The 288,358-nt window shown below is 41.2% G+C and overlaps 2 long non-coding RNA genes and 1 pseudogene across 22 annotated transcripts; 2 read left to right on the top strand and 1 right to left on the bottom strand.

The window, feature by feature from the left end:
* Positions 1 to 49,859: 49,859 nt before the first annotated feature.
* LOC129139824 (zinc finger protein 717-like) lies at positions 49,860 to 55,613 on the top strand (annotated as a pseudogene).
* A 39,663-nt stretch (positions 55,614 to 95,276) lies between these two features.
* On the top strand, positions 95,277 to 257,174 carry LOC129137844 (uncharacterized). 3 transcript variants are annotated; one of them, XR_010152134.1, is made up of 6 exons: positions 95,277 to 95,378; positions 99,211 to 99,368; positions 141,476 to 141,598; positions 226,940 to 227,369; positions 228,186 to 228,504; positions 255,710 to 257,174. It is a non-coding gene; the product is annotated as an uncharacterized LOC129137844 (long non-coding RNA). The 3 variants fall into 3 exon arrangements; XR_010152133.1 differs by lacking the exon at positions 255,710 to 257,174 and having other exon boundaries at positions 228,186 to 239,525; XR_010152135.1 differs by lacking the exon at positions 255,710 to 257,174 and having other exon boundaries at positions 227,818 to 239,525.
* Positions 242,917 to 283,249, bottom strand: LOC129137843 (uncharacterized). Of its 19 annotated transcripts, none has more exons than XR_010152126.1 (10): positions 282,986 to 283,246; positions 280,778 to 280,839; positions 269,997 to 270,122; positions 269,160 to 269,217; positions 264,887 to 264,988; positions 261,488 to 261,579; positions 260,393 to 260,503; positions 244,185 to 244,508; positions 243,947 to 244,068; positions 242,917 to 243,287 (listed from the first exon to the last, which is right to left on the bottom strand). It is a non-coding gene; the product is annotated as an uncharacterized LOC129137843 (long non-coding RNA). The 19 variants fall into 19 exon arrangements; XR_010152128.1 differs by having other exon boundaries at positions 244,341 to 244,508; XR_010152129.1 differs by having other exon boundaries at positions 243,947 to 244,062; positions 244,341 to 244,508.
* Positions 283,250 to 288,358: the final 5,109 nt, after the last annotated feature.

Raw genomic sequence — 288,358 nt, 5'->3', positions numbered from 1 at the left:
TAAGTCTGTGCTTAATTAACATTAGACTTACATCCTCTTGAATACCAGCTGTTTCTTCAAATTAGGTGCATGGCACTGGTAACTGATGAGTTATAGGTAATTTGGCTTAGACCGTGGAGTTTATTTAAATTATATATCTAAACAATTTCAATATTGGTGATTTAGCATGCCAATCTGGCAAAATATTTCCTTGATATTCAATTTTTGTTTTACTTGGGTTAGCAGTTTTATAAACCAGTTGGTCTTCTTATTAAACTTTAGGATTTTTTTTTTTTTTTTTGAGACAGAGTCTCACTCTGTTACCTAGGTTGGAGTGCAGTGGCACAATCTTGGCTCACTGCAACCTCCGCCTCCTGGGTTCAAGTGATTCTCCTGCCTCAGCCTCCCGAGTAGCTGGGATTACAGATGCATACCACCACACCGGGCTAATTTTTGTAGTTTTAGTAGAGGCGGGGTTTCACCATTGGCCAGGCTGGTCTTGTTGGAAGCCCAACTCGGCTTCGTCTGTCCAATTAAATGGTTGTTGCCCCCCAGAAAGGGGGGGAATGAAAAGAGCCGTACACATTCCTCAGCCCCGGGCTCAAAACAAACAAGCCCAGTACAAACACATCCCATCCTCCCATCCCACCACATATCACCATATATCTCTTAAACTTCCCCCGGGCTCAAAACAAACAAGCCCAGTACAAACACCACCAGGAAAGTCTCCGATAAGGGGACAGATGAGGGGACAGCCGTTCAAAGTTTTACTGAAAGAGCGGGAACCAAAAGAATTCCTTTGTTCCCCTGTAACTTTCAGGCTATAAAAAAGCAAACACTCGCATTATTCGGGGCCCTCTTGTATGCGGTGAAATGGAGGGACCAGGTTCGAACTTGTAGTAAAGATCCTTGCCACTTGGCTTTGACTCTGGACTCTGGTGGTCTTCTTTGGGGAACAAACGGTCTGGGCATAACATCTGGGGGCCCGTCCGGGATTCCCCAAGCCCACCAGACCCCTGGTAAACGGATCTGCTAGGATCGATCTACTGATAGGTGAGCTGGCTCGTCTCCGTTTGTCTGTCCGTGTCTGTTCTGAATCCGAATCTGTGACTCGCGAGGTCTGAAACTGGAGCTGGCACAGTCCTGGCGGACGCACTATAGGACAGCCAGCGGAGACCAGTGGGAGACGTCCCCTGGCTCTCATCTGATCTATATTGTGATCTGAGCTGCCCCGGTTTGGCGGGCAGCAGCCGTATCTGAGCTGCCCGGTTGGGCGGGCAGCAGCTGTCTCTGATCTGAGCTGCCCCGGTTTGGCGGGCAGCATCTGTCTCTGATCTGAGCTGCCCCGGTTTGGCGGGCAGCAGCCGTATCTGAGCTGCCCGGTTGGGCGGGCAGCAGCTGTCTCTAATCTGGGCTGCCCCAGCGCGACCGCGATCCAGGCAGCTGACTCTGACCCGGGCTTCCGGTGCGCGCTTGCGATCTGAACTGCCCCGGTTTGGCGGGCAGCAGCCGTATCTGAGCTGCCCGGTTGGGCGGGCAGCAGCTGTCTCTAATCTGGGCTGCCCCAGCGCGACCGCGATCCAGGCAGCTGACTCTGACCCGGGCTTCCGGTGCGTGCTTGCGATCTGAACTGCCCCGGTTTGGCGGGCAGCAGCCGTATCTGAGCTGCCCGGTTGGGCGGGCAGCAGCTGTCTCTAATCTGGGCTGCCCCAGCGCAACCGCGATCCAGGCAGCTGACTCTGTACCCGGGCTTCCGGTGCGCGCTTGCGATCTGAACTGCCCCGGTTTGGCGGGCAGCAGCCGTATCTGAGCTGCCCGGTTGGGCGGGCAGCAGCTGTCTCTAATCTGGGCTGCCCCAGCACGACCGCGATCCAGGCAGCTGACTCTGACCCGGGCTTCTGGTGCGCGCTTGCGATCTGAACTGCCCTGGTTTGGCGGGCAGCAGCTGCCTCTGACCAGGGCTGCCAAAGTGCGCCTGCAATTAGATATCATTAATAAGTAAGTCAGATCAGATTTCCTTTACAGGGATTCAAACCCACATTCCTTTACAGGAAGAGACTACAAATTATTACAGGATGGGTAATACCCAGAGCACTCCTCTATCTCTCCTTACGAGTAATTTCAAAGAAGTTAGAGCAAGGGGCCGTGATCTTGGTATAGAAATCAGGAAAGGAAAGCTAATTACTCTGTGTCGCTCCGAATGGCCTGCCTTTGATGTGGGGTGGCCGCCCGAAGGGACCTTCCGACTTGCTGTCATCATTAGGATAAAGTCCAAGATTTTCCTACCTGGGCATGCAGGCCACTTAGATCATATCCCATATATCCTCATATAGCAGGACCTTCTTGAGAACCCGCCTCCTTGGCTGTCCCCTTTCCAATTGGCCTCTGAACCCTGTAAGGCACTAGTTGCTCGACCACTAAAATCCAAGCAACCAACTGCCCCCCCCATCCTGTTTTACCTGACAGCGGGGACCCACTGTTCACAGAACCCCCTCCATATCCCTCCGGGCCCCAGGTCCCAGCCCCCCTGGCTGAGCTGCCGGAGGGAGCAGGCGGACGGGAGGCGGCAGGCACTCACGGGCCTGCTGAAAGGGAAAGTAACTTTGAAGGGCCGGCGGGGAGGACGCGAGGGCGCACTTCGCGGACCAGCCCCCCTCAGCCGCCTGACTCCACGGTGGCTTTACCCCTTCGGGAAATAGGACCCCCGGATGACACAGGAATCCCCAGGCTCCAGTACTGGCCATTCTCCAACAGTGATCTGTATAACTGGAAAACTCAGAGTGCTCGGTTTTCAGACAACCCCAAAGATTTACTGGCTTTACTAGATAGTGTCATGTTCACCCACCAGCCCACTTGGGATGATTGTCAGCAGCTCCTCCGAATTTTGTTCACCACGGAAGAGCGAGAGAGAATACAGATAGAAGCTAGAAAGCTGGTCCCAGGGGACGACGATCAACCGACTGCCAACCCCGACCTCATAAACGCAACCTTTCCTCTGACCAGGCCGGCGTGGGACTACAACATGGCAGAAGGTAGGGGACGGCTACACCTTTATCGCCAGACTCTAATGGCAGGTCTCTGGGCAGCTGCTCGCAAGCCCACTAATTTGGCTAAAGTATATTCTATTCTGCAGGGAAAGACAGAGAGCCCAGCTACCTACTTAGAAAGATTAATGGAAGCTTTTAGACAGTACACCCCCATAGATCCAGAGGCTCCAGGAAGTCAGGCAGCTATTGTAATGTCTTTCGTAAATCAGGCAGCCCCAGATATTAAGAGAAAACTCCAGAAATTAGAAGACTTGGAGGGAAAGCGGATTCAGGACCTCCTTCAGATAGCCCAGTGGGTTTACAATAACAGAGATACTCCAGAGGAAAAGCAATTTAAGGCCACTGAAAAAATGACCAAGGTCCTGGCAGCAGTGGTACAGAAAGAGCATCTACAGCCAGAGTACACCCAACCTAGGCGGCCCCCCTGGCATGATAATCTGAGCAAAGACCAATGTGCCTATTGTAAGGGGGCTGGCCACTGGGTAAGAGACTGCCCCAAAAAGAAACCACGAGGACAGGGACCCGGACCCCCTAGGTCTACACCCGTACTAGTCACTCAAGACGAAGACTAGGGAAGATGGGGTTCGGACCCCCTCCCCAAACCTAGGGTAACTTTGCAAGTGGAGGGGTCCCCAGTCCAGTTCTTGGTCGATACGGGAGCACAGCACTCGGTCTTAGTTAAAGCTAATGGGAAATTATCCTCCAAATCCTCGTGGGTACAAGGGGCCACAGGAGTTAAGAAATACCCATGGACAACACAAAGAACAGTAAACCTCGGAGCCAAGAATGTAACCCATTCTTTCCTGGTCATCCCTGAGAGCCCCTGTCCCCTACTGGGGAGAGACCTGCTAACTAAAATGGGAGCACAGATCCATTTCCTCCCTGAGGGGCCCGTCGTGACCAACCCCACAATCAAACCGTGTCCATCCCGACTATAAACCTAGAAGATGAGTACTGGCTCCACCAGGAGAAAGCGGCCCCTGACCAGGACATAGCAACTTGGCTCCAGCAGTATCCAGAAGCGTGGGCGGAAACGGGGGGCTTAGATCTAGCAAAACACTGTCCTGCCTTATTTATTGAACTTAAGCCTGGGACAGACCCCGTGCGGGTACGCCAATACCCGATGCCCCTAGAGGCCAAGAGAGGGATTGCCCCGCATATCCGTCGGCTCCTTGACCAAGGGGTCCTACGCCCATGTCACTCACCCTGGAATACTCCATTGTTTCCGGTACGAAAACCTAATAGTGGAGAATACAGACCTGTACAAGACTTAAGAGAAATCAACATGAGGGTTGTGGACATACATCCAACTGTACCTAACCCGTATACCCTCCTAAGTACCTTAAACCCTAAACATCAATGGTACACTGTTTTAGATTTGAAAGATGCTTTCTTTAGTTTGCCTTTAGCCCCTCAGAGCCAAAAGCTCTTTGCCTTTGAGTGGAATGACCCTGATAGGGGCATAAGTGGCCAACTGACATGGACCAGGCTGCCGCAGGGATTCAAAAACTCTCCTACCCTTTTCAATGAGGCCCTCCATGAAGACCTGGGTGAGTACCGACGTAAACACCCTGAAATAATTTTACTCCAGTATGTTGATGACCTCCTGATTGCTGCTGAGACCCAAGAAGCTTGCATCCAAGGACCAAGGGTCTCTTACAAGCTCTAGGGAATCTAGGCTACCGAGCCTCGGCAAAGAAAGCTCAAATCTGTAAGCCAGAGGTAATATATCTAGGGTACCTGCTTAAGGGAGGGCAGCGCTGGCTAACAGATGCCCGGAAACAAACTGTTCTGCAGATCCCCAGGCCACAATCCACCCGACAAGTGAGAGAGTTCCTGGGGTCGGCAGGATTTTGCCGACTATGGATACCTGGGTTCGCAGAACTGGCTAAACCCTTGTATCAGGCAACACGGGGGCAACAACCATTTAATTGGACAGACGAAGCCGAGTTGGCCTTCCAACAGATTAAAACCGCCCTACTCTCCGCGCCTGCACTAGGACTACCTGATGTTACCAAGCCCTTCCACTTATACGTGGATGAAAATAAGGGTGTCGCCAAGGCGGTAATAACTCAGAACTTAGGCCCCTGGCAGAGGCCAGTTGCCTACCTGTCAAAGAAGTTAGACCCAGTAGCTGCCGGGTGGCCCCCTTGTCTCTGAATGACTGCGGCCACGGCTCTGATGGTGCAAGATGCTGATAAACTTGTCATGGGGCAAGAATTGCGGGTCGTTACTCCACATGCCATCGAAGGTGTACTCAAACAGCCACCTAATCGATGGATGAGTAACGCCCGGCTCACCCACTACCAAGGACTACTACTAAATCCTCTCAGGATAACTTTCCTGCCCCCAACGACCTTAAACCCTGCCTCGCTGCTGCCCAACCCGGACCTGGACGCCCCACTCCATGACTGCACCGAGATACTAGCTCAGGTGCACAGAATGCGAGAAGACCTGCAGGACCGCCCACTTCCTGACGCCGACCTCGTCTGGTTCACTGATGGGAGCAGCTTCATGCATCAAGGCCAGAGGTACGCTGGGGCGGCAGTAACTTCAGAGACTGAGGTAATCTGGGCGGAACCCCTGCCCCCGGGGACCTCGGCCCAGAAGGCCGAACTGATAGCGCTCACCCAAGCTCTTACCTTAGGGGCGGGGAAAAAGCTGACAGTATATACAGACAGCCGATATGCTTTTGCAACGGCACATATACATGGGGCCATTTACAGGGAGCGAGGGTTACTGATGGCTGAAGGAAAAGAGATAAAAAAACAAGCAAGAGATCCTAGCCCTGCTAACAGCCCTATGGAGGCCAGAAAAATTAGCCATTGTACATTGCCCAGGGCACCAGAAACTAACTACTCCAACTGCTCAAGGCAACTTTCTGGCAGACCAAACTGCAAGAAATGTGGCGAAGGCTCCCAGCCAACTCCTTGCACTCCAGCTCCCTGACCCGGGCTCCCAGATCTTGCCATATTTCCCTGAATATTCAGAACAAGATCTCCAGTGGATTGACAAACTTCCCCTGAAACAAATCCAGAATGGGTGGTGGACTGATTCTAATGACCAAACCATCCTACCAGAAAAGTTAGGACAACAGGTGTTAGAACACATCCACCGAACCACCCACCTGGGGGCCCGGCGGATGATAGACCTGATCAGACGCTCCAAGCTCAAAATCAGACATATAGCTGAGACGGCCAGCCGTATCGTGACAAGTTGCAAAGTCTGCCAGCTTAACAACCCATACCCCCAATCTCAAGCTGCAGCAGGAACAAGGCTCAGGGGAACCAGGCCCGGTATCTACTGGGAAGTAGATTTTACTGAAACAAAGCTAGGAAAGTACGGGTACCGGTACTTACTTGTCTTTGTAGATACTTTTTCAGGGTGGACTGAAGCATTCCCAACCAAAAGAGAAACTGCTCAGGTCGTAGCAAAGAAAATTCTGGAAGATATCCTCCCCAGGTATGGCTTCCCCATCCAGATAGGGTCAGATAATGGGCCCGCTTTCGTCGCTAAGGTAAGTCAGGACTTGGCTTCCATCCTCGGGGCAAATTGGAAACTACATTGCGCTTACAGGCCCCAGAGTTCAGGACAGGTAGAAAGGATGAATCGGACCTTAAAAGAGACCTTAACTAAATTGACTATAGAGACTGGCGCTAATTGGGTAGTCCTTCTCCCCTATGCTCTGTTCCGGGCCCGTAATACCCCTTACAAACTGGGCCTCACCCCTTACGAAATCATGTATGGCAGACCTCCACACCTGGTTCCTAGCTTAAAAGATGACCTGCTTAAGTCTGAAACAGAAAATGTCTCTGAATTCTTATTTTCCTTACAAGCCTTACAGAAAATTCACCAAGAAATCTGGCCCAGGCTGAGAGAGCTATATGAGACCAGTCCCCCACCGACACCCCATCCGTACCAGCCGGGAGACTGGGTCCTGGTTAAGCGACACCAACAAGAGACCCTAGAGCCCAGGTGGAAAGGACCACTCCAAGTACTCCTGACCACACCCACCACCCTGAAGGTAGAAGGCATTGCGTCGTGGATCCACTACACCCACGTCAAGCCAGTGGACCCAACCTCCGACCTTCTGGGGCCAATCATGGCGGCGGCGGCTGAAGCACCGGACACGTGGACTGTGGACAGAGCTAAGAACAACCCCTTAAAACTCACCCGGCGCCGGCAGCATATCTCACGGCAAACATGCAGTTAGGTAGTCTAACTCTAACATTAGTCGTCCTAGTGGCCGCTGGGGAAAACATAAAGCCAGCTCCTAATCCCTTTGTCTGGAGATTCTGGCTTTATGAAAACCAAACCCACCCTGGGCAACCTCATAAGCCCGGGAAATTAGTGGCCAGTGCAGATTGCCCCTCCTCAGGGTGCAATAGCCCAATTTTACTAAATTTTACCGATTTCCCAGTAGCCAAACCAGTGGCACCAATAATATGCTTCGAGTATGATCAGACTGAATACAATTGTAAGCACTATTGGTGGCACCAAAGTGCCAGCTGCCCTTATAACTATTGTAACATCCATAAATACCAATGGTGGGGTGGAGAAGAACAGATAGATCCCAGATGGCCCTTCCATCGCAGACGAGATAGAGACCTTTCATATACATGGATAGTTAGAGACCCCTGGAACTCCCGGTGGACCACGCCTCAACACGGGGCTGTATACTACTCCTCCGCTTCCACATGGCCTAGCAGTCACCTCTATCTATGGCGGGGTCTAGTGCAGGTACGGCCCCTGGTCCATGGAAATATCCAGCGACAAGAAAACTGCCTGACACAAGATTTACGTCCTTTTTCCTGGTTAAAATTATTGCAAGAAGGATTAGAACTTGCCAACCTTACAGGACTTCACAGCCTGTCTGGCTGCTTTCTATGTGCCACTCTAGGGCGTCCACCGCTAACCGCTGTCCCCCTGCCATGGGGATCATCCACCTCTGCCCAAGCTAACAACCACCAAAACCTCTCATATGCCCCTATCCCTAATGTGCCACTATACCTAAACCCCAGTCAAGAGAAGTTTCCCTACTGTTTCTCAGGAACTAATTCCAGCCTCTGCAACATCACTGCAATGCCCCCTAACATCACCTTAAGGGCTCCGTCAGGCATATTCTTCTGGTGTAATGGAACATTATCTAAAAACCTATCAAGCCCCTCTGTTACCAACCTACTGTGTCTTCCTGTCACATTAGTTCCCCGGTTAACTCTACTTACTGCCGGCGAGTTCCTAGGGTATACCGGTAACTGGACTAGTGCTGTTATTCACCCAGACCCTAGACCGAGACCTGCACGAGCCATATTTCTCCCCCTCATTGCAGGAATCTCCCTCACCGCATCCTTCATGGCGGCCGGACTGGCTGGGGGAGCCCTAGGTCACACCCTTATAGAAAGTAACAAGCTGTACCAACAATTTGCCGTTGCTATGGAGGAGTCAGCTGAATCCCTTGCCTCCCTCCAGCAGCAGCTCACGTCCCTAGCACAGGTAACCTTGCAGAACCGGAGGGCCTTAGACCTACTCATTGCTGAAAAAGGGGGAACGTGTATGTTTCTAAAGGAAGACTACTGTTTCTACATAAACGAATCAGGACTCGAGGAAGACCGAGTCCAACAGTTACGCAAGTTAAGCACAGAAGTAAGAACGCGGCAGTTTGCTTCAGCTGCAGACCAATGGTGGAACTCATCTATGTTTTCTCTGTTAGCCCCCTTCCTTGGACCCCTGCTGAGTCTACTATTTCTGCTTACCGTAGGACCTTGTGTTGTTAACAGAATTTTGCGGTTCGTTAAAGAAAGGTTTAACACTGTACAACTCATGGTCCTCAGAGCCCAATACCAACCTGTAAACGCTGAAACAGAATCAGACTTATAAGACCCAAGATTGGCTCTAAAAAATACCTGAAAAGAAAGGGGGGGAATGAAAAGAGCCATGCACATTCCTCAGCCCCGGGCTCAAAACAAGCCCAGTACAAACACATCCCAACCTCCCATCCCACCACATATCACCATATATCTCTTAAACTTCCCCCGGGCTCAAAACAAACAAGCCCAGTACAAACACCACCAGGAAAGTCTCCGATAAGGGGACAGATGAGGGGACAGCCGTTCAAAGTTTTACTGAAAGAGCGGGAACCAAAAGAATTCCTTTGTTCCCCTGTAACTTTCAGGCTATAAAAAAGCAAACACTCGCATTATTCGGGGCCCTCTTGTATGCGGTGAAATGGAGGGACCAGGTTCGAACTTGTAGTAAAGATCCTTGCCACTTGGCTTTGACTCTGGACTCTGGTGGTCTTCTTTGGGGAACAAACGGTCTGGGCATAACAGTCTCAAACTCCTGACCTCAAGTGATCCACCGGCCTCAGCCTCCCAAAGTGCTGGGATTGCCAACATGAGCCACTGCACCCAGCCTAACTTTTGAGAATTCTTAACCAGTCCAATTATTGGGGGATTGGGGAACTTATGGGCAATTTTTACCCATGATATTAAAGTTATTAGAAACCTGTGTTCCCGAGTGTTTTTCATGGTCCTTTTCATTCTTTCATGAATCTTCTATTCTAGAATTTTGCAAGCTTGTGAAGTTTTTAGAAACTGCATCACCATTAAGCAATTAACTGTGGAAATGACTTTAAATAGTTATAGTTAAAGACAACTGATAAGGAAATTTGGTTATTTCTTTGGTCTACAATAACTTAATAACCATAATTAGGGTGGATGTGGTGGCTCATTCCTGTAATCCCAGGTCTTTGAGAGGCCAAGTTAGGTGGATCACCTGAGGTCAGGAGTTTGAGACCAGCCTGGCCAACATGGTAAAACCCTGTCTCTACTAAAAATAAAAAAATTAGCCGGATGTGGTGGCAGTTGTCTGTAATCCCAGCTTCTTGGGAGGCTGAGGGAGGTGAAATGCTTGAACCCAGGAGGGGGAGGCTTCAGTTAGCGTAGATCACACCATTGCACTCCAGCCTAGGTGACAAGAGCGAAACTGTGTCTCCAAACAAACAAAACAGGTAATTATGATAGATAGCATATAGGCATATTAGAATTTTAGAATCCTTGCCAGGTGCAGTGGCTCACGCCTGTAATCCCAGCACTTTGGGAGGCCGAGGTGGAAGGATCACGAGGTGAGGAGATGAGAACATCCTGGCTAACACGGTGAAACCCCGTCTCTACTAAAAATACAAAAATTAGCCTGGCATGGTGGTGGATGCCTGTAGTCCCAGCTACTCGGGAGGCTGAAGCAGGAGAATGGCATGAACCCAGGAGGCGGAGGTTGCAGTGAGCCGAGATTGTGCCACTGTACTCCAGCCTGGGTGACAGAGCAAGACTCCTTCTTGGGGAAAAAAAAAAAAGAATTTTAGAAATCCTATACAATTTTAGAACGGATTGATGACATAAACTAAATATAACCTGAAGAAGGTTCAACATTTTGTTTTATTTTGACAGTGCTACCAATGTGACTTAACATATTAAATAGTCCTGTTTACCTCTCTTTTGGGTGCTTCAAGGGCCTCTGTAGTATCCCAAAGTTAGAGGTCAGAAAAGACAATTTTGAAGTGGAAATTTGATTTTGGAAAGCCTATTAAATATATTAAAAGTTTAAACACTTGATGTTATGAAATAGAATTCCAGGTCACCATAAGTCATTCATTTACTTAAAATCATGACTTAAAAACGTTTTAAAGGGCAAAAATCTTTACTCATTGATAGAGGGAAGACATCTTCACAAACCATCTGCCTCTTGTTTTTCCTTTTTTTTTTTTTTTGGTAGTTTATTTAAAAGGCAAACAAATTTTTCATTATTTTTTAATATTACCTGAACATCTTCTTTAAAGAGAGAAAGCCAAATGTCACCCACTTTTTCATAAAACCTTATAGACAAACCTATTATTCTTTCTTTCTTTTTTTTTTTTGAGATGGATTTTCCCTCTTGTTGCCCAGGCTGGAGTGCAATGGTGTGATCTTGGTTCACTGCAACCGTCTGCCTCCCGGGTTCAAGTGATGCTCCTGCCCCAGCCTCTTCAGTAGTTGGGATTAGAGGCATGTGCCACCATGCCCAACTAAATTTGTGTTTTTAGTAGAGACGGGGTTTTTCCTTGTTGGTCAGGCTGGCCCTGAACTCCTGACCTCTGGTGATCCACCTGCCTCAGCCTCCCCAAGTGTTGGGATTACAGGCATGAGCCACTGCGCCTGGCCATTTTTTTTTTTTTAAAGATTGCGTCTTGCTCTGTCACCCTCCTCACCACATTATAGCTCTGGGAGCCAAGCTGCATCACAATGGAAAATCATGGAATCACAGGAAGAATCCACTCAGCTTTGCAAGATGCTGCCCAAGGGGTTGCTTGGAGTAACCAAATTAACATTTTTCATTCTGCCCAGAGCAAAATACATGTGACAAAACATAGACACGAGCCACTTTGCTCAGCACCCAGTATCAAACTGGTAAGACTCAAACTTGCTCCCAGATGGGCCGTGCCATCTCTAAATCTTTTTAGAAGCTTCTTCATATTAATAGGCATCCCTAGATGAGACTAATTTGGGAGCCCTCATTTTTAAATGCACTTCAGGTCATTATTCATTTGGAATGTTCCACTGTAAGTTATCTTTAGTAAGATTTTGCCATTTCTGTAAGACTTTGCTGCTTCCCAGGCCTAATGTATTAGCCAGAAGGAACTTAGTTTTCCAGAAATTAAGGATCCTATTTTTACCTAAAATATTGGCTTTACTCCCAGGTTCCCTTCATTAACTTAGCCAATGATTTTTTTTTTCCTGCCTAAGCGTGCGAGAAAAATGAAACAAAAGGGTAGAACACAAAAATCCCTGTGAATTTTCAAAAGCCAAATGTTACAACCTTCCAATATTGTCATTTACTACCACTTTCCTTCTGACCCAGTCAGATGTAGGAGGCCTCTAACTGGAACTGGATTCAAGCCAGTTAGCTACTGGATCAAATCTGATCCTGGACCCGGTCCCGTTTCTGTCATAACTTCTAAAACATCCAGCCAGTCATGACTGGATAGCAGTTTGGAACAGAAATTTGCTCAAAGAAACTCAGAGCTCAAAACACAAATCCATGGAGCTCTGAAATCCGAGAGAAAATTTACCATGATCCCCAGCTGCTCCGAGAGGTCAAAGGACACAAGTGTTACAAATTCCTGAGGTGTCATTTTTCTGCCTGAAACCTCTGGCTGGTGGGGCCTTTACCTGTGTTTTGCTCGGGCCCACTGGGTTAGTTCTGTCCACTCGGCTCATGCTAGTCGTCTGGATCCCACACTTGCCAAGGGCGAGCTGGGTACAGAGCAGTGAGGGGTGTGTGAGCAAGCGAACATGGGATCTGGCCACTGCACACAGCCAAGCATGCCAGCTGCAGTGGGGTGGGCAGCTCCAGGCACCGGCACAGGTGCCAGCTCCCTGTGAGGCTGCAGCTGGACCAGGCCAACTGCAAACAGCTTCCACTGTGGGTATCAGGGAATGCAGTGGCACCCAGAAACTTGGAGATGCAGGACCTGCAGAGCCCCAAAGAAGGTGTCACAGCCCTGGCTGGGGGAGCTCCTAGGTCTGTGTTCCCTGAAGGGACACAGCTCTTCTCTCCTTCTCTCTTCTCTTCTTCTTGCCTGCAATTTGGCAAGCAAGGGGTGCGTTTCAGCCCTGTTTATGTTACACCTCTTTCAGCCCTGCTAGTTGGCAGGTCCCGAGTTCTTGTCCTGAGTCCAGGAAAAATGAGATATGTGGACAAGTAGAAGGTGAGCAAGGTGAAGAGGTGCTTTATTGAGCCACAGTACAGCTCAGAGGAGACCTGCAGTGGGTAGCTCCTTTCTGCAGGCAGGTCATCCCAACGTCTGTTCAGCTCTCAGCAGCTGAGAGGAGACGCATGGTGTGTAGCTGTGCCCATAGTGCCCAGGCCGTTCGAGCTGAGGAGGGCCTTCCGGCCACTGCTGAGCCACCCTTAGCCCCACCTCAGCCTCCCTCCTGTGCTTGCCAGTGCCCAAAGTCTGGAGGGGCCGAGGTGGCAGGGGGCTGGCATGTCAGCACTGCCCTGAGCTTGCACAAACCGGGCCGGGTTGCGACTGTGCCCGGGTTTGGCCTCAACTTGGATCCGAAGTTGGAGTGGGCTCTGGGAGTGGAGAGACGCCAGGTGGCGGGACCAGGTACAACTGAGCCTGCGGGGCAGGGGGGCTTGCTGGGCCTCTGAGAGTGCAGAGATGCCCAGGTTTGCAGTCATGGCTGGATGGCTGCAGCTGTGCCTGGGAGGGCGGGGCTCCTGCCTGACAATTTAGAAGGGGCAGGTCTCCCACCCATTCCTGGCTCCCACCAGCTTTGAGGAGCACACAGCCCCAGCCACTCCTCCCCACTGCAGCCAGTGTCTCCATAGCAACTGCTCCACGTGGGCCACTGCTGCCATCACAAACGGGTCCTTGCAGGTTCCTTCCTTGTACCTCAGCACTCCGGGGGTCATTAGAAGCCTTAGCAACACTGCTCACCACAGTATAGCTCCAGAGGCCCTAGCAGTCCTGCTCCCACAGATCCCACTTCTGACACCATCTATTAAAAGAAAATCTTCAGCTGAATTAAATTTAAAGGAACTTAATTGAGCAATGAATGATTCACGAATCAGGCAGCCCCCAGAATCACAGCAGATTCAATGAGACTCCAGCACAGACACATGGTGGAAGATTTATAGACAATAAAGGGAACATGATGTACAAAAATCTGAAGTGAGGAGTGAGGTCTAGAAGCAGCTGGGTCGATTACAGTTCTCAGCAGTGAGGTCCAGAAACAACTGGACTGGTTACAGTGCTCAGCATTTGCCTTATTTGAACACAGCTGAACACTCAGCAGTGTGTGAGTGGCAGAAGTTTGGCTGTTGGGATTGGCCAGGACTCAGCTACTGTTATAGGCGCATACTCCTAAGTTAGGTTTTCAGTCTTTCTACCTATTAAGTTAGGTTGCAGTTTGTCCACAGGGACTCAAATCTAGAAGTACAGAGTCCTTCCCAGGCCATATTTAGTTCACTGTAACAGTTCCTACTATGACCTCACTGACAGTTCTTTTTCTCTGAATTCTCCTTTCTTCTCAACAGCTTATCCAAATGTTCCATTGGTCCCTATTCATCTCACCCTGCAGTTCTCCTTGACTGATTGAGCCCTTTGTGGTTTGCAGTCCTGTTTCTCTACAGCTTGGACCTCTTCAGTCTTTCCATCATAGGTTTAACTCTCTGTTGAATGCTTCTTTGTAGCTATCCAAATTTACCTTAAGCTCAAAAAATTCGAAGTGAAAGCCACATCCTCTTCTCTTCCCTTATGTGTATGGCATTACTACCATGAAGCCAGTTACCCAAAATGGGATTTCTTCTGGGCTTTTCTTGCTTAGATTCAGGCTCATCTGGTGTCAAGCCTTGTTACTTTTGTTTCCTTGTTCTTTTATTTTTATTTTTTTTCTTTTGAGACAGAGTTTTGCTCTTGTTGCCCAGGCTAGAGCACAGTGGTGTGATCTCAGCTCACTGCAGCCTCCACCTCCTGGGTTCAAGCAATTCTCCTGCCTCAGCTCCTGAGTAGCTGGTATTACAGGCATTTACCACCACGCCCGGCTAATTTTGTATTTTTAGTAGAGATGGGGTTTCTCTGTTTTGATCAGGGTGGTCTCGAACTCCCGACCTCAGGTGATCCACCCGCCTCGGCATCCCAAAGTGCTGGGATTACAGGCCTGAGCCACCGTGCCTGGTCTGCTTGTTGTTTTCATCTCATCCTGATTTCCGAATACAGGAGAGAAGCTGAGTTGGTGTTCACTAACAAGCACAGAAGCTTTGTTATATTTACAGTGTCATTCTTGGCAAAACCTGAAGGGTGTGTTTGTGGGGTGATTAGGTTCAGTCACCTGTGACCTGTGCATCTGACCAGCACTGTGGTGACATCCTTAGGAATCCATGGGGAGAGAGAAAGCATTCAGGAGTTAGTGGGTCACGTTTGACAAGGGCCAATAAAGAAATATGCAAAGACAAAAAACAAGAAGAACATTGTCATATTTTCTACCTTTTGTTTATATAAATTTATGTCAATGATTCTAGCTTATGTTAATATGCAATGTATACAATATGCTAACATTTACAATATATGTTTATAGTTTAAACATTTCTGTCATATTTTCAGATTCTTTAAACATTATGTTACGCTTCCTATTTCAGATAGCTGCTTAAAATGAGTAAGGAAAAACGGATGTGTGCATCAGTTCCAACTGTTTATGGACTAAAACTAGTTGATTTCTTGGTTAAGAACAAAAAGTGACGACCTAATTAACTGAAAATTTTAAGTGGGCAATTATAGTTTTAGCTTTAACGTAAAGTATTAACTATGCTCCATTCTTGCATTTTTGACCTAATACTCAATCACCACATGCCATGTTTCAGATCAAGGTTTTACTTGTGATCTCTCATGAGTTTTTCACGGTTTTAATTATCTGCAATGTAACAATGTACCAGTAACCTTACTGGCTTCAACCAGGAATTTATTCTTTTTACATGTCACAATTTTCTGGGTCAAGACACTGGACAAGGCGGTGTGGGTTGGCTGCTTCATGATGTCCCTGGTCTCATCTGGAAGGACTCTAGTGGCTGGGGACGTGAAGCAGGCACCCAGAAGGACTCTAGTGGCTGGGGACATGGAGCAGGCACCGAGCCCTCTCTTTGTGGCCAGCACGGACTTCCTCCCAGTCTGGCAGTGTCAGGTAGTCAGGTTTGTCTGGCTTCTCCCAGGGCGTGTGTCCAAGAGGCCCAGGCAGAAGCTGTAAGGTCTCTCATGATCATCCCTCAGAAGTCCCAGAGCATCTCTCCTGCCACACTGTCCAGTCGTACTCATCACTGAGACCAGCCATGATTCAAGGGGGGGAAGGTGATTAGATTCCACCTCTTGATGAGAAGCATAGTAGGAACCTGCAGCAGTCTTTAATAAACCACAGCTTGTCCTCTGGCCACAAACTATTAACGTTTCTCCCACATGCAAATTATGCTTTGCCCCTCTCAAGAGTCCCAAAATGGTTTTCCTTATGGCACTGGCTGGTAGCCCAACTGAATCCTGAATCAGGTTGTGGTGGCCTGTCATCTGCACCCACACACACTCAGCCGCAGTGAGGACTGAATCAAGTTGTGGTGGCCTGTCATCTGCCCCCCCACACACAGCCACAGTGAGGACTGAATCAGGTTGTTGTGGCATGTCATCTGCCCCTGACGCACTCAGCCACAGTGAGGACTGAATCAGGTTGTTGTGACCTATCATCTGAGCCCGCACACTCAGCCGCAGTGAGCGGACTGCTGTGAAAACAGTCGGCATTTCCCTTTAGAAGCTATTGGTGGAAGGCAGGAGGGAGATGCTGCCCTGCAGGCCCCGTCTAACAGTTGGTCATTCCCATGGGGCGCCTGTTACAGTTCTGTGATTAGTGCCCAGTCCGGGTCCCTGAGAACGGCGCCCAGTCCTTGTCCCTGAGAACAGCGTTTGTGTCCTTTTACTCCTCCCTCTGGGCTTTTGTCATTCTCCATGTTCTTTTTCCTTCAGTGCCTGGGTTGCCGTTGACCAACTTTCTCTGCCTTTTTCTTATGGTCAATAGGGTATTCAATGGCTTCTTTTTAATTTTTTTTCCTTTTCTTTTCTTTTCTTTGGCCTTTTGAGACAAGAAATTATTTCTTTATATTTTCTGTAAATTTTGTTTGAAAACTGAACTTCCTTCTTTAGATCATGTCCCTCTCCTGTCATATTTATTCAGTGACAGTTAGGGTAGGCTGGTAGCACTTTCCATGTTCTTCCCAGATGTCTCCTTAGGCAGATCCCTGAGATGGTGCAGTGCCCTTTCAGTTTCCATGTTGTGGCCATAGTTTTCTCACAGTCCCTCAGCACATAACTCTCAGGTCTTTTCCCCAGTTTCCAGTGACATTTTCTCACCGTCCTTCAGGCCCTGACCAAGAGTCTTGATGCCCTTCCAGGTTGCATGAATGGTCTCCTTGAGGCCCAGTTACATGTCAGCTTCACAGTCGTGGCAAATATTGTAGCTTCTGATTACCACAGCAGCTCATTTCCAGCTACCATATTCTGTTCCAGTTATCTATTCTGAAGAAACCATCCCCAAAACTTGGCAGCTTAAAACAACTCATTATTACTTGTTTTTTGGCTTAGAGAGTCTTGGTGGCCAGCTCATCTCACACACAATTGCAGCCAAGCTGGATTGTGTGAAAGCACAGCGGGGTGGTGTGCAGGGTGGCTCACTAGTGGTTGGGAGTGGATGTTGCTGAAGGCTCACTAGTGGTTGGGAGTCGGTGTTGCTGGAGGGTCAGTGGGGGATGTCAATGCAATGCGTGCAGCTAGTCATGGACTGGCCTTGTGGTTTCCATCATGGGGTCTCAGGGGAGTGGGATTTCCTGCCTGGTGACTGGCTTTCTCCTGGATAAGTGTTCTGTTTTCTCAGCCTGGCTTCTGAAGTCCCCAAATACCACCTTTGTCACCTTCTGTTGGCCAAACAAGTCAGTAGTCTGGGCAAGGTTTAAGGGGAATTGGTTCTCACAGAGAGAGGAGCAGGAAAGAAATTGTCACCTTTAGTCTACCAGAAATATGATTTTTATAACAAGTTTGTTCCAAATACATTCCAGTTCTCCTTGTGAATACTTTTTTGACTCACAGGGTATTTCAAAGTTTATTACTTGGTTTTCAGACATTTGAGGCTTTTCTGGATATCAATTTGTTGTTGGTTTCTAATTTAATTTCAAGTGTTCAGACAACATACTTTGTATACTATTTCAGACTTGAACCTTTTCTCAATTGATCGACATACAGTCTATCCTGGTACTGCCAAGTACCATTTGGGTCAGGATTTTGTCATTTAGATCCGTATTTTTCCTATATTTTTATCTGGTTGTTCCGTCAGTTACTGAGAGAGCAGTATTAATTCACCAGCTATAATTTTGGATTGTCAATTTCCTGCTTTTGTTCTGTTGTTTTTGATTCACATATTTTGAGGCTCTGTGTGTGTGTACTTTGTGAGCACTTTGAGGCACAATTTATAATTGTAACATCATCCTCTCTGATTCTTTTATTTTTATGAAATTACCTTGTTTATTTCTGGTGATATATTTTGTTCTGAAGCCTCTTTCATCTAGTGTTAACATCTCCGTTGAAGCTTTTTATGATTAGTGTCTGGATAGCATATTTTTATGATTAGTGTCTGCATAGCATATTTTTTCTCATACTTTGTGTCTTTGTATTTAAATTGTGTCTCTGTGGATGCCATATTGTTGGGTCTTGCTTTCCTCTCAGGTCTGGCAGTCTCTGTCTTAAGTAGAGTATTTGTCCAGTTACATTGTAACTAATCATTGCTAAGGTTGGATTTAGGTCTGCCATTTTTCTACTTATTTTCTATTTGTTTGTTTATTATTTTTTTAAGACAGGGTCTTGCTCTGTCACCGAGACTGTAGTGCAATGGTGCAATGTTGGCTCACTGCAACCTCTGCCTCCCAGGCCCAACCAATCCTCACTGGAGCCCACTGAGTAGCTGGGACTACAGGCGCATGGAAACACACCTGGCTAATTTTTATATTTTTTGTAGAGATAGGGTTTTGCCATGTTGCACAGGCTGGTCTTGAACTCCTGAGCTCAAGCAATCTACCCACCTTGGCCTCCCAAAGTGTTCGGATTACAGGCATGAGCCACCATGTCTGGCCTTCGTCTGTGTTTTGATCTTCTATATATTCTTTCCTAACTTCTTTTGGGTTAAATATTTCTAAATATTCCAGTTTGATTAATCTTTAGGCTTTTTGAAATAATTTTTTAGAGGCTGGGCATGGTGGCTTATGCTCGTAATCTCAGCTCTGTGGGAGGCCAAGGGAGGTGGATTGCTTGAGCCCAGGAGGTTGAGACCAGCCTGGGCATCATGGCAAAACCCTCTCTACAAAAAAACCAAACCAAAATTTAGCCTGACATCTTGGTGTGCACCTGTAGTCCCAACTATTCGGGAGGCTGAGGTGGAAGGGTTGCTTGAGCCTGGGAGGTTGAGGCTGCAATGAGCTGTGATTATGCCATTGCACTCCTGCCAGGGCAACAGAGTAAGACCCTGTGTCAAAAAAGATCATTTATTATAAATAATTTATTATTTAGAATTTTGGTAACAAAAACATACCTTAAAATTTACCGTCATAACCAGTTGTAAGTATACAGTTTTGTAGAGTTAAGAATATTTACAGTGTTGTGTAGCAGATTTCTAGATTTTTTTTATCTTGGAAAACTCTATACCCATTCAACAACTATTAATTTCCCCCTCCTTCCACCTCCTGGCAAATACTATTCTACTTTGTGTTTCTAAAAATTTGGCTTATATACCTAGGGTTATATAATATTTCTTGTTTTGTAAGTAGGTTCCATGTTATGTGTCAGATGTGTCAGGATTTTCTTCCTTTCTATGGCTGAATAATATTTCTTCATATATATTATATATATATTACATATATTATATACATATATTTTATATCTAATATATAATATATGTATATAATATATATCTAATATATATATATGCTTTTGTTTATCCATCTATTCCTGGACGGACGTTTGGTTTCTTCCACCTTGTGGCTGTGTAATGCTGCTGTGAACATAGGGGTGCACATATCTGTTTGAGGTCCTGCTACTAGTTATTCTGTCTCTGTAGTAGTTGGATGGCTGGATCATATGGTCATTTTATTTTATTTTTTTTTGAGGAGCCAGTTCATATTTCCACCAACAGTGTTCAAGGGTTTCAGTTTCACCTGCGCTTGTTACTTTCTGTTGGGTTTGAAGTGATGTCCCATTGTGGTTTCTTTTTGCATTTCTCTAATGACTAGTGATGTTACACATCTTCTCATATATCTCATGTATCTGTTGGCTATTTGTATATCATCTTTGCATCTTTGGATAAATGTTCTTTGTCCATTTTTTAATCACTTTATTTTGTTGTTGGGTTGTAGCGGGGTTTTTTGTCATGATCATTCATTTATCTCACAGTTCATTCTCATTACTTGGGCCAGGGTCATGATCATTCATTATCTCTCAGTTCATCCTCATTACGTTGGGCAAACAGTCATGCTGCAGGGTATAGATTATGTTATTCTGTTACTTTCAGGTAGAATTGGGGTCTAGGTTATAATTGTTTCTAAGTTTAGATTCTGAATGGGAATCAGCAGAGGTAGACCACCGCTGCTGGGGCCTGGGGATTGCTGGGAAAAAGGCAGGAAACAGATACGGACCTGACCATGGAGGGTTTGTGTTTCACGGCTCCCATCTGGGTACCCAAGGAACCTACATGTAGCTCGTGTGTGGAGAGCCTACATTGCCCACTCAAAGCAATTGAGAATGGAACAGTCTTGGGGCTGGAGCTCATTATTTGGAATGATAACCACATCTGCACAGAGAGGACCTGATAAGATGTTGTCCTTCCATGTATATCTGGGAATCCTGTGTAGGGTCTGTCTGTAAGACAGGGGCAGTGTTGGCTCCTTGGCCTCTAGTTAGCCTCATGAGTAGTCTAGTAAAGGCTTTGCAAGCTTGTCACCATCTGTGGACATTCTGGCCAGCTCTTGTTTTCACCCTACTGACTTCTTCACACACTAGGCTTCTGCTTTAGACCATTCATGGTTTTTCTTCCTCTTCAAATCAGTAATCAATAAATCCTCTTCAAGTCAATAAATTTCCACTCCTTTAGGAAACTCTGATATTCTGGTCATGCCAAGGTTTAATTAACTGGTTTGATTGTTTTTCTGTTTTCTTGGTTTCTTTTTCCTTCTTCTTGGGGGTTTCTAGTAATTTTAGTTTGATGTTTCACTTTCTCCATTTTTTATTTCTTAGTTTTCTTCTGTGATTATTTTCACTGCAGCTGCAGGGCCTAATCCTGGATTGGCAGAGAACTAGCACTTACTCTGCCCTAATTGGAATCCAGGAGAGATAGGAGGTGCCCTAGTGTGAAAATGTGTTTGCTCCTCTCTGCTTCTGGTATTCTCTCTGTAGGAGTTCTTTACGTATTCTGAATGTTCACTTCTTATGAGATACATGATGTGCAACTATAGGTTGAATGTCTCTGATCCAAAAATCTGAAATCCCAAATGCTCCAAAGTCTGAAACTTTTTGAGTGCCAGTATGACACTCAAAGGAAATTCTTATTGGAGCATCTCAGACTCAGGTATTTGAATTCAAGATGCTCAACCACTAAGAATAATGCAAATATCACACAATCTGAAACACATCCCAAGCATTTCTAATAAGGGACACTCAACTGGTATTTTCTTTTATTCTACAGTTTTCCTTTTACCCTGTTGGTTGTGACCTTTGAGGTACATAAGTTTTTAGGTTTGATATATTTTTGCTTTTACTGCCTGAGCTTTTAATGTCATATCCTAAAAATTATTGACAAATTCATCGTCATAAAGCATTTTCCAAATTTGTTTTCCCTAGGAGTTTGATAGTTCTAGTTTTACATTTAGGTTTATAATTCACTTTGAATTAATTTTAACATGGTATAAGGTAAGAGTCCAACTTCATTGTTTTGCATGTAGATATACAATTTTCCCAACACCATTTGTTGAAGAAACTGTCCTTTGCCATTGAGTGGTCTTGGCATCCTTGTGGAAGATCATCGGACCATATATGCCAGGGTTGGTTTCTGAGGTCTCTGTTGTGTTGGTCCATAAGTGTGTCAAGTGTGTCTTTATGCCATGACCACATTTTTTTTGGCTTATTGCAGTTTTGTAATTGTTTTGAGACCTTTAATTTTGTTCTGTTTCAAGATCGATTTGGCTATTCATGGGCCCTGGAGATTCCATATGAATTTTAGGATAGGTTTTTCTGTTTATCAAAAATGTCATTGGAATCTTTATAAGGATTGTATTGAATCTAGGTCACTTCAAGTAGTGTTGACATCATTCCAAGATGAAATCATCTAATCTGCAAACCCAGCTTTTCTTTTCATTTATTTGTGTTTAATTTCTTTTAACAGTGTTTTGTAGTTTTCTGTGTTCAAATCTTTTGCCCTCTTGGTTAAGCTTATTTCTAATTTGTATAATGCTGTTGTAATTCTTTTTTTTTTTTTTTTTTTTTTTTTGAGACGGAGTCTTGCTCTGTCTCCCAGGCTGGAGTGCAGTGGCACTATCTCAGCTCACTGCAACCTGCGCCTTCTTTATTCAAGCAATTCTCCAACCTCAGCCTCTCAAGTACTTGGGATCACAGGTGCGCGCCACCACGCCCAGCTAATTTTTTGGTATTTTTAGTAGAGACAGGGTTTCTCCATGTTGACCAGGCTAGTCTTGAACTTGTGACCTCAGGTGATCTGCCCACCTTGGCCTCTCAAACTGCTGGGATTGCAGGCATGAACCACCGCACCCGGCCAAATGTCATTCTTTTAAAAAATTTCTTTTCTTTTGTTTTCTCTTTCTTTTATTTGTTTTCTTTCTCTCTCTTTCCTTTCTTTCTTTCTTTTTTTTTTTTTTTTTTGAGACAGCGTCTCACTCTGTTTCCTAAGCTGGAGCACAGTGGCACAATCTCAGCTGACTGCAACCTCCACCTTTCAAGTTCAAGCAATTCTCCTGCCTCATCCTCCCAGGTAGCTGGGACTACAGGTGTCTGCCACTACGCCCAGCTAATTTTTGTATTTTTAATAGAGACAGAGTTTTACTATTTATATTAGAGATGGAATTGGCCCAGCTGGTCATGAACTCCTGAGCTCAGGTGATCCACCCGCCTTGGCCTCCCAAAGTGCTGGGATTACAAGTGTGAGCCACTGCACCTGGCCTCATTTTTTTTAATTTTATTTGCAGATTGTTCATTGTTAGTTTATAGAAATGCAACTGACTTGTGTGTGTTACTGTATCCTGAAACTTTGTTGAATTTCATTATTTTACCAGTATTTTGTGGAATTTCAGGATTTTTACACATTACATCCTGTTGTCTGTGAACAAAATTTTGTACTTTTTCCTTTCCAAATTGCATGCTTTTTATTACTTTCTCTTGCCTAATTATTCTGAGTAGAAATTCCAGTACTGTGGTGAATAGAAGTGGCAGGAAGAGATGTTGCTATCTTATTCCTGATCCTAGAGGAAAAGATTTTAGTTTTTCACCATTGAGTATGATGTTAGCTGTGAGCTTTTCATGTACGATCTTTATTTACTGAGGAGTTTCCATATATTACTAATTCTTTGAGTGTTTTTATTACAAAAGGTGTTCATCTGGCTCTGGAACCAGATAAATGTTGACCTGATAGAATGGATTGGAATATCCCCTTCTGGTTTTTGAACATTTTTGGAGTATTTTGCAGAGGATTGGCATTAATTCTTCTTGAAATGTTTGGTAAAATTCTCCAGTGAAGTTATCTGGACCTGGAATTTTCTTTTTGGGGGGGTTTTTGATTACTGGTTGAATCTTCTTACTAGTTACAGGTCTCTTTGGATTTTTTATTTCTCTGTGATGCAGTATGGTGATTTGTGTTTCTAGGAATTTATAAATTTATTCTAGGTTGCCCAGTTTTGTGGCATATGGTTGCTCACATTAGTCTCTTGTAATCTTTTTCATTTCTGTGGCATCTGTTGTACTGTCGCCTCTTTTATTTATGATTTTAGTAGTTGAGATTTCTCTTTTTTTCTTAATATAGATGTGAGTTTTAAAATTTTTATTGATCTTTAAAAAAACAAACTCAATGGGTTTTTTTCCTTTTTTTTCTGGTCTTGTTCTCCTTATCTCTGCTCTAATCTGTTATTTTCTTCCTTTTGCTAGGTTTGTCATTAGTTTTTTTTTCCCCTTCAGGTGTAATGTTAGGTTATTGATTTGAGATCTTTCTTCCTTTTAATTTAAGCACCTGCAACTATAAGCTTCCCTTTAGCTTGGGTTTGAGATCTTTCTTCTTTTTAATTTAAGCATCTGCAGCTGTAAGCTTCCCTTTAGCATGGGTTTGAGATCTTTCTTCTTTTTAATTTAAGCATCTGCAGCTGTAAGCTTCCCTTTAGCGATGCCTTTGTTGCCTCCTCCTGAGTTTGGGTATGTCATGGTTTTGTTTTCATTTGCTTAAACATTTTTTGTCCTATTGTAATCTAATTGCGTTGTTTTTAATAAAGGTAATTAATGGAACACATAATGAATTGTGCTTCTGTTTTTATAATATTTTAAGCATTCTTAACTCAGAAATGTAAATTTTAGAAAAAAATTCCAGGCCAGGCACAATGGCTCACACTTGTAATCCCAGCACTTGGGGAGGCCGAGGCGGGTGGATCATCTGAGGTCAGGAGTTGGAGACCAGCCTGGCCAACATGGTGAAACCCTGTCTTTAATAAAAATAGAAAAAAATATATAAAAGTTAGCTGGGTGCTGTGGCAGGTGCCTGTAATCCCAGCTACTCTGGAGGCTGAGGCAGGAGAATCACTTGAATCTGGGAGGCGGAGGTTGCAGTGAGCTGAGATTGCACCACTGCACTCCAGCCTGGGTGACAGAATGAGAGTCCATCTCAAAAAAAAAAAAAAAAAGAAAAAATTTCAGACATGTTTATATGTATTTCAATTTAGAAACTATGATCTCCTAAGTGTATTGACACAGCAACCTGACATAAAGATAAAGAATAATAAGCATATAACAAAATGGAAACTTGGGAATACCTGTATCTTATTAATTTTTAATTATATATATTTAAAAATTGCCAGGTGCAGTGGCTTACACCTGTAATCCTAGCACTTTGGGAGGCTGAGGTGGGCAGATCACATGAGGTCAGGAGTTTGAGACCAGCCTGGCCAACATGGTGAAACCTCATCTCTATTAAAAATCAAAAAATTAGCCAGGCATGATAGCATGCATCTGTAGTCCTGGCTACTCGGGAGACTGAGGCAGGAGAATTGCTTGAACATGGGAGGCAGAGGTTGCAGTGAGCCAAGATAGTGCCACTGCACTCCAGCCTGGGTGACAGAGTGAGACTCTGTCTCAAAAAAATAAAAATTGCCTGGGCGCAGTGGCTCACACCTGTAATCGCAGCACTTTGGGAAGCTGAGGCAGGCAGATCACGTCAGGAGATCGAGACCATCCGGGCTCACACGGTGAAATGCCGTCTTTACTAGAAATACAAAAAATTAGCCGGGCGTGGTGGCGGGTGACTGTAGTTCCAGCTACTCCGGAGGTTGAGGCAGGAGAATGGTGTGAACCTGGGAGGTGGAGCTTGCCGTGAGCCGAGATTGCACCACTGGACTCCAGGCTGGGTGACAGAACGAGACTCTGTCTCAAAAAAAAAAAATAAAATAAAACAAAGGTGTGGTTTACATACAAAAATTACACATATTTAATATATCCGTGTGTGTGTGTGTGTGTGTGTGTGTGTGTGACGGAGGTTTTACTCTTGTTGCCCATGCTGGAGTGCAGTGACACGATCTCAGCTAATTGCAACCTCCACCTCCCGGGTTCAAGCAATTCTCCTGCTTCAGCCTCCTGAGTAGCTGGAATCGCAGGCGTGTGCCCCCACGCCCGGCTAATTTTTGTATTTTTTTTTAGTAGAGACAGGGTTTCACCATGTTGGTCAGGCTGGTCTCGAACTCCTGACCTCAGATGATCCACCTGCCTCGGTCTCCCAAAGTGCTGGGATTACAGGCGTGTGACACCGAATATATACATCTTAATGAGTTTAGAGGTAAGTATTCGCCCCAGGACTCATCACAACAAATAATGCCGTAAACTTGGCCATCACTCCCCATATATTTCTCATTCTCACCCTTTTTAAAAAATGAGACCGGGAGCTGTGGCTCACGCCTGTAATCCCAGAACTTTGGGAGGCCAAGGCAGGTGGATCACGAGGTCAGGAGATCAAGACCATCCTGGCTAACACAGTGAAACCCCGTTTCTACTAAAAATACAGAAAATTAGCTGGGCGTGATGGCAGGCTCCTGTAGTCCCAGCTACTCGGGAGACTGAGGCAGGATAATGGTGTGAACTCGGGAGGCAGAGCTTGAAGTGAGCCGAGATCGTGCCACTGCACTCCAGCCTGGGCAACAGAGCGATTCTCCATCTCAAAAAAAAAAAAATGAGATGACCATTTCACCTAATGTATACCCTCTTAAGTTTTTTTTTTAAGTGTAAAATACAGGACGACCATGCATCAGAGATATATGTCGGTTTGGTTCCATACCACTGCAATAAAGTGAGATACACAATTTCTTTTTGTTTCCCAGTGCATGTAAAAGTATGTTTATACTGTGCTGTATAAAGTGTGCAATAGCATATGTCTACAAAGTGTGCACACTTTAATTTACAAATACTTTATTGTTAACAAGTACTAACAGTCATCTGAGGCTTCAGAAAGCTGCAATCTTTTTTTCTGTGTGTGACAGGGTTTTACTCTGTGGCTCAGGCTGGAGTAATTGCAGCCTCAACCTTATGCTCAATCAAACCCCCACCTCAGACTCCTGACTAGCTGGGACTACAGGTGCATGCCACCATGTCCAGCTAATTTTTGTATTTTTTTTTTTTTTGTAGAGATGGGGTTTTGCAATGTTACCTTGACGTCCTGGGCTCAAGCAATCCACCCACCTTGGCCTCCCAAGGTGTTGGGATGACAGGTGTGAGCCACTGCACCTGGCCAAGTTTCAGTCTTCTTGCTGATGAAGGGTCTTGCCTTAATGTAAGGTGGTAGCTGCTGAGCGTTGGGGTGGCTGTGGCAATTTCTTAAAATAAGACAACATTGAAGTGTGCTGTGTCAATTGACTCTCCCTTTCACAAAAGAATTATCTGTAGCATACGATGTTGTTTGATAGCTTTTTACCCACAGTAGAACTTTCAAAATTGGACTCAATCCTGTCAAACCTTCGTACTGCTGTACCAACTAAGTTTATGTATTATTGTAAATCACTGGGTTCAATCCTGTCAAGCCCTCCTTCTGTTGTACCAACTAAGTTTATTCTAAATCTGTTGTCATCTCAACAATGTTTACACTGTATTCACCACGAGTAGATTTCATCTCAAGAAACCACTTTCTTTGCTCATCCGTGGAAGCAACTCATCCACTCACGTTTTCTCTGGAGGCTGCTGCAGTCTCGCCACATCTTCAGGCTCTGTCTCTGATTCTAGTGCTCTTGTTATTTCCACCATATATGCAGTTACTTCCTCCACAGAAGTCGTGAACCCCTCAGTGTCATCTGTGAGGGTTGGAATAATCTTCCCAACTTCTCTCTCTCTCTTTTTTTTTTTTTTTGAGATGAAGTCTTGCCTGGGCTAGAGTGCAGTGATGTGATCTCAGCTCACTGCAACCTCCACCTCCAGGTTCAAGCAATTCTCCTGCCTCAGCCTCCCAAGTATTTCGGATTACAGTCACCCCCGAGGAGGCCTAGCTAATTTTTCTGTGTGTTTTTAGTACAGACAGGATTTCACTATGTTGGCCAGGCTGGTCTCAAATTCCTGACCTCATGATCCACGTGCCTTGGCCTCCCAAAGTGCTGGGATTACAGGCGTGAGCCACCAAGCCCCACCCCTACTTCTCCTAATGTTGCTATTTTGATCTTTTTTAAATCATGAATGTTCTCAATGGCATCTAGAATGGTGAATCCTTTCCAGTAGGTTTTCAATTATTTTGCCCAGATCCATAAAAGGAATCACTTTCTATAGAAGCTATAGCTTTATGAAACATATTTTTTAAGTGATAAGACTTGAAAATGGAAATTATTCTTTGATCCAAGGGCACCAGAATGAATGTTGGGTTAGTAGGCATGAAAACAATATTCAGCTCTTTATACATCTCTGTAAAAGCCCTTGAGTACCAGGGGCATTGTCAGTGAGTGGTAATACTTTGAAAGGAATCTTATTTCTTGAGCAGTAGGTGTCAACAGTGGGCTTAAGATATTCAGTAAACCATATTTGTAAACTGATAGTCTGTCATCCAGGCTTTGTTCCCATTTGTAGAGTACAGGCAGAGCTGTGTTTTATCATAATTCTTCAGGGCCCTTGGATTTTCAGAATAGTAAATCATCATTGGTTTCAAGTTAACGTCACCAACTGCATTAGCCCTTAACAAAAGAGTCAGCATGTCCTTTGAAGCCTTAAAGACAGGCATCAACTCCTCTCTAGCTGGGAACATCCTGGATGGCATCTCCTTCTAGTAGAAGGCTGTTTTGTCTCCATTGCAAATCTGTTTAGTGTAGCCATCTTAATCAGTTATCTTCTAGATAGCTTTCTGCAGCTTTTCCATCAGTACTTGCTGCTTTATCTTGTGCTTTTATGTTATGGAGATGACTTTTTTCCTTAAACCTCAAGAAACAAGCTCTTCTAGCTTCAGACTTTTCTTCTGCAGCTGCCTCACCTCTCTGAGTCTTCATAGAATTGAAGAGAGGCTGGGTGCGGTGGCTGTCACACCTGTAATCCTAGCATTTTGGGAGGCCGAGGCGGGCAGATCACCTGAGGTCGGGAGTTCAACACCAGTCTGACGAACGTGGAGAAACCCCATCTCTACTAAAAATACAAAAAATTAGCCAGGCGTGGTGGCGCATGCCTGTAATCCCAGCTACTCGGGTTGCTGAGGCAGGAGAATGGCTTGAACTTGGGAGGCAGAGGTTGCGATGAGCCAAGATAGCGCCATTGCACTCCAGCTTGGGCAAGAAGAATGAAACTCTGTCTCAAAAACAAAGAAAAAAAGTAAAAAGAGAGTTAGGCTTAGGCTTAATGGAATGTTTTTTATTTTTTATCTTCTGTCTAGACCAATTAAACTTTCTTCATAACAGCAGCAAGATTGTTTAGCTTTTTATCATTCATGTGTTCACTGGAGTAGTACTTTAAATTTCTTTCCAGAACACTTCCTTTGCATTCACAACTTGGCTAAGTGTTTGTTGCATGAGGTCTAGCTACTGGTCTGTCTTGCTTACAGCCTGCCTTCCTCACTAAGCTTAATTATTTCTTCCTTTTGGTTTAAAGTGACAGACATGCAACTCTTCTTTCACTTGAACATATAGATGCTATTGTAGGGTTATTAATTGGCCACATTTTAATATTAATAAAAAGAATCCTAAGAAAAAGAGAGAGAAAGAGAAATGGCCCATTGGTGGGGCAGTCAGAACAAATGCATTTGTCAATTGTTTGCTGTCTTATCCGGGTGTGATTTGTGGTTCCCAAACAATGACAACAGTAGCATTAAAGATCGCTGATTACAGATCACCATAACAGATTCAATAATAAAAAGCTTAAAATACTGTGAGAATGACCGAAATGTGACACAGAGACGTGAAGTGAGCACGTACTGTAGGAACAATGGTGCCAGTGAGACCTGCTTATTGCAGGGTGGCCACAAACCTTCAATATGTAAAAAACATGGTCATAAAACAGAATAAAGCAAAGTGCAGTTAAACAAGATGTGTCTGTCTTTTGATAGACTCTGACGATCTCTATCTTTGAATTGGTACGTTCATGCCATTAACATTCAAAGTGATTATTGATATCATTGGGTTAATATCTACTATATTTGTTACTGTTTTCTATTCATTCTCCTCAGTCTTCATTCTTTTGTCTACCACTCTTTTTCTGCCTTTTGCAGTTTTCATTGATGATTTTAGGTGACTGCATTTTCCCTGTCTTTCTTAGCATGTACTTCTCTTTTTAAAACTTTTTTTAACTAGTTGCCACGGAATTTGCAATATACATTTACAACCAATTCAAGTCCACTTTCAAATAACACTATCCCACTATCCCACAAATAAGACTACCTGATTAACAAACAAAACACCTAATTCCTCAGTAACATTTACAGCCAATTCAAGTCAACTTTCAAATAACACTATCCCACTATCCCACAAATAAGACTACCTGCTTAACAAAGAACACACCTAATTCCTCAATATACATTTACAACCAATTCAAGTCCACTTTCAGATAACATCCCACTTCACTGATGACTACCTGCTTAACAAAGAAAACACCTGATTCCTCCCTCCCATCCTTCCATTCCATTCCTTGTATTATTGCTCCTTATTTCACTTGTGTATAAGCATACATAATCTATCTGTGTGTATTTATTATTATCTACAAACTTATTGGTCAGATCAATTATGAATAAATACATGTTTTTATTCTACCACAATTCCTCCCTCTCATCCTTCCATTCCATTCCTTGTATTAGTGTTACTCATTTCACTTGTGTATAAGCATACATAATCTATCTGTGCATATTTGTCATTGTCTATGAACTGCTTGGTCAGATCAATTAAGAATAAATACATAGGTTTTTATTGTACCACAATTCTTTCTTTAATGCTCTTTTTTTAAAAAAATGTTGATCCAGGTTTCAGTTATATATCTTTTGTTTCCCTCTAAAGAATTTCATTTAACATTTCTTGCAAGACAGGTCTCCTGGCAACAAGTTTCTTGAATTTTTATTTTTCTGAGGAAGGCCTTAATTCTCCTTCACTTTTGAAGGGTGGTTTCAGTGGGTACAGAAACTTAGGTTGGTGGGGTTTTTTCTGTCAACATTTTGAATTTTTCATTTCACTGTCTTCTTGCTTTCACAGTTACTGCAATGTTGAATGCAGTTCTTATCTTTGTGTCTCTGTAGGTAAGGTGTTTTCTGCCCCACCTCTGGTTTCTTTCAGAGTTTTCCTTTATCTTTTATTTCATATAGTTTGAAAATTATATGTCCAAGTGTAGGTTGTTGGCATTTATTCTTCCTGGTGTTCTCGGAGTTTCCTGGATCTTTGGTTTGGTGTCTGACATTAATACTGGAAGTTCTCAGACATGGTTGTTGCAGAACTTTCTTGTATTTCTTCTCCTCCTGGTATTCTCATTACTCTGTTTCACCTTTTGTAGTTGTCCCGCAGTCTTGGATATCATCTTCTGTTATTTTCAGTGTTTCTTTTCTTTAGTTTTCGAAGTTTCTGATGATAAATCCTCAAGCTCAGAGATTCTTTACTCAGCTGAGTCCAGTCTACTAATAAGCCATCAGAGGTATTCTTCAGTTATTTACCACATTTTTTATCACTACATTTTGTTGAAGGTTCTTACGATGTCTGTCTTTCTGATTACATTACCCATATACACTTGAATGCTGTCTACTTCATTCATTAGGCCCTTAGCATATTCTCCAGAGGTTTAAAAAAAATTCCAATATCACATTTTTGTCTGCTTCTGAAGCTTGCTCTGTTGACACAAATTGTATTTTTTTCTTTTGTTGGATTTTAGTATGCCTTGCAATTTTTTCCCTTTATTCTCATGCATGAAGTACCCACTAAAAGTGACTGCTGTTAGTATAGCTTCAGTAATGTGGTGATGAGGTGACAGGGCAGTTGATGCTCTCTTAGTCTCTTTAGGCTACTATAACAAAATAATTTAGACTGAGTAATTCATAAACAACAGAGATTATTACTCACAGATCTGGAGGCTGGAAAGTCCAAGACTAAAGGGCCAGGATATTTGGTGTTTGGTGAAGGTCAAATATTCAGACACTCGCAACAACTATAGCACCAGCAGCAGTCTTCAGGAATCCTATGTGAGGGACAAACACTCAGAAGCCAGCTGGAGTGTTCTGGAATCCTATGTGAGGGGCAAACATTCAGACCCCAGCAGTAGTGTTGTGGAATCCTATGTGATGGACAAACATTCAAACCCTGGAAGCAGTATTCTGGAATCCTATGTGAGGGAAAAAAATTCAGAACCTCGTAGCAGTGTTCTGGAATCCTATGTGAGGAACAATCAGACCACAACAGGAATGTTCTGGAATCCTATGTGAGGGACAAACATTCAGACCACAGCAGGAGTGTTCTGGAATCCTATGTGAGGGACAAACATTCAGACCACAGCAGGAGTGTTCTGGAATCCTATGTGAGGGACAAATATTTCAAAACCTTGTAGCAGTGTGCTGGAATATTATGTCAGGGACAGATATTTAGACCCTCACAGCAGTGTTCTGGAATCCCATCTGCAGGACAAACATTCAGAAACTCGCAGCAGTGTTCTGGAATTCTATGTGAGGGACAGACATTTAAACCCCAGCAGCAGTGTTCTGGAATCCTATGTGAGGGACAAACTTTCAGACCCTCGTAGCAGTGTTCTGGAATCCTATGTGAGGTACAAACATTCAGACACCAGCAGAAGTGTTCTGGAATCCTATGTGAGGGACAAACATTCAGACGCTCGTAGCATTGTTCTGGAATACTATGTGAGGGACAAACCTTCAGACCATGGCAGTTCTGAAATGCTATGTGAAGGACAAACATTCAGACTCTCGTAGCAGTGTTCTGGAATCATATGTGAAGGACAGACATTTAGACCGTTGAAGCAGTGTTCTTCAGTCTTAAGTGAGGGACAAAAATTCAGACCCTCGTAGCAGTGTTCTGGAATCCTTTTTGAGGGACAGACATTGAGACCCCAGCAGCAGTGGTCTGGAATCCTATGTAAGGGACAAACATTCATGCTCCAGCAACAGTGTTCTGTAATCGTATGTGAGGGATAAGCATTCAGACCCCAGCAGCAGTGTTCTGGAATCTTATGTGAGGGACAAACATTGAGACCCTCGTAGCAGTGTTCTGGAATCCTACGTGAGACACAAACATTCGTACCACGGCAGAAGTGTTCTGGAATCCTATGTGAGGGACAACCATTCAGACCACAGCAAGAGTGTTCTGGAAAATCCTATGTGAAGGACAAACATTAAGACCCTCATAGCTGTGTCCTGGAATCATATGTGAGGGACAACCATTGAGACACCAGCAGAAGTGTTCTGGAATCCTAGATGTGGGAAAAACATTCAGAACCTAGTAGCAGTGTCCTGGAATCCTATGTGAGGGACATACATTCAGACCACGGCAGCAGTGTTCTGGAATGGTATGTGAAGGACAAACATTCAGACCCTTGTAGCAGTGTTCCAGAATTCTATGTGAGGGACAAACATTCAGACCACAGCAGGAGTGTTCTGGAATCCTATGTGAGGAACAAACATTCAGAACACAGCAGGAGTGTTCTGGAATCCTATATGACGGACCAACATTCAGACCCTTGCAACAGTGTTCTGGAATACTAGGTGAGGGAGAAATATTCAAACCCTCGTAGCAGTGTTCTGGAATTCTATGTGACTGACAAACATTTAGACTCCAGCAGCAGTGTTCTGTAATCCCATGTGACGGACAAACATTCAGACCCCAGGGGCACTGTTCTGAAATCCTATGTTAAGGGAAACATTGAGACCCCAGCATGAATGTTCTGGAATCCTATGTGAGGGACAAACATTCAGACCACGGCAGGAGTGTTCTGGAATCCTATGTGAGGAACAAACATTCAGACCACAGCAGGAGTGTTCTGGAATCCTATATGAGGGATAAGCATTCAGACCCTCGTAGCAGTGTTCTGGAATCCTATGTGAGGGAGAAGCATTCAGAGCACAGCAGGAGTGCTCTGGAATCCCATGTTAGGGACAAACATTCAGAATCTCATAACATTGTGCTGGAAACCTATGTGAGGGACAGACATTTAGACCCTCGCAGAAGTGTTCTGGAATCCTGTGTGAGGGACAAACATTCAGACCCTCATAGTAGTTTTCTGGTATCCTAAGTGCGGGACAAACATTCAGACTCTCTTAGCAGTGTTCTGGAAGCCTATGTGAGGGACAAACATTCAGAATTTCATAGCAGTGTTCTGGAATACTATGTGAGGGACAAACATTCACACCACAGCTGGAGTGTTCTAGAATCCTATGTGAGGGACAAAAATTCAGACCCCAGCATGAGTCTTCTGGAATCCTATGTGAGGGACAAACATTCAGACCCTCATAGCAGTGTTCTGGAATCCTGTGTGAGGGACAAACATTCAGACCCCAGCAGGAGTGTTCTGAAATCCTACGTGAGGGACAAACACTCAGACCCTCGTGGAAGTGTTCTGGAATCCTATGTGAGAGACAAACATTCAGACCCTCATAACAGTTTTCTGGAATCCTACGTGAGGGACAAACATTCGCACCACAGCAGGAATGTTCTGGAATCCTATGTGAGAGCAAACATTCAGACCACAGCAGGAGTCTTCTGGAACGCTATGTCAGGGACAAACATTCAGACACTCGCAGGAGGCTTCTGGAATCCTACGTGAGGGACAAATATTCAGACAACAGCAGCAGTGTTCTGGAATCCTTTGTGGGGGAAAAACATTCAGAGTCTTGTAGTGTTGTGGAATCCTATGCGACGGACAGACATTTAGACCACAGCAGCAGTGTTCTGGAATCCCACGTGAGAGACAAACATTCAGACCCGAACAGGAGTGTTCCGGAATCCCATGTGATGGACAAACATTCAGACCTTCGTAGCAGTGTTCTGGAATCCTGTGTGAGGGACAAACATTCAGACCACAGCAGGAGTGTTCTGCAATGCTTTCTGTGAGACAAACATTCAGACCACAGCAAGAGTGTTCTGGTATCCTATGTGAGGGTCAAATATTCTGACTCTCGTAGCAGTGTTCTGGAATCCTATGTGAAGGACCAACATTCAGACACTCGTAGCAGTGTTCTGGAATGCTATGTGACAGACTCCATTTACACCCTCGTACCACTGTTTGGGAATCCTATGTCAGGGACATTGAGACACCAGCCGCAGTGTTCTGGAATCATATGTGACAGAGAAACATTCAGACCACAGCAGCAGCGTTCTGGAATCCTATGTGATGGACAAACTTTCAGACCACAGCAGGAGTGTTCTGGAATCCTATGTGAGGGACAAACTTTCAGACCACAGCAAGAGTGTTCTGGAATCCTATGTGAGGGACAGACTTTCAGACCACAGCAGGAGTGTTCTGGAATCCTATGTGAGGGACAAACATTCAGACCCTCGTAGCAATGTTCTGGAATCCAATGTGAGGGACAAACATTCAGAACCCAGCAGCAGTGTTCTGGAATCCTATGTGAGGGACAAACATTCAGACCCCAGGCAGAGTGTTCTCGAATCCTATGTGACAGACAAACCTTTAGACCACAGCAGCAGTGTTCTGTAATCGTATGTAAGGGACAAACATTCAGACCCCTGGAGCAGTGTTCTGAAATCCTGTTACGGGCAAACATTAAAACCCCAGCCTAAATGTTCTGGAATCCTATGTGAGGGACAAACATCCAGACCACAGCAAGAGTGTTCTGGAATGCCATGTGAAAGACAAACGTTCAGACCCGTGCAGGAGTGTTCTGGAATCCTATGTGAGGGACAAACATTCAGACCCTCTTAGCAGTGTTCTGGAATCCTATGTGAGGGACAAACATTCAGAAGCTCATAACAGTGTGCTGGAATCTTATGTGAGGGACAGATATTTAGACCCTCGCAGCAGTATTCTGGAATCCCTTGTGAGGGACAAACATTCAGACCCTCACAGCAGTGTTCTCAAATTCTATGGGAGTGACAAACATTCAGACTCCAGCAGCAGTTTTGTGTAGTCCTATGTGTGGTACAAAAATTCAGACCCCAGGAGCAGTGTTCTGAAATCCTATGTTAAGGGCAAACATTCAGACCCCAGCATCAATGTTCTGGAATCGTATGTAAGGGACATACATTCAGACCCTCGCAGCAGTGTTCGGGAATCCTAGATGAGGGACAAACATTCAGACACCAGCAGAAGGCTTCTGGAATCCTATGTGAAGGACAAACATTCAGAGCCTCGCAGCAGTGTTCTGGAATCCCATGTGAAGAACAAACAATCAGACCACAGCAGGACTGTTCTGGAATCGTTTGTGAGGGACAAACATACAGACCACAGCAGCAGTGTTCTGGAAACCTAAGTGAGGGACAAACTTTCAGACCCGAGCAGGAATGTTCTGGAATCCTCTGTGAGGGAAAAACATTCAGACCCTCGTAGCAGTGTTCTGAAATCCTATGTGAGGGACAGACTTTCAAAAGACAGCACGACTGTTCTGGAATCCTATGTGAGGGACAAACATTAAGACCCTCGTAACAGTTTTCTAGAATCTTAAGTGAGGGACAAACATTCAGAACCTTGTAGCAGTGTTCTGAAATCCTATGTGAGGGAGAAACCTTCAGACATTTGTAGCAGTGTTCTGGAATCCTATGTGAGGGACCAACATTGAGGCCCTCGTAGCAGTGTTCTGGAATGCTTTGTGACAGACAACCATTCAGACCCTCGTAGCACTGTTTTGGAATCCTATGTCAGGGACATTCAGAGCCCAGCCACAGTGTTCTGGAATCCTATGTGACAGACAAACATTCAGACCACAGTAGCAGGGTTCTGGAATCCTATGTGGGGGACATTCAGACCATTGCAGGAATGTTCTGGAATCCTATGTGAGCGACAAACATTCAGACCCTCGTAGCAGTGTTCTGGAATCAAATGTGGGGTACAAACATACAGACCCCAGCAGCAGTGTTCTGAAACCCTACGTGAGGGACCAACAAACAGACCCTCATAGCAGTGTTCTGGAATCCTATGTTAGGGACAAACATTCAGACTCCAGCAACATTGTTCTTGAATGCTATGTGGGGAACAAACATTCAGACCACAGCAGGAGTGTTCTGGAATGCTATGTGAAGGACCAACATTCAGACCCTTGAAGCAGTGTTCTGGTGTGCTGTGTGACAGACAAACATTCAGACCCTGGTAGCAGCGTTCTGCCATCCTATATCAGGGTCATTCATACCGCAGCCTCAGTGTTCTGGAATCCTATGTGACAGACAGTCATTCAGACCACAGTAGTAGTATTCTGGAATCCTAAGTAAGGGACACACATTCAGACCCTCTTAGCAGTGTTCTGGAATCCTATGTCAGGCACCAACATTCAAACCCTTGAAGCAGTGTTCTGGACTTCTATGTGAGAGACAAACATTCAGACCCTAGTAGCAGTGTTCTGGAATCCTATGTCAGGGACATTCAGACAACAGCTGCAGTGTTCTGGAATCCTGTGACAGACAAACATTCAGACCACAGCAGAAATGTTCTGGAATCCTATGTGAGGGACAAACATTCAGACCCTCATAGCAGTGTTCTTGAATGCTATGTGAGGGACAAACATTCAGACCCCAGCAGCAGTGTTCTTGAATGCTGTGTGAGGGAAAATCATTCATACCCATAGCAGTGTTCTGGAATCCTATGTGAGGGTAAAAATCTCAGAATCCAGGAGTAGTGTTCTGGAATCCTATGTGAGGGACAAACATTCAGTCCACAGCAGCAGTGTTCTGGAAAGCTTTGTGAGGGACAAACATTCAGGCCATAGCAGGAATTCTATGTGAGGGACAAACATTCAGACCACAGCAGGAGTGTTATGGAATTCTATGTGAGGGAGAAACATTCAGACCACAGTGGGAGTGTTCTGGAATGCTATCTGAAGAACACAATTCAGAACCCAGCAGCAGTGTTCTGGAATCCTATGTGAGGGACAAACATTCAGACGCCAGCAGCAGTGTTTTGGAATCGTATGTGATGGACAAACATTCAGACCCTTGTAGCTTCTTCTGGAATCCTATGTGAGACACAAACACTCAGAACCCAGCAACAGTGTTCTGGAATCCTATGTGAAGGACAAGCATTCAGACGCTCACAGCAGTGTACTGTAATCCTATGTGAGGGACAAACATTCAGACCACAGCAAGATTGTTCTGGAATCCTATGTGAGGGAGACATATTCAGACCACAGCAGCAGTGTTCTGGAATCCTATGTGAGGAACAAATATTCAGACCACAACAGGACTGTTTTGTAATCCTGTCTGAAGGACAAACATTGAAACCCTTGTAGCTGTTTTCTGGAATCGTATGTGAGGAACAAACACTCAGACCACAGTAGGAGTGTTCTGGAATCCTGTGTGAGGGAGAAATATTCAGACCACTGCAGGAGTGTTCTGGAATCCAATTTGAGGGACAAACATGCAGACCCTCGTGGGAGTGTTCTGAAATCCTATGTGATGAACAAAAACATTCAGACCACAGCAGGAGTGTTCTGAAATCCCATGTGATGAACAAACATTCAGACCACAGCAGGAGTGTTCTGGAATCTTATGCGAGGTACAAACATTCAGACCACAGCAGGAGTGTTCTGGAATCCCTTGTGAGGTACAAACATTCAGACCCTTGTAGCAGTGTTCTTGAATGCTATGTGAGGGACAAAAATTCACACCACAGCAGGAGTGTTCTGAAGTCCTATGTGATGGACATTCAGAACACAGCAGGAGTGTTCTGAAATCCTATGTGAGGGACAAATATTCAGACCACAGAAGAAGTGTTCTGGAATCCCTTGTGAAGGACAAACGTTCAGACCCTTGTAGCAGTGTTCAGGAATCCTATGTGAGGGACAAACATTGAGACACCAGTAGGAGTGTTCTGGAGTCCCATGTGAGGGAGAAAGATTCAGACATTTGCAGCAGTGTTTTGGAATCCTATGTGAGGGACAAACATTCAGACCACAGCAGGAGTGCTCTGTAATCCTATGTGAGGGACAAACATTTCAAAACCTTGTAGCAGTGTGCTGGAATGTTATGTCAGGGACAGATATTTAGACCGTCACAGCAGTGTTCTGGAATCCTATGTGAGGAACAAATATTCAGACCACAACAGGAGTGTTTTGTAATCCTGTCTGAAGGACAAACATTGAAACCCTTGTAGCTGTTTTCTGGAATCATATGTGAGGAACAAACACTCAGACCACAGCAGGAGTGTTCTGGAATCCTGTGTGTGGGAGAAATATTCAGACCACTGCAGGAGTGTTCTGGAATCCAATTTGAGGGACAAACATGCAGACCCTCGTGGGAGTGTTCTGAAATCCTATGTGATGAACAAAAATATTCAGACCACAGCAGGAGTGTTCTGGAATCTTATGCGAGGTACAAACATTCAGACCACAGCAGGAGTGTCCTGGAATCCCATGTGAGGTACAAACATTCAGACCCTTGTAGCAGTGTTCTTGAATGCTATGTGAGGGACAAAAATTCACACCACAGCAGGAGTGTTCTGGAGTCCTATGTGATGGACAAACATTCAGAACACAGCAGGAGTGTTCTGAAATCCTATGTGAGGGACAAATATTCAGACCACAGAAGGAGTGTTCTGGAATCCCTTGTGAAGGACAAACGTTCAGACCCTTGTAGCAGTGTTCAGGAATCCTATGTGAGGGACAAACATTGAGACACAAGTGGGAGTGTTCTGGAGTCCCATGTGAGGGAGAAAGATTCAGACTTTTGCAGCAGTGTTTTGGAATCCTATGTGAGGGACAAACTTTCAGACCACAGCAGAAGGGCTCTGGAATCCTATGTGAGGGACAAACATTCAGAACTTCGTAGCCGTGTGCTGGAATCTTATGTGAGTGAGAGATATTTAGAGCCTTGGAGCAGTGTTCTTGAATCCCATTGGAGAGACATACATTCAGACCCTCCCACCAGTGTTCTGGAATTCTATGTGAGGGACAGACTTTCAAACCCCAGCAGCAGTGTTCTGGAATGTGATGTGAGGTACAAACATTCAGACACCAGCAGAAGAGTGCTGGAATACTATGTGAGGGAGAAACACTCAGACCCTCGTAGCAGTGTTGTGGAATCCTATGTATGGGACAAACATTCATACCCTCGTAGCAGTGTCCTGGAATCATATGTGAGGGATAAACGTTGAGACTCCAGCAGAGGTGTTCTGGAATCCCAGGTGTGGGACAAACATTCAGACCCTCGTAGCAGTGTTCTGGAATCCTATGTGAGGGAGAAACTTTCAGACCACGGCAGCAGTGTTCTGGAATGCTACATGAAGGACAAACATCCTGACCCTCCTAGCAGTGTTCTGCAATCCTACATGAGGGACAGACATTTAGACCCTCGCAGCTGTGTTCTGGAGTCCTATGGGAGGGACAAACATTCAGACCCTCGCAGCAGTGCTCTGAAATCCTTTGTGAGGGAGAGACATTCAGACCCTCATAGCGGTGTTCTGGAATGCTGTATGACAGACAAACATTCAGACCCTGGTATCAGCGTTCTGCCATCCTATATCAGGGACATACATACCCCAGCCAGTGTTCTGGAATCCTATGTGACAGACAAACATACAAACAACAACAAGATTGTTCTGGAGTCCTATGTGAGGGACAAATATTTAGACCCTCGTAGCCGTGTTCTGGAATCCTATGTCAAGGACCAACATTCAGACCCTCTAAGCAGTGTTCTGGAGTGTTATGAGACAGACAAGCATTCAGCCCCTTGTAGCAGTGTTCTGGAATCCTATGTCAGGGATATTCAGACCACAGCAGAAATGTTCTGGAATCCTATGTGAGACCCAAACCTTCAGACCACAGCAGACATGTTCTGGAATCATATGTGAGGGACATTCAGACCATCGCAAGAATGTTCTGGAATCCTATGTGAGGGGCAAACATTCAGACTCCAGCAGCATTGTTCTTCAATGCTATCTGAGGGAGAAACTTTCAGACAACAGCAGGAGTGTTCTGGAGTCCTATGTGAGAGACAAACATTCAGAACACAGCAGGAGTGTTCTGAAATCCTATGTGAGGGACAAACATTCAGACCACAGCAGGAGTGTTCTGGAATCCATTGTGAAGGAGAAATATTCAGACACTTGTAGCAGTGCTCTGGAATCCTATTTGAGGGATAAATATTCAGAACACAGCAGAAGCATTCTGAAATCCTATGTGAGGGACAAACATTTAAACCACAGCAGGATTGTTCTGGAGTCCTATGTGAGTGTCAAACATTCAGACAACAGCAGGAGTGTTCTGGAATCCTATGTGAGGAACAAACATTCAGACGCCAGCAGCAGTGTTCTGGAATCCTATGTGAGGGAAAAGCATTCATACCCTCGTAGGGGTGTTCTAGAATCCTATGTGAGGGGAAAAAAACTCAAAATCCAGGAGCAGTGCTCTGGAATCTTATGTGAGGGACAAACATTCAGTCCACAGCAGCAGTGTTCTGGAATGCTATGTGAGGGGCCAACATTCAGACCATAGCAGGAGAGTTCTGGAGTCCTATGTGAGGGACAAACATTCAGACCACAGCAGGAGTGTTATGGAATCCTACATGAGGGACAAACATTCAGAGCACAGCAAGATTATTCTGGAATGCTCTCTGAGGGACAAACATTGAGACCCCAGCAGCAGTGTTCTGGAATCCTATGCGAGGGATAAACATTCAGACCCCAGCAGCAGTGTTCTGGAATCTTATGTGATGGAGAAACATTCAGACCCTTGTAGCAGTGTTCTGGAATCCTATGTAAGGGACAAACACTCAGAACCCACCAACAGTGTTCTGCAATCCTATGTGAGGGACAAATATTCAGACCCTCGTAGGGGTGTTCTGGAATCCTTTGTGAGGGACAAACATTCAGACTTCAACAGTAGTGTTCTTGAATGCTGTGTGAGGGACAAACTTTCAGACCACAGCAGGAGTGTTCTGGAGTGCTATGTGAGGGACAAACATTCAGAACACAGCAGGAGTGTTCTGATTTCCTATGTGGGGCACAAACATTCCGACCACAACAGGAGTGTTCTGGAATCCTATGTGAGGAACAAACATTCAGACCACAGCAGAAGTGTTTTGTAATCCTGTCTGAGACCCTTGTAGCTCGGTTCTGGAATCGTATGTGAGGAACAAACATTCAGACCACAGCAGGAGTCTTCTGGAAACCTGTGTGAGGGAGAAACATTCAGACCACTGCAGGAGTGTTCTGCAATCCTATGTGAGGGACAAACTTTCAGTCCACAGCAGCAGTGTTCTGGAATGTTATTTGAGGGGCAAACATTCAGAACATTGCAGGAGAGTTCTGGAATCCTACATGAGGGACAAGCATGCAAACCACAGCAGGAGTGTTATGGAATCGTACATGAAGGACAAACATTCAGACCACAGCAAGATTGTTCTGGATTTTTGTACATTGATTTTGTATCCTGAGACTTTGCTGAAGTTGCTTATCAGCTTAAGGAGATTTGGGGCTGAGACTATGGGGTTTTCTAGATATACAATCATGTCGTCTGCAAACAGGGACAATTTGACTTCCTCTTTTCCTAATTGAATACCCTTTATTTCCTTCTCCTGCCTAATTGCCCTGGCCAGAACTTCCAACACTATGTTGAATAGGAGTGGTGAGAGAGGGCATCCCTGTCTTGTGCCAGTTTTCAAAGGGAATGCTTCCAGTTTTTGCCCATTCAGTATGATATTGGCTGTGGGTTTGTCATAGATAGCTCTTATTATTTTGAAATATGTCCCATCAATACCTAATTTATTGAGAGTTTTTAGCATGAAGCGTTTTTGAATTTTGTCAAAGGCTTTTTCTGCATCTATTGAGATAATCACGTGGTTTTTGTCTTTGGCTCTGTTTATATGCTGGATTACATTTATTGATTTGCGTATATTGAACCAGCCTTGCATCCCAGGATGAAGCCCACTTGTTCATGGTGGATAAGCTTTTTGATGTGCTGCTGGATTCGTTTTGCCAGTATTTTATTGAGGATTTTTGCATCAATGTTCATCAAGGATATTGGTCTAAAATTCTCTTTTTTTGTTGTGTCTCTGCCTGGCTTTGGTATCAGAATGATGCTGGCCTCATAAAATGAGTTAGGGAGGATTCCCTCTTTTTCTATTGACTGGAATAATTTCAGAAGGAATGGTACCAGTTCCTCCTTGTACCTCTGGTAGAATTTGGCTGTGAATCCATCTGGTCCTGGACTCTTTTTTGTTGGTAAGCTATTGATTATTGCCACAATTTCATTCTTATACACCAACAACAGACAAACAGAGAGCCAAATCATGAGTGAACTCCCATTCACAATTGCTTCAAAGAGAATAAAATACCTAGGAATCCAACTTACAAGGGATGTGAAGGACCTCTTCAAGGAGAACTACAAACCATTGCTCAAGGAAATAAAAGAGGATACAAACAAATGGAAGAACATTCCATGCTCATGGGTAGGAAGAATCAATATCATGAAAATGGCCATACTGCCCAAGGTAATTTACAGATTCAATACCATCCCCATCAAGCTACCAATGACTTTCTTCACAGAATTGGAAAAAACTACTTCAAAGTTCATATGGAACCAAAAAAGAGCCCGCATCGCCAAGTCAATCCTAAGCCAAAAGAACAAAGCTGGAGGCATCACACTACCTGACTTCAAACTATACTACAAGACTACAGTAACCAAAACAGCATGGTACTGGTACCAAAACAGAGATATAGATCAATTGAACAGAACAGAGCCCTCAGAAATAAGGCCGCATATCTACAACTATCTGATTTTTGACAAACCTGAGAAAAACAGGCAATGGGGAAAGGATTCCCTATTTAATAAATGGTGCTGGGAAAACTGGCTAGCCATATGTAGAAAACTGAAACTGGATCCCTTCCTTACACATTATACAAAAATCAATTCAAGATGGATTAAAGACTTAAACGTTAGACCTAAAACCATAAAAACCCTAGAAGAAAACCTAGGCATTACCATTCAGGACATAGGCATGGGCAAGGACTTCATGTCTAAAACACCAAAAGCAATGGCAACAAAAGCCAAAATTGACAAATGGGATCTAATTAAACTAAAGAGCTTCTGCACAGCAAAAAAAACTACCATCAGAGTGAACAGGCAACCTACAAAATGGGAGAAAATTTTCGCAACCTACTCATCTGACAAAGGGCTAATATCCAGAATCTACAATGAACTCAAACAAATTTACAAGAAAAAAACAAACAACCCCATCAAAAAGTGGGTGAAGGACATGAACAGACACTTCTCAAAAGAAGACATTTATGCAGCCAAAAAACACATGAAAAAATGCTCATCAACACTGGCCATCAGAGAAATGCAAATCAAAACCACAATGAGATACCATCTCACAGCAGTTAGAATGGCAATCATTAAAAAGTCAGGAAACAACAGATGCTAGAGAGGATGTGGAGAAATAGGAACACTTTTATACTGTAAGTTGGATTGTAAAGTAGTTCAACGATTGTGGAAGACAGTGTGGTGATTCCTCAGGGATCTAGAACTAGAAATACCATTTGACCCAGCCGTCCAATTACTGGATATATACCCAACGGGATATAAGTCATGCTGCTATAAAGACACATGCACACGTATGTTTATTGCGACGCTACTCACAATAGCAAAGACTTGGAACCAACCGAAATGTCCAAATGTCCAACAATGATAGACTGGATTAAGAAAATGTGGCACATATATGCCAGGGAATACTATGCAGCCTTAAAAAATGATGAGTTCATGTCCTTTGTAGGGACATGGATGAAGCTGGAAATCATCATTCTCAGCAAACTATCGCAAGGACAAAAAACCAAACACCACATGTTCTCACTCATAGGTGGGAATTGAACAATGAGAACACGTAGACACAGGAAGGGGAACATCACACACCACGGCCTGTTGTGGGGTGGGGGTGGGGGGATAGCATTAGGAGATATACCTTATGTAAATGACGAGTTACTGTGTGCAGCACACCAACATGGCACATATATACAAACATAACAAACCTGCACGTTCTGCACATGTATCCGAGAACTTAAAGTATTATATATATATATAATTCAATACGGAAAATATAATAAAAAAAGAAAGAAAATGTGGTATACTATTTGGCAGTAAAAAAAGAAAACCCTGTCGTTTGTAAACAACATGGATGAACCCGGAGGACAATATGTTAAGTGAAATAGGTCAGGCACAAAAAGACAAATATATCATGACAGGTCTCCTACTGGTATGTTAAAAAGTTGATCTCATAGAATTACAAAGTACAATGGTGGGTATCAGAGCTAGGGGTAAAGGGGAGTTGCAGTGATGTTAATCAGAGGATACATACTTAGATTTAGAAGGAATACATTTCAGGAGATGTATTGTAGAGCAAGGTGATTGTAATTGATGATGACATATCGTATTCTTGAGAAATAGAAAGTTAATGTTATGTGTATTCACCATAAAAATGATAACTATGTGAGTTGATGTATTTGTTAATTAGCTAGATTTGACCTTTTCACAATGTATGCATACTTTGTCCCTCACATAGCATTCCAGAATGCTACTGCATTGGTCTGAATGTTTGTCCCTCACATTTTACATTACAAAAAACTTACAATGTCATATGTCAATTAAAAATAAATATTAATAAAGTAATTTTAAAAAGACAAAAAGTAAAAGAAAAAAACAGACCACAGCAGCGGTGTTCTGGAATCCTGTGTAAGGGACAAACATTCAGATGCCAGCAGCAGTGTTCTGGGATCCCATGTGATGGACAAACATTCAGACATTCCCAGCAGTGTTCTGGAATCCTATGTGTGGGACAAACACTCAGACCCCAGCAGCAGTGTTCTGGAATCCTATGTGAGGTACAAACATTCAGACCCTGGAATCAGTGTTCTGGAATCCTATGTGACGGACAAACATTCAGATCATTGCATTAGTGTTCTGGAATCCTATGTGAGGGAAAAACTTTCAGACCACAGCAGCCATGTTCTGGAGTCCTATGTGACGGACATTCAGACCCTCGTAGTAGTGTTCTGGAATCTTATGTGAGGGACACACATACAGACCACAGCAGGAGGCTTCTGGAATCGTATGTGAGGGGCAAATATTCAAACCCTCGTAGCAGTGTTCTGGAATCTTATGTGAGGGACAAACTTTCAGACCCCAGCAGCAGTGTTCTGGAATCCTACGTAAGGGACAATCATCCAGATCATTGCGTTAGTGTTCTGGATTTCTAAGTGAGGGAAAAACATTCATAACCCAGCAGCAGTGTTCTGAAATGCTATGTGAGGGACAAACATTCAGACCCCAGCAGCAGTGTTCTGAAATCCTACGTGAGGCACAAACATTCAGATCATTGCATTAGTGTCCTATGTGAGGGACAAACACTCAGACCCCGGGAGCAGTGTTCTGGAATCTTATGTGAGGGACAAACATTCAGGCCCCAGCAGCAGTGTTCTGCAATCCTATGTGAGGGACAAACATTCAGACCATGGCAGCAGTGTTCTAGAATCCTATGTAACGGACAAACATTCAGAACCTCGTAGCAGTGTTCTGGAATCCTATGTGAGGGACAGACATTTAGAACCTCGCAGCAATGCTCTGGAATCCTATGTGAGGGAGAAACATTCAGACCCTCGCAGCAGTGTTCTGGAGTTCTATGTGAGGGACAGACATTCAGAACCCAGCAGCAGTGTTCTGGAATCCTATGTGAGGGACAAACATTCAGACCCCAGCAGCAGTGTTCTGGAATCCTATGTGAGGGACAAACATTCAGACCACGACAGCAGTGTTCTGGAGTCCTATGTAACGGACAAATATTCAGAACCTCGTAGCAGTGATCTGGAATCCTATGTGAGGGACAAACTTTCAGGCCCCAGCAGCAGTGTTCTGGAATCCTATGTGAGGGACAAACCTTCTGACCCTCGTATCAGTGTTCTGGTATTCTATGTGAGGGACAGACATTCAGACCCCAGCATCAGTGTTCTGGAATCCTGTGTGAGGGACAAACATTCAGACCCCAGGAACAGCGTTCTGAAATCCTAAGTTAAGAGTAAACATTCAGACCCCAACATCAATGTTCTGGAATCCTTTGTGAGGGACAAACATTCAGACCCTCATAGCAGTGTTCTGGGATCCTATGTGAGGGAGAAACATTCAGGCCTCAGGAGCAGCGTTTTGGTATCATATGTGAGGGACAAACACGCAGACCCCAGCAGCCGTGTTCTGGAATGTTATGATTGGGTTTATACTGTGAACCTCAGAAGTGTTCCTTTGTTTAATTAATTTTCCACCTTAGGTGGAACATGACTAGAATGGGCTACAGTGGAAGGGGTAATTCCCTTCCCCTAGGTTATTTAGTCTCTGATTATACTAGAGCAGATTAGGCTGAAGTTAGGTAGTTTCTCCTGTGGACAAGCCTTTTTAAGAACTTGGTGCTCTGGCACATTTCAAACTGGTTTTCCTTTTCCCTTCCGAAAGGCTGAAGCAAGAGGGGAGTTTTCTCAGGTATTTGTCACAGGAGCCTGGTGAAGCTCCATGAGACAATTTTACAATATTGTTCCCCCTCCCCCACAATAACTCTATCTCTTTGTAGTTTTTACCACTTAGAATTGTCCTTGTGGATCCTCCAGCCAATCACCAGTTACGGTTTGAGTTTTTCTACTGCAGCACTGGTTCCAAAGTTGGTTTCAGTAGTGTGTCCATGTTCCTGTAAGCCATTAAGTCCTATATTCACTTCTCTGTCTCTGCAATCCTGGGGGCAGTGGTTTGCCCTGTGTCCTCCCCTGAGTTTCAAATCTAGAAAGAATTGTTGATTGTTTAGTCTCTTCAACTTTTTATTTGTTGTAAAGATTAATCGTGTCATATTAATTTGTTGTTAAGATTGTTATTAAAATTAATTATTGTAAAGTACTTATTGATTACTTCCAAGCTTCTTACATGCAGAAATAGGAACGTGGAATATGTTTCTAAAACTATCTTCTCAATGCCTGTGTGCACAGTTAAAGGATTTTTTTCCACAGCAATATGATAGTGATGAATTATATTAAACTTCCGAATATTGAACTTTTCTTTATTCGTGGAATAAACTCAGAAAGTTCCTTCTTGGTCTTCACAGTCTATTTCTCTTCCTGTGTAAATGTTAGTGTTTCTGTAGATTCTGTACTTGTTTCTTTTATTCTTTCCTTCTCTCATTTTCGTTTGGTCTGATGGATTCAGGTACCATTGAAATTCTGGTAATTTCCAAATCTTTATCTGTAGTTTTGATCTCTCTTCTGAACCACTGGAGCCATATTCCCAATTGCCAGTTGAACATTCCCACATATGGAACCTCAGATGTTTCACACATGATATGTCCAGGTCTGTGTCACTTCTGGTTATCATATTCTTTTATTTTTTTGCAAATTTCACTTCACAACACAAGTATCAAACTAGCTGGATCAGGGCAGATAACTTGGAAACAAAACTCCCCTTTTTACCCACTGCATAGCAAATTGGTACCAAATCCTTTTTCTACATTTTTTTCCTTTTAAGAACTGCTTCCCTACTGTGTATTCTTATGCTCCGTGTCCTGATGTACTGATGTAGGTGGTCATCTGTCTTCCTCTTTACTCCCTTCTGACTTTCCCTTAAGCTCTTTCCCATTCTCTTTCTCAGGGATGGCTGTTAAAATGCCAATATGGTCATGTAACTTTTCTGTCCTTACTGGATCTCCTTATTTACACCTGTTTGTGAAGTGGCTGTGTTCAGCCTGGGTGGATACAGCAATTTTTTGTCCTGTAGAGAGGAAATTTTGAAATGCCAGTGTATATGTTTTTAATTAATTGTACTCACCCTTTTGTATTCATGTGTTTTGCATCTGTGGATTCAGCCAACTTCAGATTGAAAATATTCCCACACAAATAGATGGTTGTCTCTGTGCAGAGCATCTACAGAAATTTTTCTTGTCATTATTTCCTAAACAGTACAGTATAACAGCCATTTATGTAGCATTACATTGTCTTCAGTATTATATATAATTGAAAGATTTAAAGTTCTGCCATGCATGGCTTACTGATTGGATTACTTTCTGAGTAATGTATCCTTAGGTAATTTCATTGTTTTGTGAACATCATAGTGTTACAAAAACCTACATGATATTATATTTTTATTTATATGTTTTTGGTATATGGTTAACCAGATGTCTCAGAGCCATTATTGAATATAATTTTCTGCACTTCATCTGCAATGCGAATATCAGGTTTCTGTGTATGTTTCATCATCATCTTATTGGACTATTGTGATATACATGTTTCATCATTGACTGAAATGTTATTATGCAGCTCATGACTGTATACAGGATGATGTGCATAAATTATATGCAAATATGAGACTAGTTTATATAAGAGAATTATCCAATCTGTGGATTTTGGTATCTGGGGGTATCTTGGAGTCAGTCCCCATGGATACTGAGGAAGTAATGTAATGTAAAAATGATAGGTGCAAACGAATTTTTGAAATTAGGTCAAATATTTAAGTGCAGAATCACTGCATAATCCATTCCTTAAATATTGCATTTAACTTTCATCACTGCCCAGGATCATTCGTCTAGGCATGGTGCTGTCCAGAGTTTCATTAAAGTGGTGTGTGTCCTTTTTGCCTTTGTGAGTAGACTTCTGATACTTTCTCATAGTCATGAGAATTCATGGTTCATGTGGAAGAGCCAAACATCTCATTTTTCAGTAAAGTGGAACTTCATGATGCAAAATAAACAAAATTTATTTTCTCCTCTCTTATCTTAGTCGGCACTGAAGTTGGGTCTCAATGAGTTCACCTAAACATTATTCCCAGTATGTGTTTATACTTATATATTCATAACCAGATCATGAGCTCCTTTGAGGAGTAGAATTTTATTCCTTTTTTTTTTTTTTTTTTTGACAGATAGGGTCTCTGTTGGCCAGGCTGGAGTGCAGTGGTGTGATCATACCTCACTGCACTGTCAAACTCCTGAGCTCGAGCAGTCCTTCAGCCTCAGCTTCCAGAGTAGCCAGGACTACAGGCATGCATTATGCCTATTTATTAATTATTTTTGTAGAGAGAAGGTCTTGCATTTTGTTTATACTTTTATCCCTAGCAACAAGGGTGGTTCTAGATCCATAAGGTCAACTTTGTAATACAATTTTATTAATTCATAAGTTATTATGGTGGAAGCATATTTCTACTGTGATTACTCCTTCTCCCACCATAAGCAGTACAAAACAAACTACATCTTATGTAAAATACATATAAGACACATGGACACACAAAAGAGTGAATTCCAAGATTCTTGTTATTTTGACCCTGGGCTGATGCTTTGACTTGAGGAAAAATGTGCCATTACAGGGGTTGATATCTTTTGAAGATGTGGCTGTGCACTTCACCTGGGAGGAGTGGCAGGACCTGGATGACGCTCAGAGGAAACCTGTACAGGGACATGATGTTGGAGACCTACAGCAGCCTGATATCATTGGGTGAGTGAAACTTCCCAGTAACTCCCACGAATGTGTTTTGTTGTTGGTAAATATAAGAACCCTTTTAAGGTATAATAATATTTACTTGTAAGATTCCACTTGATGAAAAATGTGTCACTAATCTGTAATGAAATGTTCAAATTGGCTCCTTCATTGCACAGTCCCTGAAGCCCAGCTGTTGTCATTCTGAAAAGGATTTGACTTAGTGGTTTGACAAAGTCTTCCATTGTTTCTCATTACCAGGGCATTGCATTACCAAACCTGAGATGATCTTCAAGCTAGAGCAAGGAGCAGAGCCAGGGATAGTAGAAGAAGCCCCAAACCTGAGACTTTCAGGTCAGTCGGTGAATACTGGGCAGGGAGGCCTGCAGGAGTAATGCCCAGCAGATGTTGGTAGTGTTATCTTGTTTTCACCACTTTTTTCCCTAGGTTGTCGACCTGAAGACTGTTGGTCTGCATTAAATGTGCATTATATAGTCCCCAGAGGTAGCTCTCTTTCATATATCCCAGTATCTTATTTTTCTGAGTATCTTATTCTATTTACCCCAAATCCAATCCCTGCCATCCTCTCCTTAGGCATTTTTCTTTGCTATTTATTTTCTCTATTTCCCCCTTTTTCTCTATTGTGATGTAGTATCTTAAACAAATTTTTAGATGTTCATGCATTTATTTATCCTTTGAATGTATCCTAAGCAATTTTTAAGAATCAGTCATTATAACAATGATGATGAAAATAGTGTTTCTTTTTTAGCCGTAGCTGTATTCTTCTTGTTTTATTTTTTATTAAACAGATGGTTCTCACTCTATTTCTCAGACTCAAGTGCAGTGGCATGATTATAGTTAACTGTAATGATGAACTCCTGGGCTCAAGTGTTCCTCCCACCCTAGCCTCCCAAGTAGCTAGGACTACAGGTGTGTGCCACCACACCCAGCTAATTTTTTATTGTTTGTAGAGATGAGGTCTTGTTCTATTGCCCAGGCTGGTCTTGAGCTTCTGGCCTCAAATGACCCTTGTAGACCCGCAACTACAAAAAAATATATATATATATAGTAGCTGAGTATGGTGACATGGGTTTGTAATCCCAGTTTTTATACTTGGGAGGCTGAGGTGGAAGGATTGCTTGGGCTCAGGAGTTTGAAGCTTCAGTGAGCTGTGATAGCAACACTGCACTCCAGCCTGGGTAACAGAGTAAGATCCTATCTCAGAAAGAAATTATAAAGCTGAGGAGGACCCATCATAGGGCCCTGGATAGGTGTGGTGCTGGACTTGGGAGGAGAACCAGAAGATTCTGGGTCTCAAGTCCAAAGAAACCAATTATTTCCTGTTGAAGGGCTCAGATTTCTGTTTGAGAGTGGAGTTCGTAGTTACCATTTGAAGATGAGAAATGTACAGGAAACTTCATTTTTATATAAAACTATGTGACATCTGAAACTCCAAAACACAAAATAAAACCCTTCAAAAATGGTGAATTATCAAGCAGGGGTGTGTGAGTGGAGAGGGCAAGGCTGTTGGTCTCAGAAGAAACCAGAAATACACTTTTCAAAGATGATGGGCACAGCCTGAGTTGCAGAACAAATCCTTCAGATCACCAGTATGGTTTTTGACTGGAGCTTCTGTGCCTATTATGGTTCTGGGAAGCAGGGGATGTCATGTTTAAGTAGGAATTTGCCAGGATCTGTTTTTGTTTAACATGGGGAATAAGAGATTTTCTGCTTGGAAAACCTCCAGACACCTTTAACCATTCTCAGGGAGGAGTGAAAGGTTAACATATAGGCAAAATCCTGTCCACAAGCTACTTCCATGCTTAGGAGACAGAAAAATGGTCATCTCCTGTACCTGCCAGTTGCTGACCCAGGAAAAATTGGCTATCTTCAAAGAAGAATAATGAAAAAAATACCAGCCATTAAAGCAGCCACTATTGTTATATGAATAATTAGAAAAAAAGAGAGAAAACAAATGACAGATAATTAGAACTTATTAAAACCTATGAGTAGGAAATAGATACATATTATTACCAAGTAGTTCTTTGTGAAATAAAAAAAAAACAGGAAAACTTCAAAATGCAAAAAAAAACTCAGTTGAACATTAGAATATATACTGATTTATTACATTATGTCAGTAGGAACAGGAACCATATGCATATAAAACAAACAAGCATTATTAATTTTTATCAAATCTTTCTCCACTGGGATAGGAAGTAATTTTTTTTACCTTTACACAAGCATTCTGTAAGACATGCTCATGTGTGGTTCATGGATACCTTTTTCTCATTTCAGCTGTCCAGATCATTGATGACCTTATTGAAAGGAGCCATGAAAGTCATGATGGATTTTTCTGGCAAATCGTAATCACCAACAGCAACAAATCAACTCAGGAGAGAGTGGAATTAGGAAAAACATTTAATTTGAACTCAAACCATGTTTTAAATATGATTATAAATAATGGAAACAGTTCAGCAATGAAGCCTGGGCAGTTTAACGTTTGCCAGAACGTGCTTTTCCCTATTAAGCCTTGTGAGACACAGTCTGGAGAGAAACCTCATGTCCCTGATATAACCAGGAAATCCCACAGATATCATGAGCATCTTACTCAGCATCACAAGATTCAAACTCTGCTGCAGGTTTTTCAATGTAATGAACAAGGGAAAACCTTCAACACAGAGGCAATGTTCTTTATACATAAGAAGGTTCATATAGGACAGACCTTTGGTAAATATAATGAATATGAGAAAGTCTGTAATAACTTAGCTGTTATTATCCAAGGGATAACTCAGGTAGGACAGCCAACTTGCTGTAGAAAGTCTGACTTCACTAAACATCAGCAAACACACACAGGAGAGAAACCCTATGAATGTATTGAATGTGAGAAACTCTCCATTAGCAAATCAGACCTTATGATACAGCACAAGATGCCTACTGAGGAAAAACCTTATACCTGTAACTGGTGTGAAAAATTGTTCAGCTATAAGTCCAGCCTCACTATCCATCAGAGAATTCACATGGGAAAAGCCCCATGGATGCAATGAATGTGGAAAAACCTTTCACCGTAAGTCATTCCTCACTTTACATCAGAGAACTCACACAGGGGATAAACCCTACAAATGTATTGAATGTGGAAAAACTTTTCACCGTAAGTCACTTCTCACTTTACATCACAGAACTCACTCAGGGGAAAAGCCCTATCAGTGCAGTGAACATGGAAAAACCTTTAGCCAGAAGTCATACCTCACAATACATCATAGAACTCACACCAGGGAAAAGCCCTATGCATGTGACCAATGAGAAAAAGCATTTAGCCATAAGTCAAGGCTTACTGTCCATCAGAGAACACACACAGGGGAAAAACCCTATGAATGTAATGAGTGTGGAAAACCCTTTATCAATAAGTCGAAACTCAGGATACATCAGAGAACTCACACAGGGGAAAAACCCTATGATTGCAATGAATGTGGGAAAACCTTTCACCGTAGGTCGTTCCTCACTGTTCATCAAAGGACTCACACGGGAAAAACCCTATGAATGCAATGAATGTGGGAAAACCTTTCCCCGTAAGTCATTCCTCACTGTCCAGCAGAGAACTCATACTGGGGAAAAACCATATGCATGTAACAAATGTGGAAAAACATATAGCCACAAGTCATAACTTACAGTACATCACAGAACTCACACAGGGGAAAAACCTTATGAATGTAATGAATGTGGAAAATCCTTTTACTGTAAGTCATTCCTAACTATACATCAGATAACTCATGCTGGCAAAAAACCGTATGAATGTAATGAATGTGAGAAAACCTTTATCAATAAGTTAAACCTTGAGATACACAAGAGAACTCACACAGAGGAAAGACCCTATGAATGTAATGAATGTGGAAAAACCTTTCATCAGAAGTCAAATCTCGGCACCCATCAGGGAACTCACACAGGGGAGAAACCTTATGTATGTAATGAATGTGGAAAAACCTTTCATCTCAAGTCATTCCTCACCGTACACCAGAGAACTCACATGGGAAAAACCGTATGGATGTAATGAAAGTGGAAAAACTTTTTGTCAGAAATCATACCTTATTATACATCAGAGAGCTCAAAGTGGGGGAAAAGCCTATGAAAGTAATGAATGTGGAAAATCCTTTCATCAGAAGGCAAATCTTCAGATGCATCAAAGTATTCACATGGGGTAGAAACACTATGAATGTAGCGAATTTGGAAAAACCTTCAGTCAGAAGTCAGTCCTCACTGTACATCATAGAACCCATACTGGAAAAAAACCTTACAAATGTAATGAGTGTGGGAAAACCTTTTGTCACAAGTCAAACCTCAATACGCATCAGAGAACTCACTCCGGAGAGAAACCCTATAAATGTGATGAATGTAGGAAAACTTTTTGCCATAGGACAGTTCTCACTGTACATCAGAGAACTCACACAGGTGAGAAGCTATTTGAATGTAAAGAATGTAGGAAAACCTTCTCCCAGAAGTCAAAACTCTTTGTACATCACAGAACTCACACAGGGGAAAAATATTTTAGATGTAATGAATATAGGAAAACTTTCTCCCAGAAGTCAGGCCTTGGTATACATCAGAGAACACACACAGGAGAAAAACCTTATGAATGTAAGGAATGTGGGAAAACCTTTTGCCAGAAGTCACACCTCAGCAGGCATCAACAAACCCATATAGGAGAAAAATCTGACGTAGCTGAGGCAGGCTATGCGTTCCCTCAAAATCACTCTTTTTTCCCTGGAACACACAACCTACACGTCTCTGGCTACTATTATAGATTTCTCCACGCTCAGTCTAGGAGAATATGGCCACAAATGGTGACCATTACCTCCTGGCCTACCAACAAGAATGTCTTAACCATGCTGTAAGAGATGTGCTATCATGCAGGCTTTCTTGTTCCCATTTTTACAGCACACTTCACACTTTAATGTCACAGATATGGCTGTTTTCCTAGAAGCTCATGTACCAACCTCTGCCAGCTTCAAACATTTCTTCTGCAACTTCCTCACCTCTCTTCACCTCCATAGAATTGAAGAGAGTTAGGGCCTTTCTCAAGATTAGGCTTTATCTCAAGGGAATGTTGGGGCTGGTTTGATCTTCTATGCAGACCACTCAGACTTTCTCTGTATCAGTAAAAACCTGTTTTGTTTTTTAAAAAACATTCATGTGTTCACTGGAGTAGCACCTATAACTTCCTTCAAGAACTTTTTCTTTGCATTCACAACTTGGGTAGCTGATGCAAGAAGCTTAGCTTTGGACTGTCTTAGCTGCCAACATGCCTTCTTCACTAAGCTTGATGATTTCTACCTTTTGATTTGAAGTGGCAGATGTGCACTCTTCTTTTCTCTTGAACACATGGTGGCCACTGCAGGGTGAAGTGGCCTAATTTCACTGTTATATCTTGGGGAATGAGGGGCTGGAAGAGAGAAATAGAGACAGGGAAATTACTAGTCAATGAAGCAGTCAAACACACATTTTTCCCTCATGTTTTCTGTCTTCCATAGAGTTCCATCACCCTGAGACAATTCCAATAGTAACATCAGAAAACACTGATCACAGATCATCATAACAGATGTGATAACTAAAATCTTCGAAAGACTGTGGGGATTGCCAAAAGATGTGACACAGATGTGAAGTGAGCACACGGTGTTGGAAAAATGGTGCTGGTCAGACTTACTCAGCATTTCGTGGACACAAATCTTTAATTTGTTAAAAAGGTGATGTTGCCAAGCAAAATAAAGTGAAGCTCGATAAAGTGAGTTGTGCCTCTATTTTGATGGGCTCTAAAAATTTGTCTTTTCATTGGTGCATTTAAACCATTGACATTCAAAGTGATTATAGAGTTGGATTAATTTTGCCATATCATTTTCCATTCACTCCTATTGTTCTTTGTTATTGCTTTGTCCTCCACTCTTTTTCAGCCTTTTATGGAGTTGATGATTTTATATGATTTTTGTTTCCTCTCTTTTTTTTTTATTTTATTGAGGCAGTCACCCAGGCTAGAGTGTAGTGGTGTGATCATGGCTCCCTGGAGCCTCAACCTCGTGGGTTCAAGTGATCCTTCCACCTCAGTCTCCCAATTAGCTAGGACTACAAGTATGCAATTAGCTAGGACTACAAGTATGCATCACCATACCTGGCCTTTTTTTTTCTGTAGGGACAGGGTCTCACTGTGTTGCTCAGGATAGTCTCTAACTCCTGGGCTCAAGCCATCTTTCTACCTTGGCATGAGCCACCGTACCTGGCCTGTTTCCTCTTTTTAGCATTTTTATACTTTGGTTTTTACTGGTTGCCCTGGAGTTTGCAGTATAGACTTGCAGCAAATCCAAGTCCACCTTCAAACAACACTATACCAGTTCAGTTACTTCAACTGCCTTCTAATGGAAATGTAATACCAGCTTCTCTCATATTCCCATCTCTTGTGTTATTGTTGCCATTTGTTTCACTTATATGTAAGCATACATAGCCTTGTATATATTAAAGTATGTAATTGGCCAGGTGCCATGTCTCACGCCTGTAATTCCAACACTTTGGGAGGTTGCGGCAGGTGGATCATGAGGTCAGGAGATGGAGACCCTCCTTGCTAACATGGCGAAACCCCAACTCTACTAAAAATATAAAAAATTAGCTGGATGTGGTGGCACACGCCTGTAGTCCCAGCTACTCGGGAGGCTGAGACAGGAGAATTGTTTGAATCAGGGAGGAGGTGGAGGTTGAAGTGAGCTGAGATTGCACCACTGCACTCCAGCCTGGGTGACAGAGCAAGACTCCATCTCAAAAAAAAAGTAATTGCATACGTTGTTAGTATATACAAACTATTATATGTTAGGTCAATTAAGAATAAAAAGTAAGCGGCTGGGTGCAGTGGCTCATGCCTGTAGTTCCAGCACTTTGGGAGGCAGAGGCGGGCAGATCACGAGGTCAGGAGATTGAGACCATCCTGGCTAACATGGTGAAACCCCGTCTCTGGCAAAGATGATGGAACACTGTCTCTACTAAAAATACAAAACAATTAGCCAGGCGTGGTGGAGGTTGCCTGTAATCCCAGCTACTTGGGAGGCTGAGGAAAAGAATTGCTTGAACCTGGGAGACAGAGGTTGCAGTGAGCTGAGATTGTGCCACTGCACTCTAGCCTGGGCAACAGAGTGAGACTGTGTCTCAAAATAAATAAATAAAAATAAATAAAATGTAGATTCAGTTTTCAGATGTAGATCTTTTTTTTCTCTAGATAATGTTTAATATTTTCTCACATGACACATCTGCTGGAAACAAGTTTCCTCAACTTTTGTTTGTCCAAGAAATGTTTTGTTTCTCATTTACTTTTGAAAGAAGATCTCACAGGACACTGAAATCTAAGTTGATTTTTTTTTTCTCTCAGCATGTTCAATATTTCATTCCACTCTCTTTTTACTTTCATGGTTCTGAGATTTTGAATGTAATTCTTTTTTTTTTTTTTGAGACAGAGTCTCATTCTGTTGCCCAGGCTGGAGTGCAGTGGTGCAATCTCAGCTCAGAGAAAGCTCTGCCTCCTGGGTTCACACTATTCTTCTGCCTCAGCCTCCCGAGTAGCTGGGACTACAGGTGCCCGCCACCATGCCCAGATAATTTTTTTGTATTTTTAGTAGAGACGGAGTTTCACCGTGTTAGCCAGGATGGTCTTGATCTCCTGACCTCGTGATCTGCCCAACTCTGCCTCCCAAAGTACTGAGATTACAGGTGTGAGCCACCGAGCCTGGCCTGAATGTGATTCTTATCTTTGTTTCTCTATAGGTAAGATGTTGTCCACTCCACCTTTGGTTTCTTTTGGATTTGATGTTTTATACAGTTGGAGAATAATATGTCTAGGTGTAGGTTTTTTGCATTCATCCTGCCTGGTGTGCTCTGAGCTTCCTGGATCTTTGGTTTGGTGTCTGATATTAACAGTGGAAGTTGTCAGACATGATTGTTTCAGATGTTTCTTCTATTTCTCTCTCTTCTCCTTCTGGTATTCTCATCACTCTATGTTACACATTTTCTAGCTGTCCCACAGTTCTTGGATATTATGTTCCATTGTTTTCAGTTTTTAAAGTTTCCTTCAATGTTTCCAGAGCTCAGAGACTCTTTCCCTTGTTGTGTTCGGTCTACTAGTAAGCCAATCAAAGATATTCTTCAGGTCTGTTGCAGTATTTTTTAATCTCTACTGTTTCTTTTTTGTTCTTTTCTTGGACTTCTGTCTCTCTGCTTACATTGCCTATCTGTTCTTGAATGCTGTCTTCTTTGTTCATCAGAGCCCTTAGCATACTACTCAGATTTTTTTTAAAAATCCCCGTCTGACAATTCCAAAATCAAAGCTGTGTCTAGTTCTGATGATCTGTCACTTCAAATTGTGTTTTTTGCCTTTTAGTATGCCTTGTGCTTTTTCTTTATTCCTAGAGATGAGACACCAGGTAAAGGGAACTACTGTAACAGTGCACCCAGTAATGATGGGAAGCTGTGCAGGGGAGGGGAAGCTGTCTTAGTCCATCAACCAGCATAACTAAAAGCAAGTAATTTGTAAACAACGAAATTTATTGCTCAGTTTGGAGGCTAGAAAGTCCAAAGTCAAGGTTCCAGGAGATTCAGTGTTTGATGAGACCCATTCCTCATAGATGGTGCCAGCTATATATCCTCTCATGTTGGAATAGACAAAGAAGATTCCTTTGGCCTCTTTCATAAGTGCACTAATGCTAATCAGGATGGCATTGCCATTACATTTCAAAGGCCCCACCCCTTAATTCTAGTGCATTGGAGACTCGGTTTCAACAGGCACATTCTGCAGTGGGTAGGGCAGGGAACAAATATTCAGACTGTAACAGAAGTGTTCTGGAGTCTTACGATCAGGCCTAATTGTTTAAGTGAGTCTCTGCTTTTGGACTATGAACTTCAGATGTGTTTCTCTGTTTTTATCTTCCCCTTTAGGGATGACTGGAGTAGGCTGGAGTTGGGTATTTTCCTTCCAGCAGGTCATTTAGGATCTGATTATATGAGAGCAGGTTAGGCTGAGGGTCAATAATTTCTCCTGAGGAAAAGCCTTGTTAAGAACAGGGTGCTCTGGCATATTTTAAGATGGTTTTCCTTTTTCCTTCCCAAAGGTGGAAGCAGGAAGTGAGTTTTCTCAGGTATTTGCCACAGGAGGCTGGTGAAGCCCCAGAGGTAAATTTTAAAATATTATGCTCTCTCATAACTGGATCTCCCTGGCATTTTTACCTCCTTGAGATGTCCATATGGAACCTTCAGCAATTCACCAGCTATAGTTGAAGATTTTCTACTCCAGCACTGGTTCCTAAGTTGGTTTCAGTAGTAAGTCTCTGTTCCTGTAGGCCATAAATTCCTATATTCACTTCTCTATCTCTCCAATTTTGGAGGCAGTGGTTTGCCCTATATCCTTTCTTCACAATAAATCCAAAAAGAATTGTTGATTTTTCAGTCTCTTCAGCTTTTGTTTCATTAAATTTTTTTTTTTAGAGTTGGGGGTCTCACTGTGTTGCCCAGGCTGGTCTCAAACTCCTGGACACAAGTGATCCTCCTGCTTTGGCCTGCCAAAGTGCTGGGATTACAGGCATGAGCCACCACACCTGACCTTTTCAGCTTTTCATGTGTTGTTAAGATGGACTGATTACTTCCATTCTTTTTTTTTTTTTTCCTTTTTTTGAGATGGAGTCTTGCTCTATTGCTCAGGGTGGAGTGCAATGGTGCAATCTCAGCTCACTGCAACCTCTGGCTCCCAGGTTCAAGTGATTCTCCCTGCCTCAGCCTCCTGAGTAGCTGGGATTACAGGCCCCCACCACCATGCTGGCTAATTTTTGTATTATTATTTTATTTTTTATTTTTTTGAGGCAGAGCTCACTCTGTCATCCAGGCTGTAGTGCAGTGGCATCTTCTTGGTTCACTGTAACCTCCACCTCCCAGGTTCAACCAATTCTTCTGCCTCAGCCTCCCAAGTAGCTGGTACTGCTGGCACATACCACCACACTTTGCTAATTTTTGTATTTTTAGTACAGATGGGGTTTTGCCATGTTGGCCAGGTTGGTCTTAAACTCCTGACTTTAGGTGATCCACCAACCTCAGTCTCCCAAAGTACTGGGGTTACAGGTGTGAGCCTCCGTGCCCAGCCTAATTTTTGTATTTTTAGTAGAGACGGGGTTTTGCCTTGTTGGCCAGGCTGGTCTTGAACTTTTGACTTCAGGTGATCTGCCCACCTCGGTCTCCCAAAGTGCTGGGATTACAGACATGAGCCACTGCACCTGGCCACTTCTAAGCTTCTTACATACAGAAATCAGAACCTGGAATCTGTTTCTAAGACTTATCTTCTTAATACCTATGTGGACAATTAAACGATTTTTCTCCTCAGGACTCTGAATATGATGAATTGTATCAATAGACTTTCTAATATTGATCTTTTCTTAATTTGTGAAATGAACTCAGACAGTTCCTTCTTGGTCTTAACAGACTATTTCTCTTTGTTAATATTAGTGTTTCTGTGGATTCTGTACTTGTTCCTTTTTATCCTTTCATTCTCTTAGGTTCACTTGGTCTGATGGATTCAGGTACCATTGAAATTCTGATAGTTTCAAAATTTTTATCTCCAGCTTTGATCTCTCTCGTGAACTCTGGAACTGTATTCCCAATTGCCAGTTGGACTTCCCTACATATGGGACCTCAGATATTTCAAACATGATGTGTCTAAGACTGTATCTCTTCTGGCCATCATATTGTTCTTTTATTTTTCCAAATTTCACATCAGCAGTAACAAACTAGCTGTGATCATGGCAGATAGCCTGGAAACAAAACAACCCTTTTTACACTCTGCACAGCAAATTGACATCAAATCCTGTTTGAACTTTTTTTCCTTTTAACTATTTCTTCCTTATTCTGTATTCTCACTGCTCCATCTTCTGATGCAGGAGGTCATCTGGCTCTCTATTTTCCTCTCCTCTGATTCTTAAGCCCTTTCCCATTCTCTTTCTCAGGAATGGCTGTTAAAATGCCAATATAGTCATGTAACTTTCCTGTACTTAGTGAACCTCCTTATTTACACCCTGTTTGTGAAGTGGCTGTGTTCACTCTGGGTGGACACAGAATGTTTTTGGCATGTACAAAGAGAATTTTATGCTGCCTGTGTACAGCTATTAATTTGTAAGTACACTCAGCTTTTTGTATCTGTAGGTTTAACATCTGCATATGTAAACAAACTTGGGTGCAAAATATTTGAAATAAAATCAGACGCTTGCATCTGTGGTGAAAATATTCAGACTTTTTATTGTCATTATTTCCTAAACAACACAACTATTTACATCCACATTGTATTTGGTCTTCTAAGTGTGAAAGAAATATAAAGCTTGGGACTCCAAACTGATTAAGCTAAAGGGAAAAGTCAAGCTGGGAACTCGATCATGCAAACCTGCCTCCTCCTTTTGGTTCCTAAATAAGATGGCTACAAGATAAAAAGCTTTTTATCTTGTAGCCCCTCCCTCATATTTTTCCCACAAGGAAATTTCTGGTATGCTTTAAGATCGTTAAAGTGTTTCTGTTAAAATTCATCATGGCAATGTAAATTGATAGCTTATCCTTTTTTTTTTTTTTTTGAGATGGAGTTTCGCTATTGTCACCCAGGCTGGAGTGCAGTGGTGCAATCTCAGCTCACTGCAACCTCCACCTCCTGGGTTCAAGCAATTCTCCTGCCTCAGCCTCCCGAGTAGCTGGGATTGCAGGCATGCACTACCACACTTGGCTAATTTTGTATTTTTAGTAGAGATGGGGTTTCTCCATGTTGGTCAGGCTGGTCTCGAGCTCCTGACCTCAGGTGATCCACCCACCTTAGCCTCTTAGAGTGCTGGGATTACAGATGTGAGCTGCCACACCTGGTCTGAGAGCTCATCTTTAGAGTGCATAGGACAGAACTCAGAATCACCTCTCTGCCCACCTGACACAAATGCATATTGGATTGTTCCCCCTCCCTGTTTGTCTATGTTATGTATAAATGCAGATTCACTGAGCCAAAGGCGTGAATGACTGTATCAGTCTGTTCTCATGCTGCTCTGAAGAAATACTCAAGACTGGGTCATTTATAAAGGAAAGAGGTTTAATTGACACAGCTCTGCATGGCTGGGGAGACCTCAGGAAACTTACAATAATGGCAGAGGGCACCTCTTCACAGGGTGGCAGGAGAGACAATGAGTGCAAGCAGGGGAAATGCCAGACACTCAAAACCATCAGATCTCATGTGACTCATTATCATGAGAACAGCACAGAGGAAACTGCCCCCATGATCCAATTACTTCCAGCTGGTCCCACCCTTGACACATGGGGATTATTACCATTTATGGTGAGATTTGGGTAGGGACACAGAGCCAAACTGTATCAATGAATGTTTTCCCCCTACCCCAGTCTTACATGAAAACTGTATTTCTCAATATTTCACTCTTTCCCCTTTAAATTTGGAGCCCTCAAAATCATTTTTGAAGAAAGGCATAGACCTGTCTCCTGGGTGTGCATCCTTAACATTGACAAATAAACCTTCTAAAATGATCGAGATTTGTCTTGGTCATTTTTCTTGATTGACTGAAGTGTTCCAGAGGTGATATAAAGTATAGTCATGCATGGCTTAATGACATGTTTATGTTCTGAGACATGATTTACCAAGCAATATTTTTGTTTTGTGAACATCATAAAGTGTTCTTACATAACCCTAGATGGTATATATGTTTATATTTTTTCATATGAGAAACCATATGTTCTAGCACCATCATTGAATATCAGTCACTTTCCCTACTTGATCTGCAGTGCTAGTATCAAGTCCCACACATCAGGTTTTATCGAGGAACCAGCCCCCAATATTTCAATGTAAGTTCTTTCTAGTTTCCCTAAGTGTTGGCTGGTCTGAGAAATAAAGAGTACAAAGAGAGAAATTTTACAGCTGGGCCTCCAGGGGTGCCATAACATTGGTAGGACCATGATGGAGACCTTGAGCTGCAAAATCAGCCAGTTTTTATTAGGGATTTTGAAAGAGGAGGGGTTGTACGAACAGGGAGTTGGTAACAAGGGTCACATACTTCAAAGGGCCATAAAGATCGCAAGGCAGAGGCAAAACTAGAACTACTGACGAGGGTCTGTGTCCCGCTGTGCACACATTGTCTTGATAAACATCTTAACAGGAAACAAGGTTCAAGAGCTGAGAACCAGTCTGACTAGAATTCACCAGTCTGACTAGAATTCACCCTAGCAAACCTGAGGGTACTGCAGGAGACCAGGGTGTATTTCAGTCCTTATTTCAACCGCTTAAGACAGACACTCCCAGATCGGCCGTCTATAGACCTACCCCCGGGAATGCATTCCTTTCCCAGGGTATTAATTATTAATATTCCTTGCTGGGAAAAGAATTCAGCAATATTCTCTTACTCACACTTCCGTCTATAGGCTGTCTGCAAGAAGAAAAATATGACTGTATTCTGCCGGACCCCGCAGGCAGTCAGACCTTGTAGTTATCTTCCCTCATTCCCTGAAAATCGCTGTTATTCTGTTCTTTTTCAGGGTGCACTGATTTCATATTGTTCAAACACCCATGTTTTACGATCAGATTTGATATTGTTTGAACACACATGTTTTACAATTTGTACAGTTAACACAATCATCACAGGGTCTTGAGGCGACATACATCCTCAGCTTATGAAGATGATGGGATTAGGAGATTAAAGTAAGGCAGGCATAAGAAATTATAAGAGTATTAATTATGGGAAATTAATGTCCCATGACATCTTCACAATTTATGTTCTTCAGCCATGGTTCCAGCCAGTCCCTCCGTTTGGGGTCTCTGACTTCCCGCAAGAAGGTTTCTATGTGTGTTTATAATCTTAGGAGACCATGGTGATATGCATGGTTCATTGATGATTAAAAGATCATTATGAGGCACATGACTGCATATGGAAGGATAAGCATGGGTTATATGCAAATATACCGTTTTATATAAGACTTGAGCATCGATGGTTTTTGGTAACTGTGGGGGTATTCCGGAGCTGATTTCCCACAGATACTGAGGAAAAACTGTACTTTGAAAATGAAAGGTGCATACATTTTTGTTATTAAAATTCAGTCAAATATTTAAATGCGGAATCACTGCATAATCAGTTCATTCAAGACTGCATATATCTCTCTCATCAAGGCCCAGGATCATTTATCTAGATACACTGCAGTATGTCATTCCATTAACATGGTGTGTCTTCTTTGTGTCCTTGGGACTGGACTTCTGCTACACCTCATAGTTGTGAAACGGTGTGGTTCACATGGAAGTGCTAAACATCTTCAGTTTTTCAGTGAAGTGGAACCTCATAATACTGTGCATCACCATGCCCAGCTAGTTTTTCTATTTTTTGTAGAGACAGGGTTTCACCATGTTGCTCAGGCTGGTCTTGAACTCATGAGCCCAAGTGATCCACCTGCCTCAACCTCCCAAAGTGCTGGAATTACAGGCATGTGCCACTGCACCTGTCCTAACTAACCATTTGAACTACAAGTGAAGCAAAGTCTCTCTCTCTGATGTTTGGTCTTCTATTTACAACTCCTAAAATATCTAAGTGTGCCCTCCCTCTCAGGGCACACAGCCCAATCCTCTTTTTTCCCATACGATAGGAAAGAAAGAATCACATAACAAATGCCTAGTGATCTTCATTGTGAAGAGCACATGGTCAAAACTTTTTTTAGAATCCTATTTTGAAGTCCAGTTATGCAAAGAATTAATAAATAGTGAGAAATTGATGAAAGAGTAGCTATCTTACTGAGTCCAGTGTAAGAACACAAATGGGATTCATAATGAGCCACAAAGGCATCTGAGTCCAGATCAAAATGTCAAGGTCTTGAGAACAGGCCCAACTGGGAGCAAATTATGAAATCTGCATGAGTCTCTTAAGGACGACTTAGTTAAGGCTTGCCCTTTGGTTTTTATTATGAGACTGATATGGTTTGGCTGTGTCCTCACCCAAATCTCGAATTGTTCCCATAATTCCCACGTATTGTGGGAGGGACCTGGTGGGAGATAATTGAATCATGAGGACAGTGCTGTTCTTATGATAGTGAATACATCTCATGAGATCTGATGATTGTATGGAAGGAAGTTCCCCTGCACATGCTGTCTCTTGTCTGCTGCCGTGTAAGACCTGACCTTTGCCTTCTGCCATGATTGTGAGGTCTCCCCAGCCACGTGGCACTGTGAGTCCATTAAACTTATTTTTCTTTATAAATTACCCAGGCTTGGGCATGTCCATATTAGCAGCATGAGAACAGACTAATACGGAGACTTATTATGAGTTTGATACGAAGGTGCAAAAACAGAGTTCTGGAGTCAGATTATGGGTGACAGCTACATAATCCTTTTTATTCCAGAAAATTGAAAGACTTTATATATGAGTGGAACTTAGTTTCCGTTCAGTGTTGATGTGGGAAAAAGTGAGGTTAGATTTGTGAGCAGCAGCTGAATCATTAAAAGTCTTCAAGTCCTTGCTAAAGAGTGAGAACCTAAGTTTTAAGCTGTTGTTAAGTGCTTTTAAGTCCTTGAGGAACACACTTACCTGTCTAGAGATGTTAGTCTGGAAGCGAACAAGATAATGGGAAGTAAGAGGAGTGCAGGCTGATGGAAACATGATGGAAAATGGAACTATTTCAGTTGAGAGAGGGTGAGGGTTTCACTGAGTCGAGGAGTGCAGGCTGATGGAAACATGATGGAAAGCGGAAATATTTCAGGTGAGGGAATGAGGGTTTCACTGAGTCGAGGAGTGCAGGCTGGTGGGAGCATGATGGAAAATGGAAATATTTCAGGTGAGAGAGAGTGAGGGTTTCACTGAGTCATAAAATTGTGGAGAGGAAGCAGTGAGTATTAGAATACTTAAGAAGTAGAATTAATAAGACTTTGTGACAGAACAGGTGATGGGTCTGGGAGAGAACTATAGCTGGAACAGTGGATCTCAGAGTGCTCCATGAAAATAAGACTCTTTCTATCATAATACAGCTATGTTACTTGTCTTTTTCGCTTGTTTTTGTTCTCTGCTTTGGTGCAAATGCAATAGTAAGTAAAACCGTAGCACAAAACAAGACAGTGGCTCCAAACAATAGTAGCAGTTCTATTATTTACAGTCACATGGTTGCCTAAATAAGTAAACATGCCAATTTTATTTTCATGTTACTTAAGAATATCATTGATGAAGCAGTAAAAAATAAAATTTTCATTAAGTCTAGATCCCCAAGTATGTCTTTTCAGTATTTGATAAAATGGTAAGAACTCATAGAGCACTTATTACTTAAAAATGAACTAAGTGTGACAGGGTGCAGTGGCTCACGCCTGTAATCCCAGCACTTTTGGAGCTCAAGAGTTTGCGACCAGTTGAAGTAACATGGTGAAACCCAATCTCTACAAGAAAATATTAGCCAGGGGTGATGATGTAAGCCTGTAGTCTACTGTAGGGATGAGCCCTACAGGGTCTGTGGGTTTTCCTCATCGTGTGCAGAGATGAGAGATCGTAGAAATAAAGACACAAGACAAAGAGATAGAAGAAAAGACAGTTGGGCCCAGGGGACCACTACCACCAAGATGTGGAGACTGGTAGTGGCCCCGAATGCCTGGCCGCACTGTTATTTATTGAATACAAGGCAAGGGGGCAGGGTAAGGAGTGTAAGCCATCTCCAATGATAGGTAAGGTCACGTAGGTCTCGTGTCCACCAGTTGGGGGACCTTCCTTGTTTGGCAGCCGAGGCGGAGAGAGAGAGAGGACAGCTTACGCCATTATTTCTTCTATGCATTTCAAAGACTTTTAGTACTTTCACTAATTCCGCTACTGCTATCTAGAAGGCCGAGCCAGGTGCAGAGGGTGGAACATGAAAGCAGACCAGGAGCCTGACCGCTGAAGCACAGCATCACAGGGAGACAGGCCTCTGGATAGCTGCGGGCGAGCTTGACTGATGTCGCCTTCCACAAGAGGTGGTGGAGCAGTCTTCTCTAACTACCCCGGGGAAAGGGAGACTCGCTTTTCCGTTCTGCTAAGTAACCGGTGCCTTCCCAGGCACTAGCGCTACCGCTAGACCAAGGTCTGCTAAGTAACAGGCGTCTTCCCAGGCGCTGGCGTCACCGCCAGACCAGGGAGCCCTCTGGCGGCCATGTCTGGGCGTGACAGAGGGCTCGTACTCGTCTTCTAGTCACTTCTCACCGTGTCCCTTCAGCTCCTATCTATGTATGGCCTGGTTTTTCCTAGGTTATAGTTGTAGAACAGATTGTTATAATATTGGAATAAAGAGTAATACTACAAACTAATGATTATTAATATTCACATATCATCATCTATATTCTATTTCTAATACAAGTATTCTTCTATATATTTTCTTTATTTCACTGGAACAGATCATGCCCTCAGTCTCTTGCCTTGGCACCTGGGTGGCTTGCTGCCCACAGTCTACTACTGGGGAGGCTGAGGCGGGAGGATCATTTGGCCCTGGGAGGCAGAGGTTGCAGTGAGCTATGATTGCACCACTGCATTCCAGCCTGGGCAACAGAGCAAGACCTTGTCTGAAAAAAAAAAGTGAGATTGTCTTAAAGAAAAATAACTGAGCTGTTACTGAAAATGTAAAAAGTTTTCAAGTGAAAATTAAAATTTGGAAAACGTATCTGCATTCTTGAACATGACAGTTTTTCAAAACTTACGGATTTTTCTGAGGAGATCAAGGGTAATATTACTGAATTTCAAAATATTTTATAATAAAGTGTATCAATATTTGGAACATCTGCATTATTCGATGAACCAATATTTTCCCAATGGCCATACCAATATGATAAAAATCATGATTTGTAAAAGACCCATTAACATTGAAAATAGATCTGTAGGTTTTGATGTGATATAGCAGAAAAACATATGATGTGGTGTCATGCCTCCCATTGCAATAACCTGAATAAAGCATTTGTTTGGAGATCAAAGAAGAAGAAGAATAGTTGGCCAAAAATACTTAATTTTTTTTTTTTTCGAGATGGAGTTTCACTCTGTCACCAGGCTGGACACAATCTTGGCTCACTGCAACCTCCACCTCCTGGGTTCAAGCGATTCTCCTGCCTCCATCTCCCAAATAGCTGGGATTACAGGCACTCACCACCATGCTGGCTAATTTTTGTATTTTTAGTAGAGACGGGGTTTCACCATGTTGGCCAGGCTGGTCTCGAACTCCTGACCTCAGGCGATCCACCCGCCTCAGCCTCTGAAAGTGCTGGGATTACAGGCATGTGCCACCACACCTCGTCCAAAAATTATTTTAAATTAGTCTTCCTTTCTACAACTTCATGTCTGTGTGGGGCACTATTTTCTTCATACACTTAGTCAAAACAATATATTGCAACAGATTGAATTCAGAAGCAGATATGAGTATCAAGCTGTCTTCAGTTAAGCCAGATATTTTGCAAAAATGTAAAAACATTGCAACTCTTCAAACTATTTGGGGACTTGTTTTATTTTAAAATACTATTTTGTTAGCATGAACGGAATTTATTATTTTTAAGCATGTTACTAATTTTTTTTTAAGTGGAATCTTGCTCTGTCTCCAGGCTGGAGTGCAGTGGCACGATCTCAGCTCACTGCAACCTCCATCTCCTGGGTTCAAGCGATTCTCTGGCCTCAGCCTCCCGAGTAGCTGGGAGTACAGGTGCCCACCACCACGCCTGGCTAATTATTTTTGTGTGTATTTTTAGTAGAGATGGGTTTTCACCGTGTTGGCCAGGATGGTCTTGATATCTTGACCTTGTGATCCACCTGCCTCAGCCTCCCCAAGTGCTGGGATTACAGGTGTGAGCCACTGCACCTGGCCAATATTTACTAATTTAGAAGTCCTAATTTCTTTTGTGATAATCATTAATAGAAATAATACATATGAATGAAGTTGGGTGAGAGAGAAAGGTTTGGAAGTTGTCATTTTTTTTTCTTTTAACTTATTTAAAATTCAAGTGTCATGTCTACAAAGTGGCGGCAAAACTCATAAATTAAAATAGAGACCTTATTCCTCCACACTCCTTTAGTTTCATTTTTTCCTTCTATCATAGGGTTTATCACTATTATTTTTAATCTTGTCATCCCAACTAAATTATGAAGTTCTGCAGAAAAAAAGTTATGTGCTTTATTTTTGACTTATTTGTACTTAGCACCATGAATTGCTTAGGGATTGTTCTTTAAAATAAAAATTAAATAACATCAGGCCAGGCATGGGGGCCCACGCCTGTAATCCCAGCACTTTGGGAGGCTGAGGAGGGCAGATTACCTGAGGTCAGGAGTTCGAGAACAGCCTGGCCAACGTTGCAAAACCCCGTCTCTACTGAAAATACTAAATTAGCCAGGCGTGGTGGCACTCACCTGTAATCCCAGCTACTCAGGACACTGAGACAGGAGAATTGCTTGAATGTGGGAGGCAGAGTTTGGAGTGAGCTGAGATCATGCCACTGCAATCCAGCCTGGGTGACAGAGCAAGACTCCATCTCAAAAATAAATAAATAAATAAACAAACAGGAACATCAGTTAGCAATGTTGTCATTTAGGCATATTTAGGCATTAATTCTATCACTTACCAGACCTTAATATTTTAAATTTTTGATCATGGAATTTGTTGATTTGAACCTGAACAACCTTAATTATTTTCAAGTAGTTTTTCCTTCAATTAAATTATATTAACTTTATATTTATTTGAAATAATTTATTGTCATGTTTTTATTAAACTTTAATCAATGTTTTGTGCTTTTATAGCCATGTGAAATATTGATTTGTTTTTGAAATATTGATTTTAAAAACAATGCAATTAGTTGATATTTATTATTGAAAAGTACTAGAATTACAAAACCTTAATAAATATTGATAATTATTGTCATTTAGAAAAATAAGACTGGTGTAGGAATGAAGAGAGAAGAAGGAGTAACAAAGGCAATTGCTTTTTATTTTGAGTATTTTCTTTTCTTTTTTTTCTTTTTAGTAAAAATGGGGTCTTGCTATGTTGACTAGGCTGGCCTTCCTGGCCTCAAGTGATCCTCCTGCCTCAGCTTCTCAAAGCACTGGGTTTACAGATATGAGCCACTGTGCCCAACCTGATAATTACTTCTATGTCATATTGACAGGTTTTAGACTAATAAAACATTTTTATTTCGTTTATTATTTCAGATTCAGGGGTACATGTGCAGATTTGTTTTAAGGGTATATATCATGATGCTTAAGTTTGAGCTTCTATTGATCCCATCAACCGGATAGCCAACATAGTACCTAATAGGAAGCTTCTCAGGTCTTGCCCCATTCCTTCCTCCATCATTTGAAGTCCCTAGTGTCTATTGTTCCCATGTTTATGTCTGTGTGTACCCAAGATTTAATTCCCACTTATAAGTGAGAACCTGTGATAGTTGGTTTTCTGTTTCTGCATTAAGTTGCTTGGGATGATGGGATCCAGATGCATCCATGTTGCTGCAAAAAAACATTATTTCATTCTTTTTTATGGCTGCATAGTATTCCATGGTGTGTATATGCCACATTTTCTTTGTCCTATTCATCATTGATGTGCACCTAGGTTGATTCCATGTCTTTGCTATTGTGAACATATTCGTGTATGTGTCTTTGGGTAGAATAAGTATAATTTATTTTCTTTTGGGTATACACCCAGTAATGGGATTGCTGGGTCTAATGATAGTTCTGTTTTTTGAGAAATCTTCAAACCACTTTCCACAGTGGCTGAACTAATTTGCATTCTTACCAAGAGTGTATAGGCATTCCCTTTTCTCTGTAGCCTTGCAAAAATCGGTTGTTGTTATTATTATTATTATTATTATTCTGAGATGGAGTTTCACTCTTATTACCCAGGCTGGAGTGCAGTGGCACAATCTCAGTTCACTGCAACCTCCTTCTCCCAGGTTCAAGCAATTATCCTGCCTCAACCTCCCGAGTAGCTGGGATTACAGACATGCACCACCATGCCCAGCTAATTTTTTGTATTTTTAGTAGAGACGGGGTTTCATCATGTTGGCCAGGATGGTCCCAAACTCCTGACTTCAGGGGATCCACCTGCCTCAGCCTACCAAACTGCTGGGATTACAGGCATAAGCCACCGCATCTGGCCAAGACGTTTTTTAAAAGTAGAATTTTAAACTCCTCATTAATACTTTTCCTTCCTGACATCTCTTTAATTTCTTAGGGCACACACGGAGGTGCACGGCATCTCACTGTTAATCAAGAACAAAAAGCCTTAAATTATGCTAGAAACCACTATAGCAATGTCTGTGTCAAGAGGCTGTCTGCATATCTAAATGTACATTTCACAGTACAGCAAACACTTTTTTTGAACTACATTATCTGTCAGATTGTCTAAGGCACTGAAATAGAAAATTCCTAGTGCTTGCTGTATTTTGCTAGCTTATACATTAGTTTCTTTTGTTGATTTTTGCTATGAGAGGACCAAAAAGATAGAAACCACAGTATCTGTTTTAAATATATATATATATGTATACTTTTGAGACAGGGTGACACTCTATCACCCAGGCTGGTGCAATCACAACTCACAGCAGCCTCAACTTCCTGTGCTCAAGTGATCCTCCCACCTTAACCTCCCAAGTACCTGAGGCCACAGGCATGTAACACCACACTTGGTGTATGTTAGTATTTTCTTGTACACAGAGGGTTTTTCCATGTTTCCCAGGGTGGTCTCAAACTCCTGGGCTCAAAGGATCCTCCTGCCTCAGCTTCCCAATGTGCAGTAATTACAGGAATGAACCACCATGCCTGGCCTTAATATTCTTTTCTATTTGTAAATGGAAAGCTTCAGAAAAGACCCTCAAACAGGGCTATAAATATTTTCACAATACTGTTTGGTACAGCCATATATTAATAGTATATATAATGTAACTCAGGGGTCCCCACCCCTGGGCCGTGGACAGGTATGTGTCTGTGGCCTCTGAGGAACTGGGCTGCACATCAGGAAGTCAGTGGTGGCTGAGCGAGCATTATGACCTGAGCTCCACCTCCTATCAGATCAGCTGCAGCATTCGATTCTCATAGGAGTACGAATCCCAATGTGAACTGCACATGTGAGGGATCTAGGTTGCATGCATTTATGAGAATCCAATGCCTGATGATATAAGGTTGAACAATTTCATCCTGAAACTATCCTCCCTGCCATCTGTGGAAAAATTGTCTTCCATGAAACCCATTTCTGGTGCCAAAAAAGGCTGGGGACCACTGATGTAACTTATATACCAGTATATCACATTTATTCTTACCTTTTGATATATATCCTGAAATTAGATGTGGACAAGCTGTGGGAGTTAGGTGTGAAATTAGCTTAGCAAGTTAGACTCCCAGGACAATTCCACACTTCACTAAGCAAATGATGGCTATTCTTAACTGACAACATCATCACCACCTGTCTCTTACTAACCCTAACAGTATAATAGTATACATGGTAGGAGCCCAGCTGAATGTCTTTCTCCAGCCCCACATCCAATGGCTGAGATGTACACCCTCTTACCTAAGGTTGTGTATCCCCTTCTCTGCAGCTAGAGCCCACTTGGCCTGGGTTCCATTCCCCACCCCAGAAAAGCCTTCTACTACTGACTGGACTGGAGAATACATGCCTCAGTTCCGTTGTCCCCTGGCTGTGTAACTCTGAGGTCCATGTTCGACGTGGCTCCCCAGAGTTCTGTCATGGGAGTAAGCACCAGTCATCTGCAGTGTAACTCACTTGGCAACACATTCTTATATCGTCTTTTTCCTGTTCCCTGTCCCATCTGTCCCTTGTTGACCAGTGCTTCCTGTCTCCTTGGGATCATGTCCTAAATAAACTACGTGCACTGAAATCTTTGTCTTAAGTTCTGCTTCTGGGGGAACCCACACTAAGACATGCTGAATCTTCCATATTTAGGAGGAACTGGTGCCTGTTGAAGATGAATTGTTGTGTTTGTTGGAGAAAAATTCATTTGTTATGCTGGAAGCACACAAATCCCACAAGAATACTGTATTGCCAATATTGTCTGTGTCTCTAGCTGAGCAGGTAAGGAGAGCTGCACTGATGCTGGAAGTTGTCAACACTTGTGAATGACTCTGGAGCCTTCTTGTGGACCTCCACCTTGGAGGAGGTGGCAAATGCTTAGTATTGTCCCAGGAGTCAACATGCGGGCACTCACACTGATCTCCATATCGTTGTGGAGAGTCAATGTCAAGACCCTCTGCCCTTCAAAGCTGTCACATTGTATGCGCCTTAGACGCCACCTAGCAGAAGAAAGCCAGGTTTACCTTTGGACACCAACAGCATTCTTTCCATTCATTCATCCTCCTGACTTATCAGACCCTGCTATGAATGACTTGATTGTTCTTCAACTTATAATTTACCCTCAAAATTTGAAGATTTTCTGCCCATTCAAAATAATTGATTTTGCCTTTTTGGAAAGCAGCTCACAAAGATATTACTTGAATAAATAAAAATTGATACATTTTTAGGAAGCGTGTATTTGGAGGTGTCCGTTGGACATACCAATCATTTGTTGACATACCTATCACACTGTCTGGAATGACACCTCAGTTTTGTCCCTTTTCTTTCAAAGTAGGCCTTTGGGAATCACGTTTACTTTTATACTGAAACATGATTTTTCCTCTCAAGAGTTTGTCTTTTGTATTTAGCAAAAAAAGCCTTCTCCATTCTGTAGAGAAAATCCCCAAATTGTGCAAAACCTCTGGAGAAAGTACTGAGCCCAGGACATCAGCATTCCAAGAAAAAGACTCTGCACACAGTGTCTGCAATTGTGTGTTTAACTGTTAAATGCAGATGTAGTGAAATTAATAGCTCTTTCAAAATGTACAATATAGTGAATGGGTGTTGCCAATACATTATAATTACCCCGGACTTGTGTGAGGTGGATCCTTTGGATGAGAACTGGCTTTCTCAGATGAAGGGAATCCTGTCTGTGAATAAAGAAGACAAGGAGGAACATAGTATTCTTGGGAGAGGCTGCCCTGGTTTTCATGATGTCAGTGGTCCTTTAACCCAAAAGCCCACAGATGTTCTCCCTAACTAACCACAGAAAGTATAATTACCACCCCTCAAGAATCTTGCTGACTTCATTTTTTCACTAAGTTCTTGTTCAGAAACCAAGATTGAGAGGAATTACTCCCAGAACCAGTGTGCAGTACTCACCTTTGAGACTTTTGACCTCTTTGCTTTCTTTCACAGCTTGTTTTTTCCTGCCTGTTTTTCCTGTCTTCTTTCAGGCTAAGCCTCCCTCCTTTTGGTAGAGGCTTTTTTATACCATTTGGGAACTGGTTTGGATAAGCTACCTTAATGAAGGACCACACATCCCTCCAGAGATGATAAAAGACTTTTTGTCTTTTTTGGTAAGTCTTTTCTGGAATAAAGATCAGTGTCTTTCTGGATCAGTCTTGGTTTCCACAGATTTTACATTCTGTATGTGAGGCACATATTCTAGTGAATTTACTTTCAAATTGGTCTGCATGCCTAGTTTAATATTTTGATCTGCATGTCTAGGTTAAAATTTTTGTGAACAATCTTATCTTGGTTTCTTTTGATTTTATTTGACTCTTTATCCTTGTTTCTGAAATTATCCCAAGAGAAAAAGTAAACATTCTAAATGGTGGGTCAGGATGGCTAACTAAAAACTCCCATGGCAGTTGTCACCCTCTAAAACACTGGCCTAACCCCTGAAATTCCATGACAGGATTTATAGGATTTTCTCTACTCTTGCAAGATTAATGAAAAACAGAATGGTTGCAGGGTGCGGTGCCTCATGCCTGTAATCCCAGCACTTTGGGAGGCCAAGGTGGGTGGATCACGAAATCAAGAGATCAAGACTCTCCTGGCCAACATGCTGAAACCTCGTCTCTATTAAAATACAAAAAAACAAAATAATTAGCCAAGCATGGTGGTGTGTGCCTGTAGTCCCAGCTACTTGGGAAACTGAGGCAGGAGAATTGCTTGAACCTGGGAAGTGGAGGTTGCAGTGAGCCGAGATTGTGCCACTGCATGAGAGCCTGGCAACAGAGCAAGACTCCATCTTAAAAAAAAAAAAACAAAAACAAAACAGAATCACATTCTCAAACATTAAAGCATGCTAGGTTTTCTGGGACTCCAGCTGGTTATATATTATGGCACATATTTTTAACTTGCTGGGAAAATTACATCAAGGAAAATTCAGCTCTCCAATAGTCATTATTTGAAAAACCTGCAATTATAGAGTTAACATGTAGAGTGTTCTAAGTTCTCTGTATACCTCCCTCTGTTCTTCTTCTGCCCATTCACTGTTTATGGAATTTTGGCCTTTGCCCCAAATCTTAAAGAGTTTTCAAATTAATGGCTTTATAAATTACAACAGCTTCATGATATCAACAAGTGAGATAATCTTTAGAAATAAAAATTTAATTCTAAAATACTGTGTGTTAAAAAAAATAAGAAATATAAATTTAGGTTTACCTGACTTACAACTGTGTACAATGACAGAATACTTAATTAGTAGTTAATATAAGAGAAAAATAACTAGATAAATATTTATGAGATTAGGGTCTCAGATCAAACAGGTCAAAATCTTGACCTTACAGCAATAATCTAAGGTATGTCTAGCACAAAGATTTTGCTATTTCTGCCACGCAAAAGCAAAAAATAAAAATTATAAATAATTTAAAACCACTAAAAATCTTTCCTGTCCACACTTGCTAGTCAAGCAAATCACACTGGAAAACAGAAAATAGATTTGCTACTAATTCAAGGTTACACGGAGATTTTATTTCTCTTATACAATTTATCCAGTCCCAGCTTAAATGTAAACATTGAAAATATAACCCTAAACTCATTTGAAACTTAAGAAAAGATGAAAAAAGTTTTTTAAGAAGTCAAACTGCCATGGAAACTGCTTTACCCAAACTGCGGTTCACAGCACTTATTAGATTACCTATCGTGGCAAATAAATTTTAGCCATGTTTTACATTTTGCAAAAAAATATAATTTGGGTCCAACTGTCTTTTATAAACTGGTGGATTAGTATTACTATCTCATGACTAAAAGTCTAAATAAAAAAACCATAAGATCTGTTATTTGTGTGTGTATATGTGGTCAGATGTGTTTATGCATATACACATGTATTTTGTTATATGTTTTGTCTTCATAGTAAAATCTGGTGTACTGATTCAGAAATCCCTTAAGAAAGTCTATTTAGATAAATGGCCTCATGAAATATACAATAATTAACCTAAATGCTTTTTAATTCATGTGGCTTAATTAAATCTGTGATAAATAAACTATTCTAAAATTAGTGGTAAAATAAAAATAGAAATATCTTCACAATGGTCAGTGTACATTTTACCCGGGTTAACTGGTCAGATGGTTTTATATTTGTCTCTTCTAGAAATCAGTGAAAAAACAGTGTTTTACTCCAACGTAACTTGAAATTAATAAAAGTCCTGATGTGATGTAGTCAGTTATGATTCTGGTTGCATGTAATAAAAATAACCAAGTTTCATTGTCAATTGGGACCTTTGATCAGATTTTAAACCATGGCTATTCCAAGTTTTGTCATTCACAGTTGTTTTGAAAATTTCTCTAAAAGCGTTTGCAATCTGTTATAGTCCAAAACGGCTTTTCATAGAAAATATCAAATACTCTTGAACACAGAATTCTGATAAATTTTTTGAGACAGGGTCTCACTCTGTTGCCCAAGCTGGTATACAGTGGCACAGTCTTGGCTCATGGCATCCTCGACCTCCCAATCCTCTAATCTCAGCCTCCTGAATAATTTTTGTATTTTTTTATAGAGATGGGATTTCTCCATATTGCCCAGGCTGGTCTCAAACTCCCAAGGTGAAGCGATCTACCTGCCTCAGCCTCCCAAAGTGCTGGGATTGCAGATGTGAGCCACTGTGCCTGGCCAAATTTTTGATAATTTAAGATCAGTAGACTAAATAAAAGTCTCCAGAGCTCAAATATATAAACTGATGGGTTTATAAAACTGTTAATCAAGATTAAACAAAGCAAAACAATTACATGAAACCAAGTGGTTCATGAAGATGATGTTTTTATGACTTTTCTTTGAAACATTATTGGTTCTGAAATATTTCGTTTTCCAGATTTAAGAACACTTTATCTCGTAAGCTACCTATAGTTTACAAAAATTCAGTAAAGTATAATTTTTTGAACAAAGATGGAAGCATTCATTTCTTCTCCCTACTTGATTCCTGCAAAATTTGGAAAGTATTTGTGAGTATCCTTTTATTTTTACTCGACCGATATCTGTTTCTCTTCATAAACAGAATGCCATTGAAAACATTGGTTATATTATTAACGGTTTGACCAAAATCTCATATTTAAGAATGTGCATAAAATGCCTGGCTTCCATTGCTTCCAGCCTGACAGTGAATGAGTAAAACTTGTCACTTCTTGGCAGGCTCAAGAACTTTAAGATTGGAAGTAAACTCTGAAACCTCTCTTGCTTTGGCCTCAAGAGGTTTTTAAACCTGAACTTTCTGTGGATTAATGTAGAGAGAAAGTTCTGTTTCTAAAGAAAAACTATAATGTGTCTGTTAGTAGATTGTAAATCTGTGCATTCTTTTCAAGTTCTTGTTATCTACGTGTAGATTACACTAGATCCTGAATTTTCCTAACGTATTTCTCCTAATTTGGCAACAACTCTCCAACTAAAAGCAAAAGCTGCTCTGTTACTAAAGCCCTATGAGCTGAAACTAGATAAATTTTAAAGAATAAATTTGTGCCTGGTGTATGGATCCCAGAAAGAGTTCACCAAACCAACTGATGTCATGACCAAAGACATTCAAACTACAAAGCACTAGAAGTTAATGTTTTCATGCCAATTTTCCCAGGTCATTAGAACAGATTTTCCCAGGTCATTGGAACAAGACTCCATGTGATGAGATTTTTACCCCTCCTCCTCCTTAATGCTATATTTTTCACTTGGCAGAATAATGATGTGAATGAAAATTCACAATCAATAGCTTAAGCTCATAAGTATCCTTTGGTTAAATGAGAAAATGACTGTGTTATTGTCAATACTATATGCTGTACTGGATAAATTTCTCCAGGAAATTAGAAATTTATAGACACAAAAGAAGAAGACAGGCCACAGGGTTACACCATCTCACCTGATTCCCTATGGTCATTTGATTTATTCAATTAGTTGTCTGTAAGCCTAGGTTAATGGCTCAAAGCCATTATACAAACTAGAATTTTCCTATTACTATTTACTTCATAATTTCCTTTTTTAAACTGTGTATCCATTACTTAAGTTTTTTTTTCAAAAGTACAACTCCTAACAGAATAATGCCGGTACAGCACTTTGAGATGATAGCAAAAGATTGCAGAACAGACAAAATCGAACTTAATAATGAACTCCAGGTAGACTTAGCCTGAAAACTACTCCCTTCAAATCTCCCTTGTTGCTCCAAATGTGCCTAAAAGGATTTTGACACTGACTCTTAAGTGCCAATTACCTCCTGCCTCAGTGTGATCCAACCACCTCTGCTGTGATCAAATCACCTGACTTCGTGATCCAACCACCTCGGCTTCCCAAAGTGTTGGAATTACAGGCGTGAGCCACTGCGCCTGGCTGATTTTATAAATTTTATGCCGAATTCTGACACCTTATAGTATATGGCAGAGATAAGTATGAAATTTCTTAATCAATAAGTCATGTTAACTTGAAAAATATTTGGGTGAATTATTTAATTTATAAGTACTCTTTAAGTTTAAGCCAAATTTCTTGCCTGGTGATCAAAAACACGTAACAAAATACATGTACAAACACATAAACACACACATACACACTCGTACAAATGAAGATCTGGGTTAGGGATTGGGGTGTTAAAATAAAAGCCTTAGACAAGTTCAATTTAACAGAGTTTAGTTGGGCAGAAAAAGTTCATAAACTGGGTAGCACTCAGGACAAAAGTGGTTCAGAATCCTCCACCCCACATGGGGGTGCAAGCTATATTTATAGCCAGAAAAAAATGACATACAGAGAGCCTTTGTTGGCTGCAGTCAGCATTTGCCTTATTTGATCATGTTTTCACAGGTTTCAGCCTGAGACTGGCTGCAGGAACCTTCAGCCAAGACTTGGCTCCTTGACACAAGAATGTATACTCTTGGCTTATAGTTTGTGTTCACATTCAGTCATGTTACAGTTCACCATGTACAGAGGCAGCTTTATGCCCAACTTGATTTAACAATTACCTGCTGTGGAGAGGGAGCTATGTGAGACTAACCAAAGGCATGAGCAATGACACCACCTTCTGTCATCATCACGATGAATTTGTTTGATCTCAGTATGGTATTCATAATTCACAATGTCAAAATAATTACATGATTCTCATGTTTTCTTCAAGGTTTTGCTACTCCAATCATAATGAGACTAGTTGATGTACAAAGAATGGGCTGCATACTAGTATGTAAGACTTTTAATTGAGTACAACACATTAGTGATGACATCATGGTGGTTATCAGAAGGATAATACCAAGAAACTGAAATGCACTCCTTAACAGGAATTTCAGCAAAGAAAACATTAAAATCAAACAATTCAAAATTCATGCAATAGAGAGAGCACTACAGTCATCAAGTCCTATTGGTCATAGTCTTTGTTGGGGCATGATGATGATTACGAGCCATATTTCACAGTGAAGTGGCCTGATTCAAAGAGGTATTCATGCTTTAAGTTGGTCTGTGTTTTACTCCATTTATATTGTTATAAATAAATACCTGAGGCTGGGTAATTTAAAAAGAAAAGAGGTTTATTTTGTTCACAGTTCTGCAGGTTATACAGGCAGCATGGTGCTGGCATCTACTTCTAAGGAAGCCTCAGGAAACTTACAATCATGGCAGAAGGCCAAGAGGGAGCTGGCCATCACATGGTGAGAGTGAGCAAGAGAGAGACGAGGGAGATGCCAGCCTCTTTAAATAATCAGAACTTGGCCAGGTGCAGTGGCTCATTCCTGTAATCCCAGCACTTTGGGAGGCCGAGGTGGGTGGATCACGAGGTCAGGAGATTGAGACCATCCTGGCTAACACGGTGAAACCCCATGTCTACTAAAAAACAAAAAATTAGCTGGGCATGGTGGCAGGTATCTCTAGTCCCAGCTACTCGGGAGGCTGAGGCAGGAGAATGGCATAAACCTGGGAGGCAGAGCTTGTGGTGAGCCAAGATCACTCTGCGCCACTGCACTCCAGCCTGGGTGACAGAGACTCCATCTCAAAAAAAAAAAAAACAAAACAAAACAGATCTTATGTAAACTCAGCATAAGAACCTGCTCGTGACCATGAGGACAACACCAAGCATTCATGAGGGATCTGTCCCTATGACCCGAATACCAAAATACCTCCTAGTGGGCCCACCTCCAACATTGGAGGTCACATTTCAATGTGATATTTGCAGGGGAAAAAACATCCAAAGCCTATCAGTGGGGTAACACAAGTCATAGTAACCTGGACTAAATGAAACATAACAATTAGAAAATCTTGGAATGATGCCAACCATCATTCAGGGAGCCTACAAATCAGCCACATGCTGCTCCCAAAAGCACATCATGTGTTTCTTTCCCCTGAGAAATTCTCTTAATGTATTCAATGGCAGTGTTTATAGAAACAGTATTACTGGCCACCTTTTAAATTAAGTTCTCCATGGTAGTAAAATCAGGGGAAAGATAGGTGGAACATTCAGTTTTGTTCAGCACCACACACAAGTCCCAAGTATGGGCAAAGTGATGATTGAAAGCTGTATCATGTTCCACCAGGTGTTTTTGTTGGACACAAACATTCTCATCCACCAGTTGAAGGGTGGCCTCTACCTGTCTAAATCCCGGTGAAGTCTGACTGTCCCCCAAATCCAAAATTTTCCCAACTTACAGATTAGCTTCAAATTCCACACAATTGGCACCCCACTACCACCAATCTGAGGCCCCAAGAACCCCACTGGAACCTTGCCTCAGTGGAAACTAACTCATCTTCATCTATTTCAAGGTTGGTAGTAATTTCAGCTATTGACTGCTTTGACCTCTGATTGTGGTAAATATTATGGGAACTTTTAAGGAAAGCTATTTGGAAGGCAGGACTGAGCCAGGTTAAATAATGACGTCCAAACCAGCAAGGAGGCAGAACAAAGAAAATTCTCTGTGGACCCAGGGGATACCGTGGGAGCTGGAAAAGGGGTCACCTCGTGGCATGTGAACCGAGCTCAGTTGCATCAGCTTACCCCTAAGTCTGCCTAGCTCCTGATCAAGTTGCAGAGGGAAACTTACTCTTATGTGGTACACTTACAGCTGTGCAACCTGCAATGTGCTCTAGATGGAGCAGCTCTAAGATGTCAGAGCTAGCAACAGCCTAGTCCCTGAGGCACTCTGTGGAGTACCACATGCCCCTCACCGACCTGCATCTGTGGGGTACCACATGCCCCTCACCGACCTGCATCTGTGGGGTACCACATGCCCCTCACCCACCTGCATCTGTGGGGTACCACATGCCCCTCACCCACCTGCATCTGTGGGGTACCACATGCCCCTCACCGACCCGCATCTGTGGAGTACCACATGCCCCTCACCGATCTGCATCTGTGGAGTACCACATGCCCCTCACCCACCTGCATCTGTGGAGTACCACATGCCCCTCACCGACCTGCATCTGTGGAGTACCACATGCCCCTCACCGACCTGCATCTGTGGAGTACCACATGCCCCTCACCGACCTGCATCTGTGGAGTACCACATGCCCCTCACCGACCTGCATCTGTGGAGTACCACATGCCCCTCACCCACCTGCATCTGTGGGGTACCACATGCCCCTCACCGACCTGCATCTGTGGGGTACCACATGCCCCTCACCCACCTGCATCTGTGGAGTACCACATGCCCCTCACCCACCTGCATCTGTGGGGTACCACATGCCCCTCACCGACCCGCATCTGTGGGGTACCACATGCCCCTCACCGACCTGCATCTGTGGGGTACCACATGCCCCTCACCGACCTGCATCTGTGGAGTAACACATGCCCCTCACCGACCTGCATCTGTGGAGTACCACATGCCCCTCACCGACCTGCATCTGTGGGGTACCACATGCCCCTCACCGACCTGCATCTGTGGGGTACCACATGCCCCTCACCCACCTGCATCTGTGGAGTACCACATGCCCCTCACCCACCTGCATCTGTGGGGTACCACATGCCCCTCACCGACCCGCATCTGTGGGGTACCACATGCCCCTCACCGACCTGCATCTGTGGAGTACCACATGCCCCTCACCCACCTGCATCTGTGGAGTACCACATGCCCCTCACCCACCTGCATCTGTGGAGTACCACATGCCCCTCACCCACCTGCATCTGTGGAGTACCACATGCCCCTCACTGACCTGCATCTGTGGAGTACCACATGCCCCTCACCGACCTGCATCTGTGGGGTACCACATGTCCCTCACCCACCTGCATCTGTGGGGTACCACATGCCCCTCACCCACCTGCATCTGTGGGGTGCCACATGCCCCTCACCCACCTGCATCTGTGGGGTACCACATGCCCCTCACCGACCCGCATCTGTGGAGTACCACATGCCCCTCACAGATCTGCATCTGTGGAGTACCACATGCCCCTCACCCACCTGCATCTGTGGAGTACCACATGCCCCTCACCGACCTGCATCTGTAGAGTACCACATGCCCCTCACCCACCTACATCTGTGGAGTACCACATGCCCCTCACCGATCTGCATCTGTGGAGAACCACATATCCCTCACCGATCTGCATAGGAAGGTGGGTGAGAAATAAATTCTCTTCTGAAAATTAGCGAAAATTTTAAAAACTATACAAAACAAAAATAACCATTCACAGTCTCTGGAAATGGTCCCAAGAGCACACAGCAAATAAAATTTTACTCACATGCAGGAATTCAAGGAACTTCAAATTAGACAAACATAAAGAGATCCACAGACACATCATAGTAATGATGCTGAAAGCTAAAGACACATGGGAAACGCTGAAAGCAGAAGTGAGATAAAGAAAGAGGAGCCATTGAGCTTAAAAGGGATCCTCTAAAACTGTTATAAATAGGAGGAATCCCAAGGAGACTAACAGCTGATTTCTCACCAGAAACAATAGAGGCCAGGAAGAAGAGGAATAACATATACAATGTCTGAAGAAAATATCTTATATTCACCATGTCTATGGTTAAAAAATGAGGGTGAAACAATGACATACCTAGATTAACAAAACTGAAATAATTCATTGCTACCAGACCTATCTTACAAGACATATTAAAAGAAGTTATTCAGGCTGAAAATGATAACCCCAGACAATAATCCAAATTTACACACACACACACACACACACACACACACACATGCACCAGTAAAGGTAAATATGAAACTCTAAAGCTAATATATTTTATATTATGAAAATAATAAAAGGCAGCATAAATGCACATTTTTCTATTTTTTCTCTGGATTTTGAAAACAATTTATAAAACAATGTCTATTTAATGTATTGTTTGTCCTGTGACATACAAAATTTAATATGTTTGCCAATAACAATCTAACCAAGATGAGTGGGAACAAAGCTGTATTGGGTTAAGACAACAACTCCATATATCACACTACAGACAACTCGAGTCTATAAAAACAAATGAAGAGAACCATAGATGATAAATAATAAGGTTAACTTAAAATTTTAAATATTTATGTGCTTTACTTTTTCCTCTCAGCTTCTTAAAAGATATGGTTATATGATGCAATAATTGTAACAATGTATTGTTGAGTTTTTAGTATTTATAGATGTAATATAAATAAGAATAATACCTTAAAAACGTACATTAAGAAGGGTATAGAACTACATAGGGTACAAAGCTATGTGCAGAAGGGTGTGAAGCAAGGTAGGGGTAATGTTTTTGTGTCTAACTGAAACTATTCTGAATTAGCATGAATCTGAAGCTGATTCTGATAGGTTAAGATGTATAATGTAAGCCCAAGAAACTGACTATGATAATAAGTCAAAAATACAGTACTAAAATCATTAAAGAAATGTAATTGTCATTTTAGAAAATATTCACTGTTGCCGGGTGCAGTGGCTCACACCTGTAATCCCAGCACTTTGGGAGGCTGAGGTGGGTGGATCATGAGGTCAAGAGATTGAGACCATCCTGGCCAACATGGTGAAATCCCATCTCTACTAAAAATACAAAAATTATCCAGGCGTGGTGGCGGGCACCTGCAGTCCCAGCTACTCAGGAGGCTGAGGCAAGAGAATCCCTTGAACCTGGGAGGCAGAAGTTGCATGAGCCGAGATTGCACCACTGCACTCCAGCCTGGCAACAGAGTGAGACTCTGTCTCAAAAAAAGAAAAGAAAATATTCACTGTTTGCAAAAGGAAGCAGAAAACAGGACTGAAGAGTTAAAAGGACATATGAGGAATAAAAAACAAAAATTAAATGTCTGATATGATCCAACTATATCAATAATAATATTAAATATGACTTGATTAAACAACCTAATCAAAAGTTAATTCTTGTCAGACAATAAAAAATAAGATCCTCTATGCCATCTACCAGAGTAACATTTTAGATTCAAAGATATAAATAGAGTAAAAGGATGGAAATACATATATTATGCAAACAGAAACCCTGAGAAATCTATTCTAAAGTAGCTATACTAATATTGGACACAATGACTTTTAAAACAAAAAATAATCTGACCAGGTGCAGTGGCTCATGCCTGTAATCCCAGGAGTTCGAGAAGCCAAGGTGGGCAGATCACCTGAGTTCAGGAGTTCTAGACCAGCCTGGCCAAGATGGTGGAACTCCGTCTCTACTAAAAATACAAAAATTAGTTGGGTGTGATGGCATGTGCCTATAATCCCAGCTACTCAGGAGGCTGAGGCAGGAGAATTGCTTGAAACTGGGAGGTGGAGGTTGAGTGAAAGTTATATTATTTCCTCAGTGAGCTGAGATCACGCCATTGCATGCCAGCCTGAGTGACAAGAGAGAAACTCTGTCTAAAAAAAAAAAAATTGTTTTTAGAGATAATGTGGGATATTTTACAATAATAAAATGACCAATCCATCAGAAAGAAAGAAAGCACAAGTATAAACATATATGTACCCAATTAAACATCACCAAAGTACATGAAACAAAAACTGACAGAAATGACAGCCAAAATTGATGATGAGTGGAGACTTCAATACTGCACTTTGACTAATGGATAGAAAAACTATGCAGAAGAGCAACAAGGAAACAGAAGACTCAAACAACTTCATAGTCCAGCTAGACCTGAAAAACACATGCAAAACATTCCACACAACAAGAGAAGCTACATTCTTCTCAAGGGCTCATCAACATTGTCCATCATAGACTCTACACTAGGCCATTAAAGGAACTGAACAGCATGTACTGCAATCACAATAGAGTGAAACTAGAAGTTAATAACAAAAAAGTAGGGAAACCCAAATACGTGGATATTAAACAACACACATCCAAATTACTAATCAAAGAAGAAATCAAAACAGAAATTTGAAAATATACTTAGAGGAATGAAAATGAAGTCACAACATACAAAACTTAATGAAAGACAATTAGAGACATGCTTACAAGGAAATTTATTGCTGTAAATACAGATAATAAAAAAGAGAACTATTTCAAATCAATGACATAACTTTTGACATAAGGACACTGGGAAAAGGAGAGGAAATGGAAGCTAAAGTAAGCAGAAGGAAGGAAATAATAAAGATCATAGCAGTAACCAATGAAACAGAGACTAGAAAAGCAATAGAGAAAAACAATGAAACCAGAAGCACATTCAAACAAGCCTAACACAACTGACAAACCTTATTGTCATGAAAATGAATTTTGGGTATACGACCAAGATGTAGTGAGTTGTAGGACACAGGAACTGGAGGACCAAGATAACTGCTGTTGCTAGGATCATCCCCCTGCATCCCCTCACCTAAAAATGTTGACCAGATTGTAGGAAACCCGAACAATTCCTTTAAGTAGAAAGTAAATAAATTAAGAAAGCAATTTAGATGGCTTTTTTTCTTTTATCCCTTGTTATTTTCATGATATAAAAGGTTAGACAGGCCTGCACTGCAAATGTGGAGATCTGTGTCATCTTTCTGCTGCCAAGACTATCCCAGTAAGTTCCTCCTGAATAAATCTTTGACTATCTACCAGCCTGGAGTGGTCTGTCTCTTTCTTTGGTCTGAGAGCTTCATCTCCATTATGTATGATAGCTCAGTTCTGGCAGGGAGTTTTCCTAACATTTTTCTACACTGACTAGAAAAATAGAGAGAAGACTCAAGTAACTAAAATCAGAAATGAAAGAGGATATATTACTAGCAGCATTGCAAAAAAAAAAAATACATTTAAGGAAAAATAATATGCAATGGTAAGCCAATATATTAGGTAACTTAGATACAATGGAAAAATTTCTAGACACAAACCAGTGACACTGATGCAATAAAAAATGCTCTCACTAGACATGATAAGCAAAGAGATTGAATTATTAATAAAGAAACAACTCCACACCAAGAAAAGCCCTAGCCCAGAAAGTTCACTGGTGAATTTTGTCTAATATTTGAAGAATATTTAGGATCAATTCTTTTAAACTCTCCAAAAAATAGGAGTGGTGGAGACATGTCCCAACTCATTCTATGAGGCCAGTATTACCATATTATTACCATGATAGCAAAGCCATCCAAAGACATCATGAGGAAAGAAAAATTCAGACCAATATATCTTATGAATATAGATGCAAAACTCTTCAATAAAATACAAGCAAACAGAGAGGCCAGGTGCGGTGGCTCATGCCTGTAATCCCAGCACTTTGGGAGGCTGAGGTGGGGGCATCACGAGGTCAGGAGATTGAGACCATCCTGGCTGACACAGTGAAACCCTGTCTCTACCAAAAATACAAAAAATTAGCCAGGCATGGTGGTGGGCACCTGTAGCCCCAGCTACTCCTGAGGCTGAGGCAGGAGGGAGAATGGCATGAACCCAGGAGGTGGAGCTTGCAGTGAGCCGAGATCCTGCCACTGCATCCCAGCCTTGGTGACACAGCAAGACTCTGTCTCAAAAAATGAAATAAATAAAATAAAATAAAATACAAGCAAACAGAATACAGAAACATGTAAAAATAATTATACCTCATGACCAAGTTGGATTCATTCCAAGTATACAAGGTTGGATAGCAGCCAACAATTATTTAATCTAATACACTATACCAACACAATAAGCAAAACCACAGTCATCTCAATAGTTGCAGAAGCAAAATCCAACAGCCTTTCATGATGAAATATTCAACAAAGAAGGAAAGAAGGGAACATCTTTAAACTAATAAAGGACATATGAAAAACCACAGCCAATAGCATACTTAATGTTGAAAGCCTGTATACTTGTATCCTAAGATCAGGAACAAAATAGATAAATCCACTCTCACTACATCCATTCATCATTGTGTTGGAGGTGCTAGCCAGGACAATTTGGCAACAGAAATAAATGTAAGCCATCTACATTACAAAAGGAGAAGTGGGCCAGGCATGGTGGCACATGTCTGTAATCCCAGCACTTTGGGAGGCTAAGGTGGGTGGATCACCTGAGGTCAGGAGTTCGAAACCAGCATGGCCAACATGGTGAGAACCCATCTCTACCAAAAACACAAAAATTAGCCAGGTGTGATGGTGTGTACCTGTAAACCCAGCTACTTGGGAGGCTGAGGCACAAGAATCGTTTGAACCCAGGAGGTGGAGGTTGCAGTGAGCTGAGACTGCACCACTGTACTCCAGCCTGGGCAACACAGCCTGACCCCATCTCAAAAAAGAAAAAAAAAAACTGAGCTGGTGCATAACTTAAATAAACAATCCTCCTGTTTTCCATATCAGTCTCTCTAGTCCTCAGTTCCCTGCAACATTTTCGTCGACCATGAAGGGACCGGAGATGGCAAGTTTACTGTCTCCTTTGCCTCTAGGGGCTAGAGCCCCAGGCCTCAGGAGATCTATGACCCGAGTCGCCACCAGGAGAACTTCAGCCCAGAGAGCAGATGGGCTTTCACGTGACCCGGCGCCCCTACCCAGCAGAGAAACAGAAACTTAAGAAAGGCTCCAGGATGATTCCAGAAACAGTGCGCTTCAAGAACTGCAGTAAAGTTTTAAGGCCCAAGGAAGGACCCATCCCATAAGGATGGAGGAGGAGCCTGATCACCTCCCGAGGTGTGCCTAATAGTCCAACCCAGAGAGGCTAAAGGCGGTGAGAAAGGATCGCCAATTCAGATGAAACCCACACCCCAACAAACACAAGATGTGAGACTGGATTGCTAACTCGGTTAAGAAAAAGAAACTAGAGACGGTGAGAGTGGTTTGCCACCCCAGTTAGGTACACAAGAACTAGGAATAGAGAAGCGTGTGAAAGTGTGTGAATGAAAAGGCCTAATTAAGCTCATCAGCCACGAAGTAAGGAGTCACAGATCTCTTAGCGTAGACTGTGTGCTCCGAGCAAAGTGTAAGGCCGACTACAAACTGTAGTGATCTGCATACGGCTTATAAGAACTGTCCTACAGCTCCGAGTTGTAGCAGGAATAAGGAACTCTCCAAAGCCAAGCAGGCTCTGAAAACTCCCATAATAGGAGATGGTATAGTAGGCCGAAATGAGAGGAAAGAGTGTGCTGTGCCTTAAAAGAAAGAACAGGAAGAAAGTCATCAAAACTTACCCCATCAGAGTGAATGTTGCAGAACTTTAAGAAAGGTTTTGCAGAGGACTATGGAGTTAAGCTAACCCCATAGAGGTTGAGAACTCTCTGTGAATTAGAATGGCCTTCTTTTAGTGTTAGATGGCCAACCGAAGGAACTATAGATTAGGAAATAATTGGCTGTGTATTTAAGGTGGTGACAAGATTGAGAGGACAGCCAAGGCATCCAGATCAATTTCCTTATACGATTCATGGTTAAATATAGCACAGATAAGACTGGCCTGGATCCAGCCCTGTTTAGCAGCTTATCGTGAAACATGTGTAGCCTGAGCTCAGCCAAGAGTGAAAGTAAGAGCAGCTTCACTGGCAGACACAGAGTTAAAGAAGTCCCAAAGAGAGCAAGAAAAGTCAGTTTTGCAGGAGCTGCCAGAAAGAACAGAGATTCTTCCTCCATATGTCCCAGTCTACCCCCCTTTACTAAGTCCAACAGCTCCACAGGCGCCAGACTCAAGAGCCAGCATGCCCCAAGTTTCACCGCAAAGGGGAGGATCAGAGCGTTGAAAGGCCAGGGAAGGAAGTCAAGATAGTCAAGCAGGTTGTCTCAGATCTGGCGGTGCTCAAGCTCTGCAAATGCCTCTCTAGGAGATGCGAGGACCCATTTATTATGATGACAAAGACCAAGTGCAAAGAAGGCAATGGACTTTCATCAGTCATCCCTTTTCAACCACTGATGTTTTAAACTGGAAACACCATACTCCCTCCTACACAGAGAAGCCTCGAGCTCTTATTGATCTGATGCAATCCATCTTTCTGACACACAATCCAACTGGCCAGACTGCCAGCAGCTCCTTCTCACGTTATTTAACACTGAGGAGTGCCTGGGTGTAACCTAGGCAGCTCTCCGCTGGCTAGAAGCCCAGGCATCAGCAGACGCAGTGCATGCTCAGACATACACCCAAGGTGAGTTCCCAAATGCTGGCTAGAAGCCCAGGCATCAGCAGACGCAGTGCATGCTCAGGCATGATGCAGACGCAGTGCATGCTCAGGCACACACTCAAGGTCTGTTCCCAGACCAAGATCTTAACTAGGACCCAGAGGATGCAACTCAGCTTCAGTGTTTGCAGAGGTACCAAGAGGCACTTCTGCAAAGGCTGAGATGGTGGAAAGAAAGTCATTAACATAAAGAATATTTCAGAAGTGCTTCAAGGAAGTGATGAGAGCCCTAGCCAGTTTTATGAAAGATTGTGTGAGGCATACCGGCTTTCACCCCGTTTGACCCTGAGGACACTGAAAATCAGCATATAGTGAATACGTCATTTGTAGGACAGGCCCAAAGTGATATCAAACAAAATCTTAAGAAGTTAGAAAGTTTTGGCCGGGTGCTGTGGCTCATGCCTGTAATCCCAGCACTTTGGGAGGCCAAGGTGGGTGGATCATGAAGTCAGGAGTTCAAGATCAGCATGGCCAAGATGGTGAAATCCCATGTCTACTAAAAATACAAAAAATTAGCCGGCTGTGGTGGTGGGTGCCTGTAATCCCAGCTACTTGGGAGGCAGAGGCAGAGGATTGCTTGAACCCAGGAGGCAGAGGTTGCAGTGAGCCAAGATCATGCCACCGCACTCCAGCCTGGGCGAAAGAGTGAAACTCCGTCTGAAAAAAAAAAAAAAAAAGAAGAAGTTAGAAAGTTTTGGGGGTATGAATGCCACCCAGCTTGTAGAAGTAGCCACTAAAGTGTATGTTAACCATGACCAGGAGGCAAAGAAAGAAGCAGATTGGAGGCTTAAGATCTGTTGGCAGCAGCCTTTACAGAAAAAGAGATTAGCAGTGTAAGATGACGTGGTCACAGATGTGGACATAGAATAAGTCAAGTTAGACAAGGATTTGAAAGTTGACCAAGGCTAGAGAAGGATCAATGTGCGAGATGCAAAAAGAAAGGACACTAGAAAGATGAATGTCCAGAAGGCAATGAAAGAAATGGCCAAGGCCACGAGACAAAGAGGCCATTGGCCAAAAGCTGCCGCCCCTTAGAGGAACCACATACTGATCTGATCAGGCTAGCAAGAGCTGAAAGATGTGAGGACTAAAACACTCCGCGCTCCTTCACATTAGGCCTCCAAAAGCCCATCGTCACATTAGAAGTTGAAAGCAGCAAGATTCTGCTGTATCTATATTATAAATTTCTCACTGATGGCTAAGCCATTATATGAAGTTACAAAAAAAAAAAAAAAAAAGAGAGAGAGAGAGAAAGAAACCCTCCTCTAAGAAACTGAACAGGAGAAGGAGCCATGCCTTCGTGACTTGTGAAAACTTGCTTATAGACTTTACCAAAATGCCCCGTGCCAGAGGCTATCAGTATATGCTAGCGTTTATTTGCATTTTTTCAGGATAGGTTGAGGCTTTCCCCACCAGGACAGAAAAAGCACGAGAAGTGACTAAAGTACTACTAAAAGACATTATTCCCAGGTTTTGACAGCCTGTAACTTTAAAGTCAGACAATAGGCCAGCATTTGTAGCTGAAATAGTGCAAGATTTAACAAGACTGTTAAAAATAAAATAGAAGTTACACACAGCCTATCGGCTGCAAAGTTCAAGAAAAGTAGAACGCATGAACCAGACACTCAAGCAGCTACTGAAGAAATATTGCCCAGAGACTTATCATGAGAGGTCAAAGGAAAGTCCCCTCTTAAACCAAACCAGGGTCCCTCCCTTTAACCAAGGGCCTATTTATCTGTATTTTGATGCTTGTCAGGCAGCAGACCGACTCCCCTGTCTGTGGTAACCTACCTTTAGACAGATACTATAGAAATGACTACAAATATGTATGCATGCCAAGAGTAACTCCACTTTGTTCCCCTAGGACCCCAGAAAAAGATTGTTGGCATTGCATATCGTAGCACCCTAGCACACAACAAAGGTCAATTATGCTTTTACCAAAATGCCGGTGAAACCAGATTGTGAAGCAAAAACCTGTAATCCTGTAAATTTCACCCTTCTAAAGCCAGACTTACCCATGTAGACTGCACGTTACACCATTCATGTGTATATACACACATACCCAGCAATCCTCCTATATGTTATCAAAAAAAGAACCCAGAACCATCCAGCCCAGCAACAGTTCCAAATCTTTAAATCATTCTATAAGCATGTAGACCAGAAGTTACCAGAGCCTACTTCTTTAGCCAAAAACCTGTTTGCTCAGCTGGCTGAAAACACTGCCGGCAGCCTGGGCGTTTCATGTTATGTTTGTAGAAAGACTAACGTAGGAGACTAATGGCCTTAGGAAGCAAAAGAGTTAATGCCACAAGATAACTTAACTCTAATAGACTCTTCCCCCAAACCGATGCCCACAAGTTCAAGCATCTGACTCTTAAAAACTTCTATTATCAGGAGATAATGTGTTGCTCCCTGAAGAAAGGCTTTTACAGACGCAGTAGGAGAACTAACCTTCTTAGGACAGCAATATTATAATGAAACACTAAAGAAAACTTTGTGGCGAGGCAGAGATGACTCCAAAGCACCTCAACCAAATCCGTTCTCCTGTTTCTCTCCTCTAAACCACACCTGGTATCAGCTTGAAGCTCCAAATACTTGGCAAGCACCCCTTGGTCTTTATTGGCATCTGTAAGCCACAGGCATATCGACAGTTGCCAGCTAAATGGACAAAGTCCATTGTGTTTGAAACAATTAGACCATCTTTCTTCCTACTCCCACTTCAACAGGGAGAAACTTTAAGGTATCCCGTCTATGATGAAGTTAGAAGAAGAAGCAAAAGAGACGCAGACATAAAAAGGGATATAGAAATAAGAAATTAGAAAGACACAGATTGGCCCCCTGAAAGAATAATGCAATACTATAGGCCAGCTACCTAGGCACAAGATAGGTCATGAGGGTACTGCACTCCTATTTACATGCCTAGCCACATCATAAGTTTTCAGGCAGTACTTGAAATGATCACTAATGAAACAGCAAATGCATTAGATTTAATGGCCCAGCAAGCCACAAAAATGAAGAATGCTATTTATCAGAACAGATTAGCTTTAGACTACCTCCTAGCCCAGGAAGCAGGAGTATGTGGAAAGTTAAATCTAACTGATTTCTGCCTGGAAATTGATGACAATGGAAAGGCAATTATAGAAATAACTGCAAGAATGAGAGAATTACCCCATGTTCCAGTTCAAACTTGGAAAAGGTAGTCTCCAGATTCCCTCTTTGGAGGCTGGTTTTCCTCCTTCAGTGGATTCAAGACTTTAATAAGAATAGTCCTGGCCATACTAAGAATTTGCCCAATACTCCCTTGCCTCTTACCCCTCCTTGTTAGAAGCACTCAATCAGCTATAGAGGCAACAGTAGCTAGGCAAACTACCACTCAGCTAATGGATCTATATAAATATCAGCCTGTGCCTAAGGAAGAAAACTTGTCTCTTCAGGCAGAATTCAGTAATAGTGATGCCTTCTATTAAACTTCTTTTATAAAAGGCATCAAAAGGAGGAAACTGAGGCAGAAATTTAAAAATAAATATGCATTCATTCACTCCAAGAAAAGCAACAGGCAAAGCAAAGGTTAAAAAGAAAAGAACAAGTTTTCCTCTGCCTAGTAAGCTCACTTCAAAGACAGTTATAACACTGTTAGAGAAGCAAAGGCCAAAGGAATAGGCTCCAGACCACCCCCACTTCCAGAGCAAAGTTAAAAGAAAAAAAAGCAAGAGAGAAAGACAAATTCCTTTACTGTTACTCCTTTCCCTGGCTTCTTAAGCATGATGATGTTTTACAAATTTCTGTATTTAGCCAGTTCTTATTTTTCTTTTGATGCAGCTACAAGGCCACTAGCTATGCAAGGCCACAAGTTATGACAAGTCAACAGTTATGCTATAGATTACATGACCTGTCACTGTATGATTAACTGTTTTTGTTTTGCTTATGTAAGTTTGCTTAGAAAAGCCCTGCTCAGTCTTTGTTCAATGCTCAGCTTTTTAGATATGAATCCACGAATCCAGTGCATACCGTGTGGCGGCAAGCCACCCAGGTTCTGAGGCAAGAGACTGAGGACACGAGCTGTTCCAACATAATAAAATATAAAATAAGAATAGTTATACCAGATATAGATCTTAGATATGATTATATATGAATATTATTGATCATTAGTTTGTAGAAATTACTCTTTATTCCAATACTACAATAATCCTCGCTCTATAATCATAAACTAGGAAAAACCAGGCCATACAGAGATAGGAGCTGAGGAGACATAGTGAGAAGTGACCAGAAGACAAGAGTGCAAGCCTTCTGTTACACCTGGACAGGGCCACCAGAGGGCTCCTTTGTCTAGTGGTAATGCCAGCGTCTGGGAAGACGCCCATTGCCAAGCGGAACATGGTCTAGCGGTAGCGTTAGTGTCAAGGAAAAACACTTGCTACTTAGCAGACAGGGAAAGGGAGTCTCCCTTTTCCCGGGTAGTTTAGAGAAGACTCTACTCCTCCACCTCTTGTGGAGGGCCAGGCCCACCCGCGTTATCCAGAGGCCTAACCATCTCCCTGTGATGCTGTGTTTCAGTGGTCATGCTCCTAGTCCACCTTCATGTTCCATCCTGTACACCTGGCTCTGCCGTTTAGTTAGCAGTAGCAAATTAGTGAAAGTACTAAAAGTCTCTGATAAGCAGAAATAATAATGTAAGCTGTTTCTTTCTCCTCTCTCTCTCTCTCTGCCTTGGCTGCCAGGCAGGAAAGGGCCCCCTGTCCAGTGGACACATGTTCCATGTGGCCTTACCTATCATTGGAGATGGCTCGCACTCCTTATCCTGCCCCTTTGTCTTGTATCCAATAAATATCAGCATAGCCTGGCATTCGGGGCCACTATCAGTCTCCGCGTCTTGGTGGTAGTGGTCCCCCAGGCCCAGCTGTCTTTTCTTTTATCTCTTTGTCTTGTGTCTTTATTTCTATGCTCTCTTGTCTCTGCACACGAGGAGAAAACCCACCAACCCTGTGGGGCTGGACCCTACATACCCTAAAATAAACAATCGTCCTGTTCTCCATATCGGTCTCTCTAGTCTCTCGAGTCCTCTATTCCAGCACTTTTGAAGGCCAAGGTGGGCAGATCTCTTGAGGCCACGAATTCAAGACCAGCCTAGCCAACATGGGGATACCCCATCTCTATTAAAAATACAAAAATTAGCCAGGCTTTGTGGCACATGCCTGTAGTCCCAGCTCCTCTGGAGGCTGAGGCAGGAGAATCACTTGAACCTGGGAGGCGGAGGCTGCAGTGAGCTGAGATCCCACCACTGCACTGCAGCCTGGGAGACAGAGGGAGAATCGGTTTAAAAAGAAAAAAAAGTTTTTTCTGTGACAGCAACACTTAGAACTTAAAAAAAAAAGTAAGATTACTTGCTAATATAATTGACTAGTTGGCCCACATTCGACTTTTCCCAACATTCCCGCAATGTGCCTGGTTGTCAAACCAGGATTTAATAACCAGATTCCACCTCAGTCAGGCGGATAGACACCAATCCCGATCCATCCTCCGCTCCCGCTTGGAACAGAATTTCCCGCCTCAATACCGCAATGTCTGGTGGGAAATGCAGTCTCGGCTTCCAATGACGTCACCAGCACAGGGCGGCAGGAAGGGCTCTTTGCGCTTGCGCCGCCCCGCCTACGCACGCCATCTTCCGCCAGAGAATCCCGGCTCCTGCTGCAATGGAGAGGCTGCTCTGGAAGCTCTGGCATTGGGGTCTTCATCCCTGCAGGTTGGTGGTAGGATGAAACAGGAGACAGCGGGCTTGGAGGCACCATAGGGGGGCGGGGCTGACGTGCCACTGTTGGTGGGAGCAGAGGCGTGGGCACATCTCGGGGGCGGGGCCTGACGCACAGGTGCGGGCCGCGGACCCAGGCTGGGGCTGAAAGGGCGGCGCTGCTGGGAGGGCGGGCGTGGGATCCCGGTACTGAAGCCAGTTCCAGAGACGCCGGAGCGGGTGGGCGAAGCCGGTGGCGCAGGGACGGGGTCTGCAGGCCGGCCGAGCCTGGGAGGTCTGCGGGGAGGCTGCGCTCCGGCACTGCATGGACCTTGTGCGGCGTTCCGTGCACGCCCTTGTAAGGTCAGCATACGGACAGTTGTAGGGAGATGCCCCTCATTCCCAGACGAGGAGTACGAAGCGCATGCACACCGTCCTACTACCTGGCGAGTGTATTAGTAGGGTTTCCCGGTGTGTTTTCAGCAAGTGAAGATTCTGCTTGTGTCCCCTTCCTACGCATCCCATCCCCGCTTTAGTTTATAGGAGTTTATACAAGATCTGGTTTCTAGGGAAGTTGGGGGTCCCAGATGATGATCCTGTTTTCTTTGTAATAAAGTAGGTGTTACAAAGTTTCGAGGAGGGCGCCTTTTAGGAATCCCACCTAAAAGAACACCTCTTTGGACTAACCCTCTCACTGGTACTTCAAAGCAGAGGAGGTGTCACAGGTGAAGATTCCAGTTTGTATGACCCAAGCAGTTATTTTCCCACTCCCCAGAATGGCCCAGATTTGGTTGATAAGACCTTATCCAATAGCTCTCAAACACTGGGTGGTAGCGGAAGGTTTGGACCAACATTCAGAAGGAAGAGGGGAGTTTGGCTGCGAATGACAGGCAAGGGCCAAAGAGATGTTACTTGTTGGAGGGGACTTAATAGTGTGGTCTTCGGTGGAAAAATATCCTGTTATACTTGAGAGGATCTGTCTGGAGTACTCTGTAAAGACACTTTCATTCCTTCAATCGTTTCTCACTGTTTCCAGTGGCTGAACTTTCTTAAAAGTAGTCTAGGCCAAGGCAGGAGGATCACCTGAGGTCAGGAGTTCAACACCAGCCTGGCCAACATATACTGAAACCTTGTCTCTACTAAAAAATACAAAAATTAGCTGAGTGTGGTGGTGCACACCTGTATAGTCCCAGCTACTTGGGAAACTCAAGCAAGAAAATCACTTGTACTGGGGAGGTGGAGGTTGCAGTGAGCCGAGATTGTGCCACCCTACTCTAGCCTGGGCAACAGAGCGAGACTCTGTCTCTCAAAAAAAAAAAAAAAAAAAAAAAATTCCTGTCACGAAATTTAGCGTCCAGTCACTAAATTTAGCATCCAGTGATATGCTGAAGCTCCCTCTATCCTGGTAGCTTTTCCTGGTAGATCAGTAAGGGTTAGCCAAACTATTTCTACCTTATGAGAATGATGGAAAAAATTTGGCTTTGAGGAGCTGTGACTTGCCAGGGTCACATGATATACAGATGTTATGCATCCTGACTTTTTGGCTAGTGTTACTCATTTTGCTCCAATTAAGTCAAAACTTTTTTTTTTTTTTAGATTTTTGTTGACACTGAAGTCAACTAAGAACAAATATTGCTTTAAAGTACTTTCTCAGCCCCTCCCTGCCTGCCCACCCCTCCCGCTGGAAAAAATAATAATAAAGTACTTTCCCTTGCCGGGCATAGTATCTCACAGCTATAATCATAGCACTTTGGGAGGTCAAGACAGGAGGATCGCTTGTGCCCAGGAGTTTGAGACTGGCCTTGGCCACATAGGGAGACCCTATGTGTTTACAAAAAAAAAAAAAAAAAAAAATAGCTGGTTGTGGTGGCATCCACTTGTGGCCCCAACTACTTGGGGGGCTGAGGTGGGAAGATCACTTGAGCCCAGGAGGGCGAAGTTACAGTGAGCTGTGGTTGTGCCACTGCACTCCAGCCTGGGTGACAGAATGAGACTCTGTCTCAAAACCAACCAACCAACCAACCAACCAACCAAGCAGAAACATTTCCTTAACCATCTCTGTTCCTTTTTATCCCCAACTCTTTCTGTGAATTTTGTGACCTCAAGGACAAATAACAAGTGTTTCCTGCTCAGTGTCAGTAATCTGTTCTTGGAAATTATAAATTCTGTAGGAAAACAATAGCATATTTTACATACTTAAAAAGGGAAGATTAGACAGCGTCTCACTTCTATTCCAACCAGTGTCTTAAAATGTAAGTAAAATACAGTACAATGCTCACTCGTAAGAGATCCTTTTTGTGTATTATGTTTTTTTTAAGTCAACAGACATTTTTATGATGTAAAGAACTTTAAAACACAATTTACTAATATGCAAAGAGTTGCTTTTTATGATTAACATGGTCTCTTAGTAACAGCAGTCTCACTGATTTCCATCAAGTTGGCATTTATTGTGATTTGCCAAACTTCTACATGAGGTTGTGACGTTCTAGTGATTGTATTTGACAAGTAATTTCACATTATCTCCTTCACATGATTTTCTTACAAACATTGAGTTCTGATGGCTTAGGTGTATCAGTTACTGTTTTCTGTCTAAAGAACCAACGAAACTCAATGGCTTAAAAAGAAGTGACCATTTTATTTGATAGAAGTTCTGTTGATTCACATTTTGGCTTGTGTTCACCTGGGCATTTCCTTTGCTAATGTTGTCTGGATCACAAATGAGGCTTTAGTCATCTGGTGCCTTCACTCACATGTCTGGTGGTTCATGCTGACACTTGTCCAAGAAGGCAAGCACAAGTGGGCAAGTACTTTTCCAACCTATATTTTCATCATATTTTCTATGTCCCATTGGCCGAAGCAACTCAAACGGCAGAACCCCATTCATTATCAGAGCACACTCTATGAGGTCTTAGATACTGGGAGACTTGTCACTAGGAAACATTACTAAAACTGTATATCCCAAGAAATATACAATATGTACATTTTTCCCCCTATATAATCGTGGGCAGAAAATGTTGGGTTGCAAGATGCATTCTTTCAATGATTCTTAGGTATATAAAAGATGCATACTTTCGATGATGCATAGGTATATAAGAGATGCATCCTTTCGATGATGAGTAGGTATATAAAAGATACATCCTTTCAGTGATGCTTAGGTATATAAAACATACATCCTTTCAATGATAAGTAGTTATATAAAAGATGCATCCTTTCAATGATGCTTAGGTATATAAAAGATTCATCCTTTCAATGATGCGTAGGTGTATGAACGATGCATACTTTCAATGATGCTTAAGTATATAAAAGATGCATACTTTCAATGATGCTTAGGTATATAAAAGATGCATACTTTCAATGATGCGCAGGTATATAAAAGATGCATCCTTTCAATGATGCGTTGGTATATAAAAGATGCCTCCTTTCAATGATGCTTAGGTATATAAAAGATGCATCCTTTAAGTGATGCGTAGATATATAAAACATGAATCCTTTCAATGATGCGAAGGTATAAAAGCAAGATGTATTCTAGTGGAAACACCTATATGGAATCGTGTAGAATCTCCATATTAGTAGTGAAATTGTTAATGCAGCTGAATTATATTTCTACAATATTAATTTCATTGAAGACTAAATGTATATTTCTTTGGTTTAAGTTATTACATTGTTTCTTTGGATAAATTAATTGTCCCTAAATCAGTAGGTAATACATGTTTTCATTAATCCCAAAATAAATTGTATGTATCTCTACTAATTAATGTACTTGTGGGTACATCTTCAGTGGGATATTTGTTGTCCCTTATTGAGGCATGAATGACTATTCTGTCACAGGGAGGTTTTGTTGTTTTAGTCTTTTCCAGCTATTGTGTAGAGCGTTTTTGGCAAGAGAATCTAGGACCAAGCCACACCGGTTCTCTGCTTAACCCACTCCATTCGACTGTTCTCCCAGCTATGCTTCCAGAGTGCTCTGTGCATTTCCACGATCAACAAACGATGAATAAATCTCTTGTGAGTCATTTGTTTATATAATCCTCTCTTTGTTTTACATTGTATTTTTTGCCTTTATGGAGTCCACGGATTAAAATGAAAAAATAGAAATAAGTAAAATTCAGGTTAAAGGAAATGCACATAAATAAAATAATGCTGGCATGTAGACATATGCAGGTTATAAGCCATGGAACTGGAGTACAAATGTGTCTCTGGTCTTTCTGATGCTGCAACAAAAAGGCAGTCACATTTGTTACATGATTGGAATGGAACCTGGAAGGAGTGCATGCTGCATTCTCATGGGACAGGAAGACTTGCTGTCACCAAAGTCTGGAACACTGACTACATTGGTCACAGAGATGATGTAGTGAAAAGTTTTTTTTACTGCCGACCTGGAAATAAACACTTTTAGCATTTTGCAGTAGAAATAGTCACTTAGTGCTAAAGCATAACTCCCGTAATGAGGTTTTTCTGGAGTTGCTAAAACATTGCAGTCCCAGACGGCTTTTGGAAGGCCCTACTTGATTCATGGCTAAAACCTAGAATATCTGGAGGATTGAGTTGACCACAGGTCCTTAACTAACCCCCATACGTTTCTGTCAATTCATCTATACATGGAGAATTTATAGCAGATTGTTCACAATTGTATTTTCTGACAAATATTTCCACTGTTCACTTGCACTTTCATTCAGTGTAGTCTTAATTGGTTTATTCTAATGCTCACCATTAACCTAAATTATATGCAACTCCAATGGCTATTCTCCAGTCTGCCTTACTTGAATCTTATGCCGTACAGTAATCCCCCTTATCCACAGTTTTGCTTTCTGTGGTTTCAGTTCCCCGTAGTCAACTGCAGACAGAAAAGACAATAAGATATTTTGAATATCTTGAATATTTTGTTATTTTGAATATGTTGAATACAGTAGAATAAGATATTTTGAGAGATCACATTCCTATAACTTTTAGTATAGTACGTTGTTCCATTTTATTGTTGTTAATATCATAGTGTGCCTAATTTATAAATGAAACTGTCAAGGGTATGTATATATAGCAAAAAACATGGTATATATAAGGTTTGGTACTATACACAGTTTCAGGGATCTGCTAGGGGACCTGGAATGTATCCCCCATGGATAAAGGGGGACTCCTGCATTTCAAATTATTGTTCATGATCTTCTCCTGGAAATCTTCTGTGTTAGTTTCTATCATGACCTCACTGATGCTGCTTGTCTTTTTTTCCTGAATTCTTCTACTTCTTCTTTACATAGCTTATCCAATTGTTTCATCCAATTCCCCACCCATCCCACTGTGCAGTTCTTTTTTTGTTGTTGGTTGTTTGTTTTTTTTACCAGTTCTGCTCTCTGTGGTGTAGCAGTTGTGTTTATCTCCAGCATGGACTTCTCCGACCTTTAGACCAGGGATCCCCAACCCCCAGGCCATGGACCAGTCCAGTCTGTGGCCTGTGAGGAACTGGGCTGCACAGCAGGAAGTGAGTGGCAGGCAAGCAAGCATTACTGCCTGCACTCTGCCTCTTGTCAGATGAATGGCAGCATTAAATTCTCATAGGAGCATGAACCGTATTGTGAACTATGCATGTGAGGGATCTAGGTTGCCTGCTCCTTATGATAATCTAATGCCTGATGAACAGCTTCATCCCAAAACCATCCCCCCTCACACCCTGGTATATGGAAAAATTGTGTTTCACAAAACCTGGTGCCAAAAATTTGGGGATCACTGCTCTAGACAACAGGTTCAACTCTCCATTAAATGATTCTTTGTAGCTATCCGAAAGGCACCTCAAGCTTAACAAATCCAAAATAAAATTACATCCTTCTCTCTTCCTTTACACACGGTTTTAGAGTAGAGAGTAATTAGCTTCTACCTCTCAATAAGAGGAATAGTGAGAATCTGTAGCAGTCTTTAATAAACCACAGTTTTCCCTCTGGCTAAAAATTATTTACATTCCTCCCACATGCAAAATATACTTACCTGTAGAGGTAAGTATTCACCCATGGAACTGTCACCACAAACAGTGCAATAAACAACTTTTGCCTCCACGAATTTCTCCCTCCCCCCCACGCCCCTTTTGGGATACAGCCATTTGACATAACATATATTTTCTGTATAAGTCCGTTCTCCCATTGCTGTAAAAAACTACCTCGGACTGGGTAATTTATAAAGAAAAGCAGTTTAATTGGCTCACAGTTCCACAGGCTGTACAGGAAGCATGGCTGGGGAGGCCTCAGGAAACTTACAGTTATGGTGTAAGATGAAGGGTAAGCAGGCACGTTCTATGTGTCTGGAGCAGAAGGAAGTGAGTGGTGAAGGGGGAGGTGCAGTACACCTTTAACAACCAGATCTCATGAGAATTTACTAACACGAGAACAGCAAGGGGCAAGTCTGCCCCCTTATCCAGTCACCTCCCACCAGGCCCCTCCTCCAGCCTTGAGGCTTACAATTTGACGTGAGATTTGGGCAAGTAAACAGATTGAAACCATAGCATCCTCTTAACAAATTTTTAAATATGCAATTCCGTATTAACTACATTCTTTGATCTGTAGATTCCATTTACTCATTGCATAACTAAAACTTATACTCTGTGACAAATACCTCCCCAGTTACCCTTCCCTCTCAGCCCTTGGTAACCATGATTCAGCTCTATGTCTTTGTAAGTTTAACTGTTTTCCTTTTTTATATACGTGGAGTTACACAGGCTGTACAGGAAGCATGGCTTCATTTGTGCTGGAACAACAAAATACTTCAGGCTTGGTAATTAATAAAGAACAGAAATTTATTCTTAACAGTTCTGGAGGCTGGGAAGTCCAAGATCAAGGCACTGTCATCTGGTGCCTGATGAGAGACTTCATCCTGCATCCTTACATGGTGGAAGGCAAAAGAGTGGCAGTGAATGAATGCACTCCCAGTCCATTCGAGAGGGAAGAGCCCTCACCTCATCACTCCCCTGAGGCCTCACCTTCTAATACTATCACCTTGGTGATTAGATTTCAACATAGGAATTTGAGGGGAATACATACATCCAGACTATTGCAGATGGGATTATGTAATACTTTGTTCCTGTTTTGCTTATTTCTTAGCACAATATCTTTCTGGTATGTGCGTGTTTTTGCAAATGGCAAGATTTTCTTCCTTTCTAAGGCTGAGTAATATTTCATTGCATGTATAGACCACATTTTCTTTATACATTCATTATTATTGAGAGTTCTTATTACAAATGGGGAAGTGGTTTTTAATATTGATTTAATTTTTATTATTAAAAACATTTTTAGATGCTTAAATTCTTTTTAAAAATAAATATACTTTATTAGTTAAGGCAGTTTTAATTTCACAGCAGAATTAAGAAGTACATAGATTTACCATATACTGTGATCCACATATATATGTAGCCTTCGCCCTTTTCAACACCTCCCCCCACCATAGTAGTACCTTTGTTAAAATGAGGAACCTACATTGAGACATCATAGTTGTCCAAAGGCCATAGTTTACATTAGGGTTTACTCTTGTGGTTTTACATGCTATGGGTTTGAGTAAATGTATAATGACATGTATCCAGCCTTATAGTACCTCACAGAACACTTTGTTCTAAAAGTCATCCCTGCTCTTCCTGTTTATTACTCATCATCCTCCTAACCCTGCAAACCATCTCCATCATTTTGCAGAATGTTACATAGTTGCAGTTATATAGTAAGTAGCATTTTCCGACTGCCTTCTTTTACTTAGTAATATGCATTTAAGGTTCCTCCTTATCTTTTGAGGACAAGATAGCCCATTTCTTTTTAGTGCTGAATTATGTTCCATTGTGTGTACCATAGTTTCTTCATTCACTTACTGAAGGGCATCTTGGTTGCTTCCAAATTTTAGTTATTTTGAATAAAGCTGCTATAAATTTCTGTTTATAGGTTTTTATGCTAGCATTTATTGTCACCTCCTTTGGGTAAATACCAAGAGGTGCAGATGCTGGATCATATGGTAAGAATATGTTTACTTTTGCAAGAACAACCAATTTGCATTTCCACAATCTTAATGAGAGTTCCTGTTGCTCCACATTCTCACTGTCAGTTGTTGTCAGTGCTCCTTATTTTGGCCATTCTACTAGGTATGTAGCGGTATCTCATTGTTTTAATATGTTACCCTAATGTTACACAATATAGTGCATTCTTTTATATGTTTATTTCCTATATGTTTCTCATCATTGGTGAGGTATCTGTTAAGGTCTTTGGTCTATTTTATTAGGTGCTTTTCTTACTGTAGAGTTTTAAGAGTTTTTGGAGTATTTTATGTAACACCCTCTTTATCAGATGTGAGTTTTAAGAGTTTTTGGATTGTTTTGCGTAACAGTCTCTTTATCAGATGTGAGTTTTAAGAGTTTTTGGAATGTTTTGCATAACAGTCTTTATCAGATGTGAGTTTTAAGAGTTTTTGGAATGTTTTGTGTAACAGTCTCTTTCTCAGATGTTTTGTATAACAGTCTCTTTCTCAGATGTTTTGTGTAACAGTCTCTTTTTCAGTTGTTTTGTGTAACAGTCTTTCTCAGAAGTTTTGTACAACAGTCTCTTTCTCAGATGTTTTGTAGAACAGTCCCTTTCTCAGGTGTGTCTTTTGCAAATATTTTCTCCCAATCTGTGGCTTTTCTTCTCATTTTCGTGACATTGGCTTTTGCAGAACAGAAGTTTTCAATTTTAATGAAGTCTTGTTTATGAATCATTTTAAAATGGGTCTTGGCATTAGTGTTATATCTAAAAAGTCATTACCTTTCCTAGCATCATCTAAGTTTTTTCCTTTGTTATTTTCTACAGTTATAACTTTTGCATTTTACATTGAAGTCTGTGACCCATTTTGAGTTAATTTTTGTGATGGGCATAAGATCTATGTCTGGATTCAGGTTTTTTTTTTTTTTTTAATGTGGATTTCTAGTTGTTCCCATGCCGTTTGTTGAAAACAGCAACTTTGCTTTATTGTATCAGTTTAGTGTATTTAGGTGGGTGTATTTCTGGGCTATTTATCCTGTTCCATTGTTATATTTGCCTACTTTTGGGTAATACCACAGTGTTTTGATTAATGAATAAGGCTTAAAGTTAGGCAGTGTTTGTCTTCCAACTTTGTTCTTCAGTAATTGACTATTCTTGGTCTTTTGCTTCTCCATGTGAACTTTAGAATCAGGTTTACTTTTATTTTGTTTATTAAGGTGTTATTGCATTCCTCATATAGATCTTGTTACATTTGTTAAATTTATACATTAAGCGTTTCATCTGTTGGGTGCTAAATATAAGTAGTACTGTGTTTTCATAGCAAATTGCGCTTGGTTGTTGGTGCATTGGAAAGTGATTGACTTTCTCTTTTAACCTTGTATTCTGTAATCTTGCTTTTCAGTTCCAGGAGGGTTTTTTTTTTTTTTTGGTTTGGTCCTTTTTCTTTTTTCTTTCTTTTTTTTTTTAATTTTTTAGATTTTCTGCATAGACAATCCTGTCATCTGTGAACAAAGTTTTATTTATTCCTTCCCAATCTGTATGCCTTTAATTGTATTTTCTTGCCTTATTGCATTAGCTAGTATTTTCAGTATGATATTGAAAGGGGTGATGAGAGAATACATCTTTTTCTTCCTCCTGATATTGTGGAAAAGCTTTGAGTTTCTCATTATTAATTGTGAAGTTTGCTGTAGTTTTCTGTAGATATTCTTTATTAATTTCAGGAAATTCCCCTCTTAGCTTATTGAGAGATTTTATCATGAATGAATGCTGGATTTTGTCAACTGCTTTTTCTGCACCTGATCATGTGATTTTTCCTTTTCACTCTCTTGATGTAATGAATTACATTAATTGATGTTCAAATGTTGAACCAGCCTGCTATCCCCAGAATAAATCCCACTTGGTGATGGTGTATGATTCTTTCCATATATTGTTGGATTTGATGTACTAGTGTTTTTGAGGATTTTTGTATGTATTTTCATGAGAGATAATGGTCTGTGGTTTTCTATTTTGATGTCGTTGGAATAATTCTGGCCTCACATAATGAACTAGGAAGTATTTCAACAGCCTCTATCCTCTGAAATAGATTGTGGGGAATGGGTATAATTTCTTCCTGAAATATTTGGTCAATTTCCCAATGAATACATCCCGGTCAGGTACTTTCTGTTTTGAAGGTTATTAAAATAATAGGTTATTCAGATTGTGTGTTTCTTCTTGTGTGAGTTTCAATAAATTGTGTCTGTCAAGGAAGCGGTCCATTTGAACTAGATGATCAGATGTGTGCACAGAGTTGTTCATAGTATTTCCTTATTATCCGTTTAATGTCCACAGGATGTGTAGTGGTATCCCCTCTTTCATTTCTGATATTATTAGTTTCTGTCTTTTTTTTCTTAGCCTGGCTCTAGGGTTTTTAATTTTATTGAAGAACCAGTTTTTTAAAAAAGCAGCTTTGTTGTTAATCATATTGTAAAAGAATCAGCTTTATTGTTAATAATATTCTCTTGATTTTTCTGTTTTCAATTTCATTGATTTCTGCAACAATTTATTTTCCTATTCTTACTTTGGGTTTAATCTGCTCATTTTTTCCTTTATTTTAGATCATTCTTGTTTTCTAATATATGCATTTGATGCCATAAATTTTCTTCTAAGCCATGCTTTTGCTGTATTCTAAAAATTTTGACAAATTGTGTTTTATTTTCATTTTTATTTAGTGAAAATATTTATTAGGCCAGGCATGGTGGCTCACACTTGTAATCTCGGCCAGGGAGGCTGAGATTTGAAAGGCCAAGGCAGGAGGATTACTTGAGACCAGGAGTTTGAGACCAGCTTGAGCAGCTATAGCAAGACCCTGTCTCTACAAGAAAATTTTTAAAAGTTAGCAGGGAGACATGTGCCTGTATTTTCAGCCACTTTTGAGGCTGAGGTAAGAGGATGGCTTGAGCCCAGGAGTTCAAGACTGCAGTGGGATTTGATCATGCCACTGCACTCCAGCCTGGGTGACAGTGAGACTCTGTCTCTAAAAATACATGTAAATAATAAAATAAAATATTAATTTATCTTGAGATTTCTTCTTTGATGCATTCATTATTTAGAAGGTGTTCTTTTATCTCACTGTATTTAGAGATTTTCCACTTGTCTGTCTATTGCTAATTTTAAGTTTGATTTCATTGTGGTCTAAGAGTGCATATGGCAAGATTTGTTTTTTTAAATTGGTTAAAGCATATTTTATGGTCCACAGTGTGGTATATCTTGGTGACTATTGATCCTGAAAAGAATGTATATTTTACTGTTGTTGGATGAAGTCTATAAATAGGAATTGTATTTGTAAGAATTAAAGAAAGAGGAGAGAAACATGAAAGGTGTCTTGCCAGTTAAGACAGATTTATTTCATAGAAAACAAACCTGAGAGATGCCTTCTGGCTGAGTTAGGGCAGAGGCACACTCTCTTACACACTCAGAGTTTTTAAGGATTCAGGGTAGGAGAGTTAATACAAGGCTTGGACTGTTTCTGTGTCTGTGTTGCACTTATCTGTGTGGGAGAGTTGTGTGTCTGTCCCCATACATCTTTCTGCAGTGGCAGGCATGTCCCCTGAGTCTGTGTTTAGCTTTCTTATCTTAGTGCACCTGAAGGGAAAGGAATGTGCTTATTAAGGCCCACTATTTTATTGGGTCTGTTGTATGAGGGTGAAGTTTGACAGTTAAACTTTACCCAAGAGACTTTCGCCCCACCTCCCTCTGTGCCCAAGCTGTCTTATTAGTGTTTTACTGTCTGCTCTTTCTGGCTGCTTATAGTTAGAAGTGATATCCTTGAAATGCATGGGGCTAAGAAGGGAGCTGGAACTTAAAGTGGGAGTGTTTGTCCAAGGTGACAGGTGCTCTTTCTCTGTCAGTATCCAGTTCATTTATATTGATATTGAATTCAACTATACTGTTACTAATTTCTGCCTGCTAGATCTGTTTCTGATGGAAGGTGCTGATGTCTCAAATTGTGACAGTGGACCCATCTACTTCTCCTTCCAGTTCTGTTTTTGCCTTATGTCTTTTGACAATCAGCTGTCAGGTGCATACACATTAAGGATTGTCATCTTTTTGGAGGATTAACTGCTATGTCATGATGAAGTACCATTCTTTATCTATAATAACTTTCTTTCTTTGAAGTCTACTTTGTGTGAAATATAGTTACTCTTTTTTTTTTTTGAGACAGAGTTTAACTCTTGTTTCCCAGGCGGGAGTGCAATGGCATGATCTCAGCTCACTGCAACCTCCACCTCCTGGGTTCAAGTGATTCTCCTGCCTCACCCTCCCAAGAAGTTGGGATTACATGTGCCCACCAAGATGTCCAGCTAATTTTTGTATTTTTTGTAATACAGATGGGGTTTCACCACGTTGGCCAGACTGGTTTTGAACTTCTGACCTCAAGTGACCCACCCACCTCAGCCTCCCAAAGTGCTGGGGTTACAGGTGTGAGCCACCACACCTGGCCACTCCTGCTTTCTTTTGATTATTGTTAGCATTGTATATTTTTCTCTATTTACTTTTAATTAATGTGTGGTTTTATATTTAAAATGGATTTCTTGTAGACAACATATAGTTGGGTCTTGTACTTTGATCCACTCTGACAATCTGTTTTAATTGGTGCATTTAGACCATTGATATTCAAAGTGATTATTGATATATTTGAATTAATATCTGGCATATTTGTTATTGTTATTATTCCCATATTGTTTTGTCTTCCACTCTTTCTGCCTTTTGTGATGTTAACTGAGCATTTTATATGATCCCATTTTATCTTCTTTCTTTCTTTTTTTTTTTTTTCTTTTTTATTGATCATTCTTGGGTGTTTCTCGCAGAGGGGGATTTGGCAGGGTCACAGGACAATAGTGGAGGGAAGGTCAGCAGATAAACAAGTGAACAAAGTTCTCTGGTTTTCCTAGGCAGAGGACCCTGCGGCCTTCCGCAGTGTTTGTGTCCCTGGGTACTTGAGATTAGGGAGTGGTGATGACTCTTAACGAACATGCTGCCTTCAAGCATCTGTTTAACAAAGCACATCTTGCACTGCCCTTAATCCATTCAACCCTGAGTGGATACAGCACATGTTTCAGAGAGCACAGGGTTGGGGGTAAGGTCACAGATCAACAGGATCCCAAGGCAGAAGAATTTTTCTTAGTACAGAACAAAATGAAAAGTCTCCCATGTCTACCTCTTTCTACACAGACATGGCAACCATCCGATTTCTCAATCTTTTCCCCACCTTTCCCCCCTTTCTATTCCACAAAACCGCCATTGTCCTCATGGCCCGTTCTCAATGAGCTGTTGAGTACACCTCCCAGATGGGGTGGTGGCCGGGCAGAGGAGCTCCTCACTTCCCAGTAGGGGCGGCCGGGCAGAAGCGCCCCTCACCTCCCGGACGGGGCGGCTGGCCGGGCGGGGGGCTGACCCCCCCCACCTCCCTCCCGGACGGGGCGGCTGGCCGGGCAGAGGGCTGACCCCCCACCTCCCTCCCGGACAGGGCGGCTGGCAGGCAGAGGGGCTCCTCACTTCCCAGTAGGGGCGGCCAGGCAGAGGCACCCCTCACTTCCCCGACGGGGCGGCTGGCCCGGCAGGGGGCTGACCCCCCCACCTCCCTCCCGGATGGGGCGGCTGGCCGGGCAGAGGGGCTCCTCACTTCCCGGTAGGGGCGGCCGGGCAGAGGCGCCCCTCACCTCCCGGACAGGGTGGCTGGCCGGGCGGGGGGCTGACCCCCCCACCTCCCTCCCGGACGGGGCGGCTGGCCGGGCGGGGGGCTGACCCCCCCACCTCCCTCCCGGACGGGGCGGCTGGCCGGGCGGGGGGCTGACCCCCCACCTCCCTCCCGGACGGGGCGGCTGGCCGGGCGGGGGGCTGACCCCCCCACCTCCCTCCCGGACGGGGCGGCTGGCTGGGCGGGGGGCTGACCCCCCCACCTCCCTCCCGGACGGGGCGGCTGGCCGGGCGGGGGGCTGACCCCCCCACCTCCCTCCCGGACGGGGTGGGGGGCTGACCCCCCCACCTCCCTCCCGGACGGGGCGGCTGGCTGGGCGGGGGGCTGACCCCCCCACCTCCCTCCCGGACGGGGCGGCTGGCCGGGCCGGGGGCTGACCCCCCCACCTCCCTCCCAGACAGAGCAGCTGGCCGGGCAGAGGGGCTCCTCACTTCCCAGTAGGGGCGGCCGGGCAGAGGCGCCCCCCACCTCCTGGACAGGGCAGCTGGCCGGGCGGGGGGCTGATCCCCCCACCTCCCTCCCGGACGGGGCGGCTGGCCAGGCGGGGAGCTGATCCCCCCCACCTCCCTCCTGGACGGGGCGGCTGGCCGGGCGGGGGGCTGACCCCCCCCACCTCCCTCCCGGATGGGGCGGCTGGCCGGGCGGGGGGCTGACCCCCCCACCTCCCTCCCGGACGGGGCGGCTGGCCGGGCAGAGGGGCTCCTCACTTCCCAGTAGGGGCGGCCGGGCAGAGGCACCCCTCGCCTCCCGGACGGGGCAGCTGGCCAGGCGGGGGGCTGACCCCCCCACCTCCCTCCAGGACGAGGAGGGAGGACGCTCCTCACTTCTCAGACGGGGTGGCTGCCGGGCAGAGGGGCTCCTCACTTCTCAGACGGGGCGGTTGCCAGGCAGAGGGTCTCCTCACTTCTCAGACAGGGCGGCCGGGCAGAGACGCTCCTCACATCCCGGACGGGGCGGCAGGGCAGAGGTGCTCCCCACATCTCAGACGATGGGCGGCCGGGCAGAGACACTCCCTCACTTCCCAGATGTGATGGCGGCCGGGAAGAGGCGCTCCTCACTTCCTAGATGGGATGGCGGCTGGGCAGAGACGCTCCTCACTTTCCAGACTGGGCAGCCAGGCAGAGGGGCTCCTCACATCCCAGACGATGGGTGGTCAGGCGGAGACGCTCCTCACTTCCCAGACGGGGTGGCTGCCAGGCAGAGGCTGCAATCTCGGCACTTAGGGAGGCCAAGGCAGGCGGCTGGGAGGTGGTTGTAGCGAGCCGAGATCACGCCACTGCACTCCAGCCTGGGCGCCATTGAGCACTGAGTTAACGAGACTCCGTCTGCAATCCCGGCACCTCGGGAGGCCGAGGCTGGCCTATCTTCTTTCTTAGCATGTATTTTCTTTATAGCTGTATATTTTTAAACATTTTATAGTAGTTGCCTTAGGGTTTCAATATACACTTACAAGTCCAGTTTCAAATAATACTATACCACTTCAGAAGTAGCATGACTGTCTTCTAACATAATTTTTCTCTTCCATCTTCCTGTCCTTTGTGTCCTTGTCATCATTCATTTCAACTATATATAAGCACACATAATCGTGAGTGTGTATATAGTTACATATGTTTGTACATAATATGTAGATTGGTTAAGATACCCTCATTTATTCTTTCTTTACTGCTCTTCCTTTCTTTATGTAGATCCAGGTATATGACCTGTATATTTTTGTTCTCTCTAAATCATTTTTAATAGTATGAAGATAATTTTAAAAATTGGTTTGATTGATACTTAGTGCATATGATATGTTAGGCATGATTCTAAGGCATTGCACATACATATTTAATAGACATGATACATAATAATTTAAAATTAGGAACCCAGAGATTCATTAGTAGCAACAAATTGACATGTTTTAAATCCTATTTGGTAACTGTAAAACTATCATGCAAATTTACTATTTAGGCTTACAATAAATGAACATACCATTGTTAAAAATTTTATTAGAAAGTTGGACTAACTAGGCTTGAAGATAAATGGGTAGCACAATTGAACAGTAAGCAGAGGATACACATTATCAGCAAATGACAGACAAAAATATTTCAGAAGAAAAAATACTAGCACTAAAAAATGCGACTGAATTTATAACAGCAGAAATACAGCAGATCACATTTTGGGGCACCATGATATACTAACAGAAGCTATCATTTAATGTGTAACCACAGTCCATTGTGCTCCTCATTACACCAAATAACTTTTTGAACGAATAAACTAATTAAGTAACGTTTCAGGGTATTGTATCAATGTACCAAAAGTATCACTTGCATTTCTGTGCCCTAACAATATATCTGACAGAAATCCTGAAATAAATCCATTTAACAAATGTCAAAGTATTTACAAATAAATATAACCAAGAAGTTCAAGGATCTGTACATCAATAACTGTAAAATATTAATGAAAGCAATTATAGGAGACACAAATAAAACAAAAATATGTTGTGTTCCTGAAAAAGGTTTGTTTAAACATCCATACTGCCCAGAGTGATATACAGATTCAAATGAGTCTCTATCAAAATTTCAATAGCATATTTCACAAAAATAGAAAAAATATTCTCAAGTTTAGAATCATGAAAGAGTAAAGCAGTTTTGAGTAAGAAAGGCAAAGCTGGAGGCATTATACTTCCTGATTTTAAACTACATAGCAAAGCTGTACTCATCAAAGCAGAATGATACTAGCATAAAAACAGACACATAGACCAATGGAACAGAATAGATGTAGGACAATGCTTCCCTGTAACATGCACAAGATTCCCATGATGATGGTGACTATGAGAGGCTGTCATATTTGATGTAGGACAGTGCTTCCCTGTAACATGCACAAGATTCCTGTGATGATGGTGACTATGAGAGCCCATCACATATGATGTAGGACAATGCTTCCTCTGTAACATGGACAAGATTCACCCGGGGATCTTATTAAAATGCAAACTCATAGACCACACTTTGCCTAGGTAAGATAAGAGCATTTAAATGGATGTCTTGGTGACAGTGCTAAGTTGCTACTGTTCATGTGGTCACTGGCTCACCATATTAATTAAACTTAGGACCTACAGTCCCTGCTGGAAAAGAAATACAGATACATAGGATGTGACTGTACATATGGAATATCTGTTGTGTTCTGGACATTGTACTCGACACTAGAGATAAAAAGTCAAATATCCCTTGCCTCTTACTGAAAGGAGCTTCCTACACAGTGGCTTCTGACTGCAGTGTATATTCTCTCTTCTGTCCTAGGTGGGTCAGCTCTATCTCAATTGGTAACTGAACACTGCCCAGTGGGTTTGATGGGGGAGACCATAGTTAGCTGTGCTCCCACATAGCTATTACCATAGCATATCTCGTGAAGCCATTTCTCCCTTGTCAGAAGGCTCTCTCCAGTATCATACATGCTCCCCATGATTACAAATTCTTCCTCCTTGCACCAAAAGTTCCTAAATCTTGCAAAGATAAAAACATAAACCACATTCTCATCATATTAGTTGTATATTAATGATGAAAGTTCCTCACTTTTCTTTCTTTATTTTTTGAGATGGAGTCTTGCTCTGTCGCCCAGGCTGGAGTGCAGCGGCGTGATCTTGGCTCACTGCAAGCTCCACCTCCCGGGTTGATACCATTCTCCTGCCTGAGCCTCCCGAGTAGCTGGGACTACAGGCACCTGCCACCACGCCTGGCGAATTTTTTGTATTTTTAGTAGAGACGGGGTTTCACCGTGTTAGCCAGGATGGTCTTGATCTCCTGACCTTGTGATCTGCCAGCCTCAGCCTCCCAAAGTCCTGGGATTACAGGCATGAGCCACCGCACCCAGCCCAAGTTCCTTACTTTTCATGTGTTTAATATTTTCTCCCAATTTATAGAATATATTGATTAAAAATAAATTTTAGCCATGCATATCTATTAAAAACTTCATGATATACTTTGCTATTTTTAAATTTCTTTTGCTCTTATAAAATGTGTGTTCTGGACTCATGTTGGCTTCCATTTCTTCCCTCTGGCTTCTATTAGTTTAGGCTATGAGCAGAGATGGACAAGGTGGCTACTGTAATGGATCAAGGCTATGTGCAGAGATGGATGAGGCAGTGGCTGTAATGGATCAAGGCTATGAGCATCTTGTGAAGTAGGGTGTTAAATCTGTAAATATCAGAATGAATCCAAACTTATCAATTCAAAACTGGATTGTAAAACAGCTCAAAAAAGACTAAAAACACAGCCCTACAGTTTAGGAGGCTGAGGCAGGCAGATTGCTTGAGTTCAGGAGTTGGAGACAAGTCTAGGAAACATGGAACAACCCTGTCTCTACAAAATATATATATATATGTATATATATATATATATATATTTTTTTTTTTAATTAGCTGGGTATGGTGATATGAGCCTGTGGTCGCAGCTTTTCAGGAGGCTGAGGTGAGAGGATTGCTTGAGCCCAGAAGGTAGAGGCTGCAGTGAGCTCTGATCACACCACTGCATTCCACCCTAGGTGACAGAGTGAGACAAGTCTCAAAAACAAACAAGCAAAAATAACTAAGAAAAACAGCTCTAAACGAAGGTGGCTAGAAAAGTAGCTCAAGTTGTTCCTGTCTGGTTAAATACAAACATAAATGAACTACTTATGTGCCACAGTGGCTTCATAATGCTGAAAGCAAAGTCAATTGTTCTAGCAGGTTCTGGAAAACTTTATCATATCATGGGGTTCAATGAAAATATCAAATCATAAATATAATAATCAAATCTGAAAGTGAATCTAGTTTCAAAGACCTCAGAAGCCACTGTGTAGGAAGCTCCTTTCAGATAGAGACAAGGGATTATTTGACTTCTTATCTCTGTTGTCTAGCACAATGTCCAGAACACAACAGATATTCCATATCCATAGTCACATCCTATGTATGTGTTATTTCTTTTCCAGCAAGGACTAGAGGTCCTAAGCTTTGTTTATATGATGAGCCAGTGCCCAAATGAGCAGCAGAATCTTAGCACAGTCACCTACACACTCATTTCAATGCTCTGGCCTCTTATCCAAGCTAGTCAAAGTGTGGTCTATGGTTTTGCATTTTAGGGAGATCCCTGGGTGAATCTTGTGGCTGTCAAAGGAGGAGAAGCGCTGCCTCAAAATATAGAAAAGGTGAACTAATTTATCGAGGCAGACTGGCTTTTTATTTATTTATCTTGCTGACGCGAAGATTCAAATTGATATACACAATCACCCCCGTAAGGATTTCAGGTAAAAAACAAACAAAGGTTTAGATACCAGATGTGTTTTACAATTACCACACCACTCTTTACTACAGCATCTAGTAGCACATTTCCAATAGATTTAGGTGAAAATTTTTATTTCATGAGCCTTCTGTCAGTACTTTTAAAATTCGATACTCAATAAACAGTTGCCAAATTGAATCTCTTACAGGCATCTCACTCAAACTGCAGTCATATTTTCCAATAGGCCCCATAAAAATCCTTGTTCTGGAGCAATCTAATATATTTATCCACCTCTTTAGACACTTAGGTACGTATAATAATACAAGCTTTGTGTGGCTGTGTATATTGTGTACCTTGTGGCCTCTTGCCCAGTTTCTGCAACACCTGAAGCTGAGGCAAGTTTAATGTAAATAACGTCCAGCAATGTTAGAAATGTTGACTTTTATGTGCCCATCAGGAAAAAAAGGTGAATGCTATTGTAGAGGAAATTTTCGTTCTGGAAAAAATGCATACTGTTTGAATATTACTTTCATGCTTTCCACAAATATTATACACAGATATCATATTCCAAGGGTTATGTTTCAAAGTCATCAAAAATAGAAAATACATTTTATATTTCTAGCCGAAAATAATAACAATAATTAGCCTACCTTTGGGGAAATGTGATAAAAATACTGATGAGCATCACAAATCATTAAAAGCATAAAATGTGCAATGATTTTATGTGCAAACAAACTACATGTTGTTTATATGAATTATATACGTAGGAATATAGACACATTTGATAAATGCTATTTAAAGTCTGAGTGCTTTGGTAAATGATTCAGTCACGTGTAGGTTGAAGGGATTACTTTTATCTGCCTTCATAGTGAGAATTAGATTTCTATTCTTTATAAATCAGGGAATACAGATTGTGCATGGAGTAAAAGAATTCAATCCTTATTAATAATGATGGCACCGGCACTGCAGAAGAGAAAGCCTGTCAGGGTAACGTGTTCAGTTTTACATCATAATCAGAGTGTGTCGATCTCTGTTGAAGGCAGAATTAAAAACCCCTTCAACATTTTTAAATAATAGATGAAAAACATCTCAAAGTCACTTTTAAAATTTGAATTGACGATTCCACATAACAGGAAAAGGATCAAGAACATCTTAAAGAAATACTTCACGATGGAAGTGATGTTTTAAATGCAATTTCATCAAGGAAAAGTTTTTTCAGAAAGTCTTTTGACCTCAGTAAGAATCTCATTAGTTTACTCTGGTAAATAGTTTCTAGTAAAATGAGAAAGACTTGATTTTTAAAAAACAATAAAAAATTACACGGTTTAATCTAATGTTGTGATTTCGAAAGTGCTGTTTGTGCCCTCACGGTTACACATGTGTATTTATACACATTTTCTTGGCTCACTCAAATGCCAAAAAAAACTTTACTATCCAGGCTCCTTAAAAGCCAAATTAATTTCTAAAAGTGAGGATTGTATGTATGCTGTGAGGTGTGCGCAGGTGTATGCTTGTGATGTGTATGTATGGTGTGTGTGTGTGGTCTGTGTGTGTAGTAGGTGCATGGGGTATGTATATGTGTGTGTGGTGTGTATTGTTGATGTTATGTGTGTATACTGTGTGTAGTGTGTGGGTGGTGCATGGTGTGTATATGTGCTGTGTTTGTGGAGTAAGTGTGTGGTGTGTATGTATACTATGTGTGATGTGTGCATGTGATATGTGTGCAGTGTGTGTGGTTATGATGCTGTGTGTGTGCAGTGTGTGTAGTGTTTGATGTGTGATTGATGTGTGTGTAGAATGTGTGTGGTGTGATGTGTGTATGTGATGTATGTGTTTGCTCTGTGTGTGGTGCTGTATGTACGTGTGCAGTGTGTGGGGAGTATGTGTGGGGAGTATGTGTGGGGTGTGTGGTGCTGTATGTGTGTGGTGTATGTGTAGTAGATTCGTGTGTCTGGTGTGTGTGCAGTGTGTGTGGTGTGGGGGTGTGGCACGTGTGCACATAGTGTGCAGTGTGTGTGGGGTGTGTGCACATGGTGAGTGCGGTGTGTGTGGTGTTGGGGGTGTGCATGTGTGCACATGGTGTGTGCAGTGTCTGGTGTGTGTGAGCATGTGCACATGGTGTGTGTGTGGTGTGGGGGTGTGTGTGCATGTATACATGGTGTGGGTGTAGTGTGATGTCTGTGTGTGTGTGCATGTGCACATGGTGTGTGTGTGGTGTGTGCAGTGTGTGCGGTGTCTGTGGTGTTGGTGTGTGTGCATGTGCACATGGTGTGATGTGTGCAATGTGTGGTGTCTGTGTGCAGGGTGTGTGTGCATGTGTACATGGTGTGTGTGCAGTGTGTGTATACATGGTGTGTGTGCAATGTGTGTATACATGGTGTGCTGTGTGCAGTGTGGTGTCTGGTGTGTGTGTGTACATGGTGTGTGTGCTGTGTGGTGTGTGAGTGTGTATATACATGGTGTGCTATGTGCAGTGTGTGTGGTGTCAGTGTGTGTGTGGTGTCTGGGGTGTGTGTGCATGTGTGTGTGGTGTGTGTGCAGTGTGTGGTGTGTGTGGGGTGTGTGCAGTGTGGTGTCGGGTGTGTGTGCGTTGTGTGGTGTGTGTGGGGTGTGTGCAGTGTGGTGTTGGGTGTGTGTGTGCACACACATGATGTGTGGTGTCTCTGCGTGTGTACATGGGGTGTGTGCAGTGTGGTGTTGGGTGTGTGTGTGCACGCACATGATGTGTGGTGTCTCTGCGTGTGTACATGGTGTGTGTGCAGTGTATGGCAGCTGCATGTGGGGTGTTGTGCATGTGCACATGGCGTGTGTGCAGTGTGGTGTCTGTGTGGGGTGTGCATGTGCACATGGTGTGGTGTGTGGTGTGTGTGGTGTATGGGGTGTCTGTGCACATGGTGTGTGTGCAGTGTGTGTGGTGTCTCTGTGGGGTGTGTGTGTGTGCACATGGTGTGTGTACAGTGTGTATGGTGTATGTGTGTGGGGTGTGTGTGCACATTGTGTGTGTGCAGTGTGTGGTGTGTGAGGTGTGCTTGTGCACATGGTGTGTGTGCAGTGCGTGTGGTGTCTGGTGTGTGTACACATGGTATGTGTGCTGTGTGGGGTGTGTGTGCACATAGTGTGTGTGCAGTGTGTGTGGTGTCGGGTGTGTGCATGTGCACATGGTGTGTAGTGTGTGGTGTCTGGTGTGTGTGCACATGGTGTGTGTGCAGTGTGTGGTGTCTGGGTGAGGTGTGTGTGCATGTGCACATGGTGTGGTGTATGCAGTATGTGTGGTGTCTGTGTGCACATGGTATGTGTGCATTGTGTGGTGTCTGTATGGGGTGTGTGCATGTGCACATGGTGTGTGTGCAGTGGGTGGGGTGTGTGGGGTGTGTGCAGTGTGTGGTGTCTGTGTGGGGGGTGGTTGTGTCTGAGGTGTGTGTGCATGTGCACATGGTGTGTGTGTAGTGTGTGTGGTGTCTGTGGTGTGTGTGTGCACATGGTGTGGTGTGTGCAGTGTGTGTGGTGTCTGGGGTGTGTGCATGTGTACATGGTGTGTGTGCAGTGGGTGTGGTGTGTGTGGGGGTGTGTGTGCAGTGTGTGTGTGTGGGTGTGCGTGTGCACATGCTGTGTGTGCAGTGTGTGGTGTCTGTGTGTGGGGTGTGTATGTGTGTGCACATGGTGTGTGTGCTGTTTGTGTGTTGTCTGTGTGTGGGGTGTGTGTGCGTATACACATGGTGTGGTGTGTGCAGTGTGTGTTATGAGTGACTGCTTCTGTTAGCATGTGGACATCAGTCTTCCAGACCAGCTTCCTCCATGTGTCTGGGAACATAAGAAACAAGTTTCTGCAATAATTATTACACAACTTTTCCAGAGAGGGACCAAATTTCTGTCGTGAGTGGGTATCTGCATCATTGCAGGAGGGACTGTGAGGTCCCTGCTTGGCTCACACCCTCTGTGGGTTTAGGCACAGGTTCCTGCTGTATCCTTCACTGTGACCAGAGAGGGAGGGCTCTGTTTCACCACAGGGCACCAGAAGAGGACTGGTGTGCAGGAAAACCAGGTATTCATAATGGTATTAATAATAGCAGTAATCATACTCTTTTATACATTGTATATATCATAAGGATTTTAACTTTAATGTAACATAATTGCTGTAAAAATTTCCCAAGTGTGTTTTGTGCTTTTTACCTGGTGTTGAAATGTTTAAGAATTTACATTTTAGGTACGTTACGTTTATTCCTTTTTATATGGTTTCTCTTTGAAATTTTAATTCTAGAAGACATTCATTCTCTAGGTCATAAAACACACACACATCTAATTTTCTTTTCTCTCTCTTTTTTTTACATTTAATATTGGAATTAATTTTTATGTAATGTGTGGGACCATGATTCAATTCTATCATTTTATATTCTCAAATCATTACCCAGTATTTTAGTACCATAAATGGAATAATCCCTCTGTTTTGTGGATTTAAAATGTTACCCTGTTACTAGATAAAATTACACTCAATTTCTGTGTTTTTAATTCTCTTTCATTAATGTGTTTATTTTTGTGCCATTTCAAATTTCTTTAATTTTGAATAGTGATAATAACCTTAAATATCTTATAGTAAATTTTATAATATTGGCTCTCATCGTGTGTGTGTTCAATATATGGATTTAAAGTCACATGTTCTTGTTCGAAAATATTTTTCTTGGAATTTTTATTGGAATTTGAGCGTATTTTTAAATGATTTACAGCAAACTAAAGAGTTAATATTATTGAGTCCTCTCATCCAGAATGTGGCATGCAAATTCCTCAAACCTCCTTTAATGCCATTTAATCAAAATTAATATGTTAAATCAATCTAAATTAGTATAAATGAGTATAACTAATGATTAAAGTAAATTAATGTGCTTGGCTCCACGTTTCTGTCTTCTGCCTTCTATCACTGATGTTTTATTCCTATCCTTGTTGTTTTCTATAGTTTCTTTTATTATGTCTTTTTCTGTCTTGTGATATGAAAACTATATGACACATTGTAATGTTTTAATTTTTCTAATTTTTTGCTTTTAATTTTAACTAATTTTATTTTTTAGAGAAGTGCAGGTTCACAGCTAAACGGAGCAGAGAGTACAAACTTCCCATATGTCTCTTTCCCCACACACAGCCTCTCCACTACAGCTTCCTGCCTCACAGGAGCACACCTGTGACAACCAGGAACCTACCTTGACCCTTCAGTATCACTCAAAGCTTACAGTGCACATTCACGTTTACTCTTCACATTGTACTTTCTGAGTCTTGACAAAAGTATAATGGCAATGGGATATTATTCACTGCTAACAGGAGATGATCTATCATGCCACAAAAAAATACATGGAGGAAACTTAAATGCATATTGCTAAAAGAAGAAGCCAATCCAAAAAGTCTACTTACTGTTCAATTCCAATTATATGACGTTCTGGAAACGGTGAAACCATGGGAACAGTAGAAATATCAGTGGTTGCCATGGACCAAGGGGAAGGAAGAGATGGATACACAGAGCACAGAGAATCTTTACAGCAGTAAAACCATTCTGTATGATACTATAATGGTAGATATATACATTTGTAAAAATCTATCAACTTTTAATCTTTTAAATTATTATTTTCTTTTGATGGAGTCTTGCTCTGTCACCAGGCGGGAGTGCAGTGGCATGATCTCGGCTTACTGCAACTTCTGCCTCCTGGGTTCAAGCGATTTTTCTGCCTCAGCCTCCTGAGTAGCTGGGACTACAGGTGGCTGCCACTGTGCCCGGCTAATTTTTGTATCTTTAGTACAGACTTGGTTCACCATCTTGGCCAGGCTGGTCTCGAACTCCTGACCTCATGATCCACCTGCCTTGGCCTCTCAAATTGCTGGGATTACAGGCATCAGACACTGTGCCTGGCCATTTTTGTTTTAAGAACTGCAGACAAGCTGGGTGCAGTGGCTGAAGCCTGTAATGGCTGCACTTTGGGAGGCTGAAGTGGCTGGATTGCTTGAGCCCCGGAGTTCAATACCAGCTGGGCAACATAATGAGACCCCATCTCTACAAAAAAAAGGTATTAAAAAAATAGCCAGGCATAGTGCTGCATGCTTGTAGTCCCAGCTACTCAGGAGGCTGTGGCAGAAAAATCACTTGACCCAGCAGTTTGAGGCTGCAGTGAGCTATGATCATTCCACTGCACTCTGGCCTGGGCGACAGAGTGAAACCACATCTCAAAACAAAGAACAACCAAAACCTACAAGCATACTCAGAGATATTGTGGGTTTGGTTCCAGACAACTACAATAAGGCAAATGTTACAAGCAAAAACCTACAAGCACACCTCAGAGATAGTATGGGTTTGGTTCCAGACCACTCCAATAAGGCAAATATTACAACCAAAAACCTACAAGCACACCTCAGAGGTAGCCTGGGTTTGGTTCCAGAGCACTGCAGTAAGGCAAAAGTTACAACCAAAAACCTACAAGCACACCTCAGAGATAGTGTGGGTTTGGTTCCAGACCACTGCAATAAGGCAAATGTTACAATCTAGTTAGTCACATAAACATTTTGTTTCCCAGTGCTTATAAAAGTTATGCTTAAACTATATCTTAGTCTAATGAGTATTTAATAATTATTAATTAGCAATAGCATGTCTAAAAAACTGTGTACATAACTTAAAATACCTCAGTGCTAAAAAAATACTAATGAATATCTGAGTCTTAGCAAGTCATAATCTTTTTGCTGGTGAGGGTCTTGCGTCTATATTGATGGCTGCTGACTCATCAGTGTGGGGGCTGCCGAAGGTTGGGTGCCTGTGTCAATTTCTTAAAACTATGAAGTTTGTTCCTTTCACAAAATACTTCCCTGTAGCATGTGATGCTGTTGACAGCATTTTATCTCCAGTAGAACTTATTTCAAAATTGGAGTAAACCCTCTCAAACCCTGCTGCTGCTTTATCAACTAGGTTTATGGAATATTCTAAATCCTTTGTTGTCATTTCAACAATGTTTATAGCATCTCCACCTAGATTAGATTCCATCTCAAGAAAATATTTTCTTTCCTCGTCCATAAGAAGCAACTCCCCATTTGTTGAAGTTTCATCATGAGTTTACAGCAGTTTCATCTCACCTTAAGGCCCTAATTCTAATTCTAGTTGTCTTGTGATTTCTACCACATCTGCAGGGACTTCTCCACTGACATCCTCAGCCCTCAAAGTCATCCATGAGGGCTGAAATCAACTTCTTCCAAACTCCTGTTAATGTTGATATTTCAAGCTCCTCCCATCAATCACAAATGTCCTTAATGGCATTTAAGGATTGCTATTAAAGACATTTGTGATTCACGGGAGGAGGTTCAAATATCATGAAAGGATTAATGGTGAATCCTTTCCAAAAGGTTTTCAATTCAGTTTATCCAGATTCATCAAAGAAATCACTATCTATGATAGCTATACCTTTACAAAATGCAATTATTAATTAATAAAAACACTTGAAAGTCAAAACCACTCCTTGATCCACAGGCTGAAGGTAAATATTGTATTAGCAGCCATGAAAATAACATTAATTTCCAAGTGCATCTCCATCTAAGCTTCTGGGTAGCTAGGTGAATTGTCAATAAGCAGCAATCTTTTTTCCTTTTTTCTTTTCTTTTTTTTCTTTTTTATTTTTATTTTTTATTTTTATTTTTATTTTTTTTGATGTAGTTTCACTCTTGTTGCCCAGGCTGGAGTGCAGTGGTGCAGTCTCGACTCACTGCAACCTCTGCCTCCAGGGTTCAAGCCATTCTTCTGCCTCAGCCTCCTGAGTAGCTGAAATTACAGGTACCACCACCATGCCTGGCAAATTTTTTTTTGTATTTTTAGTAGAGATGGGGTTTCACCATTTTGCCAGGCTCATCTCGAACTCCTGACCTCAGGTGATCCTTGACCTCCCAAAGTGCAGGGATTACAGGTGTGAGCCTCTATGCCTGGCCAAGCAAAAATCTTTTTAAAGGAATCGGTTTTTTTTTTTTTTTTCTGAGCAGTAGGTCTCAATATTGGGATTAAAATATTCAGTAAACCATGCTATTAGCAGATGTGCTGTCACCCAGACAGTGACATTCCATTTCTACAGCACAGAAAGAATAGATTTTGCATAATTCTTAAAGGCCCTGAGATTTTCAGAGTGGTCAATGAGCATTGGCTGTAACTTAAAGTCACCAGCTGCAGTGATCCTCAAAGAGAGTCAGCCCATCCCTTGAAGTTTTGAAGCCAAGTGTTGACTTCTCTCTAGCTATGAAAATTCTACATCTTCACTAAGCTTAATCATTTCTAGCTCTGGACTTAAAGTGAGAGACGTGCAAGTCTTCCTTTCATTTGAGTTCTTTGAGGCCACTGTGGTTACTAATTAGCACCCCTGGTGGCTGTCACCCTCCTCCCTCCTCTATAGAGTTCACCCACACCGGGGCATGGGGAACGGTGCTTCCCGCACCCCACATGCCCTGCGTGCCTGGAGCTCTCCCACAGGGGGCTTTCGTGAGCAAGGCAGCAAGGGCCATCCCCTGCTCCAGCCCAGCCAGGCTGCACAGGCAGAAGGACTCTCCCAACCTGCCCGGGTATGTGGGGCTTTTTGTTCACTGCCCTGGCTCCTCTGGAACTGGGGCTCTCCCACCCTCAGACTCCCTGGTGGCCTCCGCACCCCAACAAATGACAGGAAGACCAGGACCCGCAGCATGAAGGTCTGCTGGGTCCGTGCTCAGTGGGACAGCTTGGGCCCCCTCAAGCTGAGTCACAGAGACAAGGTCTGCTTGCGCCACCCACGTCCCACCGAAGTCCGTGGTGGGGCTGGCGTCCCAGGTCGCCAGGGCTTCGTGGGAACCCGAAGACGGGGCACCTCCACTTCCGGAGCTAGTGATCCCGAAGGCCTCCACGTCAAGCACAGATGCCATCCATCCAGGCGCCTCCCAACCGCTCCAGGAGCTGAGGCGCTCGTCTGCACTCACCCCCAGCCTGTTAAATGAGCTCCTGTAGACCCCAGAGTTTCAGCAAAAGGCACAACCTTTCCTAGATCCGGCGCCACTGGGGGAGCTGAAGGACATGGAAGAGCCCGCTTTGCTGGAACCACTCCTCAGCCAGGAAGAACACTGGAGGAGCAGGTTGGGGCGGGGTGGGGGCAGGGCCGCGGCGTCTCTTTCGCAGTGAACCTCAGGCTTGGTATGGAGAGGCGTGTCTTCCCTTCCAGCTGACCTGTCTAGGATCGCTGAGTTCGAGGTCCTGCGAGAATCTCCATGCAGAGGAGGGCTGTCATTCTTTCCTGAGCATCTCGGGGATCCCAGAGCCCGCCCAGGTACTGGGATGTGAACTGTCTACTGCTTATGCGTGGGTTTGCAGACAGCAGCCTAGGTTTTCAACCAGCCCAGGCGGAGTTCTCATCCCTTCCTCCCCCACCCACCTGCTTTCTTCATTGGGGTGGGCGGAGACCTCCATCCCAGGATACACTGGCCCGGACAGCGGCCGGACAGCGTCTGGCCACCTCTGCCTCCCTGCCCCACCGTCACTCGCCTATCCGTGCCCCGCCAGCTTCCTGGCCATCACTGTGGAGCGCCTGATAGCTAAATGCAGACCCGAGACTCCTCGCAAACCGGGGTGGTGCCCTTTCTACGCAGGAAGGAACTCAGGCAGAGATGGGGAGAGGAAGGGAGACAGAGAGGGAGGGAGCAATGGAGGGAAGAAGGAACGGATAGACAGAGGGACCTTGGAAGGGATGAAGGGATAGAAGGAGGGAGGGAGGGAGGAACTGAAGAAGGGAAAGAGGGAGGGAGGGAGCAAGAGAGAGAGAAAGGAAGGCAGAGAGAAAAGCGGTCTTCTGCCTCCAGAACCAGCAGGACCTCACACTCCGGGGAATTGTTGGGTGTCCAGTGCAGGCTAAGTGCTCAGCCCACAGCCGCGTCGGCCTGCAGGGCGCTCACCAGCCCTCAGGATCACCAGCCTGGGTCACTTCATCCCTGAGCAACTCAGACGAATTTCGTCTCCCAGGGAATGAGTGAATTACCCAGAGAGCAATGAGCCGAGACTCGGGTGATTGTCCTTTATTCATCCACATGGTTCACAGATGACATCCCCACGTTGAGCCTGCAACAGAGCGCGAGGTGGATAGTCCTGTCCACACAGGAGTCACACTCAGGACGACTGAAAGGTGGTTTCGGGTTCCACGTTCGTTTGCCTTCTGCAAGGGGGCTTGTTGCTCACGTGTCTCCAGCCCTCGAAAGCGTGACCATGTTGACTGTTTGTTTCCCGAGCCCTGTAGGGACACAGAAACCTCCAGAGAAGCGTGGAAAAGCAGCCTCGTGTCTTCGCTCTCCTTTCCAGTTTCCAAGACACAGCTTGAAAGAGAGCTAGGGAGATCGGGATGGAGAGATAGAAACAGAGAGAGAGAGAAGAGCGAGAGGTGGAGGGGGAAGTAGAGAGAGAGAGGGAGGAAGGAGAGGGAGAGAGAGGAACGAGAGGTGGAGGGGGAAGTAAAGAAATGGAGAGTGTGAGGGAGTTGTAGAGCTGTGGAACGAGAAAGACAGAGCCTTGGAGAGGGAGGCTCTGCTCAGGTAGACAGGGACCCTTTGAGCAGGCGGGGGTGGGGTGGAAGGTGCTTGGGCCGGGCTAGAACAGGGGTTCAGGGCCCCCCATGAGGGAAAACCAACGGAGCCCTGAGATGTGTTTTTCCTTGGATTGGTTGGTTGCTTTGTGGGTGCGTTTCATAGGACCCTTCCTTTGCTGGCTGTAGGGAAAAGAAAGAGAGATCAGACTGTTACTGTTCTATGTAGAAAGGGAAGACATAAGAGACTCCATTTTGAAAAAGACCTGTACTTTAAATAATTGCTTTGCTGAGATGTTTTTAATTTGTAGCTTTGCCCCAGCCACTTTGACCCAACCTGAAGCTCACAAAAACATGTGTTGTATGGAATCAACGTTTAAGGGACCTAGGGCTGTGCAGGACGTGCCTTGTTAACAAAATATTTACAAGCAGTGTACTTGGTCAAAGTCATCGCCTTTCTTTAGTCTCAATAAACCAGGGGCACAATGCACTGTTGAAAGCCTCAGGGACCTCTGCCCTTGAAAGCGGGGTATTGTCCAAGGTTTCTCCCCATGTGATAGTCTGAAATATGGCCTCGTGGGATGAGAAAGACCTGACTGTCCCCCAGCCCGACACCCGTAAAGGGTCTGTGCTGAGGTGGATTCGTAAAAGAGGAAAGCCTCTTGCAGTTGAGATAGAGGAAGTCCACTGTCTCCTGCCTGCCCCTGGGGACTGAATGTCTCGGTATAAAACCCGATTGTACATTTGTTGAATTCTGAGATAGGAGAAAAACCGCCCTATGGTGGGAGGTGAGACGTGTTTGCAGTAATGCTGCCTTGTTATTCTTTACTCCACTGAGATGTTTGGGAGAAACATAAATCTGGCCTACGTGCACATCCGGGCATACTATCTTCCCTTGAACTTAATTATGACATAGATTCTTTTGCTCACATGTTTTTTGCTGACCTTCTGCTTATTATCACCCTGCTCTCCTACTACATTCATTTTTGCTGAAATAATGAAAATAATAATCAGTAAAAACTGAGGGAACTCAGAGGCTGGTGCCTGTGCAGGTCCTTGGTGTGCTGAGTGCCGGTCTCCTGGGCCCACTGTTGTTTCTCTATACTTTGTCTCTGTGTCTTATTTCTTTTCTCAGTCTCTCGTCCCAACTGACTAGAAATACCCACAGCTGTGGAGGGGCAGGCCACCCCTTCGCTGGCTTCTTTCTGTCTCCTTGGTGCGGTGGGCCCAAGATTTGTAGAGTGCGCCCATCCGTCTGGCGGGAGCTGTGGCACCGAGCGTGTCCATGGGGTGAGGCCTGGGTCTCTTTCTTGTCCTTGGGACTGGAGTTTACATGAAGTCGGTGCCAAAGTTCACAAGGACGGATTTCCTCGTGGCTGGTGAAGGCAATGTCCTTCCCCCGGGGAAAGCAGCCCACAGGTTCTGGAGCGGAGGTCTTGGCTGTGTATGTGGGACATGCTGCCCCTGCCCCCAGCTTGGACGGTTGCAGCGGCTCTTAATGAATGAATTGCCTGGGCATCCAGAGAGCGGGAAGACACCCCGGGATGGCAGGAAACCCACGCCTGCGCCTTCGGGGTCCAGTACCTGCTGCAGCGCCCCAGCTGGAGCCTGGCTCCTAGTGGGGCTGCAGCCAGGCGGAAGAGGTGGGATGCTGCTGCCTGGGGTATTGCAGCTGCAGACCCCCACGAAGAGGTTTCATCTCGACATAAATGTTTTTCTTTCTTCAGCCGATCTGTATCCTTAATTTTAGATTACTGATAACTCCACAAATTTAGAGGCACAAAATATGGTTGCCCACACTTTATAATCACATTACCACCACCTTTCCCCCTCTCCCACCCCCACTCCATAGATTAGGTCTTGCCGTGTTGCCCAGGCTGGCCTCAAACTCCTGGGCTTAAGTGATTTGCCTGCCTTGGCCTCTCAAAGTGCTGGGATCAGATGTGTGAGCCAGAATGCCCAGCCAACCACCACCAAGTTTTGATTAAGCAGCACAGGGTTGTGGAGCTAAGGACCCACAAATTTAGAAAAGTTTTTAAATATCATAACGTTTCTCTGAAGAAACAGTATTTGGTATTAAATTTTTAGACTCCTTTATAATGTTCTGTTATTTCCACTGAGCACAGTACTAAGTAGTAATTGGAAAATCACAGCAGAAGTCATATTACTTTTTCTAATACAGAGTCCTTGGCTGTTTTCTAAGCTAAACCTGATCACCTACATTGAGAGAAAGAAAAAGCCCCAGAGTGTGAGGAGACAGGAGATAGTAGCCAAACATCCAAATAGGTGGGAGTGAGTAAAGCAGATGACACAGATGAGATGTCCAAAGGTCAAGGAGAAAGCCAGATCTTAAAGTGTGGTTTGCGAATCTATGCTCCAATGGAAATCGTTTCTGAGAAGCCCTGGTTTCTTTCTCTTGCTCTCATATAGAGACAGACATCTTCTGCCCCATGCTCTTCAATTCTCTAGGACTGGACTTCCCCTTCAACGATTATTCTTCTAGGTTACAAGGAAAATCAAAGCCCTTTGTATGGCTTACAAGGGACTGGAGGACCTGGCTGCTTGCTCTTTTATTGCTTTTGAGGACATGGGGCCTTCCGTGATTTTTAAGGAACTCTATGTTGAACATTTTCTATTTTCCATTTTAAGTCTTGTCTAAAACGTGTGAGAGTAGTGGAGATATTGGGATTTGGTTTAGAAATCCCAGAAACACCACATCCAGATGTCGTATGTTTTCTGCTGTATAACTTCATATCCTATGAAGGTTTCAAATGTGATTCTACAGAAATTCATAATAATTTTATCAGAACACGAAGCATCATCTGCCCCATATAATAAAACCTAATGTTATTTTACTTCAAAATTTTAAGGTTTTTGATATGTATTGAGGCTAATACTGTAAACACCCTGTGCCATAATTCCTAAACTGTAATATGGTTTAACGTACCTACTTTCTACGTTTAAAACATGTACTTTGCCATTGAGGAACTTAGAACATTGCTGAGCATGTATTAAATTCCCATTTGTTTCCTGATTTTTAAATAGTTATCATTTTATAATTTTCTCTTGTTTAGTTTGAAGCGTACTAGGATTGTGTCATTGATATGTATGTGTATATATGTATACACACACAAGTATACACATAACATATGTAATTGATATATATGTATATGTTTTATATATGTGCATATACACACTTATGTGTATATATGCATGTGTATATAACATTAATTTTTTGAACAATAAAAATTGCATAATTATGTATTGTGTACATTCTAATAATTTGATAGATATATATTGTAAAATGTTTAATACAATTAAGTTGAACATTCATGTCATCTCACATGGTTATGTTTTTTGCAGTGAGAGCACTTGAGGTCTCCTACTATTGTAGCAAATTTTAAGCATACAAAACACAGTTATTAACTGCATTTTAAAGCTATACATTAGATCCCCAAAACTTACTTATCTTATAACTGAAAGTTTGTACTCTTTGAACACCTTATCATTTTTTCTACCTCCAGACCTGGTCATTACCATTGTACTCTCTGCTTCCATGAGTTCAGCCTTTTTAAATTCTCCATTTAAGTGAGAACATACAGTGCCTGTCTTTCTGTGCCCGGCTTATTTTGCTTAGCATAATGTACCCGGTTCCATTCATGTTGTTGAAATAGCAGAATTTCATTCCTTTTTATGGGTGAATAATATTCGGTTGTCTATTTATATCACGTTTTCCTTATCCATTCAGCATCTACAGATAAATCTTTTAAAAAAAATCCTTGACAGTTGTGAATAATGCTGCATTGAATACAGGGGTGCAGACATCTCTTTGAGACACTGATTTTATTTTTTTTATAGACAGAAGTGGAATTCCTGGATTGTACAATAGTTCTTTTTTTTTAAATAACCTCCATGCTAATCTTCATAATGACTCTTCCAGTTTACAACTCATTAAGACTGTACGGAAATATTTCGCCACAACCTTGTTAACACTTGCCATATTTCTTCTTTTTGATATTAGCCATTCTAACTGCTGTAAAGGGCTGTCTCATGATTTTGATTTGCAATTTTCTGATGAATGGTAATGTTTAGCATCTTTCTACACAACTGTTGGCCATTTGAATATGTTTGCTAAAAATATTTAGTCTTTTGCCTATTTTTTAATTGGGTATTATTAGTATTTTGCTTCTGATTTGTATTAGTTTCTGCTATATTTTGAACACTAACCTCTTATCATATATGGTTTGCAAATATTTTATCCCATCTTAAAGGTTTTCTTATCTTTTGCTGTGCACAATAGTTTGATACACTACAACTTTATGTTTGGTTTTATTGCTATACTTTTGATATCATATTTAAAAAATCATTGCCAAGACCAGTATCATGGAGGCTTTTCATATGCTTTTTTAAAGATTTTATTTCAAGGATTTATGTATTAAATTTAAGTCTTTATTTTAAGTCAATTTTTGTGTCTGGCATAAGAAATATGATCAAATTTTATTATTGTGCTTGCGAGTATCCAGTTTTCCCAGCACCAAGTATTGAAAAGGCTACACTTTTTGTATTGTGTATTCATAGTGCCCTTGTCAAAGATTAACTTTAGGTGCATAGATTTACTTCTGGGCTCTGTATTCTGTTCCATTGGTTTTTGTGTTTGTTCCTATAAACATACCATTCTATTATGTTTACTGAGTCTTGAAATGTAGTTTTAAATAACAAAGTATAATGTCCCCAGATTTCGTTTTATTCCTCATGATTTCTTTGGCCATTCAATATTTCTTATAGTTTTATATATATTGTAGACTTTATTTTCTATTACTGTAAAAAGTGGCACAGGAATTTTGATAGGAAGTTGAATTAATCTCCAGATTGCTTTGGATAATATGGCACTTAGACCATATTCTTCTAATCCATAAACATGTAATATATTTACATTTATTTATATCTTCTTTAATTTTTTATCAATATCTTTTATTTTTTATTGTAAAAATCTTTCACCACATTGGTTAAATTTATTACTAAGAAATCTATTATTTTGTTGCTATTGTAAATGGCATTTTTTCTTTTTTACTGGTTTGTTGCTAGTATATAGAAACAAAACTGATATTTGTATGTTAATTGTATATTCTGCTTCTTTACTGAGTGCATTTATTAGTTTAAATGCACTATTTAAATGTACTATTTATGTTTTTTACATATAAAATTATGTCATCGACAAACACTGACTTTTTTTCTTCTTTTCAATTTGGATCTTTTAGATTTTCTTGCTTAATTATTTGATGTAGGACTTAGTTATTCTATGTAGGACTTCCGGTTCTATGTTAAAAGAGAACCATTAGAATGGGCATAATATAGGCTCGCATTGGTGTTTGTGCATTTGAAGGAGCAAACACCTCTTTTCATTTTTATAAACTGGCTTTAGTAGGCAAAGATCTTAATCTATTGGGTCTCAAGGCTGATGAAATCTTTACTGGGTTTGCACTAAAAAGGCTTGCAGCTGGGTCACAAGGTGGCTGCCGAATCTGGAGTGGGTTTTACCTTTAGTGGGCTTGTTACCAGGAGCACGTGTGGTTGTGAGTTCTGTCATGTTTTTGGGTAGGCTGGATTGTCTTCAGGGATTTGTTCTGTGGAGCAGGCACTAGGGCAGTGTTCTGCTGTATGCTGGGCCTAATAGCAGATGTGTGGGTGAGTGTGGCTCCCACTGAGTACCTAGCAGGATGTCCCCAGGTTATCTTCAAACAGTGACTTTTGAGCTGTTTTGTGTGGGTCACAAGTATGATGTCCCCAGCTTTTTTCTTATTCTTCATGATTGGTTTGGCCATTCAGCCTACATTGTAGGCTTGCATTTTCTATTACTATAAAAAGTGGGACAGGGATTATGATAGGGATTTGAGTTAACTTACAGATTGCTTTGGATAATATGACATCTTATTATTTTTTAAATTTTTAGTAGAGACAGGGTTCCTTTTTTTTTAGTCTCCCCCCTCTTGAATTTTATTTTTTTATTTTTATTTTTTAGTATTTATTGATCATTCTTGGGTGTTTCTTGCAGAGGGGGATTTGGCAGGGTCACAGGACAATATTGGAGGGAAGGTCAGCAGATAAACAAGTGAACAAGGGTCTCTGGTTTTCCTAGGCAGAGGACCCTGCAGCCTTCCGCAGTGTTTGTGTCCCTGGGTACTTCAGATTAGGGAGTGGTGATGACTCTTAATGAGCATGCTGTCTTCAAGCATCTGTTTAACAAAGCACATCTTGCACCGCCCTTAATCCATTTAACCCTGAGTGGACACAGAACATGTTTCAGAGAGCATGGGGTTGGGGGTAAGGTTATAGATTAACAGCATCCCAAGGCAGAAGAATTTTTCTTAGTACAGAACAAAATGGAGTCTCCTATGTCTACTTCCCTCTACACAGACACAGCAACAATCCGACCTCTCCATCCCCTCCCCACATATCCCCCCCCTCTACTCAAGAAAACTGCCATCGTCATCATGGCTCGCTCTCAATGAGCTGTTGGGTACACCTTCCAGATGGGGTGGTGGCCGGGCAGAGGGGCTCCTCACTTCCTAGAAGGGGCGGCTGGGCAGAGGCACCCCCCCACCTCCTGGACAGGGCAGTGCCAGCTGGGCGGGGGCTGCCCCCCACCTCCCTCCCAGACGGGGTGGCTGGCCAGGCGGGGGCTGCCCCCCACCTCCCTCCCGGATGGGGTGGCTGGCTGGGTGGGGGCTGCACCCCACCTCCCTCCTGGATGGGGTAGCTGGCCGGGCGGGGGCTGCCCCCCACCTCCCTCCTGGACTGGGCGGCTGGCCGGGTGGGGGCTGCCCCCCACCTCCCTCCTGGACTGGGTGGCTGGCCGGGCGGGGCTGCCCCCTCCTCCCGGATGGGGCGGCTGCCGGGTGGAGATGCTCCTCTCCTCCCAGATGGGGCAGCTGCCAGGCGGAGGGGCTCCTCACTTCCCAGAAGGGGGCAGCTGCCGGGTGGAGGGGCTCCTCACTCCTCAGACGGAGCGGCTGCCAGGCGGAGGGGCTCCTCACTTCTCAGACGGGGTGGCCGGGCAGAGGCGCTCCTCACTTCCCAGACGGGGTCACGGCCAGGCAGAGGCACTCCTCACATCCCAGAAGGGGTGGCGGGGCAGAGGCACTCCCCACATCCCAGATGATGGGTGGCCAGGCAGAGAGCTCCTCACTTCCTAGACAGGATAGCAGCCAGGAAGAGGTGCTCCTCACTTCCCAGACTGGTCAGCCAGGCAGAGGGGCTCCTCACATCCCAGACAATGGGCGGCCAGGCAGAGACGCTCCTCACTTCCCAGACAGGGTGGCGGCTGGGCAGAGGCTACAATCTTGGCACTTTGGGAGGCCAAGGTAGGTAGCTGGGAGGTGGAGGTTGTAGTGAGCGGAGATCACGCTACTGCACTCCAGCCTGGGCAACAGTGAGCACTGAGTGAACGAGACTCCGTCTGCAATCCTGGCACATCAGGAGGCCAAGGCTGGCAGATCACTTGCAGTTAGGAGCTGGAGACCAGCCCAGCCAACACAGCGAAACCCCGTCTCCACCAAAAAAATACGAAAACCAGTCAGGCGTGGCAGTGCGCACCTGCAATCTCAGGCACTGTGTAGGCTGAGGCAGGAGAATCAGGCAGGGAGGTTGCAGTGAGCCGAGATGGTGGCAGTACAGTCCAGCTTTGGCTCGGCATCAGAGGGAGACCATGGAAAGAGAGGGAGAGGGAGACCATGGGGAGAGGGAGAGGGAGACCGTGGGGAGAGGCAGAGGGAGAGGGAGAGGGAGAGGGAGAGGGAGAGAGCAATATGACATCTTATTAACCAAAGGGCCTGCCTTCTCAAAATGACTCTTCTTGGTCTTGGGTTTTAGCAAGGTTTCGTAATGCCCTCCATCCCAAAGCTCACTATATTGCCCAGACTGTTCTTGAACTCCTGGCCTGAAGCAGTCCTCCTGCCTCAGGCTCCTGAATGGAGGAGATTACTGTCATGAGCCACTGTGCCTGGCTCTCTCATAAAGTTACTTTGGTTGATGGATGGCTGACTAGTTTTGATTCCTGCAGGGGAATGTAAAAGTAGGGACCCCCTATTCCACCATCTTGATAATGTCACTGTCTCCATAAGTTTCTTCCTTATTTTGTTCTGTTGTAGTTTGTGTGTTATTTTAGGTTCAAATATTAAGAACAATAGGCTATGATTTATACATTGTGTAAACAGTAAATTAGATAGCTAGTAGGTACCCTATATATATTATAATGTTCACCTATAGGATTAAGTTTAGAGCAGGCAAAAAGGGCTCATTAAAATTTTGATCCATTTTTTCAGCCTCTATTAAACTATAATATAATTTATGCACTAATTTTCATTTTATCAATTACTCTTAGCCATATTTCACAAAATTTATATTTTTTCTTTATTTAGAAATGTAAGGTTATTATTTGCTTTTAAAACTGTATTATAGCTTTTTATTTTGTGAAATAGTAGCATCAATATATTAATAATATAAATATAGTGTAAATACTTATTAAAATTTTCCCATTAGAGAATTTTATTAATTATTGTAGTGCATTTCTGTAAAATTGTACTGCCACACACCACAGGGCAATGATTCAAAATGCCTGGTCTTCACAGATGCACAGTCACAGTTGAACATTGTAGTTATTTAGAAAAAATCTTTTCTAGTGTTATATCAATGTTCCAAACAAGATTTTATGGGTAAATATTTCTCCCATTCTAGTTTTGCAATTCCATGTTAACTGTACTTTTATTTTAGGGTAGGTTCCTTGACATTGGTTTATTGCATTTTTGGTTTTACTTAAGTATTATTTTGGATGACAATGTGCAGCGACTTTTAATGTACAGTTTATGTCAATATGCAGTTTAATTGCAATATGAATCAGCCGTATATTTATTCACAATTCAAGTTTAACAAACTTAATGAAAGCTAAGCAAACTAACGTTACATGATAAAGCCCTGATCAGCTATGTCTTACTTAAGCAAATACACCAAAAAATAGTTTGTAGCTTTATTGCTGCTTTTGTTCAAACTATGTTTTATATTCTCTATGACCAGGGAAATTTCTGATATTCTTCTACCAGGCTAAAGAAACAAACAAAAGACAGTGATTATACTTTCAAGTAGTAGTTTGTTTAGGGCCCCAGATATTCCATCTGTAGTTCTCTATGCTCATATTTGTTTGTTTTAATAAGGCTGTGGCCCAAAACCTTACATTTTTGTAGAAATTAAAGCTTTTCGGTTCCATACTAAAGACAGGACAGCCCCATGATCTAAATCCAAGGGTGATGGCTTAGATTGAGGGCCATTTCTTGTTGACATGGAGATGGTTGAGTTGGTCTACAATAAATCTATGAGAGAAGCAGGTTGTGATGAGTTGGAAGTGTTGGCTTCCTTCATGGTCTCAAAGTTCCCTGTCAAGTTCACCTCAGCTCTGCTGTACTCCTGTTCTGCCGTCAGGTTGGGAATGCTTGGCCAGTAGTGGTTATCCACATGGTTCTCAACTGCCGGTGCTTCCCTGATCCACTGTCTGCCAGAAATGCAATTGTAGCAGAGGAGGCTGGTAAGCGGACAGAAGCCAGAGATGGTAACTGGCCACCGCCTGGCTGAGGAAGAGAGCGGTGGGCTCTCAATCCTAGCTCACATGCCAAGTGCCATCCTCATCCAACATCCAGCGGTGTCCCCCATAATGTGCACTGCCTGGCCTGAGGTAAATGGAGAGCTCAGCTAAGGCCTAAAGTTGAAAAGGGGCTTTCCAGAGCCCCAGGAGTGCTGGACATCTCACCAGCCATGGAAAGAGACTGTGTCCTCGTGGCCACAGACTGGCAATGATGGAAGACTGCCCTCATTTCAGGGCCTTCTGGAGTCTTCACTTGAGAGTTCAGCTCTGGCAACAGAGGACACTTCTGGTGTCCAAAGATTCTCAGTGCCTGGCGGATGTAAAACTGATTGATGGCATCTGCTGGCTTCTGGAGCACTGCTTAGCCATTCTTATCTGTGTTCCCCAGCCAAAGCACTGCAGAAAGCTTGGTCTCTGGCTAGCATTCTGGACTGTTAGACAGCCTGGCTGCAGCTAGCACTGGATGGAGAGAGTACAGTGTGGTGAAGTGGGGACAGTGGGCATTCTGCCACATGGCCTAGGGTTTCTCGTGACTCTGGACTGCCCAGGTGTGGTGACCAGAAGGGAATCAGGGAGTGGAAACCGTTTCTAGGCCACAGCTCAGGGAGGGAGAAACCAGGCTGAGCCTGTTGATGGTCCTGAGGTGAGATGAAACTGGGAGTCCAGGGAGACCAAAGAAGCTCAGATAAACTCTGCAGGGCAGAGTATTCAGGGTATGAAAAGGACAAAGTCACAAAACAAAAAAGCTCCAGAGTCTTCAGCTAAATACTGATCAGAACATGTATGTGTGTAAACTACCCAAGTCTGGGGGAAAACAAAAACACCTTAAGTAAACAGAAAGAACAACGCTCGAACCTCCCACAGAACCAGGCATATTTGGTGTTCCCACCAGCAACAGTGGACAAATCTTATACTTCCCAGACCATTGGATGGAACACTCAGAAAAGAATTTGCCTCAGTAGTGTGGAAGATTAGATCTAGGCCAAGGCTGCTAAGGTCCTACTTAACAAGACCTCAAAGAAAACCCTGAAAGAACCAAAATCTTTTCAGATAATTTAACTGCATCCTAGAACATAGCTCAATAATATTTACAGGAACCCAACAATATCCAATGCACAATAAGATAAATTTCACGTTGTCTGCCATCCAGCTGAAAACTACCAGACATGTGAAAAGAAAGGAAATGTCTCAATAATGAGAAGAAAATTTTATCAATAGATACAGAAATGGCACATAAGATGGAATTAGTAGGCAATGATATTAAAACAGTTATTATAATGATAACATTCCACAACAAGAAGGTAAAGGGAAGCTAGAACATGGAAGTAGAGACATGGAAGACCCAGCTTGAACTTGTAGAGATGAAAAATACAATGTCTGAGATGAAAAATATACTAAATGGCATTTAAAATAGAATAGATATTATACAAAGAAGGATTAGTCAACTGGAAGATGTAGCAGTAGAAACTATCAAAAATGGAACATGGAGAAAAAAATGGAAAAAATTGAACAGAAAATCAGCACCAACAGGACTAATATATGTGTAATTGGAGTTCCTGAAGAAGTGGGGAGTAGTATAAGAAAAAATATTTGAAAAAACTGTGGCTGAAAAATTTTAAATTTGATAAAAACCATAAACCCAGAGATCTAAGAACCAATGAACCCCTAGCACAACAGACATGAGGATGACACACTGAAGCACATCATAATCAAATTGCCCCAAACCAGTGACAACGAGAAAATATGAAAAGTTACCAAAGGGAAAAGGGCATTATACAGAGAGGAACAAAGATGAAAATGGGCTGAGCGTGGTGGCTAACACCTGTAATTCCAGCACTTCGGGAGACTGAGGCAGGTTGATCACTTGAGCCCAGGAGTTCAAGACCAGCCTGGCCAACATGGTGAAACCCTGTCTCTACTGAAAATACAAAAATTAGCAGGGCGTGGTGGTGCGCATCTGTAACCCCAGCTAATCAGGAGGCTGAGGAGGGAAAAATCACTTGAACCTGGGAGGCGGAGGTTGCGGTGAGCTGAGATGACGCCTGGGCGACAGAGCGAGACTCTGTCTCAAAAAAAAAAAAAAAAAAAAAGGCAGACATCTGGTTAGAAACAAAGCAAGGCCAGGCTTGGTGATGCACACCTGTTATCCCAGCACTTTGGGAGACCAAGGCAGGATGATCACTTGAGCCCAGGTGTTCAAGACCAGCCTGGGCAACATGGCAAAACCTGACCTCTACATAAAATGTAAAAATTAGCTGGGTGTGGTGGCGCATACCTGTAGTCCCAGCTACTTGGAAGGCTGAGGTGGGAGGATTGCTTGAACCCAGGAGGTAAAGGTTTCAGTGAGCTGAAATCATGCCACTGCACTCCTTCCTGGGTGACAGAGTGAGACTCTGTCTCAAAAAAAAAAAAAAAAAAAAAAAAGAGAAAAGAACAGAAACAATGCAAACCAGAGGATAGTGCAGTAACTTCTATAAAATACTTAAGGATAAAATGATTGTCAGTCTAGAATTCTACACCCAGCAAAAATATCTTTCAAAGATGATAGTGAAATAAAGACGTTCAGACATTGAAAAGCTTGAAGAATTCATTACCAGCCAGTCCTCACTACAAGGAATATTAAAGGAAATCCTTCAGTCAGAGGGAAAGTGAAACCAGATGGAAGTCCAGATCTACACAAAAGAATGTACAGCACCAAAGACGTCAAATATGTGAGCAAAAATACAGTATTAAAAAGCATTTTTAAAAGATAATTGACTGTTTAAGGCAAAAAAATGATAACAAATTAATGTGAGTTTACAGCACATATAGAAGCAAAATGCATGAAAACAATAACACAAAACCCAAAATGAGGGAAATGAATGGGTACTGCTTTAAGGTTCTTATCCTCTATGTGAAGTGGTATAATGTTGACGGCAGCCAATGCTAAGTTGAATACATATACTGTATTAGTCTGCTCTTGCACTGCTATAAAGAAATGTCTGAGACTGGTGCTGGGTGCGGTGTCTCACGCCTGTAATCCCAGCACTTTGGGAGGCGGAGGCAGGCGGATCACGAGGTCAAGAGATCAAGAACGTCTTGGCCAACATGGTGAAACCCTGTCTCTACTAAAAATACAAAAAAATTAGCTGGGCATGGTGGCATATGCCTGTAGTCCCAGCTAAGCTACTTGGGAGGCTGAGGCAGCAGAATCACTTGAACCAGGGAGGTGGAGGTTGCAGTGAGCCGAGATGGCACCACTGCACTGCAGCCTGGGCGACAGAGCAAGACTACATCTCAAAAAAAGAAGTCTGAGACTGGGTAATTTATGAAGAAAAGGGATTTAATTGGCTCACGGTTCTGCAGGCTGTACAAGTGTGATTCTGTCATCTGCTTGGCTACTGGGGAGGCCTCAGGGAGCTTTCAATCATGACAGAAGGCCAAGGGGAAGCAGGCACATTTTATATGACTGGAGCAGGAGGAAGAGAGAGAGGGGGAGGTGCCACACACTATTAAACAACTGGAACTTGTGAGAACTCACTTGCTATATAGTACCAAGCGGGGATGGTGTTAAACCATGAGAAACTGGCTCCATGATCCAATCACCTCCCTCCAGAACCCACGTTTGGCATTGGGGATTACTTTTCCACATGAGAGTTGGGTAGGGACACAGATCCAAACAATATGATATATCATAAACCATAGAGCAATGACTAAGTCTCAAAACCAAACCAAGGAAAAATAGTTATATGTGAAAGGCCAACAAAGGAGATTAAATGAAATAAAAATACTCAACAAATTCAAAAGAAGTCAGAGAAAGAGGAAAAAGAGAACAAACTACAGATGCGACAAATAAAAAGCAAACAGGAAGATGACCAATTAAAACCAAACTCTCCGGCATTCCACCATCTGTGTGTGATTATTTAGCAACTCTCTGCCTCCGACAATACCTGTCACACAGGGTTGTCTTCAGAGCTTGCCACATGTGATATGGAAAGCCTGCTGTTTGCAGACCTGCAATCATTATATATTAGCTCTTATTGTTGGTAGCAGAGACCCAGGTCTCTGTGTTGGTCATGCTGAGAGCTCCCTTCTCATTGCTCTGTTTTCCCCCTCCTTTCATCCCTTTCTGTACTTCCAAGCCCCCTATCATCTGGTTGGAGAAGATTCTCAGCCTCTCGATCTGCAAATGTTCAAAGTCCATGAACCAAATAGCTAACAAATGTATTTCTGTATGTTTATCTGCTACCCACGGATCCAGGAGAATTGCTTTCCTTCCTCCAAGAAGTCCGTGGCTGCTGATGCCAAGAATGTGCTCTCTCTGTCCTCTCCTCTTTTCTGATCTGCATATTATCAACCGCTCTGCACTTCTGGGAAGACTTTACACAGGGACAACTATGAGTTTTTGTAGGAAGATGAGAAGTCACCACTTTGAGAACCATCCATTAGACGTTCCAATATTGCTGCAGACATGGACTCTAGCACGTTCTCTTCTTCTCTGACACCCACCCCTTCCCCCACTGGCCACAGCAACTTGGGTTTGCTGTTCAGCTATGGCAGTGCCTACCTCTGGGGAACCGTGACTTGTTTTATACTCTATCCAATAACACAGTGTGTCCTTATACAAAGTAGGTGTTCAATATACATCTGTTGAAGGGATTTCATCACAGTTAAATCTGTGGAGAGTTCAGCAGATAAGTGAGTTGCTCAAGATGCTCAGAGGCTGTCTCATTCCATTTGGGCTGCCGTAACAAAATACCTTAGCCTAGGGGGCTTATAAGCAGCAGAAATTTATGTCTCATAGGTCTGGATGCTGTCAAGTGGAAGGTCGAGGTAGTGGCAGATTGGGTGTCTGTTGAGGGCCTGTTCCTTATAGAGGGCACCTCCTAGCTGTGTCCTCACATGGTGGAAGGAGAACAAGCTCCCTTGGCTCCCTTTTACAAGGCCACTTATCCCATTCATGGGGTCTTTGCTTTCATGATGAAGTCACTTCCTAAAGTCTTTGCCTCCTAATTCAAACCTAACCTATCAGGGGTTAGGTTTCAACACACGGATTTTAGGGGCACACAAACATTGACTATAGCAGGGACATAGCTGGACCTGGGTCTGGGACCTTCTGCGTCCAGCTCCATTATGACACTCACACTGCACATGGTCTCCCAAATGATGTAATTCTGTTCTGTGACATTGTGCCCATGAGGCAGGGATGCAGTAGAGGCCTCTGCAGACATGGCTTGTTCTTGGGACATCCGCCTGGCTTTGTGCTGCAGGCCTGGAAGAATCCACCAGCTGCCCACTCTCATGCCTGACTCAGGTTCGTGGGTCCCTCCAGGCACATGTCAGATAGCCCACTCAATTTTTTACTTGCCCCACTTCCCTGGGTTCCCTTCTGAATTCAGGAACCATGGAGGGAGCTGAGAGTCTCTGTTTTTAGTTCATGCTCTTGTCTCCTATTTGGGAACAATGCCCAGGCAAGGCAATCTCTTTCCTTCTGTTTTCTAAGAACATCAGGGGCTTCCTTCAAACTCTTCACCCACTCCCTCCACTAATCCCTTCTCCCTCAGGGACACAAGCCCACCTCCTGTGTGAAGATCCTGCCACAGGGTGGATCTTTGGTTTTCTGTGGGTATCCAGAGAAGAAGCTAAAGGTGAATGTACTCCGGAATCCAGGAGCTCTGGCGATTTTCTCTCCTTAGCTCAGCGAGCATCCCCACAGATACCCCTCGCCCCACCCCAGGCCCCTTGAATCCATACCATAAAATGTATGTCAGTTTGTTCAACTAAGGACCCCGCTGAGTATTTAATCCCTATTTAAGGATGATGTTTATTTTATTTTTGAGTTTAAATTAATCAGCCTCAGGATACACAATTAGATAAGGCTGGGATTTAGCTCCCCTGGAATGATTTATTTCACATCAAGCCTTCTTAACTCTTTGGCTGCAGAGGGGAAGTGCCTGTATCTTTCTCTGCAGAGTTGCCTAGGGCTGGCCAGGTGAACAGACACGCTCCCTCCTCCCCATCGTTCCAACCAGGACACGGTGTGTGCTTATGATGCAGGGAGTTAGAATACTAGCCTTTTCATCACAACAGTCATAAATCCTCACACAGGGAAATAGAGATAACATACAAGTAGGAAAAAAAGAAAAAGAAACAGTCTTGAATTCTGCTACCTAAAGATAACCATTGTTACCATGTAGGCAAGCTTCCTTTCATGCTGTGTCAAGTGTTGAAAAACTATGCCTCAACATTACAAACACACAGGACTATGTAGAGGATAATGATATCAAACTTTCATGTACCTCCCAGTTAAAATTCAAAAGTGGTAGCTTTTGGATGCATTTGCCCCAGAGTTTAAGGGAAGAAAACTACGGATTCAGCCATAATGTTCATGCTGACCCTCGAGTTATATGTCCCTTTTCTAGTCCAGTTACCGCCTCCCTCCCCACTATTCTGAAGTCAATATGTGTCTTCCCATCCATGTTTAATACCTAGTGTGCATGTCCATGAAGAATGGATAGTGTTCTTTGGTCTGTTTTTGCAGTTTTATACAAATAGCAGTCCATACATACTCTCCTGAAAGTTGCTTTTCTCTTCAACAATATCTTCCAGATGAATCTAGAATTCTGCATTTCTGGTGAGCAGAGGATGTGTGAACCCCCTGCAATCCCCACCCCAAGGTGATGCTGATGTTCTGGTCCAAGACCTGCACGTAGCCTGGTGAGGCTTGGAGTCTTGGGACAGGTCTGTTTTCAGCCCTTTCTTCCTAGGAAGCACAGCCAGATGACCTTGGGGCTGGGGACCTCACAATGCCCCTCGCCAGCAGTGCGCACATCCGTCTTCACTCATCTTCATCAATATTTGTTATCGCACTTTCTGATATTGTTCCTGGATTTTGCTGTGCAGCTGAATGCGTGCCTTGTGTTTCCCAGCCCTTCAGGTCTCCCCCTCTGTGAATTGCTCCTGGCCCATATGTCTATTGGGTCTTTGGTTACTCCTTGCTGACTTGTAAATGCTATATTTTTTTTTTAGACGGAGTTTTGCACTTGTTGCCTAGGTGGGAGTGCAATGGCATGATCACGGCTCACCGCAACTTCTACCTCCCGGGTTCAAGCGATTCTCCTGCCTCAGCCTCCTGAGTAGCTGGGATTACAGGTAAGCACCACCACGCCTGGCTAATTTTGTATTTTTAGTAGAGACAGGGTTTCTCCATGTTGGTCAGACTGGTCTCGAACTCCCGACCTCAGGTGATCCACCCACCTCAGCTTCCCAAAGTGCTGGGATTACAGGCATGAGCCACCACGTCTGGCCAATTTTGATTTTAATGATCTGTATATCAATGCTTTTTTGGCCAAATATCTTACAAATATGTTTTCCCTATTGGTGCACTGTATTAGTCCATTTTCACACTGCCAATAAAGACATACCCCAGACTGGGAAGAAAAAGAGGTTTAATTGGACTTACAGTTTCACATGACTGAAGAGGCCTCAGAATCATGGTGGGAGGTGAAAGGCACTTCTTACATGGCAGTGGCCACAGAAAAATGAGGATGATGCAAAAGTGGAACCCCCTGATAAAACCGTCAGATCTCGTGAGATTTATTCACTACCAGGAGAACAGTATGGGGGAACCACCCCCATGATTCCAATTATCTCCCACCAGGTCCCTCCCACAACACAGGAGAATTATGGGAGGACAATTCAAGATGAGACTTGGGTGGGGACATGCAGCCAAACCGTATCATGCACTGTCTTTGTCTTTTAACTTCATTCATCGCCTCTTTTGTCAGATCAAAGCTACTACATTTAGTATGATTGAATTTATCAGTAATTTCTTTTATGATGTCTGTGTTTTGTGTCATATTAAAAAAAGTTTTTCTCTGTTTAGTGTCATAAAATCTGTCCTCTGTTTTCTTCTAAAAATTGGAAATCTGCTTTTCATATTTTGTTTTATTTCCTTTGTTCTTTGATTCATAGGGATGTGAGGTAGAAATCTCTATTAGTTAACTCTTGCTCTGTAACAAGTAACCCCACACCTCAGAGGCCTAAGACCATAGGCCACCATTTCTCACTCATGTGCATGGGTTGCTTGGGAGGTTTCAGTTCGAACTGTGGTGGCTGAGCTGGATCTGCTCCAAGTGTCTCTGATCCTCCTTGGGTTGGGGCCTGCCAGGGTGCCTTCTTCTCATGGCAATGGCAGGAGTGCAAAGAACAAAGGGAAATGTGAAGGTCTCTTATCTTACCACCCAGGCTCAGAATGTGCAGACTACCACTTTACCACATCCATTGGCCAAAGTAAGTCACATGGCCAAACCAGAAGTCAAGGGCAGGAAGTTTAAGTATGAATCCCATCTCCACGTGCTATGATTTCCTGGGCTTTCAACTTCTTAAGGCTGAATTGTTTTATTCTCACCTCCCCAGCCTGCAGAAAATACATTTTCTCCAGGACTCGTTGAGCCATAGGGCAGAATGATTGTGGTTGACAAGGACTAGATGGAACTCAAGGCTCCAGCCTCTGTGCAGTGGACAGGTGCCATCTGGCCACTGAGGCCAATTCCTTCCCTTTGTCCCCATCTAGGGCCTCTGTTCTGTGCCAATCTCACTGTCATTCTGCCCAGGCCTTCCAGGCATCAGCCTCTTAATAGTTCCTGGCTTCGTTCCCTCTCTTCACATCTATTATGTGAGGGTTTCCATCCTTATTTGGTGTAGGAGGACTTGGCTGAGTCAACTCAGCCTGTCACGTCCCCAGTCTCAGCACTTGGGTACCCCTGAGTGCTCAGCATGAGTGGAGCCCCCGGCGTCTCCCTCCACAGCACGTTCTGAAGGCATAGGAGCTGGACTGACATTCGGGACTCCTAAACCTTTGTTCCACTTCTGTCATGACAGCTTCATTGGTCCAGGCAAATCATGGCAGCTCTCTATGCCTCATTTTTTTATTCCTCACACAATGGAATTACATAACCCTCAGTGCTTACCTAAGGGCGGAGAAATGATTCCCCTGCCTTCTCCCCATTTCTGCATTTGCCAGAGCATCAGATTTTTGTGTCTGGCCAAGAATATAGGGAAGGAAGAGCAGGTAAGCTTTGGGCACAAAGAGGGCGTTTAGGGGTTTCACTTAAGGAAAGAAAGTCAGGGTGCAGAGAGGGGTGGTGGAGCATGATCTTGGGCCAATGGTGAGGAACTAATGAAGTGCAATGTTCATGGGTTAGGTTCTGTAGCAGCCTGGGTCCCATCAAGAGATAGAAACCACATAGTGGGTCTAACGGGGAAGTGTAGTATAAAGGATTGCAACTATGATAAAAGAGTCACTGTAAGACATAAAGCAACCCTGCCTGGTGCCCTAGTGCAGAGGGAGGTACCCAAGGAAGCACAGATTTGAAAGGTGTTCAGATGTCATAAAATGTGGTTCAGCCACCACATAAGAGACGTTCGTGGATTTGGGCAGGCTGGAGCTAGTCAGCAGCTTTTGCACAAGCACTAGGCCACCCACTGGAGTGCAGGTGAGGGACCTGGCTGTGAACCGCTGGAATGCAGGGGAAGGAACCGGCCGTGAGCCGCTGGTGTGCAAGGGAGGGAGCCGGCCGAGAGCCGCTGGTGCAGGTGAGGGAGCTGGCCATGAGCCGCTGGAATGCAGATGAGGGAGCTAGCCGTGAGCCGCTGGTGCAGGGATGCATGGCGGGAGCCTGGCCGCCTTTGTAGGGCAGGAAGCCTCCAGAATGCGTGAGTCCCGCAGGGTCTGGCAGAAGGAATGGCAGCTCTGTGCGGATCCTCTAGAATACAGATCACTGTGTGCAGGTTGCACAAGGGGTACAAGATGGGGTCTGGGAAAATTTTCAGGAACTTTCAGATCACATGGGCCCTGCTGCATTTTGGTTTCCATGTCGAGATGTTGCAAGCCAAGGCTACAAGGTGGCTGAGGGACCACGCCTAGGTCTGTGGTTGGGGCTTGAACATGATCAAGGCACAGCCAGAGAGCTCCTGCCCCCTGCATTCTCTCCATCCTCTACCTAGATGCCTGCAGAATGTTCACTCCCAGAAGGCATATTGAACAGTGTTTCCCAGTTTATCACAGTGCACGTATTGAAAGGTGCACTAGGAGCTGGGAGGCAACAGACTGAAAACTGACACTGGAAACGCTGGCTCATAGCAACGAAGAGAAGCTGAAAAGGAGTGGGGAGGAACTAACTGTAATTTTACATCAATGATCTGCATCTTTGTTTCGATTGTTTGTGGCAACCAAAATGACTATTCTTTCTACCCTCCTAGTTCAGTCATAGCCTGAGACTTTTTTTTTTTTTTTTTTTGAGATGAAGTCTCACTCTGTTACTCAGACTGGGGTGCAGTGGCTGGTCTCGACTCATTGCAATCTCCACCTCCCGGATCCAAGTGATTCTCCTGCCTCAGCTTCCAGAGTAGCTGGGGCTAACAGGCACCCTCCACCATGACTGGCAAATTTTCGTATTATATGTAGAGATAGGGTTTCTCCATGTTGGTCAGACTGGTCTTGATCTCCCGACCTCAGGTGATCTGCCCGCCTCTGCCTCCCAAAATGCTGAGATTACAGATGTGAGCCACTGTGCCTGGCCGCCTGAGACATTTTGGGCAACAGCTGTGACAGAAAAAACGTGCATCCCTTCCGTGCAGGGGATTTAAGAAGTGGCTCATGGCTGATTATGTTTTCTTTGCTCTGTTTCTGGAACTGTGGGAGCATCTTCTGGGATAAGGGTCTATCTGTTTGAGTCTCTGAATGACTACGACCACCAGAGCCCCCTTGTTGACCCGTGATGGATGCGAAATCAATTCAGAAGTAAACGCCGGGTGTGGTGGCTCACGCCTGTAATCCCAGCACTTTGGGAGGCTGAGACGGGCAGATCATGAGTTCAGGTAATCGAGACCATCCTGACTAACACGGTGAAACCCCATCTCTACTAAAAATATAAAAAATTAGCCGGGCATGGTGGCAGGCGTCTGTAGTCCCAGCTACTCAGGAGGCTGAGGCAGGAGAATCTCTTGAACTCAGGAGGTGGAGGTTACAGTGGTCTGAGATTGCACCACTCCACTCCAGCCTGGGTGACAGAGCGAGACTCCATCCACCGCACCCCACCCCCAGCAAAAAAAAAATTAAAAAAAAAAAAAGAAAAGAAGTCAACTTTGCTGTTGAAGCCACTGAGGTTTGGGGGCTTGTTTGTTACACAGCGTCACCTGTCCTGACCAATGCATGACTCATTTCATCCTTGGCACAGCCCCTGAGAGAAGGGCCTTTATCCTCATTTCATGAATGAAGAGTGAAGTCTCAGAGATGTTAGCAGCTTGAGCAAGCTCACACAGTGAGGGGTGGAGCTTGGATTTGAATCCAGGTCTGTCTAACCTCAAAGACTGAAGTGGGGATGAAAATAAGTTGTTATTGTTGTTTGCCTGTCACCCAGGTGATGTAACTCTTGTCTAGGCTCTGCCTACGGGGCTTTGTGACATATCTCTGCACTGATTACCCAGGTGATGTAACTCTTGTCTAGGCTTTGCCTACGGAGACTTTGTGACATAGCTCTGCACTGATCACCCAGGTGATGGAACTCTTGTCTAGGCTCTTCTATCCTTGGATTGTAACCTTGCAGGATCTTGAACTCATATCCTTTAAGGGATCGTAGAAGTGAACACATCAAAGCTGCCATGATAAAGTTGTATAAAAGTGGGCAATATTGCCAAATGCAAAATATCTGGGCTATATTTTGGTCTGAGATCACCATTTGAGATTCCTGGAAGTTAGGGAATATGGAGGCCAACTCCCGTAGGGATGTTGTATAAGACTCCAAGCCCTAAGTCAATGATCTCAACCCTGTGGATCAGCACTGTCCATGTAATGGGGCATCTTAACCCATTTTGTGCTGCTATAACAGAATACCATAGACTAGGGAATCTATAAAGAAAAGAAATTTATTTCTTAGAGTTCTGGAGGCTAGGAAGTCCAAGGATGAGGGGGTCTGCATCTGGTGAGGGCCTTCTTGCTGTGTCATCTCATGGCTGAAGGCAGCAGAGCAAGACTTTCAGAAAGAAAGGGAGAAAAAGGGGCTGAACTTGCTTTTAATACAAGTGCACTCCCAAGATAACTAACCCACCCCCCAGATAACTAAACTATTCCTGAGATAGTGACATTAATCCACACATGGGGGCAGAGTCTCATAACCCAATCACTCTTATTAGGCCCCACCTCTCAACACTGTCACATAGAGGATTAAGTTTCCAACACTTGAGCTCGGGGGGACACATGAAGACCATACATGGGGGATTGATGAGTATATGGGAGGGACCAGTCATGAATATTTTGGCTGAGAGTTGTGTTTGGGAGCTGAAGCCATGCTCCATCATGGCAGGGCACACATAGACCTTTGAATGCTCTGAGGAATGAATATTGAACAGTGTAACTCATGGCAGAAGGTGGAATATTTAAAAGGCAGAACTGCCTGGGTCAACTAAAAGAGTGAACAAACAGCCTGTAGCCTGTGGCTGGCTCCTCTTTTCTTCCCATCCCCACCTTTCACCTTTCTCTCTTTCTTTCTTTCCCTGCCTCCCTCTCTCTCTCCCTTCCTTCCCTCCCTCTTTCCTTCCTTTCTTCCTTCCTTCCTTCCTCTACCTTCTTCTTTCTCTCCCTCCCTGCTTCCTTGTTTCTTTCCTTCTTTCTCTTTCCCTCTTTCTCTCCCTCCTTCCTTCCTTCTTTCTCTCATTTCCTTCTCTCTTTCTTTCTCTCTCTCCCTCCATCTTTCTTTCTCTCATTCTTTCCTTCCATCTCTCTTTCCTTCTTTGTCCCCTTCCTTCCTTCCTTTCTTCCTCCCTCCTTCCTAACTTCCTTTCTTCTCTCTTCCTTTGACTGATGTGTTCTGAGCCCAAGCACCCTGTGGGGTACTAAGTGGTACCAAAATTGACTCAAGAATCAAGAAGAAATAGAAAACTAAGAAGTACTATAACATGAAGAACATAAAATCTCTAGTAAAATAAAATCTCTCACAAAGGAGGGACTAGGCCCAGATGGTTGTATGAGCAAATTTTACAGACTTGCAAAGAATGGATCATTCTAATTATGTTCCAAACAACTGTAGCTAGGAATATTAATGCTTGATTTTTCAAGAGCTTCATTTCCTAAAATCTGTAGGTTCAAAGGTAGATTAGCCTGTGTTGGAAATCCTCAAATATTGTGCAGGTCCTTGAAGTTTTAGCATTAAAAAAGAAAGGGCTTGCCTGCATTAACTTTGAATTTTGTAACAGTTACCAGTTAATGGAGATACTCTATGCCTTTATATACACTCTGATTTTATAGGAATGGAGGCATATCAGACACATGGCTCTCCACGCAGGTATTTTCCTTTGTAACATATCTTGGACATCATTTTTGAGCATCCTTTAAAATTTATTTCTTTAAATAGCTGCATAGTAGTCTATCATATGAAAACCATAATTTCAATAAACAGTAAGGTGTTAATCATTAATGTGATTGATAAACATTAAGGTGATTTCTAGACTTTTGTTAATTAAAAAGGTGGTATAATACTTTCTCCCATTCATACATAATTCCAGGCATCATGAGTATGTCTGTAGGGTAAATTTCTGGAAATGAAATTGCTGAATCAGAGAGTATTTCCATTTATAATTTTGGTATATATTGTTTAATTACAATTGATATAGTTTTTACTAATTTATAATCCCAGTAACAAGATGTGAGTACCACTTCAAACTCCACAACTTCACTGGCAGTGCTTGAAGTCATGATGCATATTGCCAGCCTCTCTTCAAGTAAAGTTCTATTAACTCTACAAAAATTTTATAAATGGCAGACGTTACATTTCCAGATAGCTTTGTGGTAACCAAAAAAGAATTGATTTATTAGCAATTTGTATATCACATTGAGACAAAATATATTTGTGATAAATATCATTATTGTTACATAATTAAAACATCTCATATATTAAGAAATCATACTTTAGATGGGGTCAAACTGGCCGATTAGAAGCAGCTGTGTCCCATGGCTCTCACAGAGAGCAATGAAAACTGTGAGTGAATTCTGCACCTTCAATTGAGATATTCAGATTCTTGCATTGGAACTGACTGGGCAGACAGCTCGACCCACAGAGAGTCAGGAAAAGCAAGTGGGTCAATGACCCATCCAGGTGTGGCTAGCCGAGCCCCCACTCGCAGGCAAGGGAGGCCATGAGTGATTGTTCGACTCTGCCCGGGAAACCATGCTTCTCCGACGGATCTTTGCAACCTGCAGATGAAGAGGTCCCCTCAAGAGCTCAGCCACCACAGCCTTGGGTCTGAAGCACAGAGCTGTGTAGAGTCTCAGTGGAGTGCTCGCTGGCTTACTGGGGCATGCATGGAAACCCAGGAATTTTGCATACTCTGCCCAGAGAATTCCAGCAAAGTGGGAGATACATCTGTGCATTCCCCTATGAAGGGGGCTGAATCCAGGGAGCCAAGTGACATCATTCTGAGGCCCCACTCCCACAGCACCTTATAAGACCCATTGGCTTGGAATTCCAGCAGGCCAGTGGCAGCAGGCTGGAGATAGCCGGAGGTGGACTGAGTTCCCAGGGGGAGGGGCAGCGGCTCTATCTGTGGTTTGAGTTGGCTGCTCTAGCCTGCTGGCACCAGGGACCAGGAGGAGTCCCCTATAACACAGTACAGCTGTTGTGACTGATTGTGGCCAGGCTGCTTCTTTAAGTGAGACTGAAATCCATCCCTCCTCACTGGACAGGGCCTCCCCATCAGAATTTTAGCAACTCCAGCCGGAGTTCTATGGACAGAACTCTGATTTCTCCCTGGGATGAAGTCCCCAGGGAGAGGGGTAGCTACTGTCTCCCCAGTTCAGCCAACTGAACCTTTCCAGCCTGCTGGCTCTGCAGACTCCTGGGGATCAGAACAACACACCTGCTCTGCCAAAGGGCAGCCAGACTGCTTCTTTAAGCAGTCCCTGATCCTGTTCCTCCTGACTGGGTGAGACCTCCCAACAGGGGTCACCAGAAACCTCCTACAGGAGCGTTCCAGCTGGCATCAAGTCAGTACCCCCTTGGACTGGTGCTCCCAGAGGAAGGATCAGGTTGCCATCTTTGCTGTTTCGCAGCCTTTACTTGTGATACCTCCAGGTGCATGTATGTGAGATAAGGCCCCCAAGGAGAGGTAATAAAAATCAATTCAAGATGGATTAAAGACTTAAATCTTAGACCTAAAACCAGAAAAACCCTAGAAGAAAACCTAGGCAATACCATTCAGGACATAGGCATGAGCAAAGACTTTGTGACTAAAACACCAAAAGCCATGGCAACAAAAGCCCAAATTGACAAATGGGATCTAATTAAAGTAAAGAGCTTTTGCACAGCAAAATAAACTATCATCAGAGTGAACAGACAACTTACAGAATGGGAGAAAATTTTTGCAATCTATCTGTCTGACAAAGGGCTAATATCCAGAATCTACAAAGAACTTAAACAAATTTACAAGAAAAAAACAGCCCCATCAAAAAGTGGGCAAAGGAAACGAGCAGACACTTCTCAAAAGAAGACATTTATGCGGCCAACAAACATATGAAAAAAAGCTCATCACCACTGGTCATTAGATGAATGCAAATCAAAACCACAATGAGATACCATCTCACTCCAGTTAGAATGGCGATTATTAAAAAGTCAGGAAACAGCAGATGCTGATGAGGCTGTGGAGAAACAGGAATGCTTTTACACTGTTGGTAGGAGTGTAAATTAGTTCAGTCATTGTGGAAGACAGTGTGAAAATTCCTCAAAGATCTAGAACCAGAAATACCATTTGACCCAGTAATCCCATTATAGGGTATATACCCAAAGCATTATAAATTATTATACTATAAAGACACATGAACTGTATGTTTATTTCAGCACTGTATGTTTATTTCAGCACTGTATGTTTATTTCAGCACTGTTCACAATAGCAAAGACTTGGAACCAACCCAAATGCCCATTAATGATAAACTGGATAAAGAAAATGTGGCATATATACACCATGGAATACTATGCATTTATGTCCTTTCCAGGGACAGGGATGAAGCTGGAAACCATCATTCTCAGCAAACTAACACAAGAAAAGAAAACCAGGCCAGGAGCAGTGACTCATGCCTGTAGTCTCAGAACTTTGGGAGGCTGAGGTGGGGAGTTTGAGATCAGCCTGACCAACATGGAGAAACCCCGTCTCTACTAAAAATACAAACAATTAGTCAGGCGTATTGGCACATACCTGTAATCCTAGCTACTTGGGAGGCTGAGGCAGGAGAATCGCTTGAACCCAGGAGGCAGAGGTTGTGGTGAGCCGAGATCACGACATTGCACTCCAACCTGGGCAACGAGAGTGAAAATTTGTCTCAAAAAAAAAAAAAAAGAGAGAGAGAAAGAAAAAGAGAAAAGAAAACCAAACACTGCATGTTCTCACTCATAAGTGGGAGTTGAACAATGAGGACACATGGACACAGGAAGGGGAACATCACACACTGGGGCCTGTCATGGGGCGGGAGGCTAGGGGAGGAATAGCGTTAGGAGAAATACCTATGTAGATGACGGGTTGATGGGTGCAGCAAACCACCATGGCACGTGTATAACTATGTAACAAACCTGCATGCTCTGCCCATGTATCACAGAACTTAAAGTACAACAAAGAAAACTTTACATAAATGCATAAAGTCTAGAACGGCTAATATATTATAATGAAATGTCAACTATAATCCCAGCTCAAAGAGAACGCCATAAAATTATGAAGAGCTCTCCACAAATCTCTAAATTTATGTCCTCATATGATTACATTTCTATTTCTTCTTGAATAATTTCCTCATTTTAGTTATGATTTAGTGATAGTAAGATGGTAATTATGAGGAGAAAATTCTGCTAACACTCCATAGAGAAAATTCTGCCTCATTTCACCACACACCTGAGTCTTAAGCAGTCACTTCTAATGTAGCTGAATAATAGATCCTCACCCAGCTGAGTCTATGAGTTGAATCCATGTATGTGAGATAAGGCCCCCAAGGAGAGGTAATAAGCTGGGAATCCCATCAGCTCATCTTTCTTCAGGCCTATATTTGTCATTGTCACTTGTAGAAGCAGGACAGCCCTGGCATTGGGATTGGTAGTAACAGAGAGTATCAAAGGGAAAACTGAACTTCACTAATTTTTGGAAAACAGCTGATTGGAAACAGATGGGCTCCAACGTTTTCCATGTGTGAGGTCATTGTCCCAGGTAGCCTTGCTCAGGACATTTCTTGTCAGGAAAACAGAAGTCATACGATATTTCTACCTTCCAAGAGAATAGAACATAATGTCAGATTTTCTCATGGATTCCCACAAGTTCAAGAAACTTTCATGGCCTTATTTAACTGCTTAAGCATTTCAACTAAAAAATTATTTGTCTTTCAAATACACAGGAATCTGTTTGGAAAAATGTTAACCAGAAAAAGTTGGAATTCTAAAGTAAAAAATGCATAAGGCCATAAAAATTTTTTATATCTTTTAATTTATATGTCAACTGGGGAAAAAAAAACATTCTCTGAAGTTTCCTTTTATATCATTAAAGACTTATTCTTTATTACCAGCAATACAGGGCGACTTATTCAGGTTGAATCTTGAAGGTAAACTTTAACTTAATTTTAAGTTTTGGCTAATTTTTAAGCATTTCTCAGTCACCTACCATGATTTCATCTCAGAAACCAAAATCTCAATTTCATTTAGACCTTTGAAATATTAAAATAGAAGGTTAAATGCTTCAAAATAATATTCATGTAGAGACTTACATATGTGGACCAGGAATCTCCATGTATTACAAAGTTTATGAGAACATAACAAATGTTGATACACACATTTAATTCTGAAATAAAAACTTACAACAAATAAAACTAACAAATCAAGAAAATATTGTAGGTTACACATTTTATGTCTAAAAATATAGGTATGAAACACTCAAGGATGGATAAAGGAAGAAATCACAAGAGAAAAGAAAAAATATCTAGAGACAAATTAAAAGCATGAAATATCAAAAGTTAAGAGATACATTAAAAATGGTACCATAAGGGAAAAATTTATAGCTATAAATGATTATAAAAAATAAGATACTGAATCAACAACTTTACTCCTAAGGAACTAAAAACAGAGAGAAAAAGAGGGACTATTAAAGAGCGACAACTAAAAGCTAGCAAAATTTAAAAAATGATAAAGATAGCAGTGGAAATAAGTGAAATAGAGAATAGAAAAACAATATCAAAAATCAACACAACCTAGTTTGTTCTCTGAAAAACATCAAAACTGACAAAATTTTATCTAGATTGACTAAGAAAGAAAGGGAATATTCAAATTACTAAACTCAAAAATAAAATGGGTACATTACTAACAGATTTTTGGAGTAAAAAAGGGGTGTAGGAGAGTACCATAAGGGACTATACACTAAAAAATTGAATAGCTTAAATAAAATGAACAAATTCCTAGAAACAAAAAACCTACTAAGACTGAATCAGAAAAGTTGAATAAACCTATTCATCAAGGAGATTCAGCAGGAGGATTGCATCAGTAATCAAAAACCCAGCAACAAAGAAAAGCCTGGACCAGATGGTTTCACTGTTGAATTCTACCCAATGTTTAAAGCAGAATTAACACCGCTTCTTCTCAAACTTTTTCAAAACGTTGAAAAGGAGGTAGTTTTTTCTAACTTATTCTATGAGGCCAGTATTACCCTGACACCAAGCCAGACAAAGGCACCATAAGAAAACTACAAACAAACATCCCTTATACATGCTGATGCAAAAATCCTCAACAAAATACCAGCAACTCAAACTTAGCAGTACATTAAAAGGATTATACACTATGAATGAGTGTAATTGACTCCTGAAATGAAAGTATGTTCCAGCACATGAAAATCAGCGTAATATCACATTAAGGAAAAAACCCTCACGTGATCATCTTAAGCAAAGAAGAAAAAGCATTTGTCAAAATTTAACCCACATTCATGATAAAATATACTTAATAAACTATAAAAAGAAAGAAAACACATTAACATAATGCTATACAAAAAACAAAACAAAACAAAACAAAAAAACACAGCTAACATGGTGAAAGACTGAAAGCTTTTACCCTAAGAGCAAAAACAAGGATGCCTGCTTTTACTACTGCTATTTAGTATAGTACTGAAGTTTCTAGTTAGTTAATAAGGTGAGTAAAAGTATTAAAGATATTCCAATTTTTTAAAAAGTAAAATTATCTGTTTGCAGATGACATAACCTTATATATTAAAAATCTTTTAGTTTCTGTGAAATAAACTGTCAGATGCAATAAATAAAATTCAGCAAAGCTGCAGGATACAAAATAATACACAAAAATCAGTTGTATTTCTACAATAACAATAAGCTATCTGAAGAAGAAATCAAGACAACAGTATCATGTATGATAGCATCAAAAGAATAAAATACTTAGAAACCCACTTAACCAAGGAAATGAAAAACCTGTACAGCAAAAACTACAAACATGGCATGAAAGTATTAAAGATGACACAAATAAATGAAAAGACATCATGTGTTTATGGACTGGAAGACAAAATCTTGTCAAGGTGCCATTGTTATCTATAGTCATCTACAGATTCAATAAAATCACTGTAAAAATTCCAATATTTGAAAAAATAGAAAAACCTGTTCTAAAATTCAGACGAAATCTCAAAAAAACCCCAAGCAGCCAAATCAATCTTAAAAACTAACAAAGTTAGAGGACTAACACCTCCTGGTTTCAAACTTCAGTATGCAAAACAATGCTGTACCAGCATAGAGACAGACACAAAGACCAATGCAATAGAAATAAAGAACCAAAAAATATGGTCATGATTTTTAACAAGAGCGTCAACACTGTTCAATGGGGAAAGGACAGTATTTTTTTAAATGGTGTTAAAAACGGATATTTACATCTATCTATCTATATATTTATATGTATATATATTTATAGGTATATATATATTTATATGTGTATATATATATATCCCAAATTAGCTTTTTGTCTGTCATGTATGTTGCAGATCTATTTCCCCAGTCTGTTGACTTTTGACTTTGAGATATTTTTCTCTCATACAAAATTTTAATTTTTATGGAGTCAAATACAACCTTGGCGACGATCTGGTTCACGCACTGCCCGGCCTGCGTGAGCACGATTTCCCTCATGGCCAAGGCGGGATTAGAGTGGCAGGAGAAACGCGAGAAGGAGGAGCAGACGCGCAGCTACGCAGCCCACACTCCACCACCACTGAAATAGCCCCGCGCCCACCTCCCTCAGCCTCGGATTCGGCTCACAGAATAAGCAACAGCTTTACTTCCACACAGGTGTACCCACCTGTGAATCCCTTGGCGTTGAACGTCTGTTGGAGAGCTCAGGTGTCCTTGCTGTGATCCTTTCCACGTTGGGGAAAGCTGGTCAGCTGGAGAACTTCCTCCAACATCTTTAGTAAGACTAAATCCCTAGCTGAGCTGAAACTGAATTTTCCTCCCATGTGGGAGGGGAAGACTCTTGTATCCATATTCACAGAGTGTCTTTGCACCTGTCCTAGATTGATGACATATTTTTGTAATTGATGAGTCTTTTCATCTATTAGGAGATCTGTGCTTAGGAAAGTCTTCCGAATGTTAACAGGATTTAATTATAAGTTTTACTTTGGAACAGTTCAAACCCGCAGTAAGCTATGGGTGTTAGAGATAGTCAGGCTTCTGATTTAGCTAGACTCTTCTTTAGAGTAGGATTAGCCCTTTCACCTTTCCAGAGGACTGCGGTCTGCACACAGAGTGAAGGTAATATTGGATTCTTAAAGCTGAGGATAGGTGTTGGGATACACCTGCTGTGAAAGACGGGCCATTGCCACTTTGCAGGCTTTTAGATTACCCAAACTGAGGAGTTATTTCTTCTGGTAAACATTTTTCAGATGGGGTGGGGAATGCCTCGATCTAACCAATGAAGGTATCAGTAAGCATTAGCAAATATTTGAATCTCCTGCAGAAAGGTAGCTGAGTAAATTAGAGTTGCCAGTTCTCACCTGGATAGGTTCCTCAATTTTGGACAGGTTTACCTGTAGAAGGAGAAAATTGCTAGCCGTTTGGGTCATGTCAGGCACAGAGATCACAGGGCTGAGTCACCTGTTTTGGTGTCTTGAAAAGATTTACCCCTATAAACAAATGAGACATTAACGGAAACCAATAATCCCTTCTAGGGTGAAAAGAATCATGAAAGTGCTGAATTATATTCCTATGATTGGTACTTGGCATTAGTAATTTATTACCATCATTCAGCCAGCCAGAGGGACCCTGGACTGAAATGCAATCCCTGGCCCATTTTTGTTCTTCTTCAGAGTGTTCTGGCTCAGTTCAATGTATGCTGACCAGCACACCCATAAGCTTCATTGGCCCTTTCAGTGCAGGGGCCTTGGCTGCAGCATCTGCAAGGGCATTTCCTTTTACATGGTCAGTCTCTCTTTTGATGTCCTCTGCAATTAATTACAGTCACTTTTTGGCAGCAAAGCAGCATTCTAACAAGTTCAAAATCTGAATGATGTTGTATGGAAAAACCCTTGGGGGTCAGGAGTCCCTACCCATTCCAAATTGCAGCATAAGCATGAAGCACTAAAAAGTCATACTTGGAATCAGTGTAAATGTTAACTTTTAAATCCTTTCCCAACTGCAGGGGCTGAGTAAGTTCAATTAACTCAGCTTTTTGAGCTGAGGTTGAGGCCAGCAAGACTTGTGCCTTGATTCTCTTGTGCTGACTACTAATAGCATATCTACCACTCCTGTTTTCCTGATGCATAAAACAACATACATCTGTTAACCACTCTTCCTTGGGATGGTCAAGGGGCTCATCTCTTTTAAGTCTGGCCCGCTAGAATAAATTTGTTTCATAACCTGTGACACGCTTTGGCTGTGTCACAGTCAAATCTTATCTTGAATTGTAGCTCCCATAATTCCTATATATCGTGGGAGGGATCCAGTGGGAGGTAATCGAATAGGGGGATGGGTCTTTCCCATGCTGTTCTCGTGACAGTGAATAAGTCTCATGAGATCTGATGATTTATTTATTTATTTATTTTTGAGACATAGTCTTGCTCTGTTGCTCAGGCTGGAGTGCATTATCATGACCTTGGCTCACTGCAACCTCTGAATCCTGGGTTCAAGTGATTCTCCTGTCTCAGCCTCCCGAGTAGCTGGGATTACAGGTGCCTACCACCAGCCTAATTTTTGTACTTTTAGTATAGACGGGGATTCACCATGTTGGCCAGGCTGGCCTTGATCTCCTCACCTCAGGTCATCCACTGCCTTGGCCTCCCAAAGTGCTGGGATTACAGCTGATGGTTTTATAAAGGGGAGTTTCCCTACACAAGCCCTTTTGCCTGCTGCCATGTAAGAGATGTGACTTTGCTCCTCATTTGCCTTCTGCCATGAGTGTGAGGCCTCCGACCATGTGGAACTGTGAGTCAATGAAACCTCTTTTCTTTGTAAATTATCCAGCCTCAGATATGTCTGTATTAGCAGCATGAGAACAGACTAATACAACCTGTATGCCAGGAAGTCTAGAAGCACCTGTGAACTCTGGCCGATAAGTAGCTGGGTTTATGGTTTGGCAGCCTTTAAAAGTTATGTCTGGAGGGTCTAGCAATAAGGCCTGATACTTTCATAAATGTCCTCCTATTATCCACTGCTGCCCTTTAGCTTCTAGGACCACCTTCCCTTGGTGTGGGGTCAAAAACCTGTAGGTGCTGTTCTAATGTTAGTTTATTAGCTTTGCCTGCTAGAAAAGTGGTAACAGCAATAGCTCTAAGACATCAAGGCCACCCTGAGGCCACCTGGTCTATCTGCTTATAAAATTAGGCTACTGGCCTTGGAATGTCCCCCAGTTTTCGGACAAGATTACCCAAGGCCTATGCCTTGCTTTTTGGTCACATAAAGAAAAAATGGTTCATCCAACTTGGGGACTGCTGTGGCTGCAGCAGAGCCCAATTTCTCCTTGAGAGTATTGAAGGTTTGCTTGCAGTTCTCATTACATTCTAGGAGCTCTAAATCTTTCCCTTTAATGTATCATATAAAGGCTTGGCTACATGCCCAAATCTGGGCACCCATAAGCAGCAGTACCCAGCTATCTCCTAAAAAAGCCCACAGTCATTTTTTGGACAGGGACTCTTGGGTGACTGAAATAACTTTTTTTATCTTCTCGAGATGTTCATCAGTTCCAGAGGTTAAGACAGATTCCAAATATTTAAGTCTTTCAGTCAAAATCTGAGCCCTGTGTGGTGATGCCCTATATCTGCAAGTTCCCAGGAAATTTACCAACTTAACATTATTATTATGAGTCTTCTTTAGTTGGGCTAGCAATGAGCAAGTCACCTACATACTGAATAATTGTGTCCCTTTCCAATTGTAGATTTGTTAAGTCGTTAGCTAGAGCATTTTCAAATAAGTGGGGGCTATCCCAGAACCCTTCAGAGATGACTGTCCAGGTTAGTTTTGAGGCTGAATGGATATCTGGATCAGTCCATTCAAAGGCAAACATATTATGAATCTGGATGCATTGAGATCCAGAAAAGTGCATCTTTCAGATTTAGGAATGTAAACCAGCTTGCATCCCGTGGGACTTGGTAAGTATTGGGGACAATGAGGTGTACGGAGACAACTGCATTTCTTAATGCTCTAAGGGTTCTGACAAATCTGTACTTGCCATTAGGCTTTTTATCTGGTAACATGCGAGTATTGTAGGAGACTCTCATGGCCTTAATAACTCATATGGCAAGAATTTGGCAATAAGGCGTTGAATTTCCCCTCATGCTTCTCGCCTTAAAATGTATTGTCTCTTCTGAGGGTGAGGAGCACTAGGCTGAAGTTGGATTTGAATGGGGGAGGTGTTTAGTGCGTTTCCCAGAGCCTCTGTGGCCCAAACCTCAAGATTTAATTGAGACAACACCTCAGGTGGTAAATGTGACAGCTCATTCTTAACTTCTTTTTTCCCCTGAGGGGTCAGGAACAAAAGTAACACTTTCTATGCTTTATGATCTGTGAAGGTGACCATGACTTGGTCTCCTGAGTCAATAAACCTCTCCCCAGTAAGAGGTCAGGCAATCAGACAGTACTAAAAAGGCAGGCAAGAAACCTAGAGGCTCTGGAGGACAACTTAGAAGATATGAAAAGCAGTGATTTTGGGCTTGTCCATCATGAGAAGACAGGAGCCCATTGTATTGAGTCAGAACAGAGTAATCTGCTCCCATACCTAATACGAAGTTAATACTCCTACCTGCTACTTCAAGAGTCACCTGAGGCTCCTCCATCTCTCGATAGCTAATAGTCCAATGGGAGCGGAGGCAGGAAGTATCAGGCCCTCTCAGTTTTGAGTCTGCTGGGCTCTGATGATGGCTCCCTTGGGAGCACAGTGCATTTCCTTCGGCAGTGGCCGACCTTCCTACAGAAGGCACATTGATTTATATCAAAGGCACAATGGCCCAGAGTCACAGACTGGGACTTTTACCTTCTCACTTCCTCTGTGAGGGCCAGGGGTTAAGGGGCTTCCTCTGAAGTGGTGGAGAGCACAAGGCTGCAGCTAGAAGCTGGGCCTCTTGGAAGATTTGCTTTATTTTATATTTTCTTGGCCCTATTCCTGTGATGGAAAACTGCAAAATCCAAGTCTAAAATCTGATCCATGGGAGTCTGGAAGCCTAAGGCTGCTTTTGGTGGCTTCCTATAGATATCAGAAGCAGACCGGGCTATAAAATAAACTCCTAGCAATGCTTGTCCCTTCTTGGAGTCAGGGTCAGTGTTAGTGTATTTCCTCAAGGTCTAAATTATCCACCCTTGTAATAAGGCTAGGTTTTCATCTTTTCCCTGAGTAATTTTCCAGACTTTATAAAAATTAAAAAGCTTTATCACACTTTTTTTATTCCTTCAAGGAGTCAAATGATCATAATTTTTTCTCTCTATATCCCACTTTCTTCTTAATTCATTTGTCTTTTCTAGATTCTAGTTCTTTTGGGTCCTAGTCAGGCACTGCTATGCCTCCTATTTGATAGGTGTCTTGCCCCTGGTTGCAGGCTGCCACCCTATTAACATGTGCTCTAGCCACTCCTGTAATGCACTGTGTTTCTACCATGCAGCAGGTAAACATAAATATATGCAAATCCTGCCTGGTCAGATCATACATCAAGGTTAGCCTCTTAAATTTGTCTATGAATTTTCCCGGAACCTCTGAAAACTGTTTTAGTTTTTCCTTGCATATGGCTAATTCAGACGTAGAAAAGGGTACATATACCTATATAGTGTGGGGAAAAGAAAGAGAGATCAGACTGTTACTTTTTCTATGTAGAAAGAAGTAGACATAAGACGCTCCATTTTGTTCTGTACTAAGAAAAATTCTTCTGCCTTGAGATACTGTTAATCTGTAAACCTACCCCCAACCCTGTGCTCACAGAAACATGTGCTGTGTCCACTCAAGGTTTAATGGATTTAGGGATATGCAGGATGTGCTTTGTTAAACATATGCTTGAAGACAGCATGATTGTTAAAAGTCATCACCACTCCTTACTCTCAAGTACCCAGGGACACAAAACAGTGCGGAAGGCCACAGGGACCTCTGCCTAGGAAAGCCAGGTATTGTCCAAGGTTTCTCCCCATGTGATATTCTGAAATACGGCCTCGTGGGAAGGGAAGGACCTGACCATCCGCCAGCCTGACACCAGTAAATGGTCTGCGCTGAGGAGGATTAGTAAAAGAGGAAGGCCTCTTTGCAGTTGATATAAGACAAAGCCATCTGTCTCCTGCTTGTCCCTGGGCAATGGAATGTCTCAGTGTAAAACCCATCTACTGAGATAGGAGAAAACCGCCTTAGGGCTGGAGGTGAGACATGCTGGAGGCAATACTGCTCTTTAAGGCATTGAGATGTTTATGTATATGCACAACAAAAGGACAACACTTTTTTCTTTACCTTGTTTACGATGCAGAGACATTTGTTCACATGTTTTCCTGCTGACCCTCTCTCCACTATTACCCTATAGTCCTGCCACGTCCCTCTCTCCGAGAAATGCCCGATAATGATCAATAAATACTAAGGAAACTCAGAGACTGGTGCCGCCGCGGGTCCTCCATATGCTGAGCGCCAATGCCCTGGGCCCACTTTTTCTCTATACTTTGTCTCTGAGACTCTTTTCACACGTCTCTTGTTCCACCTGATGAGACACACCCACAGGTGTGGAGGGACAGGCCACCCCTTCAATATAGTGTCCCTATTATCATCTGTCACTTCCCAGAGAGGGCAAACATTCAACTTTGCTAGCTGATAAGAGGCCCCACTGCATGTTGTTCTGGTGAAGCTCGGGTGTTTCGAGAGTGAGGTGTGTACATAAGACAGGACTCAAAGGGCAGGGAGAAGATGATGACCGGACACTAGATAACCCTGGAAAACTAGAAGAAATTAATAACATGTTGCACACCTCACCAGAACTGGAAGGAGTCTCACTGTGTTCTTATGGGGTGCTTGGACTGGCAGGGGGAGCTCAACCCCAGCTAAGAAAAGCCTAATATTAAGAGGTACTTGCATTAAAAGGGTAATCAATTACGTGCTGTTCCTATTTTGTCTTTTCCTCCATCAAACATATGGAAGCCCATTTTAATTTTTTATCCTGACCAAGCATCAGGGAAGCCTGTATATAATGTATTTCCTCCCTCTTAGTTTCTCTTCTATAAAATAAATTAAGCTGCAAAATAGGAGTCAGATGAAACAGGGGAAATAGGAAGGCTGTAGCTTGTATATTGTAATGTATTAGTCCATTTTCACACTGCTATGACAAAACTCTCTCAGGAAAAAAGTGACTTGCTGGGTTTAGAAAGTAGGGTCCAGCTGCCCTATACCAGCTCATCAAAGATGGCTTTATGGTTAACAAATGAGAGAAAACTGTTAAGAAAAACCCTCATGTTCTCCATCTTGAGGGTAATTGTTTGCAGAGGGTTGTCATAGAAGAGGCTGTCACTAAACAGGCATATCTGATCTTATCATGTAGAGCTCTTAAATACCACATTTCAACTTCTAGTCATAATGATGGCAAGGTTACTGCTGATCTTTTCTGATAATTACGGTAAAAAAAATACTAGGTTAGAAGACAATTCTTTCTTTCAGTGTCACTTGGACCAGTGGCAAATTAACCAAGCAGTCAGTTAAGAGTCAGAGGATCGATGAGGAAAGTAAAAGCTAAACTGTTAGGGGCCTCTGTCCTGGGGCAGCCTCCAGGCTACTACAAAACAGAGGCGGTGAGCAGAAAGGTGACAATATGCAGAGCACTCAGGTGAGGGACAGAGAGCACAAGGTGGGTAGTCCAAAAAGAGAAAGTGGCAAATATCTTGTTTAGCCAAATCCATTCTTCTCAATATTTCCAGGGCCTCTAACCCTGTGGGCTTGGCCTCTAATCTGAGTATGATAATAGTGGATAATCATTCTTGCCCACCAGAATGGCTTCACGACTCTAAAAGACAGCCCACTTGCCAGGTGTCAGCTGATTGATTCTGTGTGGATTTTTTTCCTTGGAGTGGGGGTCTTGTCTTGGTGTCCGTTCATGGTGTTGCTGAAAGATGTTGCTGGAAAAGAGGGTCCTGATACAGACCACAAAGTAGGATTCTTAGATCTTGTGCAGGAAAAAATTTGAGGTGAGTCAGAGAGCACAGTGAAAAAAGCAAGTTTATGAGAAATTACTCCATTACAGAGTTGGACATCCTCAGAAAACAAGAAGAGGAATGCATTGTCTTTTGTTAGTGTCTCTACTTATAAATAACTATAAAGAGAAAGAGTTATAAATAAACTTGGAAGGTGCAGATGTAGTCACTAAAGTTGGGGCTACTGGTTTTAACAATAACCATTAACCTATTGACCTAAGCTACCTCATTAATAATATCCTTACAAAAATATGCCGCACTCCTAGGACATTTATACATTTTTTAGGCTTGGTGGAAGATGTCTTGTATGACCACAAATATTCTGCAATTGTAATTTGTGGCCAAGTAAAAAATGTGACTATTTTCAGACCATGAACACTAACCTTCTAGATGCCTTGTGAGTACCTAGCTACTCATATTAAGATAGAATATTCTAGTCATGTTTATTAAACTAGAAGCTAAGTAACCATGAGTTCCTCTAACAGAGCAAGTCTACTCCTCAAGGAAAAAGTGTATTTCTCAGGAATTTTATGCATTTTGTTTGATGGCATTTGGTATGTTTACCAAAATGGCAGAAAAGAGTGAAATTAGTCCTCAAAGATTTCTCCAGATTGGATATAAAGTAAACAAAATGATTACAGTTAATATGCAAGTTGATGCAGTTGATATTCAAAAGAAATTTTGTTTGAAACAAAATGAGATTTTCATTTTTACTTCTTCTTCTTCTTCTTCTTCTTCTTCTTCTTCTTCTTCTTCTTATTATTATTATTATTATTATCATTTTGAGACAGAGTCTTGCTCTGTTGCCCAGGCTGGAGTGCAGTGCAGCATCTTGGCTCACTGAAACCTGTGCCTCCCGGGTTCAAGCAATTCTCCTGCCTCAGCCTCCCAAGTAGCTGGGATTACAGGCATGAATCACCACACCCAGCTAATATTTGTATCTTTAGTAGAGATGGGGTTTCACTCTGTTGGCCAGGCTGGTCTCAAACCCCTGACAACAAGCAATCTGCCCACCTTGGCCTCCCAAATTGCTAGGATTACAGGCATGAGCCACCACTCCCAGCCACAATGAGGTTTTTAAATAATTCTGATTTCCTGCTGTTGAGCAGGGAGCTGAGCAAGTTCAACAGATCATGGGCCTAAACTAGGGGAAGACTGAGGACAAACTCCAGAACACATGTGATTAAATTAATTACAATGGAAACCAAATCAAATTGAATAAGGCTCTACCTCTTAGTTTCAAGATGTTTCCCCTCATTTTGAAATGTGGTGTTATTCCATGGAAAAGAAAACTAATGTTTATCTCCAGAGTAAAGAACAGGGTTCTTTGCAGGGATTGATTGACTGAGAAGTATGGCTCAGGATTAAAAATCCTTCTTTTTTCCATTTATAGACTAAAAATAAATTTCTAAACCCCTGTTGACTAAATGGACCTCTCTTCTTGGATAAGGACATTCCAAAGTTAACCTGAAAAGCTAGCTCAAGCCATGGGTCACATATGCCTCATTATACTCTCCTTCCTTTGGTTTTAATTTTAATTTTAATTTAAATTTTTAATTTATTTTTGTGGGTACATAGTTGGTGTATATATTTATGGGGGTACATAACATACTTTGATGCAGTCATGCAATGAGTAATACATAATAAAAAATGGGGTATCTGTCCCCTCAAGCATTTATAGCTTGTGTTATAAACAATCCAATTATACTCTTTTAGTTTTTTCACATGTGGAATTAAATTATTTTTGACTATAATCACCCTGTTGTGCTTTCAAATGCTGTCTTATTCATTCTTTCTAACAATAGTTTTTTTTTTTTTTTACCCATTTAGCATCCCCACTATCCCCTTGTTCCCTCCCTGCCCTTCCCAGTATCTGGTAACCATCCTTACACTCTCTATATCTATGACACCAATTGTTTTGAATTTTAGCACCCACAAATAAGTGAGAACATGTGACATTTGTCTTTCTGTGCCTGACATTTCACTTTCATAAACATAAAGACTTTCACAAACATAATGACTTTCAGTTCCATTTATGTTATTGCAAATGGCAGGCGTCTCATTCTTTCTTACAGCTGAATAGTACTCCATTGTGTATATGTACCATATTTTCTCTATCCAGTCAACTGTTGATGGACATTTAGGTTCCTTCCAAATCTTGGCTATTATAAACCCTGCTGTAGCAAACATGAGAGTGCCAATAGGTCTTTGATTTACCAATTTTATTTCTTGTAGGCATATACTGTGCAGTGGGATTGCTGGACCACATAGTAGCTCTATTTTCAGTTATATCGGGAACATCCAAACTGTCCTTAAACGTGCTCCCAACAGCAGTGTACAAGGGTTCCCTTCACTCCACATACTCACCAGCATTTGTTTTTCACAGACTTCTGGATAAAAGCCATCTTAACTGGGGTGAAATGATATCTCATTTTGGGGTTGATTTGCATTTCTATGATGATCAGTAATGTGGAGCACCTATTGATTTGCCTGTTTCACATTTGTATGTCTTCTTTTCATAAGTGTCTATTTAAATTTTTTGTCCACTCTTTATTTATTACTTTTTTCTACAGAATTTCTTCAACTCAATATATTGTAGTGTATTAGTCTGTTTCTGCACTGCTATAAAAAAATACCTGAGACTGTGTTATCTATTTATTTACTGAGATGAAGTCTTGGTCTGTTGCCCAGGCTGAAGTGCAGTGGTGTAATCTCGGCTCACTGCAACCTCCACCTCCTGATTCAAGCAATTCTCTGCCTCAGCCTCCTGAGTAGCTGAGATTACAGGCACCTGACACCAGGCCTGGCTAATTTTTGTATTTTTACTAGAGACGGGGTTTCACCATCTTGGTCAGGCTGGTCTTGAACTCCTGACCTCGTGATCCACCCACCTCAGCCTCCCAAAGTGGTGAGATTACAGGCATGAGCCACCACACCTGGCAAGAATGGGTAATTTATAAAGGAAATGAGTTTAATTGACTCACAGTTCCATATGGCCGGGGAGGCCTCAGGAAACTTACAATGATGGCAGATGGGGAAACAGGCACCTCTTACATGACAGCAGGCGAGAGAGCATGTATGTGAAGCAAAGGGGGAAGAGTCCCTTATAAAACCATCAGATCTCATGAGAAATCACTCATTATCAGAAGAACAGCATGGGGGAAACCACCCCCATGATCCAGTCACCTTCTACCAAGTCTTTCCCTCAACATCTGGGGATTACAATTCAATATGAGATTTGGGTGGGGACCCAAATCCTAACCATATCATGTAGCTATTAATTGCTTTTCAGATGGATAATTTACAAATATTTTCTCTCATTCTGTGGATTTTCTCTTCACTTTGTTTCTTGTTTCCTTCACTTTAAAAAGGCTTTCTGACTTTCTGTAATCCCATTTGTCCATGTTTGTTTGGGTTGTCTGTGCTTCTGGGGCATTATTTAAGGAATTTTTGCCCAAACCAATGCCCTAAAGAGTTTCCCCAATGTTTTGTTGTAAAAGTTTGATGGTTTGAGGCGTTAGGTTTAAGTCTTTAATTCATTTTAATTTGATTTTTGTAAGTGGCAAGAAATAGGGTTCTAGTTTTATTCTTCTGCCTATGGCTTGCCAGTTTTCCCAGCCCTATTTATTACAAAAACTGTCTCATTTTTTATTGTATGTTCTTGGTACTTCTGTTGAAAATTAATTTAGCTGTTCCTCCCATAGGATTCCAGAACACTGCTACGAGGGTCTGAATGTTTGTCCCTCGCATAGGATTCCAGAATGCTGCTGGGTTCTAAATGTTTGTCACATAGGATTCCAGAACACTGCTACGAGGGTCTGAATGTTTGTTCCTCACAGGGGATTCCAGAACACTCCTGCTGTTGTCTGAATGTTTGTCCCTCACATAGGATTCCTGAACACTGCTATGAGGGTCTGAATGTTTGTCCCTCACACAGAATGCCAGTTTTCCCAGCCCTATTTATTATAAAAACTGTCTTATTTTTTATTGTATATTCTTGGCACTTTTGTTGAAAATTAATTTAGCTGTATGAGTTTGTTTCTAAGGTCTCTATTTCGTTCCATCTGTCTTTATGTCTGTTTTTATGCTAGTGTCATGCTGTTTTAATTACTATAACTTAGTAGTATAATTTAAAACCAGGTAATGGAATTCTTCCAGTTTTGTTTTATATACTCAGCATAGCTTTGACTATTATGCTGTTTTGTGATGTTTCCATATAAATTTCAGAATTTTTTTTCTATATCTGTGAGGAATGTCGTCTTCTTTTTTTTTTTTAGATTGCATCTTGCTCTGTGATGTTATCCCTGCACACCGCAACCTCCACCTCCTGGGTTCAAGCAATTCTTTGTCTCAGCCTCCTGAGTAGCTGGGATTACAGGCACCCGCCACCATGCCTGGCTAATTTTTTTGTATTTTTAATAGAGGTGGGGTTTCACCAAGTTGGCCAGGCTGGTCTTCAACTCCTGACTTCGTGATCCACCAACTTCAGCCTCCCAAAGTGCTGGGATTACAGGCATGAGCCACTGCCCCTGGCCTGTTATTTTGATAGAGATGGCATGAAATGTATAGATTGCTATGGATTGTATGGACATTTTTTAAAAATACTGATTCTTCCAATCTATGAACATAAAAATATCTTTCCAATTTTTGGGTCCTTTTCCATTTCTTTTATCAGTGTTTTACAGTTTTAACTGTTGAGAAATTTTATTTCTTTGGTAAATTCCCACACATTTTGTTTTATTTGTGGCTACTGCAAATAGTATTGCATTTTTGAATTCTTTTTCAGTTGGTTGACTGTTGGCATATAGAAATCCTACTGATTTGTATATGTTGATTTGTATTCTGCAAATTTACTCAAGTTATTACTTCCAATAGTTTTTGGTGGATGTATTAGGCCATTCTCATATTGCTATAAAAAGTAATCAGTGACTGGTTAATTTATAAAGAAAATAGGTTTAATTGGTTCATGGTTCTTCAGGCTGTACAGAAATCATAGCACTGGCTTCTGCTTCTGGGGAAGCCTCTGACAACTGACAAGGTGAAAAATAAATCCGGTGCTTGCACATCACATGGTAAGTGTGAGGGCAGGGGGAAGTGCTACACACACTTGTAGATAACCAGCTCTGATAAAAACTTACTATTGTGGGAATGGCACCAAAGGAAATGATGCCAAACTGTTCATGGAAATCTTGCCCTCATGATTCAATCACCTCCCCTCTAGGCCCACTTCCAATATTGAGGATTATATTTCAATATAAGATTTTGGTAGGAATACACATCCAAACTGTATCATTTTGCCCCTGGGCATTCCAAATCTCATATCCTTCTCATATTTCAAAATACAATCATGACTTCCCAATAATCTCCAAAGTCTTAGCTAATTTCAGCCTTAACTCAAAAGTCAAAGGTCTCATCTAAGACAAAGCTAATTTCTTCCTTCTATAAGCCTGTAAAATAAAAAAAAAACAAGTTAGGTTCTTCCAAGATACAAATGAGGCAGAGGCATTGGGTAAATACCCCTATTCTAAAAGGAAGAAATCAGCCAAAAGAAAGGGGCCACAGGACCCATGAAAGTCTGAAACCCAGAAGGGCAGTTATTCAATTGTAAGGCTCCAAAATAATTATTTTTGACTCTGTGTCCCATTTCCAGGGCACACTAATGCCTTGGGAAGGTTCTACCTTGTGACTTTGCATGGTTCAGCCCTCACAGCTGCTCTCATGGGCTGGCATTCTGTGCCTCTGGCTTTACAAGGTGCCAGGTGCAGGCTGTAGCTAGATCTACCATTCCGCGGCCTGGAGGACAGTGATCCTCTCCTCACAGATCTACTAGGCCATGACCCAGTGGGGAGCCTGCCTGGGGACTGTCGCCCCACATTTCTTTTCTCCATTGTTTTAGTAGAGGATCTCCATGAGGGCTCCACCCCTGCAGCATGCCTCTGCCGGCACACCCTGGCTTTTTCTTTTTTTTTTTTTTTCTTATTATACTTTAAGTTTTAGGGTACATGTGCACATTGTGCAGGTTAGTTACATATGTATACATGTGCCATGCTGGTGTGCTGCACCCACTAACTCGTCATCTAGCATTAGGTATATCCCCCGATGCTATCCCTGCCCCCTCGCCCCACCCCACAACAGTCCCCAGAGTGTGATATTCCCCTTCCTGTGTCCATGTGTTCTCATTGTTCAATTCCCACCTATGAGTGAGAATATGCAGTGTTTGGTTTTTTGTTCTTGTGATAGTTTACTGAGAATGATGATTTCCAATTTCATCCATGTCTCTACAAAGGACATGAACTCATCATTTTTTATGGCTGCATAGTATTCCATGGTGTATATGTGCCACATTTTCTTAATCCAGTCTATCATTGTTGGACATTTGGGTTGGTTCCAAGTCTTTGCTATTGTGAATAATGCTGCAATAAACATATGTATGCATGTGTCTTTATAGCAGCATGATTTATAGTCCTTTGGGTATATACCCAGTAATGGGATGGCTGGATCAAATGGTATTTCTAGTTCTAGATCCCTGAGGAATCGCCACACTGACTTCCAAAATGGTTGAACTAGTTTACAGTTCCACCAACAGTGTAAAAGTGTTCCTATTTCTCCACATCCTCTCCAGCACCTGCTGTTTCCTGACTTTTTAATGATCGCCATTCTAACTGGTGTGACATGGTATCTCATTGTGGTTTTGATTTGCATTTCTCTGATGGCCAGTGATGGTGAGCATTTTTTCATGTGTTTTTTGGCTGCATAAATGTCTTCTTTTGAGAAGTGTCTGTTCATATCCTTTGCCCACTTTTTGATGGGGTTGTTTGTTTTTTTCTTGTAAATTTGTTTGAGTTCATTGTAGATTCTGGATATTAGCCCTTTGTCAGATGAGTAGGTTGCAAAAATTTTCTCCCATTTTGTAGGTTGCCTGTTCACTCTGATGGTAGTTTCTTTTGCTGTGCAGAAGCTCTTTAGTTTAATTAGATCCCATTTGTCAATTTTGGCTTTTGTTGCCATTGCTTTTGGTGTTTTAGACATGAAGTCTTTGCCCATGCCTATGTCCTGAATGGTAATGCCTAGGTTTTCTTCTAGGGTTTTTATGGTTTTAGGTCTAACGTTTAAGTCTTTAATCCATCTTGAATTGATTTTTGTATAAGGTGTAAGGAAGGGATCCAGTTTCAGCTTTCTACATGTGGCTAGCCAGTTTTCCCAGCACTATTTATTAAATAGGGAATCCTTTCCCCATTGCTTGTTTTTCTCAGGTTTGTCAAAGATCAGATACTTGTAGATATGTGGCATTATTTCTGAGGGCTCTGTTCTGTTCCATTAATCTATATCTCTGTTTTGGTACCAGTACCATGCTGTTTTGGTTACTTTAGCCTTGTAGCATAGTTTGAAGTCAGGTAGTGTGATGCCTCCAGCTTTCTTCTTTTGGCTTAGGATTGACTTGGAGATGCGGGCTCTTTTTTGGTTCCATATGAACTTTAAAGTAGTTTCTTCCAATTCTGTGAAGAAAGTCATTGGTAGCTTGATGGGGATGGCATTGAATCTGTAAATTACCTTGGGCAGTATGGCCATTTTCACGATATTGATTCTTCCTACCCATGAGCATGGAATGTTCTTCCATTTGTTTGTATCCTCTTTTATTTCCTTGAGCAGTGGTTTGTAGTTCTCCTTGAAGAGGTCCTTCACATCCCTTGTAAGTTGGATTCCTAGGTATTTTATTCTCTTTGAAGCAATTGTGAATGGGAGTTCACTCATGATTTGGCTCTCTGTTTGTCTATTGTTGGTGTATAAGAATGCTTGTGATTTTTGCACATTGATTTTGTATCCTGAGACTTTGCTGAAGTTGCTTATCAGTTTAAGGAGATTTTGGGCTGAGACAATGGGGTTTTCTAGATATACAATCATGTCATCTGCAAACAGGGACAATTTGACTTCCTCTTTTCCTAATTGAATACCCTTTATTTCCTTCTCCTGCCTAATTGCCCTGTCCATAACTTCCAACACTATGTTGAATAGGAGTAGTGAGAGAGGGCATCCCTGTCTTGTGCCAGTTTTCAAAGGGAATGCTTCCAGTTTTTGCCCATTCAGTATGATATTGGCTGTGGGTTTGTCATAGATAGCTCTTAATATTTTGAAATATGTCCCATCAATACCTAATTTATTGAGAGTATTTAGCATGAAGGGTCATTGAATTTTGTCAAAGGCTTTTTCTGCATCTATTGAGATAATCATGTGGTTTTTGTCTTTGGTTCTGTTTATTTGCTGGATTACATTTATTGATTTGCGTATATTGAACCAGCCTTGCATCCCAGGGATGAAGCCCACTTGATCATGGTGGATAAGCTTTTTGATGTGCTGCTGGATTCGGTTTGCCAGTATTTTATTGAGGATATTTGCATCATTGTTCATCAAGGATATTGGTCTAAAATTCTCTTTTTTTGTTGTGTCTCTGCCCAGCTTTGGTATCAGGATGATGCTGGCCTCTTAAAAGGAGTTAGGGAGGATTCCCTCTTTTTCTATTGATTGGAATAGTTTCAGAAGGAATGGTACCAGTTCCTCCTTGTACCTCTGGTAGAATTTGGCTGTGAATCCATCTGGTCCTGGACTCTTTTTGGTTGGTAAGCTATTGATTATTGCCACAATTTCAGCTCCTGTTATTGGTCTATTAAGAGATTCAACTTCTTCCTGGTTTAGTCTTGGGAGAGTGTATGTGTCCAGGAATTTATCCATTTCTTCTAGATTTTCCAGTTTATTTGCGTAGAGGTGTTTGTAGTATTCTCTGATGATAGTTTGTATTTCTGTGGGATCGGTGGTGATATCCTCTTTATCATTTTTTATTGTGTCTATTTGATTCTTCTCTCTTTTTTTCTTTATTAGTCTTGCTAGCGGTCTATCAATTGTGTTGATCCTTTCAAAAAACCAGCTCCTGGATTCATTAATTTTTTGAAGGGTTTTTGTGTCTCTATTTCCTTCAGTTCTGCTCTGATTTTAGTTATTCTTGCCTTCTGCTAGCTTTTGAATGTGTTTGCTCTTGCTTTTCTAGTTCTTTTAATTGTGATGTTAGGGTGTCAATTTTGGATCTTTCCTGCTTTCTCTTATGGGCATTTAGTGCTATAAATTTCCCTCTACACACTGCTTTGAATGCGTCCCGTAGATTCTGGTATGTTGTGTCTTTGTTCTCGTTGGTTTCAAAGAACACCTTTATTTCTGCCTTCATTTTGTTATGTACCCAGTAGTCATTCAGGAGCAGGTTGTTCAGTTTCCATGTAGTTGAGCAGTTTTGAGTGAGTTTCTTAATCCTGAGTTCTAGTTTGATTGCACTGTGGTCTGAGAGATAGTTTGTTATAATTTCTGTTCTTTTACATTTGCTGAGGAGAGCTTTACTTCCAACTATGTGGTCAATTTTGGAATAGGTGTGGTGTGGTGCTGAAAAGAATGTATATTCTGTTGATTTGGGGTGCAGAGTTCTGTAGATGTCTATTAGGTCCGCTTTGTGCAGAGCTGAGTTCAATTCCTGGGTATCCTTGTTAACTTTCTATCTCGTTGATCTGTCTAATGTTGATAGTGGGGTGTTAAGGTCTCCCATTATTATTGTGTGGGAGTCTAAGTCTCTTTGTAGGTCACTCAGGACTTGCTTTATGAATCTTGGTGCTCCTGTATTGGGTGCATATATATTTAGGATATTTAGCTCTTCTTGTTGAATTGATCCCTTTACCATTATGTAATGGCCTTCTTTGTCTCTTTTGATCTTTGTTGGTTTAAAGTCTGTTTTATCAGAGACTAGGATTGCAACCCCTGCCTTTTTTTGTTTTCCATTTGCTTGGTAGATCTTCCTCCATCCTTTTATTTTGAGCCTATGTGTGTCTCTGCACATGAGATGGGTTTCCTGAATACAGCACACTGATGGGTCTTGAATCTTTATCCAATTTGCCAGTCTGTGTCTTTTAATTGGAGCATTTAGTCCATTGACATTTAAAGTTAATATTGTTATGTGTGAATTTGATCCTGTCATTATGATGTTAGCTGGTTATTTTGCTCGTTAGTTGATCCAGTTTCTTCCTTGTCTCGATGGTCTTTACATTTTGGCATGATTTTGCAGCGGCTGGTACAGGTTGTTCCTTTCCATGTTTAGTGCTTCCTTCAGGAGCTCTTTTAGGGCAGACCTGGTGGTGACAAAATCTCTCAGCATTTGCTTGTCTGCAAAGTATTTTATTTCTCCTTCACTTATGAAGCTTAGTTTGGCTGGATATGAAATTCTGGGTTGAAAATTCTTTTCTTTAAGAATGTTGAATATTGGCCCCCACTCTCTTCTGGCTTGTAGGGTTTCTGCCGAGAGATCCACTGTTAGTCTGATGGGCTTCCCTTTGAGGGTAACCTGACCTTTCTCTCTGGCTGCGCTTAACATTTTTTCCTTCATTTCAACTTTGGTGAATCTGACAATTATGTGTCTTGGAGTTGCTCTTCTCGAGGAGTATCTTTGTGGCGTTCTCTGTATTTCCTGAATCTGAACGTTGGCCTGCCTTGCTAGATTGGGGAAGTTCTCCTGGATAATATCCTGCAGAGTGTTTTCCAACTTGGTTCCATTCTCCCCATCACTTTCAGGTACACCAATCAGACGTAGATTTGGTCTTTTCACATAGTCCCATATTTCTTGGAGGCTTTGCTCATTTCTTTTTATTCTTTTTTCTCTAAACTTCCCTGCTCACTTCATTTCATTCATTTCATATTCCATCGCTGATACCCTTTCTTCCAGTTGATCGCATCAGCTCCTGAGGCTTCTGCATTCTTCACGTAGTTATCGAGCCTTGGTTTTCAGCTCCATCAGCTCCTTTAAGCACTTCTCTGTATTGGTTATTCTAGTTATACATTCTTCTAAATTTTTTTCAAAGTTTTCAACTTCTTTGCCTTTGGTTTGAATGTCCTCCCGTAGCTCAGAGTAATTTGATCGTTTGAAGCCTTCTTCTCTCAGCTCGTCAAAGTCATTCTCCATCCAGCATTGTTCCGTTTCTGGTGAGGAACTGCGTTCCTTTGGAGGAGGAGAGGCGCTCTGCTTTTTAGAGTTTCCAGTTTTTCTGTTCTGTTTTTTCCCCATCTTTGTGGTTTTATCTTCTTTTGGTCTTTGATGATGGTAATGTACAGATGGGTTTTTGGTGTGGATGTCCTTTCTGTTTGTTAGTTTCCCTTCTAAAAGAGAGGACCCTCAGCTGCATGTCTGTTGGAATACCCTCCCGTGTGAGGTGTCAGTGTGCCGCTGCTGGGGGGTGCCTCCCAGTTAGGCTGCTCAGAGGTCAGGGGTCAGGGACCCACTTAAGGAGGCAGTCTGCCCGTTCTCAGATCTCCAGCTGCGTGCTGGGAGAACCACTGCTCTCTTCAAAGCTTTCAGACAGGGATATTTATGTTTGCAGAGGTTACTGCTGTCTTTTTGTTTGTCTGTGCCCTGCCCCCAGAGGTGGAGCCTACAGAGGCAGGCAGGCCTCCTTGAGCTGTGGTGGGCTCCACCCAGTTCGAGCTTCCCGGCTGCTTTGTTTACCTAATCAAGCCTGGGCAATGGCGGGCGCCCCTCCCCCAGCCTCGCTGCTGCCTTGCAGTTTGATCTCAGTCTGCTGTGCTAGCAATCAGCGAGACTCCGTGGGCATAGGACCCTCCAAGCCAGGTGCGGGTTATAATCTCGTGGTGCGCCATTTCTTAAGCCCGTCAGAAAAGCGCAGTATTCGGGTGGGAGTGACCCGATTTTCCAGGTGCCGTCTGTCACCCCTTTCTTTGACTCAGAAAGGGAACTCCCTGACCCCTTGCACTTCCCAAGTGAGGCAATGCCTCGCCCTGCTTCGGCTCATGCACGGTGCGCGCACCCACTGACCTGCGCCCACTGTCTGGCACTCCCTAGTGAGATGAACCTGGTACCTCAGATGGAAATGCAGAAATCACCCGTCTTCTGCGTCCCTCACCCTGGGAGCTGTAGACCGGAGCTGTTCCTATTCAGCCATCTTGGCTCCTCCTACCACCCTGGCTTTTTCATACATCCTTTGAAATAAAGGTGGAGGCTCCCAATTCTCAACTACTTGCATTTGGTAAACCCACAGGCGTAACACCACATGGAAGCTACCAAGGTTATGGCTTGCACCCTCTGAAGCAGTGACTGGAGTTGTAACTGGGTCAATTTGAGCTACACCTGGAGCTGAAGCAGTGGCCAGGAAGCAGGGAGTCTTGTTCCAAAGCTACCCAAGGCAGCAGGTCCTAGGTCTGATCCCAGAAACTATTCTCTTCTTTTAGGCCTCAGGGCCTGTGATGGGGTGCTGCCTTTTAGATTTTTAAAATGCCTTCAATTCCTCTTTCCCATTGCCTTGGCTATCAACACTTGCTTTTTTTAGGTTATACATATATCTCTAAGAAGTAGTTGACACATATCCTGCTTGAGTTCCTCTCTTATAAAAGCTTTTTATATTTTAGCCACATGACTAGGCTGCAAAGTTTTCAAGCTTTTACACTATGCTTCTTTTGTAAGTGTAAGTTACTACTTATTTTATTTTACTTTTTTTTGCTAGAACATGTGTGCATAGGTTATTAGAAGCAGCAAGGCCACATCACAACTGCTTTGCTGCTTAGACATTTTTCCAACAGAAACCCTAAATCATCAATTTCAAATTCAAACTTTTATATATCCGTAGGGCATGACAGAAATTCAGCCAACAACTTTGCTAAGACAACATGCATGACCTTTGTTTCAGTCCCAATAAGTTTCTAGTTTTCATCTGAGACCTCCTCAGCCCGGGCTTCACTGTGCAGATCACTATCAGCATTTTGGTCACAGATATTCAACCAGTCTCTAAGAAAATCTCAACTTTCCCTAATTTTTCTGTCTTCTGAATCCTACAAACTCTTCCAACTTCTGCCTGTTTATCCAGTTACAAAGCTGATTCCACATTTTGGGGTATTCTTATAACCATTTTCCATTCCTTGGTGCCAATTTACTGTATTAAGCTATTTTTGCATCACTATGAGAGTGGGACTGGATACTTTATTTTTTACAAAGTAGGTTGAAGTGGCTTATGATTCTACAGGCTGTAGAGAAGACATAGCACTGGAATATGCTTCTGGGGAGGTCTCTGGAAGTTTACAGTCATGGCAGAAGTTGAAGCAGAATCTTGCACATCACAGGGCAAAAAGCAGGAGCAAAAAACAGAGGGGCGAGTTGTTACACAGTTTTAAATAACCAGATCTTAACAAATGGGATGGTGCTAAACCATTCATGAGTAATCCACCCCAATGGTTAAATCACCTTTCACCAGGCCCATCTCCAACATTGAGAATTACATTTAAATATGAAATTTCGGAGGGGACACACATTCAAACCCTATCAGAGGAGTCTTTATGCTTTTACCAATATAAGATTATATAATTGGCAAAAAAAAAAAAAAAAGGTAATTTGACTTCTTTTCCAATTGGGTTGCGTTTTATTGCTTTCTCCTGTCTGATTGCTCCAGATAGGACTTTCAGCATTATGTTGAATAACAGTGGTAAATGTGGACATTCTTGTCATCTTCCAGATTTTAGAGGAAAGGCTTTTAGTTTTTCCCCACTTAGTGTGATACTAGCTGTGGGTCTGTCAAATGTGACTTTTATTATGTTGAGGTATGTTCATTCCATACTCAGTTTTCAAAGAGTTTTTTTTATTATTAAAGACTATTAAATTGTATCAAAATTTTTTTAGCATAATTGAAATGATTATATGGATTTTGTCCTTGTTTTGTTTTGTTTTGTTTTGTTTTGTTGAGATGAAGTCTCCCTCTGTCACCCAGGCTGGAGGGCAATGGCATGATCTCAGCTTAATGCAAACTCTGCCTCCCAGGTTCAAGTGATTCTTCTTCTTCAGCCTCCTGAGTAGCTGGGATCACAGGTGCCCACCACCACACCTGGCTAATTTTTGTAATTTTAGTAGAGACGGGGCTTCGCCATGTTGGCCAGACTGGTTTTAAACTCCTGACCTCAGGTGATCCGCCCACCTCGGCTTCCTAAATTGCTGGGATTTCAGGTGTGAGCCACTGTGCCTGGCCCCTTCATTCTCTTTATGTGATCTATCACATTGATTGATTTGCATGTTGACCCATCCTTGCATCCCTGGGATAAATCCCACTTGGTCATTATGAATTACCTATTTATGTATTGCTTAATTCAGTTTTTAGGTGTTTTGCAAATTTTTCCACCAATATTCTCAGATATGGGCCTGTCGTTCCCTTTTTTTAATATGTCTTTGTCTGTTTTTGATATCAGGGTAATACTAGCCTCAAAGAATGAGTTTGGAAATGTTCTTTCCTTCTCTAGTTTTCAGTCTGGTCCTACAGACTTTTTTTTATTAAGGCTTTAATTTTGTTAATAGTTATTGATCTGTTCAGGTTTTAGAATTTTTTCCTAGTTAAATCTTGGTAAATTGTGTGTGTCTAAGAATTAATTTCCTCTAGGTTTTCTAATTTGTTGGCATACAATTGCTGATATTATTTACTAATGATCCTTTGCTTTTCTGAAGCATTATTGGTAATGTCTCCTTTTTCACCTCCGATTTTACTAATTTGTATCTTTTCTGTTTTTTAGTTAGCCTGTTTAAATATTTGTCAATTGTTTTACTTTTCAAAAATCAACATTTTCTTTCATTAATTCTTTACATTATTTTCGTCATTTTAACTTCATCTACTTCTGCTCTAATCTTTATTATTTCTTTTCTTCTAATTTTGGGTTAGGTTTGGTCTTTTATTCTAGTTAATTAAGATGTATTGTTAGGTTATTTATTTGAAGCTTTTCTGTTTTTTATGTAGGCACTTACAGTTATAAATTTTCCTTTTATAATAGTACTTCTTTAACTATATTCCATAGGTTTTTCTATGCTATGTTTCCATTAACATTTGTTTCAAGAAATTTTTCTATTTTCTTCTTAACATTTTTATCAACCTACTAACCATTCAGGAGCATATTGCTTAATGTCCATGTGTTTGTATAGTTTCTTAAATTCCTTTTTTAATTGATATCTAGTTTTATCCCCTGTAGTCAGAGAAAATGCTTGATATTACTTCAATTTTTTGGAATGTTTTTAGACTTGTTCCTTAACATATGGTCTATCCTTGAAAATAATGCATGTGCTGAGGAGAAGAATGTGTATTCTGCAGCTGTTGGATGAAATTTTCTGTAAATATCTATTAGGTTCATTTGTTCTATAGTACAGATTAAGTCTGATGTTTCTTTGTTTATTTTCTGTCTGGAAGGTCTACCTAATGACTAAAGTGGGGTGTTGAAGTGTCCAGCCATTATTGTATTGAGGTCTCTTTCTTTAGCTCATAATATTTGCTTCATTTATCTAGGTGCTTTAGTGTTGGGTGCATATATATTTTCAATTATTATATCCTCTTGATGAATTGATCTCTTTATTATTATATAATGACCTTTTAATTTCTTCCTACAGTCTTTTGTGGAAATCTATTTTTGTCTGGTATAAGTATGGCTATTTCTGCTTTTTTTGGTCTCTATTGGCATGGGATAACTTTTTCCATCCTTTTATTTTCAGTCTAAATGTATCTTTGTAGGTAAAGTGTGGTTTTTTTTTTTGTAGATCACAGATTATTGTCCTGCTTCTCTATCCATTCATCCACTATTTTTCTTTTGACTGGAGAATTTAGTTCATTTAAATTCAATGTTATCAGTGATAAGCACTTACTCCTGCCATTTTTCATTTGTTTTCTGATTGATTTTTGCCCTCTCTTCCTTCTTTCCTTTCTTCCTGTCTTCCTTTTAGTGAAGGTAATTTCTCTTGAATTATAATCTAATTTCTTGCTTTTTACTTTTTGTACATCTTTGGTACACCTTTTGATTTGAAATTACCATGAGGCTTGAAAATAATATAATACATGATTTTAGACTGTGGACAATTTAACACTGGTTGCATAAACAAAGAAACAAGCAAAACAGAGGTTGGAGCCAAGATGGCCAAATAGCAACAGCTCCAATCTACAGCTCCCAGAATGAGCGACACAGAAGATGGGTGAGTTCTGCATTTCCAAATGTGGTACCGGGTTCATCTCACTGGGGAGTGTCAGACAGAGGGTGCAACACAGTGGGTGCAGTGCACTGAGCATGAGCAGAAGCAGGGTGAGACATCACCTCACCCAGGAAGCACAAGGGGTCAGGGAATTCCCTCTGCTAGTCAAAGAAAGCGGTGACAGACGGCACCTGGAAAATCAGGTCACTCCCACCCTAATACTGCACTTTTCCAATGGTCTTAGCAAATGGCACACCAGGAGATTATATCTCACGCCTGGCTTGGAGGGTCCTACACCCACAGAGCCTCACTCATTGCTAGCACAGCAGTCTGAGATCAAACTGCAAGGTGGCAGTGAGGCTTGGAGAGGGTCCCCTTCCATTGCCGAGGCTTGAGTAGGTAACGCATCCAGGAAGCTTGAACTGGGTGGAGCCCACTTCAGCTCAAGGAGGCCTGCCTGCCTCTGTAGACTCCACCTCTGGGGGTAGGGCATAGCCAAACAAAAGGCAGCAGAAACCTCTGCAGACTTAAATGTCCCTGTCTGACAGCTTTGAAGAGAGTAGTGATTCTCCCAGCATGCAACTGGAGACCTGAGAATGGGCAGACTGCCTCCTCAACTGGGTCCCTGAACCCTTAGTAGCCTAACTGGGAGGCACCCACAGTAGGGGCGGACTGACACCTAACATGGCCGGGTAATCCTTTGAGACAAAACTTCCAGAGGAACGATCAAGCAGCAGCATTTGCAGTTCACCAATATCCATTGTTCTGCAGCCACCGTTGCTGATACCCAGGTAAACAGGGTCAGTAGTGGACCTCCAGCAAACTCCAACAGACCTGCAGCTGAGGGTTCTGACTGTAAGAAGGAAAACTAACAAACAGAAAGGACATCCACACCAAAAACCCATCTGTACGTCACCATCATCAAAGACCAAAGGTAGATAAAACCACAAAGATGGGGAAAAAACAGATAAGAAAAACTGGAAACTCTAAAAATCAGAGCTCCTCTCCTCCTCCAAAGGAATGCAGCTCCTCACCAGCAACAGAACAAAGCTGGAAGGAGAATGACTTTGAGGAGTTGAGAGAAGAAGGCTTCAGATGATTAAACTACTCCAAGCTAAAGGAGAAAGTTTGAACCCATGGCAAAGAAGTTAAAAACCTTGAAAAAAAGTTAGATGAATGGCTAAGTAGAATAACCAATGCAGAGACCTGAAGGAGCTGAAAACCACGGCATGAAAACTAAGTGATGAATGCTGAAGCCTCAGTAGCCGATTCGATCAACTGGAAGAAAGGGTATCAGTGATGGAAGATGAAATGAATGAAATGAAGCGAGAAGAGAAGTTAAGAGAAAAAGGAACAAAAAGAAATGAACAAAGCCTCCAAGAAATAAGGGACTATGTGAAAAGGCCAAATCTACGTCTGATTGGTGTACCTGAAAGTGACGGGGAGAATGGAACCAAGTTGTAAAGCACTCTGCAAGATATTATCCAGGAGAACTTCCCCAATCTAGCAAGGCAGGCCAACATTCACATTCAGGAAATACAGATAACGCCACAAAGATACTCCTTGAGAAGAGCAACTCCAGGACACATAATTGTCGGATTCACCAAAGTTGAAATGAGGAAAAAATGTTAAGGGCAGCCAGAGACAAAGGTCAGGTTACCCACAAAGAGAAGCTCATCAGACTAACAGCTGATCTCTCGGCAGAAACTCTACAAGCCAGAAGTGAGTGGGGGCCAATATTCATCATTCTTAAAGAAAAGAATTTTCAGCCCAGAATTTCATATCCAGCCAAACTAAGCTTCATAAGTGAAGGAGAAATAAAATCCTTTACACACAAGCAAATGCTGAGAGATTTTGTCACCAGCAGACCTGCCCTAAAAGAGCTCCTGAAGGAAACACTAAACATGGAAAGGAACAACTGGTACCAGTCACTGCAAAAACGCCAAATTGTAAAGACCATCGATGCTAGGAAGAAACTGCATCAACTAACGAGCAAAATAACCAGCTAACATCATAATGACAGGATCAAATTCACACATAGCAATATTAATCTTAAATGTAAATGGGTTCAATGCTCCAATTAAAAGACACAGACTGGCAAATTGGATAAAAAGTCAAGACCAATCAGTGTGCTGTATTCAGGAAACTTATCTCATGTGCAGAGATACACACAGGCTCAAAATAAAGGGATGGAGGAGGATCTACCAAGCAAATGGAAAACAAAAAAAGGCAGGGGTTTCAATCCTAGTTGCTGATAAAACAGACATTAAACCAGCAAAGATCAAAAGAGACAAAGAAGGCCATGACATAATGGTAAAGGGATCAATTCAACAAGAAGAGCTAATTATCCTAAATATATATGCACCCAATACAGGAGCACCCAGATTCATAAAGCAAGTCCTTAGAGACCTACAAAGAGACTTAGACTCCCACACAATAATAATGGGAGACTTTAACACCCCGCTGTTAATATTAGACAGATCAATGAGACAGAAAGTTAAAAAGGATATGCAGGAATTGAACTCAGCTCTGCACCAGGTGGACCTAATAGACATCTACAAAACTCTCCACCCCAAGTCAACAGAATACACATTCTTTTCAGCACCACACCACACCTATTCCAAAATTGACCACATAGTTGGAAGTAAAGCTCTCCTCAGCAAATGTAAAAGAACAGAAGTTATAACAAACTATCTCTCAGACCACAGTGCAATCAAACTAGAACTCAGGATTAAGAAACTCACTCAACACCACTCAACTACATGGAAACTGAACAACCTGTTCCTGAATGACTACTGTGTATATAACGAAATGAAGGCAGAAATAAAGATGTTCTTTGATACCAACGAGAACAAAGACACAACATACCAGAATCTCTGGGACACATTCAAAGCAGTGTGTAGAGGGAAATTTATAGCACTAAATGCCCACAAGAGAAAGGAGGAAAGATCTAATATGGACACCATAACAGCACAATTAAAAGAACTAGAAAAGCAAGAGCGAGCACATTCAAAAGCTAGCAGAAGGCAAGAAATAACTAAAATCGGAGCAGAACTGAAGGAAATAGAGACACAAAAAACCCTTCAAAAAGGCAATGAATCCAGGAGCTTGTTTTTTGAAAAGATCAACAAAATTGATAGACCGCTAGCAAGACTAATAAAGAAGAAAAGAGAGAAGAGTCAAATAGATGCAATAAAAAATGATAAAGGATATATCACCACCGATCCCACAGAAATACAAACTACCATCAGTGAATATAATAAACACCTCTATGCAAATAAACTAGAAAATCTAAAAGAAATGGATAAATTCCTCGACATATGCACCCTCCCAAAACTAAACCAGGAAGAAGTTGAATCTCTGAATAGACCAATAACAGGCTCTAAAATTGAGGCAATAATCAATAGCTTCCCAATCAAAAAAGACTACGAGCAGATGGATTCACAGCCGAATTCTACCAGAGGTACAAGAAGGAGCTAGTACCATTCCTTCTGAAACTATTCCAATCAATAGAAAAAGAGGGAATCCTCCCTAACTCACTTTATGAGGCCAGCATCATCCTGATACCAAAGCCGGGCAGAGACACAACAAAAAGAATTTTAGACCAATATCCTTTATGAACATTGATGCAAAAATCCTCAATAAAATACTGGCAAACCAAATCCAGCAGCACATCAAAAAGCTTATCCACCATGATCAAGTGGGCTTCATCCCTGGGATGCAAGGCTGGTTAAACATACGCAAATCGATAAATGTAATCCAGCATATAAACAGAACCAAAGACAAAAACCACATGATTATCTCAATAGATGCAGAAAAGGCCTTTGCCAAAATTCAACAACATTCATGGTTAAAACTCTGAATAAATTAGGTATTGATCGGACGTGTCTCAAAATAATAAGAGCTATCTATGACAAACCCACAGCTGATGTCATACTGAATGGGCAAAAACTGAAAGCATTCTCTTTGAAAACTGACAGAAGTCAGGGATGCCCTCTCTCACCACTCCTATTCAACATAGTGTTGGAAGTTCTGGCCAGGGAAATCAAGCAGGAGTTGGAAATAGAGGGTATTCAATTAGGAAAAGAGGAAGTCAAATTGTCCCTGTTTGCAGATGACATGATTGTATATCTAGAAAACCCCATTGTCTCAGCCCAAAATCTCCTTAAGCTGTTAAGCAGCTTCAGCCAAGTCTCAGGATACAAAATCCATGTACAAAAATCACAAGCATTCTTATACACCAATAACAGACAGACAGCCAAATCATGAGTGAACTCCCATTCACAATTGCTTCAGAGAGAATAAAATACCTAGGAATCCAACTCACAAGGGATCTGAAGGACCTCTTCAGGGAGAGTTACAAACCATTGCTCAAGGAAATAAAAGAGGATACGAACAAATGGAAGAACATTCCATGCTCATGGGTAGGAAGAATCAATATCGTGAAAATGGCCATACTGCCCAAGGTAATTTATAGATTCAATGCCATCCCCATCAAGCTCCCAATGACTTTCTTCACAGAATTTGAAAAAACTACTTTAAAGTTCATATGTTTACTCTTTTTATTTGAGATTTTTGCCCCCCATAATTACCATATTATAATATTCAGTGTTTTTCCATGTGCTATTGCTAGTGAGTTCTGTACCTTCAGATGATTTCTTCTTGCTCGCTAACTTTTTTTCTTTTAGGTTAAGATATCCCTTTAGCATTTCTTGTAGGACAGGTCTGGTGTTAATGAAATCCCTCAGTTTTTGTTTGTCGGAAAAAGTTCTTATTTTTCCATCAAGTTTAAAGGCCATTTTTGCCTGAGACATTATTCTAAAGTAAAAGTCTTTTTTTTTCTTCAGCTTTTTTAATATGTCATGCCAGTCTCCCAGCCTGTAAATTTTCCCCTGAAAACTCTGCTGTCAGATGTATTGGAGTTCCACTGAAAGTTATTTGTTTCTCTTCTCTCGATGCTTTTAGAATCATTTCTTTATCCTTAACTTTTGGGAGTTCAGTTAAGCGCCTTGAGGTGGTCTTCTTTGGGTTAAATCTGCTTTATGTTCTGTAACTTTTTGTTACTGGAATATTGATTTCAAATGTTGAGGAATTGTTTAATATGATTTAATATTATTTATTTAAATAAATGTTCAACTCATCTCTTTTTCTACCTCCTCTTTAAGGCCAATAACTCTTAGATTTGCTATTTTGAGGCTATTTTTTAAATTCTATAGGCATGCTTTATTTTTTATTCTTTTTTGTCTCCTCTGACTTTGTATTTTTAAACAGTCTGACTTCAAGTTCGCTAAATCTATCTTCTTCTTGGTCAATTCTTTTAAGTAATTCTGATCCATTCTTCAGTATGACAATAGCAATTTAACTTGAGAATTTCTGCTTTATTCTTTTATTTCAATCTCATTGTTAAATTTATCTGATAGAATTTTGAATTCCTTCTCTGTGTTATATTGTACATTTCTTTGAATTACCACAACCAACTATTTTGGATTTCCTGTATGAAAGGTCACATATTTCTGTTTTTCCAGGATTTGTCCCTGGTGCTTTACTTGGCTTGTTTGGTGAGGTCATGTTTTCCTGGATGGCCTTGATACATGTAGATGTTCATCTGTATCTGGGCATTGAACAGTTCAGTCTTTACTGTAGTCTTCACAGTCTCGGCTTGTTAGTGCCCATTATCTTTGGGAACACTTTCCAGGTATTCAAAGAAACTTGGGTCCCAAACCCAATAGCACAGTAGTTTATGCAAACACATAGAGGTACTGCCTTGGTGGCCTTGAATTAACATCAAGAAAAATTCTCTTGATTTATCAAGTAAAGACTCTTGTTCTCTTCCCTTACATTCTCTCAAATCAGCAGTCTCTCTTTCTGTGCTGAGACATGTGAAGCTGGGGTTGGGGTAACATAAGCAATCCTGTGGCCACCACCACTGAGACTGTGCTGGTTCACACCTGAAGTAGGCACAGAACTTGGTCTCACGCAAGGCCCACTGCAACACTACTTGGCTACCATATGTTTATTCAAAGCCCTAGGACTCTGTGATTAATATGTGGCAAAGCCAGCCAGGTTTGTGTCTCTGCCTATAGGGCGGCAAGTTCCCCTAGCCATGAGTGGCTCCACAGATGCTACCTGGGAGCCAGAGATTAAAGCATAGAATCTTCAAAATTTACCTGCTCTTCTATTTTACTGTAGCTAACCTGGCACTTAGGGAATAAGACAAAGTATTTTCTAATCTTCCTTGCCCTGTCTTCAGGCAGAAGAACCTCTTCTATGACTGCAAACACTACTAGCCCATGGGGGGTTTCCACCAAATCATCATCACTTTCTCACTTAAAGCCCAAGCACTCTTTAATTAGCTTGTGATAAATTCTGCAATGTCTGGGACTCAACCTTTGGCCCAGGGCAAGCACAGAAATGCTGACCAAGAAGACCTTAGGCCTGGACTCAGGGACTCTAAGAATCCGCTTGGTGCTCTACCCCACTGTGGTTGAGCTGGCATATCAGGTGCAACGCAGAGGTCCCTTTACATTCCCCCCTGCTTTTCTCAAACAGAAGTCTTTCACCATAGCTCCCACAGCTGGAAATGTACTGGGTCACACCTGAAGTTGGCGCTTCTCAGAGCCCAATGACCATGGTGTATTACCTGGTTGTCACTGTTTTTTCTTCTGGGTACAGGGGTTCTTTAGTCAGCAGGTGATGAATTCTGCCAGATCTTTACTGACATGGCAGCACTGAGTTTAATGCAAAGTCCTCCAGTCACTGTGCTCTCCCTCTCCCAAATTCACAGGTTTCTCTGTGTTGTGTGGCTGCTGCTAGGTGGGAGTGGGGGAGTGGTGTTGTGAGCAGTCCCTTTGCTTCTCTGGCTGCTGTCTCAGTAGACTCCATTCTCCCCACCATCCACATTCCACTGGCTCTGAGCCCAGCTCGGAATATGACTTGCCTAATAATTGAAGTCCTTGTGGCTTAGAATTCCCCTTAAGTTCTCTTAGAGTCCAATAGCACGTCAACTCATGATAGCAAGACTTGCAAAAACTGAAGCTCCCAATACTGGGATGGGAGGTTTTCCTCTTTGTAAGGCCAATACAAGTGCTCCCCCCATTGGGAGATGTCAGCTGAGTACAGTCTCGTTCTGCTTTTCACTGTGACAGGGTAGTACTGAGTTTATTGCAAAGCCTCACAAACTATGCTCTCCCTCTCCCAAACATACTATCTCTGCACGATGTAGCCACTACTGGTGGTTGAAAAAGAGGTGGCATACTTGCTTCTAGACCGTCTTTTGTTTGTTTGTCTTCTCCAATGTCTGTTTCAGTGATATGAAGTTAATACCAGGTACTGTGATTGCTCACCCAATTTTTGGTCCCTTTGACAGTGCTTCTTGAATGTAGTGAGTTGTGAAAATTTGGTGTTTTTGTGTGGTGGATGAGAATGTAGGCTTCTATTCTGCCCTCTTATTCTGTCTCTGCCTTAATTTTTTTAGATTTAGGGAGTATATTTGCAGGTTTATTACATGGATATATGGTGTGATGCTGAGCAATGTGGGATATTATTGATCCCATCACCAAGGTAGTGAGCATATATTGTGGGATATATTTGATCCCATCACCTAGGCAGTAAGCATAGCACTCATAGTTTCTCACCCCCTGCCCTCCTCCTTCCCTCCTTCATCTAGTAGTTCTCAGTGTCTATTGTTGTCATCTTTATATTCCTGAGTACCCCATGTTTAGATCCTACTTATGGGCAAGAACATGTGGTATTTGGTTTTCTGTTCCTGTATTAATTTCCCTAGGATAATGGCCTCCAGACGTATGCATGTTGCTGCATAGGACATGATTGTATTCTTTTTAATGTGTTCATAGTATTTTATGGTGTATATGTGGCACATATTTCTATCCAATTTATTGATTAACACATAAGTTAATTCCATGCCTTCCCTATTGTGAATAGCAATATGACGCATATACAAGTACATGTGGGGTTTCTTTCTGTAGAATTTTTAATTTTATTTTGGACATATACTCAGTAATGGAATTGCTGGTTGAATGGTACTTCTGTTTTAAATTCTTTGAAAAATCTCCAAACTGCTTTTCACGGTGGCTGAACTAATTTACATTCTCAGCAACAGTGTATACGCATTTCATTTTCTCTGAAGTCTAACAAGAATTTGTTATTTTTTTACTTTTTAATAGTAGCCATTCTGACTAATATGAGATGGTATCTCTCTGATGATTAGTGAAGTTGAACATTAAGAAAACAACTCCATTAAAACATTGACAAGGGACATAAGCAGACACTTCTTAAAAGAAGATGAGACGGGCACAGTGGCTCAGACCTGTAATCCCAGCACTTTGGGAGGCCAGGATGAGTGGATCACAAGGTCAGGAGATCGAGACCATCCTGGCTAACACGGTGAAACCCTGTCTCTACAAAAAATACAAAAAATTAGCCAGGCGTGGTGGCGGGCGCCTGTAGTCCCAGCTACTCGGGAGGCTGAGGCAGGAGAATGGCGTGAACCCGGGAGGCAGAGCTTGCAGTGAGCCAAGATCGCACCACTGCACTCCAGCCTGTGCGACAGAGCGAGACTCCGTCTCAAAAAAAAAAAAAAAAAAGATATAGAAGTGGGATTCGTGTTCTATCACAATAAGCTGCCTTTCCTTTGCAAATACAAAATCAAACCATTCGAAAAATCACTTTAATTGTAGGGATTGACAGTATGTTTCCCCTTCTCTATCTCCTTTCCTCTTTCGTGATTTTTTCTGATCACTATCAATCCACTCAGCAAAGTAATCTCTATTCTTACTCTGTGTGAATTGTGGTGATGAGCTAGTCAGCTCTCTTAAAATCACTAACAAAAAGTTTTAAATTTCCTAGTTAGTAATAAGTTTTTAGCATGCCACAAGATACTCTTAGAACAAGGACTTCTGGTCCAGGCATTGTGGATTATGATGATTAGTTCTATGGATTTCTATAAGCTTTGAAATTAAGAGGTAAAAATCTAAAATAAATCTGACTTCATGTTATTTATACATTCATTGGGTTTGTTAATTATTCCACAGGAAAACAGATGAAAGACTTTTGTAGAATTCAATTCTGCTTCACCATATTTAGGGTTACAAGAAGGGAATTATATTGATGTAATTGACAGACTGAATTAACCTCAGTCATCACATGTGATTTTTCTAGAGTTTTTTTAATGGTGCTGACATTCTCTTCAATATGTCCATGCTTAGTTGGGTTTCTGGGGGAGAGATGAGTAGCTAGTACTACCCATCTAAAACATAATGTTCATTAGTTGGAATAATGGTGTGATATGATAGTCTTCGACATGATGCCCTCAATTTCTTTCCTCCCTGCATGCACATGCTGCTCTTTACATTGACAGTTAGAGTCGAATCTCCCATTTCTTGAATCTGTGCTGGTCACAATGACTTGCTTTACCAATAGGATGGAGCAGAAGTTGTATTCTAGGACTTCCAAGGCTAGGTCCTAAGAAGCTTTGTGGTATTTGCCTGTGTGCTTTGGGACCAACTACCAAGTTGTGAGCACTGCAGATAACATGGAGAGGTCAGATAGGCATCACACCCAGCAGCCAATATGCACTGCCAGCCATGTAAGTGACCCGTCTAGGCTCTTTAGCCTAGTTGAGCTTTCAGGTGAGTTCAGCAGCAGCCAACCAACCGCAACTGCAAGAAAGACTCCAAGAGAGAACTTTTGTAGTGCCCATCAACCCACAAAACCATGAGAAATAACATTATTTATAATCACTAAACAATAACAATAAACAATATTAAACTATAAACAATTCCTTACGTTTTGGAATGGCTTACTATTCAGCAAGAGATAGCTAGAACAAGTACTAAATGTTACACAATACTGAATAAGTGTAAGTTTAGTTGTATAATATACTTCTACATTTTAAAGGCATTGACATTTCTGGAAAGAGTGCAAAAGTGAGCACTGATTAAATGGTTCCCAAGAGAAGTTGTCTGTTGTATCTCAACATCACCATTTGCCAATGGGAGCTGTATTTTGTTTTTGGAAAATATATAATTTTAATGTTCATTTTAAAAAAATACTAACAATTTTTTAGAAAGGCATATGCTATTTTGCAAAAAATTTGAGAAAACCAGAGAAGTGTAAACTTTAAGGCTCTAATCATATTTTTATGCCATTTAACCCATAAATCCAAAGTCTGATGACAAACATGTTTATCTAATACTGATATTTGGATAAATAAGTTAAACTAACAGTTTTCTTTTTAAATGATAGGCCTTATAATTGGTATGATGTTGAGATGGCTGCAGTGGATGGGCTCATCACCATAATAATATTTTCTCTTTAATATTTTTTAGAAGATTAAGTGACAACCAAAGGGTCTAAAACTGCATTACACAGCAGTAATAAAATCAGAGTGACACTTACTTTGCAACAGCAGGACTGGAATTCTTGCTGTTGGGGTTGGTGGCAGCAAACTCAATTATGGGTGTCTTCTGCTTTGTGCTTGGATGGTGTGTTGGAACATATCCTGTTTAGAACTTTCTAACACTTCCTGACTAGAGCTGTTTAAAATAGAAACAAACCCCTCTGATTTTGAATTCAGCCTGTTTATTGTTATGATTTGTTCATATGTTTCTACTCTTTAGACCGTGGCTTTCTTGTAGACAGAAGTTGTATCTTATACCTCTTTTTGTTCAGCAGCGGTGTGCCTGGCACCTAGTTGAATTGTCAGGTTTGTTGAATAAGTAAAGTAAAATTATACTAGAAGTAAACTATTAAATTTATCAATTTTACTCAGAAAATATATAGCTAAGTATGACATATGAATCAATTCACTCACTGATTCAACAAACATTTTTTAATTGACTACAATATGCTATTAGCTAGGAATATGGCAGTAAACAAATCTCACCTTGTCTCAAACTTCAGTGGATCCAGGAGTCTCTAGAAGTTTAATTCTTGCTCAATCAGCAATTCCTTTTCACTGAAGACTTGACAAGAAGGTTTGAGAAGGCAAGAGTGTGTGAACTCGGCAGATGTTTGTGATGCACCTACTGTGTGCCAGACACTGTAGTGTCACAGGTTCTGCCTGTGTCTCCTAGGAAAGGTGAAAACTAAGGACAATATTTTAAACAAGAAATAATGCCAAGTATGCCACATGATGGAGAGGGAAAGCACTGGGTCCCAAGAGTATAACAGGCACTGAGCCTAGCGTGGGGTCCAGGCGTCTCTGGCATCGTGCCTTCCTAGGTCGTGGTTGTCCCTCCTTGTTGCTCCTGCTGTCTTCTTCAGTTACATCTGCTTCTCTGCATTTCCTCATTTTACAGTGTGTGGGATGCAGTCATCTCTGAACAGGAATAGGCAACTGTGCACCTGTTACACCGTGCTTGATGCTCTGCATTGATGTACACTGGGCCCAGGTTTCCCTGGTGGACTGCTTGGGCCATTCTTGTCATCTGGCTCTGAAGTCTTTGTTCACAGAGGTGCACTTGCCAGATGGGGAAGCCAGAGATCTGGGGTCCTCTGATGAGGCCACTCTCGCCCTGCTTATCTTCCCTGACATACCTAACAGATGAAGCTCAGGTGGGCGATGCACCTCAGGCCACAGTGTGGACTGTTGTAACCAAGCGAGTTATAGAGGAAAGCCACCCTTTGAGACAAATTAAGGAGTCCTTTATTAGCCAGCGACCGAGAGGCAGCTAACGCTCAAAATTCTCTTGGCCCTGAGGAAGGGGCTGGTTTTGTTTTTATACCGTCGTCTAAATAGGGGAGGGGGGAGTTTAGCTGAAGCAATTTTTACAGAAGCAGAGCTAGAGCTAGCAAACAGTTAAAAAAATTAATTGGTTACAAAAGCAGTTACAAAAAAAATAAATAAATAAACCATTCCAGGTTCAGGGGCTTAAACTATCACAAAGAAAGAAATACAGGGGTTTTGGGTGCCATTCACCGAGCGCGTCCCCAGGAGCTGCTGGTGCAGCTTGCCTCAATATCTTAATAGTAAGTGCATTCCTGGACGTGCTTTGAGTCAATTTACACTAGTTAAGCCCTTAAGGAAGGGAGATAAAGGGGGCTGCACGTGAAGAAACTAAAATGGAGTCTGTCCGGCTCTCTCTCCGCTAGGAGAGAGTCACTCAGGTTAAAACAAGGTAGGGTATCACAGGACCATGTACAATTATTCAAGCTCCAGCTTCAACTCTCTTTCTTATTGCTCTCTTAGGACAGTATATTTAGATGGGAATAAATGAAAGTAATGTTATTAGGGGATAAGATTAAAATCGATCCCACTTGTAAAAAAGGGAGTAGATTATTTGTGAGCTATAATACTTTTTTTTAGTGAAGAATCACCTTAAAACTTGGAACCTGGATACAAGATAATTCCTTCATTCTGCAAACGTTTAGTAGCAAACTATATGCCAGGACTGTGATAATTACTAGGGATACATGATTGAATATATAGTATAAGATGCCTTGGAGTGTCAGATAGTTTCATATAAATGGCTCATGCAGTATATAGACAGTGTGGTAAAAAGAGACTACTGAGATGTGCAGAGGACAGACAATAAAGGGTCTTTGAATGGTAGATGAATGTGTTTGGACTTTTCACTCAGGGCTGTTGAAGTTTTTGAAGGGCAGTGGTCTTAGAGTTTTGCTGTACATTCATCTCAAAGGGTTAAACTTTTCTTTTGATTCAGCAGTTTTGAAACTCCTTTTTGTAGAATCTGCAGGTGGACATTTGGAGTGCATTGTGGCCTATGGTAGAAAAGGATATATCTACACAAAAAATCTAGACAGAAGCAATCTGAGAAACTTCTTTGTGATGTGTGCATTCATCTCACAGAGTTAACACTTTGTTTTGATTGAACAGTTTTGAAACTCTCTTTTTGTGGAACCTGCAAGTGTACATTTGGAGCATTTTGAGGTCTATGGTGGAAAAGGAAATATAATCACATAAAAACTAGATAGAAGCAATCTGAGAAACTTCTTTGTGAGGTGTGCATGCATCTCACAGAGTTGAACCTTTCTTTTGATGGACCACTTTTGAAATACACTTTTTGTAGAGTCTGTAAGTGGACATTTCTAGCGCCTTCAGGCCTTTGGTGGAAAATGAAATATCTTCATTTAAAAACTAGACAGAAGAATTCTGGGAAACTTCTTTGTGATGTGTACCTTCATCTCATAGAGTTGAATCCTTCTTTTGATTCAGCAGTTTGGAAAAACTCTTTTTGTAGAATCTGCAAGTGGACATTTGGTGTGCTGTGCGGCCTATCGTAGAAAAGGAAATATCTCCACATAAAATATAGACAGAAGCAATCTGAGAAACTACTTTGTGATGTGTGCATTCATCTCACAGAGTTAAACCTTTCTTTTGATGAGCAGTTTTGAAACTCTCTTTTTGTAGAATCTGCAAGTGGACATTTGGAGCGCTTTGAGGCCTATGGTGGAAGAGGAAATATCTTGACATAAAAACTAGACAGAAGAATTCTGAGAAACTTCTTTGTGATGTGTGCGTCCATCTCACAGGTTTGAAACTTTATTTCAATTGAGCAGTTTGGAAACCTTCTTTTTGTAGAATCTGCAAGTGGACATTTGGAGTGCTTTGTGGCCTACTGTAGAAAAGGAAATATCCTCACAGAAAATCTAGACACAAGCAATCTGAGAAACTTCTTTGTGATGTGTGCATTCATCTCACAGAGTTAAAACTTTCTTTTGATTGAGCAGACTTGAAACTCTCTTTTTGTAGAATCTGTGGGAGGTCATTTGGAGCGCTTTGAGGCCTATGGTGGAAAAGGAAATATATTTACGTAAAAACTAGACAGAAGAATTTTGAGAGACTTCTTTGAGATGTGTGCATTCATCACACAGAGTGGAACTTTTCTTTCGATTGACCAGTTTGGAAACACTCTTTTTATAGAATCTGAAAGTGGACATTTGGAGGGCTTTGTGGCCTATGGTAGAAAAGGAAATATCTTCATAGAAAATATAGACACAAGCAATCTGAGAAACTTATTTGTGATGTGTGCATTCATCTCACAGAGTTAACCCTTTCTTCTGATTGAGCAGTTTTGAAACTCTCTTTTTGTAGAATCTGCAAGTGGACATTTGGAGCACTTGTGGTATATGGTGGAAAAGGAAATATAATCACATAAAAACTAGATAGAAGCATTCTGAGAAACTCCTTTGTGATGTGAGCATTCATTTCCCAGAGTTGAACTGTTCTTCGGAAAGACCAGTTTTGAAATATGCTTTTTGTAGAATCTGCAAGTGGACATTTCTAGGGCCTTGAGGCCTGTGGTGGAAAAGGAAATATATTCACATAAAATCTAGACAGAAACCATCTGAGAAACTTCTTTGTGATGTATGCATTCATCTCATCGACTTAAAAATCGCTTTTGATAGAGCAGTTTTGAAACTCTCTTTTTGTAGAATCTGCAAGTGGACATTTGGAGCACTTTGAGGCCTATGGTGGAAAAGGAAATATCTTCACATAAATACTAGACAGAAGAATTCTGAGAAACTTCTTTGTGATGTGTGCATTCATGTCACAGTGTTGAAACTTTCTTTTGATTGAGCAGTTTGGTAATACTCTTTCTGCAAAATCTGCAAGGTGAAACTTGCAGAGCTTTGTGGCCTATGTTAGAAAAGGAAATATTTTCACCTAAAATCTAGACAGAAGCCATCTGAGAAACTTCTTTACGATGTGTGCATTCATCTCACAGAGTTAAACCTTTCTTTTGATTGAGCAGTTTGGAAACTCTCTTTTTGTAGAATCTGCAAGTGGATATTTGTAGCACTTTGAGGCTGATGGTGGAAAAGGAAATATTTTCATATAAAAACCAGACAGAAGAATTCTGAGAAACTACTTTGGGATGTTTCCGATCATCTCACAGAGTTGAACATCTCCTTTGATTGAGCAGTTTTGGAAACACTTTTTTTGTAGAATCTGCGAGTGGACATTTGGAGCGCTTTGTGGCTTGTGTAAGAAAAGGAAATATCTTCACGTAATATCTAGACAGAAGGAATCTGAGAAATTTCTTTCTGATGTGGGCATTCATCTCCGAGTTGAACCTCTCTTTTGATGGGCCAGTATTGACGTACACTTTTTGTAGAATCTGAAAGTGGACATATCGAGGGCCTTGAGGCCTATGGTGGAAAATAATATATCTTCACATAAAATCTAAAAGAAGCAATCTGAGAAACTTCTTTGTGATGTGTGCATTCATCTCACAGAGTTAAACCTTTCTTTTCATTGAGCAGTTCTGAAACTCTCTTTTTGAAAAATCTGCAAGTGGACATTTGTAGCGCTTTGCAGCCTTTGGTAGAAAAGGAAATATCTTCTCATAAACTCTAGACAGAAGCAATCTGAGAAACTTCTTTGTGGTGTGTGCATTCATCTCACAGAGTTAAAACTTTCTTATGATAGGGCAGTTTTGAAACTCTCTTTTTGTGGAATCAGCAAGTGGAGATTTGGAGCGCTTTGAGGCATAGGGTGGAAAAGGATATATCTTCACTTGAAAACTAGGCAGAAGAATTCTGAGAAACTTCTTTGTGATGTGTGCGTTCATCTCATAAAGTTGAACCTTTCTTATGATTGAGCAGTTTGGAAACACGCTTTTTGTGGAATCTGCAAGTGGACATTTGGAGCGCTTTGTGGCCTATGGTAGAAAAGGAAATATCTTCACATAAAATCTAGACAGTACCAATCTGATAAACTTCTTTGTGATGTGTGTATTCATCTCACAGACTTAACACTTTCTTTTCATTGAGTAGTGTTGAAACTCTCTTTTTGTAAAATCTGCAAGTGGACAATTGGAGCCCTTTGCGGCCTGTGGTAGAAAAGGGAACATATTCATATAAAACCTAGACTGAAGCAATCTGAGAAACTTCTTTGTGATGTGTGCTTTCATCTCACAGAGATAAAATTTTCTTTTGATTGAGTAGTTTTGAAACTCTCTTTTTGTAGAATCAGCAAGTGGATATTTGGAGCGCTTTGAGGCCTATGGTGGAAAAGGAAATATCTTCACATGAAAACTAGACAGAAGAATTCTGAGAAACCTCTTTTTGATGAGTGCACTCATCTCACAGAGTTGAACCTTTCTTTTGATTGAGCAGTTTTGAAACTCTCTTTTTGTAGAATCTGCAAGTGGACATTTGGAGTGCTTTGATACCTATGGTGGAAAAGAACATATCTTCACGTAAAAACTAGATAGAAGCATTCTGAGAAACTTCTTTATGATGTGTGCATTCATATCCCAGAGTTGAACCTTTCTGTTGAAGGACCAGTTTCAAAATATGCTTTTTGTGCAACCTGCAAGTGGACATTTTGAGAGCTTTGTGGCCTATAGTAGAAAAGGAAATGTCTTCACAAAAAATCTAGACAGAAGCAATCTGAGAAACTTCTTTGTGATGTGTGCATTCATCTCACTGATTTAAAACTTTCTTTTGATTGAGCAGTTTTCAAACTCTCTTTTTGTAGAATCTGCAAGTGGATATTTGGAGCGCTTTGAGGCCTTTGGTGGAAAAGGAAATATCTTCACATAAATACTAGAAAGAAGAATTCTGAGAAACTTCTTTGTGACGTGTGCTTTCACATCACAGAGTTGAACCTTTCTTTTGATTGAGCAGTTTGGAAACACTCTTTTCTAGAATCTGCAAGTGAACATTTGGAGCACTTTGCAGCCCATGGTAGAAAAGGAAAAATCTTCACATAAAATCTAGACAGAAGCAATCTGAGAAACTTCTTTGTGATGCTTGCATTCATCTCACAGAATTAAAACTTTCTTTGGATGGAGCAGTTTTGAAACTCTCTTTTTGTAGAATCTGCAAGTGGACATTTGGAGCGCATTGAGGCCTATGGTGGAAAAGGTAATATCTTCACGTAAAAACTAGACAGAAGAATTCTGAGAAACTGCTTTGTGATGTGTGCGTTCATCTCACAGAGTTGAACTTTTCTTTTGATTGAGCAGTTTAGAAACACTCTTTTGGTAGAATCTGCAAATTTACATTTTGGGAGCCTTGGGGTGTATGGTGGAAAATGAAATATCTTCACATAAAAACTAGACAGAAGAATTCTGAGAAACTTCTTTCCGATGCGTGCATTCATCTCACAGAGTTGAACTTTTCTTTTGATGAGCAGTTTGGAAACCTTCTTTTGTAGAATCTGCAACAATGTATTTGGAGCAGTTTGTGGCCAATGGTAGAAAAGGAAGAATCTTCACATAAAATCTAGACAGAAGCAATCTGAGGAACTTCTTTGTGATGTGTGCATTCATCTCACAGAGTTAAACCTTTCTTTTGATTGAGCTGTTTTGAAACTGTCTTTTTATAGAATCTGCAGGTGGACGTTTTGATCCCTTTTAGGCCTTTAGTGGAAAACGAAATATCTTCACATAAAAACTAGACAGAAGTATTCTGGGAAACTTCTTTGTGATGTGTGCATTTATCTCACAGAGTTGAACCTTTCTTTTGATTGAGCAGTTTTGAATCTCTCTTTTTGTAGAATCAGTAGACGGATATTTAGAGGACTTGGAGGCCAATGGTGTAAAAGGAAATATCTTCACATAAAAACTACACAGAAGCATTCTGAGGAACTTCTTTGTGATGTGTGCATTCAACTCACAGAGTTGAACCTATCTGTTGATAGAGCAGTTTTTAAACTCTCTTTTTGTAGAATCTACAAGTGGTAATTTAGAGCCCCCTGTGGCTGATGGTGGAAAAGGAAATATCTTCATATAAAAACTACACAGAAGCTTTCTGATAAACTTCTTTCTGATGTGTGCATTCATCTCACAGAGTTGAACATCCCATTTTATTGAGCAGTTTGGAAACACTCTTTTTGTAAAATGTGCAAGTGGATATTTGGAGCGCTTTGTGGCCTAATGTGGAGAAGGAAATATCTTCACAAAAAAACTACACAGAAGCATTCCGAGAAACTTCTTTGTGATGTGTGCATTCATATCACAGAGTTGAACCTATCTTTTGGTAGAGCAGCTTTGAAAATCTCTTTTTGTAGAATCTGCAATGGATATTAGAGCCCTTTGCAGCCTAAGGTGGAAAAGTAACTATCTTCACATGAAAACTACATAGAAGCATTCTGATAAACTTCTTTGTGATGTGTGCATTCATCTTAAAAAGTTGAACCTTTCTTTTCATTGAGCAGTTTTGAAACACTCTTTTCGTAGAATCTGCAAGTGGATATTTGCAGGGCATTATGGCCAATGGTGGTAAAGGAAATATCTTCACATAAAAACTACATAGAAGTATTCTGATAAACTTCCTTTTGATGAGTGTATTCAATTCACAGAGTTAAACCTATCTTTTGTTAGAGGAGTTTTGAAACTATCTTTTTTTTTTTTGTAAACCTCAAATGGATATTTGGAGCCCTTTGCTGCCTATGGTGGAAAAGGAAATATCTTCTCATAAAAACTACACAGAAGCATTCTGAGAAGCTTCTTTGTCATATGCGCACTCATCTCAGAGAGTTGAACATTTCATTTGATTGAGGAGTTTTGAAACACTCTTTTTGTAGAATCTGCAAGTGGATAATTGCAGGGCTTTGAGGCCTACTGTAGAAAAGGAAATATCTTCCCATAAAAATTAACAGAAGTATTCTCAGAAACTTCTTTTTGATGTGTGAATTCACTTCACAGAGTTGAAGCTTATTTTGATTGAGCAGTTTCAAAACACTCTTTTTGTAGAATCTGCAAGAGGATATTTCGAGTGCTTTGAGGCCTATGGTGGAAAAGGTAATATCTTCACATAAAAACTACACAGAAGCATTCTGAGTAACTTTTTGTATTGTGTGCATTCATCTCACAGAGTTGAACCTATCTTTTGTTAGAGCAGCTTTCAAACTATCTTTTTGTGGAATCTGCAAGTGGATATTTGGAGCCCTTTGCAGCCTATGGTGGAAAATTCAATATCTTCACACAAAAACCACAAAGATGCATTCTGAGAAACTTTGTTGTGATGTGTGCATTCATCTCACAGAGATGAACCCTTCTTTTTATTGAGTAGTTTTGAAACACTCTTTTCATAGAATCTGCAAGTGAATACTTGGAGCGCTTTGAAGTCCATGGAGGAAAAGGAAATATCTTAACATAAAAACTACAGAGAAGCATTCTGAGCAACTTCTTTGTGATATGTGCATTCAAATCACAGAGTTCAACATGTCTTTTGATAGAGCAGTTTTGAAACTCTCTTTTTGTAAAATGTGCAAGTGGATATTTGGAGCCCTTTGCATCCTATGGTGGAAAAGGAAGTAACTTCACATAAAAACTACACAGTAGCATTCTGAGAAACTTCTTTGTGATGTGTGCATTCATATCATAGAGTTGAGCCATTCATTTGATTGAGTAGTTTGGAAACACTCTTTTTTAGTATTTATAAGGTGATAATTGGAGAGCTTTGGGGCCTAAGGTGGAAAAGGAAATATCTTCATATAAAAACTACACAGAAGCATTCTGAGAAACTCCTTTGTGATGTGTGCATTCATCTCACGAAGTTGAACCTTTCTTTTCATTGAGCATTTTTGAAACACACATTTTGTAGTATCAGCAAGTAGATATTTGGAGCGCTTTGTGGCCTGTGGTGGAAAAGGAAATATCCTCACATAAAAACTACACAGAAGCATTCTGAGAAACTTCTGTCTGAAGTTTGCATTCAACTCATGGAGTTGAACCTACCTTTTGATAGAGCAGTTTTGAAACTCTTTTTGTAGAATCTGCAAGTGGTTATTTTGAACCCATTGTGGCTGAGGGTGGAAAAGGAAATACTTTCCCATAAAAACTACATAGAAGCATTCTGAGAAACTTCTTTGTGATGTGTGCAATCATCTCAGAGAGTTGAACATTTTATTTGATTGAGCAGTTTTGAAACACTCTTTTTGTAGAATCCGCAAGTGGATATTTGCAGTGCTTTGAGGTCTACTGTGGAAAACGAAATGTCTTCCCGTAAAAACTACAGAGAAGTATTCTCAGAAACTTTTTGTGATGTGCCCATTCATCTCACAGAGTTGAACATTACTTTTGTTTGAGCAGTTTGGAAACACTCTTTTATTAGAATCTGCAAGTGGATATTTTGAGCCCTTGGAAGCCTATTGTGGAAAAGGAAATATCTTCACATAAATACTACACAGAAGCATTCTGAGAAACTTCTTTGTGATGTGTGCATTCATCTCACAGAGTTGAACCGTTCATTTGATTGAACAGTTTGGAAACACTCTTTTTGTAGAAACTGCAAGTGGATATTAGGAGCCCTTTGAGGCCAATGGTGGAAATGGAAATATCTTCACATAAAAACTACACAGGAGCATTCTGAGAAACTTCTTTGTGATGTGTGCATTCATCTCACAGAGCTGAACCTTTCTTTTGAGTGAGTAGTTTTGAAACACGCTTTTTGTAGAATCTGCAAGTGAATATTTGGAGCACTTTGAGGCCTATGGTGGAAATGGAAATATCTAAACATGAAAACTACACAGAAGCATTCTGAGAATCTTCTTTGTGATGTGTGCATTCACCTCACAGAGTTGAACTTTTCTTTTGATTGAGTAGTTTTGAAACACACTTTTTGTAGAATCTGCAAGTAGATATTTGGAGCGCTTCGAGGTCTAGTGAGGAAAAGGAAATATCTTCACATGAAAAGCAAACAGAAGCATTTTGAATGACTTCATTGTGATGTGTGCATTTATGTCACAGAGTTCAACATATCTTTTGATAGAGCAGTTTAGAAACTTTCTTTTTGTAGAATCTGCAATTCGATATTTGGAACCCTTTGAGGCCTACTGTGGAAAAGAGAATATCTTCACATAAAAACTACACAGAAGCATTCTGAGAAACTTCTTTGTGATGTGTGCATTTAACTCACAGAGTTGAACCTATCTTTTGAGAGAGCAGTATCGAAACTCTCTTTTTGTAGAATCTGCCCATGGATATTTCGAGTCGTTTGTGGTCTATGGTGGAAAAGGAAATATCTTCACATAAAAACTGTACAGAAGCATTCTGAGAAACTTCTTTGTAAAGTGTGCATTCATCTCACAGAGTTTAAACTTTCTTTTGATTGAGGAGTTTTCAAAGACTCTTTTCATAGAATCTGCAAGTGGATAGTTGGAGCGCTTAGAGGCTTATGTGGAAAAGGAAATATCTTCATATAAAAACTACACAGAAGCATTCTGAGAAACTTCTTTGTGATGTGTGCATTCATCAAACAGAGCTGAACCTTTATTTCGATTGGGCAGTTTTGAAACTCTCTTCTTGTAGAATCTGCATGTGGTTATTTGGAGCCCATTGTGGCCGATGGCGGAAAAGGAAATATCTTCACATAAAAACTACACAGAAGGATTCTGGGAAACTTCTCTGTGATTTGTGCATTCACCTCACAGAGTTGAACCTTTATTTTGATTGAGCAGTTTTGATATACTCTTTTTGTAGAATCTAAAATTGGATATTTGGAGCTACTTGTGGCCAATGGTGGAAAAGGGAATATCTTCACATGAAAATTACACAGAAGCAAACTGAGAAACTTCTTTGTGATGTGTGCTTTCATCTCATAATGTTGAACCTTTCTTTTGATTGAGCAGTTTGGAAACACTTTTTTTGTAGAATCTGCAAGTGGATATTTGGAGTGATTTGAGGCCTATGGTGGAAAAGGAAATAACTTCACATAAAAACTACACTGAAAAATTCAGTGAAACGTCTTTGTGATGTGTGCATACATCATACAGAGTTGAACCTCTCTTTAAATATAACAGTTTTGAAACTCTCTTTTTGTGGAATCTGCAAGTGGGTATTGGGAGACTTTGTGACCTATGGTGGAAAAGGAAATATCTTCACATAAAAACTACACAGAAGCATTCTGAGAAACTTCTTTGTGATGTGTGCATTCATCTCACGGAGTTGACTTTCATTTGATAGAGCTGTTTTGAAACACTCTTTTTGTACAATCTGCAAGTGAATATTTGGAGCACTTTGAGGCCTACGGTGGAAAACGAAATATCTTCACATAAAAACTACACAGAAGCATTCTGAGAAACTTTATTGTGATGTGTGCATTCATCTCACAGGGTTGAATCTATCTTTTGGTTGAGCAGTTTTGAAACTCTGTTTTTGTAGTATCTGCAAGTGGATATTTGGAGCCCTTTGCAGCCTACTGTGGAAAAGGAAGTATCTTCTCTTAAAAACTACACAGAAGGATTCCGACAAACTTCTTTGTGATGTGTGAATTCATCCCACAGAGTTGAAACTTTCTTTTGATTGAGCAGTATTGAAACACTCTTTTCGTAGAATCTGCATGTGGATATTTGCAGCCCTTTGAGGCCTATGGTGGAAAAGGAAATTCCTTCACATAAAAAATACACAGAAGCATTCTGAGAAACTTCTTTGCGATTTGTGCTTTCAACTCACAGAGTTGAACCTGACTTTTGATAGAGCAGTTTTTAAACTCAGTTTTTGTAGAATCTGTAAGTGGATATTTGGAGCCCTTTGCCGCCTATTGTGGAAAAGGAAACATCTTCACATAAAAACTACACAGAAGCATTCTGAGAAACTTCTTTTTGATGTGTGCATTCAACTCACAGAGTTGAACCTATCTTTTTATATAGCAGTTTTGAAACTCTCTTTTTGTAGAATATGCAAGTGAATACTTGGAACGCTTTGAGGCCTATGGTGTAAAAGGAAATATCTTCACATAAAAACTACACAGAAGCATTACGAGAAATTTCTTTGTGATGTGTACATTCTTCTCACAGATTTGAACCTCTCTATTGATTGAGCAGTTTGAAAACATTCTTTTTGTAGAATCTCCTAGTGGATATATTGAGTGGCTTGAGGCCTATTGTGGAAAAGGAAATATCTTCACATTAAATCTACAAAGAAGCATTCTGAGAAACTTCTTTTTTGATGTGTACATTCAACTCACAGAGTTGAACCTATCTTTTTATAGAGCAGTATTGAAACTCTCTTTTTGTAGAATCAGCAAGGGGATATTTGTGGCCATTTGCAACCTATGGAGGAAAAGGAAATATCTTCACATAAAAACTACACAGAGTGTTCTGAGAAACTTCTTTGTTGTGTTTGCATTCATCTCACAGAGTTGAAACTTTCTTTTTTTGAGCAGTTTTGAAACAACCTTTTTGGAGAATCTGCATGTGTTTTTTGGAACCCTTTGTTGCCGATGGTGGAAAAGGAAATATCTTCTCGTAAAAACTACACAGAAGCATTCTGAGAAACTTCTTTGTGATGTGTGCATTCAACTCACAGAGGTGAACCTATCTTTTGATTGAGAAGTTTTGAATCTCTATTTTTGTAGAATCTGCATGTGGATATTTGGAGCCCTATGTGGCCTATGGTGGAAAAGGAAATATCTTCAAATAAAAACTACACAGAAGCATTCTGAGAAACTGCTTTGTGATGTGTGCATTCATCCCACAGGGTTGAACATATCTTATGATTGAGCAGTTTTGAAACTCTCTTTTTGTAGAATGTGCATGTGGATATTTGGAGTGCTTTGAGGCCTACTGTGGAAAAGCATATATCTTAATATAAAAACTACACAGAAGCATTTTGAGAAACTTCTTTGTGATGTGGGCATTCATCTCACAGGGTTGAACCTTTCATTTGATTGTGCAGTTTTGAAACACTCTTTCTGTAAATTCTGCAAGTGGATATTTGGAGCTTCTGAGGCTTATTGTGGAAAAGCAGATATCTTCACATAAAAAATACACATAAGAATTCTCAGAAACTTTTTTTGTGATGCGTGCATTCATCTCACAGAGTTGAAAATTTCTTTCCATTGAGCAGTTTTGAAACACTCTTTTTGTAGAGTCTGCAAGTGGATATTTGGAGTGCTTTGAGGCCAAGTGTGGAAAAGCAAATATCTGCACATAAAAACTACACAAAAGCATTCTGAGAAACTACTTTGTAATGTGTGCGTTCACCTCACAGACTTGAAACTTTCTTCTGATTGTGCAGTTTTGAAACACTCTTTTTATAGAATCTGCAAGTGGATATTTGGAGCGATTGTGGAAAAGGAAATAAATGCACATAAAAAATACACAGAAGCATTCCTAGAAATTTCTTGGTGATGTGTGCCTTCAACTCACAGAGATGAACCTATCTTTTGATTGAGCAGTTTTTAAACTCTCTTTTTGTAGGATCTGCAAGTGGATATTTGGAGAGCTTTGAGGCCAATTGTGGAAAAGAAAATATCTTCACATAAAAACGGCACAGAAACATTCTGGGAAACTTCTTTGTGATGTGGGCATTCAACTCACAGAGTTGAATCTATCTTTTGATTGGACAGATTTGAATCTCTCTTTTTGTAGAATCTGCACGTGGATATTTGGAACCCTTTGCAGCCTTTGGTGGAAAAGGAGATATCTTGAAGTAAAAACTACACAGAAGCATTCTGAGAAACTTCTTTGTGATGTGTTCATTCATCTCACAGAGTTAAGCCTATCTTATGATTGAGCAGTTTTGAAACACTCTTTTTGTAGAATCTTCAAGTGGATATTTGGAGCGACTTGAGGCCTATTGTGGAAAAGGAAATATCTTCACATAAAAACTACACAGAATCATTTTGTGAAACTTCTCTGTGATGTGTACATTCATCTCATAGGATTGAAACCATCTTTTGATTGAGCAGTTTAGAAACTCACTTTTTTCAGAATCTGCAAGTGGATATTTGGAGAGTTTTGAGGCCTATTGTGGAAAAGGAAATAAATGCACATAAAAACTACACAGAAGCATTCTGAGAAACTTCTTTGTGATGTGTGCATTCCACTCAGATAGTTGAACCTATCTTTTGATTGAGCTGTTTCTGAATGTCTCTTTTTGTAGAATCTGCAAGTGGATGTTTGGAGGCCTTTGTGACCTATGGTGGAAAAGAAAATATCTCCAAATAAAAACTACACAGAAGCATTCTGGGAAACTTCTTTGTGATGTGTGTATTCATCTCACAGGGTTGAACCAATCTTATGATTGAACAGTTTTGAAACAATCTTTTTGTAGAATCTGCAGGTGCATATTTGGAGTGCTTTGAGGCCTACCATGGAAAAGCAAATATCTTCACATAAAAACTACACAGAAGCATTTTGAGAAACTTCTTTGTGATGTGTGCATTCACATCACAGAGTTGAACCTTTCTTTTGATTGAGCAGTTTTGAAACACTCTTTCTGTAGGATCTGCAAGTGGATATTTGGAGCTTTTGAGGCCAAATATTGAAAAGGAAATATCTTCACATAAAAACTACACAGAAGCATTCTCAGAAACTTCTTTGTCATGCGTGCATTCATCTCACAGAGTTGAATCTTTCTTTTGATTGAGCAGTTTTGAAATGCTCTTTTTGTAGAATCTGCAAGTGGATATTTGGAGCGCTTTGAGGCCTACTGTGGAAAACCAAATATCTTCACATTAAAACTACACAGAACCATTCTGAGAAACTACTCTGTGAGGTGTGCATTCATTTTACAGAGTCTAACCTATCTTTTGATTAAGCAGATTTGAATCTGTTTTTGCAGAATCTGCATGAGGATATTTGGAGGGATTTGAAGCCCTCTGTGGAAAAGAGTATATCTTCACATAAAAACTACACAGAAGCAGTCTAAGAAACTTCTCTGTGAGGTGTGCATTCAACTCATGGAGTCGAACCTATGTTTTGATTGAGCAGTTTTGAATCTCTCTTTTTTCAGAATCTGCAAGTGGATATTTGGAGCGCTTTGGGCCTACTGTGGAAAATCAAATCTCTTCACATAAAAAATACACAGAAACATTCTGAGAAACTTCTTTGTGAGGTGTGCATTCAACTCACAGAGTCCAACCTATATTTTGATTGAGCAGTTTTGAATCTCTGTTTTTGCAAAATCTACAGTTGGGTATTTGGAGAGCTTGGACGCCTGTTGTGGAAAAGGGTATATCTTCACATAAAAATTACACAAAAGCATTCTGAGAAACATCTTTGTGATGCGTGCATTCAAATCACAGAATTGAACCTATCTTTTGATTGAGCAGTTTTCCATATCTCCTTTTGTAGTATCTGTATGTGTATATTTGGAGCCCTTTGCACCCTGTGGTGGAAAAGGAAATATCTTCAAATAAAAACTACAGAGAAGCATTCAGAGAAACTTCTTTGCGATGAGTCCATTCATCACACAGAGTTGAAACTTTCTTTTGATTGAGCAGTTTTGAAAAACTCTTTTTGTAGAAACTGGAAGTGGAAACTTGGAGGGCTTTGAGGCCTATTGTGGAAAACGAAATTTCTTCAAATAAAAACTAGACAGAAGCATTCTGAGAAACTGCTTTGTGATGTGTGCATTCATCTCACAGGGTTGAACATATCTTATGATTGAGCAGTTTTGAAACTCTTTTTGTAGAATGTGCATGTGAATATTTGGAGTGCTTTGAGGCCTACTGTGGAAAAGCATATATCTTAATATAAAAACTACACAGAAGCATTTTAAGAAACTTCTTTGCGATGTAGGCATTCATCTCACAAGGTTGAACCTTTCGTTTGATTGAGCAGTTTTGAAACACTCTTTCTGTAATTTCTGCAAGTGGATATTTGGAGCTTCTGAGGCTTATTGTGGAAAAGGAGGTATCTTCACATTAAAACTACACATAAGAATTCTCAGAAACTTTTTTGTGATGCGTGCATTCATCTCACAGAGTTGAAAATATCTTTCCATTGAGCAGTTTTGAAACACTCTTTTTGTAGAATCTGCAAGTGGATATTTGGAGTGCTTTGAGGCCAAGTGTGGAAAAGCAAATATCTGCACATAAAAACTACACAAAAGCATTCTGAGAAACTACTTTGTGATGTGTGCGTTCACCTCACGAACTTGAACCTTTCTTCTGATTGTGCAGTTTTGAAACACTCTTTTTATAGAATCTGCAAGTGGATATTTGGAGTGATTTTAGGCCTATTGTTGAAAAGGAAATAAATGCACATAAAAACGGCACAGAAGCATTCTGAGAAACTTCTTTGTGATGTGTGCATTCCACTCAGATAGTTGAACCTATCTTTTGATTGAGCTGTTTTTGAATGTCTCTTTTTGTAGAATCTGCAAGTGGATGTTTGGAGCCCTTTGCGGCCTATGGTCGAAAAGGAAATATCTTCTAATAAAAACTACACAGAAGCATTCTGAGAAACTTCTATGTGATGTGTGCATTCATCTCACAGGGTTGAAACTATCTTATGATTGAGAAGTTTTGAAACACTCTTTTTGTAGAATCTGCAAGTGGATATTTGGAGTGCTTTGGGGCCTATGGTTGAAAAGGAAATATCTTCATATAAAACCCACACAGAAGCATCTGAGAAACTTCTTTGTTATGTGTGCATTCAACTCACAGAGTTGAATCTGTCTTTTGATTGAGCAGTTTTGAATATCTCTTTTTGCAAAATCTGCAGCTGTATATTTGGAGCGCTTTGAGGGCTACTGTGGAAAAGCAAATATCTTCACATAAAAACAACACAGAAGCATTCTTAGAAACTTCTTTGTGAGGTATGCATTCAACTCACAGAGTCGAACCTATGTTTTGATTGAGCATTTTCAATCTCTCTTTTTGCAGAATCTGCAACTGGATATTTGGGTACTTTTGAGGCCTATTGTGGAAAAGAAAATATCTTCACATATAATCTACACAGAAGCATTCTGAGAGACTTATTTGTGATGTGTGCATTCAACTCAGAGTGTTGAACCTATCTTTTCATTGAGCAGTTTTGAATCTCTCTTTTCGTAGAATCTGCAAATGGATATATGGAACCCTTAGCAGCGAAGGGTGGAAAAGGACATATCTTCAAATAAAAACTACACAGAACATTCTGAGAAACTTCTTTCTGATGTGTGCATTCATCTCACAGGGTTGAACCCATCTTACAATTGAGCAGTTTTGAAACACTCTTTTTTAGAATCTGCAAGTGGATATTTGGAGCACTTTTAGGCCTATTGTGGAAAAGGAAATATCTTTACAGAAAAAAACTACATAGAACCATTCTGAGAAACTACTTTGTGATGTGTGCCGTCAACTCACTGAGTCGAACCTATCTTTTGATTGAGCAGTTTTTAAACTCTCTTTTTGTAGAATCTGCAAGTGGATATTTGGAGCCCTTTGTGCTCTATGGTGTAAAAGGAAATATCTTCAAATAAAAACTACACAGAAGCATTCAGAGAAACTTCTTTGTGATGAGTGCATTTATCAGAGAGAGTTGAAAACTTCCTTTGATTGAGCAGTTTTGAAACACCCTTTATGCAGAATCTGCAATTTGATATTGGGAGAGTTTTGGGGCCCATTGTGGAAAAGGAAATATCTTCACATGAAAACTACACAAAAGCATTCTGGGAAACTTCTTTGTTATGTGTGCATTCAACTCACAAATTTAAACTTATCTTTTGATTGAGCAGTTACGTATCTCTCTTTTGGAGAATCTGCAAGTGGATATTTGGAGTGCTTTGAAGCCTACTGTGGAAAAGCAAATATCTTCAAATAAAAACTACAGAGAAGCATTCTGAGAAACTTCTTTGTGAGGTATGCATTCAAATCGCAGAGTAGAAGCTATTTTTTGATTGAGCAGTTTTGAATCTCTCTTTTGGCAGACTCTACAAGTGGATATTCATAGAGCTTTGAGACAAATTGTGGAAAAGGAAATATCTTCACATAAAAACTATACAAAAGCGTTCTGGGAGACTTCTTTGTGATGTGTGCATTCAACTCACAGAGTTGAACCGATATTCTGATTGAGCAGTTTTGAATCTCTCTTTTTGTATAATCTGCAAGTGAATATTTGGAGCCCTTTGCAGTCTATGGTGGAAAAGGAAATATCTTCAAATAAAAACTACAGTGAAGCATTCTGAGAAACTTCTTTGTGATGTGTGCATTCATCTTGCTGGGTTATACCTATCTTATGATTGAGCAGTTTTGAAACACTCTTTTTGTAGAATCTGCAAGTCGATATTTGGAGCGCCTTGAGGCCTATTGTGGAAAAGGAAATATCTTCACATAAAAACTAGACAGAAGCATTCTGAGAAACTTCTTTGTGATGTGTGCATTCATCTCACAGAGTTGAAACTTTCTTTTGATTGAGCAGTTTTGAAACACTCTGTTGGTAGAATCTTCATGTGGATATTTGGAGCGATTTGAGGCCTACTGTGGAAAAGGAAGTATCTTCACTTAAAAACTACACAGAAGCATTCTGAGAAACTCCTTCATGATTTGTGCATTCAAATCACAGAATGTAACCTATCTAATGATTGAGCAGTTTTGAATCTCTCTTTTTGCAGAATATGTAACTGGATATTTTGAGAGCTTTGTGGCCAATTGAGGAAAAGGAAATATCTTCACATAAAAACTACACAGAAGCATTCTGAGAGACTTCTTTGTGATGTGTGCTTTAAACTCATAGTGTTGAACCTATCTTTTCATTGAGCAGTATTGAATCTCTCTTTTTGTAGAATCTGCAAGTGGATATATGGAGCCCTTTGTCGCCTATGGTGGAAAAGGAAATATCTTCAAATAAAAAGTACACAGAAGCATTCTGAGAAACTTCTTTGTGATGTGTGCATTCATCTCACAGGGTTGAACCTATATTATGATTGAGCAGTTTTGAAACACTCTTTTTGTAGAATCTGCAAGTGGATATTTGGAGAGCTTTGAGGCCTGTTGTGGAAAAGGGAATATCTTCACATAAGTATTACACAGAAGCATTCTGTGAAATTTCTTGTTATGTGTGCATTCAACTCACAGAGTTGAACCTGTCTTTTGATTCAGCAGTTTTGACTCTCTCTTTCTGTAGAATCTGCAAGTGGATATTTGGATCCTTTTGCACCCTATGGTGGAAAAGGAAATATCTTCAAAAAAAAAAAAAAAAACTACACAGAACCATTCTGGGGAAATTCTTTGTGATGAGTGCATTCATCACAAAGAGTTGAAACTTTCTATTGACTGAGTAGTTTTGAAACACTACTGTGTAGAATCTGGAAGTGTATATTTCAAGGGCTTTGCGGTCAATTTTGGAAAAGGAAATATCTTCAGATAAAACTACACAGAAGTATTCCGGTAAACTTCGTTGTTATACGTGCATTCAACTCACAGATTTGAACCTATCTTTTGATAGAGCGGTTTTGAAACTCTCTTTTTGTAGCATTGGAGAGCTTTGTGGCCTGTGGTAGAAAATGAAATATGCTCACATAAAATCTAGAAAGATGCAATCTGAGAAACCTCTGAGTGATGTGTGCATTCATCTCACAGAGTTAACCTTTCTTTTGATTCAGCAGTTTTGAAACTCTCTTTTTGTAGAATCTGCAAGTGGACATTTAGAGTGCTTTGGGGCCTATGGTAGAAAAGGAAACATCTTCACATAAATTGTAGACAGAAGCAATCTGAGAAACTAGTTTGTGAAGTGTGCATTCCTCTCACAGAGTTAAAACTTTCTTTTGAGTGAGCCGTTTTGAAACTGTCTTTTTGTAGAATCTGCAAGTGGATATTTGGAACGTTTTAAGGCCTATGGTGGAAAAGGAAATATCTTCACATAAAAAGAAGACAGAAGCAATCTGAGAAACTTCTTTGTGATGTGTGCATTCGTCTCACAGAAATAAACTTTTCTTTTGATTGAGGAGTTTTGAAACTCTGTTTTTGTAGAATCCGCAAGTGGATATTTGGAGCGCTTTGAGGCGTATGGTGGAAAAGGAAATATCTTAACATAAAAACTAGACAGAAGAATTCTGAGAAACAACTTTGTGATGTGTGCATTCATTTCACATAGTTGAACCTTTCTTTCAATTGAGCAGTTTGGAAACACTCTTTTTGTAGAATCTGCCGGTGGACATTTGGAGAGTTTTGCGGACTATGGTAGAAAAGGAAATATCTTCACATAAAATCTAGACAGAAACAATCTGAGAAACTTCTTTGAGATATGTGTATTCATCTCATGGAGTTAAACTTTTCTTTTGATATAGCAGTTTTGAAACTCTCTTTTGTAGCATCTACAAGTGGACATTTGGACCACTTTGAGTCCTATGTTGGAAAAGGAAATATCTTCACATAATGTCTAGACAGAAGCAATCTGAGAAACTCCTTTGTGATGTGTGCATTCATCTCACAGAGCTGAAGTTTTCTTTTGATGGAGCAGATTGGAATCTCTCTTTTTGTAGAATTTGCAAGTGGACATTTGGAGCACTTTGAGGCTTGCTGTGGAAAAGGAAATATCCTCACATAAAATGTAGACAGAAGAATTCTGAGAAACTTCTTTGTGATGCGGACCTTCTCACAGAGTTGAACATTACTTTTGATTGAGCAATTTGGAGACACTCTTTTTGTAGAATCTGCAAATGGACATTTGGAGCGCTTTGGGGCCTATGGTAGAAAAGGAAACATCTTCACATAAATTATAGACAGAAGCAATCTGAGAAACTACTTTGTGATGTGTGCATTCATCTTACAGAGTTAAAATTTTCTTTTGAGTGAGCAGTTTTGAAACTGTCTTTTTGTAGAATCTGCAAGAGGATATTTGGAGTGGTTTGAGGCCTGCAGTGGAAAAGGAAATATCTTCACATAAAAACTAGACAGAAGAATTCTGAGAAACTTCTTTGTGATGTGTGCGTTCATCACAGAGAGTTGATCCTTTCTTTAATTTGAGCAGTTTTAAAACTCTCTCTTTGTGATATGAAGATATTTCCTTTTCTATCATAGGCCGCAAAGCATTCCAAATGTCCACCTGCAGATTTTACAACAAGAGTGTTTCCAAACTGCTCAATCAAAAGAAAGCTTCAACTCTGTGAGATGAATGTACACATCGCAAATAAGTTTCTCAGATTGTTTCTTTCTCGATTTTATGTGAAGATATTTCCTTTTCTACCATAGGCCACAAAGCGCTCCAAATATCCACTTGCAGATTCTACAAAAAGAGTTTTTCCAAACTGCTCAATCAATATAAAGGTTCAACTCTGGGAGATGAATGTACACATCACAAAAAAGTTTGTCAGAATTCTTCTGTCTAGTTTTTATGTGAAGATATTTCCTTTTCCAACATAGCCCTCAAAGCCCTCCAAATGTCCATTTGCAGATTCTACAAAAAGAGAGTTTCGAAACTACTCAATGACAACAAAGGTTTAACACTGTGAGATAAATGCACACGTCACAAAGAAGTTTCTCAGATTGCTTCTGTCTAGATTTTATGTGAAGATATTTCCTTTCCTACCATAGGCTGCTAAGTGCTCCAAATCTCCACTTGCAGATTCTACAAAAAGAGTGTTTCCTAACTGCTCAATCAAAAGAAATGTTCAACTCTGTGAGATGAGTGGACACATCACAAAGAAGTTTCTCAGATTGCTTCTTTCTAGATTTTAAGTGACGATATTTCCTTTTCTACCTTAGGCAGCAAAACGCTGCAAATGTCCACTTGTAGACACTGAAAAAATAGTGCTTCCAAACTGCTAAATCAAAAGAAAGTTTCAACTTTGTGAGATGCATGCAAACATCACAAAGAAGTTTCCCAAAATTCTTCTGTCTAGTTTTTATGTGAAGATATTTCCTTTTCCACTATACATCTCAAGGAGTTGCAAATGTCCACTTGCAGATTCTACAAAAACAGAGTTTTGAAACTGCTCTATCAAAAGAAACGTTTAACTCTGTGAGATGAATGCACACATCACAAAGAAGTTTCCCAGATTTCTTCTGTCTAGATTTTATATGAAGATATTTCCTTTTCTACCATAAACCGCGAAGCACTCCAAATGTCCAGTTGCAGATTTTACAAAAAGAGTGTTTCCAAACTGTTCAATCAAAAGAAACGTTGAACTCTGTGGGATGAATGCACACATCACAGAGAAGTTTCTAAGAATTCTTCTGTCTAGTTTTTATGAGAAGATATTTCTTTTTCCACCATTGGCCTGAAAGTGCTCCAAATGTCCAATTGCAGATTCTATAAAAACAGAGTTTCAAAACTGTTCCCTCAAAAGAAAGGTTTAACTCTGTGAGATGAATGCACATATCACAAAGAAATTTCTCAGATTACTTATGTCTAGATTTTATGTGAAGATATTTCCTTTTCTACATTAGGGGGCAAAGAAATCCAAATGCCACTTGCAGAATCTACAAAAACAATCTTTCCAATCTGGTTAATCAAAAGAAAGTTTCAACTTTGAGAGATGAATGCATTCATAACAAAGAAGTTTCTCAGAATTCTTCTGTCAAGTTTTTATGTGAAGATATTTCCATTTCCACCATAGGCCTCAAAGTGTTCCAGATGGCCATTTGCAGATACTACAAAAAGAGAGTTTCAGAACTGCTCAATCAAAAGAAAGTTTTAACTGCGTGAGGTGAATGCACACATAACAAAGAAGTTTCTCAGTTTGCTTCTATCTAGATTTTATCTGAAGATATCTCCTTTTCTACCAAAAACCACAAAGCGCTCCAAATGTCCACTTGCAGATTCTACAAAAAGAGAGTTTCAAAACTGCTCAATCAAAATTAAGGTTTAACTCTGTGAGATGAATGCACACATCACAAAGCTGTTTCTACGATTGCTTCTGTCTAGATTTTCTGTGAAGATATTTCCTTTTCTACCTTAGGCCACAAAGTACTCCAAATGTCCACTTGCAGATTCTACAAAAAGAGGGTTTCCAAACTGCTCAATAAAAAGAAAGATTCAGCTCTGTGTGATGAACGCACACATCACAAAGAAATTTCTCAGAATTCTTCTCTCTAGTTTTTATGTGAAGATATTTACTTTCCCACTATAGGCCTCAAAACGCTCAAAATATACACTTGCAGATTCTACAAAAAGAGAGTTTCCAAACTCCTCAATCAAAAGAAAGATTTAACTCTGTGAGGTGAATGCACATTTCACAAATAAGTTTCTCAGATTACTTCTGTCTAGATTTTATGTGAAGATATTTCCTTTTCTACTATAGGCCCCAAAGCGCTCTGAATATCCACTTGCAGGTTCTACAAAAAGAGTGTTTCCAAACTGCTCAATGAAAAGAAAGATTCAACTCTGTGAGATGAACACACCTATCACAAAGAAGTTTCTCAGAATTCTTCTGTCTAGTTTTTACATGAAGATATTTCCTTTTCCACCACAGGCATTTAAGCACTCCAAATGTCCACGTGAAGATACTACAAAAAGAGAGTTTCAAAACACCTCAATCAAAAGAAAGGTTTAACTCTGTGAGATGAATTCAGACCTCACAAAGAAGTTTCTCAGATTGCTTCTGTCTAGATTTTATGTGAAGTTATTTCCTTTTCTAACATAGGCCGCAAAGTGCTCCAAATGTCCACTTGAAGATAATGCTACAAAAAGAGGGTTTCAAAACTCTTCAATCAAAGGAAAGGTTTAACACTGTGAGATGAATGGACACATCACAAAGAAGTTTCTCAGATTGCTTCTGTCTAGATTTTATGGGAAGATATTTCCTTTTATACCATAGGCCACAAAGTGCTCCAAATGTTCACTTGCAGATGCTACAAAAAGAGTATTTCCAAACTACTCAATCAAAAGAAATTTTCAACTTTGTGAGAAGAATGGACACGTCACAAAGAGGTTCCTCAGAATTCTTCCGTGTAGTTTTCTTGGAAGCTATTTCCTTTTCCACCATAAGACACAAAGCGTTCAAAATGTCAATTTGCAGACTCTACAAAAAGAGAGTTTCAAAAGTGCTCAATCAAAGAAATGTTTAATTCTGTGAGATGAATGCACACATCACAAAGAAGTTCCTCAGATTGCTTCTTTCTAGATTTTAAGTGAAGTTATTTCCTTTTGTACCATCGGCAGCAAATCGCTGCAAATGTCCACTTGTAGACACTGAAAAAATAGTGCTTTCAAACTGCTAAATCAAAAGAAAGTTTCAACTTTGTGAGATGAATGCACACATCACAGAGAAGTTTCCCAGAATTCTTCTGTCTAGTTTTTATGTGAAGATATTTCCTTTTCCACTATACGCCTCAAGGAGTTGCAAATGTCCACTTGCAGATTCTACAAAAACAGAGTTTTGAAACTGCTCTATCAAAAGAAACGTTTAACTCGGTGAGGTGAATGCACACATCACAAAGAAGTTTCCCAGATTTCTTCTGTCTAAATTGTATATGAAGATATTTCCTTTTCTACCATAAACTGTGAAGCACTCCAAATGTCCAGTTGCAGATTTTACAAAAAGAATGTTTCCATACTGCTCAATCAATAGAAAGGTTCCACTCTGTGAGATGAATGCACACATCACAAAGAAGTTTCTAAGAATTCTTCTGTCTAGTTTTTATGTGAAGCTATTTCATTTTCCACCATAGGCCTCAAAGCACTCCAAATGCCCACTAGGAGATTCTACAAAAAGAGAGTTTCAAAACTTCTCATTCAAAAGAAAGTTTTAACTCTGTGAGATGAATGCACACATCACAAAGAAGTTTCTCAGATTGCTTCTGTCTAGATTTTATGTGAAGATATTTCCTTTTCAACAATAGGCCGCAAAGCGCTCCAAATGTCCATTTGCAGATATGACAAAAAGAGTGTTTCCAAACTGCTCCATAAAAAGAAATGTTCAACTCTGTGAGATGAATGCACACATCACAAAGAAGTTTCTCAGAATACTTCTACCTAGTTTTTATGTGAAGATATTTCCCTTTCCACTATAGGCATCAAAGTGCTCCAAATGTCCACTAGCAGATTCTACAAAAGGAGACTTTTGAAACTCCTCAATCAAAAGTTTTAACTCTTTGAGATGAATGTGCACATCACAAAAAAGTTTCTCAGATTATTTCTGTCTGGATTTTATGTGAAGATATTTCCTTTTCTGCCATAGGAAAAAAAGCCCTCCAAATGTCAACTTGCAGATTCTACAAAAAGAGAGTTTCAAAACTGCTCAATCAAAAGAAAGTTTTAACTCTGTGAGATGAATGCACACATCACAAAGAAGTTTCTCAGTTTGCTTCTGTCTTGATTTTATTTGAAGATATTTCTTTTTCTATCATAGGCCGCAAAGCGCTCCAAATGTCCACTTGCAGATTCTACAAAAAGAGTGTTTACAAACTGCTCAATAAAAAGAAATTTTCAACTCTGTGAGATGAATGGACACATCACAAACCAGTTTCTCAGAATTCTTCTGTCCAGTTTTAATGTGAAGATAATTCCTTTCCCACTATAGGCCTAAAAACCCTCAAAATGTCCACTGGCAGATTCTACAAAAAGAGAGTTTCAAAACTCCTCAATCAAAAGAAAGTTTTAACTCTGTGGGATGAATGCACACGTCACAAAGAAGTTCCTCAGATTGCTTCTCTCTAGATTTTATTTGAAGATATTTCCTTTTGTAACTTTGGCTGCAAAGCGCTCCAAATGTCCACTTGCAGATTCTGCAAAAGATTGTTGCCAAAATGCTCAATCAAAAGAAAGTTTCAACTCGGTGACATGAACTCAGCCATCACAAACAAGTTTCTCATAATTCTTCTGTCTAGTTTTTATGTGAAGATATTTCCTTTCCCACCATAGGCCTCAAAGCACTCCAAATGTTCACTTGCAGATTCTACAAAAAGAGATTTCATAGACTGTGTAATCAAAAGAATGGTTTAACTCTGTGAGGTGAATGCACACATCACAAAGTAGTTTCTGAGATTGCTTCTGTCTAAATTTTATTTGAAGATATTTCCTTTTCTAACATAGGCCGCACAGCCCTCCAGTGTTCTACTTGCAGATTCTACAATAAGAGTATTTCCAAACTGCTCAATAAAAAGAAATGTTCAACTCTGTGAGATGAACTAACGAATCACAAAGAAAGGTGAAAACTAAGGACAATATTTTAAACAACAAAAAATATCAAGTATGCATTGTGATGGAGAGGGAAAGTCCTGGGTCCCAAGAGTATAACAGGCACTGAGCCTAGCATGGGGTCCAGGCGTCTCTGGCATCGTGCCTTCCTAGGTCGTGGTTGTCCCTCCTTGTTGCTCCTGCTGTCTTGTTCAGTTACATCTGCTTCTCTGCATTTCCTCATTTTACAGTGTGTGGGATGCAGTCATCTCTGAACAGGAATAGGCAACTGTGCACCTGTTACACCGTGCTTGATGCTCTGCATTGATGTACACTGGGCCCAGGTTTCCCTGGTGGACTGCTTGGGCCGTTCTTGTCATCTGGCTCTGAAGTCTTTGTTCGCAGAGGTGCACTTGCCAGGTGGGGAAGCCAGAGTTCTGGGGTCCTCTGATGAGGCCACTCTCACCCTGCTTATCTTCCCTGACATACCTAACAGATGAAGTTCAGGTGCGCGATGCACCTCAGGCCACAGTGTGGACTGTTGTAACCAAGCGAGTTATAGAGGAACGCCACCCTTTGAGACAAATTAAGGAGTCCTTTATTAGCCAGCGACCGTGAGGCAGCTAACACTCAAAATTCTCTTGGCCCCGAGGAAGGGGCTGTTTTTTATTTTTTATTCCGTGGTCTAAACAGGGGAGGGGGGAGTTTATTGAAACAATTTTTACAGAGGCAGAGCTGGCAAATAGTTAAAAAATTAATTGGTTACAAAAGCAGTTACAAAACAAATAAACAGTTCCAGGTGCAGGGCTTAAACTATCACAAAGAGAGAAATGCAGGGGTTTTGTGTGATATTCACTGAGTGTGTCCCCAGGAGCTGCTTGTGTGGCTTGCCTAAATATCTTATCAGTAAGTGCATTCCTGGACGTGCTTTGAGTCAATTTACACTAGTTATGGCCTTAAGGGAGGGAGGTAAAGGGGGCTGCACTTGAAGAAACTGAAATAGAGTCTGTCCGGCTCTCTCTCCGCTAGGAGAGAGTCACTCAGGTTAAAACAGGTAGGGTATCACAGGACCATGTACAATTCTTCAAACTCCAGCTTCAACTCTCTTTCTTATTGCTCTCTTAAGACAGTATATTTAGATCGGAGTAAATGAAAGTAAAGTTATTAGGGGATAAGATTAAAATCGATCCCATTTGTAAAAAGGGAAATAGATTATTTGTGAACTGTAATACTTTTTTTTTAGTGAAGAATCACCTTAAAACTTGGAACCTGGATACAAGATAATTCCTTCATTCTGCAAACGTTTAGTAGCAAACTATATGCCAGGACTGTGCTAGGTACTAGGGATACTCTGTGTATCCCTAGTATATAGTATATATACTATGTTGAATATATAGTATAAGATGCCTTGGAGTGTCAGATAGTTTCATATAAATGGCTCATGCAGTATATAGACAGTGTGGTAAAAAGAGACTACTGAGATACACAAAGGACAGACAATAAAGCGTCCTTGAATGGTAGATAAACGTGTTTGGACTTTTCACTCAGGGCTGTTGAAGTTTTTGAAGCTCAGTTGTCTCAGAGTTTCGGTGTTTTCAAGCCCTGCTAAGCACTTTTTTCTAGCTGACGATTGGCCACCATTACTGATCATCTATTGGCTCTGTCTGATTCAGCAATCCCACCACTGAGTATTTATGCAAAGGAAAAGAAATCAATTTATCAGAAAGATAACTGTACTCGTGTATTTGTTGCAACACTATTCCCAGTAGCACAGACATAAAATCAAACTGAATGTCCATCAACAAATGATTGGAGAAAGAAAATGTAGAAAATATACACAATGAAATACTATTCAGGCATAAAAAACAGTAGAATCATAACTTTTGAAGACACATGGATGGAACTGGAGGCCATTGTTGTAAGTGAAGCAAGCCAGACACAGAGTAAACATCGTATTTTATCACTCATAAGCGGGTGCTAAAAGATGTGAGGGTATTGATGTAGAGAGTGGAATGATAATGGAGACTCTGCAGGGTGAGGGGATGGAAGGGGTGAATAGTGAGAAATTACTTAATGGGTACAATGTGCATTATTCTGGTGATGGATACCTAAAAGCCCTGACTTCACCACTATGCCATCCATGCTTACAGCAAAATTGCACTTGGAACCCATAAATTTATACAAAAAAAGTCTTAGATCTCTCTCTCTTCTCTCATAAGCCTCAGAGCTCAATGATCCCCTTGGATCTCCTCAGCCTGCTGAGCTGTGATTTTCCTACCAAAGGTGATTTTTGGCAGAGACAAGGGAGTGTTTCAGGAAGATGTTCTCAGGTGCACGCTTCTAAAGAAACATTGGAGACTCTTCTACTGGCCTTTAGTCACTGCTTTAAGCAAGGAATAAAACATCTGTTGCTAAAGTTTGTAAAACTGTGTTTCCCACCCACCCTTCAGACCTGACAGAAGAGTTTTTAGGATTTTAAGGGAACAGCTTTTTCCTGACCCAAAAGGGCACAGTAGTGCAAAGGCCAATGTCACGTACGTACCTTTTCCCCATCTGTAAAATAACTTTCAGATACGATTCCCACACCTGGAATCAGTACAATGTTTTGACTGAGGTATTAGAAAAGCTTATGGGTTCATTATCATTTGAACATATGAGTAATGTAAAATTTAGGCAGAATTTTATTTGAAAGGATTATTTATGCAATTTCTGATTAAATGATTTATATTGCAGTTATTTCAAACAATAAAAATCAGGTCATTGTGTTTTAAGCTAGAAATATTTACAGTAACACATGGTCTTGATTATCTCACATGATGAATTGAAGATTAAAGCAAAATAATTTATCTTAGGGAATTCTGTGACAGTTTCTCTTTCTCTTTGCTTTAATAATGACTTCAAACTCTTGTACATGTATAGAGAACTCCTGACTAAAGATATTTTTTTGTCTATTGTGCTATGTTTCTGTAACTTTTTAAGATCTAGAGGAACATACAATTAGTCTCAGTTGGCCAACTAAATGTTATGGAGTCAGCTTCTGTGTTATGTGGTGAGCATTGAAGGAACGGTGGAGACAAGGCTGCTACCCTCGCTGAGTCTGCTGAGAAAACCTGATGGAGTGTGGCAGGGAACATTCTGGGAGCATCCCAGGATGCCAAAAGCGCACACGGATGGAACACCTGCCTTAGAACAGGGCAGGGTCAGACAAGGAGAGGTGTCAGGAAAAACAAGGAAAGTTTAAAATGCCGGAATAGAAACACACTTGAGAAATCCATGGGGAATGAAAAGAGAATGGCTGAGCAGCAGCAGATTGTCAAAAAGGAAATCAAGAAGGAGCAGCCAAAGAGGTTGATGGAGAACCAGGAGAAAGAAGATGACACTGAAGCCAAGGGAAGGAAAGTGTTTCAACATTTCTGGGAAAAAATGACATGCTCTGTCTTAACCTTGCTGTTTTATGAGTCATATATCCACATTCCAGGTTCTGAGAAGTCCAGAACTAAGATGTTTCTTTTAATTTGCTTAACCCAACATTTGCCAGAATAATCTGGGCTCAGTGTGAGTGTGTGTGCATGTGTATGCCTGTGTGTTCTACTAATGTCTCACTGAGGCTAGTGCTGTACACAACATAATTTTTAAAACACTGGTTTTATCCATCTTTTTGTTCAGCTGCAGCAACATTTACAAAGGTCAACTTTGATCATGTGTCTTCATTACTAAAGGAAACAAAACAAACTAATGAATAAAGCCCACCTGGCAGTGGGCTGTACAACGGAGCCCACCTGGCTTGGCCTGGATGCCCTGTGCTGACCTGGCCGTGCTGTCTTCTGCCTGCTGCTTTGCCTCCCCTTTCCTCCTGGAGAAGGTAGAGATGCTCTGAGCTTTGGCCCGTCTGAAACATGTGTCCTTCCCCTCATGTGGCCCATGTTTTCCTGAGTCCACTTTAATCTCGTTTAAGGGTATAGAACTTTCCTTAAAGCTTTTGGTCAGGTCTCACTCTCTACGCTGTCTTCCTGCCCCTTCTACAATGTACATACTTTACTGATACATTAATTATGCTATACCAGCCCAGGTTTTTATTTCTATATCATTTTATATCATCGTCATTTTTCTTAGAGCTTAGTTCATTTATTTATTCAGTCTTTCCACAATATAATTGTACGTCATATAATTTCATATTTATTTTCATTGGTGTTTATATATCTTTTCTGTAAAAATGGAGGCTTTCTAAATAGATCTTCATTAATGTTGAAAGAACAAGGTTTCATGTCTTGGTCTCAGCCAAAAGGAGTTCCCCACATTACCAGGAGTGAAATAAACACTTGCATTGTTGCATTAGATATTCTTACAGAGAAAGAGAACCATGAGTAATGGAAAATTGCTAACTTTGCCTCAGGGAGACCAGGCTGATTCACTGAGAAAGTCTGAATTGGTTTAGAAAGCATAGTTCTGAGTTTTCTAGAAGGACAAAAGTTAGAGTAGGGCATAAGAAGTAATGCCCATATCAAAAAATTAGAAATATCTCAAATTAACCACCTAACATCACAACTGAAAGAATTAGAGAAGCAAGAACTCAACCACGAAGCTTATAGAAGACAAGAAATAACTAAAATCAGAGCTGAATTGAAGGAAATTGAGACATGAAAAACTGTTCAAAAGATCACTTAATCAAGGTTTTTGGAAAAAATTAATAAGATAGATAGGGCACTAGCTAGATTAATAAAGAAGAAAAGAGAGAAGATTCAAATAAATAAAATTAGAAATGATGAAGGGAATGTTACCACTGACCCCAGAGAAATAAAAATAACAACCAGAAACTACTATGAGCACCTCTATACACACAAATTAGAAACATTAGAAGAGATTAATAAATTCCTGGACACATATACTCTCTCAAGACAGAACCAGGAAGAAATTCAGTCTCTGAGCAGACAAATTATGAGCTCCAAAAATTGAATCCATAATAAATAGCCTATCAACACCCCCCCAAAAAAACCCAGGACCTGATAGATTAATAAATTTTAACAGATGTACAAAGAAAAGCCAGTACCAGTCCTACTGAAACTATTTCAAGAAATAGAGGAGGAGGGACTCCTCCCCAACTTGTTCTACGAAGCCAGAATCATCCTGATACCAAAGCCTGGAAGTGACACAACAAAAGAAGAAAACTTCAGGCCAGTATCCTTGATGAACATCCATTCAATAATCCACAACAAAATACTTGCAAACTGAATCTAGCAACACATCAAAAGGCTAATTCACCATAATGAAGTAAGCTTCTTCCCTGGAATGGAAGGTTGGTCCATCATGGGCAAATCAATAAAATGTGATTCATAACATAAATTAAACTAAAGGTAAGAACCACGTGATTGTCTCAATAGATGTAGAAAAGGCTTTCAGTAAAATTCAACAAAGCTTCATGTTAAAAATTCTCAATAAATGAGGTATCAAAGGAACATACCTCAAAATAATAAAGGCCACCTATGACAAACTCACAGCCAACATTATACTAAATGGGCAAAATCTGCTAGCATCCTCCTTGAAACACGCACAAGACAAGGATGCCCTCTCTCACCACTCCTATTCAACATAGTATTAGAAGTCCTTTCTGGAGCAATCTGACAAGAGAAAGAAACGAAGGGTATTTAAATAGAAAGAGAAGTCCAACTACGTCTGTTTGCAGACAACATAATTATCTATCTAAACCCTATAGTTGCGACCCAAAAGCTCCTTAAGCTGATAAACAACTTCCACAAAGTTTCAGGACACAAAATCAATGTACGAAATTTGCTAGCATTCTTATACACCAAGAAAAGCCAAACTAAGAGCCAAATCAGAGAGGCAATTTTATTCACAATTTCCACAAAAAGAATAAAGTACATACGAATACAGCTAACCAGGGAGGTGAAAAATCTCTACAATGAAAATTACAAAACACTGCTCAAAGAAGTCAGAGAAGACACAGATAAATGAAAAATCATTCCATGTTAATGGAGAGAAATAATTAATATCATTTAAATGGTTGTTCTGCCCAAGGCTATTCCTATTAAACTACCAATGACATGCTTCATGGAAGTAGAAAAAAGCTATTCAAAAATTCATATAGAACCAAGAAAGAACCTAAGTAGCCAAGGCAATCCTAAGCAAAAAGAACAAAGCTTGAAGCATCACATTACCCGACTTCAAACTATACTACAGCAGTATAGTAACCAAAACAGCATGGTACTAGTACAAAAACAGACACATACACCAGTGGAACAGAATAGAGAGGTTAGAAGTAAGACCACATACCTACAACTATCTAATCTTTGACAAAGCTGGCAAAAACAAGCAATGGGGAAAAGATTCCCTATTCAACAAATGGTGCTGGGATAATTGGCTAGCGATATGCAGAAGATTGAAGTTGGACTTCTTCCTTATACCATAAGCAAAAATCACTCAAGATGGATTAAATACTTAAATGTAAAACACAAAACTATAAAAGCCCTGGAAGACAGCATAGACAATACCATCCTGGACATAGAAAGAGGCAAAGATTTCATGATAAGACATCAAAAACAACAAATACAACTATTGACAAGTGGGATCTAATTAAACTTAAAAGCTTCTGCTCAGCAAAAGAAATTATCAAGAGAGTGAACAGACAACATATAGAATGAGGAAAAATATTTACAAACTATGTATCTGACAAAGATCTAATATTCAGTATAAGGAACTTAAATTTACAAGAGAAAAACAAAAAACCCTATTAAAAAGTGGCCAAAGCCCTGACTTCTGAATGGCACTTCTGGACCCAGCCAGGGACTGAGGGATCTCACTGCCCTAAAGAAAAGAACACAGGCCTGTCTGGCTTTGCCAACTGCTAATTGTAGAGACCAAAGGCCTTGAGTGAACATAGGCAGTCGTCAGAAAGTGCATGCAGCAGGACTTCAGCAAGACCCGTGCTGTGCTAGCTTCAGGTCTGATCCAGGGCATCATAGTGGTGGTGGCCAGGGGTGCTTGTGTCTTTCTTCTCCCAGCTTTAGGTGGCTTAGAACAGAGAGAAAGACTCTGTATCTTTGAGAGAAAATAAGGGTAGGGAAAAAGAGTCTCTGGCTAGTAATCCAGAAAATTCTCTTGGATCTTGTTGAAGGCTGTCAGGGAGGTACTTCTCTGAGTCTGGAAGAATTACAGCATTATTGGGTATAAGGTGCCCCATAAAGCAGATATGGCTTAGATCACAACACCCAACTCTTTTCAAATATGTGAAAAGCCTTCCCATGAAAGACAGCTACAAATAAGCCCAGACAATGAAGACTACAATAAATACTCACCTTTTCTCTCTTTAAATTTTATTTTTTAAACCTCTCATATGGTGCTGCATGCCCAAGATTTTAATGTCCAGACACTGAAGAACATCTACTAGCATCAACACCATCCAGGAAAACATGACCTCACCAAGTGAACTAAATAAGGCACTGGGGACAAATCCTGGAGAAAAAGAGATATGTGATGTTTCAGACAGAGAATTCAAAATAGCTGTATTTAAAAAAAAAAAAACTGAAAGAAATTTAAGATAGCAAAGTAAAGAAATTCCAAATTTTATCAGCTAAACTCAACAAAGAGATTGAAATAGTTACAGCAAATAAAGCAGAAATTCTGAGCTGAAAAATGCAATTGGCATGCTGAAGAATGCATTAGAGCCATGTAATAGCAGAATGGATCAAGCAGAAGAAATAGTGAGCTTGAAGACAGGCTCTTTGAAAATACATAGAAGAGAAAAAAGAAAAAGAATAAAAACAACAAATCATGCGGACAGGATCTAGAAAATAGCCTCACAAAGACAGATCTAAGAGTTATTTGTTTTAAAGAAGATGTAGAGAAAGAGGCAGGGGAGGATCTAGAAAATAACCTCACAAAGACAGTTCTAAGAGTTATTGGTTTTCAAGAAGATGTAGAGAAAGAGGCAGGGGTAGAAAAATTTATTCAAAGGGATAATAACACAGAACTTTCCAAACCTAGAGAAAGATATCCATATCCACCTACAAAAATGTTATAGAACATTAAGAAGATTTAACACAAAAAAGACTACTTCAAAGCATTCAATAGATCTTCCAAAAGTCAAAGATAAAGAAAAGTTCTAAACGAAGAAAGAGAAAAGGAACAAATAACATACTGGGGAGCTCCAACACGTCTGGCAGCAGACTTTACAGTGGAAACTATACTGGCCAGGAGAGAGAAGCAATAAATATTTAAAGTATTAAAGGAAAAAAACTTTTACCTTAGAACAGAATATACAGTGAAAATTTTCTTCAAATAAAAAGAAATACTGACTTTTTCAGACAAACAAAAGCTGAAGTATTTTATGAATACCATACCTGTCCTAAAGTAATGCTAAAGGGAGTACTTCAGTCAGGAAGAAAAGGACATTAACGAGCAATGAATGATCACCTAAAGGTAAAAAAAAAATCCTCACTGCTAATAGGATACAAATCAAAACAGAATATTATAACACTATAGCTGTGTGGTGTGCAAACTACTCTTACTCAAAGTAGGAATACTAAAGAATATCCAATCAAAAGTAATAACTACAACATTTCAAGACATAGCACAATAAAATATAAATAGAAGCAACAAAAAGTTACAAAGTTAAGGGATGAGCACGACCCGTCCTGAGCCGGCAGATGTGGTGGAAGCCCCGGAGCTCGGGAGCTCGCGGAAGGACTGGAGCGTGGGCTGAAAGGAGGCCGCCCCGAGAGCCGGAAGCCTGGGCAGGGGACGGAGGCCTCCGGCGCCCCCCAGCAACAGCAGGGCGGCACCACATTTGTCCTGCGCCAGGTCTGGCCGCCGGTGACGGCGGGACGCTCTGGGAGGCCGGCGGTGCTCGGGTGTAGAGGGAGACAGCTGCCTGGGGGCACCGGCGAGCGCCTCTGGGGGTCCCGGATCCGAGACCCGCGGTCCTGGGATGGCGGTGACGCCTGGAGTCGTGCGTGTGTTGCTGGGCCGGGCTCTTGGGGCAGCCAGGCGCCCCTGCTGGCGTCTAGGCTACACCACCCTGAATGCGCCCGCTCGCCTCTGATTTGTTGAAGCTAAGCAGGGTCGGTCCTGGTTAGTACTTGGATGGGATTCCGCCTGGTAATAGCCGGTACGGTAGGCTTTTGGCTTCCCGCTCTCTCCCTCTTTCCCCCTTTTGTTTCCGTGCTTCCCAACCGCCCCCCCGACTCTGCTTCCCCTTGACCGCCCCCGCTCCCCAGCCGAAGCCCAGGACCTCCTCCTGAAGATCCACCACTGCAGCACCGCCAGGCAGCAGCATCCCACCTCTTCTGACTCGCGGCAACCCCACCAGGAGCCCGACTCCAACCCGGGCAGGATGGGACTGACCCCGAGGGCGCAGGCGTGGGTCCCCTGAGGTCCCGGGTGTCTTCACACTCCCCGGACTCCCAGGCAATTCTATTCATTCATCCAGCGACGCTGCAACCGTCCAAGCCGGGGAAAGGGGCGGGCAGGGGCAGTGGGTCCCACAGACCCCAGCCAAGACCTCCGCTCCTGAACCCGTGGGCTGCTTTCCCCAGGGGAAGGACATTGTCTTCGCCAGCCACGAGGAAACCCGTCCCTGTGCACCCGGTTTCCCAATGCCACTGACTTCCTGTGAACTCCAGTTCCTGAGGAGAGGAGAGAGACCCAGGCCTCGCCCCATGGACAAGCTTGGCACCACGGCTCCCTCCAGACAAACGAGCACACTCTACAAATCTCGGGGCCCACCGCAACAAGGAGACAGAAAGAAGCAAACAAAGGAAGGACCTTATGAAAGGCACCCACAAAGCAACCAACCAATTCAAGAAAATAAAACACGTCTTAGGACTCCGTTGGTTTTCCCGGGTGGGGGGCCCTGACACCCTGTTCTAGCCCGGCCCAAGCACCCTCCACCCCACCCCGGCCTGCCGAAAGGTGCCCTGTCTACCTGAGCAGAGCCTCCCTCTCCAAGGCTCTGTTGCTGTCACTCTACCACTCCCTCACCCTCTCCCTTTCTCTACTTCCCACTCCACCTTGCGCTCTACTGTGGCGCTCTCTCTTCCCCCTTCTCTCTCTCTCCTCCCCCCTTCTCTGTCTCTCTCTCTCTATCGCTGTCTCTCTCTCTCCTGGTTCTGTTTCTCCATCGCTCTCTCCCTTGCTCTCCTTCTGTAGCAGGAGGAGCTGCAAACAAAACCTCTCAGACACCGAGTTGTAGAAGGAGGGGCTTTATTCAGCTAGGAGCATCGACAGACTCACGTCTCCAAAAACCTAGCTCTCTGAATGAGCAATTCCTGTCCCTCTTAATGGCTTACAACTCTAAGGGGGTCCGCGTGAGAGGGTCGTGATGGATTGTGGAAGCAGAGGGTACGTGACTGGGGGCTGCATGCACCGGTAATTAGATCAGAAAAAAACGGGACAGGGATTTTCACAGTGCTTTTCTATACAATGTCTGTAATCTATAGATAACATAACCGAGTAGGTCAGGGGTCGAAGTGGAGGCAGAAATTGGGCATAAGACAATATGAGGGGTGGTCTCCCTTCAAGCTATCTGTGTCTGTGTCTTTGTGTGCCCATGTGTGTGTGCCCGGGTGTGGTGTGTCTGTGTCCGTGTGTGTGTGTCTGCCCGCGTGCACCCGTGTGTATCCGTGTGTGTGTCAGGGTGGGTTTGCTCGTGGTAGTGGTGGGGTGTGTCTGGGTGTCCGTCAGCCCCTCTTTCCCAGGGTGAGGCTGCCGGGGCTCTAGTGCTGGCGTGGGGCAAAGCAGAGCCTTCCTGCCCCGTTGGCCACGGCGGGTCCTTGTCGGAACAAGCGACGATTGTGTAGGCGTTGTAAGAAAAATGGCCCGCGGGGCTGGGCCGTCTGTTCGCCCCGGTCAGCCCTGGCGGCTGTGGGTGTGTGGGGCAAGAGGGGGCCTTGAAGGAGGGGCAGCAAGGAATCCAAAATAATTTTTCCGCGGCAAGGCGGAGGACCGGAGGGGACCCCAGGACAGTGGGCCCTGGGCCCTGACGCCTCGGAGCACACCCCTTCCTGAGCGGGCCCCAGGTGTTGGAAGCTCTGGAGCTCGAGAGCCGGGGGAAGGCCTGGAGTGTCAGCGAGAGGGTGGCCACCTGGAGAGTCCAGAGCCCTGGCAGAGGAGGGAGGCTTCTGGTGCCTAGGCGGTCTCGCACGTGGTCTGGCTGCCGGCGACAGCGGGACGCTCTGGGAGGTCAGCGGAAAGCGCAGCGCGGTGACTGGTGGTGCTTGGGCGTAGAGAGGGAGAGCCGCCCGGCCAGGGGCAAGTGGCTCTGAGGTGCCTGATCCCAGCCTTGTGGCCCCGGGTTGCTGGTGACGCCTGGAATCAAGCGGGCGTAGTTGGACTGGACTCTTGGGCCAGCCAGGCGCCACTGCCATTGTCTATGGCCACACCACACGGAAAACGAGAGAGACCCAAGCCGCGACCCGTGGGCACGCTCAGCGCCACTGCTCCTGCCAAAGTGAGGGGCGCGCTCTACAACTTTCAGGGCCCACAGCACCAAGAGGACAGGGAGGAGCCAACAAAGGAATGAGGCTACGAAACGTACCCCCAAAGCAACCAACCAATCCAAGTAAAAACACGTCTCAGGGCTCTGTTGGTTTTCCCGCGTGGGTGGCCCTGCCCCCCTGTTCCAGCCCGTCCCAGACGCCCTCCACCCTACCCTGGCCAAAGGGGCCCCTGTCTACCAGATAGAGCCTCCCTCTCCAAAGCTCTGTTGCTCTCCCTCTCTAGCTCCCTCACCCTTTCCCTTTCTCTACTTCCCTCTCCACCTTGCTCTCTCTCAATCTCCCCGGTTCCTCTGTGTCTCTCTCTCGATCGCTGTTTCTCTCTCCTTCCGTTTCTATCTCTCCATCCCTCTGTCCCTTGCTCTCCTTCAAGCTGTCTGTGTCTTTCTGTGTCTGTGTGTGTGCTTGTGTTCCCGCGCGTGCGCCCATGTGTGTCTGTGTATTTGGGAGTGGGTTTGCTAATGATTGTGGTGGGTGAGTCTGGATGTCCATCAGTACCTTAGTCCTGGGATCAGGCTGCCAACTCTATTGCCAGCGCGTGGGTGTCACAGTTGCTGTGATATTCTCATACATGCAGGTGTGTGGATCTCGTTCATTTTCACGTAGACAACGAGAGCGAAACCACAGAGAAAAGAAACATCCCGTGCATCACGGCCTGACGATGGATTCCTGTTTCCTGCAAAATGGGGAGTCTCCAATATAGCCTGTTTGAAAACCGGAAAGGAGAGCACTGACACAATGGTGGTCTTCCACGCATTCCTGGAAGTTTCCGGGACCCCACAGAGCACGGGAAACAAACAGTCAACATGGTCACGCTTTCAGAGGGCAGAAACTTGAGCAACAGGAACCTTTGCAGAGGGCAAAGAAACGTGGAATCCAGAATCACGCTTCAGTTGGCCTAAGTGTGACTCCTGTGTGGATGGGACTATCCGCCTCGCGCTCTGTTGCAGGGCTCAACGTGGGGATATGTCATCTGTGAACCATGTGGATGAAAAACAGACAACCAGGTGAGTCTCGGCTCATTGCTCTCTGGGGAATTCGCTCATTCGGAAACGGAATTGGTCTGAATTGCTCTGGGATGAAGTAACCCAGGCTGGCGATCCAGACGGCTGCTGAGCGCCCCACCGGCCAACGGGGCTGTGGGCCCAGCACTTAGCCCGCACTGGGCACCCTACATTTTCCCGGAGTGCTGGGTCCTGTTGGTTCTGGAGGCAGAAGACCGTTTTTCTCTCTGCCTTCCGTTCTCTGTTTCTTGCTCCTTTTGTCCCTCGGTCCATCCTTCCCTCTGTTCTTCTTTCCCTCCCCCGGTTTTTTTCTCCCTTTCTCCCTCCCTCCCTCTTTCTCTCCCTTTCAGGGTCCCTCCTTCCACCCATTCTTTGCTAGCTCCATCCTTCCATCTCACTTTGTCTCCGTTCCTTTCCTCATCTCTGCCTGCCTTCCGTCTTGCCTGGAAAGGGCAGCACCTCGGTTTGCACGCGGTCTCGGGTCTACATTTAGTTGCAAGGCGCTTCATGGTGCTGGCAAGGAGGCTGGCGGGACAACGGTTGGCAAGTGATGGAGAGCGAAGAGACAGAGGAGTCGAGCCGCAGAAAGGACTGGCCTGGCTTCTGCCCCGGCCCAGTGTTTCTCGGACTGAGGTCTCCGCCAACCCGATTGAAGAACGCGGGGGAAAAAGGAATGAGAGCTCCGCCTGGGCTAGTTAGAAAACCTAGGCTGCTGCCTGGAAACCCGCGCATGCGCAGTAGACAGCCCGCTTCCGGGTACCTGGACCGGCCCTGGGATCCCCAGGATGCTCAGGAATTCTTTCTTGTCATTCTTGACAGCCCTCCTCTGTGTGGAGTCTCTCGCTGGACCTGGAACTCAGGGATCCTAGGCAGGTCAGCTGGAAGGGAAGACACGTCTCTCCATACCAAGCCTGAGGTTCACCGCGAAAGAGAGGCCGCCGCTCTGCCCCCACCCCGCCCCAACCCCGCCCAAACCTGCTCCTCCAGCAGAGCCCAGTGTTCATCCTGGCTGAGGAGTGGTTCCAGCAAAGCGGGCTCTTCCACGTCCTTCAGCTCCCCCAGTGGCGCCGGATCTAGGAAATGTTGTGCCTTTTGCTGAAACTCTGGGGTTGACAGGAGCTCATCTAACAGGCTGGAGGTGAGTGCAGACGAGCTCCTCGGCTCCTGGAGCGGTTGGGAGGCGCCTGGATGGCTGGCATCTGTGCTTGCCGCGGAGGCCTCGGGTCGCGATCTCCGGAGGTGGAGGTGCCCCGTCTTCGGGTTCCCACGTCACCCTGGCGACCTGGGGCTCCAGCCCCACCACGGATTCTGGTGGGACGTGGGTGGCACAAGCACACCTTGCCCCTGTGACTCAGCTTGAGGGGGCCCAAAATGAGCACGCGCCCAGGAGGCCCTCGCGCAGCGGTTTCTGGTCTTCCTGTCATTTGTTGGGGTGCGGAGGCCACCAGGGAGTCTGAGGATGGGACAGCCCCAGTTCCGGAGGAACCAGGGCAGGGAACACAAAGCCCCACATGCTCGGGCAGGTTGGGAGAGTCCTTCTGCCTGCGCAGCCTGGCTGGGCTGGAGCAGGGGGATGGCCCTTGCTGCCTGGCTCACGAAAGCCCCCTGTGGGAGAGCCCCAGGCGCGCAGGGCATGTGCGGTGTCGGAAGCGCCGTTCCCCATGCCCTGTTGTGGGTGAACTCGATAGAGGAGGGAGGAGGGTGACACCCACCGGTGGTGCCAATTAGTAACCACAGTGGCCTCAAAGAACTCAAATGAAAGGAAGACTTTCACGTCTTTCACTTGAAGTCCAGAGCTAGAAATGATTAAGCTTAATGAAGATGTAGAATTTTCATAGCTAGAGAGAAGTCAATGCTTGGCTTCAAAACTTCAAAGGATGGGCTGACTCTCTTTGAGGACCACTGCAGCTGGTGACTTTTAAGTTACAGCCCAGTGCTCATTGACCACTCTGAAAATCTCAGGGCCCTTAAGAATTATGCAAAATCTATTCTTTCTGTGCTCTAGAAATGGAACATCACTGTCTGGGTGACAGCACATCTGTTAATGGCATGGTTTACTGAATATTTTAATCCCAATATTGAGACCTACTGCTCAGAAAAAAAAGTGATTCCTTTAAAAAGATTGTTGCTTGGCCAGGCATAGTGGCTCACACCTGTAATCCCTGCACTTTGGGAGGCCGAGGATCACCTGAGGTCAGGAGTTCAAGACCAGCCTGGCCAAAATGATGAAACCCCATCTCTAATAAAAATACAAAAAAATTAGCCGGGCATGGTGGTAATACCTGTAATTTCAGCTACTCAGGAGGCTGAGGCAGAAGAATGGCTTGAACTCTGGAGGCGGAGGTGGCAGTGAGCCGAGACCACACCACTGCACTCCAGCCTGGGGAACAAGAGCGAAACTACGTCAAAAAAATAATAATAATAAAATAAAATAAAAGGAAAGAAAAGGAAAAAGGAAAAAAAAGATTGCTGCTTATTGACAATTCACCTAGCTACCCAGAAGCTTAGATGGAGAGGTACTTGGAAATTAATGTTATTTTCATGGCTGCTAATACAATATTTACCTTCAGCCTGTGGATCAAGGAGTGGTTTTGACTTTCAAGTGTTTTTATTAATTAATAATTGCATTTTGTAAAGGTATAGCTATCATAGATAGTGATTTCTTTGATGAATCTGGATAAGCTGAATTGAAAACCTTTTGGAAAGGATTCACCATTAATCCTTTCATGATATTTGAACCTCCTCCCGTGAATCACAAATGTCCTTAATAGCAATCCTTAAATGCAATTAAGGACATTTGTGATTGATGGGAGGAGGTTGAAATATTAACATTAACAGGAGTTTGGAAGAAGTTGATTCCAGCCCTCATGGATGACTTTGAGGGCTCAGGATGTCAGTGGAGAAGTCCCTGCAGATGTGGTAGAAATCGCAAGACAACTAGAATTAGAATTAGGGCCTTAAGGTGAGATGAAATTGCTGTAAACTCATGATGAAACTTGAACAAATAGGGAGTTGCTTCTTATGGACGAGCAAAGAAAATATTTTCTTGAGATGGAATCTAATCCAGGTGGAGATGCTACAAACATTGTTGAAATGACAACTAAGGATTTAGAATATTCCATAAACCTAGTTGATAAAGCAGCAGCAGGGTTTGAGAGGGTTTACTCCAATTTTGAAAAAAGTTCTACTGTTAATAAAATGCTGTCAAACAGCATCACATGCTACAGGGAAATCTTTTGTGAAAGGAACAAACTTCATTGTTTGAAGAAATTGACACAGGCACCCAACCTTCGGCAGCCCCCACACTGATTAGCCAGCAGTCATCAATATAGAGGCAAGACCCTCACCAGCAAAAAGATTATGACTTGGTGAGGCTCAGATATTCATTCGCATTTTTTAGCACTGATGTATTTTAACTTAAGGTATGTACACAGTTTTTCAGACATGCTATTAATTGCTAATTAATAATTAAATACTCATTAGACTACAATATAGTTTAAGCATAACTTTAATAAGCACTGGGAAACAAAATGTTTATGCAACTAACTTGATTGTAACAGTTGCCTTATTGCAGTGGTCTGGAACCAAACCCACAATATTTCTGAGGTGTGCTTGTAAGTTTTTGGTTGTAACATTTGCCTTATTGCAGTGGTCTGGAACCAAACCCACACTAACTCTCAGGTGTGCTTGTAGATTTTTGGTTGTAACATTTGCCTTCTTGAAGTTGTCTGGAACCAAACCCACAATATCTCTGAGTATGCTTGTAGGTTTTTGGTTGTAACATTTGCCTTATTGAAGTTGTCTGGAACCAAACCCACAATATCTCTGAGTATGCTTGTAGGTTTTTGGTTGTTCTTTGTTTTGAGATGGGGTTTCGCTCTGTCGCCCAGGCCAGAGTGCAGTGGCATGATGATAGCTCACTGCAGCCTCAAACTGCTGGGTCAAGTTATTTTTCTACCACAGCCTCCTGAGTGGCTGGGACTACAGGCATGCAGCACTATGCCTGGCTATTTTTTTTTAATACTTTTGTTGTAGAGACGGGATCTCACTATGTTGCCCAGCTGGTCTTGAACTCTGGGGCTGAAGCAATCCAGCCACTTCAGACTCCAAAAGTGCAGCCATTACAGGCTTGAGCCACTGCACCCAGCTTGTCTGAAGTTCTTAAAACAAAAACGGCCAGGTGTGGTGTCTGACGCCTGTAATCCCAGCACTTTGGGAGGCCAAGGCAGGTGGATCACAAGGTCAGGAGTTCGAGACCAGCCTGGCCAAGATGGTGAACCCAGTCTCTACTAAAAATACAAAAATTAGCCGGGCGCAGTGGCGGTCACCTGTTGTCCCTGCTACTTGGGAGGCTGAGGCAGGAGAATCTCTTGAACCCGGGAGGTGGAGGTTGCAGTAAGCCGAGATCGTGCCACTGCACTCCTGCCTTGCGACAGAGCAAGATTCCATCAAAAAAAAAAGAACAAACGTAATTTAAAAGATTAAAAGTTAAGATAGATTTTTACAAATGTATATATCTACCATTACAGTATCATACAGAATGGTTTTACTGCCGTGAAGTTTCTCTGTTGTCTGTGTATCCATCTCTTCCTTCCCCTTGGTCCATGGCAACCACTGATCTTTCTACTGTTCCCATAGTTTCACCGTTTCCAGAACGTCATATAATTGGAATCGAACAGTACGTAGACTTTTCGGATTGGCTTCTTCTTTTAGCAATATGCATTTAAGTTTCCTCCATGTATTTTTTTGTGGCTTGATAGATCATCTCCTGTTAGGGGTGAATAATATCATATTGCCATTATACTTTTGTCATGACTCAGAAAGTACAATGTGAAGAGTAAATAAGTATGAATGTGCACTGTAAGCTTTGAGTGATAATGAAGGGTCAAGGTAGGTTCCTGGTTGTCACAGGTGTGCTCCTGTGAGGCAGGAAGCTGTAGTGGGGAGGCTGTGTGTGGGGAAAGGGACATATGAGAAGTCTTTACTCTCTGCTCCGTTTAGCTGTGAACCTGCACTTCTCTAAAAAATAAAATTAGTTAAAATTAAGAGCAAAAAATTAGAAAAATTAAAACATTACAATGTGTCATATAGTTTTCACATCACAAGACAGAAAAAGACATAATAAAAGAAACTGTAGAAAACAACAAGGATAGGAATAAAAAACATCAGTGATAGAAGGCAGAAGACAGAAACGTGGAGCCAAACACATTATTTTATTTTAATCATTAGTTATACTCATTTATACTAATTTATATTGATTTAACATATTAATTTTGACAAAATGGCATTAAAGGAGGTTTGAGAAATTTGCATGTCACATTCTGGATGAGAGGACTCAATAATATTAACTCTTTAGTTTGCTGTAAATCATTTAAAAATATGCTCAAATTCCAATAAAAATTCCAAGAAAAATATTTTCGAACAAGAAAATGTGATTTTTAAATCCACATATTGAACACACACGAGAGCCAATTTTATAAAATTTACTATAACATATTTAAGATTGTTATTACTATTCAAAATTAAACAAATTTGAAATGGCACAAAAATAAACACATTAATGAAAGAGAAACAAAAACACAGAAATTGAGTGTAATTTTATCTAGTAACGGTAATATTTTAAACCCACAAAACAGAGCAATTTTTCCATTTATGATGTTAAAATATTGGGTAATGATTTGAGAATATAAAATGATAGAATTGAGTCCTGGTCCCACACCTTACATAAAAGTTAATTCCAGTATTAAATGTAAAAAAAAAAAAAAAAGAGAGAGAGAGAGAGAGAGAGAAAAGAAAAGAAAATTAGATGTACCTGTGTTTTATGACCTTGAGAATGAATGAATGTCTTCTAAAATCAAAATTGCAAACAGAAACTATATAAAAAGGAATAAACCTAACGTACCTAAAACGTACATTCTTACACATTTCCACACCAAGTAAATAGGACAAAACAAACTGGGGACATTTTTACAACAATTATGTTAGATGAAACTTAAAATCCTTATGACATATACAATGTATAAAACAGTATTATTACCACTATTATTACTACCATTATGATTACCTGGTCTTCCCACGCACCAGTCCTCTTCCGGTGCCCTATGGTGAAACAGAGCCCTCCGTCTCTGGCCACAGTGAGGGATCCATCAGGAACCCTGCCTAAGCCCTCAGAGGGTGTGAGCCAAACCAGGACATCACATTCCCTCCTGCAATGACGCAGATATCCACTCACGACAGAGATTTGGTACCTCTCTGGAAAAGCTGTGTAACAATTATTGCAGAAACTTGTTTCTTATGTTCCCAGACACATGGAGAAAGCTGGTCTGGAAGACTGATGTCCACATGCTAAGAGAAGCAGTCACTCATAACACACACTGCACACACCACACCATGTGCACACACACCCCACACACAGACACCACACAAACAGCACACACACCATGTGCACACGTGAAGGGGTGGTCTGCCCCTCCACACTTGTGGGCGTTTCTCATCGGGTGGAACAAGAGACTTGAGAAAAGAGACACAGAGACGAAGTATAGAGAAAGAAAAGTGGGCCCAGGGGAATGGCGCTCAGCATACGGAGGACCCACGCTGGCACCAGTCTCTCAGTTCCCTTAGTATTTATTGATCATTATCAGGCGTTTCTCAGAGAGGGGGATGTGGCAGGACAATAGGGTAATAGTGGAGAGAAGGTCAGCAGGAAAACATATGAACAAATGTCTCTGCATCATAAACAAGGTAAAGAAAAAAGTGCTGTGCTTTTGATGTTCATATACATAAACATCTCAATGCCTTAAAGAGCAGTATTGTTGCCAGCATGTCCCACCTCCAGCCCTAAGGCAGTTTTCCCCTATCTCAGTAGATGGAATATACAACTGGGCTTTACACTGAGATATTCCATTGCCCAGGGACAAGCAGGAGACAGATGCCTTCCTCTTATCTCAACTGCAAAGAGGCCTTCCTTTTTACTAATCCTCCCCAGCACAGAACCTTTATAGGTGTCAGGCTGGGGGATGGTCAGGTCTTTCCCTTCCCATGAGACCATATTTCAGACTATCACATGGGGAGAAACCTTGGACAATACCTGGCTTTCCTAGGCAGAGTTCCCTGTGGCCTTCCGCAGTGTTTTGTGTCCCTGGGTACTTGAGAGTAGGGAGTGGTGATGACTCTTAACAAGAATGCTGCCTTCAAGCATTTGTTTAACAAAGCACATCCTGCACAGCCGTTAATCCATTTAACCTTGACTTGACACAGCACATGTCTCAGGGAGCACAGGGTTGGGGGTACGGTTACAGATTAACAGCCTCTCAAGGCAGAAGAATTTTTCTTAGTACAGAACAAAATGGAGTCTCTTATGTCTACTTCTTTCTACATAGACACAGTAACAGTCTGATCTTTTTCTTTTCCCCCCACACATGCATACACACCCCACAGACACCGCACACACTGCACACACACCCCAGACACCACACCCACTGCACACACCACACCATATGCACACACACAACCCAGACACCATACACACTGCACATACCTCATGAGCACATGCACACACATCACACAGACACCACACACTGCACACACACCATGTGCACAAACACCACACACACTGCACACACACCATGTGCACGTATACACACCCCACACTGCACACACACACGTGCACACGCACACACCCCAGAGACTACACACCGCACACACCACTCCATGTGCACACACACCCCACACACAGACACCACACACTGCACACAGCCCACCACACTGCACATGCCACACCGTGTACATGCACACACCACACACACACCACACACAGTGTACACAAGCACACATGCCCCACACATACACCACACAGACACCACACACACTGCACACAGCACAACATGCATACACGCACACACACCCCCACACACCACACATACTGCACACATACCACGTACACACACACCCAACACAGACATCACACACTGCACACACACCATGTATACATGCACACAAACCCCCAAACATCACACACACCACACACCATGTGCACGTGCACACACCCCACCACAGACACATACACTGCACACAGACCAGGTGCACACACGCACACCCCTGATACGCCACACACACACCATGTGCACACACACACCCCAGACACCACACACACTGCACACACACCATGTGCACATGCACACACATCCCCACACCACAATGCACAATGTGCACACACGCATACCCCCCACACACCGCACACACTACACCACACACAAGAATCTACTACACACACAACATACACATACAGCACCACACACACCCCATACTCCCCACACACATCAAACACACGCCCCACACATACTCCCCACACACTGCACACGTATATATAGCACCACACAGAGCACACACATCACATACACACCACACATACTGTGCACACACACACCACACATTCTACACTCATCACACATCAAACACTACACACAGTACACACACATCCAGCACCATACACACACACATCACATAAACCACAAACTGCACACACATATATCATACGCACACCACACCACACGTAGTACACACCCACCACACACACATACACCACAAACACAGCACATATACACACCATGCACCACCCACAAACTACACACAGTATACACACATAACACCCACAATACACACTACACACACATATACATACCCCATGAACCTACTACACACAAAGACCACAAACACACACCATACATACACATCACACACATACACCTGCGCACACCTCACAGCATACATACAATCCTCACTTTTAGAAATTAATTTGGCTTTTAAGGAGCCTGGATAGTAAAGTATTTTATTGGCATTTGAATGAACCAAAAAAATGCATATAAATACACAAGCGTAACTATAAGGGCAAAAGTAGTACTTTCGAAATCACAACATTAGATTAAACCATGTAAATTTTTTATTGTTTTTAAAAAATCGAGTCTTTCTCATCTTACGATAAATTATTTACCAGAGTAAATAAGCTTCTTACTGAGGTCAAAAGACTTTCTGGAAAAACTTCTCCTTGATGAAATTGCACTTAAAACATCACTTCCATCATGAAGTATTTAAGATGGTCTTGGTCCTTTTCCTGTTATGTGGAATCGTCAATTCAAATTTTAAAAGTGACGTTGAGATGTTTTTCATCTATTATTTTAAAAACGTTGAAGGCGTTTTTAATTCTGCCTTCAACAGAGATCGACATACCTCTGATTATGATGTAAAACTGAACACGTTACTCTGACAGGCTTTCTTTTCTGCAGCGCAGCTACCATCATTATTAATAAGGATTGAAGGCTTTTACTCCATGCACAATCTGTATTCCCTGCTTTATAAAGAATAGAAATCTAATTCTCACTATGAAGGCAGATAAAAGTAATCCCTTCAACCTATAGATGAATCATTTACCAAAGCACTCAGACTTTAAATAGCATTTATCAAATGTGTCTATATTTCTATGCAGATTCATAGAAAGAACATGTAGTTTAAATCATTGCACATTTTATGCTTTTAATGAGTTGTGATGGTCATTAGTATTTTTATCACATTTCCCCAAAGGTAGGCTAATTACTGTTTTTATTTTCAGCTAGAAATATAAAATGAATTTTCTATTTTTGAAGACTTTGAAACATAATCCTTGGAATATAATATCTGTGTATAATATCTGTGGAAAGCATGAAAGCAACATTCAAACAGTATGCATTTTTTCCAGATTGAAAATTTACTCTACAATAACATTCATCCTTTTTTCCTGATGGGCACATAAAAGTCAACATTTCTGACATTGCTGGATGTTATTTACATTAAACTTGCCTCAGATTCAGGTGTTGCAGAAACTGGACAAGAGGCCACAAGGTACACAATACACACACACACACACACACACACACACACACACACACACACACACAACTTGTATTATTATACTTACCTAAGTGTCTAAAGAGGTGGATAAATATATTAGATTGCTCCAGAACAAGGATTTTTATGGGGCCTATTGGAAAGTATGACTGCAGTTTGAGTGAGATGCCTGTAAGAGATTCAATTTTGCCACTAATGGAGTACCCAATTTTAAAAATACTGACAGAAGGGTCATGAGATAGAAATTTTCACCTAGATCTATTGGAAATATGCTACTAGATTCTGTAGTAAAAAGACTGGTGTGGTAATTGTAAAACACATCTGATATCTAAACCTTTGTTTGTTTTTTACCTGAAATCCTTATAGGGGTGATTGTGTATGTCAATTTGAATCTTCCCATCAACAAGATAAATAAATACATAAATAAACAGCCACCTGCCTGTATAAATTAGTTCACCTTTTCTATATTTTGAGGGCAGTGCTTCTCCTCCTTTGACAGCCACAAGTTTCACCCGGGGATCCCTTAAAATGCAAAACCATAGCCCACACTTTGACAAGCTTGGATAAGAGGCCAGAGCTTTGAAATGAGTGTGTAGCTGACTGTGCTAAGATTCTGCTGCTCATTTGGGCACTGGCTCACCATATAAACAAAGCCTAGGACCTCTATTCCTTGCTGGAAAAGAAATACACATACATAGGATGTGACTGTGCATATGGAATATCTGTTGTGTTCTGGACATTGTGCTAGACAACAGAGATAAGAAGTCAAATAATCCTTTGTCTCTATCTGAAAAGAGCTTCCTACACACTGGCTTCTGAGGTCTTTGAAACTAGATTCACTTTCAGATTTGACTATTATATTTATGATTTGATATTTTCATTGAACCCCATGATATGATAAAGTTTTCTAGAACCTGCTAGAATAATTGACTTTCCTCTCAGCATTATGAAGCCACTGGGGCACATAAGTAGTTCATTTATGTTTCTATTTAACCAGACAGGAACAACTTGAGCTACTTTTCTAGCCACTTTTGTTTAGAGCTGTTTTTGTTTGTTATTTTTGTTTGTTTTTGAGACAGGTCTCACTCTGTCACCTAGGCTGAAATGCAGTGGCGTGATCGGAGCTCACTGCAGCCTCTACCTTCTGGGCTCAAGCAATCCTCTCACCTCAGCCTCCTGAAAAGCTGGGACCACAGGCTCATACCACCATACCCTCCTAATTAAAAATTTTTTTTTGTAGAGACGGTTTTTCCATGTTTCTTAGACTTGTCTCCAACTCTTGAACTTAAGCAATCTGCCTGCCTCAGCCTCCTAAAGTGTAGAGCTGTGTTTTCAGTCTTTTTTTGAGCTGTTTTACAATCCAGCTTTGAATTGATAACTTTGGATTCATTCTGACATTTACAGATTTTACATCCTACTTCACAAGATGCTCATAGCCTTAATCCATTACAGCCGCTGCCTCACATCCATCTCTGCTCATAGCCTTGATCTATTACAGTAGCCACCTCGTCCATCTCTGCTCATAGCCTAAACTTATAGAAGCCAGAGGGAAGAAATGGAAGCCAACGTGAGATCAGAACACACATTTTATAAGAGTATAAGAAATTTAAATATAGCAAAGTATATCATGAAGTTTGTAAAAGATGTGCATGGCTAAAATTTATTCTTAATCAATATATTCTATAAATTGGGAGAAAATATTAAACACATGAAAAATAAGGAACTTGGGCTGGGTGCGGTGGCTCATGCCTGTAATCCCAGCACTTTGGGAGGCCGAGGCTTGCGGATCACATGGTCAGGAGATCAAGACCATCCTGGATAACATGGTGAAACCCCGTCTCTACTAAAAATACAAAAAAATTAGCCAGGGGTGGTGGTGGGTGCCTGTAGTCCCAGCTACTCGGAAGGCTGAGGCGGAAGAATGGCATGAACCTGGGAGGCAGAGCTTGCAGGGAACCGAGATCACGCCATTGCACTCCAGCCTGGGGACAGAGCGAGACTCCGTCGCAAAAAAATAAGAAAGAAAAGTAAGGAACTTTCATCATTAATATATAACTAATATGACAAGAATGTGGTTTATGTTTTTATCTTTGCAAGATTTAGGAACATTTAGTGGAAGGAGGAAGAATTTATAATCATGGGGAGCGTGTATGATACTGGAGGGAGGCTTCTGACAAGGGGGAAATGGCATCACGAGGTATGCTGTGGTCATAGCTATGTGGGAGCGCAGCTAGCTGTGATCTCCCCCATCAAACCCACTGGGCAGTGTTCAGTTACCAACATTGAGATAGAGCTCACCCACCCAGGACAGAAGAGAAAATATACACTGCAGTCAGAAGCCACTGTGTAGGAAGCTCCTTTCAGAAAGAGGCAAGGGATATTTGATTTTTTATCTCTAGTGTCTAGTACAATGTCGAGAACACAACAGACATTCCATATGCACAGTCATATCCTATGTATCTGTATTTCTTTTCCAGCAGGGACTGGAGGTCCTAAGCTTCATTAATATGGTGAGCCAGTGCCCACATGAAGAGTAGGATCTTAGCAATGTCACCTGGACATCCATTTAAATGCTCTTGTCTTAGCTAGTCAAAGTGTGGTCCATGAGTTTGCATTTTAATAAGAAGATGCCAGGGTGAATCTTGTGCATGTTACAGGGAAACACTGTCCTACATCGTATCTGACAGGCTCTCATAGTCGCCATCATCACGGGAATCTTGCACACGTTACAGGGAAGCACTGTCCTACATCATATGTGACAGGCTGTCATATTCACCATCATCACGGGAATCTTGTGCATGTTACAGGGAAACACTGTCCTACATCATATGTGACAGGCTCAAATAGTCACCATCATCACGGGAATCTTCTGCATGTTACAGGGAAGCACTGTCCTACATCATATGTGACAGGCTGTCATATTCACCATCATCACGGGAATCTTGTGCATGTTACAGGGAAACACTGTCCTACATCATATGTGACAGGCTCAAATAGTCACCATCATCACGGGAATCTTCTGCATGTTACAGGGAAGCACTGTTCTGCATAGTATCTGACAGGCTGTCATTGTCACCATCATCACGGGAATCTTGGGCAAGTTACAGGGAAGCACTGTCCTACATCATATGTGACAGGCTCAAATAGTCACCATCATCACAAGAATCTTGTGCATGTTACAGGGAAGCACTGTTCTACATAGTATCTGACAGGCTCTCATAGTCACCATCATCATGGGAATCTTGCCCACGTTACAGGGAAGCACTGCCCTACATCATATGTGACAGGTTCTCATAGTCACCGTCATCACGGGAATCCTCTGCATGTTACAGGGAAGCACTGTCCTACATCATATGTGACAGGCTCTCATAGTCACCGTCATCACGGGAATCCTCTGCATGTTACGGGGAAGCACTGTCCTACATCATATGTGACAGGCTGTCATAGTCATCATCATCACGGGAATCCTGTGCATATTAAAGGGAAGCACTGTCCTACATAGTATCTGACAGGCTGTCATAGTCACCATCATCACGGGAATCTTGTGCATGTTACAGGGAAGCACTGTCCTACATCATATGTGACAGGCTCTCATAGTCACCATCACCAGGGGAAGCTGCATTTAGAGCATTTAACTATATGGGCTCTGAAATCAGATAATTTAAGTTTAAACTTATTTCTACTTCTTACTAAGCAGAGAACTCTGGGGTGAAAACTTTACAAGACCCAGTTTTATCATGTCCAAATTAGAGGCATGGTGAAATTATAGCATTTTGCATAGAATACTGTTTTAAGTATAAAATGAAATAGTAGATAGTAAGCTTCTGCCATACACTGACTGCACAATAAATATTAGTTAATAGTAACTCATTTAATCCTAAGGTCTATAAATTTGTGCACAATAATTTTTTGTGACTACCCAAATTTTCATAATTAGTCTAGATTTAAAATCAAGGAATGTTCTTATGTGTAGTTGGCAATCAATATGACATGCCAAAATTATATGTAAGTATTTTATTGATGGTGGGGATATAATAAATTTACCATCAAAAGAGAGACGATACTCTATATTTGCAGACTCCAGAAAGCTGTCTCTCACATAAGAATTTGCAATTTCTGGGGGAAAAGAAAAAGTTGATTGTGCAAATAAACATTACCATGGAGGCTTCTCTATGGCAACATCAAAAATGAAAGCTGATTCTCATCTTCCTAACAATCTGCAAAGACGAGAGAAACACAACCTACTGAGCATCAAGTTAAAGAAGGAGAGAATTTGAGTGGCACAGGAGGAAATCATGTCACCGCTAGGGAAATCAATATGACCAGTGCTCCTCTGCCCTCCTCCGAGGCTAAGGATGGGTTAAATATCAGTGGCTGACCTCAGGTAATGGAATGAGCAAAAAAGCTATAAAAATGCATGCATTACATAATTAAGAGGGTGGGAAGGGATTTTTTTAAAAAGGCAATTCCTACTTGGGTTCCTTCCTGTTCACCCCATTGGCCTAGAATTCTGGGAATGGCTGCAGACAAAACAAACACTGAGCAGATGAAATTCCCAGTAATTTACTCGTCAAACATACTCAGCCAGGGGGATGACACTGCATTTATGCAGGTCTACCCAGGGTTGCACTCTGGAACAGAGGGTGTGGGAGGCAGGCTTGATAGAAATCAGAGGGTGGAGTAACCCCTGGTCCCTTCAGGGATGTGCTTGACTAATTCAGAGTTTTGCAGTCTGGTGGGGCCATGAAAGCCATTAGGCTGAGAACATGGTGGGGTGCTGCATGAAATTTTAGGTGTCACAATACAATTGACCCCTGATGCTTTAACATCAGACATTTATTTTCATGATGACTAATATTTTGAGAGGCTGAGAGAAAGCTGCTGAGACATTTTAATAAGTGCTTAGGGATATGAGAAATTAGGAAGGCCACAGTTATGAGTAATGTAATGTGGAAACCGATGCAAATCTACTGCCCCCATTTATTTAGCAGGAGGCAGGAAAAGTGATCTGGGGTCTCTGGCAGCACAAGCCTGTTCATAAATATTTGGGTGACATCATGCATTCCCCATGCATTGGTTTAGAGATCTGGGGTCTCTGGCAGCACAAGCGTGTTCATAAATATTTGGGTGACGTCATGCATCCCCCATGCATTGGTTTTCATGTCTCCAGTGAGTTGTTGGGCAAGTCTGATATTACTGATCCACACGCAGCAGGCAGCTTCCTGTACGGAGCTACCTCCACCCCTTGGACAGTCCAGGACTGAATGGTTGTCAAAAATGTGAACTCCTTGATGTCCAGTAAAGGCAACTGAGGGAACTGTGTAGCATTGGTGTAAAAAGTGCAATTTCCTAAGAAGCATGAACTTAAGAGTAATCAAAGCCTGTGGCAACAGTGGAACCCAGCAGGGCGTCCACTCGCTGCTTCGTAACTTAAATAGGGATTCTTTGAGGAGCTCAGTCTATCTCTCAACTAAAGCAGCTGCCTGCAGCCTATAGGGGCAGTAGAAGCCCTACTGGACACTTTCACAAGCCTAGCACTGTGTTTTCTGATGAAATGTTGCCTTGGTCACCATCAGTAGTGTCTGGAACTCTCTGCAGGGGATAAGGAGTGTCCCTGTGAGATCCGTACTGTGTCCTTGGTTAAAAAAAAAAAGGCATCTGTTACCTTGACTGTATTCTGAGTATCCATGAGGCAAGAAGTTTCTTTAATTCAATGGGGAGGGAAGGTGGAGAATTCTTGGCAATTGCCAAAAATTTGTAAAAATGTACAAATGGGGCTAATTGTTGGCCCAGCATCAGTGCTGAGATGACCACCTCAAGTTTGGCCAGTCGTGCTGAGGCTTTGGTGTCATCCTTTATCAGGGACATCCTAGCTAAGCGAGGGAAGGCAGCAGCATCCCACTGAGCTCCATCACGTCAGATGATGGCATCCATTCAGGAGGTGGACGAACTTCACTGCTGGTCACTCAGTCGATCCCAAGGGGCCTCGGAGACGGGTGACTTCCAGCAACACAGACTAAGGATGAAGGAGGCCAGTGTTTCCTGCAGATGAGAATGGCAGGGGGTCCAGGTTTGACTCCATCCTGATGCAAGGAGGTCTCTGCAGCTGTGCCAAGGCTGTGGGGTGCTGCTTCCCAAGGCCTGATGGCCAGATGGACATGAAGCCTCGTGGACATGGATGCAGAGCCCTCTGTTTCCAGAGGGTCCAGCATGTGGTCAGCAATCGCTGCCCTGATGCTGTACAGAACAGGGTCAAAAGGGGCAGGTTTGTTTTTTACATCAGAAGCCCATGGACTACTTATGGCCACCATATGCAACCCAGATACTTCAGGAGGCATAGGAAGAGGTTGCTAAATCATCCACAGTGTGTTCTCTGAGGGAATTCATAGGAACACCTGCTAATTTAAATTCGGACAGATTCCAGACTTGGAGGAGGCTTCATTCAAGGTGGGTCAGTTTGCCAATGACAGCATCCGTGAGATTAAGTAAGATTTGTAAATAAGAAATATATTGTCACCTGAACCCCAAGTAAAGAATTAAAGGGCTGGGCACAGTGGCTCACACCTGTAATCCCAGAACTTTGGGAGGCAGAGGCAAGAGGATCGCTTCACCCCAGGAGTTTCAGACCAGCCTGGGTAACATAGCGAGACCTTTTCTCTACAAAAATATAAACAAAATTAGCTGAGTGTCATGGCACACACCTGAAGTCCTAGCTACTTGGAAGGCTGAGATGGGAGAACTGCTTGAGCTCAGGAGGTCGAGGCTGCAGTGAGTTGAAACCATGCCACTTCATGCCAGCCTGGGTGACAGAGCAAGACTGTACCTCCAAAAAACAAAACACAAATTAAAGAATATTAGGCTTGTATTAACATTGTGGATGCTGAGAGGATGAATAATTATTTTTTGAAAGTCTCAGGAATAGGGCAGCCCCATATTTACCAAGGAAATTTCAGGAATTGAAGCAAAGTGGCAGGGCCTTGCACTACTGTGTTGGGAAAGGTCCATTCCCTTTGTGTAAGCCTCCTTGTGTCTGTGTGTCCTTAGTGTGTAAAATGAATTTTCTCTGAGAATGATGTCATCAGTACAATGTCACACCTGTGCTCCTGTAGAAAGGTGGTTGCAGTGAGATCTTGTCTGTGAAGATTGCATGTAATGACAAGGCTGCCGAGGCACTCCGTGGGTCGCCTGGTCCCTTCAGAGACGAAGGAAGGCTATGACTGAGACTCTGTTAAAATAGGCACCAGAAGAACATGGTAGCCAAATCTGTAACAACAAAATATTTATCAGTTGCATGAATATATATAGGTTTATTATAAGGGATTGGCTCATGTGGTTATGGAGGCTAAGAAGTCCCAGGACCTGCAGTCAGCAAGCTGGAGAACCAGGACTGCCAATGTTGGAGTTCCAGTCCAAGCCTAAAGTCCTGAGAACCAGGAAAGCTGATGGCATAAGTTACAGTCCACGTCTGACTTCAAAGTCGAGAGAAGATCTACGTCTCAGCTCTGAAATCATCAAAGAGAGTGAATTCTCTCTTCCTCTACCCTTGTGTTTTATTTGGGTTTTAATGGATTGGATGAGGCCCACTCACACTGGGGAGGGCAATTACTTTACTAAGTCTACATATTCAAATGTTCGTCTCATCAAGGAACACCCTCACAGACACATCCAGGGAGTTTAACCAAATATCTAGGCAACCCAACTTGGCAAATAAAATTAACCATCATAAGGTGAAAGAGGTATACGATCTGAAGAGAAACCAGGGATGCAGGATGGTTAAACATCTGCAAGTCAATAAATGTGATACACCATATAAACAGAATTAAAAACAAAAATCACATGATCCTCTCAATACATGCAGAAAAAGGATTTGACAAAATCCATCATCCCTTTATGCCTAAAACCCTCAGCAAAATTGACATAGAAAAAGCATTTGACAAAATCCAGAATCCCTTTATGATTAAAACCCTTAGCAAAATCAACATCGAAGGGACATATCTTAAGGTAATAAAAGCCATATATGACAAACACACAGCCAACATTATATGGAATGGGGAAAAGTTGAAAGCATTCCCCCTGAAACTGGAACAAGACAATGATGTCAACTTTCACCAGTTCTATTCAACATAGTACTAGAAGTCCTCGCCAGAGCAATCAGATAAGAGAAATAAAGGGCATCCAAATCGGTAAAGAGAAAGTCGAACTGTCACTCTTTGCTGATGACATGATCGTATACCTAGAAAACCCTAAAGACTCATCCCAAAAGCTACTAGAACTGGTAAATGAATTCAGCAAAGTTTCAGGATAAAAAATTAATGTACACAAGTCAGTGGCTCTGCTATACAGTAATAGTGAACAAGCTGAGAATTAAATAAAAAACTCACCCCCTTTTACAATAGTTGCAATAAAAACCTTAGGAATATTATAATTCCTATAATTATAATAGTATATTCCTATAATTGTCAATTGCATGCAATCTTTGCAGACAAAATCTTAATTATATCCGGAATACTTAACCAAAGAGACAAAAGACCTCTACAAGGAAAACTACAAAACACTGCTGATAGAAATCATAGATACAAAGAAATGGAAACATATCCCATGCTCACGGATGGGTAAAATCAATATTGTGAAAATACCATACTGCCAAAAGCAATCTACAAACTCAATGTAATCCCCATTAAAGTACCAACATCAGTCTTCACAGAACTACAAAAATTCACACGGAACTAAAAAAGACATAGAAGGGAAATACCTTAAGGTAGTAAAAGCCTAGAACCAAAAAAGAGTCTGTATAGCCAAAGCAAGACTAAGCAAAAATAACAAATCTAGAAGCCGACTTCAAACTATACTAGAAGGCCATAGTCACCAAAACAGCATGGTACTGGCATAAAAATAGCCATAAAGATCAATGGAACATCATAGAGAACACAGAAATAAAGCCAAATACTTACAGTCATCTAATCTTCAACAAAACAAACAAAAACATAAAGCAGAGAAAGAATACCCTATTCAACAAATGGTGCTGAGATAAATGGCAAGCCACACATAGAAGAATGAAAGTGAATGCTCATTTCTCACCCTATTCGAAAATCAACTCAAGATGGATCAAGGACTTAAATCTAATACCTGAAACCATAAAAATTCTAGAAGACGACATTGGAAAAAACCTTCTAGACACTGGCTTAGGCAAAGACTTCATGACCAATAACCCAAAAAGCAAATGCAACTAAAACAAAGATAAATAGATGAGACTTAATTAAACTAAAAGGCTTCTGCGCAGTAAGAGAAATAGCAGAGTAAACAGATAACCTACAGAGTGGGAGAAAATCTTCGCAATCTGTACTTCTGATTAAAGGACTAACACCCAGAATCTGCAAGGAACTCAAACAAACCAAGAAGAAAAATATCCCATCAAAAAGTGGGCTATGGACATGAAAAAACAATTCTCAAAAGAAGATAAGCAACTGGCCAACAAACATGAAAAAATGCTCAGCATAACTAATTATCAGGGAAATGCAAATCAAAACCACAATACAATATGATACCCCTTCACTCCTGTAAGAATGGTCATAATCAAAAAATCAAAAACTAATAGATGTTGGCATGGGTGTGTTAAGAAGGGAACACTTTTACACTTTTTGGAGGGAATGTGAACTAGTACAACAGCTATGGAAAACAGTGAGGAGATTTCCAAAGAAGTAAAAGCAGATCTATCATTTGATCCAGTAATTCCACTCCTGGGTATCTACTCAGAGGAAAATAAGTCATTATATGAAAAAGATACTTTCACACGCATGTTTATAGCAGCACAATATGCAGTTAGAAGAATTTGAAACCAGCCTAAATGCCCATCAATCAGTAAGTGGATAAAGAAAATGTGGTATAAATATTTACCACATGGAATACTACTCAGCCATAAGATGGAATGAAATAATGCATTCACAGCAACCTGGATGAAACTGGACACCATTATTCTAAGTGAAGCAACTTAGGAATGGAAAACCAAACATTGTATGTTCTCATTCATAAGTGAGAGCTAAGCTATGAGGATGCAAAGGCATAAGAATGATACAATAGTCTTTGGGGACTCAGGGAAAGCTTGGGAGTGGTGGGGTGGGTGCAGTGAGGGATAAAACACTACACAACGGGTACAGTGTACACTGCTTGGGTGATGGGTACACCACAAATCTCAGAAATCGCCACTAAACAACTTGGTCCTGTAACCAAAAACCACCTGTTTCCCCAAAACCTATTGAAATAAAAAGAAAACCATCATATTCCCCAAAAACCTATTGAAATAAAAAAAAAATTAACCACAATATTAGGCATTGGGTACGAGGGCCTGAATGGATGGGAGCACTGCAGTCACATTACAGTAATCCACTGTGAAACACCATTTATTATTTGCAGGTTTAAGAACAGGCCAGATTCTACTGCTAAACGTTGAAGCAATGAGGATTATCACCCCTTCACTAATTAATTAGGTCTTATATAATAAGTTTTATTTATTTGAAGTCATGTTGTAATTTATGTTGGATCATATTTGATAATTTATCAAGATGGGGAGGCTAGGCACGATGGCTCACACCTGTAATCCCAGCACTTTGGGAGGCCGAGGCAGGGGAGGATTTCTTGAGGCCAGAAGTTAGAGACCAGCCTAGGCAACATAGCAAGACTCCACTTCTATAATTTTTTTAATTGGCTGTGCTGGTACATGCCTGTAATCCCAGCTACTTGGAAGGCTAAACTGGGAGGATTGCTTGAGCCCAGGAGTCCAAGGCAGCAGTGAGCTATGATTGTGCCACCGCACTTCATTCAGCCTGGGTAATGGAGCAAGACCCCATCTCTAAAAAAAATGAAAAATTAAAAATAAATCAAATTTAAAAAAAACAGGAGAGGGAGTTCTGTAAGGTTACATTTGGTGAAGTCAATGTGTAAGTTCAAATGATTTAATATCAATTTGTTACTCATAGGGTCAGAGCATCCAGGTCAACTATGGACAAAGGCTTCTATGACTACGGTAAATTTAGTCAAGGTAACAAATGTGAGGCATAAATATGTGTCCTGTATTCTATATGCAGTTACTCTGCTAGGATTAGGGGATGCAATGTTTAAATTTAGTGAAATCTCAGGTATAACAAAGTTTGAGCTCCAGTATTGGTTAAGTTTGTGAAGGTATGCCAATTGGTAGACTTCAGCAGATGTTAAAATTGATTCGAATACATGCTGGAGAGTTACAAATACCAATCAGCACCCTTTTACCTTTGGACTGTATAGGTTATTTTAGAAAATAGTACATTTCCAATTAGGTCAGATGATAGAAATCCGTTTTAATTTAAATTTTGTTTTTGTGCATATCCAAGTTCCTTCCCTTCCTTCCTTCCCTGCTTCCTTCCTTCCATCTTTCCTTCCTTCATTCCTTCCCTCCTTCCTTCCCTATTTCCTTTTCTTCCTTCCCTCCTTACTTCCCTCTCTCCTTCCTTCTTTCCTTCCTTCCTGCCCTCCTTCTCTCTCTTTCCTTCCTTCATTCCTTCCTTCCCTCTTTCCTTCCTTCCTTCCTTCCATCCCTCCCTCCCTCCCTACTTCCTTCCTTCCCTCTCTCCTTCCTTCCCTCTTTTCTTCCCTCTCTCCTTCCTTCCCTCCTTCCTTTCTTCCCTCTCTCTCATTTTTTTGCCACTGGATATGGCGAAGGTTGTTCTCTTTCCCACTCATATTTATAATTTCTTTTTTGAAACAGCCCCAAATCGGTATCTTCAGAGTTAAGGTCCTCCTTGTGAGCAGATTGTGTGGTTTAAGAACCCTAGACTTAAGTCAGGTTTGGATTTCTCCCTTCTCTCTGCCTCAGGAGTACCACAGGTGTCTTTTCCTATAACCCTGGGAATTAGATCTTTTTTGTGGCAGAATCATAAGTCACAGAGCGATGCAGCACAACCAGCCCACAATTCAGGGGTCAGTGGATTGAAATCATCTTCTGCTACGGCTCCATCTGGTTCTTCCAGGACTTCCCTCCCCCCCTTTTTTTTTCCTTTTGGGGTGTTGAAACTTTAGTGGTATATACATTGCCTCATAATCAGTAAAAACTCCCCTTATCCCACATCATGGATTAAAGAGAACATTGCCAGGAGCCCTTCACTCTTCTAGAAGGACTTTATTTGATAGGTCCTTTAACCATGGTTTAGAATAAAAGAGGTAATAACTAGAAATATTTCCCTCATAATAGGCTCTACAGCAAATTCTACTTTAAAGGCTGTTGTTCATGTCTTTAACTGTGGCTGCCCTTAATGTTTTTGTCATCCACAGACAATTGTCTCATTTTGGTCCTCTTTAAATGATGGTTTTATAATCAGCTATAAAATTTAACAGATGCCCTTAAATGCAGGATTCTGATTAATAACGCTGGAGATTGTGACATTAGAATAGAGGGAAAACTTTCAAATAGAAGAGTGAATGATGTTTGGGCTACTTTGGACTATATTTTTATAAATATGTTATTGTGTTCCAAAATTATTGGAAACTTCTATAGAAATGTAATCCCCAGTGTCGGAGATGGGGCCTGCTGGGAGGTGGCTGGTCCATGGGAGCAGTTTCCAGTGGTTCCAAGTGTTGGAGACGGGGCCTGCTGGAAGGTGGCTGGTCCACAGGAGCAGCCTCCAGTGGTTCCCACTGTCGGAGATGGGGCCTGCTGCGAGGTGGCTGGTCCATGGGAGCAGTTTCTAATGGTTAAGCATAATCCCCCTAGCGCTGCTCTTGTGATAGAGTTCTCATGAGATCTTGTTGTTTAAAGTGTGTAGGACCTTCCCCCTCTCTCTCTTCCTCCTGCTCCTGCTTTCCCTTCCACCATGATTGTTAAGTGTCCTGAGGCCTCCCCAGAAGCTGAGCAGATGTCAGCATCATGCTTGCTGTACAGGCTGTGGAACTGTGAGCCAATTTTCAGTACTCTTGTTTTCTTTTTATTTTTTAAAATTTTAAGTTCCAGGATAAATGTGCAGGACATGCAGGTTTGTTACGTAGGTAAACATGCACTGTGATGATTTGCTGTACCTATCAACCCACAGCCTAGGTGCCTAGGTATTAAGCCCCACATGCGTTAGCTCTTCCTGATGCTCTTCCTCCCCGTCCCCAATGACAGACCCCAGTGTGTGTTGTTCCCCTCCCTGTGTCCAGGTGTTCTCATTATTCAGCTCCCACTTATGAGTGAGAACATGTGGTGTTTGGTCTTCTGTTCCTGTATTAGTTTGCTGAAGATGATGGTTTCCAGATTCATTCATGTCCCTGCAAAAGACATGATCTCATTCCTTTTTATGGCTGCATAGTACTCCATGGCGTGTATGTACCACATTTTCTTTATCCAGTCTATCACTGATGGGCATTGGGATTGATTCCATGTTTTTGCTAATGGGAATAGTGCTGCTATAAACATACGCTTGCATGCATCTTTATACTAGAATAATTTATAGTCCTTTGGATATATACCCAGTAATGGGATTTCTGGGTCAAATGGGATTTCTGGTTCTAGATCCTTGCAGAATTGCCAAACTGTCTTCCACAATGATTGAACTAATTAACATTCCTACCAACAGTGTAAAAGTGTTTATTTCTCCACAGCCTTTCCAGCATCTGTTGTTTCTTTTTCTTTTTCTTTTTTTTTTTTTATTATACTTTAAGGTTTAGGGTACATGTGCACAATGTGCAGGTTAGTTACATATGTATACATGTGCCATGCTGGTGTCCTGCACCCATTAACTCGTCATCTAGCATTAGGTTTATATCGCCTAATGCAATCCCTCCCCACTCCCCCCACCCTAAAACAGTCCCCAGTGTGTGATGTTCCCCTTCCTGTGTCCATGTGTTCTCATTGTTCAATTCCCACCTATGAGTGAGAACATGTGGTGTTTGGTTTTTTGTCCTTGCGATAGTTTGCTGAGAATGATGGTTTCCAGTTTCATCCATGTCCCTACAAAGGACATGAACTCTTCATTTTTTTCTCCTGCATAGAATTCCATGGTGCATATGTGCCACATTTTCTTAATCCAGTCTATCATTGTTGGACATTTGGGTTGGTTCCAAGTCTTTGCTATTGTGAATAGTGCCACAATAAACATACGTGTGCGTGTGTCTTTATAGCAGCATGATTTATAGTCCTTTGGGTATATACCCAGTAATGGGATGGCTGGGTCAAATGGTATTTCTAGCTCTAAATCCCTGACGAATTGCCACACTGACTTCCACAATGGTTGAACACGTTTACAGTCCCACCAACAGTGTAAAAGTTTTCCTATTTCTCCACATCCTCTCCAGCACCTGTTGTTTCCTGACTTTTTAATGATCGCCATTTTAACCCGTGTGAGACGATATCTCATTGTGGTTTTGATTTGCATTTCTCTGATGGCCAGTGATGATGAGCATTTTTTCATGTGTTTTTTGGCTGCATAAATGTCTTCTTTTGAGAAGTGTCTGTTCATATCCTTTGCCCACTTTTTGATGGGGCTGTCTGTTTTTTTCTTGTAAATTTATTTGAGTTCATTGTAGATTCTGGATATTAGCCCTTTGTCAGATGAGTAGGTTGTGAAAATTTTCTCCCATTCTGCAGGTTGCCTGTTCACTCTGATGGTAGTTTCTTTTGCTGTGCAGAAGCCCTTTAGTTTAATTAGATCCCATTTGTCAATTTTGGCTTTTGTTGCCATTGCTTTTGGTGTTTTAGACATGAAGTCCTTGCCCATGCCTATGTCCTGCATGGTATTGCCTAGGTTTTCTTCTAGGGTTTTTATGGTTTTAGGTCTAACATGTAAGTCTTTAATCCATCTTGAATTAATTTTTGTATAAGGTGTAAGGAAGGGATCCAGTTTCAGCTTTCTACATATGGCTAGCCAGTTTTCCTAGCACCATTTATTAAATAGGGAATCCTTTCCCCATTTCTTGTTTTTGTCAGGTTTGTCAAAGACCAGATGGTTGTAGATATGTAGCATTTTTTCTGAGGGCTCTGTTCTGTTCCATTAATCTATATCTCTGTTTGGGTACCAGTACCATGCTGCTTCGGTTACTGTAGCCTTGTAGTATAGTTTGAAGTCAGGTAGCATGATGCCTCCAGCTTTGTTCTTTGGGCTTAGGATTGACTCGGCAATGCGGCCCCTTTTTTGGTTCCATATGAACTTTAAAGTAGTTTTTTCCATTTCTGTGAAGAAAGTCATTGGTATCTTGATGGGGATGGCATTGAATCTATAAATTACCTTGGGCAGTATGGCCATTTTCACGATATTGATTCTGCCTACCCATGAACATGGAATGTTCTTCCGTTTGTTTGTATCCTCTTTTATTTCATTGAGCAATGGTTTGTAGTTCTCCTTGAAGAGGTCCTTCGCATCCCTTGTAAGTTGGATTCCTAGGTTTTTTATTCTTTGAAGCAATTTTGAATGGGAGTTCACTCATGATTTGGCTGTCTGTTTGTCTGTTATTGGTGTATAAGAATGCTTGTGATTTTTGTACATTGATTTTGTATCCTGAGACTTTGCTGAAGTTGCTCATCAGCTTATGGAGATTTTAGGCTGAGACAATGTGGTTTTCTAGATATACAATCATGTCGTCTGCAAACAGGGACAATTTGACTTCCTCTTTTCCTAATTGAATACCATTTATTTCCTTCTCCTGACTGATTGCCCTGGCCAGGACTTCCAACACTATGTTGAATAGGAGTTGTGAGAGAGGGCATCCCAGTCTTGTGTCAGTTTTCAAAGGGAATGCTTCCAGTTTTTGTCCATTCAGTATGATATTGGCTGTGGGTTTGTCATAGATAGCTCTTATTATTATGAGATATGTCTCATCAATACCTAATTTATTGAGAGTTTTTAGCATGAAGTTTTGTTGAATTTTGCCAAAGGCCTTTTCTGCATCTATTGAGATAATCATATGGTTTTTGTCTTTGGCTCTGTTTATATGCTGGATTACATTTATTGATTTGCATATGTTGAACCAGCCTTGCATCTCAGGGATGAAGCCCACTTGATCATGGTGGATAAGCTTTTTGATGTGCTGCTGGATTTGGTTTGCCAGTATTTTATTGAGGATTTTTGCGTCAATGTTCATCAAGGATATTGGTCTAAAATTCTCTGTTTTGGTTGTATCTCTGCCAGGCTTTGGTATCAAGATGATGCTGGCCTCATAAAATGAGTTAGGGAGGATTCCCTCTTTTTCTATTGATTGGAATAGTTTCAGAAGGAATGGTACCATTTCCTCCTTGTACCTCTGGTAGAATTCAGCTGTGAATCTATCTGGTCCTGGACTTTTTTTGGATGGTAAGCTATTGATTATTGCCACAATTTCAGAGCCTGTTATTTGTCTGTTCAGAGATTCAACTTCTTTCTGGTTTAGTCTGGGGAAGATGTATGTGTCAAGGAATTTATCAATTTCTTCTAGATTTTCCAATTTATTTGTGTAGAGGTATTTTTAGTATTCTCGGACGGTAGTTTGTATTTCTGTGGGATCAGTGATGATATCCCCTTTATCATTTTTTATTACACCTATTTGATTCTTCTCTCTTTTCTTCTTTATTAGTCTTGCTAGTGATCTATCGATTTTGTTGATCTTTTCAAAAAACCAGCTCCTGGATTACTTAATTTTTTGAAGGGTTTTTTATGTCTCTATTTCCTTCAGTTCTTCCCTGATTTTAGTTATTTCTTGCCTTCTCCTAGCTTTTGAATGTGTTTGCTCTTGCTTTTCTAGTTCTTTTAATTGTGATGTTAAGGTGTCAGTTTTGGATCTTTCTTGCTTTCTCTTGTGGGCATTCAGTGCTATAAATTTCCCTCTACACACTGCTTTGAATGTGTCCCAGTGATTCTGTTATGTTGTGTATTTATTTGTTTAAGGCAGAGTCTTGCTCTGTCGCCCAGGATGGAGTACAGTGGCTCGATCTCAGTTCACTGTAACCTCCACCTCCCAGGTTCAAGCGATTCTCTTGCCTCAGCCTCCTGATTGGCTGGGATTACAGGCGCCTGCCACCACACCCAGCTAATTTTTGTATTTTTAGTAGAGATGAGGTTTCACCATGTTGGCCAGGCTTGTCTCAAACTCCTGGCCTCAAGTGATCCACCCGCCTCAGCCTCCCAAATTGCTGGGATTACAGGTGTGAGCCACCGTGCCTGGCCTGTTTCTTGTATTTGATGATGAATATCTGTTATTGACAGTCACCCTGCCTGTTTCTTGTATTTTATGATGAAAATCTGTTATTTACAGTAAGAGCATGGGGGCTTAGATTAACAACAGGGTGTGAGAAAAGCAGCAGTGAAATTTTGGTTCTCAAAACAATTGATGTCTTATTCCTTTTTTTGAACATGGGTATTGCTAAAAAAGGCCAGCCATTTTGAAACTTGATTTTATTGTCATGTTCTCATTTTGAAATTCATCTTATTGTTTGTCCGAATTGGCAGCCGTATGTGGGAAATTTCAGTTTTGCATATTTTCAGATTATTTTCATTTTTACATCAGAGATTTTGAACAGATGCTATACAAAATTATTCATTTATTTATTCAACAAAATTTAGTGCTGGTTATGTTGCAAGCACTTAGTGAACTTCATGCTGTACACGCCTCAGATACTTTTGTGAATGTAATGGCAACATCAAAAACTTTGCCCTTATGCACCTTATAAACCTTTAATTTCAAGGCATGTTGATAAGTGAGCCTCTGCTATAACATTCTTTCATTGTCATTTAATTAACCATTATTTGGGTATACCTTATATTAAAACTGATTATTAAAAACTGGAAAATATTTAACACATCTTTATCTTGCCTTTTTCCTTAACATATGTAGATCAAGGGAGTCACTGAGAATCAATTTTAGGGATAGTTATAAAAATCTTAACTTTGCAACTATAACTTTGTCCTCAATGTAATAACTGGAAAAAATAATTTACGTTTCAAAGGCTTTAATCTTTGTATTTTTTTGAAAAGGAGCCTTTACCGAGATTCTTTAAAAATTCTTGCTCTGTCCTACAGTAGAGACTGATGGACTCATGGATATGGTCCTCTAATGGATCTGTACCACCTCAGTTCTCTGATTGTCGCCCTCCTGTGGTGAAAATTAAAGCTTATTTTCATTTCATGTCTAGGATGTAGTATGTTCTTGTTGGGAAAAAATGATGTTTCTTGAGAAGTAAGTGCCTTCAGTATCACTGTGTGTCAGTTAATAAATATGACTAATATCTACTTTTACCAATGGCTGCAATTTGATCCTTAAACAGCCATCTTTAAATTATACTTTTTCTTTGGTTAAAGAAAAGTAATTATAATAGACATTAATTATTTTTACATAATTTTCTTATGTGGACACCCATTCTTAGAACTAAAACTTTCAGATGTTTATATTACAAGTACAATTATTATTTATTATTATTAATGTCAGTAGCCAAATGTAATCAACTCTCTTCCTTTTACTTCCTTTTTTGAATCAAAATGTTACACTTACACAAGCAAGAGCAACAGCTCTATATCTGGATCACTGCAGTGCCTAGAAGATACAACAGCACAATTTAGAAATCCAAATTTCCAGAAAGTCTCTGCACATACCTCTAGTACAAAAGATGCTTCAGAGACTAGAGGGTCAGAGGGCAAAGAGAGGAAATATTCAACTCCCAGTTCAGGTAAAAAGGGAAGAAAGCCTGGTGTTGAAAGAAATCCAAGAATGACTGTGTCTGCAACTCGCTCCTTTCTGTAAAGTATTCATGGTGTTTTACTTAAAATATTTGCTCTTATGATGGTCAATAATATTAATAGTTAGGCTTTGTAAAAGAATTTATTCTTTACTTATAATTAATGGATCATTCTAAGTTATTATATGTTTAGTTGATATAGTAAGATGATGTGAAAGATTTGTTGCCTGTTAAATGTTTCTGGGATCTTTGCTTTATTTTTATATTATGATCTGTGCTTCCAAAGTTGAGCTGTAATTTTATTGTTTATACAAATGTAGAATAAACCTTAAGTTTGGGGAGAAAAATGAAAGCTAGAGTTTTCCTTTCAGCTATAGAACAGTAATTTATTTCTATAAATATTCTTTATGTAGCTTTCCTAGTTCCACATTTAAAAAGATAAATACGGGGATCTACACAGTTTTCAGTAAATAATAGTTCTTGATTAATAATGCATTATTATAAATCTTGAAGTTTAAAGTAGAATTTTGCTCAGCTCATATCTTTTATGGTCAGGCTGCTATAATTATGTAATACCCAGTTAAATTTCAATTTCAGATAAACAAGGAATAATATTTTAGTATACGCATGTCCCAAATACTGCATGGGATATACTTACACTGAAAAAAGTATTTGTTTATCTGAAATTTCAAATTAACTGGGCATGCTATATTTTCTGTGGCAACCTGCTTTATAGTGAACAGAGTAAGTCAGCTGAATTTTAGAATACTTAACCCTAACCTGGTGTTCTAGGTCTTTCCTTTTTGTAATTATTATTATTATTTGGAGTCAGAGTCATGCTCCATCACTCAGGCTGGAGTGCAGTGGCACAATCACAGTGCCCTGCAGCCTTGAGCTTCTGGGCTCAAGTGATTCTGGCACCTCTGCCTTTGCCTCCCAAGTTGCTAGTACCACAGGTACGTGGGCCCAGCTATTTATTTATTTATTTATTTTTCTCATAGAGACAGGTTCTCAGGCTGGTCTGGAACTCCTGGGCTCCAGCAATCCTCCCACCTCTGCCTTCACTTCCCAAATAGCTGAGACCACAGGCACACGCCACCACCATACCCAGCTTATTTTTTTATCAGGTTGGTGCAAGAGTAATTGCGGGTTTTGCCATTGAAAGTAATGGCAAAACCCGCAATTACTTTTTGCACCATCCTAATAATTTTTTGTGGAGACAGGGTCTTGTCCTGTTGTCTAGGCTGGTTTCCAACTCCTGGGCTCGAGTGACCCTCCTGCCTTGGCCTCTAAAAGTTCTGGGATTACAGATGGGAGCCACTGCACCAAGTTACTTTGTATAATTTTTAACATAAACATAAATATTTTGAGAAATAGAAATGTTAAAACCATTGGAAGAAAATATATTGTAAAGTATACAATAGAAAGAAACAATCAAGCAAAATACAACAAATACAACATAAAATTATCAAAATTTTCAGAGGAACAAAACAGAATCTAGTTTTACAATATTCAGAATTCAATCCCATTATATCAAACATATAAAGAAACATATTCAAAGAAAAAGGCAATCAATAGAGACTGACCTCGAGATGACCCAGATGTTGGAATTAGTGTGGATTTTTAAAGTAGTTATTGTAATTCTTACTAAAATCAAAACCCTAAAAACCCATAAAATAAATGGATAGGAAATCACAGCAGAGAAGAAGAAACTACAATAATAACAAAGGCTCAAGTGGAAATTCTAGAAGTGAGAAAGTTTTCAAAATTAAAAAATAACAATCAGTTGTGTTCAGGAGCAGCTTGGAGGTGGTAAAGAGTCAATGAACCTTAAAATACAATTGAAATGATTCAATCTGAAAAATGTGAGCAGTCATAGGTTGGGGTGAGGGAGCTTTCCTTTGGTTAGTGCTTTTAGGTAGTCTTGGTTTTGATATGATTACTAGACTGATCCGTCAGGGGCATGCTAAGCCAGAGTTTATCTTGGTTTCAGTAGTGCTTTAACCAAAACTCATGATATTCTTGTGTACAAGATGGAAGAAGAGTGGACCAGATGACAATATTTAGATGCAGTCATTCTTAACCTCCGTTGCTCTCCCAGTGGTCTAGCTAGGGTTTGTATAAAGTGGAATGGGAGGAATAGGGAAGGAGCCCCCACCTACCCTGTCCCCTTGTCCACTTGTCCTCCTCCACTAGTGGATAAAGTCCACGGGAACAGGCAAGTTATTTTAAATCTGTATCTTCTGTTGTCAAGATCTGTAATCAGTTCTGCTCGCTGGACTGGGGAGAGGAACCAAGGGAACATGAGGGTGAACGGGTTGACATGGAGTCCAGGAACACACTGTGCCTACATGCAGAATGTTTGTGCCAGGAAAGCCAGTCAGCAGGCAGATGGTCTCAGATACCAAGCTAGGGTTGGGAAGCAGGATTCAGTCTCCTGAAGGCGTGTTCCTCATTCTGTGGTTTGTATCACTTGAACCAACCTCAGTCCTGAGGCAGAATTTCCCGTGGCATCTGATACACAGCCTGGATTTGGAGCACTCACTGGGATTAGATGCCACGGGAATATTGTGTTTAGGAACTCTGAAAGAGACAGGCTTCAACAAAGCAGACCTAAGCAACACGTAGCGTCTGAACTTCTTTATCAGCTTCCATTCCAGCCCAAGAGGACAAAAGCATCACATACATATCCACTGTGGCAAACCTTTCCTCAGTAGGGAGTTTTTCCAGTACTACTCTCCCCTCTGTTCTGAGACTACTTGCTCCTTTGTAATGTTTCTACTTTCTGTCCCACTCCCTAATAGATGATTTGTCCTTTCTGCCCGGTCCCCTAGTTCTGATATTTGGATTGTCTGTGATCTGGATACTACTTAGGAGGTAGAATCAAAGCCTTGTTGATTGGATTGGGAGTTTCTAACTTCTTATTAAAGGCACTGATTAAGCATCTATTGTATAAAGTAAGTAAGATTATGATCCAGTAAGAAAGATTCCACAAGTAGCGCAGGAAGAATTGGTTTCTACTACACTTCATGCTTCAGGACAGGAAATCCAGAAAAAAATTATGTGGTATGTTAAGTGTGTACTGTAAGTTTCATTTCCATGTGAAAAGCTGTAGTTAGCTAAAAAGTACATCCATGAAGAATCCTGATTAAACTTGTTTAATCCTGGTTAAACTAGGTACTAGCTAAATAATAATTTCACAACAACTCAAGAACTCTGTAAAAGCATTTCCTCTGAATATTTTATTCAGAAAAAAATACAAAAAGATAAGGCAGAAACAAAAATCCCAGTCATTTGCAGTATCTGTCGGCTTTCAATTTGGTTATCTTTTTTAAACAAAGAAAAATAGTAAAATTAATCTATGTAAAACATGCCACATATATTCAACTGCTACTAAATATAAAAAGCTTTAAAACTGTGTGTTCAATTTTGGTTACTGTATTACCACAACACTTATATTAAAATATGTATACTTTCAAATTTGATTTCTATAAAAAATGGATTCTAATCTTATAAAAGTTATTTCCTAATATTCAATAAATGTCACCTAAGGGCTTTTTCAATCCAAATAGCAATTTTAATTATTCTAGAATTTAAAGATGCTTTAAATTTCCATTTAATAGGGTGAGAATGCTGTATTATTACGAGTGATAAAAGTTACAGGACATAGAGGTTATTCCGTTTTAGAGTCCACATCCTGATTATATTTTATATCCTCTTCTTGATTTCTTACAACTAGATACATACTCATTTGCTCAGCTGGAAAAAACTCTTAACATTATTTACTGACTTTAGGTATGAACTCTACCAGCTAGTTAATAGAAAATATGTAATTAAACATTGCCTTTATCAAGTAATGTAAAAAAAATGTAAGAGTAACTTTGCAACATAGGACTTGAATGAGCGGCTGGTGATTATCAAAATCTGGCACTTAATTGATTTATACTTGTACACTCACAGCTAAATGTCTCTACCTGTTTTTCTATGTTGTAAATCTAGGACACTACTTATCTACATAGGAAGAGTAATAAATATTAATAATGTGCTATGATAAACATCCTGCACTCTTCCAAATCTTACAATAAAACTGTTTCAATTTCACTTGTTCAGCTTTTATACTTAGTTTTTTAGTTGATCTATGCTTATTTTAAGGAACCTGAACTACTCTAACAGAATCCACATAATTTTTATATTAGTCAAACTGCTTCTTTCTAACTCTGGTTCTAATAGTTATAAAAAGATGATGATAAATTTATGAAGTAGATACAGTCAAACCTGAATTTCTTAAAATATATACTTAGAATCGGTTATAATTTTTAGATATTCTTTCTTGACAGTCTTTTCCCAAACTCATGATGTCCTCTCTAGGTAATATTGCCACACTCATAAATTAGAAATAAACACAAAAATGTGAAAACTACAGTAATTTAAGAGAATATAGGTTTTCTACATGCCATTTCTATGGGCTACTGAAAATAGTGAAAATAAGTAAATAAATAGCTACCTGTCCAGAAGCGTCTCATGAAAAATCCATCTTTCTGAGCCTTTTTAAAGAATTTTACTCTCTTCTTTACTTATTTTAAATTTGTGGTCTTGGAAGCTCTGAAATTTCTTTCTGCAAAGAAAATATCTTCATTGAAAAATACCTCAAACTGATTATACATATTTACTATTAAATTTGTAAATACTGTTAATTTCTTTTTCACTTATTAAAAAGATCTAATTGTAGGCCAGGCACAGTGGCTCATGCCAGCAATCCCAGCACTTTGGGAGGCCAAGGCAGGCAGATCACTCGAGGTCAGGAGTTCAAGAACAGCCTGGCCAACATGGTGAAACCCCATCTCTACTAAAAATACAAAAATTAGCCGAGTGCAGTGGTGCGTGCCTGTAGTCCCAGCTACTCGGGAGGCTGAGGCAGGAGAATCACATGAACCTGGGAGGAGGAGGATGCGATAAGCCGAGATCATGGCACTGCACTCCAGTCTGGGGGACAGAGTGAGACTCTGTCTTGGGGGAGAAAAAAAAAAAAAGTCTAATTGTATTTTTTTAAATAAGCTGGAGATTTTGAACAACAAAGATGACCTTCATAACCTCTCAAGAGGAGGGCCACTCATTGACTGGGTAGCAGAAGGCCCCACTTCTATTAAGTCATGCTGGCTGGAGTCCCCTGTGTCCTGGCCATAGCACAGCCTTTGAGTGGCATCAGGCCCATTCTATGAATGAATAGAGAGATTGACTAACCAGAGTGACTACCTTTGGGAGCTGGTAGGATGATTAGGAAAACTGAACCCTCAAGAAGAGAAAAGCATTTAGCTCAGTGCTCTGTCCTAGAGGCTACATTGTGTTGCCTCTTCTTGTCCATCAGTTTTCATTTTTTCAGACAGGGTCTTACTCTGTCACCCAGGCTGGAATGCAGTGGTGATCCGAGCTCACCGCAGCCTTGAACTCCTGGGCTCAATCCTCCTGTCTCAGCCTTCCGTGTAGCTGGGCCTACAGGCATGCATCACCATCCCCAGCTAATTAGGTAATTTATTTTGAAAGCACTTTGAGAAGCACTTCACTGTCAAATCTGTAGGTCTAAAAGGAAAATCATACATACACATAATTGATTTCACATTGTTTTACATTTCCTTAGTCTTCTTCTGGAATGTCATCTTTTTTCTTGGTTTCTCTTTCAGCACAGGATCTAATCTAGATATTGGAAAAGAGAATCCAATGGGGTATATGTTTATCTTCCACCTTCCCCACTTTACGCATCACATAAGAACATTCGAGATGATTTCTTATGCAGAAGAAAAAATTAACTGAGCAACAATATTCAGAAAAAGACAGGTTCTGGCTATGTGTTTTTACTTCATATATATAATCTATATGAGTAAGTGCTATCACATGCTTTCTCCACAGCCCTTGTGTCAGAAACACTACAGACAAAATTATTTCAGAAACACTTTACACATCAGATCCTGCTAGGCAATAAAGAAATCATTAATTTAATTTTGTCCGCCAAGTGAATACACTGGGATCAAATTATCCCTAGTAGACAAGTGTTCATTTGATCAGATTAAAAGCTTAATAGCTATTTTACATTGCACAGACTATTACCAAAGTATTAAATCTTTTAACATTACACAACTTGTTTTTAATTAATTGGAACCCACCTCTTTTACTAGCTTCTTATATCCTCCTAAGTTTGGATAGATGTTTACTATCACATGTCATAAGTTAATTAATCTGCATTCAACAATTAGGATCGCCCACAGAACAGGCAATTGGCAATGGTAAGGACTCAAGTCTCCTAAGGGATCTCTGTGGCCAGAGTCCAGTTCCAGGGCTGCTTAGAAAGTGATGACAAATAACGTGTTTGTGCCAATGACATCTTTGTGACAGTTTTGATTGGAGGGGTCCCAGACCTGAAAACATTCCCTGCTAGGGCCTGTAGCACAATGCTACCTTTAGTAAGAGGGGTCTGTGTTCTGGTAGACAAGGCAAGCTCATAAAGGTGAAGGGCTGACAGAGATTAGGACAGCCTGCAATTAAATGGTACAAAAAGAGTCCTAAATAATCACTGTTCAGAGCTTCCAAGTACTTGACTAACCAAAAAGACCCAGAAAACTTTGTATTTCATCTGAAAATTGCTTTAAATCATGAAAAATGCAATCTTTGTATAAGTATCTTTGTATCTTTGTATAAGTGCAAAGCACTGCACATATATTTGCAATTGTTGCCTTCAGTAACACTTTTGTGATGATATCCAGATGAAAAATAATTTAAACATGATACAATAAAATATAAATAAATAAAATTAAATGTAAGTCACAAACCCATCTGCATTTCCCCAATGATCTGTTTCCTGAGAAGCAATGTGCTATGAAATACTGAGAGTGGCCTCTGGAGTCAGCTGGGCCTGGGTACACATCCTGTCTTTCCACACCTTGAAATCACTGTTATTTCCATGAACTGACTGACAAAAACCACGAGGATGTAAGGAGGGTCAGAGGCTGTCTTCCTGTCTGTAAGGCTGAGTTCACATCCACCTCACAGGAGCATTATGGAAATTCAAGACTACAACGCATGTGCCGGATGCATGCAACGAAAAAATATAACATTTCACTTCTCTAACTGTAAGAAAATACCTACATTTTAGATTGAAATTGTTTGAGCTTTAGATTTGAAAGTATCTGAAATCAAGACTATTCTAAAAAGAAAATCAAACATATGACCGGAAATCTAACATGAAGCACAGAGAATTGATAGATGCTTTTAAATTACATTGGTAGTAGAGAAAAATGTAACATAAATTTTTATGCTCTAATTATAAGAATGAAGGGCATTTTAGAAAAGGCATTTGCCCCCTCTCTTAGAGCCTTCCACTCTGGCCCCCACAATGCCTTACAGAGCAAATCTGGGTCAGACTGGATGCAACCTGTGATTCCCAACAGAGGCAAACAAAGTAAGGTTCTGGATGCTCAGTACTGGGATGGAATGCCAAGACACAGAAAAGCCATGTGTCAAGAAGGGGGGAGTTATTCTTTAGACACATCCTGGTATATGTTTATCATTAAAGATCAGTGCCTTTGCTCAGTACTGCGATGGAATGCCAAGACACAGAAAAACCATGTGTCAAGAAGGGGGGAGTTGTTCCTTAGACACATCCTGGTATATGTATATCATTAAAGATCAGTGGCTTTTGTGAGTCTAAAAAATTAATCCTTAAATGTTTTCATCAAGTTCCAGTTAACTACCTGATTTATGTAGGTTATATTAACAGTATTATTTGGAATTTCACCTTGATATGAAGATGTCTGTGTAACTTTTACAATGATGTAAAACAAAGAGTAGGATTAGGGAGGGCACAGGCCACTGGTGCAATGGATAACACATCTGACTATGGATGAGGGAATTTAGCCTGGAATAAGGAACTTTTATTTCCAGCTTAGTGATGCACATGAATTTTAAAAATAAAATAAAAACCATGTTTTATGTGATTCATGTTTCTCCTAATGCAAAGAAGACAGGTACTATTAATAAAAATATTTTTAAAATGTAAGGGCTAAGGCCTCAGAAGTTCTGCTATGATTTTTTACGTTTCATAGAGTGATTATCATCACAGAAGCTCAAGCATTATGTAAATACAAACACGTATACCCCGATCTGGTAATTCTGCTTCTGGAAATTTATCTTCAGGTCCACCCGCACATCTACAAATTGATGCATATTCAATGTTATGTACTGCAGCACTGTTTATAAGAGCAAAAGACTGGAAACAGCCTAAATTTCCATCTACAAAAGACTAAATAAATTAAGGTACATCCCTAAAATGGAATTTTGTGTGGCTGTTAAAAAAGAGAGAGAGAGAAAGAGAGGAAAAGCAAGACAAAGAGAAAACTTTCTACATTCAAACTAATAGTAGAAAACTCTCCAAGATACAATTTTAAGGAAAAAAAAATCAAAGTCGAGAAGACTATAGAGGAGGTTGTCTTTAGTGTAAAACAGTAGAAAATTATAAATATATTCATATGTTTATAAAGAAACTTTAGGAGGCTATAAAAAACAAAACAAAGGGAACGAGGAACAGGAGCTGGGACACAGGTGAGTAAGATGCATGGCAGGCATGTATCTTAATCTTTTATGCTTTTATTTAAAAATGTTGGACCACGTGTACATGTTATCTATTTAAAAAATCAGATTTTAAAATACAAGCAAGAAAACAAGAAAATGAAAGCCTAAAAGGAGCATGTGGAACTACCAGAAAAATATACTAATCCATGGAGATAATGGCAAGGTAGTTCCTAGATGCACTGATTTCTCTAACATATTGTATAAACAAGCCACCAACTATGGGATTTATAATTTAAAATGAGTCTATTTGAAACACCACATTATAAAAAGCTATTAACTAAATCTTTAAAGTGACAGTAAATGATGACTTAACATTTTAAAGAGATACAGTCACATCGCATGTGTGAATGCAGTCATCTGTATAAAATGTCATCATTACCTTGATCATTTCTTCTTCTGCTGTTTTACTTTTTGCTTCTATGTCCCCTGCTTCATTGCATCTAATAAAGCAGCTATTTGAGGCCAACAAAGCCATTTTCCCCTAAGTGAAACAAAATAACAAAATAGCCATGAGGATACTTCTTGTGGAAGAAACATTAAGTGTTTAGACTGAATTAATTTTTCCTCCCTGATTTAAAAATCACAGAAAAGAACTTAGAGAAAAACCTGAAAAATATAATACAAGAACATATAGAAAAGGAAACCAAAATCACCTTTCATTTTACTATTCAAAGATTACCACAATAAACATTTGTAATGTATCTTCCTAGTAGGACTAAATTCTAATTAGATGAGGTAGGATTGCTTCCTTTCTGAAAGATCTACTGAAGATGAAACTGATTTAGTTCTGTTTGGAAAATTAACTTTAAAAACAGGAACATAATTATGAATGCACACTTTATTCAAATATTAACATTTTAAATAAAATTTATTTTCTTCACAATTAGAAAACATGAAAAGGTACATACAATACCTTTGGTGTTTTGAATTTAAGAATCAATGTCTGAGGGACTTTTGTGTGTGAAAATAAATATTCATATACATTTTTAGTTGTTTAATGTTTGATGTATTACACTGCTTTCTATTAAACAAAACTTTAAAAACTGATTTTCTTGTGTATCTAAATCTGGGTTACAAATTTGGTTAGCTTAACTCCCGTAACAAATATAATGTTTATTTATAACTTGTATTTGGTTGATTCTTTTGGAAAACTTGGAATACCATAACATTTAGACAAAATATTTATAAATACAATGATTACAAAATATGTTAACCTTATATCACATCCAGTTAAAAATGTGCTGATAACATGGATTTAATTTCTTAGTCAAGTCCCAAGGGCTGGGTGGTCTCTCATCTGGATGGCTCCTGGTGAGCCCTGGAACATGGCGGTGTGGTCCAAGGCGATTTAAACCTGTGCCACAGATTATTCAGCTGAGTCCTTTTTGAAATAGAGTTTTAAGACCCTCTTTCATTTAAATTTAAATTTTTGAAACTTAGCGTCCTTCCTAAAAATAAAATGAAAAGAACTTTCCTAAAGTGTTGTATTATTAGTACTATCTAAGTCATTATCCTGGCCTTATGAAATATTGGCATTTTCTACTGGTGTAACTTTTATTAGAAACATCTCATCACAACTAGTAGGATCATCTCAAAGGGGTTGCAACACATTAACAGGTAATGAAATCAATGTAGTGTTTCCTAAACGGTATTGGGTGGGCTGGGGGGAAAAGGAATACACACAGACACACAGAGGAAGGGGTAAAAGAGAATAAGAAATATCAAGGTGCATAACACATGGATAAGTAAGTATTGTTAAGTACAACTCTTGCTTCAGTTATGCATATGTGTGTGCTGGGCTGCAATGTAAAAATGCATTTCTCAATGGATTGGTTCAAAATAGTTTTCAAGTCACTGACTTAAGATATTATCCTAGGGGATGAAGAAATTAGTCTAAGTGATTACCTCTTTCTGGTGGGATGTTTGTTTAATCTGTCAACTTAGAAAACACTGCTGAGTTCCTATTTTCAGTTCATTATTGTATACTACCAAAGCTGCTACTCAAAGGCTGAGCTTATCTTCTATTTGCTTGTTCTGCGTGGTACCCACTGGTCCTTACTGTTTTTGATATAGTTATCTACTTTTTAAAGACAGTTTAGCACTCACATATTTTTTGTTCAATCTTTACTTCTCACACAGAAAAAGGAAATCATGTATTCTGTATCAACAAAGATTTAACAAAACATCCATATACTACAACTGTCTACTTACTAAAATTAAGAATTAGTATATTATCTTTCTTTCTTATATTAAAACTATCTTTTCATACACTAATTTAAGCTTATGAACTGAAAGTCTTTTAGAGATAATTTACTTCAATGAACTATTATTATTTATATTTTATACACAAATTGTCACAACTTGTTCTTAGCTAGCTCCACTGTTCTCTTACAGTCTGTAATGTTTCTGAAAGCATCCATGATTTCTGCTACAAGGAACATACTTAGGAACTATTCTGTTTTCCTACTCTGTGACCTAAAATTGACTGGTTCTTCAGTGGAAATGAGATATATATCTAGGCACTAATGGTACACAGAAATAATTGTGGGCAAAAGTACTAAAGCTATTTTTGTTGCACTATATTTTGAGATCTCTTTAAGGCTCTATGTTCTTACTGATTTATTCCTATTTAATGTATTATACTATTGCATCCTACTTTTTCTTTTTAAATATATTATGATTGACTGTTACAGACTTTCTGTTAAACTGACAGGAAGTTTTTATAAACAATAACAGCACTTATATTTTTAAAGACTGGTTCCTATTGTTCTCTTGGTTCAACTGCATCTGAATGCCCAACAAGAAGCTCATCTGAATTTATACCAAGATATTTTCCATAGCCAGATTTCAGGGCGATTCTATACATTAATAAGATAGATAAAATTTAAAAACTGACAGAAAATTAATTATAGGACATCAAAACAGGACATGTGTATGTGTGTGGGTGTGTACATATCTAAAATTTCAGACTGGACATATTCCAAGTGTTCAGAAGATGCATGTGGCTGAGTGGTGACTCACGCCTGTAATCTCTGTGCTTTGGGAAGGCAATGGGAGAATTGCTTGAGGCAAGAAGTTCAAGATCAGCCTGGACATCATAGTGAGACCCCATTTCTACAAAAAATTTTAAAAGTTAGCTGGGCATGGTGGTATGCACATGTAATACCAGCTACTTGGGAGGCTGATGCAGGAGGAGTGCTTGAGCCCAGAAATTTGAGGTTATAGTGAACTGTGTTCACACCACTGCCCTCCAGCCTGGGTGACAGGGTGAGACTCTGTGCCTTCAAAAAAAAAAAAAAAAAAAGCTACATGTGACTAGTTGTTGCTATATTGGACAGTGCAGTTTTAAATTTAGTTTCATATTTTGCTTTTTTAATATAAACATTGTACCTTATATATTACATAACAAATATTTTCAAAATTCATCATTCTTCAATTATACCTCTTTAGTTATGAACTTCAATAATTACTAAAACTTTATGTCATTAAACTGTTTTCCAGAAAATGCTGCTTCCATTTACATTCTTACCTCAAATTAACACAGCATGTTTTTTATCATGGATTTTTTTTTTAAACATTATGACTCTAAAAAAATACTTGAAAACGTGATATGGAAAAAACAGTATCCTATTAATTTGCATTTTAGTAGTTAACTAGAATAACAATTGTTTTTCTTTTCCATTCCTTTTTAGTTTTTAGATTATCTGGTAATGTGCCCTGTCCACTTTTCTATTCAGATCTGATTGTTCGCAATTTTTCTACTGGGGTCTTCAGTGCTATGAATTTTATACAAGATACATATGAAGAGTAAGAACTCACTGCCTATTAAGATTGTTGTAAATATTTTCCTCATTTGTCAGTTAATTTTCTTTATATTCCTTTTTTGTTTATAATTGTAAAGCAGTTTAAAACTATTGAATTTTTTCTTCCTCTGCTTTTATTCTTTGTCTTTCACCCTACTTATCAGACTTCCAAAGAAAGTACAGAAATAATCATCTTAATGTGATTTTTTAAAATTATGATTTCTTTTACCTTACCAAGATTCTCCTTGGATGCCAGAATTGACTTTTACTCCTTTATACGTTAATGATTATATAACAGAAATCATTATCATGTCGATGTAACCAATTACTAAAATATGTAAATTCACTTTCAGTATCTTTTACCCAAAGAATCATTCTATACTTCTGCACAAGGTGAGAATAATAAAGGCTACTTTATAAAATGACTGTAAAAATAGTGAGTAAAAATATTCTTTTGGTCGTTATGATGCTGTAACATTCTCTGCTGGTTTCAACAATATTCCTTTTTTTAGTCTTCCTGTTTGTCTTTAGACTTCCAAACAGTGAGTTTAAATATCATAGCAACAGTGAACCAGGTTTTGCACTATTTGATTTATTTTTTAATCTACCTTACTTGGTGTGTGAAATTATTAATCTTCATTTTTAACTTACATATCTTTTTTCCAGCCTAGCATTATATATTGATAGGAAATCCACTAAAAGTAGATCACAAAATCTACTTTTCAAAAAAGCTATTTCGTTTTTTATATCAAAATTACTGTGGGCTTAAGACAGATACTAAAATTTTTAATGAATACAATTAAATTTTTAAAATAACTGGTTACTAATTATATTACAACATAAGCTCACCTGGAATCAGATAATTTGACAGCCATAAACTGCTCTGGAGGACTAGGGCCCTCATCAACTATTGGAGAAAAAACATTTGAAAATAAATTTGACATTTGCTATAAATATAAAGACATTATTTTGCTTTAAAAAATGTGGCTATTTTCTTCTGCAATTAAATGTAAGAATATTCAGATATACTGATATCATTGTAATACTGTATCTTTGGAATCAAGATCTATTTTACGTTCTTGTAACTACAGTGCTAATTTTATACACTGAGTAAGACAGGGTGATATAATGCTTATTTAATAACTTTCGAGATAGCTTATCTTTATGTTTTAAAATACAGTCATAAATAAGCACTTATTTAAAAAAGCTAAACGCTTTCATTTATTCAATGGATGGCCTTGCTGACCAAATGATACTGCTTTTTACCTTCTAATTACTTCATATCTCATTAGTGCTTCCTCTGATGGGCTAAAGAAAATGAGGAAACTTCAAATTGTTAAATGCACCCCGGTTAGTTTTGGTAATAGGTCTGAATAAAAAAGAAATTCAAATATGTTTGACTCAAGTAGGTTTTCTTTTTTCTTTCCACTTACTATTTTAATTATTCATATTGTTTTGATTTCCAAAGATACTCTTATGGAACTATATGGAATGTTTTCAAATGCTTATATTAGAAAGAGGGACTTCCCAATGGCTGGTAAATATTAAGGAATTAAAAAATGGAAGAGTCAAATGCAATGGTTCCATTTCTTTGGAAAATGTTTGAGACTAGTTAGAGTTTGGCCTGAGTGAATGAATGTCCTAAAATCTACATTTGTGGCAGGATCTTCCCTTCCAGACACAAACCTTCTTTGTGTGGAGCTCCCAGGGTAAAAAGACCATTGTCGAGTGCATGTATATAGGTTCCCTCATCCATTTCAATGGCTATGGTTCCTGAAATTCCACCAAAGTTTGTTACCGTCCACCAGATTCCTAAAAAATAAAATTGATATTTCAACTTTACATTTTAGTTTTGACACAGAGTTCTTTGTTATTATAACTTAGTTTTTAAAACTTTTTATTTTGCAGTCATAAGAAATACTACAAAGATCTCACATATCCTTCACTCACTTTGTCTCAATGATGACATCCTGCATAAGTATCATACATTGTTAGAATCAGGAAACTGACATTGATATAATCCATGAAGCTTATTCAGATTTCACCAGTTTTACATGTACTTGTTTGCATGTATGTGCACAGATTCATGTGACTACCAGCACAGTCAGGATTAGGTTTTTAAAATACACAATAGCAACATACAGCCAGGCATGGGGGTGCATGCCTGTAATCCCAGCTACTTGGGGAGCTGTGAAAGAGGATCACTTGAGCCCAGGAGTTCAAGGTTACAGTGAGCTATGATCACGCCACTGCACTCTAGCCTGAGTGACAGAACAAGGTCCTGTCTCAAAAAAAGACCAAAACAAAACAAAAGGCAACATGTGAGGGTACAAAGTGATATATGGAGAACGGTCTCTCTCATGATAGACCCCAGCCATCTATTCATGCCTGCTTTCCCGAGGCAATGCCTATCATAATGCTTCTTAAAAATGCCTCTACAGGAAGACTTTCTAGCATAGTAATCTTTTTTTTTTTTTTTTGAGATGGAGTCTTGCTCTGTCACCCAGACTGGAGTGCAGTGAGGCGGTCTTGGCTCACTGCGACCTCCACCTCCTGGGTTCAAAGAATTCTCTGCCTCATCTTCCCAAGTAGCTGCAGTTACAAGAGCCTGCCACCATGCCCAAATATTTTTTTTTTTGTATTTTTAGTAGAGACGGGGTTTCACCACATTGGCCAGGCTGGTCTTGAACTCCTGACCTCGTGATCCACCCGCCTCTGCCTCCCAAAGTGCTGGGATTACAGGTGTGAGCCACTGCACCTGGCCAGTAATCTTAACAACGATTTTAGATTGAAAGCAAAATGAGCAGAATCTATGTCTATGTATACTAATTTCCAATTTGCCAATAGAAATGTTAGACTCTAGCAACAATTATTTTAGCAGTTGTTATAAAAGTTTACATCTTAATGTTAAAAAATATCCTCAAACCTTCTCCTAAATTGTACTTTAACTAGAGTAGAAATGAGTCAATCATTAACTGGATATGACATATTAAGGAATTCTTGTTAATTTTACAAGGTCTGATAATGACATAGTATAATGTATAAAAGTAAACAACAAAACAGGTGATGAGAGAAAGACATACCACATTAAGAAATGTACATTTATGTACTTACGGGTAAAATGATGTAATATCTGTGATTTTACTTAAAATTTTCTTGGAAAAAACGTGTGTGGGGGGTGCATGTAAATGAAACGAGATTGGCAAAATATTGATAATTAATGCTGGGGCCTGGGCACATGGGGGACTCATTATATTCTTCTATGTATGGATTAGTTTGGATATTTCCATAATAAAAAGGTTTTAAAGATTCAGTTAATTCCACTGCACAAAATTTTCTATTCAACTAAACATTTCATGCTTTTCATAATCAATTTTAAAATACATAAAATTTCAGCTAAAATGAAGTTGGACCCTTATCTAACACCAAACACAAAAAGTAACTTAAAATAGACCACAGACCTAAATGTAAGAGATAAAGTTACAAAACTTTTAGAAGAAATAGGAAAAGCTTCATGACTATGAATTTGGCAATGATTTCTTATATAGAACATCAAAGGCACAGGCAACAAAAGAAAACACAGACAAACTGGACTTCATCAGAATTAAAAACTTTTGTGCATCAAGAACCACTGTCAACAGAGTAAAAGGCAACCCAGAGAATGGAGAAAATATTTGTAAACTACATACAATATAAGGAATTAATATCCAGACTACATAGAGAACTCCAAAAAGACAAATACCACAATTCAAAACTGGGCAAAGGATATACATGGACATTGCTCCAAAGATGATATACAAATGGCCAATAAGCACTCGAAAAGATGCTCAACATCACTAGTCACTAGGGAAATATAAATCAAAACCATAATGCAATACCACATCACACCCATTAGAATGCTATTATCAAAACAAACAAAAAACAGAAACCAAGAAAACCAGAAAAACAAATGTTGGGCAGGTTGTGGAGAAACTGAAACCCTGTGCAATGCTGGTGGGAAGGTAAAATGGTGCATGTATTTAAATGTCACTGAAGTGTACACATAAAAACAGAAAAACTGGCACATTCTCCTTGAAGAGGTCCTTCTTCAAGGAGAACTACAAACCACTGTTCAAGGAAATAAAAGAGGATATAAACAAATGGAAGAACATTCCATGCTCATGGGTAGGAAGAATCAATATCGTGAAAATGGCCATACTGCCCAAGGTAATTTACAGATTCAATGCCATCACCATCAAGCTGCCAATGACTTTCTTCACAGAATTGGAAAAAACTACTTTAAAGTTCATATGGAACCAAAAAAGATCCCGCATTGCCAAGTCAATCCTGAGCCAAAAGAACAAAGCTGGAGGCATCACACTACCTGACTTCAAACTATACTACAAGGCTACAGTAATGAAAACAGCATGGTACTGGTACCAAAACAGAGATATAGATCAATGGAACAGAACAGAGCCTTCAGAAATAATGCCATGTATCTACAACTATCTGATCTTTGACAAACCTGAGAAAAACAAGCAATAGGGAAAGGATTCCCTATTTAATAAATGGTGCTGGGAAAACTGGCTAGCCATATGTAGAAAGCTGAAAATGGATCCCTTCCTTATACCTTATACAAAAATCAATTCAAGATGGATTAAAGACTTAAACGTTAGACCTAAAACCATAAAAACCCTAGAAGAAAACCTAGGCATTACCATTCAGGACATAGGCATGGGCAAGGACTTCATGTCTAAAACACCAAAACCAATGGCAACAAAAAGCCAAAATTGACAAATGGGATCTAATGAAACTAAAGAGATTCTGCAAAGCAAAAGAAACTATCATCAGAGTGAACAGGCAACCTACAAAACGGGAGAAAATTTTTGCAACCTACTCATCTGACAAAGGGCTAATATCCAGAATCTACAGTGAACTCAAACAAATTTACAAGAAAAAAACAAACAACCCCATCAAAAAGTGGGCAAAGGACATGAACAGACACTTCTCAAAAGAAGACATTTATGCAGCCAAAAAACACATGGAAAAATGCTCACCATCACTGGCCATCAGATAAATGCAAATCAAAACCACAATGAGATACCATGTCACACCAGTTAGAATGGCGATCATTAAAAAGTCAGGAAACAGCAGGTGCTGGAGAGCATGTGGAGAAATAGGAACACTTTTACACTGTTGGTGGGACTGTAAACTAGTTCAACCATTGTGGAAGTCAGTGTGGCGATTCCTCAGGGATCTAGAACTAGAAATACCATTTGACCCAGCCATCCCATTACTGGGTATATACCCAAAGGACCATAAATCATGCTGCTATAAAGACACATGCACACGTATGTTTATTGTGGCATTATTCACAATAGCAAAGACTTGGAACCAATCCAAATGTCCAACAATGATAGACTGGATTAAGAAAATGTGGCACATATACACCATGGAATACTATGCAGCCATAAAAAATGATGAGTTCATGTCCTTTGTAGGGACATGGATGAAATTGGAAATCATCATTCTTAGTAAACTATCACAAGAACAAAAAACCAAACACCGCATATTCTCACTCATAGGTGGGAACTGAACAATGAGAACACATGGACACAGGAAGGGGAACATCACACTCTGGGGACGGTTGTGGGGTGGGTGGAGGGGGGAGGGATAGCATTGGGAGATATACCTAATGCTAGATGATGAGTTACTGGGTGCAGCACACCAGCATGGCACATGTATACATATGTAAGTAACCTGCACATTGTGCACTTGTACCCTGAACTTAAAGTATAATTATAATAAAGAAAAAAAAAAGAAAAACTGGCCAATTCTATATTCTGTATATTTTACCTCCACACACACACACAAAAACAATGGAGAAAAAGAAAATTAATCAAAATTAAAATTTCAGCTAAAGACGATTAGAAAGCAATAAAACTAATGACAATTTAGATGATTGAGTTATAGCTACAATTGTTTTCAGTAAAAGAAATAATGCTTTATTCAGAATCATTATGAACAGTGTGATGATTAGCAAGCCTTTCTTATAAATGTAACAGTTAATAATTTTAAATTAGTTTTATTATGTATGTTCTATGCCACGTTCACCAAGTACACTTAATATTAAATAAAATCATTTAAATATAATATCTCATTAATGTTTTGCAAATGAAGAAGAAATTTCTGGCAGACAAGCTCCTCAAAATTTTCACACTCTGTCCAAGTAGGGAAATGATACAATAACATTACTTATAATATTGTCAACTGAAAAAGAAATTACTTTGAGCAGATGCCAGTATTTTTTCTCAATGGGATTTCAAAGAATAAGAAAGCTAAACACAGTATCATCAAGAATTAAATGTGAGCATTCTGTCTACTTTCTGCAAGTGGCCTACATTCAACCTTTGAAGGTATGCTTATATGTTTAGCGACTAAAGTAACATAACATAATATTTAACGGTGCCACTCCGGGGTTTTAGCTGTGAAAAAGCAGTGGATCCTAAGAACAGTGGGCACTGAAGTTGCCTGTCTCTACGTCAGGTGACAGCTCAAGCTGTGTATATTCTGCAGACGCCCAAGCTGAATTTAAGAGAATCCACTCAAAAACATTACTTGCTATTTAGACACATGCTTAAAGTTATTTCCTTTTAAACCTTAGGCAGATGGTGAAATATTTCCGCTGTGTTGTCTCACAATGCATAACAAAGCTTTTCACATATTTTCACATAGTTGAGAATGTTCCCATATGTCTGGCATGCCTGTAATCCAGCACTTTGAGAGGTGGAAGCAGGAGAATCATTTAAGCCCAAGAGTTCAAAATCAGCCTAGGCAACAAAAGGAGACCCCCATCTCTACAAAAAAAATTAAGAAATTAGCTGGGTATGGTGGTACAAGGCTGTGGTCCCAGCTACTCGGGAGTCCAAGGTGAGAGGACTGCTTGAGCCTACGAGGTCGAGGGTGCACTGAGCCATGATCATGTCACTGCACTCCAGCCTGAGCAACAAAGCAACAGCCTGTCTCAAAAAAAACAAAAACAAAAACAAAAAAACTGGCCCGATGCACCAGTGTCATGGCTGATAAGATACTACCAGGGCACCCTCATTCTAGCATCAAGGCTGTGTGACAGCTCACCTCACATTCTGACTAACCCAGTGCTTCTGTGCTAAGGACCCCCTTAAATCTCTGCCTTCATTATGTGCTTGGCACAAAGGAATGATATATCTTAGATTTGGAAAGGGAATTTTCTTCCCCAATCTTACTGTAGTCTAAGTACTCTTCACAGACCTTCTATTAACCCATAGCTGACTTAGCTTTAGTTCCTGGGTAAATCAAATCTGTGTTTTGCAAACTACGATGTTGTAAGTTCAATTGCTTCTGAATCTAGCAGAGCTCAGTGAAAATCCTTGCTTACAGACAGGCTCATTTTTATTAATGTCACACATGGTACTCTCCATGTGAAAGACAGAGTTTCTTTCATCCTATTTACCAATCCCTTCAGATCCTTGTGAGGAACCAACAGAGGGGCTTTAAAAAATTAAAAGGTTTTTTTCTTTCCCTTCACAAATAGGCACTTGCTTACTTATACGGCAAGTTTAGAAAATCCACAATGCAAAAGAAGGTGGAAGGACAAAGAGAAAAAGATGCAGAAGGACTTCCTCTTCCAGCCAAGATGGACTTGCCCTCCCACCATGACCAACGAGAAAACTGAAACTGGATAGAATATTTGAGAAAACTGTTTTCGGGGACTGGAACACAGGCAGAACAGGACTGTGATATTTGAGAACAGGAAAACACAGGAGGCAAATCTCACACACACTTCTGTTTTCTGCCCAATGGCAGTTTCTTGACCACGCAGAGAGGTAGAGACCTCCAAAAATGAGGCAATGTCACTGTCACTAAGCTGAGAGTCTTGCAGTGCTAACATGTTTGGAGTTTATAGAATAAGGTACTGGAGAAGAGGGAACTACATACAGGTGAGGCCTCGGAATAGTATGCAAAAGTTCTCTGCAGGTCTGGGGCCAAGGGCTGGGGGGAGTGCATACAGTAGGCAGGCTCCACAAGGCCTCTGCAGAGTAGCTGGCACTTCTGAGGGCTGACTGGAGATGCCAGAGATCACACAAATTTGGGACACAGCAGAGTGGACAGAACTCACCAAGTATACTTAGAACATGTGGCTGAAGCCCATGAGGATGAGCCTTTCCTAGAGTAAGAGTCACTGTCTAAGTCTACAGGCAAAAACCTAATAAATAACCACAAACTAACAAAGGCCCGGCTTGACAGGAGAAAAAGGGTGGTCAAATAATTTAACTAGGCATCAAGACATTTAACAGAAATAAAGGTTAAAATGTTATGAAAATGAAAGACTGAATTTATAAGGAAGACTTAACAATCCTAAGTGTGTACACATGACAGCTTCAAAATACTTTAAGCAAAAACTGCTCAAGTAGACAGATCTAGAATTACAGCTGGAGATTCTAACATAACTCTCATTACATTGTAGGATGAATAAAAAATCAGTAAGGACACAGATGTGCACAGTCACAAGCTCCACCAGTTGATCTAACTGACATCTAAAAAACACTGAACCGCCGGGCGCCATGGCTCACGCCCGTAATCCCAGCACTTTGGAAGGCCGAGGTGGGTGGGTCGCCTGAGGTCAGGAGTTTGAGACCAGCTTGGCCAACGTGGTGAAACCCCGTCTCTATTAAAAATATTTAAAAAATTAGCCAGGCATGGTGGCAGGTGCCTGTAATTCCAGCTCCTCCGGAGGCTGAGGCAGGAGAATCACTTGAACCTGGGAGGCAGAGGCTGCAGTGAGCCGAGATTGTGCCACTGCACTCCAGCCTGCTGGGCAACAGAGCGAGAATTCATCTCAAAAAAAAAAAAAAAAAAACCCTGAACCAACATCTGCAGAATACACATTCTTTTCAAGTGTACGTAGAAATTCACTAAGAAAGTATGTTCTCCAACTATACTATAAATGAATTAGAAATCAGCAACCATAACATACCTATAATATCTCTATGTAGTAGAAATTAAAAACAATCCACTTTTAAATAACTCAAGTGTCCATGAAAGGAAAAATCACAAGGAAAACTAGATAATATTTTGAATGGAATGAAAATGAAAACAAAATGTGTTGACTATAACTAAAACTAAAGTGGAATGAAGAGATCTAACTCTCTTCTTCAGAAGCAATAAAACAAGAGCAAAGTAAACTGAAAATAAGTTAAAGGGAGGGAAAAAAAAAGACTGAAAATACATGAAATAAAAAATGAAAAAAAGATAAAATAAGTAATACTGAAACAGGCTTGTCAAATCCTGAGGACTGCATGTGGCCCAGGCCAGCTTTGAATGCAGCCCAACACAAATTCATAAACTTTCTTGAAACATTATGAGATTTTTTATTTTTTTTTTTGGCTCATCAGCTTATCGTTAGTGTATTCTATGTGTGGCCCAAGACAATTCTTCTCCTTCGATTGTGGTCCAGGGAAGCTAAAAGATTGAATACCCCTGTAGTAAAAGATCATTAATGATCTAAAATAAATGATCTTATAAAGAATTTATAAACCTCCAGCTAGACTGACTGATCCAGGAAAAAATAGAAAAAACACAAATTGCCAATATGAAGAGACTGCAATACAGATTAGATTCTACAGACATTAAAAGGATATTAAAGGAATATTCTGAACAATTTTATGCCAATAAATCCAACAACTTGGATGAAATGAAATTTTCCTAAAAGACACAAGTTACCAAAACTGACAACAGAAAAATCTGAACATATCTCTTAAAATATCTTAATTCTCCCACAAAAAATTAAAACCAAACCAAACAAAACCCTCTAGGTTCAGATGACTTCACTGGTAAATCCTATCAAACATGTAAAGAAGAAATCATACCGATCTTACACAGCTATTTCCAAAAACAGGGAAGGAGACAGCACTTCCCATCTAATTTTATGACACCCAGTATCGCCTTGACACCAAAATCAAATAAAGCCATTACAAGAAAAGGATACAAAAGTTCAATATCTCCCATCAACACCAATATAGAAATCTTAAAAAAAAAAAAAAAAAAAAAAACCTAGAAATCAAATCTAGCAATATCCCAAAAGGCAACGCACCACAACCAAGTGGGGTTTATCTCAGGGATGTAAAGTTAGTTTAAAAGTTGAAAATGAAACCAATGTAATTCATTGGCAAAATGAAGAAAGTTGTATAATCATCTCAGCAGACACAAAAAGAGGCATTTGACAGCATTAAACATTGTTATGATAAAAAACTCCCAAGAAACAAAGTTTAAAAGGAATGTCCTCATTTTGATAAAGGTTTTCTCTGTAGATCCTAGAGACACCATACCATATGGTGGACTACTGAAAGCTTTCTGCCTAAGCTTGGAAACAATGCAATTATGCCCATTCTCGTGACTTATGTTCAACACTATGGAAGTCCTGGGCAGTATAATAAACCAATAAAAAGCAAGACAAGACATAAGGATCAGAAAGAAAGTAAAATGATAGTCACAGGAAACATAATTGCAAATTTCTTAGTATTCTATATAAACAAACCACTAGAAGTAATAAGTGAAACAGACTTATGAGACTACAAAGTCACTATACAAAAATCAATTGTATATCTACATACTGAGAGCAGACAACTGGAAAATCAAATTCAAAAGTTCTACTGACAGTAGTGTAAAATTATAAAATACTTAAGAATAAATTTTAAACAGGCATGCAAGACTGCTACATTGAAAATTATGAAATATTGAGGCCCAATATTAAGATGTTGATTCTCCCCCAAATGATCTAGACTCAATACAATTCTCCGAGAAAATCCAACAGGCCTCACTATAGAAATTAATAAACTAATAGTAAGTACAAAGTTGGAGGACACACACTACCTGATCTCAAGACTTCATGAAATTATAGCAATCAAGAGAAATATACCAAAAGAAAAACAGACAATCGATAGAACAGGGTCCAGAAATAGACCAATATATAGAAAGATAATTGATTTTTTATGAAGATATGAAACTGGATTAATGGAAAAAGGAAACACCAGTGGTGCTGGCACAAATGGCTATCAAGATGTTAAAAAAAAAAAAAGTATATTTTGAAAACAAACTCACACCATGCCATAAATTAATTTGAGACTAAAGACAGATGTAATGTAAAAACTAAAACTATGATGCCTCTAAAAGACAACGTAGAATATTTTCCTGACTTTGGGGTAAGCAAAGATCTCTTAGATCAAAGAGATAAGGTAGTAACCAAAAAAGAAAAAAATAAACTAAGCTTTATAAAAATTAACAGCTTCTGACCATCCTGGCTAACATGGTGAAACCCTGTGACTACTAAAAACACAAAAAATTAGCTGGGCGTGGTGGCAGGTGCCTGTAGTCCCAGCTACTTGGGAGGCTGAGGAAGGAGAATGGCATGAACCTGGGAGGTGGAGCTTGCAGTGAACCGAGATTGCGCCACTGCCCTCCAGCCTGGGCGACAGAGTGAGACTCCATCTCAAAAAAAAAAAAAAAAAAAAAAAAAAAAAAAAGCTGTCCATCCAAAAACCACCATTAAGAAACTGAAAAGGAAAAACTCAGACTGGGAGAAAAGACTGACAACACCATCAACTTTTGGCAAGGGTGTAACTGGAGAACTAATTCATTCTTGGTGGGAGGGTAAAATGGCACAACCACTTTAGAAAATTTTTGGCAGTTTCTTATATAGTTAAACATTCACTTATCCTTTGACACAGCAATTCCACATCTACATATCTACCCTAGATATATACCCTAATTTTAGAATTGTTGATTTGCCATTTCAAAAGCAATGATTCTTCCAGAACGTTAGTTTTATACATTCCATATTTTATATATTTTTAAGCTACCATAATTTATCAAGATTCAAAATGCAACTTGCCAAGTTTTAAAACAGAAAAAAAAAGTATGGAAACAGCTAAACGGAAAACAGGCTGGTTAAGTGTGTTTGGGTCAGTTTATTTCTAGTATCATTTACAGGCTACCCTGATATTGTATTTAAAATTTTCATTCATTTCAGAGTTCACAAAATAATGATTTTTCCTGTGAAGATACTTCGTTTAAGAGACAACTGACTTCTACAACTAAAATGTATACATGTTCAAAGAAAATAAATTGTAAAATATATTTGGTTGAATAACATTTACATTAAGCCTTTAAAATTATGTATCAGAATCTCTGGCTATTAAGCAGTCTAATGGTGCCTACTAAGTCAGAGAGTTGTAATTCTTCTCTCCTGTGCTCTGTTCTGATAATGAAGTAAAGGCATCAGTAGCATCTACTGTGCTAAAGAATAAATGGAATTTACAAATGTAGGTAATATTTAAGCACTTTAAGACAAATATGAATACATCATAAATTTCTAACTAGGAAAATATTTTCAATGAGATCTCAAGAAATGTTAACTTTTTTTCAGAATAAAGCACTGAAAACTGACTCACCAACATATCAAACTGGGTTTCTTCATCTTCTTCTCTTCTTATCTTTCCTCTTTTTCTTCTTACTACAGGACATAATTTATATAGATGAGTTTAGGTATATCGATTTGTGTGATAAATAAATATCACAAGATTGAAACTTGGAAGTCTTTTAAGCTGTTGCATTTATAAATTATTGATTTAGGAAGACTTACATTGCTATGCCCTCTTAAATACAGTACTGAGAAGTTGCTTCAGGCTTTGTACATATCATGTTAAAGTTCAAAGCAGATTGTAGAGCCACACTGCCAGATTTTAAATCCTGGTTCTGTCATTTCTTAGCTCTGTGATTTTTGGAAAAGGTACTGAATCTCTCTGTGAGTCAGTTTCCCCACTTAAAAAATTAGGATAATAACTTAACTCTTAAGGCTATTGTGAGGATTAAGAGGTAATATGTATCTTCACACATTGCTGGTGGAAATGTAAAATGGTGCAGCATCTACAGGAAACAGTTTGGGGTTCCTCAAAAAGTTAAAGAGTTACCATATGACCCAGCAATTTTACTCCTAAGTATGTATACCCAAGGGAAATGAAAACATACACCCACAAAAATACTTACATAAGAATATTCACACTAGCATTAGTCACAATAGTCAAAAAGCGGAAACAACCTAAATGTTCATCAACTGATGAATGGATGAACAAAATGCTACATCCATATAATGGAATACTATGCAGTCATAAAAAGGAACAAGTGCTACAACAATGATGGACCTCAAGAATGTTATAAATGAAAGAAGCCAGATACAAAAGGCCACATGTTGCATGATTTCTTAGGAAATATTCAGAATAGGCAATTTCACATAGATAGCAGAGTAGTGGTTGCCAAGGACTAGGAGAAGGGGAGGATGGGATGTGACTGCTGTAATGGGTAGGAAGAGATTCTTCTGAGATGATGAAAATGCTGAGCAACTAGACAGTAGTGAACCTCTTGAATATATACTAAAAACCACTGACTGTAAAAAAGGGTGAATTTTATAATTATGAATTACATCGCAATAAAAAAAAAACCCAAGAGCGATTTGAAAAAAGTTAATGTGCAAAGTGCCTACAACAATTTCTTGGTGCATTGAAAGTGCTATATAAGCATTAATTATGATTATTACGATAATCTTAAGACACTCTTGTCTGCATTTTCATCATAAAGTTTTCAGAAGATAACTCACCACTCCTCACAGGAAATTCACAGGGTAAAAATCTCACATTCATTCAGGATATACCTGCCGTTTATTCTGGCATCTTCATGAGGCCAGACTCCTCGAGAGGGTTCTCAAGGGCAGTGGCTTCAGCTCACTCCTTGATACTTTCTTTCCATCTTGCCTAACAATATCAAAAGCTTTGTTTATCAGGGAGACCAGGAGGAAATGCTCAATATTTGTATGTACAGTTAACCTCAGGCAAATCTGCCAGTTATAAAAGAAGCGGGGATATGAATGCACAGGTATTTTTCTCCTAAAGAGCTAATAAATTACCACTACGACCTCCTCCTCACATTTGGCTCAATTTATTTACTGCATATATGTTCTCTCATTTAATCCTCAGAGTCTTCTAAAGGTATAAAAAATGGCCTGAAAGTATAAATGTGTAAACGGAGGTTCAAAGATATTTGATCTCTTAATGAGTAAATGGAAGTCCAGACATATTAACCAATTTTCCACAAATTACAAAATTAGTAAATGACAGAGTGCAGGTTCCAGCCCATATCCCTATCAAAGCCCATATACACCTCAACCACTGTGTGATTCATCCTGGTTTCACTCTACATATTAGCTTAGAAAAAATTAATCAATAATTTTTCCAGGAAGAGACAATGGAGAAAAGAATAATCCCTAATAAAGGAAGTTATTATCATGAACTACGAGATCACACTAACGCAGACCCACCAGGCAGAGGCCTGGAGAGATGCCTCAGAGGACCGAAACTCGTTGGTACGGGGCCACGGGTCACCCGCCCTTCTATCCTGTTTCCAGGGTCGTCCGCGCGGGAGGCTGCCCCTCTCTGCACAGGCGCCAGGAACCGCGGTCCGGCCTCCGTCCAGCCCGGACAGGGGCCAGGGCGAAGCCTGGGAGGCCACGAAGCCGGCTCTCCGCGCCACGGCTTCCACCGGATTCGAGGGGGTGGAGTGCGTCCGAAAAGAACTGAGGAGGCTCCCGCCGGAGCTGCAGGACCCACCTCTTCGCCTTGGTTCCCTTAAGCACAAGCTTGGTAGACTTCACATAGGAGTACTCGGCCATGGTTCCGGGAGACTTCTGCGCGGAGAGGCTGAAGCCGGCTCAGGACGAATATGTGACCCAGAGCAGCACCACGGCGGGGAGGAACAGAAGTGGAGGCGAAGTAAACACTCCCTGACAGCGTACGTCCGTCCAGAACCCGCCTTCGTCTTCACCCAAACGCTGAATGGCTGAGATTTCCACTTCCGGGTTTCTGCCGGGGAGCTACGGCGGCCGCAGAGGGCCGAAAGGTGTCCGTACGCAGCTGCTCCCTGGCGCCCTCTCGAGGAGCCCCTGAGGATTCGTGCCTCCCAGAGGTGGGGAAAGCCCGCCCGAGGCGCCGGTGCTGACGGTGGCGGGACTGCCGGGCTCGCTGTGGAACCGCCTCCCGCTAGAGCTGCGGGCTGGCGACGGTCCCCGCGGGGGCAGGAAGCGGCTCAGCCTTCCCTCGCCGGCCTGCGGCGGCGCGTCTGGAAGCGCTGGCCACTCGTGCATGGGTCACTCGGGGCTGTGCCTCGCGCGACCGTGTGTGCAGGAAACAAGCAGGAAATACCCTAAAATAGAATGAAGCGCCATGTTGAGGGCCGCGGACGTCGCAAGTGCTGTGGGAATGTGGGCTGAGGTGGAGAGTTACAGGCGCGTGTTACAGGCTCAGGGGTCAGGAAGAAGCCTAATCGTGGAGGCGGCATCTGAGGAGGGTCTTGAACGCTGGGCAGGCTTTTTCCCGATAGAGATGGAGGAAGCTAGCCGTGTCTGATGGAGGAAACTAGCCCTGTCAGATGGAGGAAACAGGGCAGAGGCGTGGAGGGAGCCATGCAGCGCTGGTGTGAGGAGCCGCGAGCAGGCCAGGCCTGTAAAGCAGAGTGATGGGAGCCAGGATAGAGAAGGCAAGTCGGGGTCCTGTGGTCGCTGAAGAATTTGAATGAAATCAGTAAACAGGTGAGAGGGATCCATCGCAAGAGTATGGGATGAAAGGAGGAGTAGTCCACGGTGATTCCTCTGCAGCGGTGGGTATTCTTAATCGCGTATGTGACACCAAAACGGTGGGTATTATTGATAGCGTATGTGACACCAAAACGGTGGGTATTATTGATAGCGTATGTGACACCAAAACCACCCCACTCAAGCTGTGGCTCTTTCCTTAAAGTACAAAACAGAGACCAGTTGGGTTCCAAGCATCCACGAAGATCTTATTAAATTCGTGATCCCTGGTGGCACCACGGAGTCAGGATTGGCTCATCTCAAACCTGACTCAGAAACAAAACCATCTCAATGTGCAGAGATGAGCTTCCTTACCCGCTATCATAACATATTTTCTGGTGTTTTCACAGTGCTGCCCTTCCTAATCCCCATTCCACGGCAATCCACATGCCATGATGCCCAGAGGCATTAACAAAGGAGACACACAGGGGCTCCTCACGTTGGCTTTCCATGGTTTTGATGAAAATCTCAGTGTCTTCATCTCATACAATGTGGTTAGTAATAGTACCATTTAGGTTTGAGGAATTAAATGGTATAAATTATATAGGGTGCTTATTATAATCTACATGGAAAATGCCTAGGATATGTTAGCTATGCTTATCACCAACATTGTTATATGATGGTAATAATCAGATAGTCAGGAATGCCGACACCAAAAAAATGGATACATGCTCTGAGGGAATGAATGTGGAGAGATCAGAAGGTCAAGAACAAAGCCGTACAACATGTCTGCAGTAAAGGGATAGAGAAAAGAAAGGCTATAAAAGAAGGAATGAAACAGAGTTAGAGTAAAATTATAAAATCAAAGCTAAGGAGAATTTCCAGAAAGGGTAATATCATTTAATATCATAGAAGTTTAGGAGCACAAGATGGAAAAAAGGCCTCTGGGTAACTGACATTGAGGCAGTCTTTAGGGAAGCTCCATTTCTGATAGAGAAGTAGACACAAAGCTTGAAGCAGGGACTAGGTGAAAAAGCTGTTGGCTTGTCGCATGAGGAAATAAATAAGGGATGGCATATGCCATATTTCTGTATTTCTTTCTTTCTTGCCCAGCCTCTATATATGCTTAGAGTTTGGCAAAAACTTACAAAAAATAAAAATGAAACCAATTTCGTTTGTAGACTCAAATACAATGCTTTGTGTTAGAATCAAGATAAATTCATGCCTCTCCCTTCTATTGTCGCCGTCAGTTTTGAAATTAAACATCAGCTTTTCTTTTCATTAAAATCATTTTCAACTCCTTCCAGGTGTTGGTGGTTTGGGGGAGTTACATAAGCAGTCAGGTCTTGATGAGTAGAGGAGGAGGGAACAAACACTTTCAGCAAAGGCAGAATTCTGAAATTCTGCCCATATTTTTCTCCAGTAACTTTCCTATGTTTGTGAGGTTATTCAGTCATAAAGATCCTAGTGAAATTTTTTTCAAGCTTGACTAATCGTAATCACTGTGGACGTTTGTTTAAAATGTGTATTCCCAGGCCTCTCATCTGCTGATTCTGATTCAGGAGATCACGGATGGGACTCAGAATACATGTGTTTGACAGGTATCACAAGTGGTTCTTATGGTCAGGCAAATTTGGGAATCTAACCAGGAATTTATGTTTTTATGACTGGCAGCTAGAAAAGATTCCTAGAGTCTTTGCTTTTTGAAATTAAAATATTTCTTTTTTAAAAGGAAAATTGTATGACTAGATACAACATTTATACATGTGGCACATGTACTATACTGTGTGCTTTTGTCATATTTACAGTTAAAGATGTGTAAGAACACTCTGAGAAAAATTATATATTAAATGCAAAGAGGGGTAAGTCAGGGTGGGTGAGAAATGGGAATGGTGTGCTTATTGTTGCTAAAAGGTAGAAAAGCCAGAATGATAGCCATCTAAGGTTGCAAATAGCACATTGTAAGTTGAGGGAGCTTCACAATCATGTCTGAAATCTTCTTTGATATACTGAGTTGTAAACAGTGGCTTTGGACAAGATTTGAGGGAGAAACCAACAACGCTTTAAAGTGTTCATTTAAAAGGCTTTAATTAAAAGAAAGTCTTTGTATTTACTTGAGCTGATTTAACTTCAGGACTTTAACAAATTACTAGCCCTTAACCTCTTAAAAATTGCCTTTCGTTTCAAATGAAAGTTTAAGATGGCCTTTATGTTGGATTGGTATACTTGTGCGAAGACTTAACAGCAAGGTACTGTACATTTCTAAATGTTTACTTCTTAATTTTGATGGAAGAAATATACTACTCAATTGATTGTTTTTAAAGCAAAGTAAAACAACTTATTTTGACAAGTGACGCTGTATTTTCCCAGTTTTCAGGTGGCAGAGATTAGGCTTAACATCACTAATCATGAGAGAAGTGCAAATCAAAACCAAAACGAGATACTATCCTATACCAGTCAGAATAGCTACTATTAAAAAATAGAAAAACAACAGATCTTGGGAGGCTCTGGAGAAAAGGGAACATTTACACATAATTGGTGTGAATGTAAATTAGTTCAGCCACTGTTGAAAGCAGTTTGGAAATTTCTCAAAGAATTTAAAATAGAATTACCTTTCAAGCCAACAATTCCATTACTGGTATATGACCCAAAGAAAGTCAGTTATTCTACCAAAAAGACATATGCACTTGCATGTTCATCGCGGCACTATTCACAATAGCAAAGACATGGAGTTAGCCTAGGTGCCCATCAACAGTGGATTTGATCAATAAAATGTGGTACATCCACACAGTATTATTAGGCCATTCTTGCATTGCTATGAAGAAATACCTGAGACTAGGTAACTTATAAGGAAAAGAGATTTAATTGGCTCATAGCTCTGCAGGCTGTAAAGGAAGCATGGTGACGGCATCTGATTGCACCTGTGGAGTCTCCAGGGAGCTTTTCCTCATGATGGAAGGTGAAGAGGTAGTAGGCTCATCACATGGCCAGAGCAGGAGCAAGAGAGAATGGGAGTGGGGGTAAGTACCACACACCCTTACACAACCAGATCTTGAAAGAATTCGCTATCACAAGGATGGTATCAGATCATGAGAGATCCACCCCCATGACCCAAACACCTCCTACCAGGCCCCACCTCCAACCCTGAGGATTACATTTCACCATGAGATTTATAGGGGCCACCTTCCAAACCATTTCACACACCATGGAATACTATGCAGCCATAAAAATAACAAAATCATGTCCTTTGAAGCAACATGGATGCAGCTGAAGGCCATTATCCTAAGTAAATTAATGCAGGAATACAAAACGAAATACCACATGATCTCACTTATAAGTGGGAGCTAAACACTGGGTACTTATGGACATAAAGATGGAAAGAATAAACACTGGGACTACTAGAGGGGAGAAGGAGGAAGGCAAGGTTTGACAAACTAACTATTGGGTACTATGCTCATGTATTAATCTGTTCTCACACTGCTATATAGAACTACCCGAGACTGGGTAATTTATAAAGAAAAGAGGTTTAACTGACTCACAGTTCCACAGGCTGCACAGGAAGCATGGCTGGGAGCCTTCAGGAAACTTATAATCGTGGCAGAAGGTGAAGGGGGAAGCAAGGCACGTTCTACCATGGCGGCAGGAGAGCAAGTGAGCCAGGGGGTATGTGCCATATGTTTAAACCATCAGATCTCATGAGAACTCACTTACCATCTAAGAACAGCAAGGGGGAAGTCTGCTCTCATGAGCTAATCACCTCCCACCAGGTCATTCCCCCTACATTGGGAATTATAATTCAACATGAGATTTGGGTGGGGACACAGAGTCAAACCATACCAAATCAGCATCTGGATGATGGGATCATTCATACCCCAAAACTCAGCATTATGAGATATACCCATGTAACAAACTGGCACATGTACCCCTGAATGTAAAATACAAGTTAAAATTATTTTCAAAATAAATTAATTAATAAATAAATATGATTAAATGAAATTAAAATTTTGAATTAAAAAAATTTGAGAGTGATTTCAGCTTGACAGTTATGTAAGTTATGTAAATGGAAACAGTGAGTTCTGTAGGGTTTGGATCAATTGCACTATCTGTACTAAGTTGATGTCCAGTTGTTTGGATGAAAAGAAAAGAGGAGAAACATATAGATCTAACAGGAAAAAAAATGGACAAGTTTTTATGATAGCAAAAAGAAGAATGGAGGAAATAGGACTGAGGTTATAGTGATTGATAGATATTAATAGATGACTAAGTCAAAAGCCACTGGTTGCAGAAAATATTGATTAATTTTGTTTTAATCCAGTCAGACAACAAAATCTTATAACCTGCCTCTGGAGAAAACTCTTTTAGCCCTGTAATTATCTTTATTCCAAGCATCATTCCATTCATTAAGTAGTGTATA

This window comes from Pan troglodytes, chromosome 17 (genome assembly GCF_028858775.2).
Source record: "Pan troglodytes isolate AG18354 chromosome 17, NHGRI_mPanTro3-v2.0_pri, whole genome shotgun sequence".
Taxonomy (NCBI): domain Eukaryota; kingdom Metazoa; phylum Chordata; class Mammalia; order Primates; family Hominidae; genus Pan; species Pan troglodytes.
Note: the sequence above shows the minus strand (reverse complement) of the source record. Positions and strands in the feature narration are given on the sequence as shown.